The sequence below is a fragment of the Phascolarctos cinereus genome, unplaced genomic scaffold (genome assembly GCF_003287225.1).
Source record: "Phascolarctos cinereus isolate Bilbo 61053 unplaced genomic scaffold, phaCin_HiC Scaffold_4;HRSCAF=312, whole genome shotgun sequence".
NCBI classification, from domain to species: domain Eukaryota; kingdom Metazoa; phylum Chordata; class Mammalia; order Diprotodontia; family Phascolarctidae; genus Phascolarctos; species Phascolarctos cinereus.
In genome coordinates, this window is record NW_027555847.1 from 527,376,320 (window position 1) to 527,664,677 (window position 288,358).

Sequence of the window (288,358 nt, forward strand, 5' to 3'; positions counted from 1 at the left end):
AAGAAAAGCTTATTAGGAAAAATATAAGCCCATTCTTAGAGATAGAGGATAGATAGACCCCTGAGAATCACCCATGCAGGTATATAGTAATCAATACACTGCTCCTTGAAATTCTCTCAAGGAGGAATAGGCAGATTGGCCACTACAGTGAGCCAGATCTACAAAATGAAAGTTGTTCTAGAAGGCCCCTGACGTTCCTTGAGCCTAGTGAACCTGATGTTTTTTGCCATTTTAACTTTTTCTAAGAGGATGAGTTGCATTAGTAACTCACATTGTTAAAATCATAAAGAATATGGGAGATTAAATTACCCAATATCTGTACTTTGCTGATGAGAAAACCAAGGGCAATGGAAGGCAAATGACTTATTTGACCTCAATAAATTAGTTAGTTGCAGAGGCATGACTAGAACATATGTAATTTCCTTTAGACATCATCTCTCACTTGATTGTGTGAAGAAATTTATAACCACAAATTCCCTAATTTAGTACTTGCATTTTCCAAGATGTTTTAATTAAAATTATTTTATTTAACTCTAAATTTAATGAACATTGAAAAAGACAGAGGATTTTATTTATTCAAAATGGATCTCTCTTACACACAACTTGATCTTTAAAGCACATGAATACATGCGACAGATTACTTTCACATCCTTATTTTAGATTTTCTTTAACCTTTTTTCTTTTTTTCTAACCATCAGTAGTTTATCTGTCTCCCTCAAATACCTCCTCTTTAATAAAAAAAATGGGAAAAAAATCCTTGTAACAAATAAATGCAGCCAATGAAAGCAATGCACATATTTTCCATGTTTAAAAATCTATGTCTCATTATGTACCTTGAGTCCTTCACCTTTTATCTGGGAGATAGGTAGTAAGCTTCCTTGTGGTAAAATACAAATATATTCTTAGAGACAGAAGATAGATATAGCCCTGAGAGTCACCTGTGCAGGACTAGAGGTACATAGTAATTGATAAATTGGTCCCTGTAATTTGGTCAAGGAAGAATAAGAAGATTGGCTAATACAGTGATTTTGTCTTTAAAATGGGAGTGGGTCTAGATGGCCTCTGAGTTCCTATGAGCCTATTGACCCTGTTGCTGTTGTTATTTTAATTTTGTTTAAAATTTAATTTAATATTATTATTTATATTCCTCTAGAATTGTGACTGGACAGTGAACTGCTCTGAGTTCTTAAGTCCTTCAAAGTTATTTTCTTTACAATGTACTTTAATTCAATTCTACAAGCATTTGTTATGTGCTCACATTGTTCCAGTCACTGTTCTTGGTGCTGGGCATGCAAAAGCAACATGTTCTTATGGTCATTACACATACACTAATCTTACAAAACATGATAATTTTTGTGGGGAAAGCTTTAGCAATAGGTAAGGGAAATATCAATGTTTTCATGAAAGAGATGGGGTATCACCTAAGACTTGAGAAAAGATAAGGATTCTAAATGACAGAGATGAACAGGAAATATATTACACGCAAGACAGATTGATATCTTCTCCCAATGTACAAATCTGGGGAGGAGGATAGATTTCCAAGTTTGAGGTTGAGCTTAGACATTCAGTTTAGCTAGAAATAGTATTCAATTTGGAGCAATGTAAAGTGATTAATAGAAGTTAAATTATGGTCAAATTATGGAGAACACAGAATGCCAGACTAAGGACATTTATATTGTCCTCCACATAAACTTTTGTCCATACATAGGTCTGATAAGGATTTTTCCATTTTTAAAATTTTTTTATGATAAAACCATTTCTATCTAAGTCATATAGCCATTTGACCAAATAAAGGTTAGTGAGAATTGTAGAAGATAAAATCAACACTTTTGATAACATAAAATATTTTTAGTTACACAGAAATCCAATAAAGCAAAATTATAAGAGAAATATTTAATTTGGAAAACTATTTGCAGCAGGTTTCACTGTTGAAGTTACTTTTCCCAAGATACATTAAAAAATCATTCAAATTTATGAGAAATTTATAAGAAACACAATTTCCCAGCTGAGAAGTGGTTTAATGATATGAATAGGCAATATACAGTGGAAGAAACTGTGCTATCTATAGCTACTAGAATAATTCTCCAAATCACTACTATTTATAGAAATATAAAATAAATAATCCTGAGATTTCAGTTCATACTCATTAACAAAGATGACAATATAAAAAAAGAAAATTATAGATGTTGGAGAGACTGTGGGAAAACAGATATATTCACACATTGTCATAGACCTGTGAATGGAAAACAATTTGAAAGTTATATAAAAAGTTCAAAAACAGTGCAGGCTCTTTGACCCAACTCTTCCACTGCTAAACCTATCCTGAAAAGACATCAGAGAGTTGGGGTGGGGGGCAGAGAGGTCCTATCATTTAAGAAAAAAAACTTATAATGTCTCTATTCTGGTGGCAAATACTGGAACTAAAGCTCACCCAACAAATGAGGAATGTCTGAATAAGTGTGGTACAAAAATGGGATTGAACAGTATTTTGAAAGAAGGAATGAAGAAAATAGATCATTTCAAAGAGATGTGAGTAAATTTATTTGAACTGTTGCAGAGGGAAGTCAGCAGCAGAAGAAAAATTTTACTTTAGTGTCAATGTTATAAAAATGAACAATTTCGAAGACTTTCATAAACTAATGAAGACTGAAATTAGCAGAACAAGTAGAAAAAACATGTAACATCTACATTAAAAAGATAAACTTTGAAAGCTGAAAGAACCATGATCAATACACTGACCATTCATAATCACAAAGCAGTGATGATGAAACATATTATCTACTTCCTGACAGAGAGGTAACTGATCTATGGTACAAAAAGAGATTTATATATACACCCATATGTACATTTATGTATAAAATATACATATATGCACATATAATATATGCATACACATATGATTTGGTATAATGTAATGTAAAATATATTTGCATATATACATATATACTTATATAGATAGGTGAATAGATAGATTTATGTACAGCAAAGAAAGAATTAATTTTTCTTAACTATATTTGTTACAAGTAATTTTTTTTACTGTATTTCAATGGGGAATATGAAGGAAAGAATGTAAGAAAAATATTTCTTTTAATTATTTTTTTTAAAAAAGCAGTAATACTGCTTCTATAAATTTGGAATGTTGTATGCATCTTTAGATGAGGTCAATGTATAGTTGATTTTACTTTACTGTTTTACTTTGATACAAGATATTTCTCATGAAAGTAGGTGTAATCTGTAAATGTTTGAAATGTAAAAAATATATATCGATAAACATGTATATTGTCCTCCACAAACAAGTTCTAACTCCCTTGATACCTTCCCCTATTTGTCTGCCCTTATGAATTTTTCTTATACAGCCTGTGGTCTAGGAGTATTTACTTCATGCTTTCAACTCTCTCTTTTCCATGGCAGGTAAGGTTTGGGGATGTATTATCAGTAAAGAAACTATGTCCTGAGTTTCAGAGTAGGCTCCCTTATAGAACCTATTCTTTTCCTCACCATTTAGATGTATTATTTTCCTCAGACTTTCAATCTTCTCAATAGCCTGAAGGCAACATTCCTACCATAGAGATGTTCCACAAAATTCCCAGCAAGAAGTACTCTTTCATGATATTTTTTGTTTATTAATTTATTTTGATTTATCAGCAATTACTTCCATAAGCTTTTGAGTTTAAAATTTTTCTTCCCCTTCCTCCCCACCTTCCTCCCCAATACAGTGCACAACCTGATATAGGCTATACATATACATTCCAAAAACATATTTTCACATTAGTGATGTTGTAAGGAAGAATTAGAACCAATAGGGGGAACCATCAGAAAGAGGAAACAAAACAAAACAGAAGAAAAAATAGCAAATAGTATGCCTTGATCTGCATTCAAAATCCATAGTTCTTTCTTTGGATGTGGATAGCATTTTCCATCATGAGACATTTGGAGATGTCTTAGATATTTGCATTGCAGAGAAGGGCTAAGTTTATCAACATTAGTCATCACACAACATGGCTGTTACTGTGTACAATGTCTTCCTGGTTCTGCTCGTTTGAATCAGCATCAGTCCATGAAAGTCTTTTCAGTTTTTTTTTTTTCTGAAGTCTGCCTCTTGATCATTTCTTATATAGCACAATAGTATTCCATTACATCCATACACCACAACTTGTTCAGCCATTCCCAAATTCATGGGCATCCTCTCAATTTCCAATTCTTTGCCACCACAAAAAGAGCTGCTATAGATATTTTTGTACATGTGGGTCTCTTTACTATTTGTATGATTTTTTTGGGATACAGTTCCTAGAAGTGCTACTGCTGGGTCAAAGAACATGTACCTTTTTATAGTCCTATGAGCATAGTTCAAAATTGCTCTCCAAAATGTTTGCATCACTTTGCAACTCCACCAACAATGCATTAGTGTTCCAATTTCCTCACATTTTCCACAACATTTATCATTTTCCTGTTTTGTCCTGTTGTCCCATCTGATAGCCTTTCACAATATAATTAATGGTTTGGCTACAATTTCCCACCAGGCTGTATCTTATTTTCTGAGAACACACACTTCTTGAACACAGAAGTCTCAATTCTATCCAAGGAGAGAAGGATATTCTTAGATACAGAACCCAGTATAATTAACTAAATAGCTCTTACCCTAAGACTAGGCTTCTGTATAAATTATTTTTAATTTAAACTTCTCCTTATAAACTGACAAAGAAAACCACATATTCCCTAGAGGACTCAGTTGAATAATATTTGGGAATATTATTTTAATATCTTCTTAGACTAGCTGTGCTCCCTTGCTGGCTAAATTAATAATGATCATCAACCAGTGCTGAGTCAATCAATCACTTCCTTGTGTCCTGTGGTGATTTGCTCTGGTTTTTATGCAATTAGGGTAGTTTCTGCTTTTCAGTATCCTCTACTCTCAACTCACACTCAACCTCTTAATTTTTCTGATTTCCTTCAAAACTCTATTCTGTATAAATCTTGTGTCTGCCTAGTTGTTTGCATGCTGTCTTCTTTCCCATTTGATAATAAATTCTTTGAAGGCATAGATGGTGGCTTTGCCTTTCTTCATATCCCAACACTTAGCACATGTCAAGCATTTGATAAATTCTTGTAGACAAATTTACTAACTTAGGCCTTCACCACCTCTTACTGTTCCTATTCGTATAGCCTCTCCATTGTCCTCTAGTTTTTCCCATCTCAAATTCATTGTTCACACAGCTGCCAAATTACCATTTCCAAATCATACCTACTAGATCAAACGATCTCAAGAAACTTTTGTGGCACCTTGTTTTTGCTAGGATAAAATGCACAGTGGTCTGTCTTTAAAAGTAATTTATAGTCTGGCTCCAGCCTACCTTTCCAGATCTTTTGCACATTATTATCCTCTACAAGGTCAAGGTAAATAAGGCTGATTACTACTATCTATAAATGACATTTTATGCCTCATTCCTACACTCTCACACAGGCTTTCATGAATACTTGAAATTCCTTTCCTCTACACCTCTTTCACTTAGAATCCCTAGGTTCCTTCATAACTCAGCTCAAACGTCACCTTCAATAAGAAGTCTATCATCCACATAGTTGCTATTGTCCTTTTTCTGGAAATTACATGTATTCACATTTTCTTTCTTAGGTACATGCACCTTCCCTAGAAAAATAAGCACCTTGAAGGTAGGGTCTGTTTCTTTTGTTTTGTTTTTTATACTTCTGGCAACTATTACAGTAACTGACATAAATGCTTGCTACATTGGATTTTTTTCCTCATTGTTGCATTGTCTTATTTGGTAATTAAGTTTATGGAGAACTTCTCTAACTAGGGAACAATAGTTTAAGGAAAATTCATTATGACATATACTGTTTTAATTTATTTCAATAAAGAATTTTATCAATTAGATTATATGTGCTCAGAAAAAAAAAATAAATACACAAAGCATTTAAAATTGTTTTGATGCCAAGAGAAATTGTATCATTATTTCCTCTGGAAATATTATGTTGTATATATATAAAGCTGGGACTGTTTAAATTAGGGATACTTGAAAAGCCTCAATTTCCCTTTGATAGAGAAAGCTGATTATGCTTCCTGATAAGAGTTTCCTAGTGATTAAATAACTATTTTTCATTTTCTCCAAGATAATGGCTATTCCCCCTTCTCTGCATTGGGAAATGTAAAGTTAAATTTATGAGGTATAGGAAAATCTTCACTTTCATTTTACCCACATTTATGGTAGGTTTCCTATAATAATGGAAGGATATTAGACTTGAAATCAGAAGACATTGTTTTGTAATTTGTTCGACCAATTTGTAGCTGTGTGTTGTTGGTCCCTCTGAAGCCCAGTTTCCTCATCTGTAAGGTAAATATAAGGATATTTGAATATCTTATAAAGTTATTGTGAAGATGAAATGAGATAGTGCATATAATCAATATAAATAAATAAATGCATATGTGATTAAAAGGAGCCAGATGCTTAAGAAATTCCCCGCCATGTGTGAGCATTTCTATTTTATCTTTTTCTCACTAGAACTCACTGAGAAAACTTAGTTATACTGTGATTATTGGAGTCGATTGAAATTTTTGTTAAAAACAGGGCAGAAAGCTCCAGGATCTCCCTTGATAAAAGGACATACAGAAAATTATAGATACAAAATTAATTTAAATAGAATCTCAGAACATTATAGACTTTATAATGTTATAAATAGCTAACCCTATCTGCTAGCTGGGTACCTCAATGCTTGGAATACTGTTTGTAGTCAGGAAGGTCTAAGTATGAATAAAGCCTTAGACCACTTCCTACCTATGTGATCCTATGCAAATCACCTCTGTCTTCCTCAGTTTCCTCAATGTAAAATGTGGATAATATTAGCAACCACTTCCTGGGTTTGTTGTGAGGATGCAATTGAATATTTATAAAGTACTTAGCAATACGTTTCACATGGAGTAGGCACGAGTAGGGTTGGGAGGAACAGGATATGGAAGTTTGAACCACCTTACTTATCCACTTGAAATTATATGACATCATAACTGACTTTCCAGGACTGTGATTTTACACATAAAGCTGAAATGCCCCTTAGTGGTTGGCATGTCATGGATCTAGCTGACACCAATAACTCATCACAAGTGAAGAATTCTTCATTTCATTACTGGGAATAACATGAAGATATGGTAACAATAACTCCCTAGTCCAATTTGTTTGGGGGTAATCCTCAAATCCCCTAAAACAATCACAAAGACATTTGCTTAAAAGTCTTTGCTTTCTAAATCAGACAAAATTTAAAGTAGAACAAATGGATTCAAATGTTTTAAATACTCCCAAAATATGTTTGTATTACAGGAGAAAATAGGGACCAGCTAACCATTTCCCCCTGACTTTTCTTGTGATTGCCAAACCAAAATATTTTTCATTCATTATAATTTTTCATATTCATATATTTCCCCAGGTTTAATGCAGCAAATATGACTATAAACTTCTGGTTGGACCTGTTAGTAACACACTAACACTTACACATTGAGTTATTAATTGGTACAAATTAAGGTTGGCAATAAAGTCTGAAATGTCAAGGAAAATAGCTAGATTTCAGTAAATAGTACATACATAATAAATATACATTGCAAAGATGTGTGTCATTTTTCTGTGACTCCATGCAAACTGTGAAGTATGGATAAATATGGTTGATACATCCACTTAGATTGTTATTTTCCAATCACCAAGATCAAACTGAGAGCATAGTTATGCTGATCAATTTACATAATGGCCAAATGATGGAATTATGTCACACAGAGCAAGCTCTAGGGAAATTCATGAAGTTAAGACTAGTTTAATTAGTTTTAGTGTTTTTTTTCTTTTTTTGCATCCCAGTTTGATATTGTTTCTCCTTCATGTTAACGTTCTCTCATCTTAGAGTTAAAAAATGCAATTCAGCAAAATTTTATTAAAAGTGTAATATGTAGACACATATGCAATGCTAACTATGTTGTTATACATGACATATTATATATTAACATTTTAAACTATATATGTATATGCACAGTAGTGTATGTACATATGTGTATATATGCAGATGATATCTTGGATGTTTTTTTTTTACAAATGGCAATACAATAATAAATATTAACAAAGTCCTTGCCTTTAAGGAGATTATAGGCTACTTGGTGATGCAATTTCCAAAATGAGACATATATGTCTATATATCTATGTGTGTGTGTATATACACATACACACACACACACACACACACACATATATATATACATACATACATGCACACATTTATATACATATACACAAACATAAATGCATATACATACATACATATATATGAATATGTAACATCTCTATATATATCTATATATCTATACACACACACACACACACACACACACGAGTTAATTTGAGGAAGGGTAGAGTAGGGTTACCAAATTTTGGGTCACATGACCAACAAGATAAAGAACTAGACATTTTCTCTGATCCTCATGAGCTCTGTAACTTCTCAAAAATAAGAAGTATATGCAAATGATAAAATAGATTTCAAGCATCTCCACGGTCTAAGACATTAAGAACTCTAATGAGAAATTAGGTAATGATACAATGAATTAACAACAGAGCTTAATTCCTAATTGACTCATCTGAGCACTTAGTTTCCCTCTAGACATCATGCTCTGCCAGGGCTGTACAAGACAAATCATAGACTTAAAGTAGGACTCAATTCTTCTCCCACCATTTACATTGCTCCAAAGGACATCAAAATCCAGAAGTTTGTTCTGGCTGGAACTTTGCCAGAGAAGTGAGGAACAGATATAAATGGGGCAGGATACTAGAATGTTTATGACTCCACTAGGCCTAAAGGAAAGGGGACTGGTCAGCTATCTTCTTCCTCCAAAAATGTTCCTTAGGGAATAGACTAAGACTGATGAAATATGAATTGATCAGCATAGAAAGAGGCTGAGATAGCTTTGCAATATAGCCGTTGGATGAACTTCTGTCAAAAGAAAATGAATCACGAAGTGAATGATTGGGGAATATAAAGAAAAATGATGAAAATTACTAAAAGTTACTGAAGGAATAAAACCAAGTTAAAACTCTTGAACATAAGCAAATAACTGGGAGACATCATCAAGATGAAAGTGAAAATGCTTATAATAACAAAACTTTACTTAAATATCATTTTAATTTTCAGAAAACAGTCTCAATATCTATACATGTTAGCATGTTCACAATAGCAACTCAATAAAATTATCATTTCAGAGGTTGTTCAGGTTTGTGACATGCTGTAAGACTTGCTTTTAAAGGAAAATAGATATAATAGATAGCATTGCTGCTAGTAATGGCTGTTAATAGCAGGGAATCCAGTTTTATAAAAACTGATTTTCAAGGGTTCTTTATTTTGATTAAATTCATTTTTTTGCCCTCTCTGTAAGACAATATTGTATGTGTATTTGTTTGTGTATATGTGCATATGTGTGTGTGTGTGTATAGGGGTGTGTGTGTGTGTGTGTGTGTGTGTGTGTGTGCGTGTGTTATCTGTCAGCAGGTCTGGCTCTGAGTCTAATGAGATAGAACTGAAAACCCTATCAAAACTAATAATCTTCTAGTGGCAGACCTTAAAGTGACAATGACAGAGCCCTTTCCAAAACAGCTCAGCCCTTCAGAAGAAAATTATTCTACCTATGTGTGTACACATATGTGTGTGTGTGTGTGTGTGTGTGTGTGTATCTTCTATACAAATACTTTCTAACTTTGCATTTTAAGTCAGAAGCAACATTTTCTAATTTGGATTTTTTTTCAGAATGCAGTTCAAAACTGTATAATCAGACTTCTATTAGAATATAGAAATGGAAGTGCAACATGTTACTCTAATTGGAAATGACCAATGACTTTCATTTCTTTGGATTTTCTTTAGCCTGAAAATATGAAAAAGTGAGTTATATTACTATAGGCTTCCCACATGATTATTTTCATTTGTATATTGCACTATGAGTACACCTAAAATAGGATGAGAGCTTATTCCAGTGTTATCACAATACATTAGGAATGGTGATTTTGATAGCGATCTGTCCCAGTTCAGGGCACCCTAAAGTTATTTTCTTGTGGGTCAAAAATAAACAAGCATTGAGGCTTTCATATTACTCACCTTTGTATCCATCTTATTGAGTGTCAGTTATAGCAGTTATAATATATTACTGAAAGTTATAGGCTCCTTATTCTCTCCAAAGTAGCATACAAATGCATTCTAAAAAAATAATTTAACTATGCATGAAAATAAATTTGTTTCCATCAACATTTCAGTTGCTTGGCAATTTGACTTTTTAAAAAGATTAATTTTATTTTTTGGGTGATGAATTCAAAAGTACATCGTGGAAAACAACATCTAGGATCCATGCATGAAAGAATACTGCTGTTTTATGTTCCTTGGCTCCAAATAAAGTTTAATGAATTTAAGTTGAATTGAGTACTGTGCTGGTGTTTTAGTGAGTATAGATGAGTTGATTTATCCTCCAAGAAACTTCTGAAGGTTTTGTAACTTACAGCATTGATCAATTTACTAAGGATAAAAATGTCTTCAAATTTAAATCCTTTGAATGAGCATTAGGAACAAAGCAAGACAACGAATTTGAAAATATAACAGTAGAGACAAGATCATCATATATGATTTACATTGACTTCTCTAGTCTGATGTTTTGGGAAACTATTTTATTACTGTGAGTCATACTATAATCTCTGAAGAATTGGCAATGAGTCTCTCTCAGAGGACAATGAGAGGTACATATGGGTATGCTGCAACATGCCACATCCCAGGACTTAAAAACATGTGGATTAAAAGATTTAAGAAAGAATTATATAAACAAAAAAGAAAATAATCTGGCCACTTGGCAAAACTGACAGAAACCAATGTTCCTTTTGGGTTATACATACTGAATGCTTTCAGGAAGCACAGTATGGTGGTATTGATGAAGAGGAAAGTGAATCTTGTCCCTATTCTATATGATTATGAATTCCATTTTTGAGGCCTCACAACTAAGATCTGATTTAAAGGAGCAAAACTGAGCCTTTAGGTTAGACCAGAACCTTCCAACTTTGTAGAGATTTTGATACAATTCCCAGACTTGTTACTTTCTTAAATCTCCTACTCTATGAAGGGACCTTAGAAGTTATAATCCTGACACCTAGCCTAGTAACTCTATTATTTTCTAATACAGCTCAATAAACATTTATTATGTACCTACTATATGCAAGTCACTCTAGGGACACCATATACAAAGATAAAGGAAAAAAGATTTTCATCCTCAAGGAACTTATATTCTTCTGGTGGGATATAACACAGAAACACACACACACACAATATATATATATACATATTTGATGATTTGAATAGAAGTTAGAATGTACTAAACATATGACAAAAGACTCCATAGGAATTGACATAAATTGATCCTTACAGAATGTTAGGAATTCTAAGGGAATTATGAGAATATTCTATTCTCTGTGATAATGTATAAAACAGTGGAAGACTGATAATGTAATCTAGAGGCATTAAATGATCCAGACTAATATGAGATTAGTTCTCATCACCAGTCACATCCCCAAAGTAACCTGAACAAATTGGACAAGATATCTGAATCCTTGTGGACACCAAAAATACCACTCCAGAGATCTTTGTTCTATAAAGGACACAAATGAGATAAAATCCTCCTAAAGTAGTGCCAAAGGCATTCACTCAGAGGGAAACACATATCCTCATGGAATCAGTCATCTAGAACTGAAACAGAACTGAGAGAATATTTAGTTCTATTGACTCATGTTACAGCTGAGGAAACTGAGGCCTATGGAAATGATTCTCCAAGGTAACACAGGTAGTATCAGAGGCATGTTTTGAACCTTGGTCCTCTATCTCCAGAATCAGTGCCTTTTCCACTCTACCATGTTGACTCATACATAATATATTAATTAAGATGACCACTGGGAAATCTAGAGATGGTTTCTCTTTGTATCAAGTTCTACAAGAGTTCCCCTGCTCCATTCATATTTGGATAACAGATTGTGCAATATTTCCCCCAAGAAGCTTAGAAGTGATTACCCAGAATCAGTAGGACTTGAGAATACTCAGAGCTAGATTATATGCTCTCAGGCTTATTGCCTTGAGGAAGTGCAGAAGGATGATTTATGGTCTTTCTACAGCTATGAGGGATGAGTAAGCACTTACTACATTCTGCAGATGTGTCCTGCAGCCTTTGGGTCTCTCAGTAGTGGAGCTCAGGACAGACTGTAGTTGTGATGGCTCACAGTACAAAGTAGACAATATAAGCAATATGTTTTAATTCTACTTGAATAAATGTGTACATGCGATAATATAACTTTTTCTTCGTGTCCTTAAATAGTATAGTTTTTATACAGTTGAAATAGCTAAACTTAATTATGGGCTTGCTTTCAATACAAACAGCTGGTTAGTCCTACAGCCCCATATTCAAAACACTCTGAATCAGAACTTCTGATTTTAGTTGATATTTCAATTTCTTTTCAAGCAGAGTATAGCAGTGTATGTTCTGAAGTCTTAATTGGCTGTTTGATCATTAAGGAAACCATGAGTTAATTATTCTCCATTCATGGTAATGTAAAGTCAGGGTGATTACAACTTGATTTTTTCATTTCTAAGCTTTCTCTGCTGATAGCAAAGAAAAACAATCTTTGATTAGCAAACTGAGAAATTGTTATTGGAGTCACTAAAGGAAAACACGCAGAAAATTTTGATGAATATTTTGATGAAGCTTATTTCAGTATATCATGCTCTTGGGTGACACTACTTATGTCCAGAAAAGACTTTTTGTTTATCAAAAAAGCAGAGTGAATAACAATGTTTCAAGTTGAAAGACTTACCTGGCAGAACGTAAAGAAGTTGGAAGTCTACACACATCAACACAGGCATTCCAATGCGTTGGTCCATTGGTCCAAAAAAAGCCAGCATAAATTGGTGGGGGAAAAGGTCTCTTCAAGTTTATGCAGGGTTTGAAAAATTGGTCTCCCTCTTCTGATGAGTAGTGGAACGGATTTGGAGAACGATCCTTTTTCCTTGCATCCCAAAGGATCACTTTTGCATCTTTGGCAGCATTGGTAAGTCAGGCTCAAACTATGTGTTAATAATAAAAGCATAGGGAAAGTTAACACTCCGAACAACATTAAAGGTATTTAGTTACTGTTTTATCATTATTCCTTTTAAAAAAGTACTTTTTGCTCAAATTTATGGCTTGATTTTTGTGTTAATTATAATGAAATAAAGAAATCATTTAATAGGAGACTTCCTTGACTAAAACTCTGAATTTCAAAACTAGGAATTACCAAATTAACCTTTGCATTTCAGTTTTGAGTGGAATTAAGAAAATCAAAGCATTCTCAGAAATCCAAATATAAATTGTAAGCCACTAAAGGAGGATAATACATTTGAAACAAGAACATGTTTAAGATAAAACAGGCTACTTTAAAGTTAATAGTATTAAACTCAAGTAATTGCCCTGGAAAATTACTGCTTAAAGAAATGACACATTGGATCTGAATAAGCACTTGTGATCCATGGGTTTCATGGATTTTTATATGTTTTTAAATTTGTATGTTTTCCTTTTGTATATCTTATTTGTAGGGAAATGAAGAGTGAATATCTTTAGCAGGCAGATGCCAATTTTAATATAATGTTCACTTACTTTGGGGACTTCATTAACTTCACATATTGCTCAAATGATGCCAAAGAGAGACATTTAAACCAACAGAAATAGTCTTTTCTGCTCCATAAGGAGCAAAGAAATAATAGTATAAAGGCTTTAACATCATGTCATATATAGCCAGTGGTTTGAATATTATCGGCTTTACATATTACAGATTTCAGTTGATCGTAAGGGAAATATTCTAGCAAATTTCTTTCCTCAACTGATATGTTTCCTTATGCCTCAAAGCCCCAAGACACTTTAAAATAACTAAGTCCAATGGAGTGTTCACTGTAAGTTAAGAAAACGAGCTGTCAATCTCAATATATTTCAAATGACTTGAAAGTAGCCTTTACTTTCAGTTACATATTTTATCATTACATCTTAATTCCAGATATTTCACATTTAAATTTTTCACATAGTAATTTAATTTTATTTTTGTGCATAACTCACATAGGTTCCAATAAACTAGAGTTTATCCAAACACCCAGTTTAGATTTGATGTATTTAAGTTTTGAATGAGAAAATTAATGAGAAAACAATATTTCATGGATAGAGCAAATATAGAAAAATATGGCTAATATATGATTTTATTATATAGCTATTATAAAAGTTAGCTATCATCAATATAATGATTTCTATTTATGAACTAGAGTTCTTGAAATCAAATTTAAATTTAAATTATTTCTCTCAATTGTCTTCTAAGTAGCAGGTCTGAACATTTTTTCAGCCCTTTTATCAAGTAGGTTATGAATTTCTATATCTCTTTTATCATCTAATATCAGCAAACCCAGGTCAATAGCTATTCAATTTCTTATTTAAAGTAGACTGCATTCTGTGGCATTATACCTGGTGGTACTGTAGAGATATTGGGAAAGTAATTATCTGGCATCACTAAATATTCTAGTTTAATGTGAATGTTTTCAGAATATCTAACAGGATATATCTGATGAATTCTTGTTAGGGACCTTCTTGGGATGAGAAGCTGAAGTTCTGGATTTCTTTATTTTTCCTTTTTTTACATTTAATTCTTATTTTATTTTTCTCAATTACATGTAAACAAAAAAAATTAACATTCTTTTTCTTTTAAATTTTGAGTCTATATTTTCTCCCTCCCTATATTCCTTCTGCCCTCTTTAAGAAGGCAAACAATTTGATTACACTTGCACATTCAGGCAAAATACTTCCATATATGACAGCTTGCAAAAAAATGCAGACCCCCAAAAAAAGGAATAATAAAGAAAGTGAAAATTTGTGTTTCAATCTGCATTCAGATTCCATTAGCTTTTTCTCTGGAGGTGGATAGATTTTTATGATCAGTTCTAAATTCTCATGGTCAAGGAAGAAGAGTATTAGGATTCCTCAATAAGATCTTCTTAATTTGAGTATAGAACATATAGAAGTTCCAGGGTATCCAGTAAATTTCAGTGGCTCATAGAAAAAGTGAAAGTGCTGACTTATCTCCATGTCCTTATCATGTTTTGACCTGTATGAGAAAAAGAGTGGCAGTGAATACTGATCATAATTGACTACCCAATAGGAAACTCAGGCATTCTGAACATAAGTTATAATATATTGATGCATCCTGATTCACTGATTGATGCTATACTTGTCTCAGCAGATGAGCTAAACCAGTGGAACCAAAAGGCCTCAAACCCATGTGATAGTTTTCCCCCAGTGGATGAGAACAATTTGTTCCAATGACCATGAAGGCAGTTTAAGTAGGTGCTGTAGAGTGCTTAGAGCTTGGTCAGGTATTGAAAACAACAAGGTCATCCACTGCAGCTGGTGCCATTTCTAGTCACTTTGATTTTTGTTCAGCCACTGGACTTTGATGACTCAGGAAAAGATAGTAAGGCTGATTACTGTGCACAGCTCTCACTTAAATCCAATTTATGTGCAAGTGAAGCCATCACCCATGATGTCATTGGTCCTCTATGAAAAAGGACAAACAACATAACAGCATACTTGTAAATCTTATTCATTCTAGTTTAATCATCCACACTGTTGATAAATTTCAGTAGAGAATGAACCCCACAATATAGAAGAAATTTAGAAATAATTTAGTTAGGTAATTTGGCAAAAAGAAGACCCAGAAAATGATGTGGATCCCTCCCCAATTCTTGGTGAGATTATATTATATAGAGTTCAGATAAGGGCATAGGCCATTTACTTGATCTGCCACTGGTAGGCAGTAGGGCAGATTAAGATGTATATCATCAGGTAAATATAAACATTCAAATATGGGGAACCCAAAACAAGACCTTGGAGTGATATATGCCTTCTTTGCAGCCACAATACTTCCCTGGAGTATCTCTTGTATCAGCCTGATCTCTACCCTCATCTTCAGTTTAGGTGATTTTCTAATCAAATAAAGCTAGGTTCAAGCAATATTAATAAATATTTTCCCATAATACATATTAATATTTTCCCATTCTGTTTTCACACCATTGCTAAAGGCAATACATATAGATCACAGGGATCAGTAATTATAGCATTGTCACTGCATCAGTTATTTTCTTTGGCAATCTGTTTCATATATGCCAATCTGTAAATAATATTTTTATTGTTGTTGGAGATCATAGAATTAAGCTATTTTCTCTAAACATTTTATATTCAGTAAGCATGTATTTATCATGCTATAATTCAATCAATGAGAGTTTCTTAATTGCCTCCTATGTGCCTGGCATCATGCTAGTCTCTAGGCACAAAAATACTAAACATGCCAGTCTTTGACTTCATGGGACTTACAACTGAATATGAAGATGGAGCTAAAATAGGGAAAAGGATCAAGAAAAAGGAGTCTTGATTTAAGTAGTCACAGGAACTGTGAGTGGAAACACATCACAATAGACTGACAAACTCTTAAAGTAATTTCTATTGGATTACTGTTCCCAGAGAACAGGGGGGGAATATAAGCATTTGTTGATTAGAAAGGGAAGAGAGTCCAAATGGTGGAGGGGGATATGTAAATATACCCACGCTGGGTAGTCCCTGATACCCTAGTGTTTAACTGAATGGAAGATGAGAGATAGTCTTTGGCAATCAAAATATAGGGGGCCAATTTCTGATCATTTACACAACAATTTGCATAGAGGCTCATGTCAAATTTCCCCACTAAATAGGTTAATACAATGAGGACACAAAGATTGATTATGAAACAGTTCCTAATCTCAGGGTCCCTACAATGAACTTAGAAAGGTGGATAGGGTATGAATATAATATTTCAAAGTATTTTACCCACACTCTGAAAAAAATCCAAACCAAGTTTCCTTTTCAAATTACTTTTCCATTGCTCAAGCAACATAGAGTAGATAAAAATCAAAGCTTTCAAAATCAACTGATGATACTGATGTGCTTATGGCTCAAGTGCTCTCCCCCACCTCTCTCTCTCTCTCTCTCTCTCTCTCTCTCTCTCTCTCTCTCTCTCTCTCTCTCTCTCTCTCCTTCCCTCTCTCTCTCATCTTATCTCTGATCTCTCTATATCATCTTTCAAATTGTTTTTGGTACTCTCATTATTTTTGTTGCCTACAGTAATACATCCACACTGAAAATTTTACCATCAAATTCATTGTAGTTAAAAAGTTAACAATTGGGGCATCTGGGTGGTGCAGTGGTTACAGCACTGATCCTAGAGTCAGGAGGACCTGAGTTCAATTCCTGCCTCAGACACTTGACAATTACTAGCTATGTGACCCTGGGCAAGTCATTTAACCCTGATTGCCTTGCAAAAATAGAGTTACAAAACAGATATTAATATCAAAGCAAAAACTTCAATAAATGCCATTGTAGTATGGAAATTATATTTTGCATCTACTCAATAATAACAATAATCATCACAAGACAATAACAATTACAATGCAATGATGACAATAATAATTAGTAGGTTTTCAAACCATTTAATAACTTTACCACTCACTATCTCAGCCTCACATACAGCCTTCCTTGGAATTCTCAAAACTGTTATGTTATACCCCAATATGGTAGTTGTTTTCTCTAATCAATAAAGAAAAGCTTTTATTAATTTCATACTATTTGTCAAACAACCCTTCCAGCAGGATTACCCAGCAGGAAAGAAGCTTGAACCGAAAAATAATTTCCCTGATGAGTGTACAAGATTCTAAAGGAATCAATTTATACCTCCTTAGGAACTGATACTAGACAAATCCATGTGTAAATGCACATAACCGCATGGGTAACAAATATACATTACATACTGCAAAAATACTTCAGTAAGACTTCCATGAAAAGGAAATAGAATTCCAAGCTTGTATTCAAAGGCCTGACTACTTTACCACCAAATGCTAATTATTTTACAAACCATAACAGATAATAGTGAGTTAATATCAAAGAAGTTATAAAGTTTAGAATAAATCAGACAATTCATGGATTGAATAAGCTCTTCTTGAAATATCATAGAAAAGGAAAAAAGGGGGTGTGAAAGGGTGATACAGATGGAGAAGGAGAAAATGGGGGAGAGAGAAAAAAAGAGAGAAGAAGAGAGAGAGAGAGAATCTCATTTAAGGAAAAACTGCTCAAAGGTCCTGGGAAGGCAAACTGGAAATTATAGACATGTTGGAGGAGTAGAGTTGCTTTCTCCACATGACTGCATTTGCAAAGTCTGGAAACATGTTGGTTCTTTCTCAAACTAGGAAGGAAATAGTAGGTCTGACTTATTCCAAACTCCTGCACCGACTGCCGTTCACTCCATAGCATTCTTGAGTAATCATTCTTCCCACCAATGATGACAGTCTCATCTAAGAACATCTCACAGCACTCTTCAGAGTTCTGAAACCTGAGACGTGAAAGTATCTAAAGAATACATAAATATTCAGTGGAAAAATAAACACAAGGTAATTCAATACATGTGTTGTTGTCTTTTGTTTTCAAAGATGACCAAAATGACATGCCTATTCCACAGTCAAGTTTTAGTGTGTCTGACTGTGGCCAACCACACAAATACAAGCTCAGAATGTTCTAGCATAGGTCAGTCACAAATAGTCTGTGTGAACCTTTGGGGTGGATTCTCTAAATCTGTGCATCTTGCATTTCTCTTGAGCTATTTCAATTCTACTTTGTTCATAAAGCACAGCATCTTTTCTGATGTGGGTGTGCCATACTGAGTGGCTCTGTGCCAGTGTATCCCACGTCACACAATCAATTCCAAAGTTCTTAAGAGAGAGACCTTGAAAGTGTCTTTCTATTGCTTGTTCTGACCACCATGTGCATGCTTGCCTTGTGTTAGTTCTCCAAAAACAATCTCTTTGGCAAGCATACATTTTGTATTTAAACAATGTGGCCAGACAACTAGTGTTGCACTCCACGAAGCAGAATTAGATACTTGGCAGTTTAGCTAGAGAAAGCACCTCAATGTCTGCTATTTTAACCTGCCAGGTGATCTTCAGAATCTTCCTAAGACAATTCAAATATAAGCAATTCAGTTTCCTGGCATGGCAATGGTATACTGTTCAGATTTCACAGGCATACAACAATGAGGTCAGCACAATGGCTCTGTAGACCTTCAGTTTGGTAGTCACTCTAATACCTCTTCTCTCTCATACTTTCTTATTTATTTATTTATTCATTTATTTATTTATATATTCATTCATTCATTCATTTGTTTGTTTATTTATTTATTAGTTTATTTATCTGTCTATCTATCTATCTATCTATCCTCTCTTCTATCTCTTCCCCCCTTATCTTATTCCCTTCCCCTTCTTTTGTCCTGTAGGGCAGGACAGACTCATGTACCCCATTTCCTGTATTTCTTATTTCCCAGTAGCATGTGAAAACATTTTTTAAACATACGTTTTTAAAACTTTAGGATTCAAATCTTCTCCCTTCCTCCCTCCCAACCCACCTTCATTGAAAAGACAAACAACTCAATATAGGTTATACAGTGCAGTTATACAAAACACTTCCATAGTAGACATGTCGTGAAAAATTAACTCTATTTCAATTAATCCTATACTAGCCCCCCATTTATTCTATTGTTTCTTTTGACCCTGTCCCTCCTCAGAAGTATTTGCTTCTGATTACCCCCTTTCCCAATCTGCCCTCCTCTCTATCATCCCTCTGCTCTCTTGTCCCCTTCTCCCCCTATTTTCCTGTAGGGTAAGACAGATTTCCTTACCCAATTGAATGTGTATGTTATTCCCTCCTTAAGCCAAATCCTATGAAAATAAGATTCACTCATTCCCTCTCACCTTCCCCCATTTCCCCTCCACTGTAAGAGCATTTTCTTTTCTGTTTTTTTTGTGAGATAATTTACCCCATCCTACCTCTCCCTTTCTTCTTCTCTGAATATAATCCTCCCTCATCCCTTAAATTTATTCTCCAGATATGACCCCTTAATCTTCAACTCACCATGTGTCCTCTATCTATCTATATATCTATCTACCTATCTATCTACCTATACATATATATAATTTTTTTCCTCCAACTACCCTAATACTGACAAAGGTCTCATGAGTTATAAATATCATCTTTCCATGCAGGAATGTAAACAGTTCAACCCATGATTTCTCTTTCCTGTTTACCTCTTCATGTTCCACTTGAATCTTGTATTGGAAAGTCAAATTTTCTATTCAGCTCTGGTCTTTTCATCAAGAATGCTTGAAAGTCCTCTATTTCACTGAATGACCATTTTTTCCCCTGAAGGATTATACTCAGTTTTGCTGGGTAGGTGATTCTTGGTTGTAATCCTATCTCCTTTGCCCTCTGGAATATGATATTCCATGCCCTGGTCCTTTAATGTAGAAGCTGCTAAATCTTGTGTTATCCTGATTGTGTTTCCACAGTACTTGAATTGTTTCTTTCTGGCAGCTTGTAATATTTTCTCCTTGACCTGGGAACTCTGGAATTTGGCTACAATATTCCTAGGAGTTTTCCTTTGGGGATCTCTTTCAGGAGGAGATCTGTGGATTCTTTCAATTTCTATTTTGCCCTCTGGTTCTAGAATATCAGGACAGTTTTCCTTGATAATTTCTTGAAAGTTGATGTCTAGGCTCTTTTTTTGACCATGGCTTTCAGATAGTCCAATAATTTTTAAATTCTCTCTCCTGGATCTATTTTCCAGGTCAGTTGTTTTTCCAATGAGATATTTCACATTGTTTTCTAATTTTTCATTCTTTTGGATTTGTTTTACAGTGTCTTGATTTCTCATAAAGTCACTAGCTTCCAATTGCTCTATTCTAATTTTTAAGGAAGTATTTTCTTCAGTAATCTTTTGGACTTCCTTTTCCATTTGGCCAATTTTTCTTTTTAGGGGCATTTTTCTCCTCATTGGCTTTTTGGACCTCTTTTGCCATTTGGGTTAGGCTATTTTTTAAGCTGTTAATTTCTTCAGTTTTTTTTTTTTTTGGATCTCCTTTAGCAAGCCGTTGACTTGTTTTTCATGATTTTCTTGCATCACTTTCATTTCTCTTTCTGGTTTTTCCTCTGCTTCCCTTATTTGCTTCTCAAAATCCCTTTTGAGCTCTTCCAAGGCCTGGGACTCGTTCATATTTTTCTTGGCTTTGGATACTTTGACTTTGTTGTCTTCTTCTGGTTGTATATTTTGATCTTCTTTTTCACCAAAGTAAGATAATGTAGTCTGACTCTTTTTGCGCTGTTTGCTCATGATCCTGACCAATTACTTGAGTTTTAAAGTCTTTGTTAAGTTAAGAGTCTGCTTCCAATGTGGAGAGTATACTGACCCAAGCTTCAGGGGTTTGTACATCTGTTTTCAGAGATACTTGTAGGGACCTGTAAATTTTCAGTTCTTCAAAGGTGGTATGATAAGGGGTGAGGTGTTTACTCCTTTCCTGGCCTGTGACCACAAGTATTCCTTTCTGTTCTTTAATTGTGAGGAGGGGTTCATCTTCACAGCCACTACAAGCACCATCACACCAGCACTCTTCCTCACCCTAGCACCACTGCCAGAACTGTGACCCAGATCCAAGCACGGGCAAGGCAAGAGATTCCTGCCTCAGCACTGGCAAAGAGATCCCTGTAATCCCTCTCTGATCAGCCACTGGATTCCCCCTCAGTCTGTGGGCTGGAAGCTCAGGAAGCAGCTGCCCCCCCCTCCAAGGCCACATTTTTGGAGAATGGAGCTGAGACCCTGCCTTCCTCTCTGACCACTGACAGAAACAGACTTTTCCCACTGACGTTCTAAGTTGTCTTTGGCATTAGTGGATTCAGGAGTCTGGAAACCTCCACAGCTGCCCATGATTCAGTCTTATGAGGCCTTCTACAGGTTCCCTGTGGCCTGTGTACCCACGATGCACTGCGCTGTGCTCCCAGCCTGGTGTGATACACCTTTCTGATCAATCATCCAGGTTGTCTTGGGCTGGAAATTTGTTTTACTCTGTCTTTTTGTGCATTCTGCTGCCTCAGAATTTGTTTAGAGCCATTTTTTATGAGTATTTGGGGGGGGGGTTGGGGAAGATCTTAAGCAAGTCATTGCTTTCACTCTGCCAACTTGGCTCTGCCCCCTCTCTCATACTTTCCTTCAGAGCCTCACAAACATTGAATTAGCTCTGGCAATGTGTGCATCAACCTCATTATCAAAGTGTACATCTCTGGAAAATATACTACCAAAGTAAGTGCACTTATCCACAACACTCAAAACTTCTCCATTTGCTTTAACCATTAGTTCCATGTCTGGATGGTGTGGTGGTGGCTGACAGAGCACCTGTGTTTTCTCGGTGTCAATTGTTAGGACAAAACTAACAAACAGCAGAGAATCAATACATACTTTGTTGCATCTCAGCTTTAGAGGCTGCATTAAGTGCACAATCATCTGCGCAAACAGAAAATCATTGACCAACACTCCCTCCACTTTGGTCTTTTCTTGTAATCTTTGCAAGTTGAAGAATTTACCACCAGTGTGGTAGCTGACCTTGATGCCATATTCATTGTCATTGAAAGCATTTTACAACATGTCTGAAAACAACATGCTGAAAACCGTGGCAGTAAGCACACAGTCTTCTTTCATTCCATTGATGACTGGGAAAGCATGAGAGCATTGTACATTATCCAGAATCTGGGCAAGTATGACATCTTGAAATTGACATACAATGCTGCTGAACTTCTCCAGGCAACCAAATTTTCACATAATTTTCATAATCCTTCATGACTGAAACTATTAAAGGCCTTGGTCATATCTATAAATGTTGTTTACATACCTCTGTTCTACTCCTGGCATTTCTCCTGGAGTTGTCAGGCAGCAAACATCATATCAGGCATTCTTTAGCCCTTTCTGAAGCCATACTGGCTCTTAGGTAGATGACCATCTTCTAGATGAATGACAAGACTGTTAAGGAGGACTCTGGCAAGAACCTTCCCAGCAATGACTAATAGAGAGATTCCCCCTCATGATTGTCACAGGACAAACTATTTCTTTTACCTTCATAGAGATGGACAATGGAGGCATCCTTGAATTCCTGGGAGATAATGTCTTCTTGCCATATTACCTGGAAAATTTTAGTCACTTTTTTGTATGAGCAATGGACCCCCTACCTTGTAAATCTCAGCTGGAATAGAATCAGCACTATGTGTTTTACCACAGGAGAACAGCCTAATGGCATTCAAGACCTCTTCTTTAGTTGGAAATTCAGAAAAGGAGGGATTGACTTCAAATTGAGATAAATGGTCAGTGGCTTCAGCATTGATTGATGACAGTCTGTTGATAATTTAATACAAGGTAGTAAATGAAAGAGGGCAGTCAAGAGAATCCTAATGTCAATGAGTATAAAGCCATATGCCTCAAATTTTGCTTTTGGAATGACAAAAATATAATGATTACTTGAGAAAACTTGTGAATATAGTTGAATTCCATATTGTCTTATCTTTAAAATCACATCAGGTTTAACTTCAACAGTCATATGAGCCTGGAGGAATGAGCCACATCCTGAATATTCACTCCTGCCCCTGAGGCCCCTCCCTCCATCTGATTGGAGAGGGCAGAAGTTTGAAATTAGAGAGCTTCTCTTAGATCTTCCATTTAAGGAAATTACACACAAAAATATTATCATTTCCTATCTGGATAAATGAATTCATCATGTTCTCTCCCCACTTCTCAACTTCTTCTTATGTGTTATCTCCCCAGTTAAATTGTGAGTTCCTTGACAGCAGAGATTTTTTTTCCCTTCTTTTGTATCCCTTGCTTAAAACAGTGGCTATCATATAGTAAATGTTTAATAAATGACAAAAATATGATGATCACTTGAGAAAAATTGTAAAATGTAGTTGAAATCTATATTGCCTTATCTTTAAAGTCACTTCAATTCATGATCTTATCAGACTGTATGACACATCCTCACTACCTCTCCCCTCCACACACCCTGCTCCTGACTGACTAACCGAGACATTGATTTTCTCCAGTCCCTTTACTTAAAAAAAATCAATTTCTGATAACTGTGCTTTGGACTGTAATTTCTGTACTACCAAGTCTGTCCTCTTCTTGGATGTACTCCCATCATGCCTACAGTGATGAAAATATCAGTGGCCAGCCCAGTGGGCTATTTTGGCAAAATTGCAGTGGCCTTACTTCCTTTGATCCCTGAGTCTGAGCATTTCTAGTTCAAATAGAAGTGGGGAATAGAACACCCTACCACAGTACAAACTTCATGGCCTAGCCTTTCTTTGCACACTTTCTCTCAATGGTCACAAATGCCTAGGCTGAGAGCATAGGGGCCTGTTTGGCTAATTTTCACTTCTTTCAACAATTTTCTTCAATTTTTAACATCTCTGATTAGCGTTAGCAACTGGGAGGTTGACTCTGCTTTTTAGGTTTCCATAGTCACCACAATATCAGATTATTACCTGGGGTGTCTCTGAATACTTGAACAAGTCTTGCAAGGTTCCTGCATTCTGAGGGCATTAACTAAAACTTTAATCACCATTTTCTGTGACCCCTTTATTTTTCCTAAACTCTGTATTTAGCTGGTATTTTTTTCACCCTCTTCTTAGGTGACAGTTAAGAGTTATGTGCTCAAGTCCTCAGGACTCTATAACACAAAGCTAGAAACACTGTACTTGTAGTCATTATTTCTATTTCTGCTCTAATATTTACTATGTGAATCCAGGGAAGTAAATTAGCATTCCTGAATCTCAATTTTATCTGTCAAATAAGGCTAATAATACTTGAACAAGTGATATGTTTGTGAGGAAAATTCTTTATAAAATTTAAGACACTAAATAAGAAAACCTATGTGCATTGAAATGTTTAGTGAATTAACTTAAGGAACTTTTTCAGTCTCCTGATTTAGGGGAAAAGATAGGTGGGGAAGGGGTAGCTAACGATACAGGCACACTCTGAAAGGCAGAAAAGCAATTATTTATTATGGAAATATTAGGTACAGAGGTATTGTTGGTAATTCTATGCAAAACATCACCTAACCAGAGGTATCTACTTTGAGCATGGTTCATATTTGTACTAATAGGAAAAGGCTGTGGCTAAAAAATACCTCAGAAATCAGCACCTTTCAAAAATAATTTGGCATACTGATAATGAATCCATCAAGATTATCCCTTCTTGTTTCACTGAATAAATTCATTAAGGCTCCAGAATTATGCTTCCTATTAGTCTTCATTACCTAAATAACTTGAATCTAAGAATCATCTTCAAACTCTGCTAGTAACCCCAACCCTATCACCATTCTATGCCTCTCAATGGAATCAGATGTTATAAGACCTTATTTTCATTCATCTGGACAAAATTGCTGAATCTAAGATAGAAAATTCAGTATACTAAGTGGAAATAAAGAAGACCTGGGTTCAAGTCCTTTCTTTGAATCATAATGATTTTATGGCCCTATGTAAATCATTTTATCCTTCATTGTCCTTGACAACTCTCTAAGACTATAAGTTGAAGAGAAGGTGCCAAACTGCATTAATTCCTTACCTGGAAAAACATTGTGTTAAAGAAATCGCTGGTTAAATAACAGAGACAGAGAATGAGAGGCAGACAGAGACAGAGACACAGAGATGGAGAAAAAGAAAGAAAACTGAGAAAGAAAAAAAGATGTCAAAACAGGAGAAATGTAGTTGTAGATTGGAAAAGAAATTTCTAAGGTCAAAATAAAAAGATTAAATGAAGATACAATATGGTATACAAGGTATAACTGAAGAATTACTTGGTAAACCTTAAAGAGGTATCTGAATGTCAGCTATGATTATCACTCTTTTAAATAAAAAAGAAAACAATATTGAAAGGGATAGAGAAATGAAAAGAGACAGCAGGTATTAGAACATACCTTGGGTTTGGGGTTACATTTGTTGTTTCTACATCATCTGTTCATGGCTCCAATGGAAAGTAGTAATGTATGTTTCCAGAACAAACATTAAGAAAACATTTTTAACTGCATTTACATTTAAAAATCTAAAACTTTTGAGTCCAAAAGCTGGGTGCATATCCAAAATAGTGGACAAAATCAATGTTAGGTACAATATACAGATAGCCATTTCTTTTTCTTTCAGGAAGCTGATCCTTACAATTGCATATACATACTTTTGTAAAGTTTTAAAATACATATTTCAACATTTCCCATCATAAAAAGTAAGTACACATTAGATTATTTTATTTTTGTTCTTTTTAGTTAGGCAATGGGGTTAAGTGACTTGCCCAGGGTCACACAGATATTTAGTGTAATGTGTCTGAGGCAGAATTTGAACTCAGTTCCTCCTGAATCCGGGTCTGGTGCTCAATCCACTGTGTCACCTAGCTGCCCCAGATTATTTTGTAAAATTAATGCTACTGTATTACATACCAGGAGAGGAAAAAAGAGATGACAACATGCAGAGTATTATCCTTGTTTGGAGTAGTCCATAAACACCCTGATCTAAATTGGAAAAGGAGACCCCATCCTCAGTTAATCATCATTTTTCAAAAAAAATTAATGAACAGTTATTAAGTATATACTATATTCTAGGAACTGGGCCAAGTGCTGAGGACCCATCAAGAGACAAACTATAGGCCTTGCCTTCAAGTAGTTTATGATCAAAGGGTAATACAATAGGCAAACTGATATATTTAAAGTAAGCTTCATATAGGACTTATAAGCAATTATTAACAGTGGAGTTGTGAAATGATCCAACCATTTTGGAGAGTAATTTGGAACTACACCCAAGAGACTGAAATCGTGCATATCCTTTGACCCAGCAATACCACTTCTAGGTCTGTAACCCAAAGAATCATAAAACCAGGAAAAGGAAACACATGTAGAAAAATATTGGTAGCAACTCTTTTTGTGGTGGCAAAGAATTAGAAATTCAGGGGGTGCCCATTAATTGGGGAATGGCTGAACAAGTTGTGGTATCTAAATGTAATGGAATACTATTTTGCTATAAGAAATGATGGGGAGGCAGACTTCAAAAAAACCTGAAAAGACTTACATGAAGTGCTGTAGGGTGAAATGAACAGAACCAGAAGAACATTGTACACAGTAACAGCTACATTGTGGGATGACTGACTTTGATAGACTTGGCTCTTCACAACAATGCAAGAATCTAAGACAACTCCAAAACACCCATGATAGAAATTGCTATCCACACCCAAAGAAAGAAATAGGTAATCTGGATGTAGATGTAAACATACTATCTGCTCTTTTTTTCTTTCATTGTTTCCTTTTGTTTCTTCTTTCTCAACATTCAACCCATTACTTCCAATTGTTCTTTATGATATCACTAATGGGAAAAAATGCTTAACATGAATGTATATGTTGAGATTATATCACATTGTATTCCATCTTGGGGTGGGAGTGGAGAAGTGGTAGGAGAAAATGTAAAACTCAAAATCTTATGAAAGTGGAAGTTGAAAACTAAAAAGAAATTATTAAAAAAAAGAAAAAATTAACAGGGGGGCAGGCACTAGAATTAAGAGGGGTTGGGAAAGGTTTCCTGTAAAAGACAAGATTTTAGTTGAGACTTAATGAAGCTATAACAGTTAGTAAGCAGAGTTGAGGAGATAAAGCATTCAAGACAAGGGGCAAAACCAAGGAAAATGCTCAAGAGTGGAGAAATGAAGTCAGGCCATTCTTCTGTATGTATCCTACTTAAATATTAATACTTCACCATGTCAAATCACATCAGTTAATAAGCACATAAATTAATGAAGGTGATTACCTATTTTGTGAGGGTTTTTAATTGTCTCTCCTTTACATAGGAACTGAGTGATAACCATTTTGAACTTAAGAAATATGGTAATAGTTAATTGCACCATCTTACTTAAATATATTCCAATTTACTTACTTTTTATGTGTGGAATGGAAATCGTTATTGATCAAAGCAGTGTCATTATTATATGTTCATCTATGCATTCTTATATATTAATGCTTTTGTGATGACATTTATGTGAGCATTTTTTCAACAAATTAAGATCACAGGCCATCAATTCCTCACCCTTCTCAATTCTTGTTCTCTTTCCAACATTCCTCTATTGAGAATCAATACAAGATTCTTTTTTGTGTTTGTTTTTTGTTTGTTTTTTTAATTTATATATTTTTAGCTTTCAACATTCACTTATATAACATTTTAAATTCCAAATTTTCTTTCCATGCCTCCCCTCCTGCCACTCCAAGACAGCATGCAATTATATATAGGCTCTACATATACATTCACATTAAACCTATTTTTCACATTGGTCATGTTGTAAAGAAGAAGTAAAACCAACAAGAGGAACCTTGAGAAAGGAGAAAGAGAGAGAAAGAGAGGGAGAGAGTGAGAGAGAGAGAGAGAAAGAGAGAGAGAGAGAGAGAGAGAGAGAGAGAGAGAGAGAGAGAGAGAGAGAGAGAGAGAAATAGAAAATAATATGCTTCGATCTGCATTCAGACTCCATAGTTCTTTTTTGGGATGTGGATAGCATTTTCTGTCATGGTTCTTTTGGAGTTGTCTTAGATCCTTGCGTTGCTAAGAAGAGGTAAGTTTATCAAAGTTAGGCATCACACAATGTTACTGTGCACAATTTTTTTCCTGATTCTGCTCACTTCACTTAGCATCAGTCCATATAAGTCTTTCCAGGTTTTTTCTGAAGTCCATCTGCTCAGCATTTCTTATAGCTCAATAGTATTCCATAACATTGATATACCACAACTTTTTCAGCCATTCTCCAACGGATGAGCATCTTCTCAATTTCTAATTTTTTGCCACCACACAAAGAGCTGCTATAAATATTTTTGTACATGTAGGTCTTTTCCCATTTGTATTATCTTTTTGGGATGCAGACTTAGAAGTGGTATTGCTGGGTCAAATGTATGCTTTTTGGGTATAGTTCCCAATTGCTTTTCAGAATGGTTGCATCAGTTCACAACTCCACCAATAATATATTAGTGTTTTTATTTTACCACATTTTCTCCAACATATATCATTTTCCTCTTTTGTCATGTTAGCCAATCTGATAGGCATGATGTGGTAATTCAGAGTTGTTCTGATTTGCATTTCCCTAATCAATAATGATCTAGAGCATTTTTTTCATATGACTACCTGGCTGTTTATAACCTTTGTTTAATTGGGCAATGACATTCTTATAAATTTGACTAAGTTCCCTACTTTAGAAATGAAACCGTTATCAGAAACACTGATTGTAAAAATGTATTCCCAGCTTTCTACTTCCCTTCTAATATTGGTTGCATTGGTTTTGTCTGTACAAAGCCTTTTCAAATTAATATAATCAAAATTATCCCTTTTTCCTTTGATAATGTTCTCTATATTTTATTTGGTCTCAAATTCTTCTATTCTCCATAAATATGACAGGTAAACTATTTCTAGCTCTCCCAATTTGCTTATAGTATCAGCCTTTATATGTAAATTATTTATCTATTTTGACTTTATCTTTGTATAGGGTGTAAGATGTTGGTCTATCCTTTTTTCTGCCATACTATTTTCCAGTTTTTCCAAGGAGTTTTTGTCAAATAGTGAGTTCTTATCCCAGAATATGGAGTCTTTGGGTTCCATTCAAGATTGTATAAAAATTCATTGGTTCTTGTACAATGTTTCAGATCTTCGTGCAATCTGTGGACTCTCTATTTGTTATTCTTCTAACTTGTTAAATACCTGTGTTATACCATTTTCCATACATGACCTGATAATGTCTTCTATGCAATATATCACTTGGCTGGTATACTATTTTGTTTTTTATTTTAAAGAAATTAATGTAGAAACTAGCCCAACAAAAATATAGAGGAATGAATGGATAGATGAAAGGATAGGAGGCTGGACGAAAGGAAGGATATATAAGTGGGTGGATCAGAGAATCATAGATGTCGGAATTGTAAGGAAATTTAGACAATTTCTAATCCTAGTGTCTCACTTTACAGATGATGAAAATGAAAACAAGAAAGGTTAGACAGCTTGCTCAAAATGTTTCAAATGAAAGAATGAATTTTTAAACTGCTTTAAAGAAGATTCCTTGAAGATTTCTTTCATTCACTGATAAAAAACTCTCATGGAATAGCAAACAATTTTTGATTTAAAAGATCATACAGTAATATAATTTATGAATTCTCAAACAAATACTCCTTGAATTCATTGAAAAACCTGAATCAATTTTATAGTAACTAATTTTATCATGTCAGTTGATATAGCTTAAAGGAGGAGGAAACATGGTGCCTAGGGGCATCATGGAATAGTAGAGATAGAAAACATAGGCTAAAATAATATATTTGACACATACTGACTATGTGACTCTAAGCAATTGATTTGGACTCTCAGTGACCTTAGTTCTTGTTCACAACTATCAGTTATACATCTACATAAGTAGAAGTACTTAACTTTTTGAGAATCCCATGTCTTAATGAAAAAAAAATAGATTTAGAGTAATAAACAGACAAAAACCCCATATCTTATGAAAAGAACATATTAGGCAAAGACCTTATCAGGGAAATAGTGAAATTACTTAATCTCTCTAAGTTTCAGTTTCTTCATCTATATCTTGGGGACTACCTTCCTCAAAAGGTTATTATGAAGAAAGTACTTTTTAAACTTTAACACATTTTAGGAACACAATTTGTCCTCAGTATCTTGTTCTTAATTATTCATTCTTATTTCTCATAGAAGATAAATCAAACCTTGATATAGCACAGTAAAGGCCCTAATTTCAGTGGATAAGAAATCACTTGATTTGTTATTTATCCCAGGTAGCAGTCATTTGAGGAAAGAAAATGCATTTGTTTTACTTTTAATGCTCATGATTCCATATCAGAAATCAAGAAAAAATATAGACAAATTCAAGAGACTGGCAAAATAGTTGTTTCATTTTATTTTATTTTTTGCTTTGCTTTGTATTTTTTTTTCTTTTCATGATAGCTGGAATGTACACTCAAAATTATCTTCAGTTCATTTATGAGTGTAATTTTAAAAGGTGGTATTAATAGAATATTATGAGACATTTGTGTTCATTTAGAGATTACATTGAACATTAGCAATAAAAATTGTTACTATTGGTTTAGAGAGCTCTGTTTAGATTGTTTGAATTTTGTGAGGATTTTGTGTTCTGCAGCCTGCTGTGATTATGTATTGAGAGCACAAATGTTCTTTATTTTATTATGCTACTTCTATTTCTACTCTTTACTATATTGCCATGTTTGATACTATCTTTGAATAACCATGTGGACACATTTAAAGGGGAATTATATTTCTATGTTCTTGTTTGTTATCAATTAAATATTATGCTACAAGAAAAGACTGTAAAATCAGCACCCCAGAATATTTCAAAGACCAGGCCAATTTTGATTTTACTTAAGTAGGAGATCAATACATGAAGACTTAAAAAAATTCCTTTAAAGTTAAATTGATAGATTATTGGGTTAAGATAGCTTTTCTTTTTCAGGCAAATATAGAATTTTCTCAGTATTCTTATTTATTCCAGGCTACTTGTACAGATTCATTTCCAATAATAGGGTAGCTCTACCCATATCTCTTTTAAAGAATTAATTTAGAGATAGAACAGACTAAGCAGCAGCAAATGTGTTGCCAAGAAGAAGTCTCTTATGGGGCCCAAGGGAAAGTCTAGATGATTGAATGGATATTTCCCATATTTAACTTATGAAATAGTGAAATAGAGCCTCACTTTCTTTAACTAAATAATGGCGTTTCACCACTGGGATTTAAACAAAAAACAACACAAAAAAATGTTGAGAATAGGAAGAGAATTTAGAGTACAATTCATAGTTTAGAAAGAAACTAACCTTGCAAGAAATTGGCTAACCATACCAATGTTAAATCTTATACCTTCTCAGTACACAAGTAGCCTGTATTACTCAACAGTTTTAACATTAGAGTCATAATGTCTTAGAAATAGAAAGGACCTCAAAATCCATACAGTCCAATCCATTTTCCATAAAGAATCTGAATCTCTATTACTTCTCTGAAAATTGGTGGTCATGTCACTGCTTGAATAGCTCCAGTAATTGGCAATTCAGTTCCCATCTTGACAGACAGTTCAAATTTCAACAACTCATTTTCTTCCATTTTATAAAGTCACCTTCCTGAAACTGTCACTCAGTGGTAAAAATTCTGTCCTTTAGGGTGATCAGATCATACATGTGACAGCATTTCAAATATTTTAAAATCAATGCTTTCTTCCTTTAAATTTTTCTTTCTCTATTTTTGCCATTTATTAATTAATATATTTTTAGTTTTCAGCATTCACTTCCACAAGATTTTGAGTTTGAAATTTTCTCCCCATCCCTCAGCCCAAGACATCATGCATCATGCATTCTGAATACTCCTTCCCCTGATCTCACTTCCCTTTTATCACCTCCTTTTCTTTTATCCCTTTTCCCTTCTATTTTCCTCTAGGGCAGGATAGATTTCTGTACCTCATTGCCTGTATACCTTATTTCCCAGTTGCATAGGAAAACAATTTTTAACAATTTTTTTTAAACTTTAGGTTCCAAATTTTCTCCCTTCTGGGAGAACTCAAGAAAAATATTCTTTTTTTTTTTTTCTCCTCCTGGCTAATCCTGATATGGTTTGGTCTCTAGGTTTTGCACCATCCTGGTTACCCTTGGCTGGATACATTTTATTTTGTTAATGCTGTTGCCCAAAATGTTATCAACTCAACTCCATATTTTCATTTTTTTCATACTAGCAGTAATTTCTTACTCTTCTTAGTTTCTCACCCTCCCTCCCCCATACCTGTGTAGTTACAATCACTCTATACTGTACCTTCATTTACAAATCCTCTCATATTTCCCCCTCATATCTATTATAAAATAGAACTGAAGTTCTAGGCCCTTATTTCCTCTCACTTGGATCAGTACAAAAATCAAACATATCCCAGGCTTCTTTTATTCTCTTCCCATCAATTCATTCAAAAACATTCATAAAATGTGTGCTATGCACAAAGTGTTACATGACACCATCAGGGAAGAGAGAATTAAGAAGTCGATGAGACAAGAGCCAAAGCAAATTGCTTGTATAGTGCTTGCTGTTCCTCTACTTTTTTGGCTCGTAGACTGTATTGTAATCCAAAACAATCCAAGACTTGTCAAATACATACATCCACACACACATACATGCATGCACACACACACACACACACACACATATGCCTAAATATATACACATATACTCACATACACATACATATGTGTGTTTGTGTAGACACATCTTTTTAATTTTTTTATTAATTTATTTTAATTTATCAATAATCACTTCCATAAGCTTTTGGGTTTTAAATTTTTGCCCTCTCTCCTTTCCCACAACAGTGTACAATCTTATAGAACCTATACATATCCATTCCTATTAAACATGTTTTAACATTAGTGATGTTGTAAGGAAGAATTAGAACCAATACGAGGAGCCACCAGAAAGAGGAAACAAAAGAAAACAGAAGAAAAAATAGCAAATAGTATGCTTTGATCTGCATTCAAACTCCATAGTTCTTTCTTTGAATGTGCAAATCATTTTCCATCATGAGACCTTTGGAGGTGTCTTAAATCTTTTCATTGATGAGAAGTGATAAGTCTATTAATGTTAGTCATCACACAACATGGCAGTGTACAGTGTTCTCCTGATTCTTCTCATTTGACTCAGCATCAGTACATGCAAGTCTTTCCAGGTTTTTCTGAAGTCCACCTGCTCACCATTTCTTATGGCACAATAGTATTCTATTACATTCATATACCACAACTTGTTCAGCCATTCCCCAATTGATGGGCATCCTCTCAATTTCCAATTCTTTACCACCACAAAAAGAGCTGCTATAAATATTTTTGTACATGTGGGTGTGTAGACACATCTTTAAAAGTGCTAGTTAAGTTTGTTTTTTCTCTTTTATTCTTAGAAAGTTGCCCAGATCCCTGAAAGATTAAGTGATTTGCAAACAGCAAAATAGTCTGCATGTGTCAGAAATAGGACTTGAATCAAGGACTTCCTGTGTTCAAGACCAACTCCTTATTATGGCACCATACTGCTTCTCAGATTTTGTAAAGAGTAGCAAAACAAAAAAAAAAATACATTCATAGGTTTTCTGTGGGCAAGTTTCCACTACTACTCAAATGGACTAGTGACTCACTCAGAATGAAATTTCTGCTGCTCTTTCCAAAAGCCCCTTTTATTTGACCTTATATCCTTTGGAAGACAGGAGAAAGATACATTTAATACTTTGGAGGTTGAGGCTATAAACGGTATATAGGTTAAAAACTACACTACACTATACAACCTCTAACTGTATCATTCACATTCTCTTTCTCCCAGCCATGCATTTTCATTTATCAGGGTAAAGACATTAGGAGAAAAAAGATAAGCACACTTTTGATGCATTGAGGATAAGATGTTAATAGGATATTTATTGTAATTGGCATTTTTTTTCAGGTACGAATTGGATTAAAAGGCCACTAAAATGTTTTCCGTCTCTGAAATATACTCATTCCAATGTATGAGAAAATATCCAGCAAATTATAGGAATTGTAGGGTAATGATGTAGACCATGGAGATACAAGAATAACTATAATTGGATCTATGAAAGAAAAATAAATTCATATAAAGATTGTAGAGCAAAAAGGACCAAAGACAGAGCCTTGAGTAATCCCTCCTTCTATACTGCGCTTAAGAATCCATTTGAGCAAGAAAAGAAATACATCCACACAATACATTTTCCCTTGTAGATCTTCAATGTTCACTGTCTAAAGACAGCCCCCCACCCTTTTTCTTCAGCCAAACACTAGGTTTATTAGAACATTCATCATATTGGGCAGACTCTTAATGAATATGAGCAGTGGCTAGATTTTAAGAATCTGAGCATCGGTGAGGTATTGGCTAGATTCTATGAATTTGAGTAGTGGCTAGATTGTAAGAATCTAAGTATCTTAATGGAGACAAGATGGATGTTATATACAGAAAGACTATGGGAGGAATCTAGGCATGGCCAAGTTATCTATAAGATAATAGAACTCCAGGGACCTGGACCATGTGGTCAAGGGAGAATCGAGCCTAGATAGGCTTAAGGGTAGGAAGTGGACTGGGGCCATAGGGAGGTAAAACAATGAAGGACTAAGCTAGGTTAAGGGTAATAGAGAATTGGGAGATTGTGTGTAGCCATAATGCCAGAGATTTGGCCATGTGAGAGAAAGTCCAGGGTTTTTCCTTTTTTGAGGTCTAGATCCCATCCTCATCATTTCCCCCTCAAACAAATGGGACCCAAACTCTTTTGGTGTAAGGGGCAAAAGTCTGGGCTTCTGAAACTGCTTCCTGCTGGCAAGTGGCATAGAGATGTCCCTACTTGAGGGGTTCCCAAAGAGGAGATTGACTGGAACAGAACATAGGCTGCATTTAGGGAATGATGGGGGGACATTGGCTGATCCTCACTGTTTGCTACCAACTGTAAGTGAGTGGCCTACAGTCTAGAAGACACAAACCTGACAGAAAAGACTGCTGGGCCTAGACATAAAGCAGGGACTAGATTTAGGTCCCGACTTTGAGAGAATAAAGCATCCTTAGCTCTGTTTGGATTCCGATAATTCAGTTTTCTCACCATTCAGTATCAAATCCACCCCATAGCCAGTCACAGGAAAAACTACATGGGTAACATTCCCTTTCAAAACAACATAACGGGAAAATTGAGCCAGGAGGATCACTTCTTAGACTGAGGGTAAAACTGTCCTGTCAGCTTTTTCCAATCTGACTTCCCACCAGTATCACATTCTCTGAGTAGCTTGTGGCATTTTTCTCAGATGGTGGATTATCAATGGATTATGACCCATCACAGTGGGAGACTGGGGAATGCTGGCTGAACTACACTGGACTGCAAAGCCAGGGTATCCACATGGCAAGGGGAAAAATCAGCTGGCACCAAAGGAGAGGTAAGGATCAGAGGAGGCAATACCACTGAGACTGGGGCCTGGGTAGTGCTTGCTTCAGAGTAAAGGGCCTGAGAAGGAGGTGCCAAGGCAAGGCCCTTGTCCAAAACCTGAGTAGAGGTCACCTCTGGAGGAGAGGCCTGGGGAGGAAATGTAGCATACAAGGAAGGTGAACAAGGCAGGATGTGAAGGAAGGTGGGCTAAAGGAAAAAGGAGGGTAAATCAAAGGAAAGAAAGGGGGGCATGGGAAATGGGTGGCCAGGGGAGAATGGGGTGAAGATAGGAGCTGGGGAGGTAGTGTTAACAGAGGATGGGAAGAGGAGGGTGCTCTAGCACGGGGGACCATAAGGGGTCATCTAAAAGTCTAGTGGATCCCCTTTCCCCATTTGTGGGGCAGCTCTAGCTAACAGCATCCTACCTTTTTTTCTGAGAATGGGATCACAAGAAAGGTCAACAAAAGTCATTGCGTAGGGAATCTCTACTCATTTTCCTTCTCTGCTACAATATCTTTCTAACTCTGAGAGAGTGTTTTTCTGTAATGTCCCAAAAACAGGCCATGCCTCAATTTTCCAGGTGATACTGAAGCCAAATGATATTGCAAAAGAACACCAGGTTTTTCTTTTTAGTTCTTTAGAGAAACTAAATGTTTCCCAATTTGGTAAAAGATAGCCCAAAGGCGAATCTTCAGGAATTGAAGAAGATTGATCCTTTGTGGGCATGGGGGCTGGAAGTCCCTCCCTCCTTAAAGGAGGATTTAGAAATAAGCCTCAGGAAACAAACAAACAAACAAAAAAGTCCAAAGAAGTACCTTAAATTTTCCCAAGTCCCTAGCGCTAAGGGAATTGAGAGGATTGGGCCTGCACTTCTAGATAGGGAGTCTGAAGGTGTACCCAAGTCCATGGTTTTGAACAGAACTACTGGACTAAGAGCCTGAGAGCATCAGGCTGAGTTCAAGACAACCTTGCAGCTGTCTGACCTAATGGGACCTGAGAAGTCAGGCCAGAAAAACATTTCCAAGAGAAGCCTTCCTAGTTGCTTGGAAATCCACCCAATTTCAGGGCAAAAAAGGGATTAGGGGAAGAGGGGAGGCTTAAGTACCTTCCAGTCTCGGCTGGTGAAGAGCTTGGTAGTAGGCAGGTTTTCCTGGTCAGGGAATCATATGATGAGGTCTAGAGGTTTAGGGTGGTGGAACCCTGAGATCATGACACACAGGTCCTGCCCAAAAGAATTCAACCCAAGCCTTCTTTCAGCCAAAGACAAGATTTACTGAAGATCTGCCATATTAGCCAGACTCTTAAGGAATCTGAGAGCCTGTGAGGTATTGGCTAGATTCTAAGAATCTGAGCCTAGCCTCCTCTTTTTTTGAAGTGAGCGTATGTTTATGACATGCAGACATGTGCTGAAAGTTAAGAATTTTTTTTATATTATTTCTACCATTCTTTCCTATTTTTTTTTTGATATTTTGATAAATGCATAATTTTATGGAATATAGTCCTTCCACAGATACAGGCCATAACATCTCTATGCTTTTTCATCCATTATTTTCCCTATTTCTCTTTCTTCTTATCCTCTATTTATCTTTCAATTAATTCCATTCCAGTAGTTGCTTAATAACTAACTGTTGAATGAAGAAATGAATGGAAAGTATTCATTAAATGCCTACAGTGTTCAAGATAGAATGCCAGGTGATGGACATACAAAGACAAATAAACTATACTCACCTCTAAGTAGCTTCCACTCTGTTGAGTACAATATATGCACAGTTACAGCAGTATATATATATATATATATATATATATATATATATATATATATATATATATATATATATATATATATATACATACATATATATGTATATGTATATACATATGTACATACACACATATATGTGTATATACACATATGTAAACATACATGTGTGTGTATGTTTTGTGTGTGTGTGTATACAATTTGCAAAGGTGGCTAGCACTAACAACTGGTAGAACCAGGAAAATTCACATGTAGGAGATGACATATAATCTATACTTTAAGGAAACTCTGGATGCTAAGTGGTGGAAGTGAGGAAGAAATGCATTAATTCATTAGTGGCTTGGGATAGCTAGTTCAAAGGCAGGGGGTGGGAAATGAAATGCTATGCATGAGTAACAGCAAGCACAATGGCAAATATGCCTTAAGTCTACTCAAGAATGTGTAAAAGGAAATGATATAAAATAACACTAGGAGGATGGAAGAGGGAAGAATGTGAAGGGTTCCAGATTAATAAGTTTTTATTATCCTAAAAACAGTAGGAATCCAATGAAGATTTCTGAGTGAAAGAATTGCATGGTAGTGCATCAGAAGATTATTTTGGTAAATTTGTGGAAGATAGCTGAGAAAGTAAAGACACTGGTAACAAGGAAACTGATTAGGAGGCTGCTGTAATAGAACAAATGAGAAATGATCAATGTATGACCTAGGGTGATGGCTTTAAGGAAGAAAATAAAGGCATGGATGTGAATAATGTTATATAGGTAGATATCCCTGATTGAATGTGTGGGGGTGAGTGAGGAAGATAGAAAAACCTAAGATTACTCTAAAGTTGTGAGCCTTAAGTATATTGAAAATATAATAAAAGGCCCAGAACTAAATACGATTCTAGGCACATAGTAAATGTTTAATAAGCACTTATTTACTGACTAACTAGTATACTCAAAAATTGTCTCTAAACCAGTATCCACAGAGCTCTGGATAACCTCCTCTGTATTGTTTGTTTCTTTGCTGCTGCTGCTGCTGCTGCTGCTGCCACTACTACTACAACTGCTACTACTACTGCTACTGCTGCTTCTGCTGCTGCTGCTACTACTACTACTACTACTACTACTACTACTACTGTGATCAATAGTAGCTAGTGTTATATACCACTTTAGGGTTTGTAAAACATATTACAAAATTATCTCATTTTATCTTCAAAACAATCTTGGGAATTAGGTATTATCCCCATTCTATACATGAGGAAACTGAGGATAGATGATTTGTTCAGTGTCACACAACCACTGTTTGAGAATAGGTTTTGAACCCGTCTTCCTATCTAGAATCAGGACTAATCGTATCATTTTGAGTCATCTATTTGATTCTTAATCTCTATAATGAGCTACTAGTCCTACATGTACTTGCTAATGTCTGATATATCATTCTTTCCACCAGTTCCATCCTGCTGCCTTCTCATCCCCATCTTGAATCATGGTGTTGAATATCAGTTACTTTTAATTTTGACTTTTCTGTAGTTGTGCTGCTCCATGATTGATTTGCAGATATATAACATCACCAGGAAAATATTATTGGGCTTTGTGACAGACAACAAATAAGGACTACTGAAAGCACAGTATGATCTGGTACTGTCATTCAAATTTGGGCCCAGTCATTGCTCATCTGTAACACTTGATGGGTTAACTTCATGCATAACAATTCTCAGCTCTATCTTGCAAATATCACCTCAGTTCTTCTACTCAGGATAAAGATGTTATTTATAAAGTCTTTATTTCTTGCTGAAAACTATAAGATGCTATTATTAAAAATAAACTAATTGAATAACAGATATAACATAGTTGTGCGGTTAGCCCTAAATAGCCTAATAATTAATTGTCAGTCTGGCATTTTACATGTAAACAAGTTAATAATATTTATATACAAACCAAGATAACAATATCATATTAATATGATCTTAGCATACATAATTAATAATGATATCTTCCATAGAGCATTTATTTAATTTTCTGTGGCCTATTTTCTTAAATGCTTACTCTATTTACTCAAGTTCATTTTATTAGTATAAATGTCATTATGTATTCTATGATTGTGAGTTAATTACATGCCACATTTCTTTTCTAGATACTTTTATTTTTGGCTTTTAAAAAAGTCCTCAACTAAATGATACCAAATTCTATTGATCCATTTAATTTAGGCAGTCACATTTCTGAGAATGCACAAGTACTTACAATAGAAATAACCTATTTTTGTCCAAAACTGAAATGGGAAGGTATGTGAGCTATAATGCCTTTTCTTACATGTATGTGGAAGCAGTTAAATGACTTGAAAACTTTAAAAAAACATTATTAATTCCATCTGCAAGCACAGAAAATAACCACGAAATTACAGCCCTCCAGAGTTCAAAAAGACCCTAGTTGAAACAATGTAGAGTATTAGGAAGAGTAAAATATTTGAAATCAGCGGAACCTGGCTCAGATCCCAGCTGCGCTATTTAAGCCTAATATCCTCTCCTAAACTATGAAACCAGGGCCAGAACTTCTAATTTTATAACCTGCCCTAAACTTGTTGTCTGATCCCATGTATATTTTTAGACCCTACATTAATAATTTTAGCTGATCTCCAAAACATACTTTTCTAAATAAAGTTTAAACCTTATCTAAGAAGTTATGTTCCATCTTATACCTCTCATGTTTATTAACGTAGTCATATGCTACTAAAATCTGTAGTGACTGAAAAATATAATTTATGAACTTTCTTAAGATATCTAAAAAAAGTTTCCTAGCTTTCTTTGTTCAATAAATAAATAAAATGTTAGTGAGACCAGTTAAAGGAAACTCTGAACTTAAAGTGGCTAATTTAGGTGTGATGGTAAGTAGCAGGAAGCAGTGTTGGAGGTCATTAAGAGCATCAGTCAATGTAAAGAGCCATGATGAAGAACTCATGGAGGAAGAAAAGAGAACTGCTTATTCATTCAGCAAAGGTGAATCAGATAACTAAAACTCTTATTTAGTAAGACAGAAATCAGAGAGAGGGTCAATGGGCCTCTGGGTGGAGAACCAACATCTGAGGAGGGAAGTCAAGGTCAATAGGTCATCACAGTGTAGATCTGAGGAGGTCAGGAAAACAAAGAAGTATGACATAAAATCTCAGGTCTGGAAGATACTTCAGCAATCCTAGAATCACAAAGAAAACTGGAATGGCTCTTTCACTGAAAAGATGAGAAAACTGTGATTGAGAGACCCAGAGAAATATGCTTACTATTGTATATTTTGTTGATGGAGGAGTTCAAGACTAGAACCCAAGTGTCTTGGCTCCCAGTCCAACGGTCTTTTATTAATAACATCAGAAAGGCTCTCATATGAAGAAAACTTTTTTTTTTAGAAATTGGTGAAGCAATGTGGTGTAGTGGAAAAGGCCATCAACAAAAAGGCCATCAAGAAAAATTGAGTTCAAACCCCACTTAAGACACTTGTTAGCTGTATGACCTTGGGCAAGTTGCTTTATCTTTCTGTGCCTCAGTTTCTTCATCTATATGATGAAGGCATTCAATATGATAGCCTCCAAAGTCTTGTCTAAATCTAAGATTTTATGATCATGGTAGATGCCAACCTACTTTTCTCCTGTGAAATCATTCCTTAAGTATTAATGTAAAATGCTCAGAAAAAAGAAGTGCTATTTGAGTTAACTCAATAAGCCATCCACTGAGGAAGACTATAAACTCGATTCTTTTGGAATAACAATTCTAAATACAAAATGCAAGAAAGAATCACAACATTTTACCACATAGTATGAATTGCAAGATTGGCTGCTTATTACCTGTTTTCCAGATATGAGATGTTTACATGAGGGTCATGAAGAGAAATTAAATTGAATACAGCTGAACCTGACTCCATTACAATGTGATGTAGGTATTGCCCAATCTAACAAGAGCAGCATATTCACATTTCACATATATAAATGACTACATCACCTTGCCATTACTTCAATAATTTAAAAATTAAACAATTTAATTGAACAACAATTTAAGCAAACATTTATTAAGCAATTTCTATGTGTAAAAAACTATGCTGAACACTGGTGATACAAATAATAAGAATGAAACTCCCTGTTCTCAAGGGACTTACATTCTATTGGGAAGAGAACATGTATATAAATAAGTAAATGTGTCTATGTGTATGGAAATATAAAAGGGAAAATTCAATTATGTGCAAAGTAATTAAATGAAAGGTAATTGAAGGGTAAGATTTCAGGTAAAAAGTGGTCCTTGAAATGCTTCTTGAAGGATGGGAAGAATTCTATGTATGAGACAGAGGTAAGGAGAGAGAAAATTCTAAGCATAGGACATCCAGCACAAAGGTACAAAGGGATAGAGGGCCATGGGAATGGCACAAAGGGGAAGGGAATTAGCCTTTATATAGTGTCTTATATATCATAGGCACTATGCTAAGTGAGCTACAATTATTAATATGCAAAAAACTGGAGGAAAGCCAGTCTATGTGGTTTTGTGGAGCATGGGAATGAGAGTGATATATAAGTTTAGGTGTAGATTGGTAGTGTTTTTAAAAATAAACAGGAGACTATATTTTATACTAGAAGCAATAGTGAGTCACTTAATGTTATCAAGTCCTGGAGGTCAGTTAGACTGACAATGACTTTTACTCTTGATCTGTTTTCCAGGTCATTTTTTTTTACTGTCAGATTCATTATATATTCTACTTTTCTCAGTATTTTGACTTTGATTTCCTACTTCTTGTTGTCTAAAGTAGTAACCAGTTTCTATTTTGTCTATTCTAGTTTTAAGGGAGTTTAGTTTGTTGCTTGTGCAAGGTTTTATACATCTTGTGCTAAGTTTTGTATTTCTTATGCTAAGCTAATTCTATTTCCAATACTTTTTCTTTTACAAAAGATTTATTTTTCAAATGTCCTCATTTCATTTACAAAATATTTAAAATTTTTATTTTTTAAAAACTTTTTCTTTATTTCATCCAGACATTCTTATTCAGTTTATTTGTTGGTTTTCCTTTGAAGCTTTGCTTGTAGACATTTTGGAGTCAATGTCTTCTTTAGATTTATATCTTTAGCTTCCTTGTCACTATATTAGTTCTTTCTGGTGGGGTTCATTTTGTTTTCTTTGCTTATTCTTCCAGCCTACTTCATAATTTAGAACTTGAGGTCATGGCTGAGCTCTACAGTACTTCTGGAAGGAAGATGTGGGCAGTCCTGTTGCTGTTTTCTTGTAGGGTATTGTCTATTGTGTCATTCCAGGTTCTCAGTGACAGGAGGAAGACCGGCAAATTTTCATTGCTTCCAAATCGGTCTGCTCCGGGGCAAAGCAGGTCACTTTTAGGCAAAGAATGTTATATATCTTTGTCATGACTGAAGGGTATGATGATGTTGAAAGAAATAAACCTTTTTTACCAGAAAAAGGAAAGTCCTAAGTTTTTAGATAAAATGAAATGTAATGCAGGTCTTTTGACTTTTGGTCCACAGTTCTTCCCACATCCCCAGGTTGGTTTTTAGAGTTGGAACAAAATGATGGAATTTCTTAGCTAGAAAGGACCTAATATAATCCAGATCACAACCTCAACAAACAATTTCCTCTTTAGTACAGAGATCAAGCAGACACCCATTTCACTTTTGACACACTCTTCTGATGAAGAGCCCACTCTCTCCAAAAGCATCCTAATCCGTCACTGAACAGCTCTCAATGTTAGAAAGCCAATTCTGCCATTAAACCTGATGTTTTTTTCTTTGCAAATTCCACCCATTGATCATGTATCTGCCCCCTTTGGCCAAACAAAACAAATATAACCCTTCATCTACCAGACAGAACTTAAAGTATTTGAATATAGCTAACATATTCTTCATCCCTTCCTTCCCTCTGGCTTGGGAAACCTTCTCTTCTACAGACTAAACACACCTCAATTCTTTTAATGTAACTTAATATCATAGACTCAGTGTACTTCAGAATCCTGATTACTTTCATTTTTGTGCTTTCCTTCTGTGCTTAATTTTCTTCCTAAGCTGAGGCATCCAGAATTGAACAAAATATCCTGAGTGTGGTCTAATAAGGGCAGAGTACAATGGTGCTATCATTTTATTATTCCTAGTAGTAATGTTTCTTTTAATACAACCCCTAATCACATTAATGATTTCAACTGCCATATCACAATGTTGACTCATTTTGAATTTATAATCCATTAAACTCCACTCTTTTTTCAAAATAATGCCCAATCATGTTTTCCTTATCTTATATTTTGTATTTCTAAAATGATTTTTAACTCAAATATAAGCCTTTACATATATCTTTATTAAATTATGGGCATATGAATATTTATTTATGCATTAATTCATCCCTTTTTTACTTTGGTTTTGTCTAATATTTTAGTCTATCAGAAATTTTTTAGATCCTGACTGTCTTTCAGTGTTATTCATCTCTACTAGCTTTGTATCATCTGTAACTTTGGTTAGGATGCCATCTATTTTCTTTATATAAGTCACTGGAAAAAATCTTAAACAGTAAAAGACCAAATATCACTGAGAACTCTCTGTGGAGTCCTTTTAATGATACTAAACCATTAATTACTTTTTTTTGAGTCTAGTTGGCTAACCAATCCATAATCCATGTCTGTATATGTGTATTTACATATATATGTATATGTATATGCATATATACACACATATATATATATATATACCATACACATATATGTGTATGTATTTAAAGAATTGCATAAGACTGACCATATTTCCTTTTTAAAAAATATAAACAAATAAGGGAAATGTCCTCTGTGTGTATATACATAAATATATGTAGGTATAGACATAATATATACAGGCACACATACATATTTTAGATTTTAGGCGGAAATTCTCAATAAAATATCTTTTATTATAGAAGAGATAGAGGATATATGTGATGTGTACACACACATTTATGTATGCAAATCCCATTTTTTCAACTCTTCCACAATTGAGAATTTCCTCTAAAATCTAGAATAAATATGTATCTTTATACAAACACAGAACATTTACCTTATTTAATAGCTGTATAATTTTAAAAAAAGAAAATATATTATTCTTCTATGACATTTTAAATTAAGCATCCTAGATTTGTGATCACTTTCTCTTTTTTCTAGATATGCACAACTAACCTCTTAAGTATATATTCTTTTTTTTCTAAACATCAAAGACAAACTTATTGACCTATACCAGGGATTTTTAACCTGGAGTCTCCAGATCCACAAGGCTTCTGTTGAAATATTTCATGGAGTAAGTAATCTCAGATGAGGAAAAAAGAATTCTTTCTTTTCATTGAAATCTTACTGAAATTTGACATTTTCTTTAATTTTTTAAGAATATTATCAATAACCTGTATCAGTCCGTGAAAATGATATGTAACATGAAAAAAGGTCAAGAACTTCTGGTATATAGTTTACATACTCTGTAATCTTTACTGTTTTTTTAAAATTGGAACATTTGCCCATTTGCAGACCTGTGATACCTCTCCCATTCTATATTATCTTTCAAATGTCATTAATAGTGGTTCATCAACCTCATCTGACAGTTCTTCCAGGATCTGAGGATATAATTTACCTGGGCCTGGTGATTAAATTCATCAAGGGCTTCTAGATAGCTCTCTTAATATCTTCGTATTATCTTGAATATCAGCATCTTCCTAGTCATGTTTGTTCTGTCTTTTCCAATTAAAAAATAATGTTCATTTTCCTTGGGAAAGAAAACAGACCTGAACAGCTCTGTCTTCTGTTTGAGTTAACATTGTCCCTTCACCTATAGTAGCAGTTAAATTATTTCTTTGATCCTCTTCTTCTTGCTTCAGTTAGCTCCTAAAAAGTATTTTATTTGTTGTCTTCAGATTTTTCTACTAGCCTCAGCTCAATTTCACTTTTAGCCCTCTTGACATTTTTTTATGATATCATCTAACAATTCTGTACTCATCCTGTGTAATTTTTTCCATTTTCTGTAAAAACATTAAAAAAAAATTCTGAATTGATTGCTAAATTTTGTGCATCCACTTAAGTTCCTTCTGATATCATTTCTTATATCCACCCCAACCTCTTTCTCCTCATCAGAACTATTCTCCTTGTGTCCTTGGAATTTAATTCTGGAACATTTCTTGTGACTCTTGTGTTAATTTCCCTTGTAGAATTTTTATCCCTAAGATCCAACCTATTCTTTCTAAGAACTCTTTGGGATATGTTCTCTCCAGGCCTATAATATATGTCAGACTATATAGTATTCTCTTATTTTTCTGTGATAAAATCTATGAGGGAATGTTCAGTCCTCATCCTTCCTAAAAATGTTCCTTTAATTGCTACCCCAGAATCTAGTTCCTCTAAGTTTGTAAAAAATCATATCAAGAATAAATATTTTAGACAACCTAGTGCATTTTCCCCAAATGACTTGCCCAAAGTACTGCCTTTAGTAAGTGGCAGTATTAAAACTAGAATTCTAGTCTTTATGCAGTCCTCCGCTGCCACCTAATTGTATTCCCATGATAAAAATTTAAAAACGTAGTCAAGAGGTATAAAAACCAGTGGACTTTTAATATCATTTGTGTCAAATGAGAAGTTAGCACTTAACAGTCACATTCCTATAGTTCACCTAATTCATTTTGTTAAATTATTCCCAAGGACATCATTGGCTCACCCGTGATTTTAATTGTGGGTCTATAGGTGGCAATGTTTGCACTGGAACACTTCAGTACATCTAAGCCTATTGGCATAGCTCATCAAACTCTGGCTGTGATTAAGTCTCTATTTTTAGGACACTGATAAACATTGTTTTTCTTTCTTTTTTTTAAAGCTGAAAATAGTGATCAAAATTGGTATTTCAGCTATAGCACTTGTATAATTGTGGTTGATCAGACATACTTTACCCATTAGCAATGGAGCTTCAAATTATGGGTTTCAAAACACATTTTCATCCTCTCTTTCTTACCTACTCACTGGAATTTCTAAAAATAGTTACCACTACTTTTTGAAACCTTGCATCAATTTCACTTGCTAGATAAGAATCTACCTATTTGTCAATTTATCATCTGTGCATCTGTGTATGTATGTATCTTTCTATCTCATCTATTATCTAACTGAATAAAAAGAGTTCCAAGATTAAAAAAAATATTGAATATACAGTGTTTCATAGATAATCACCTAATAGCATTTGACATAAAAAAAGGAGCCCAATGTTATGTATTTGCAAAATCAAATCTGTAGTCTATCCAGATATTGGCCAGGTATTTTCAGCATTGATCACCTTGAATTGTCAAGGAAACCAATAAATCAATTTTTTTTTAATATCATCTGCACAATTACATAACTAACATCTCCCAAAAGCATTTTGCAAATTCTCTTTCTCTCTCTTCACTCTCTCTCTCTCTCTCTCTCTCTCTCTCTCTCTCTCTTTCTCTCTCTCTCTCTATATATATATATATTTATATATATGCACACACACATATATATACATACATACATATATGCATGTGTGTATACACACACATATACATATATACACATATATGTTATATAAAGGTAATTAAAAATAGAAATTTTTTTTAACAGAATACATGAATGACCTTTAACAAGTAATATAGTCATGGGCCTCATTTTTCTTATCTATAATTTGAGCAGTTGGGACTAGATAACTTTAGAGATCTTTTGCAGTTTTGGAACTATAATGCTATAAAAATACCTGAAATTTCTTACTATAATTTTATGATACCTTTCATGTAGACTTATTGTATAAAATTTTGTTCATCAGGGGACCATGGATTTAGAGCTAGAAACAATGCTGTCATATGACAAATTAGGAAACTGAGGTTCAAGAAAGATCAATTTCTTCTTATGTCATAGAGGTAGTAAGCCTCAAATAAGGGTTTTGAATCCCAGTGCTATTTTTGTACCAGTTTATCAACATCCAAATTGAAGATATATTTGTTGAATTCAGTAAACAAGGGTGTTATGATTGATTATTTGTTTCAGCCTATGGTGCTCCATTGGTATACAAGATATTTCTTATTCCTTCTGCTAATTATTTATGGGAGGATATGGGTAAGAGTATCACAAATGGACGTAGTGTGTTGCCTGTACTTTTGGAAGAAGTTGTGTTATCCAATAATGTGTTAGAATAATTATGAAAGATAAAATCCAATGTACTAGAATGACAAGTCAAGTCAGGAAGCTTATATTAAGTGCCTACAATATGCCAGGCACTATGCTAGTCACTAGGGATACAAAGAAAGACAAAAACAAACAAACAATTAAGCAAGGAAAACACACATACACATACACAGTCCCTGTTCCCAACGAACTCAGTCTAACTGGGGAGACGATATGCAAACAACTATGCATAAACATGATGTAAAGCATGATTGGTTAGAGATAATCAGTATAGGGAATGACTATGTAAAGTTTTCTTGGTGTCTGAACTACGTACAATTGATCATTACTTTCACACTTTGATGGCTTTATGACCTTATCAGTGTGCATACTCTCTTCATTTGTGTTTCAGTTGTAGCTTATCTATTAAACTTCTTTCAATGGAGGATACATTCTTCTCCTATTATTAATCTTTCAGTATAGATCAAACCAATATGGTGAAGGTTTTGTTCAGGTATCTTAATATTTTGTGGGTACCAATAAAGCACGGTGACTGTCTATCTATTATCTTTCAATCATGTTATGTCTTGTCCCACTCTCTTTGATAACATAATTTCTACCCCCTTTTGTTGAAATTCTTCTTTAGTCATATCTTACAAACTATTTGTATCCATTTTATCCCTTTCCAGGTGATCTGTCCTTTTCTACAATTATCCACATCTATGCCAACACAAAGAAAATTTTGATTAATTTAAAAAATATTTAAAAAGACAGGCTAAGTTTCCGTGATAATTTTTAAGTTCATGTAAATTTACTGAATAATCAAGGCCCAAAAATGTAATTGAATATATTTTTTAGGACATTCAAATATTCACCTGGAATATCGTGAATTCTAGCTATTTTGTAGAAAAACATGTATTTGAAACTTGGCATTGCTGAAACATATCACAAGAAACATGATTTCTTGACCTCCTTACTTTTCTTATTACTTACTGGCCATAGCTAAGTCTAAAATGCCTATGTCAACTAACTGTGGGGCAATTTACCACAATGCAATCTGCGACAGTAGCTTGTTTAGTTTATCTGTGCTTACAATGTGGGCCACAATTCCTCCTAACAACCTCTTGCCAGTGACATACTTTGTTATCAAGAAACATCATAGTTATAAGTACAACTAATATACATTGCATATGCATGTTTCAAGAATTCAGATTGGAAGGGCAGCTAGGTAGCACAGTGGACCACTGGCCCTGGCTTCAGAAGGACCTGAGTTCAAATCTGGCCTCAGACATATAACACTTACTAGCTGTGTGACCCTGGGCAAGTCACTTAACCCCCATTGCCCAACCAAAAAAAAAAAAAAGACCAGATTGGAAGGAAGGAAATCAGCATTTATTAGGCTCCTGCTATTTGTCAGGCACCATGTTAAGTTCTTTAAAAATATTGTTTAATTTGATTATCATAAGAATCCTGGAATATTATTATCTCCATTTTACAGATGATGAAAATAAAAAAAGACAGAAGTTAAGTGATGTGTCTTGGGTCACAGAGCTAGTAACTGTTTGAGGCTGAATTTGAACTCAAAACATCAGATTCCAGACACGTTTTCTCCACTGTACCACCTAACTGTCTCTAGGTTGAAAAAATATAGTGTTAAATATCATTTCATAGCAATCAAAAGGGATATGTCACCTAGGAAGTATTTCTATCCTAGGAAGGGCAAGTTTCACAGGTCACAAAGCTGTTTTAATCTGGTTGAAAGGAATTCCCACTTTGACTATACACATACATACATACACACACATACATGCATATATGCATATGGGTATGTATATATATGTGTATATATGTATATGCATATACGTATACAGATACATGTGTGTATGTATGTGTGTGTGTATATATATATGTGCGTGTGAGGCACACAGCAAACTTTTATCAAATGTCCTGAAGAGCATTCGAACAACTGCATCTAGGAATACTGGGGACAAAGGAAGGAGAGATAAAATTTAGATGTGGTTGAAGAAAAATATTTTAGTCTGTGCTTAGTCAGGAAAAGAAGGGGAAGAACATATGTAGGGACTTCAGAAAGAGGGATTGGTGTGTGAAAAGTGTTTCTTACACATAAAATTACAGAATCTTAGATTTGGTGAAAACTTTCCAACCTCCCTCTCATTACACTATTTTACTCTATAATTTTCCTGAAAGTCTCTTCTTGAACACTTTGAATGATAATGATTTACTATGCTACTTATTCATGTTACATTGTATCCAGACTCTTCAACATATTGATTTCCATCCTATGATCTTCTAAACTGGGATTTTTAAGTTTTTGTTTGTGTGTTTGTGTTTGAGTTTGTGTGTGTGTGTGTGTGTGTGTGTGTGTGTGTGTGTGTGCGTGTGTGTGTGATGGACCTGTTGACAATCTGGTGACCCTTTCCTCAGAATAATGCATTTAAATGTGCTGTCATATTAGGAGTCTGGTGAGGTGGAAAAAGTAGGGCACTCTGAATGTATTTACTAGTTTGTGGTTGTTGTTGTTGTTGTTTTTGGTGAAGCTGACAGTTCTCAGATACATTAGTTAATTTTAACTTGAATTCTATGAACTATTGATGCACAAAGTGAGCTGATATGGTTATCAAATCAAGTGCCATTTCTGCAAAATGATATTTCTCAGGACGAACTATTTTCAATCACCTCAACAGCCAAAACCATGGAAAAGGTAGTTAAAGTGACTGTGAGTGATGAGAATTAGTAGGGATTCATACTCCAGCTCAATAGTCTATTTAACCAGGCAGGGGCTGTAATTAGAGCTTAGCTCAAGAAACTACTTAGGTAGCATTTAGGTCACCTAAAGGAAATTTAAATATGTATATGTATATATAGTATGTATATATGTGTATATATATAGATATATGTATATATCTGTAATATATAGATATATGTGTATATCTATATATATATAATACATAAAATGTGATTTTATACTTTGTAACGTAAAATTTATTGTTATGTTTTAAGGCTGTGCACATAGACATGCCCTTGATGAAAATTTCTGATTTAAATTGTTTAAAAAATAATTTAGATATGAAAAGGTATACAAGTGCATCATCTTACTTCAGTTTGCAGAAGAGACATAAAATGAATTGTGAAACCAATCTGGTTGATCAAGTGAAGCAATGAATGTCCATGGAAGTACAGCTTAAATGAACCCTTCTAATTGAAATTGCCTGATAGCCCCAGTCTTTCTCATGGTAACCACTAAAACCTGATTGGCATACAACTTAAGGCTAGGGAAGTGCAATCCCCAATCCTCCCTTGAGATTGGTTACATAAGTAACTTGGATTGATTGTCCTTTAATAAATTCCACTATGGAACATGTGAAAGGGGCTTAAACTAGCAAGATTAAAAAGTAAAAGGTGTTTGAAGAGTCTGACAGAAGGTAGATTACTTGACTATTTAAAAATAACTAATGCTTTTCCCCTCCCTTTTCTTTTATTCCCTTTGCAACAATATCTGACAGAAAGGAACTCCAGAGATTCTGCACATAGAAAGGAACAGCATTTATCTTCATGAATACATGTATCTTTATGGCCTTTATTGCCAAAGGACTCTACAGCACTCACTTAATTTTTTTAACCATACTCTAAAGCTACTTACATTAAAATACATGATTACAGCAATTAAACAAGAACATTCCATGCTCAAAGAGGCAAATGGGAGCTTAATCAGAATTATATCAAGAGCTCTCTCCAACTCAGTGTATCCATAACACTCAACATTTCTACTTTGTATGTGTTGAGATAAATTTGAGTTTATTATTGATTCTGTGGCAAATAGTTAAACTCTAATTTTATTGGCTCTATTTCAAGGTTTTGAAGCATTGCTTTCCTAATGAAAGAAAATTTAATTCATCAGTACATTGTGCATAATATCAGTTAAAAGACAACAGGGGAGGATTCTTTACTAACAAGGTACCTCCCTTCCCCTCAAATACTTTCTTACTCCCTTATGTATCACTAGCACCTTCATTCCCCTAACCTCCAAGACTTGAAGATAACTGTATATAATTTGAAAATCCCTTCTTCTGAGGGGCCAAAATTCCAACCTCATAGGACTGAGCTTTCCTGAACTTTCCTTGGAGCCTTAACATAAAGTCTTTTGTTGTTGTTACTGTTGCCTACTTATCTATCATCTATTTATTTATCTGTGACACACACACACACACAACACACACACACAGAAAACCAAATTATATGCTTTTCAAGTGAAAGGAGAGTATTTTTTTATGTAGTGGGTACATGGCTAGCCTTCAAGTCAAGAAGCTCTGGGTTCAAATTTTGCCTCTTATAGATATTAACTCTGTGCCCATAAGCAAGTCACTTAATTTCTCAATTCCCTAATAATGGTCTATAATCTTAACTTGTACGTCAGTTTCTGACAGGCATCAATGGAGGGAGTTTAAAGAAAAGAGAGTAGATATCTGCAAAAATAAAATCACACATTCCAGACTAGAACTATAATCAACAACAGAAGAACTTATATTCCCACTGGATAATGGTGCCAAGAAGAGCATTCTGTACTTGAGGTTCTCTGTGACTGTGTCTTCCTGATGCCAAGCCTATGAGAAAAAAAAAAAATGGAAACACTAATCTGATAGCCAGAACTAATTTAGTCTGCCCCTGAATATTTCTAAGTTCATAACAGATAATCTATAAACATTTATTGAATTGATCATATTTGGAGGATTGGCTGAATGTTTCATTTTCAGTTAGATTCTTGGCATAAGCCAAACTCTGCTAATAAACATTGTGGATTGAGTAGCATTTAAGGTAATTATTGGCTCACCCCAGACTTCTGTTGAAAAGACAGTCCCAATGCTTTTCATTTATTTTTCCACCAGAGTTAGCTTGTTTCCTTCCAATTCCACATCTTTATTTTTATTCCTGCAGTCAGAACTCTAATTCTTTTCCTATTTCTCATGTAAAGAATTTTAGTAGCTCTTAACTAGTCAGTCTGCCTCTGCTTGTGACTCTTCCCTCAAGTCAATCCTATCCAAAACTCCCAAAATAAGCTTCCTAAATAGATGGGCATATCCATTACCTTCCCTGGTTCAAGAACCTTAAATGTTTTCCTGTTATCTGACACTTTCATGTGACATGTGAGATCTTCCAAAATCAACTCCAATACACCTTCCAGTCTTACCTCATATCACTCCTTTTAGGTGCCTTATAGTCTAGCTGGGAGTTAGGGAACCTTGGCTTTAAGGACATATGTGGCCTTCTAGGTTCTTGAGTGCAGCCTCTTGACTAAGTCCAAGTTTTACAGACAAAAGAGATTTGTTCTATGAAGTTTGGATTCAATCAAAGAGCCACACTTGAAGACCTAGAGGGCCACATGTGGCCTTGAGACCACAGGTTCCCCACCCCTGGAGCCATAACAGATAACTTTCTGTTTGCTGCTCCTCTTCTGTCATTACCTACCTTTCAAAATTTCCATAAGATGCACATGACCAATACGCCCTCCTACTTCAGTTACATCTTTTGAAATTTGTATATTCATTTGAAGTTCTCATTTGGCATAAGCTCCTCCATGAAGGTTTCCAAGACATTTCCAGCAAAACATTTTGAATGTTTTATTCTCCTTTAGTTTTCCCAGTATTTTTCTTGTCTGGATCTGTTTTAATCTCTTTATTATTTCATTCATTACTCCTCTACACCCTCCCCCAACACTGTCCACATACAAAGAGTAAAATATAAGTTTCTTGATGACAGAGACTATGCTTCCCCACCCCCCACTATTGTTGTGACCCAGCACCAAGCATAGTACTTTGCCCATAGAAGCACTTAAATATTTGCTGAATAGCATTGAAATTTCATCTTTATGTTTCTATTACAAGCTCTATTAATAGTCTTTGAGTTCTCTCTAAAAGGCAATGAAGCACAGGATTCAGTACATTTGTCTAAGAAAGATCTAACCAGTTCTTAGTATAGCCCAGACTGATAGTGACTTGAATTCACCTTATACTTACTAAGATTCTTAGAACTGTTTCAGCTCACTCTATATTTTTAATTATATTGACCTTTTTTCCCTCAGTAAAAAAGAAATGAATTGTTCATTTTCACACATGTAATGAGTACTTGTACATGTTAATGACTTTAAATAAGTTTTGTGCCTACTAAGCTTTTCCTCTTTTCTAGTGACCTCTATTCATAAAATTTATTTTAATAACCTTTTATTATTGTTGCTGTTATTTGCTTTTTAACATTTATATTTATTAAATTGTCGTAGTTCTGTATAAAGCTCACCCAAAAATAAGCTACCTCTTCTAACAAAAAAAAACTATACAGCAAAGTTAATAGCCACAATAACAGCTTCTGCCAGTATCCATACTCATCATTAGACTTTACCTCTGAAATGAAATGAGGGAAGTACATTTCTTCATCTTATCAACCAGCTAAGGGAGGTCATTAGAACTGCAAAGCATTTTATTTTATGTAGTTATATTTTTTTCCCCTTAACATTACTATCTTCATTATGAACATTGATTTTCCAGTTTCATTTACTTTAATTGGCATTACTTCATAATGTCTTCCTATATTTGTATAAATTCTTCATGTTTGGTATTTCTTATATCTTTTGAATAGTCTATTGTAATCACATACGACATTCATAACATCTCCAACACTTACTGTTTTTATTTGTTGACATTTTACCCAAATATATGTTTGGGTTTTTAATTTTCATTTCTTTTATTGTGAGCATTTTGGACCATGTGCATCTATAACTGATGACACTTTTAATTTCTTCTTATGAAAACTGTTCCAATCATTTCAACACTTAGTATTTGAGAATGATTTTTATCTTTCACACTTGTATTATTTAATTGTGCATTGCTTCCCAATAATTTTACAGCAGAAATATTTTTAACAATTTCAGAAATATAAATATGAGGAACTTAAGTAAAGGTTATTTACTTTTTAAAAAAATAGTTATTTCCTATCCAAATTTGACATAAATTTTGTTTTGTGCTTTATACTGCTCTAGCTGATTTTAGAACATTATAAAAACTTACATCAGGTGCTGCTTAGGATGAAAAGGATGGTTTGTAATCCTAGTTAAGATCTTCCAAAAAATAAAGTTTTTATTCTTATGTAATGAACTTAATATGAACCCATCAGAAAATGTCTATGAGTGCTAGATCAGGTTACCAAGGTAGCTAAGCAGGAGGACCTCCTCTGCCAATCTACCAGTCAGAGAAAGTCTCATCATACAAAAATTAATACTCATCATATAATAATTAATACTGATTAAAAGCTTGCTCTTATTAAAATTAAAAATCTGTTATTTAACACTCATACAACTAAATAAATGTATAAGACAATTGAATAATGAATCTTTCAATTATTCATATTATTTAAGTTTATAGCATTTATACTTCTGAAAGTATCAAAGCTTAAAACTGGACTGAGAATTATGGGAAATCCTATATATTTCGGGTGACAGACTCATCAGATAGAAAAGATGTAAGGCTATTTCTCCAAAAATGTGTGTGTGTGTGTGTGTGTGTGTGTGTGTGTGTGTGTGTGTGTATATTTAATCATATCTACATTGATAGTATTCAAACTTCATTTTTTAAAATTTTATGGAATCAAATTTGTGTATTTATATGTTGCAACCATCTCTATCCTTCTTTTTTTTTGTTAAAAATTTTCCCTCTAAATATGGCATGAGATTTTTCTCCTTCTATTTTTCTAAATTAAAAAAAAAGACATAAACTTTTACATTTAGGTTGTGAAATAATTGGAAATTAATGTTTTTTTTAATGCTGTAACATAGTGATCTAATTCTATTTTCTGCCAAAGTGCTTTCTATTTTCTCAGAAGTCTCTGTGGAATAGTGAGTTCTTCCCCTTAGTAATAATTCTTAGGCAGATAAAATACTGAACTACTGATTTTTTGTGTTTCTGATTCCTGCTTATACAGTTTGTTTTAAAAATAGATATGCCATAGTTTTAATGATTACTTCTTTATGCTACAATTTGAAATCTGATATTGCTGGGTTCTTTTATTTTTAACTTTTTTTCACTATTTCTCTTTAGATTCTAAACCATTTTCTCTTCCAATTTTTATTTTGTTTTTATTTTGCTTTACATAAAGTAATTTTTATATATTTACAAAATAATTTTATAATTAATAAAATGCTTTACAAATTAGTTTCATATTTTATAAAGTACTTTCATAAAGTAATTATTTGTTAGTTTGATTTTTACACTATTAATTAAAAATATTATTTTATTACATTGGCATAACCCATACAATCTTAATTGGTAAACACCCACTTCTTTCAGGTTATTTTCAATTTTGAATTAATGAACCACAAAAAAACCTCAGCAACTCCAGTATTTAGGTTGCCAGTGTGTGTGTGTGTGTGTGTGTGTGTGTGTGTGTGTGTGTGTGTGTGTATTTGGTTAGTCAATAGGGGTTAGGTGACTTGCCTAGGGGCACACAGCTAGTAAGTGTCAAATGTCTGAAATCAGATTGAACTCAGGTCCTCCTGATTCCAAGGCTGGAGCTGTATCCACTGTACCATGTAGCTGCCCCTAAACAGTGAATATTTTCAACTAGGCTCTTATACTTTCCCACTAAAAGTCTCCTTCCACATTTTCTCACTGAAATATTTATTATTAATGAGTTACTTATTCCATGAACTTTTGTGCCCTTTAGACAATATTTTCCAAGATTTGTAATGTGTGTCCTAAAGGACAGAATCTGTAACCTTCCTTAAGGCAAGATATGCTACTCTTATTCTTTTTCTAATATTTATTCTTTTACTTCAAGCACTTTTATTCATCTATGTCTTTCCAAATATATTTTAGTGAATTCTTCCAGTATTTTCCAAATATAAGAGTTCAGGAAATAGACTAAAATTTATAAATCTTTTCTTTCTCTCTGGAGATGAGAACTGTTTCCCTTTTCTAGACTCTGGTCACTATTGTCTAGTAGACAATGGACAGAGGATGTATACCACCAAACTAAGGGATAAAATGGCTATTGAATTTCTATCCTCAAGAACACAATCATATTTTTGTTTGTTCTATTAATTATTTTTTCATATGAAAAATGTTTGCTATGATACTGTTACTCAACAAAGAGAGAATTAAGAAAGTGCAAAAGACAAAGCAGATGATAATGTATACCAAAATCCACATTTATAGTGTTCTATAAGAGAGCAAAATTACTTTTCCTCCAGGAGGGAAGGTGTGCTGCATAACCTGTTTCTAATCACTGAAATTGGTTATAGAGTTGTTATTCAGGCATTCATTTATTCCCAACTCTGTGATGCCATGGACAATAGCACACTCCTATCCTCCACTATGTCTCAAAGTCTGTCCAAGTTCATGTCAATGGTTTCCATGATACTATCTATACATCTCATCCTCTGTTGCCCCATTTTTCTTTTGCCTTCAATCTTTTATATCCATGTCCTTTCCAATGAGTCTGGTCTTGTAATTATGTGGCCAAGGTAATGAAGTTTCAGCTTCATTATTTAACCTTCCATTGTATGGCATTTGCTGACCAACAACTGTAGGAGAAATGACTGCAGCAGAAAAGAGGTCTGTACACAACATGTGTAGATACGACCAAGGCTTTTGATACTGTCAGTCCTGAGGGCTTATGGAAAATTATGTCAAAATTTGGTTGCCTGAAAAAGTTCATCAGCATTGTATGTCAATTTCAAGATGTCATGCTTGCCCAGATTCTGGATAATGGACAATGCTCTCATGCTTTCCCAGTCACCAATGGAGTGAAACAAGGGTGTTTGCTTGTTCCCATGTTTTTTAATATGATGTTTTCAGGCATGTTATCAAATGCTTTCAATGGCAATCAACATGGCATCAAGATCAGCTACTATACTGATGACAAATTCTTCAACTTAAAAAGATTACAAGCCAATATCAAAGTGGAGGGAGTGTTGGTGCATGATTTTCTTTTTGCAGATGATTGTGCACTCAATGCAGCCTCTACAGCTGAGATGCAACAAAGTATGGATCAATTCTGTGCTACTTGTGCTAGTTTTGTCCTAAATTGACACCAAGAAAACACAGGTGCTGCATCAGCCACCACCACACCATCCATATGTAGAACCATTGTTTATAGCAAGTGGAGACATTTTGAATGCTGTGGATAAGTTCACTTACTTTGGTAGTGTACTTTTCAAGGATGTGCACATTGATAATAAGGCTGATGTACACATTGCCAGAACTAGTTCAATGTTTGTGAGGCTCTGAAGGAAAGTATGGGACAGAAGAGGTATTAGACTACCAAACTGAAGGTCTACAGAGCCATTGTGCTGACCTCATTGTTGTATGCCTGTGAAACCTGGGCAGTATACTAGTGCCATGCCAGGAAACTAAATTGCCTCCATTTGAATTGTCTTAGAAAGATTCTGAAGATCACCTGGCAGAGAAGATACCAGACACTGAGGTCCTTTCTTGAGCTAAACTGCCAAGCATTCAAACTCTGCTTCAGAGAAGGCAAATGTAAGCTTTCCAAAAAGATTGTTTTATGGAAAACTCACACAGGGAAGTGTTCACATGGTAGTCAGAACAAGCAATACAGGGACACTCTCAAGGTCTTTCTTAGAAAATTTGGAATTGTTTATGTGACATGGGATACACTGGCACAAGACCACTCAGATGGCATGCACACAGCAGAAAAGGTGCTGTACTCTATAAGCAAAACAAAATTGAAATATTTCAAGAGAGGTGCAAGATGCACAAACTGAGAGAATCCACCCCAAAGGTTCACATGGACTATTTGTGGCCGACCTGTGGTAGAATGTTGCAAGTTCTTATTGGTTTGATCAGCCACCGTTGGACACACGGAAACATGACTCTAGCATAATGATGTCATTTTGATCCTCTTCAGAAATGAAGGACAACAACCAATCAAATAGCCTAAACTAATCTCTTCAAATATTGATTAATTTGACCTCTTTGCTCTCCAAAGGACTCTCAAAAGTCTTCTCCAGCATGATTGTTCAAAAGTGTCAATTCTAGATTGCTCAGTTTTCCTTATAGTCTGACTCTCACAGTCACAGATTTCTACTGTAGAAACCACAGCCTTGACTACACAGACATTCAACAGCAAGGTAATGTCTCATTTTTTTTAAAGTATGCTTTCCAGATTTGCCATAGCTTTCCTTCCAAGGAGCAAGTGTCTTTTAATTTCATGATTTCAGTTGTCATCTGCAGTCATCTTTGATTCCAAGAATATAAAATCTGTTGCTGCTTTCATGTCCTCTTGCTCTATTTGCCAGGAAGTGATGGGGCCAGTTGCCAAGATCTCAGGCATTCTTTTTGTTTATTTGTTTGTTTGTTTTGTTTTTGTTTTGGTATTTTATGTTAATCTTCAAGCCAGCCTTACACTCTCCTGTTTACCCTCATGAAGGATCTTCTTAATTCCTATTTACTGAAATTGTTAATTACAATTAATTATTTTATATCCTTCAATTTTGCTAAATTTGTTTATTATTTCAAGTATTTTTTACTTCATTCTCTTGGATTTTCCAATTAATTTTTAGTCTATCTTTCCATGGTACTTTGTTACATGTATTTTATTGCATCATGATCTGAAAAGGATGCATTTAATATTTCTGACTTTCTGCGTTGGATTGTGAGTTTTTTATGCCCTAATAAGTGGTCAATTTTTGTGTAAGTGCCATATACCACCAAGAAAAAGATATATTCCTTTCTATCCCCATTCCATTTTCTCCAGAGGTTAACCATTTCTAACTTTTCTAAAATTCTATTTATTTCCTTGTCTTATTTCTTGTTTATTTTTTGTTAGATTTAATCCAGTTCTGAGGGGGGTAGGAATAGAAGTCCTCAACTAGTATAGTTTTTTGTCTATTTCTTCCTGTAACTTCCTTAATTTCTCCTCTAAGTATCTGGATACTATACCACTTGGTACATACACGTTTAGTAATGATATTACTTCATTGTCTATGGTATCTTTTAGCAGGAGGTGGTTTCCTTCCTTATCTCTTTTAATAAGATCTATTTTTTTGCTTTTGCTTTGTCTGAGACCAGATCTTAAATCGTATTATAAAACAGCAATCATCAAAACTACTTGGTACTGGCTAAGAAATAGAGTGGTGGATCAGAGGAATAGGTCAGGTAGGCAAGACACAGCAGTCAATGACTACAGTAATCTACTATTTGATAAATCTGAAGATTCCAGCTTCTGGGATAAAGACTCACTGTTTAAGAAAAACTGCTGCAAATACTGGAAAACAGTACAGCAGAAACTAGGCATAGAACAACATCTTATATCCTATCCCAAGACAAAGTCAAAATGGGTACATGATTTATATACAGAAACCAATGCTTTAAGTAAACTAGAAGAACAAGGAATGATTTATCTATCAGATCTATGGAGAAGGGAAGAATTTATGACCAAACAAGAGGTAGAAAACATTATGAAAATCAAAATTCATGATTTAGATTGCATTAAATTGAAACATTTTCCACAAACAAAACCAATGCAACCAAGATTAGAAGGGAAGCAGAAAGCTGGGGAAGAGTTTTTAGAACCAATGCCCATAATAAAGGCTGCATTTCTAAAATACGTAGTGAACTAAGTCAAATTTATGAGAATTCAAGTCATCCCCCAATTGAAAAGTGGCCAAAGGATATGAAGAAGAAGTTTTCAGAGTAAGAAATTAAAGCTATCTATAGTCATATTAAAAAATGCTCTAACTCACTATTGATTAGACAAATGCAAATCAAAATGACTCTGAGATATGACATCACACTTATCAGATTGGCTAATATGACAAAACAGAAAAATGATAAACACTGGAGAAGATGTGGGAAAATATGAACCCTAAAGCATTGTTGGTGGAATTGTGAACAATTTGGAACTATACCTGAAGGGGTATAAAACTGTGCATACCATTTGACCCAACAATATTACTTCTAGGTCTGTAACACAAAGAAACCATAAAAATGGGGAAAGGACACACATGTAAAAAGTTATTTATAGCAGCTCTTTTTTGTGGTGGCAAAGAATTTGAAATTGAAAGGATGTCTGTCAAGTGGGGAATGGCTGAACAAGTTTTGGTATATGAGAGTAATCTAATACTATTATGCTATAAGAACTGATTAGCAGATCCCTGGGAGCCAAGTGGTGGAGTAAAAGCAGTGACTTGCTTGAGCTCTCCCCTAAAGCCCTCCAAATACCTGTAAAAAATGGCTCTAAACAAAATCTAGAGCAGCAGAACCCAGAAAAAGACAGTGTAAAACAAATTTCTAGCCCAAGCCAACCTGGATGGTTAATGGGAAAGGTCTGTTGTCCCTGTCTGGGAGAGGAGCAGAGTTCAGCTTGGGCCACAGCAGGCAAAGACCAGGACTCAGGGAACCTGCAGCAGGACTCAGGGGATTAAATAAAAGGGAGCTGTGGTGGTTTCCAGACTTCTCAACCCACAAATGCCAAAGACAACTTAGAAGGTCAGTAGGTAAGGTCTGTAAGACTTGGGTGAGAGAAAAGCACAGTCTGGCCCCAGTTCTGGCGCATACCAAGGATGGCTGCTGCTTCTTTAGTTCTCATGCCACAGATGGGGAGGTGATCAAGCAGCTGATCAGAGGGAGATTGAAGGGATCTCATTTATGGTGCTAGGCAGGATTCTTTTGCTTTGTCTTTGCTTGGATCTGAGTCCTAGTCCTGGGTGGTGGTCCTGGGGTGAGGAGGAGCACTGGTATGGTGGAGTTTGTGGTGGTAAGGAAGAGGGAATCTTCCTCACAGTTCCAAGGCAGAAAACAGTGTGTGTGGTCACTCATAGACCAGAGCACAGGCTAGGAAAGGAGTAAACACCTTGGCTTTGATTGTACCACCTTGGAAGAATTGAAAATTTACAGGTTCCTAGAAATATCTCTAAAAACAGCTGTACAAAACCTCAAAAGCTAGGGACAGTACATTCTCCACACTGGAAGCAGACCCCCTACTTTAATAAAGAGTTTATAACTCAAGTAATTGCTGGGAAAATCAACAAACAGTGCAGGGCAGACCATAGAATCTTTCTTTGGTGACAAAGAAAATCAAAACATACAACCAGAAGACAACAAAGTCAAACCTACTATGTTCAAAGCCTCCAAGAAAAATATGAATTTTTCCCCGGCCATGGAAGAGCTCAAAGAAGATTTTGAGAAGCAAGTAAGAGAAGTAGAGGAAAAACTGGGAAGAGAAATGAGAAGAGTGAAGAAAATAATGAAAACAAGTCAACAGCTTGCTAAAGGAGACTCAAAAATTACCAAAGAAAATAACGCCTTAAAAAGTAGAGAAACCCAAATGGCAAAAGAGGTCCAAAAAGTCAATGAGGAGAAGAATGCTTTCAAAAGCAGAATTGGCCAAATGAAAAAGGAAGTCCAAAAGCTTACTGAAGAAAATAATTCCTCAAAAATTAGAATGGAGTAAATGGGAGCTGGTGACTTCTATGAGATAACAAGACATTGTGAAACAAACCCAAAGGAAAAAAAAATAGAAGACAATGTAAAATATCTCATTGGAAAAAAACAAACAAACAAACCAAAAATTGACCAGGAAAATAGATCCAAGAGAGATAATTTAAAAATTTTTAGACTACCAGAAAGTCATGATCAAAAAAAGAACCTAGACACCATTTTTCAAGAAATTACCCAGGAAAACCACTTGGATATTCTAGAACCAGCGGGTAAAATAGAAATTTAAAGAATCCCTGAATCACTTCCTGAAAAAAATCCCCAAAGGAAAACTCCTAGGAATATTATTGTCAAATTCCAGAGTTCCCAGATCAAGGAGAAAATATTATAAGCAGCCAGAAAGAAATAATTCAAGTGTTGTGGGAACAGAGTAAGAAATGATGAGCAAGCAGACTTCAGAAAAAAAAAAAAACTGGAAAGACTTATATAAACTGATGCTGAGTGAAATGAGCAGAACCAGGAGAACATTGTACACAGCTACAACCACATTGTGCAATGACTGACTTTGAAAGACTTAGCTCTTCTCAGCAATGCAAATATCTAAGACAGCTCCAGAAGACTCACAATGGAAAACACTTTCCACATTCAGAGAAAGAACTCTGGATTCTGAATGCAGATGGAAACATACTGTCTCTCTCTTTTTCTTTTGCTCTTTTGTTTTGTTTCTTCTTTCTTGTGTTTAAACCCATGAGTTCTAATTCTTCATTACATCATGACATGAGAAAATATGTTTAATGTGAATGCACATGTAGAGCCAATATCAGAATGCATGCCACCTTGGGGAGAGGGGGAGAGGAAAGGGAGGAGGAGAATATTTGAAACTCAAAATTCTATAGTAGAGAATGTTGAAAAATAAAAATAAATAATTATTTTTAAAAAAATTTAAAAATCCTTCAAGTTGTCTCAAGTATTGCTATCCTTAATAAAACTGTCCTTAAATTGCCTCTATTTACAAATTCTCTCTACCTCCTTGGAATTTCCAATTCATATTATTTGTACCTCTATTATGTGACTTATAATTTCTATTATGGACTTAGCTCTTCTCAGCAATGAAAGGACCTAAGGCAACACCAAAAAACACATGATGGGGGGCAGCTAGGTGGCACAGTGGGTACAGCACCAGACATGGAGTCAGGAGAACCTGAGTTCAAATCTGGCCTCAGACCGGACACTTGACAATTGCTAGCTGTGTGACTATAGGCAAGTCACTTAAGCCCAATTGCCTCACCAAAAAGGCAGAAAAAAAACCACTCATAATGGAAAATGCTATCCACATTCAGAAAAAGAACTATGGAGTCTGAATGCAGATTGAACATATTATTTACTCTTGTCTTTTTTTTTCTTTGTTTTGTTTTGTTTCATTTTCTCATGGTTCCTCCCATTGGTTCTAATTCTTCATTATAACATGACTAATGTGAAAATATGTTTAATATAAATGTATGCATAGAGACTATCAGATTGCATGCCTTCTTGGGGAGGGTTGAAGAGAGGAAGAAGGAGAAAATTTGAAACTCAACATCTTATGGAAGTGAATATTTAAAACTAAAAATTCATTAAAAAATAAAAATATATAACTTCTATTTTTGTGTTATAGTTGTTTGTGAATTTGTTTTATCTTTCCTCCTAGTCTGTAAACTCCTATTAGAGAGAATCAAATTTCATTTATTTTTTGCACACATACCTATACAATAATTTGAAACTATAGTTTATATATATTAAGCAATTACGTTTCTTGAAAAAAATAAATATGCAAATTTATTTTTACCTTTGTGTTTCAAATTATACACCAATTTAAAATACATATTAATTTAAAGACTCATCCAAATGCCACTGAATCTGATGTTACTAGACTCTGGATTTAAAATAAAAAATAATTATATTTTCCTATTGAGCAACATTTATTTGTATTCTTCTACTGAAGTAAAATATGAAAGTTAATATCATTAAATGCATTATTATTGATTACACTAGAAGTAAAGTAAATCAAAGATTTACTGAGTGAAATGTACCTCAGAAAGTAACACATATACCTTTCCCTATGAAATATTCCCTTTACTTAGTGAATCAGAATGTTTTACCTTGACCTGCAGTTATGGGGATCCCACTTAAGATAGCATATTCTATTTTATTTATTTTTGGCAAGTAGAGTAGTGGGGTTCCAGACTTATAATTTCATCAGAGGGAAAATTCTGGCATAGAAACTCTACTTTTGCAGATCAACAATTGAAACGCAAAACAATTTTGGAGAGTTGTTCAGGATATTCAAAAATTAAGTGACTTTCCTATAGTCAGTCCTGAACATTTTCAGCTCTGTGTTTATTATTATTATCATTGTTGCTGTTGTTGTTGCTATTGTTATTCTCATTATTATTTTATTTCTATCATAGACTTTCTACCTTGATGCATCTTCGGTTCAGCCTGATTTTGCTAGTTTAGATAAAATCAAATAAAGTAGCACTTATATATGTTGATGATGCTATGACTTAATACTAAAGATTTAAGGATTTGTTTTTCTTTGCAAGACACAAGTTAAAATTAATAATAGTAATAAACAGTATGCTTATAACACTTTTCATCTGAGAATCTCAAAATGCTGTACAAATATTAATTAAAGAGGCCACTGGTACTAAATTTCATGCAGTAAAACTGGGGCCTAACACTGGCAGAGTATATAGTGTGAAAATTGAGCATAGCAAGGAAATTAACTAAAACAGTGAAACAGAAATGTTATACAGAAAGTGAGATGAAAGTCTTGAACCTGTGCTTCCTCATACCCAATAACCAGGAGGTCCAGTGAGTGAAAATACTTGCCCTCTGTCCAAGGCTTATACAGTTTGTTTGATTATAGTATTTTTTTCTTAAATGTAAAATATGGTCTAGAATATGGAAGAGTTTTGAAGAAAGGGAAAAAAAAGGACCCAAGAACACTTTACTGAAGTTGCTTTAAACACCAGATTCAAGGAAATTCATATATCAGTTTTCTGATAAGGACCTGATGAGCTTGACAGAATTGCATATTTTGACAATACTTCCATCAGCAAAGCTTCCTGACTATAGTTCTGACAAAGAGCAGCTAGCTCTCTGGGCAGATCCCATGGCACGTTAATCTGTTGAATAGTGAATAAAGTATTCCAACAAGAAGACCCCCCCCCAACCTGTAAATCAAGAATATTCATGCAAGTATAGACAACTGTTGAATTTTCTTTGGCATTAGAGTCTGCTCATCTTATAGAGTGATGTACAAAACTAGTATAAACACTATTTTTCACATGTCACAAATAAATAAGCTTTTTTAGTATCATAGTACAAGATATAATGTAAACTGAAGGGATTAAACTAAATTGTTTGTAAGGTTTCTTTTTTGAGCTATGAATCTTATGAAACACTAATCCTGTGATTTCTCCCAAGTTCACATAACTAGTGAGTGTTAGAGCTCACCACATTTTACCTCAGTGCTTTGGCTATAGTCTTTCACTTTGTAATTGATCTTCTTTCTTCTGTAAACATTAAATTATCACATTGTGCCTTTATCCAAAAAAAAGTGCCTTATTTTCTTAGTTCCAAACACAGCTATCTATGCTTGCCTATAAAAGCTTTTCAATCTCTCCCCCAACTTGGAGTTAAAGTGTTGACTATAGGGATATCTATCCAGTGATATGCATATTAACTGACCAAGATGTTGATTTAAATTAGAAAAAAAAGCCTGTTTTGAATTTCCTAAACTGTTTCTTCCTTTCTTTAGGGCAGTGTTAGTCCTGGAAGTTCAGAAAGAAACAGAATTAACAGTGTTAAATTCAGGTTATGTTCTGCATGGATATATGTGTGTATATGTATACACGAGTATGTGACTATGTGTAGAAGTGTGCATGTGTGCTTGGGAGTGTTGTATGTGTGTATGTGGGGGAAGGGAGGAGGGACAAACACATTTTGTTTCTTAAGCACTGCATAGGAATATTTTTAAATGTCTACAAACAAAGCACAAGCATTCTGGGATGTCTGTGACATTTGCAGAGCTTATTGGTAGTCTCTAAAGATCAATATTATTGAGCACATTCAGCATAACATGTGAAATTCAATTGCCCTTGACTGAAAGTCTTCTGATCCATTATACATATTTTGGATGGCACATCTCCTATCTACATCTGGTGCCTGATTATTTTTGAATATTTTCCCCACAGCATTTTCAAACTTCTGTTGGAAACCTGGGAATTATTCAGTAGTGTATTAAGCATATGGTTAGTTCTGCATGTAATTTGATGTAAATCTGAGTACATTATCTGGCTTGAGGTTTAGTGTATTTGGACAATTTCACTGACACAGATATTAAGTTGAATATATTGGCCTATCATAAAAGTTGTGATTGATTAGCACTCTATAAACCATGATTTGGGGGGAAGTTGTGAAAATATCTTTCCGTTATCTTTATGCAAAATATCACTTAGAGTATAAACTCTAAGGTCCATCATGTTTTGCTAGTCAACTCAAAGGTTTTCAAAAGCAGGTTAAGCCATAGAGCAAAATCAGTGAGCAGACTATCCAAAATAAATGAATTATCATGTTTGGCTATGTCTATCCTGTGTCCTCTTTTTGGATTAGTTCTCAAGGATAAAGAACAAATAAACCCTTTTTTTGAGAAGATTGGAATGACAGTAATTCTTACTATATGTAGGTACAGAGTAGAGACAATTAGCTGAATCATAAACCACTTTTTGCACAGCAAGATAATGGACACAAGCTGGCATAAAGCAGAGTTGCTGAACACATGGCCACATACTGCATGCATCCTCTAACCCAAACCAGTTTAAAATACAATTGAGAAATATTTATCAAAACAAATAAAATAAAGTAGTAGGTTAGTAATTTTAATATGAGATTTTCTGGGTCATTATGAACCCACAGGGTTTATATGTGTGTATGGCTTAGTGGCCCTTATTTCTATTTGAGTTTGATGCCACTGGAATAAAGGATAGAAGATAGGCTTTGGAGTCAGGAAGACTTGGGTTCCAGTTCTAATTCTGAGCCTTCCTATGTGATCATGGGCAAGTCAACTAATATCCCAGCTCTCTATTATTATAAATTATACATTAGTTCATAATCTTCATTTCTAAGAGGTTTTCATTGAAATCATTGATCTGGAAAAAAATAAAATTAAAGAGATAAATGGGATAAAGGAAATAAGGAAATTGTGTAATTTAAATCACAATCGAACAAATGAACTGTTCTTCCATTCTTGAGCATATCGTGTTGATATTTGCTAAATGAACAAGAAATAGCATTCTTAAAAAATGTGTGTGTATAGATGGATTTTTTAATGGATAAAGATATCTTCAAGAACTTAATAATACTCTAAATCATTACTTATTAGGGAAATACAGATTAAAAAAGCCTGCCTTGAGATATCTTTTCACTCACACTAGATTGGCTAAAAAGATAGAAGGAGAAAGTGACAAGTGTTGGAGAGGATGTGGAAAAATGGGCTACTAAATCATTGTTTGTGGAATTGTAAAATGATTCAACCATTTTGGAGAGCAATCTAGAATTATGCCCAAAGAGTTAATAAGCTACTTATACCCTTTCATCCAGCAATACTACTACTTGGTTAATTTCCAAAGATGGTTAGAGAAAAGGAAAAAATCTATATGTTCTAAAAACGTTTATTGCAGCTCTCTTTGTGGTAGCAAAGAAGTGAAAATTGCAGGAATGCCCATCAGTTGGGGTGTGGCTGAACAAGTTGTCTCATATGATTATGATAGAATACCATTATGCTATAAGAAATGATAAGGTCACTGATCTTAGGGGGGAAAAAAACATGGAAAGACTTGTGCAAAATGAAGAATGAAAGCAAAACCAAAGGAACATTGTATATAGTAATAGCAATATTGTTTTAAAAACAACTACGATCAGTAAGGCATTTTGAATATTATAAATACCAAAATTAACTATAAAAGATATATGAAGACACTATCTGCATCCAGAGAAAGAACTGATAAATAGAAGTAAGTTATAAAAATGCTTACCCCCATGTGGCAGATGTTGGTATTTTCCTGCTACACCACACTAGTGCTCAGGATCTCCCAATGGTTTTGTGAGGTTGGGGCTTGCTGCCGATTTGCTGGGAAGCTTCTCATCCTGGGCTGTGCTTCCCTTTAACCCAAGAAAGATGGTCCTTTCTTGCTAGTCCTCCAAGTTTCTTGGGCTAAAAGATTGTTTCACTCTGTCTTTTTACTGCTTCTGCTCTTCCAGGATTTGTTAGGGGGCTCTATTTTATGGTTCTTTGGAGTTGAATATGGGAAAGTTGCAGCACTTTACTACTTCCTCCACTATCTTGGCTCCCAAAAGTCCAATGAAAAAAACCTATATGTTCTAAACTGTTTATAGCAGCTCTTTTTTTTGTGGTGGTAAGGGACTGGAAATTTCAGGGATGCCTATCAATTGGTGAATGGCTGAAAAAGTTGCAGTATGTGTTTGTGATGGAATACTACTGTGGTCCAAGAAATGATTATCTCAATTATTTTATTTTATTTTTCTGAGAGGCAACAGTGTTAAGTGACTTACCCATAGTTACACAGCTAGAAAGTGTCAAATATCTGAGGCTGGATTTGGACTCAGTTCTTCCTGACTCCAGGGCCAGTGCTCTATCCATCACACCACTGAGCTGCCCCAAGCTCAATGATTTTAGAAAAAAAAAAGCATGGGAAGACTTGCATGAAATAACAAAGAGCAAAATGAGCAGAACCAAGAAACCATTATATATAAGAACAGCAATACTGTTTTAAGAACAACTTTGAGTGAATAAGTTATTTTCTCCATTATAAGTATTCAAATTAACTCTTAAGAACATATGAAGAAAAACACTGTCTGTATCCAGAGAAAGAACTAATACATAAAATTATATAATTTTGTATACATACATGTATATGTATATATATACACACACACACACACACACACACACACACACACACACACACAGAAGAGAGAGAGAGAGAGAGAGAGAATAATTTTATATACCTATACATACACACGTACCTTTTTGTGTAATGGTAACTAACTCTAGGGTGGGGGAGGAGGAAAAAAAAACATGTAATTTGTTGTGTATTTAAAAGAAATAGGAAATTTTACATGTCACATTTGTAATTTCATGCACAATTGCCTTTTTTATTGTACTATGTTATGGAATGCTTGTCTTAGTCCATAAATTAAAAATAAAAAAATAAAATTTTTCTACATAAAAAGGACTTAATAAAATTATTCACAGGAAATGGTTTCAAATGATACAATTTATGTTGAGGTAATGCCTATTATGAACCATTTCACTACGGTTTCTCTCTTTACACACACACACACATGCATACATATACATACACACATATATACATATTTATATGAAATGTAGACTAGCAAAAGCATTCATGTCATAGTTGTTATTGCAGAGTCAGCCATTTATTTTAAAATTATATGTTTGGGTTTGATTTTTATTAATTTTGTAGTTTTTGAAATTTTTTCAGTTAATGTGACACCTACATATGCTACAATAAAATTTTAAAATCACCATTCTAAAATTTTACTATTCTCTTGCCTCAAAATTTGGTGAAATCATAATGGTCAATAATATAATACTTTACAAAAATAGCTGTTTTATAGGAAAATTTTAAAGACTACCAATCATGAAAGAGACTTCTCATCTCTAAAAGTATACTACTATATTGGAATTTCAAATAGTGGTAATGCATAACCAGAAGTTCATAGGAATATAATTTTAGAAGCTGAAAGAGTGTTAGGTACAGCAATGATAGACTCACTTTATAACTGGGGAAGCTTAGGCCCAGTCACATAAAGTGACTTGTCCAAGATTACCTAGATAATAAAACCAGAGAGTCTGATTTCAAACTTAGCTCATTTCATTCCAGTAATAAACAAAAAGGTTTTTGTTTGTGTTTTTTTTATCTCTAGGTTGCCTAACATCTTTATTTTTATGGCCCCAGGAAAGACCTAGCTTTAAAGTAAGATGTAATGATAAAATAGAAGTAAGCTTTCTAATCAATCATATTCATATTACCCCACTTAGATTAAGTTGTTGTTGACAAAACTAGTGATTGTTAAGGAGCATGACAATTTTTATGTAGAATTTTTAAAAATCTGTTACCAAATAATTCTTGGGATCTCTAATTATTGCATTCACCAATTTTAATTGTGAGTCATATTTTTCATTATTACATTAAGTGAAAGAAACAAATTAAAATTAAAATCAAACCTATAGAATAAAATAATATGTTTGGTCCATGTGGCCATAACTAATGTACCACCAATAGCTGTTATAAACATATTCAAATTTGACATCTGGTTCTCTTAATGAGTGATTAGACTATTAGGGTTCAGATGATCCTTAGTTTAATAGTAACTATTTCATTGATATATGTATTGTTAAACCAAATCTTCTCAATCTATTGCTTTTGTCCCTATGTCTTTGCATACATTCTCTATAAAGGGCTTATCCAATATCCTCCAATCTTTCCTCTAAGTCTGTTAAAATTATATGAATACCAGTTCATGAATGTTTAGGCTGTTCATCAATTATCCCTAAATTTTTATACATTACCCTGCCCTCCTTTTCCAACACTTTTACTTAATGACTGTTATACTATTTCTTCCACACATGTCTGGTGGTAATATACTTTGTTTATTTATGCCCACTCCACACTATTTCCCTTTATTTCACCAGAAATTTTTATTCTTTAGAAATTGTTCCATCACCAAATTCACAGCTATATGGCACCACAGAGAGAATATAGTTATAGAAAGATTTTGTTTTTGCTTTCTTTTGAGATAGAGGATAACTTGGCACTGTTAAAGGTTACTAAATATTTTCCAAAATTCAATATTGCACCCATTTTTTCAGTAAAGTACACTGGATCTAAAAATGTAGATGTCTTCTTATCACCTTTATTGCACATTGCAAATGTGTATCTTTCCCTCTTCTTCTTGGCCTGAAGTTACTATTTACAATCTATTTATTTTTGGACTCAGTTATATATCAACAGGCAGTAAATGTCCAAAATACACATACCAATTAATTAACTTAATGGTGTACTCATCCACCCATTTCTTTCTGTTGTAGTCAATAGTGTTCTGTTTGTGCAGAGCAATATATAGATTATTCAGCTAATTCATTTTGAGTTACCACAGGTCTCAACAAATAGAGCTTGTTGCATTTTATGGCTTGAAACTTTCAGCACAATTTTATCTCTGAATAGGAGCATCTTGAGTACTTTACCAATTATAGGTAATTCCACTTCCATTTGAACTGCACTCTGGACATTCCCAACAACAGTGGGTGAGCTCCTATGTTAAGCTTATTTTTTCCAATTCTGTCTCATTTAATATTGACAATCACAGATTCACTACAAAAATTAAATTTAAATTTCTAAAGAAATCTTGGTGTAATACACTATCTGTATAGGGGGATACCACAAAGTTTGCATTGTACCCTATGAAATCAAGTATATTTGTAATTAATATAAACAGTAAGATCTTGTATTATCTATAGTTTTATTTGTTATACAACCATTACAATAGTTTGTTATAGAAAATCATATATAAAAGCCTATTTGTTTTTCATATTTTCCAATGAACCTATATATATGTGCATGTGTGTATACACATATATAGTATATGTGCATATATGTACACACATATGTGTGTATACTTAAAAATGCAAATACTTCCATTAAAAACAACAACAAAAACAATAACTATATGCTAGTAAATATGTTATCTGTATTTTATAGATGAGGAAACTTGAGGTTCAAAGATATGGAGGGACTTATCCATGGTCCCCCAGGTATGATGGGTGTGAGTCAGTAATTGTGATGGGGCTTTTCTGACCTAATGTTTCATATTCTTTATAATACATCAAGTCCCTCTTTTGATGCACGGAGGGCTCCACCTCCAGACTTTGCTTAAAAGCTTACAAGATGAGCCCATATCACTTGGCATGATGGCCCATCTCATTATTTATCAGCTAAACTATTGAAAAGGTCTTCCTTGTATTTAATTGGTTGTCCTCCAGGTAAAATTCTCCTTGTTGATTTTGATTTTTGCTTTTTCTTCTGTAGGTGCATACAATAAATAAATACAAAAAAAATCTCATTTCCTTCTTTCTGTACCTCTTCTTCTCTTCTATATCATAGCCCTTCTACCTTTTGCAGACTATAATCATATCCTCCCAAATCTAATAATCTCTAGGCCAAACATCTTGTTTCTGAACCATTCCTAAAGTGATAGTTTCCAGATTGTACACCATCCACAATTCAAGAATAAAGGACTTGAAAGAAGAAATAAAAAAGCCAAACTTTATAAAGCTAGGTCCCTTCTAGCCCAGAAGATAAATGAAAAAATATAGAAAGGAAAGTGAAATTGGAATGAAAGGCTGTTAGGGAAATAAAAAAGAATACCAGACATTTCAAGAATCAGAAAGAAAACTAGAGAGAAAGAAAGCTTATACATCACATCTTGTAAAAAGATACAAAATATAAAATAATTTGATTTCTTTGAGAGCATTTATATCGTATCAGTTTAGAATGTGAGTACTGGTCTTTATCCTGAAGAATGTGGCAATTATGTGTATATAAAGGGTGGAACTAATATGATATGATGTGTTCTCATCGAAAATGCCAGCCTCAATATACCTGAATGTTGTCAGTCAATTATGCTTTGTGCTGTATGCTCCACACAGTAGACACTCTTACCCTTTACTTGTTGAAGCTGGTGATGATAATAAATTAGTCTGCTTGATCTCATTTAACCTACTAAGGATCTAAGAGCTCTCTCAAGGAATGTCATTATTGTTCATTTGTGGTTTAAAAAAAGTGTTATTGTCAGCCCAAGATGACTAACCTCTTTTGTCATTCATCTTATGTGTCAAAGCTAGCAATAAGTAATTAGTGGGCTTGTGTGATTTCTTAGGTGCCTAATGTGGCTTCCACTCCTTTCTCTCTTCCATTTACACTACACATCATATATGTTTCCCTGACCAGTAAAATTCTTACAACTTAAATATTCATGGCAATTCTAGAATCCCAGAGTATGGGTGGAGATTTAGAAGAGAATGAAAATGCATAGGTTGGACTATACAGGCTTTTTAGTTTTGATGGGTTACCACAGATAGCAAAAAGAAAACAAAACATATTTAAAACATATCTCTAGACACTAAAACCAGGAACATGACACTAAGTTCTGACTAAGCCAGAATTTTGAGACCTTCAAAGGAACCCCTGCAGGATGAATATCTCCATTACCTCAGCAACTCTATATGTAAAGGGAGGCTTGCAGTATGGCCAAAAGTTATGCCTTCAAAGCTGCTAATCCAAATGAGCAATGAGTAACATGTGCCACAAACAAGGTGTCTCCCTGGGGCAAGAAGCAGAGTGATTCCCATTGGAGACCAAAGAAACAGGGCTTTCAGCAGATGCAATTGCAGAGCTGCTGGCCATGCTATAAATCTTACAACAGAGGGTTCTAGAAACAGAGGCACTGGGACAATAGAACTATCAGTTCACTAAGTGAGATGCATTGGAAAGAAAGCAAACATGCACTGAATAGCTGTATCAGACTGTGCTAAGGTCCTATATGACTGGTACAGTAAACTAGTTACCAGAGTAAGTATTTAGTGTTATTACACATCAGAGCAGAAAGCCCCAATAACAACAATACTAGACATTGGAACATTTGGCTGATGAAATCTAATTACCCTCATTCTTTTTTCATGAATTACATTTTATTGTCAATTTTTAAATGACATAAACATTTCAGAGATAATAATCTTAATTTCTGATTTACTGTTACTTGCCTATTATTCCTAATATTTTAAATCATGTTTTTATGCATCCCTTCCATCCCTATCACACTGCAAAGTACAGTTGAGTGATACTTTATGAAGACATGTTCTGTGGATATTTAAACATGAAAATAGAAGAGTATAGCTTTGAAATGAATTTTTTATAGCAGTATTTCTTGATTTGTAAATGACTGGAATAATTGGAAGGTGATTATAAGACAGGGTTAATCACCTTTTGGTCTGATGGGTGGCAAGTCTGAATTCCCAAAGAACACTGTAAGCAGTGACTTAAGTTTCTGAGTGCCTCTTCTCAACTCAGGTATACAACCAGAGATGTGCCAAGCAAGTGGTCTGAGATGTTCAGGAAAGTTTGATACTGAATTCTTATGAATGATCTTTATATTTAGAAATGAGATTTCCATCATTTTGTAAATGAATCAAGGAAGAAGACTGAGCTTGGAGTGAGTACCTACTTCATACTTATATACCATTCAAAGAAGAATGAATTTTTATTTGCTTTGATTGATGTATTTTACATGTGGACACTTCTTTAAAATGATGATAAAGTCAGTGGGGAAGTAGAATTAATTTTGTAAATTATACAAACAACTTTTCAGGAGCTCATATTTAAAGGAAACCTGGGGCAAAGTCTTTTGTAAATTGAATGAGCCTTTCCTAATTGGTAGTTTTTATAAGTTTAGATTCATAATGGATCTTCTTGTTGTTATTAGTTATAGATTTGTGAGAAATTTAATATTTAGTTATTTTTGAGATTTTTTTTTTGAATTCCAAATTCTCTTCCTCTCCCACCCACTGAGACTGCAAGCAAAATGATATTAATTATGCATATGAAATAAGGCAAAACAAATTTCTACAACTACCACAATAAGAAAGAAAGTGAGAAAATTATAATTCAATTTGATCTCAGAATTCATCAGTTCTTCTGGAAATGCATAGTAAGCTTTTGTTTTTGTTTTGATTTCCCAGACCATTGTACTGATCAGAGTTGCCAAGTCTTTCACAGTTGGTCATCATACTAACATTGCTATTACTGTGCCAATGACCTGGTTTTTTTTTTTCTGATTTCACTTTACATCAGTTCCTATAGTTCTTGGCTTTTGTTTTTCATCTGAAACTAGTTCCCTCATCATTTCTTATAACACAATAGTACTCAATCAAAATCATATTGTAAAATTTGTTCATCCATTCCCCAATTAATGAGCATATTCTCAATTACCAATGTTTTGTCACTGCAAAAAGAGGTACTTTTCCTTTTTATTTAGTGTCTTTTGGGTACAGCCCTACTCGTAGTATTCCTGGGTCAAAGGATATGCACAGTTTTGGGCAGAGTTCCAAATTATTCTTCACAACCCCACTAACAGTTGATTAGTGTGCCTGTCTTTCCTCATTCCCCTGTACAATTTGTCATTTCTGATAAGTGTGATATTGTAATTCATAGTTACTTTAATTTGGATTTCTCTAGTCAATAGTGATTTGGAATATTTTTGTAGGAATAGACATAGCTTTCATTTCTTCAGAAAACTGCCTGGTCATATTCCTTGATTATTTATCAATTTAAGAATGTCTCTTATTTTTATCAATTCAGCATAGGGACTCAATTCCCTAAATATATGAGAAATGAGACCTTTATCAGAGAAACCTGCAAATTTTTATATTCATTTATTTTTTATGGTTCCTTTTAGAAAAAAGGTTATTTCTTTTAATTATATTTATTTTTGCTTTCTTTAGTATCATGATTGCAACCCCTGCCTTTCTTACTTTATCTGACGCATAATAGATTCTGCTCCAGCCCTTCATTTTAACTCTGTGCATTTTTCTGCTTCAAATGTGTCTCTTGTAAACAACACATTGTTGGATTCTGGTTTTTAATCCATTCTGATATTTGCTTCCATTTTATGGTTGAGCTCATACCATTCCTATTCACAGTTATTATTCCTAACTCTTCATTTCCCTCCATCATATTTTCTAATGTTTTTCTTTCTCTCTTTTCATTCTGTCCTTCCTCAAAAGACTGTTTTGCTTCTGATCACTCTCCCTTTATCTATCCTCTCTTATATCACCCCCTCCCCCATATCTCATGCTACATTCCTCTCTTATTTCCATATTGGGTAAGATAGATTTCTGTACCCACCTGAGTTGTGTGTGTGTATATGTGTGGGTGTATGTATGTATATACACACACATATGTCTGTATATGTGTGTGTATCTTTCTTTGAATCAAGTCTGATAAGAGTGAGGTTTGAGCATTGTCCATCATGCCCATTTTCCCCTACAGGCTCTTCCTTGAAAGCCTCTATTAAGTGAAAAAATTATCCCTTCCCTATGCCCTCTCATTAACATATCTCTCTTTCTCACCCCTTTGAACTTTAGTTTCTTTAGTTGTAAAATGATGTGTCTAATTTTAATATTATAAACCAAATATAATATTTAAAATTACTTAGATAAGGGATTTTTTTTTCCTTTTCACCTCTTCTTCACTGGGGTTTAGTTAGACAAGGCCATAGGAAAATTTGCTATTCTGATACTATTTTTTTTATATTTAATATCCTATGGATTCTCTTATAGGTGCATAAAACAATTTTTTAATATTTGAATGAAATTGTTAGGTTGTACATGCACTTTGCAGGCTTCTCAATTTTGTCCTTAATATAATTCAAGCAGCAGAGAGGATGAATGAGATGGTAGACACCTGAAGCTTCTTCTCCCCACCACCACCACCACCCAACCCCCAATTTGATTTTGTCTTACAGGTCTCTATATTTTGAAGTTAGGGAACAGTGAGAAGGGAACAAATATTGTGACATGCACACCTCAGAAATACAGATCTATTGAGTTTGTGTACCCAGTTATAAACAATTAGTTACTGAGGGCTTCTGTGGGATTGAGAATAAATAAAATAGTCATGCTAGGATGAAAAGTGAGAATTGCACCCTCCCCTCTCAAAAATATTCTCTTTCTATGAGACATTTCTAATAACTTTCAAAGATTCTTCATTACTCTCATTTGGTAGTTATTTCAATAATATTGGGGAGGGATTACTGAGATTTCAATTCATAATCATCCTGTTGGAAGAATGTCTTAATAAAACAGTATCCTTGAGCATGGAGTGGGGAGATAACAGATTAGAATTTAGTTTTTCAATTCTAGTGTAAATAACTCTGGAATCTTAATAATCTTAGTTATGTGAGGTCAAATTTAAAGTGCATTCACATTCCTAATTCTCACTGTTCCCACAGAGATTACAGGGAAGCTAAATGAGACCACAAGAAGGATGAGGTTTGGCCATTATTCCAAGTATTTTCTGAATGATTACTTAGTGCTGGGAAAAAATTTAAACCACAAAGAACAATCAACATTGCTACCACCACTTATTCACCTTGTGACTAGTTCTGTTACTTTAGACACTCACCCAGAGGAAGGACCTAAATAACAACTAATGTAGGGAAGGAAGAGGACCATTAGAAGCCAGAATTTATCAGGTATTTTCCTTTTTGCATCGTATTATGTTATGTCACAATGTCTCTCCTCTGGGATAGGATTAAATGTCATAGTAACAGAAAAAATTATTGAATTAAATTGGTAAAACCCTCTTGAGGAAAAAAAAGGCATAGTCTGAGTTAAGATCAAAGAGATAAATTCAAGTACCACAATGGGAGTGACCCAAAAATCTGGTGCAGAAGCAAAATTCTACAAGTGAAGTAGGGAATGGAGGAAGAAGGTTCCAGTAGAAATTCCTGAAGCTGGAATTGTAGTGGATTATATGATAAAAAAAAAATCATTATAGCTGGCATGTGTAAAACAATCACAGATTGTTCCTTTGTGGTTCGTCCTCAAAAAGCTGATGTTTTGGGACAATGGTTTCCTAGCCAAGGTACCTCATCAATCTGCTGTATTATTAGTGTAGTGATTTGGTCTATTAATAGTATATTATCCATTGTTATAGGACCAATCAATCAATAAGTGCTTATTAAATGCTTTCTATATTCCAGACTCTGTATTAAGCACTGAAGGTATAAAGAAAAATCAAATATATCTACACATTGAGAACTCCCTGGAATTTGGGGATGTAATTTGGACTGATAAAATTGATAGAAGACCTTATCTAAATAATTTAAATATTATATTTGGATTATAGTATTAGAGACATTTTACAGTTAAAGAAACCAAGACTTAAATATTTTAAGTCACTTTTCCAAGTTTACACATCTAGCCAGAGTCAGAGGTAGGATGTGAGCCCAGGCATTCCTGACTCCAACTACAACAATCCATGTCTTTTGATTATAGTGCATATTGATGTATGTGGCAGTTGCAAAGCATTTCCAATTTTTGCTTTACTTCCATACCAATTATCTCCTAAAGGGATATGTAGATGTATAATGTATCATCTCTGTTTGTCACCAGTGGCTAAGCATTGTGCCTCTTTCTCTTTTTGAGCATAAGAATCCAAATAGAATATTTTAAAATTTTTAGATTAATTCTCCCTAGACTTCCAGGTAGATTTATTTATTTAGTTTATTAACTAATTCATTAATTTATAAATTTATATTAATTGTAATGTGTCTCTGAAATTAATGAGGTGAAAAATAATTTTGGAAGAAGATCAAAATTTATTTCAATTGAACAAAAATATTTATTTATTTTAGCTACCTTAGATTTAATGACATCTCATTTATAATTATGCAACTCTCTGTGCCTTAGGCATGCATTTACCAATCAGTCTGGCCTAGACCTCAAGATAGAAAACCACTGCTATAATTATAGTTATTGAAACTTCAATAAGTGGTCCATTAAATTCAGCAGACATTTTTTAAGCACCTGCAATGTACAAAAAATTTTGGGTCATGTAAAGAATACTTTCTCCTAGTTTTTCTTTGTTTGTTTCTTTTAATGTGGAAATGGCAGGTTTTCCAGTGTAAGTCATTAAAGTATTGAGGAGTTATCTAAAGTCATCAGAGTACCCAGGCTATTAAGAAACATATAACAATAGGTTTTAAAAATTGTCTAAATTTTTATTTGCTTTGAGACAACTATCAACACACACATATAATGTATACACACACACACAAACACATACACACACCCACATATTTATATTACCCTGGCTATGATATGCAATAAGATAGGCAACCCATTGAGTACTGCATCAGTATTCTTTGCATGGGCCCTGGATAATGAATTGGGTCTAGAAATGTAAGAGTAAAAAAGGCATACTGGATTGCTTTTGTGAAATTTGGAGAATCTTAGATGACTTCCCTTCACTCATTGCCACAAAGGTCTTTGTTTTTAATGCTAATATTCTTCTGGTGATGCTAAAAAACATTTGAATACATCACAATAACAATAATGTTAATAATAATATCTAGCATTAATATAGTGCTTTAAGGTTTGCAAAGCATTTTACAAACATTATCTCATTTTGTGTTCACAACGGCTATGGGAGTTAGGTGTGAGTTCCCACCAAGGGTGTGGCCTGGAGGCCACATGTGGCCCTCTAGTTCCTCAAGCAAAACCCTTTGACTGAATCCAAACTTCGCAGATTAAATCCCCTTAATAAAAGGATTTGTTCCATAAAACTTGGACTCAGTCAAAAGGTCATACCTGGGGCTGCTAGTTGGTGCAGTGGATAGAGCACTGGTCCTGGAGTCAGGAGGACCTGAATTCAAATTCGGCTTCAGACACAAAACAGTCACTAGCTGTGTGACAATGGGCAAGTCACTTAAACCCAACTGCTCTCACCAAAAAAAAAAAATCACACCCAAGTACCTAGAAGGCCACATGTGACCTTAAGGCTGTAGGTTCCCACACCTGCACCCTACCCCCATAAGGAAATTGATTGATTAAGAGACTTGCCCAGAGGCACACAGTAAACTTCTTGAAGTCAAAATAATTAAATCTTGTAAAATCAGATAAATCTGAAAAGTAGGTGGCCCTAAGGTCAATGATCTATTTATGGTGGGTATAAATAAGTTTCAGTATGTTATCCAAAATGACTGATGTTTGAGAAATGACATAAAAGACATAATGGGTTATATATTAACTGAAAAATGGAAATGTAGTAGTCATGTAGAAAAAGAAGACATCAGGTGGGCTCCTGCATGCTCTGAAAGTGTCCATAGAATATTAAAAGAACCACAAAAGACTTCTTTTTATTGAAGAACTTATGTCAGTGAGGTGGCTGACCTTGACGGGACACTGGCATGGTGGGTCCTCATCAGAGAAAATACTGTGCTTATAGAGCATAGTAGAATTGAAGTATCTCAGAAAAAACGTGAGATGCACAAATTTTGAGAATCCACCCCAAATGTTCATATGGACTTTTTGTGCAAACTGTGGAATTGATGAGGTGAGGCAGACAGGAGTGCTCAAACCAAATGAAGAAAGCAAAATATGAGATAAGATGCAAGACTTGACCAGCCAGAAAAGCGATCAAAGAATACTATCCTTTGAAGTCCCCCACTGTGGATTTACTTGTGTGTTTTCACAAAGCACCCCCTTTTCTGACATTCCAGAACAACTCTTCTCCTCCCCTTTCCTTTTATCTGTATGGACTGCTTGACATCCTGGAATAGTCCTCCCCTTCCACCTTTCCTATTCTCCTTGACCTGTTATTACACCCTCTCATTCTTTCATACTCCTTCCCCCATTCCATTCCATTGTATTTAAACCAGCCATCTAATCTCAATAACTATATTTGTTTCCTAGGAGAAGCAAGGCTGTGCTACTTCCTTTAGGGGTGGCTGTCTAGGATCTGTCTCTCCCACAGAGAGAGAATAAAAGTGGGCCTGCTTGAGTGTGTCACCCCAATAAATGCCGTCCTTTAACTTGGAGCCTGTCGAAGTGAGTTTCTTTCAGGACAATAGGACCCACCTGTCTTTACTCCATCATTTCAGGTGGCACCCCAACATTCTTGGGGTAGACCCTAAACTCATCAGTAGACGGTTCTGAGCTCATATTTGTGTGATCAGCCACAACATTGTAACTTTACTCTAACATAATGATATCATTTTGGTCCTTTTGGTGAACTGAGGACAGCAACCACCACCAAAGTGCTCTAGTAAATTCAATAAATCCTTCACAAGGGATTAGAATTAGGAGAGCACAAGGGCAACCATTTTCTTCTTTTGAGGGGCTAGGATCCATTAACTTTGCACTTTACCACTCTGCTGAGATTATGAACTCATTAAGGGTGGAAATAAATAAATGACTGGTTGGAATATGTTTTTTTTTTTTGGTGAGGCAATCAGGGTTAAGTGACTTGCCCAAGGTCACACAGCTAGTAAGTGTCAAGTGTCTGAGGTTGGATTTGAACCCAGGTCCCCTTGACTCCAAAGCTGGAGGTCTATCCACTGTGCCACCTAACTGCCCCTACACTGCGCCACCTATCTGCCCCAGAATATGTTAACATGGTGCAGTCAAAATACTGTTCATTACATTTGGAGTGAGAAAAACTTATATTGGAATGCCAGCTCTTGAACTTTTGATTATGATATTCAGTCTCTTTTGTTGTAAACAGCTCTCTGTGACCCATTTGGGATTCTCAGGCAAATATATTTGAGTGGTTTGCTATTTCCTTGTCCAGATCATTTTACAAAAAAGGAAATAAAAGCATTGGGTTAAGTGACTTGCCCGCAGTCACACACTAGCATCTGAGGCTTGATTTCAACCCAGAAGTATTAGTCTTCCTGACTCCAGGCCTGGTGCTCTATCCACTCTGCACCTAGTTGCCCTAGCTCTAGAAGTTTACCACCTGCTTGACCTTTGAAAATTCACTTAAATTACTGTCTTAGAAGTTCTTTTTTCATACAAATCAGGGATTAGACTGGACCAGAACTTCTTAAACTGGGTGCATGGCCATTTAAAAATATACTTTGATAATTGTATTTCAACATAATTGTTTTACTTTGTAATCCCATGTATTTTACTTAATGCACTTAAAAACATTATTTTGAGACATTCTAACAAAGGGTCCGTAGAACTCCCTACAGTAAACAGTCATCCATGACACAACCAAAGTTAAGAGTCTCTGACATAAATTATTTCTAATATCCCTTGTAGCTCTGAATTCTATGATATTAATTGTATTATCATGCGTGGTTTATTTAAATCCGTCACCATTTGACAAAAATTCATCATGCCAAGATAATCCAGTACTACTTTTAAATATTTCACCTTATCAAATTGTCTTACTTTCAGAGCACCAACTACATTATTGTTTTTAAATATTATTGCACATGTTTTTCACAAATTCTGTTGTGATATCATATAAATAGAATTTCTGTTTAGATACTCTATAAATACGTATTTTTAGTCTGGAAAAAATTTTGCAGAATTTGTTTGAAATAACACAGGGAGTACTCCCTCAGCAAGAATTGCCACTTATCATTAGTATTTTTCACAAAGAGTACCAAAGTTGGCAGGTAGCCTACCCAACACAGAGGCAGTTAATGAGAACATCCATCTCTTGTCAGCCTAATGTGGCATCTTTACCCATGAAATAACTGCCTTTAATAATTAATAGGCTAGGAACTTCTCATGGGGATACTGAGTGCCTTATTTTTTTAAGTCTTCATTCAAAGTTTAAGACTTTTTTTTTTTTTCCTTTTTGTGTTCACTTTTTTTTTATTGATTTCTTTATTTTTAGTTTTCAACATTAACTTCCACAAGATTTTGAGTTCCAAATTTTCTCCTGATCTCATCCCTCCACCCTAAGATGGCATGCATTTTGAATACTCCTTTCCCTAATCTGCCTTCCCTTCTATCTCTTCCCCCACCCTTCTCTTCTCCCCTTCCCCTCCAATTTTCCTGTAGGGCAGGATAGATTTCTATACCCTATGTCCTGTAAATCTAATTTCCTTGTTGCATGTGAAAACATTTTTGTAACATTGGTTTTTAAAACTTTTGGTTCCAAATTTTCTCTCTCCCTCCCTCCCCACCTATCCCCATTAAGAAAACAAGCAACTAGGTATAAGTTATGCATGTGTAGTCATACAAAACACTTCCACAGTAGTCATGTTGTGAAAAACTTAGTATATTTCCCTTAATCCTATCTCACTCTGCATTTATTCTATTCTCTCTTTTGACCCTTTCCTTCCTTAGAAGTTTTTACTTCTAACTACTGCCTCACCCCAGTCTGTCCTTCCCTCTATCATCCTCCTGCTCTTTTGTCCTCTTCCTCCCCTGTTTTCCTATGGGCTAAGACAGATTTCTGTAACCAATTGAGTTTGTATACTATTTCCTCCTTAAGCCAAATCCAGTGAGAATAAAATTCACTCATTCCTTCTCACCTTCTTCCTGTTTCCCATCCACTGTAAAAGCCTTTTCTTGTCTGTTTTATGTGAGATAATTTACCCTATTCTACCTGTCCCTTTCTCCCCTTCTCCCAATATTATCCTCTCTCACTCCTTAATTTTATTCCACAGATATCACCCCTTCATCTTCAACTCACCCTGTGTCCTCTATCTATCTATCTATCTATCTATCTATCTATCTATCTATCTACACATCTATATACCCACACATATATTTTTCCCTTCAACTACCCTAATACTGACAAAGTTCTCATGAGTTACAAATATCATCTTTCTATGTGAGAATGTAAACAGTTAAACCTTAATGAGTCCCTTATTATTTCTCTTTCCTATTTACCTCTTCATGTTTCTCTTGAGTCTTGTATTTGAAAGTCAAATTTTCTATTCAGCTCTGTTCTTTTCATCAAGAATGCTTGAAAGTCCTCTATTTCACTGAATTTCCATTTTTCCCCCTGAAGGATTATATTCAGTTTTTCTGGGTAGGTGATTCTTCATTGTAATCTTATTTCCTTTGCCCCTGGAATGTTGTATTACAAGCCCTCTGGTCCCTTAATGCACAAGGTGATAAATCTTGTGTTGTCCTGATTGTGTTTCCACAATACTTGAATTGTTTCCTTCTGGATGCTTGCAATATTTTCTCTTTGATTTTGGAACTCTGAAATTTGGTTGCAATATTCCTAGGAGTTTTCCTTTGGGGATCTCTTTCAGGAGGTGATTGGTGGATTCTTTCCATTTCTATTTTGCCCTCTAGTTCTAAAATATCAGGGCAGTTTTCCTTGATAATTTCTTAAAAGATTTTGTCTAGGCTCTTTTTTGGATCATGACTTTCAGATAGTCCAATAATTTTTAATTTATCTGTCCTGGACACATTTTCCAATTCAGTTGTTTTTCCAATGAGATATTTCACATTGTTTTCTATTTTTTTCATTCTTTTGGTTTTGATTTACGGTGTCTTGATTTCTCACAAAGTCACTAGCTTCCAATTGCTCTATTCTAATTTTTAAGGAAGTATTTTCTTCAGTAACATTTTGGACTTCCTTTTCCTCTTGGCCAATTTTGCTTTCTAGGACATTATTCTCCTCATTGGCTTTTCAGAACTCTTTTGCCATTTGGTTAGGCTATTTTTAAAAAAAGTTATTTGCTTCAGTATTTTTTTAGATCCCCTTTAGCAAGCTGTTGACTTGTTTTTCATGATTTTCTTGCATCACTCTCATTTCTCTTTCCAGTTTTTCCTCTACTTTTCTTACTTGCTTCTCAAAATCCTTTCTGAGCTGTTCCATAGCCTGGGATGATTAATATTTTTTCTTGGAGGCTTTGGATATAGGAGCTTTGACTTTGTTGTCTCCTTCTGCTTGTATATTTCCATCTTCCTTGTCACCAAAGAAAGATTCTATGTCTGACTTTTTTTGCAACATTTGCTCATGATCCCAGCCAATTACTTGAGTTACAAACTCTTTATTAAGGTAGGAGTTTACTTCCAGTGTGGAGAATGTACTGTCCCAAGCTTTGGGGGGGTTCTGCACCTGTTTTCAGAGATACTTCTAGGGACCTGTAAATTTTCAGTTCTTCCAAGTTGGTATGAATAAAGGTAAGGTGTTTACTCCTTTCCTGGCCTGTGTTCTGGTCTATGAGTGACCACACATACTCTTTTCTGCCTTGGAATTGTGAGGAAAATTTCCTCTTCCCTTCTACCACAAGCTCCACCACACCAATGCTCCTCCTCACCCCAGGACAACCACCCAGGACTAGGACCCTGATCCAAGCAAAAGCAAAGCAAGAGAATCCTTCCTGGCAGGTATGATACGGGGCAAGGTGTTTACTCCTTTCCTGGCCTGTGCTCTGGTCTATGAGTGACCACAAGCACTGTTTTCTGTCTTGGAACTATGAGGAGGATTTCTTCATCACCACTATAAGCTCCACCACACCAGCATTCCTCTTCACCCTAAGTCTGACAGAACTGTGACCCAGATCCAAGCCCAGGCAAAGCAAAAGAATCCTGCACCATCAAAGAGATCCCTGCAATTCTCATCTGATCAGCCACTCAATTCCCCCTCAGTCTGTGGGCTGGAAGTTCTGGAAGCAGCGTCACCTCGGGCCTGCATGCGGGGACTGGACCTGGGACAGAGCTTCTTTCTCACCACAGTCACAGACTTTTCCTTACTGACTTTCTAAGTTGTCTCTGGTGTTCATGGGTTGAGAAGTCTGGAAGCCACTATAGCTGCCCGTGATTCAGTCCTCTCAGGGCTGCTCCAGGTTTGCTGAGGCTTGTTTTGCCTACATGTCCATGCTGAACTGCATTCCTTTCCCTGCCCTGTGTGATATACCTTTCTGATCAATCATCCAGGTTGCCCTGAGCTGGAAATTTGTTTCACTCTGTCTTTTTGTGGGTTCTGCTGCTTTAGAATTTGTTTAGAGCCATTTTTACAGGTATTTGGTGGGGTCTTTTACCAGATGAATTTTTCTGTTTATGAAAATTTGACATGAACAGAGATTTGTTTTGTTTTGCTTTGCTTTTCTCTTATGGTAGTAATGGTATTTGAGTAAGAATGTAAATGCTATAGTAGAAAAAATACTAACTGGGAGTCAGAGGAACTAGATTCAACCTTACTTCTGATACTTGCTATCTATTTGGCCTTGGACAAGTGACAACTTCCCTGGATTTCAATTTCCTTGTCTTGTTTATCTAAAAAAAAGATGGGTTAAATGATCTCTATCTCTCTTCTAGAGGTCAAACACTGACACTATGCTTACATGTGTATACTCCACTGAGAGAGACTGCCAATTACCCTCTTACAGGTTAGTCATAGAAATTTACCTGTGCCGTGTGTGTGAGAGATTTGATGAGATATCCATTACCACACAGCTGATAAATATCAGACACAGAATTATCAGAGGCATAAGTCAAACTTAGGTCTATCTAACTCCAAGATTAGTACTATATCTACTATAGTAAACTACATCTTAATAAAATGTAAATAAATACATTTATTTATACTTATTTTTGTAATTTGTCCCTGAATTTGTAATAAGTCTCTTGATCTCCCCCATTTAACTAAAAACAAGCACAAAAGATCTCTTCTCATAATAATACTGAATGTTGGAAAAAAGGAAAAAAAGGAAAAAATACGATAACATTAAATTCAAAAGCAAAGAAACAATATAAATGGCAACATTTCAATGCAAAATAACCATAAATATTTTGCTTCTATGGAATGCTTACCAAGATATGTCAATCAGAGGCTTTTAGTGTTTCATGGACTAACAGATAACAAACCCCTATACAAAATTCATACCTCAAAATGTTCTAGACTATTTGACCAATAAATTGTAGTGGGATAGCACCATCATCTTGAAATTAATTGCTGCCTGGACATAACACTGATTAAAATAAAACAAACAAACAAACAAAAAAAACACCTTAAGACAATATTATTAATGGATATCACCACAACAAATATTAATAATCTTTACGCTCTAAAAGACAAACACTGAAAACATGGAGACCTAATAGACATTTAAATCTTTTTGGAAAGAGAATGAATTACACATAAGCCCTATGAATTACTGAAGATATGCTAAATATACTTGTCACAAGCCTGCAGATGATGTAGTTACATCAAAATACTTTTTTTCCATTAGAAAAAGCAATTATTTTAACTATCTCTGCATTAGTCGTAAGAACACTGAATACAAAGGAACAATAGTAGGATACTAACTTCCCAGAATTGCTCATATCTGAAACCCAACAAAATAGTTGAGATAGGATGATGGTAACAATTATCATAAACTTAAAGTCCAACCCATTGTCCATGTTATGAGAGTTACAGGGGAATAATAAAGTAAGGTAATATGAGGTAAGTAAATGGACAATTGGGACTCTCCATGCTGTGAAGTCTCTATATGAAAGGAATCTTGAAACTTTGGACAGTTGGGCTCTGTTGTCATCACTGATAAGTTTTCCAGTCTCACCAAAGATGATGTTGATATGGTGGTATAAGGTTTCTGGCTGGACCTACTCAAAACCATTGTAATGATGACCTTGACATGGAAGACCATGGAGCAAGTGGCAATCCTTCATCTTTTGGTATCATGAGAAAAAACAATACATGTGAATAATTCAGATATTGATTATGCCACCTACCAATATTTTAGTATAGAATGCTTGTCAGGTAAAGTACATAAGCCATAAATGTACATGAAACAAACTTAAGATGTTCATCTATTATACATACCAGTGCAAACCATAAAAAAATTGAAAACCAGTCTTATCATTTATAGAAAAAAATGTATTGCTTTTTAATTAAAATCCTCAATTCCAAATTATACTAAAATGTATTGCAGATAAATGCAGGGAAACAATAAGGAAAACATCTTTCTTGAACTCAGAGTTGATGAAATTAGAACAGAATTTAAGGCATCACTTAATTTTGAAGAGAGAAAACCCAAGGCATCTAGGTAATTCAAAGATAAGAAAAAGGTACTTGGAGTCAAGAAGACCTAAATTTGATTCCTGCCTCAGATACTTAATAGTTCTATGACAGAGGGCAAGTTAGTTTCTTCATCCATGAAATGGGAATAATAATATCTGCCTCATAGTGTTGCTGTGAAAATCAAATAAGATATGGCATGTAAAGAGATTTACAAACTTTAAAATGTTATTTGATGCCAGATATTATTGTTATCAATATGCATTTAGTTCTAACTCCATAGGTGGTGGTGGTGGTAGTAGTAGTAGTAGTAGTAGTAGTAGTAGTAGTAGTAGTAGTAGTGCTGGTGATACTGATGCTGGTGCTGGTGCTACTGATGGTAATACTCCTTAATAATGAAACTAAAAGAAAAATAATGTTGACTTTATGAATGGTTTAGAAAAGGTAATGGGTATACTTAAAATCAAATTTATAAAAGTCCTTTTTTAGGTATGATGGCTTGAACCTAATTGACAAAACATGAAAAAGTGATTTTTTTAAAGTTTATAATGATAAAAATACCAATTTTTTACCATTATGTCAACTTTGGAAAAAACTTTTGCACATTTAAGCTCTATCTTCAATGGTCTGAATACACTCATTTTATCTTCATGCATATATATGCACACACATACAACAGATGTACACATACATACATGTATGTATATATAGAGATGCATGAATATGTATGTGTGTGTATATGTATGTATGTATATTTGTGTGTGTGTGTGTGTTATGTGTGTGTGTGTAGAATAAGATAGGAACTGTACTTGTTATTTTACTGCTATAGGCAATTCCAAGGTGAAGTAATTCCTATCAATGTAGCTTGTCATCTTCTCTGCAACCTATAATCTTATATTAAAAGACAGTTTGGAGCACTGAGAGGTTTTGTATTAATTATTCACATAACCAGTATGTGACATACACAGAGTCTCATACCCAAATATACATGCATAACTTAAAACACACACACACACACACACACACATAAAGGTGTGTGTAATGTGTGTGTATATGTATATATATATATATATATATATATATATATATATATATATACACATATACATGTATATATATACATATATGTAGTGATTATTTTTCAAATTTTAGATGATGTGGTGGGCCTTATATACTTGTCCTACATTATTAAGTACATTACAATCACGTAGTTTAAGTTGAATGTTGTAATAAATATACTATGTGAAATATTCATTACTATTCATGGGCAGATAGGATAAATGAAACAGGAAGTGTAAATAAAAACACTAAGAAAATGATACATATGTATGGAAAAGAAACCATTTTCCTGATATGCCATCAATCATAATAGCTATGTAACTTTGGGAAACTTACTAACACTAAGTTTCAATGCCTTCGTCTATAAAATGGGGATAGTAGTGTTTCTATTTAATTCACAATGTCATTGGACAGATCAAATGAAATAATGCATGCAAATTGCTGTTATTATAAAGCATAGATGTTACTAACTGTGCTAGATGATCAATATATTAAGACGTACTAGAAATCAGTAACTCTTTATTAGGATATGTAGAGCAGAGGAAGATAAGTCTCCACCATCACCCAGCACGAATGTATGGTTCACTTGGAAAGGAGCTCAACATTCAAGGAATGTTGGAGTGATAATAGGATTTAATATTAGAAGAAACTTTAAGGGTTATCTAGTGTAGCCCCCTGAATTTTCATGCTGGTATACATAGGTGCTTTTCCTTCTCTCTTTTGGGATACATATCTAGTAGTGGTATTGCTAGATTAAAGGATATGCAGGGTTTTATAGCCCTTTGGGCATAGTCTCAAATTGCTCTATGGAACTTTTCAATCAGTTCACAACTCCACCAACAATTCATTAATGTCTCATTTTTCCCACATCCCCTCCATCAGGAAACTGAGGTCTACACTATTTAAGCAACTTGTGAAGTGGCTGAGTGACAATTTTAGAAATAAAACCTAGGGTCCTTTTTTCCCAGTCTTTTTCATGATCACTACGATCCTTTCAGTAAACCTTTTATAAAAAATAGATATATTTGTCTCTTTATTAAGATGTGATTTTTCCTTATTAATGATCAATAAACAAGAAAAGGTATGAAGACCGATATTCAAACAACACTTCCTGCCAAGACTCCTCTTCAGCTGCAAAAGTAGATTTAGTCATTTGCTGGTTACATGAAACACTGGTTTCCTTGTGTTGAAGCTTTACCATGACTTCTTTCCCTTAGAATCTCAGGTTCTTTCTTCTGGGTTATGGTTTATTGTACTGTCTAGAATGCTGCATTAGGAAGGATGGTTTCTCTGATTCAGTTATGAAGAGAACTTAATTACTTATTTTACTGCTGCACAGAATATTTTAATTTTAATAACTTTTCTGATCTAATTAATAATAATTGATGATTCAGTGGCATTTGAACAGTCACAGCTTCTTTCTCACTATATAACTAGGTTCATGTAAGTCCTCAGCTGCCTTTCCTTGTCATTACTTTGTTTTTCTTTTTCCACTTTATAACAGAATGATAGAAAGAAAAACAAAACAAAACTGTGTGACCTCTTTCTCTACTGCTTATTAAAGTGTTGCCATACCTGGTAATTATCATTTCCCATTGGAAGTAAGGAATAAAGTAAGGGAATATTTATTAGGCATTTATTATGTGCTAGACAATGTATTAAGTGCTTTAAAAATATTTGCCTCATTTAATCCTGATAACATCAGTGGAGGTAGGTACTATTATTAACCCCTTTTTTATAAGTGAGAAAACTGAGTCTAACAGAGGTTAAGTGACTTGCTGAGGTCCACACAACTAAAAAGGTTCTTTTAAAAATATTTAGCATTTTATTTTCCCTTAGTTACATGTTAAAAACAATTTTAATATTCTTTTAAAAATTTTGAGTTCCGAATTCTGCCCCTTCCTCCTTCCCCACTCCCCCGCATTGAGTAAGCAAGCTATTTAATATAGGTTATACATGTGTAGGAATGTAAAATATTCTGTATTAGTCATGTTGTGAAAAAGTAGACAAAAATCCCTCAAAAAGCTTTAAAAAGTATCCTTCAATCTGTATTCACACAAAATCAGTTATTTCTCTGGGGATGGATAGCATTTTTTGTCATAAGTCCTTCAGAGTTGCATTGGATCATTGTACTGCTGAGAATAGTTAAGTCATTCACAGCTGATCTTCTTACAAATACTGCTATTACTTGGGTAACAATGCATTTCACTTTGTATCAGGTCATGGAAGTCTTTCCAGATTTTTTGAAAGCATCCTGCTTATGATTTCTTATAGCACAATAGCATTCCATCATAATCATATACCACAATTTGTTCAGCCATTGCTCAATTGATAGTCATCCCCTCAGTTTCCATTTATTTGCCACCAGAAAAGAGCAGTTATAAATATATTTGTACATATAAGTGCTTTTTCCTTTTTTACCCGTCTTTCGGGATACAGATCTAGCAGTGGTATTGCTAGGTTAAAGGGTATGCATGGTTTTATACCCCTTTGGGCATAGTTCCAAAATGCCCTACAGAATTTTTGAATCTGTACACAACTCCACCAAAAGTTCATTAATGTCTCATTTTTCCCACATCCTCTCCAATACTTGGCATTTTCCTTTTCTGTCCTATTAACTAATTTAATAGATATGAGGTAGTACCTCAGAATTGTTTTAATTTGCATTTCTCCAATCAATTGTAAGTTAGAGCATTTTTTTATATGGCTGTAGATAGCTTGGATTATTTTATATGAAAACTTTATATCTTTTGGCCATTTATCAACTGGGGATAACTTTGACTCGGTTCTCTATGTTTGAGAAATGAGACCTTTATCAGAGAAACTTCCTTCAATTTTTTTTCATATTTACTATTGTCAACTGTATTTCCTCCCATTTTCCCCTTCTATTTATTATATTCTCTCTCCTTTCACTCTGTCTCTGTTCAAAAGTGTTTAGCTTCTGACTACCTTCTCTCCCAATCTATCCTCCCTTCTATCACTCACTGCCTTCTCTTTACCTCTTCCCCTCCTACTTTCTTGTAAGAAGATTTCTCCAAACAATTCAGTGTGTTATGATATTCCCTCTTTGAGCCAGTTCTTATAAGAGTAAGATTCACTCATTTCCCTCATCTGCTCTTTCTTCTCCTCCACTGTAGAAGCTTTCTCTTGCTTTTTTTATGTGAGATGATTTATTCTATTCTACCTCTGCCTTTCATTCTCTCCTGGGACATTCCTCTCTCACATCTTCATTTTTTTTTTTATATACAATCCTTTCATATTTTCTTTTTGATCATGGCTTTCAGGTAGTGAAATAATTTTTAAATTATCTCCTCTGCATCTATTTTCCATGTCAGTTGTTTTTACAATTTTTTTCTTCATTCTTTTGGTTTTGTTTTATTTTTTCTTGATTTCTCATAGAGTCATTAGCTTCCATTTTCTCAATTACAATTTTTAAGGCATTATTTTCTTCTATGAGCTTCTGTACCTCCTTTTCCATTTGGCTCATTTTGTTTTTTAATGTATCCTTTTCCTCATGGGTTTTTTGAACCTCTTTTGCCATTTACTCTAGTCTGTTTTTAAGGTGTTATTTTCCTCAATATTTTTTGTGTCTCCTTTACCAAGCTATTGATTCATTTATTTTCATGATTTTCTTGCATTACTCTCATTTCTCTTCCCAATTCTTCTTCTACCTCTCTTACTTGATTTTCTAAATCTTTTTTTTTTCAGCTATCAGCTATTCCATGGCCTGAGTCCAGTTCACATTTTTCTTAGAGGCTTTGGATATAGATGCTTTGACTTTGTTGTCTTCTTCTGAGTGTGTGTTTTGATCCTTCCTTGTCACATAGTAAATATCCATAGTCAGAGTTTTTGGGGTTTTTTTCTATTGTTTGTTCATTTCCCCAACCTATTTCTTGACTTTTAACTCTTTGTTAAAGTAGGGTTCTACTTCCAGGGAGGAGGGTGCACTTTCCCAGGCTTCAGGGATTTTGTACAGCTGTTTTCAGAGATACTTCTGGGGACCTGTAAGTTTTCAATTCTTCTAAGGTGGTATGATCTAAGGATATGTGTGTTTGCTACTTTCCTGGCCTGCACTTTGGTCTGTAAGTTACCACAAACACTCTTTTCTGCCCTGGAACTGTGAGAAGGGTCCCCAATCCACTATGGCCACAAGCTCTAGTATGCTAGTGCTTCTCCTCACCCTGAGACTGCCGTCAAAACTGTGATCCAGATCTGAGCATGGGCAAAGCCATAGAGTCATGCCTCAGTGGTGGCAAAAGGACATCTCTAATCTCTTTTTGACCAGCTGTTTAACACCTTATCATCTGTGGGATGAGAGCTCTGGAAGCAGCTACTGTAGCTGCTGAGTCAATGGCTCCCAAGGCCTGCTCCTGGTGTGCTGGGGCTAAGTCTCTGCTTGTGCAGCCTGCACTGGACTGTGCTCTACTCTCACCTAGGTGTGATAGACCTTTTCTACTTATCTTGTAAGTTTTCTTTGGCTGAGAAATTATTTCACCTTGGTCCTTTTGTGGTTTCTTCTGTTCCAGAAACTGTTTTATGGCATTATTTAAAGGTATTCTGAGGGGTTTGGGGGAGCTCAGGTGTGTTGCTGCCTTGTCTCCACCACCTTGGCTCTGCCCCTCAACTAACAATTTTCTGAGGGTGAATTTGAACTCAGATTTTTCTGTCTTTAGGTACACTGCTCTATCCTCTGCGCGTCTTAGCTGCCTCATTAGGGAAATGGTTACTGAAGTGATACATGATTGCTTTAATCAGTTCTTTTTCTCTCTTATAGGCATCTCTTTTGCTCATTTTACTTTCTTTTGGATAAATATATCTTACATTAAAACATAATTCTTTATGATATTATGTGGCATATTGTATTAGTAGTGGGGATCTTCATATAAGAAGTAGTATAGAAGACATTATCAAAGGTATTGTGGTCAAAAAGGGAAAAGTTTTAGTCATGTAGTAAAAAGGAGAAATAACCCATAAACATTCTGAGCACCATTAGTTAGAAGAAGCAAGAAGAGAAGCCCAGGGCATGTGATGGATGCTTATATAGGATGTACAGCACTTACTCAACATGAATCATAAACTTTCAGAAATAATTTTTAAAACTGTTTAAAACTGTTCAGCACATGCTAGAAATTTTGCTCAGTACTTAAGCACAAACACAAAAGTAAAATAGTCCTGCTTTCAGTAAACTTACATTCCAATTGGGAAAGCATATATATATATATATATGTATGTATGTATATATATGTATATGTATGTATATATGCATATACATAAATATATATTTGTGTGTGTATATATATATATATATGTATATGCACACACACATAAATCAAAGTGAATTTGGCACTTTTGTGGGGATGAAGGAAGATCAAGAAGGGAGGAGGGTGATAAGAGTTCACTTTGAAAATCAAACTTGTGCTTTAGGAAAATCATTTTGGTAAATATGTGCAGGTTAGATCATTGAGGAAAGAGATTGAAAAGAAAGCAAATCAAATAGGTGATTTAGGTAAGAAGTCCATTTGAGAGGACTTGATGATCCAAATTGGGAACGTAGCTATGTTAATTGAGAAAAACATTAATTACAAAATGGGTTAAAACCAATTCCAGTGCAAGGATTATTGACACAGATATGATCGTAGAATCTAAAATCCACAACCTGACACATAAACGGGATTTATCACCTCTCTCCTCACCTCTAATCACCCTGAGGTTAACTTTTGCCTTTATCTATGTGTTTGTATGAAACATCTAAATTTGAATAATTTTCAGTTTTTTCTCTAAAGTATTCAGTTTACCTGAGCTATAAAACAGGCTTGCCCTGGTGACTCACATTCAATATCAATTTTTAGATTTGTTATTGTCATGGAGAACAAGAAGTTGGAGAACCACTCTGGTCATAGTTCTAGCATTGCCTCTCACACATTTTCTGGTTTTGACTACTTACCATCCCCAAGTTACTTCCTTGACTTGATTATGTTTAGCAAAGCCTTCTGAGAGGGGAAGTGAAGTCCAAATATTATTAAAATACTTTATTTTATTTAAGCCTCTTTTTATTATTATAGAATTATCATTTGGTCTGCTATGAATATTCCTACATTTCAGTGAGCATTTGAAACAGAAAGCATGAAGTAATTTCATGTATTTCTCTTTATATGTTTGATGCTTCAAAATCCATCCTTTAGATATGTAAATGTATACATATTGGCTTATGGGAAGCAAATTCCTTCTAAATCCATTTTTTCTTTATGGACACAGAACCTTTTCACAAACACTAGAAAATATCAAATATACTTCATGTGCTTGAATAATTTTTAGAACCTCAAAACTCAGTCTGGATTCAGAGACACATTAAAGAAAATTGTCTAAATTGTTCTCATTTCCCTTTAAGATTTATGATAGGTAGAAGCCCCATTGAGAAAGCTGTAAAAACATACCTCTAAGTCAACAGCCTAATCTCTTTGTTGTCTTTTGGGCATAATGATAATGGCAGCCACAAATCTAGGAGATAAAAGCAGTGGTATGGGGTAGCAAGAACAATGAGGCTGCCAATTGCATCAGGCCCACCTTGATGCTGAGCCTATTCACATAAAATTTGCTTCTGACCATTCCACCTTCTTTGGTTAACAGGCAATCTGTAACACAGAAAGTAATACTTCTTTGTAAACAAACTTGCCCCCATTCTCATGTGAATCAATAATTATGCAAAAATCTTTATAAAGGTCTATTAGCTTTCTGTAAACTAACAACAACAAAATTTATATTTGAACAAATAAAAAATCGAGAAATACTTTAATAGAAAACAAATTTCTTGTGTTTTTTTCCGAAAATTTTTCTAATAGCATCAAAAATAGCAGATATAAAAGATAATTATATATAGAATACACATGTATGTATACACACACATATATGTTTGAGCATATAGATTACACTCCCTGTTATATAGCTTTTATACTATCGCAATTTGAGGAGATATCTTTTTTCTTTTCTTTGAAGGTTCAATTTATATGGCCATTCTATTACTTATTCCTTTTTTTTTTTTTAAATTAAAAACTTTATGGGCCTCTGTATTTTCTTTGAACTAAAAAAAAGTCAATAAAAAAATTTCCCCAGTCCACAAAAGAGGGAAAAATCTCCATTTTTTTGATTTCTGGAAGCAGGGCTTGTGTCACTGATCTTTGGTATATAAACAGTTCTTTCACTGTTCTTCAGAAATCTCATAAAGCCACTGATATTTACTTACTGTGAATTTGCCCAGGGACATGAGGAAGGGAGTTTGAAAGGGAGGGAGGCAGAAGGGATACCAGTACCTGCAGAGGGGAACACAGAGCTGGGGGTAGTTGATGGAGCAGATACATGAGGACACAGACAGGAGAGGATGGGTGACAGTTCCAGGGAAGAGAGACATGGTGCCCACCATTTAGAAACTGGTAGACAGGGAAGCCTGACCTGCCGGATGGATGGGTGGAGCAAAGCAAATGTCTTCTCTCTGGGTGCCAGAGGTCTAAAGTCAAGCTCTGATCAGGGTGAGGCAGAGGTGGTATTTTTTGTTTTGTTTCATTTTTTTTTTGTGTGGGGTGGGAGGCCATAGGAATGGAGAGAAAGCACAATACTGTACAGTAAAATTAACAGTTTTTTTAAATGTAGATTTCAGAACTCTTTATGTGAAGTTGAATTTGCATAATGCAAACAAATTTACAACAAGTGAGAACTGTCTGTATTTATGTCAATCCTCAGCCTGAACATCTAATTTCCCTGATTGAGATTAAGTACAAACAAATGTACTTACATGTATATGCATGTCTGCATATACATTCATGTGTATTTGTAATCCTTACACAGGAATTCCCTATACCAGTGAAATCACAGCTACCTTTAATTATCTCAGGGGCCATTAATTCCATTTTAGATTCTCCTTAGCTGTGTCACCATAGGCATGTCATTTTAACTCTTGGGGCCTTAGTTTCTTCATATATAAAATTAAGTGTTGGTCTCAATGACTTCTAAGTTTTAATCCAGTTCTAAGTATATGATGTTATGATTACTAGGATCTTAAGTTCTTATCATACAATTCTTTTTTGTCATTCCCCTAATTTACTATTACCTTCTACATTGTGACATGGATGACAGATTTGATGTTGAATAATACATTTGTTTTTATCATAATAATAATAATTATTCTAATTGTTACAGAAAATAATTCTTGTTCTCTTGTTGGGTATAGTTCAGATAGACATGATTGTATGACATCTTGATATTATCCTTAGAATGTAAACAAGCAAATAGAAATTGTGGCATTATTGATATTTGTATACCTGGATATCATTCAGCTTTCCTGGCACACATTATTTGTCTAGTAAATGCTTATTTATTGATTGATTCTTACTATCATCCCTGCTATCTCATGCTGTTATTAATATTATTTTAATCAAATTCAATAGGGATAAACAGGAAATACTCATGATAAATTAGGTGATGTGAAATTCCATGCCCTTTGTTAAATAACTGTATGTATTCTGCAAAAATCACAATTGCTAAGAGAAGTAATAAACCTTTAGAGGCCATTGAGTCCAGACAATACCTGAGGAAAATCACAATTCCCTATGCAATATGTCCAAAAATGGGCATCTAGTCTTTGCTAAAAAGACTTTCAACATAGGTAAAAATAAAACCTTCTCCAGCAAAGTCATGTAATTTTCTAATCACTCTAATTGTTAGCAAGTTTTCATTATATTAATCCAAAATATACCTCTCTACAACACTTCCCACCTGGTTCTATTACTGCTTTTGTTCCAAACAGAAAAATTCTAATCCCACTTCTATAATATATCATTTAAAATACTAGAAGAGAGATAATATCTACTCCTCATCACCTCATCCCATGCATGCACACAGCACACACACACACACACACCCCGTCACCACCACCACCATCAACACCAACACAATTGCTGCCACCACCACTTCCACCTTTACCCATTTATTCTTTTTTTCCAGGTTAAATATACTGAAATTAATTATCCTACAACATATGTAATAGACCCCAAATCATCTTGGTTTTACACTTCCTGAGAACCCTTTTTTTTGTTTGTTTTATCCTCTAATGTGGTATCATAACAAATTACTAAACAATATATTACACAATAATTCATGTTCTTTGTCTTTTATTATGCTTTTATACAATTATTTTCAACTGTAACCTAAATACAGGAATTTGAAGAGTGATAGCCTTTTAATATTCTTACACCTTGATTCCCTTGAATTACTCTATAATCCATCCACTGCTCTTCTTGCTGTTCTTCACACAAAATACTCCATCTCCCACTGAGATCTCTTTTCACTAGCTGTTCCCCATGACTATATGTCTCTCTCTCCTTACCTCCACCTCCTAGATTCCTTCAAGACTCAACTCAACACATAACCTACTTCCATGGTTCCCAATATGCCTTACTCAGCCCTCCTCCTCTTTTACATTAACTATATCTTTAATGTATATATTTATATAACTTGACCATTAGAGTGTACACTCCTTGAGGGGAAGGGACAGTGTTGTTGCTTTTATTGATATCCTCTTAGTGGAGAAGAGATAACACCAAGATGTCACACATCTTAGTAGAGGGCCTCTCCCTCTCCCTGTCCCTTTTTCTTCTCTCTTTTCCTTTTTCTCCCACTCTATATCCCTCTCTCTCCCTCTCCCTGTCACTCTCCCTCTCTCTCTCACTTTCCTTCTCTTCTCTGACCTCTATTGGCTAGATTTCTTCCTCAAAGATCAAGACTTAAAACCAATTTACCATGGAGCTCATAGACTGGATAACAATAGTTCCCCACCCAAGCACCACTTAATGATTCTTTTGTGGTCCCTCTTGTTTCAGAGTGAACATGAATAGTAACTCTTTCTGTTTTGGCCAGCAACCCTGGGGTTCTTCCCCTCCCAGTTTGATTTTTTAAATTATTATTAAAGGGGCCATCTCTTGACTCACTTATTAAAGAGGCCTGTTCACTGAATGGTCATTACTTCACTCAAAGTAAGAACCTGAAAAAACCTTAGCTTAAAAGGGCCAGGGTCTCCCATTACATCCAGGGCCACCTTCAGTTACCCTGATGAATATCTGGCCACTGGACTCAGATGGCTCTGGAGAAGAAAGTGGGGCTGGCAACCTTCCACAGCTCTCCTCTCTCAAATCAAAGTCAATTGCAAGTCATGTCATCATCTCCCTGATGTCATGATCTTCTTCGAGAATAAAGTACAAACATAATAACAACAACAGTCCTCTTAGCTCAGCAGTATTTGGTACATAGTATTAAATAAATAACTATTGACTGATTGACTATAATAGAAAGTGTGATCAACTTGAACTATGAGAACCTTGAATTAAAATAATAAGTGTGCTATTTATTTATTATCTGTGTAACTTTGGGTAAATAATTTCTACTGGTCTCCATTTCTTAATCTGTAAAATTTAGGTTTTAGACTGGACATCCTTCAAAGTCTCCTCTTAGTCTGTATCTATGATCTGAAAATGAAGATTTAGAAATTTTTGTAGAAAATAGATTTTTTAAAAAAATTCCCTTATGAAATATTATAGCTTTGTAAAATTAAGTTTTCTATTTTCTTTGCTTAGATTATACATCACATAGTTTTATAATTAAACAGATGCCATAGATTATATATATATATATATATATATATATATATATATATATATGTAATTTTTCTTTCTGTTTTCTTAATCACTATGAATTGAGGAACATCTTTCATTCCCTTTTCACCCTTTATCAGAAAGGAGTTAGGAAGCCTGTGCTCATACTGAAGTCATTACTAACACATGATGGTTAGGCAGCTGAGTCTATGTCCTGATGGTTTCCCTTCCACAACTGGATTCCACAAATTGAATGTTCTCCTTCAGAAGATGCTATCTTTCAAATATAATTGTTTTGTTTCTTGGTCTTTATGATTTATATTTATCATTTATAGTATTTTTTAAAATTTCTGTTGGTTTGCTCCACATCTGATAGATTAATGTTAAACTATATTGCAGTCATTCTTCAAAAAATTATCTCTTTTTTTTTGTTATAATTTAATGCCACACTTCTGGGAGCCACAATGGCAGAATAATTATGAAATCATCTGAATGCTCCTATATTCATCTACAAACAACTATAAAATAGAAAACTTAATAGTTTTCTGGGACAGCAGAACCAGAAAGAATGAAATGAAATAATCTTCTAGCCTAAGAAACCTGGAAGATCAGCAGGAAAATCTATGTCACTTGGGTAAAGGGGGAGCAAAGTCAATGACAGGAAATGTCTCAGCAAACCAGAAGCAGGTCCTGTCTCAGCAAGTCAACAGAAGGTTCTGAACCTCAGTGTAGCATGACCAGGAAAATGTCAACAGTAGGACCCACACACACATGCCTCACATAGCCAGGGAAATGGGCATGTGAAAGCACTGGGACCTCCAATTTGCCTCAGGTCAGCACCAGGTAATCAGCCAGACCCCTGCAGCCTCTAGTATCATCAACCATATCTATCTCACCCCCTCAGTGCAGTACAAGGAAGGAAAGTCCCCTGTGGGCCCAGGGCAGCACAAATGCAGCACCAGGGAAACAGCCAAAGGGGGCAGCTAGGTGGCACAGTGGATAAAGCACCACCTGAAATCAGGAGGACCTGAGTTCAAATCTGGCCTCAGACCAAACATTTGCTACTTACCAACTGTGTGACCCTGGGAAAGTCACTTAACTACAATTGCCAAAAAAAAAAGTTAAAAAAGAGTGTTAAATTTTGGGGACACCTAGGGAGTGCAGTAGATAAAGCACCAACCTTGGATTCAGGAGGACCTGAGTTCAAATCCGGCCTCAGACACATAACACTTACTAGCTGTGTGATCCTGGGCAAGTCACTTAACCCCATTGCCTAAAAAAGAAAAAAAAGAAAACAAAGAAACAGCCAGGGCCTGAAGCCCCCAGCGCAAGAGTCTTGGGACAGTTCCCATTCCACCTGAAGAGTAGAGTTCAAATTAAAAAGTAAGGGGAAAGGTTGGAAATGATGAATAAAAAACAACAACAAAAGAATCTGACCTTAGAAAGTTGTTATGGTGACAATGAATAGCAAGACACAAACTCAAAAGAGGACAACAATGTCAAAACACCTATATGCAAAGCCACAAAGAAAATTGGGAATTGGCCTCAAGCCCAGAAAGAACTGACAGTAAAGCTCAAAAAGGAGATTAAAAACCAAATAAGAGAAGTAGAAGAAAAATTATGGAAAGAAATAATAGTGTTGTAAGAGTATTATGAAAAAAAAGAGAACAGTTTATAAAAAGAAAACAACTCCTTAAAAGTAGAATTGACCAAATGGGAAAGGAGGCACAAAAATTCACTGAATAAAATAATTCCATAAAACTTGAATGGTCTGATGCTGAGTGAAATGAGCAGAACCAAGAAAACTTTGTACACAATAATAGCCACGTTGTGCAATGTCTAATATTGATAAACTTAACCCTTCTCAGCATTACAAGGATCTAAGACATCTCCAGATGCCTCATGATGAAAAATGCTATCCACATTCAAAGAAAGAACTATGGAAGTTGAATCGCTATGAATTTGTTTTTCTCTTCTGTTGAGTTTTGTTTCCTCTTTTTAATGGTTCCTCCTATTGGTTTTAATTTTTACTTACAACTTCACTAATGTGAAAATATGTTTAATAGGAAAGTAAATGTATAGCCTATATCAGATTGTGTGCCATCTAGGAGAAGGTGATGGGGAGGAAGGGGGGAAGAAAAATTTTAAACTCAAAAGCATATGGAAGTGATTGTTGGTAAATCAAAATAAATTAATAAAATCTAAGACAGCAAGAAAAGAAAAAGAAAATAATTCCTTAAAACTTAGAATCAGGTGAGTGGAAGCTAATGACTCTATGAGACATCAAGAACCAATCAAACAAAATGAAAAGAATATTTTTTTTTTAAATGTGAAATACCTCATTGGAAAAACAACTGACCTAGAAAACAGATCCAGGACAGATAATTTAAGAATCATTGGACTACCTGAAAGCCATAATCAAAGGAAGGACATGGACAGCATACTTCAAGGAATTGTTGAAGAAAACCCCCGATATCCTAGAACCAGAGGGTGAAATAGACGTCCATTGATCCACTGATCACCTCCAGAAAGATGTCCCAAAATGAAAGCTCCAAGTAACATTGTGGTCAAATTTCAGGACTCCTGGGTCAAGGAAAATAGTACTGCAAGTGGGCAGGAAGAAACAGTTCACATATTGGAGAGCCACAATCAGTATTTTATTGGGTTTAGCAGCTGCAACATTAAAGTATCAGAGATCATGGAACACAATATTTCAGAAGGCAAAGGAGTAAGGACTATAACCAAGTTTATAACCTACCCAGTGAAACTGAGCCAAATTCTTCAAGGGGGAAAAAAGTAATTCAAAGAAATAGGAAACTTTCAAGCTTTCATGAGGAGAAGACCAGAGTTGAACAAGAAATTTGATTTTCAATATACAGACTCAAGAATCATAAAAAGGTAAAAAAAGAAAAAGAAAACGTAAAGATCTCAAAAGGGCTAACCTGTTTACATCCCTACATGGGAAGATGCTTCTTGTAATTCTGTAGGACTGTATCACAAATAGTGTCAGTTAGGAATATACGTAGACAAAGGGTACAAATATAAGGTGAATTTGAAGGAATGATATTAAAAAAAATTAACTGAGAGGTGAGAAAAATGGTTACTCTGGGAGCAGAAAGAAGGTAGAGGTAGAACAGGGTAAATTGCCTCCATGAAGAGGTTCAAAAGACCTATTATAGTGGAAGGGAAGATGGGAGGCTGGGTGGTGGGCATTGCTGGAACCTTATTCTCATTTGAATTGTCTCAAAAAGGGAATAACATACACAATTAAGGGAGTATAAAAACCTATTTTACCCTACTAGGAAGTAGGAGGGGAGGAGATTAAATAAGGCATAGGGGTACTTTTCCCTCTTTCCTTTCTTCTCTCCCTCCTTCCTTCCTTCTTGCTTACCTACCTTCCCTGCCTTCTTTCTTGCCTTCCTCCCTTCTTGACTTCTCTCTTGTCTTATGGCCTTACTTCCTCATTTTTCTCCTTGACAATATCCATCATATGGTGCTAAAAACAATTGCTGGATCTGTTGAATGCTTGAAGCATGATAAATATTGCCTAAAATAAAAAAAATGAGGATAAAAAATACTTCATAAAATTCATAACATATCTAAGAAAATCAGATCAGCTGCTTTCCATAGCAACTAAAATGATTGTCTCTAATGAATGAACATCAAGAGTCTGGATGTCATAACTTATTATGAAAGCCCTGTAAGCAACATCAAAGAACATCAGAAATGTCCAAATCCATGTTTTATATGTAATGTTTCTATCATGAAGAATGACATGGTGTCACAGCTTGTATTGTATGCAGCATCTACAGTTGTGAAAAGCACTTACAAAAGCAAATGCTTACAAATAATAAGCTGGTATCATTGGGAATTAGCCAGGATACTTTAAGAAGAATAAATGTGGTACCAAGAGAGATTGCTTTGTCCAACCTGTTGGTCTGGCATTATCATGATAAGCCTTTCAGCTTACCATATCTTTTGGCTCTCTCATTTCCCTCCATTTATTAACCCCTTCAACCTAGAGTGCTTCCACAGGATTCTGAAGATAATAATTTGAGTCCATGTTTACCAAAATAATAAGCATATTCTAGAAGGCAATTAAATAGATCCTAAAGTTTTCAATTCACCTTTAATAATGCTTGTTAAAACATGTACTATAACGTCCTTATACAAACATGGAAAGATCATTTTTCAGCTATTCTGATAGATTATGAAGTACTTTAGGTGATACTGGACTCAGAAAGCTTACGTCAGAAAAGCACAAATTCTGACAAATTCCTCTAACATTGTAAACCTTTTATTGTATGCTCATTTATGTTCTATATGTCTGCCATCTTTGCAATAGAAGCACAGGTAAGTTCTGTGAGATGCACCATCAGCCCAAGAGTGATGACTTCTTTTTAGCCAAAGCATCCTTCTAAGAACATGTTTTAAGGAACAGAGTCAGAGATATTAGAGGATATGTATGGGCAAAAAAAAAAATCACTGTTTTCTAAAGTATTGAAAACATGTCTTTCAAGAAAAGGTGTATTTGCTTATCCTCTGGGATCAGGTCCCCTATCTTCTGATTGATCCATTCTTGTAGTTATTGTTATTTAATCCAAGGTGAGAATCATGGGATTAAATCAGAGCTATAATGTACACTAGGTGCTTCTTGTTCAGCCACCTTACATAAAAATAGAAATGATAACTTGTGTTTTAATCAATGTATGGAGTTCCCATTGAGGAACCTCCTTTAACAACATAGATGATCACCTTCTCTTCAACCTAGAGAGTTATCTGTGAGGCAGAGTATAGTGGAGAGAGCACTAGCCATGAATAAGGGAAATTGGCTCATATTCTACCTCAGATAGTTATTACCTATGTGAAATTAATCCATTAATGTCAACCCTGTGTGCTTTGTTTTTGTTTGTTTATTTGTTTTTTAATGTGGAAAATGAGGGGTTGGATTTGGTGGTTTCTAATGTCCCTTCCAGCTATAAATCTATTATCCTTTGAATACGGATTCAACTCAGTCTCCCTTGATACCTTGCTTACACTATTGACCTCCTTGTCTATGACGTAACAATAGAATCTCAGAATTTCTGAGGCAATCTCATCTAGTCAGTTCAAGAACGAATGCCCTCTCTGTGATATTTCCATCAAGTGGTAGTCCAACTTGCCCTTGCTAATGTCTAGTGAGGGAGGCAGAACATATTGCCTGGAAAAGCAGTCCATTACCTTTGAGAATAGCTTTTATTTTAAGAGCATTTCTGTACAGAAAGACTAAATCAGCCCCTCTGTATTATTAAAGACTTGGAAATCTGTTATACAAATACTTTTGTTTTCTGTTTTTTACATGGGTTTTTTCCTACCTGATACAGACCATGTACTTGGGACTCATCCACCACAAAAATTGATGAGCTAGGACAGATGGAAAGCACAGGATCCATATAGCCTGGGCACTCAGCATAAAACAGAAATAGATAAATATTAAAATAATATAAAATAGTTTTAATATATGTATTTATTAAATGTCATTGCATCAAACTAATTCAAGGAAAGATGATTAAATTGAAGGGAGAAAAACAATAAAGCTGGAAAAAATGAGAGTGAGAGAAATAACTATTAAATAAATAATTATAATGTTGGGGAGACCCAAGATTTTTCCCTTCCTAGTCCTCATGCTCTAGGAGGCCAAGCCAGCATCTGAAGGACATTGTTGATTAATGAGACTGCTCAAATCCCTACGATATATGAGTTTTGATCCTGTTATAGACAGAGCTGTCTGATACATTATTTCTACTGCATCTCACATTATACCAACATTCACTTGTGCCCTGAATTGCTTCCAATATGAATTGATAGTTACATGCATGAAGTTTTATGCATTTCTAAATGATGAATAAGCATATTTATGGTATTGCATCTGGGAGAAGCAGTAGAGCTCCAATTGACTAAAATAATTGACTCTAATAATTTAAACATACACTGGACAGAGGGAATAACTCACCTGTGAGTAGATGGACTAATTAACTTAATAGATCTTTTTTTTCCTTTATTCCTTCTAAGTCTATGAAGAACACGATGTAATCCTAAATAGACTTTATTATTGCTACAGAGGGAAAGAGAATGGGAAAAATTTTTCAACAAAATTGCCTGTTATGGGTCCATTCCCATCACTAAAATCTCTAGTGAATCACGAATTTCTGACTGGGGAAAAAAGGATAAATCTGAATTCTCTTGATAGTGCTATGGTGTCAGATTAGCTAAAAAATAGAATCCTCTCCCAGTACGTTTACATATTTAAAGACCTATCTCTATGGTATCTACAAGCAATGTTTCCTATTTGCAATTTTCACTTGTCTCATTTGGTATGACTTAAAAGGCACTTTTGTTCTGCATTAGATGGCGTGATTGTGTAATATTCTTTCCAAACCCATAAGCAATTATGGCTGAAATAATCCCAGTACTACAAATGTGATGTTTCCATCATATTTTCATCACAAGTTACTATCACAAAACTTGTGAAGAAATACTTCCTATGAATAAGTGTTATAGCAACCTAGACAAATAGAAAGTATCAATTCTACATTCAAAGGATGGTGTGAAGGCATTATTTCTCACCTAGAGTATTTCAGTAGCCTCCAAATCCTAGCCCCTAATGTCTAACTTATGTAATTCATCAATTACAAATTAATCTTCCTAATAAAATTATTTTGTTCAACTACTTAAAAACTCTAGATGTCTCCCTATTAGCTACTCCTTGTGTAGCCTACCATCCTAATGTTTGTTTAAATTGTTTTATTGATTTTTATACATTTGTCTCATATTTAACAATATGTTCCTCCCCCAAAACTTTCAGACAGCTATATTTTATAAAAAAGAATATTTTTTTGATTTAGTAAAACTCACCAACTCCTCATCAAATCCAACACTGAGTTAAATAATAATCCTCTCTAGAATGTACCAAACAAGTGTTCATCAAGTCTTTCCTTGAATGTGACCAACAAGAAAGAAAACTTAACTTTCACTTCTAAATAACTTTAATTGTTAAGAGATTTTCCCTAATATCACACATAAGTTTTCTTTCTTTTGCAAATTGTGATTGTTTGTAGTTCTGTTCTCTGGGGTAAAGCAACACAAGTCTAATCCCATCAAAGTAAAATGTTAATATTGAAGAGTTGGGGTTTTGTTTTCATAGAAGGCTTGGTGGTAGGGAAAAAAAGAAAATGATAAATTCCCAATTTCATGAAGACAATCTAATCTGTGCTCCTCCTTCTTTTCAGTTCTGGACCCAGCTTATTGTGTGGCTGAACTATGTGTCACTGATACACATAGTGTGTGGATGAACAGTCTATATTCCTTTGAGTAATTGCCTTTGGTCTCTTTTCAAATGCTTTCCTCAATGTAATCATTAATATGGCAAAAAAGTTATTTGTGTTATAACTCCTACAAACAAGCAATGTCCAGAAAAAAAGGGACCAAACCTATAGTAAAAGTCCATTGATGGTAGTGATTCAATTTTAACTCCTTATATTAGTGGCAGCTGGTGATTCACTGGTCCTGGAATAAGAATAAATTATGTTGAAATTGGCCTTAAACATTTTAATAGTTGTGTGACTTGAGCAAGTCACTTAATCTCTGTTTGCTTCCTCAACTAATGACTGCAGATAAAAGCAGTACTTTTCTCACAGGGCTGTTGTGAGGATCAAATGAGATAATATTTGTAAACAAAAAAAAAACCTTAGCACAATGCCTAGCACACAGTAGGTACTATTTAACTGTTTATGCTCTTCCATATAAAAGACAGTGAACAATAATCTTATTCAATTATGCAAAAGAAGTAGAGTTGAAAAGACTCCCCACCAAACAGTTGAGACAGAGGAAGAAAGTGAGTGTAGGCAGTACTGGAATTATGGCCTGCCAAAGAATTGAGTGTGGAAGGACTGAAGGATATGGTGAGAATGATGAATAAGGTTAGGAGTCATAAGCCCTAGGGGTCACAAGGAGAGATAAAATAATAAAAGCTTATGACTGGATAAAGGAAATAAAATTAGAATACTTCTTTGTGCAAGGAAAATAAAGTAAATTTGAAATGAGACACAACACACTTACAGGATCAATCTAACTAACTGCAGTTTGCTAAAATTATCAGATAAGAAAGATTTAAAAAAAAAGATCATCCAGTATAGGCTTTGCATCTCACTGCATGATTACCTAAACTTTTAAATTCAGCAATCCTATCTAAAGAAATGAGAGTACATTGTATTTTTAAAAGATAGTAAACTCTAGGGGGCAGAGCCAAGATGGCAGAGTGAAAGCAGTAATTTGCTTGAGCTCTCCCACAAACCCCTCCAAATACTCATAAAAAATGGCTCTAACCAAATTCTGAAGCAGCAGAACCCAGAAAAAGACAGAGTAAAACAAATTTTCAGCCCAAGACAACCTGGATGATTGATCAGAAAGGTGTATCATGCTGGGTTGGGAGTGCAGCGCAGTGTGGTGTGGGCATGCAGGCCGCAGCAAACCTGGAGCAGGCCTCAGAGGACTGAATCACAGGCAGCTGTGGAGGTTTCCAGATTCCTCAAACCACCAATGCCAAAGACAACTTAGAAGGTCAGTGGGAAAAGTCTGTTTCTGTCAGTGGTCAGAGAGGAAGGCCTGGTCTCAGCTCCATTCCCCAAGAGCCTGGCCCGGGGAGGGGGACGGCGCAGCTATTTCCTGAGCTTCTGGACCACAGACTGAGGGGGAATCCAGTGGCTGATCAGAGATGGACTGCGGGGATCTCTTTGCCACTGCTGAGGCAGGAATCTATTGCTTTGCCCATGTGTGGATCTGGGTCACAGTTCTGGGCGGCAGTGCTGGGGTGAGGAGGAGCGCTGGTGTGGTGGAGCTTGTAGTTACTGTGGAGAGAAACCCCTCCTCACAGTTACAGGACAGAAAGGAGTACTTGTGGTCACAGGCCAGGAAAGGAGTAAACACCTCGCCCCTTATCATACCACCTTGCAAGAACTGAAAATTTACTGGTCCCTACAAGTATCTCTGAAAACAGCTACACAACCCCGAAGCTTGGGACAGTACACTCCCACATTGGAAGCAGACTCTTACCTTAACAAAGAGTTTAAAATCAAGTAATTGGCTGGGATCATGAGCAAGCAGCGCAGAAAGAGTCAGACTATATTATCTTACTTTGGTGAAAAAGAAGATCAAAATATACAACCAGAAGAAGACAACAAGTCAAAGCTCCTACATCCAAAGCCTCCAAGAAAAATATGAATCAGTCCCAGGCCTTGGAAGAGCTCAAAAGGGATTTTGAGAAGCAAGTAAGGGAAGTAGAGGAAAAACTGGGAAGAGAAATGAGAGTGATGCAAGAAAATCATGAAAAACAAGTCAACAGCTTGCTAAAGGAGACCCAAAAAAATACTGAAGAAAATAACACCTTAAAAAATGCCTAACCCAAATGGCAAAAGAGGTCCAAAAAGCCAATGAGGAGAAGAATGCCCTAAAAAGAAAAATTGGCCAAATGGAAAAGGAAGTCCAAAAGATTACTGAAGAAAATACTTCCTTAAAAATTAGAATAGAGCAATTGGAAGATAGTGACTTTATGAGAAATCAAGACACTGTAAAACAAATCCAAAAGAATGAAAAATTAGAAAACAATGTGAAATATCTCATTGGAAAAACAACTGACCTGGAAAATAGATCCAGGAGAGAGAATTTAAAAATTATTGGACTATCTGAAAGCCATGATCAAAAAAAGGAGCCTAGACATCATCTTTCAAGAAATTATCAAGGAAAACTGCCCTGATATTTTAGAACCAGAGAGCAAAATAGAAATTGAAAGAATCCACAGATATCCTCCTGAAAGAGATCCCCAAAGGAAAACTCCTAGGAATATTGTAGCCAAATTCCAGAGTTCCCAGGTCAAGGAGAAAATATTACAAGCTGCCAGAAGGAAACAATTCAAGTACTGTGGAAACACAATCAGGATAACACAAGATTTAGCAGCTTCTACATTAAAGGACTGCAGGGCATGGAATATAATATTCCAGAGGGCAAAGGAGATAGGATTACAACCAAGAATCACCTACCCAGCAAAACTGAGTATAATCCTTCCGGGGAAAAAATGGTCATTCAGTGAAATACAGGACTTTCAAGCATTCCTGATGAAAAGACCAGAGCAAAAAATGGTAAACTCTAAATAAAGTTAGCAATTATGAACCTTCACTGAGATCAGTTCTACATGGGCCTACCAAATGAAATATTATGGTTTTCAGTCAACTCAGATTTTACTGAATCTGCATTGAAAGAAAAAAATTAAAAAATAGATTTGTTGAGCAAATTGTACATTTACACACTGAAAATAATTGATTTTTTTCAGGCTGATCTCCAAGGTTAGAAACTTGTATAGTTTCGAACACTAGTCTTTTAGGGGCAGCTAGGTGGCGTGTTGGATAGAGCACCAGCCCTGAAATCAGGAGTACCTGAGTTCAAATCCTGCCCGAGATCAAAACACTTGACACTTACTATCTATGTGACCCTGGGCAAGTCACTTAACCCCAATTGCCAAAAAAAAAAAAGAAAGGAATGCTAGTCTTTTGTAGGCTGTTATGGAACGATCTAGGCTGTAGGTCATTATTTAAGCCCTGGATAAGAGTGTATGAGGAGCTACAGTGGCTCCCCAAACACCAGTGCTTTGTGAATTGCTCATAAGAAATTCTCTGTGATGATGTGTCTGAAGAAATGTGTTCTCTAGACCCTAATAGTGTGTTCCTGACTTTTACAGAAATATGAAATTATGTTCTTTTCAGAGCTAACCTCATCAATCTGCCAAGTGCTCTCTCCTCTCTCTCTCTCTCTCTCTCTCTCTCTCTCTCTCTCTCTCTCTCTCTCTCTCTGTCTGTCTCCCCCCATTAACTATATATGTGTTCTGTCATTTCTGTGTTTCTCCTTCTCTCTTAATTTATATATATATATATATATATATATATATATATATATATATAGTATTAATTTCTTTTGAGTTATCACTAATCACTTTTGACTGTTTTTGAGTTTTAAAGTGTGAGTTTTAAATTTTTCTCCCCCTTCCTCCCCCATCTCTCTCCCCAAGACAGCATGCAATCTGATATAGGTTATACATATACATTCTTATTAAGCATATTTTCACATTAGTGATGTTGTAAGAATTAGAGCCAATAGGAGGAACCATCAGAAAGAAGAAATAAAATGCAACAGAAAAAAAATTGCAAATAGTATGTTTCAATCTGCATTCAAAATCCATAATTCCTTCTTCTTTGTGGATAGCATTTTCCATCATGAGTCCTTTGGAGATGTCTTAGATCCTTGTATTGCTGAGAAGGGTTAAGTCTCTCAATATTAGTCATCAATAACATCACTATTATTGTGTACAAAGTTCTCCTGGTTCTGCTCACTTCACTAAGCATCAGAACATACAAGCTTTTCCAGGTTTTCCTGGACTCAGCCTGTTCATCATTTATTATAGCACAATAGTATCCCATTATATTCATATAACACAACTTGTTCAGCCATTCCCAAATTGATGGGTATCCTCTCAGTTTCCAATTCTTTGCCACCACAACAAGAGCTGCTATAAATATTTTTGTACATGTGGGTTCTTTTCCCATTTGTATGATCTCTCTGGGAGATAGCCCTAGAAGTGCTGTTGCTGTGTCAAAGAGTATGAACATTTTTATAGCCCTTTGGGCATGGCTCCAAATTGCTCCTCAAAATGGTTGGATCATTTCACAACTCCACCAACAGTGCATTAGTGTTCCAATTTTCCCACATATTCTCCAACATTTATCATTTTCCTGTTTTGTCATGTTGGCCAATCTGATAGGTGTATCTCCTTCTCTCTTTAACCCTTTCCTCTTTTTCCCTCCCTTTTTTTCTATCTTCTTCTCACTTGTCCTCTACCTTTGTCTCTCTGTCTGTCTGTCTGTCTCTCTCATTATCCTTCCTTCTATTGTTTTCTCTTTTCCTTGCCACTCCTCACTTTCTTTTCTGAATAGATTAGTTCAATCTTTGTAGAATATCTACAATTTAGAAGTCTACATTTGTTTTTAGATGAAGAATAAATAAATTAGATAGCTTCATTCTATGCTATATTATCTTTTTAAATGCCAACAATTACAAGAAGATTAGCTGCATCACTCTGAGAAAGCCTTGTAATTCATTAAATTGTTGAGAACAAAAATAACTATTTGTGTAAGTCACAAATTCTACAATAATTATAATATAAAGCAGTAATATGAAAACCTACCATTACTTATATACTATGGCCAATAGAATCATAATTCTACAATACCTTAATATAATTTTAAAAATAATTAAATATTTTCAATAAATTTTATACAGAACAAAGTTGAAATATGGCCATTCTTTTAGGAAAAAATAAGATTACATACATAAATACTTAAAGAATATGTTTCCAATAGAAAAATAAATTTAGCAAGCCATCAATGGTTTCCCTAACAAATAATCATTAGGACCAGATGGGTTTAAAAATGCATTTTTATGAAACATTTAAGGAGCAATTAATTACAATAATATATGAACTATTTAGAAAAATAGGTAAAGGAGTAATCGTACCAAATTCCTTTCATGACACGATTATGGTTTTGAGACCTATGCTAGTGTGAAAAACAGGGAAAGCAAATAATTGATTTCCTTAATGAATATTGATGCAAAAAATTAAATAAAATACTAGCAAAGAGATTAAAGCAAAATATCACAAAAATTATATGCTATAACCAAGTGGGATTTATAACAGGAATGCAAAGCTCGTTCAATATTATGAAAATTATCTACAAAACTGACTATATCAGTAACAATATCAACAAAAATCATGGGATAAGACCAATAAAGAAAGAAAAAACCTTTGAAAAAATACATCACCCATTCCTATTAAAATACTACAATGTTTAAGAATGTTTGGAGTCTTCCTTAAAACAATAAGTAGTGTCTTTATAAAACCATCATCAAGCATTGTCTATAATGGGATAAACTTGAACCTTTTCCAATAAGATCAGGAGGGAAGTAAGGATGTCCGTTATCAATACTATTATTCAATACTGTATTAGAAACATTAGTTATAGAAATTTTAAAAAAAGAAATCAAAAGAAAAAATAAGCAATGAGCAAACAGAAGTATGAATCTTCCAAAATGATATGATAATGTACTTAGATAATCCTAGAGAATCAACTAAAAATCTAGTTGAAATAATTAACAACTTCAAAAAAAGTTGTAGGATATAAAATAAACCCACACAAGTCATCACCATTTCTATATACTACCAAAAAAGCCCAACAGTAAGGGATAGAAAGAGAAATTCCATTTAAAATAACTATAGACAATATAAACAACTTGGGAGTATACTTGCCAAAACAATCCCAGGGATTATATCAACAAAGGTGAAAAACAATTGTCCCACAAATAAAGTAAAATCTAAACAATTGAAGAAATATCAATTGCTCATGGATAGGTCAAGCCAATATACTAAAAATAACAATTCTACTTAAGTTAATTGACTTATTCAGTGTCATATAAATCAAATGACTAAGGAATTATTTTATAGATCTAGAAAAAAATAGTAACATAATTCATCTGAAAGAACAAAAGGCCAAGAATATCCAGAGAATCAGTGGGAAAAAAAAATCAAGGAATGTGGCCTAGAAATTCCAGATTTCAAACTATACTTCTATCTTTTAAAAAACATATTTAGTTTTAAATTCATGGAATAAAACAAGCATTTCTGCAACATAATATAATTAAAAATATGATTGCACATGAAACCACAAATATATTATATGCAACTTGCTATTCCTTTTAAATATATGATAACGTTAGAATGTACATTTATTTTTCCCTTTTTTTCTTGTTTCCCCTCAGCCCTGGAGATGCCTACCATTAGACACCAATAAGAGTTTGTGTGTGTATGTAAATATACATATACATACAAACACTCATATAAATATACATATACACAGATACACATGTGTGTATGTAAAATTATGCCATGCAAACTTCAATTCATCATTCAAACTATATTTCAAAGTAGTAATCATCAAAACAATCTGGTACTGGTTCATAATGAGAGTGGTGAATTAGTAGAATAGGTTAGACATATGATACATAGTAATAAGTGACCACATCAATCTAAAGTTTCATAAACCCAAAGATCCAAATTTGGGGTAATAACTCATCATTTGAAAAAATTTGTTGGGAAACTGGAAAGCAAATTGGCAGAAATTAAGCATAGATCAACATCCCACACTAAAAACCAAGATAAGATCAAATTGACAAATGTTTTAGTCATAAAGGGTGATATGATAAATAAATTAGAGGATCGTGGTAAAAATGTACCTGCCATACATATGGCTAAGAAAACAGTTTATGACCAAGTAGAAGGTAAAGAGTATCACAGAAATTAAAAATCAATATTTTTGATTACACAAAAAGAGAAAAAAATACTTTTGCACAAACAAAACCAATACAGACAAGATTAGAAAGAAAACTGGAAACTGGGAAATATTTTGCAGCAAGTTACTCTGATAAAGGTCTCAATTCTCAAATATGTGAGGAAATGAGTCAAATCTCTAAAAAGAAGAGTCATTTCCCATCTAACGGATGGTCAAAACATATTAATAGGCAATTTTCAGAAGAAGAAATTAAACTCATTCATAGTCACAAGGGAAAAAATGTTCTATATCCCTACTGATTAGATAAATGCAAATTAAAACAGCTCTGAGATACTACCTCACACATCAGATTGGCTAACATGACAGAACATGAAAAAGACAAATGTTACAAAGAATGTGGAAAAATTGAGACACTAATGCACTATTGGTAGAGTTGTGAATTAGTCCAACCACTCTGGAAAACAATTTGGAACGATGACCAAAGGTCTATGAAAGCATACATATCATTTAACTCAGTAATGCCACTACTAGGTCTGTATCCTAAAGAGATTAAGGAAAAGGGAAAAGTACTTATAGATAAAGAAATATTTAAAGTTTTTTTTTGTAGTGGCAAAAGTTGGAAATTGAGGGGATGTCCATAAATTAGGGAATTGTTGAACATGCTGTGATATATGAATGTGATTAAATACTATTGTGCTGTAAAAAAATAAGCAGGATGTTTTCTGAAAAAAAAACTAGTAATATTTATATGGCATCTATATTAATGTCTTACAAAGCTCTTTATATACATCATTTCATTTCAAAAGGGAGCAAGAAAAAAAATGGAAAATAGGTAATGGCAGAAAAGCTAAAACTTTCACTCATAAGGTTTCAAAGGTCAAACAGTATTTAAGTTACTTAAACAGGACAGTTAAAGTCAGCAAATAATTAATAATTCATTACAAAAGCAAACAAGAACATTTTTTCTTGCCTCCTTATTAGTCCAAATTGTATCTAATTGAGATCGAATAAATATATCCTTTTCACAACACAAAAGAAATGAGGAGCATAAGATTCCCTAGAATAATTCATTACTGAAATATCCTAATGATATTAAATTGCTTTGCTATTGATTCCCCTTCCAGCCCTTGTATAACTTACTTGATCATCTTCCAGAATGGCTTTGCTCAAAAATATCTTCATTCTGAAGAGAAACTAGTGATTAGTGGATCTAAGCCAAATCCAGGTCATTCTTGAACACAGAGAACATAAACTAAACTATGCCTTAAGCTTTAACTAAAAAGAAATTGCAAGATCTCAAGACCCATTGGCATAACCTTGAAGCATACAATCATCCTCAAGCCTCTGGGGAGTAAAAATAGAATTTCTGAATTTAGTGGAAAATGTCCCCATGAATACAGGTAAGGAATTTATATACTTTTTTACCAGATAAGCTTAAATGATGATGTAAGAGGGAAGGGCTGAACTATTTTGGAAATAAAAACAAAGAGAAATGGGATGGAAAGATAACAGAAATAAACAAGCTATAGTTGCAGGATATGCTCTGTATTGGACAGTTTGGTATTCTTCAGAATTTAAATTGATAGGAAAGGATCCTCAACCATGCATCATCAAGAGAATATTAATGGTAAAATGATAAAGTTATATATCAGGAAAAAGGTCAAGGTCAGTGAAAACACCTGTATGGCAGAGCCAAGATGTTACATTAGCAGAAAACAGTACAGTGAGTTGCCCCAGAAAACTCTTCCAAAACAACTTGGAAAATGGATCAGAATGAATCCTGATGGGAAAATTCAAGAAAAAGTCACAACAAATCATTTTTTTTTCCAGCCTAAAAAGTTCAGTATAAAAAAGTTCAGCCTAAAAAGTCAGTATAGATACACAGACAAAAAGGTGTTCAAATGCAGAGGATGTGGTCTGGCCAGGAGTATAATTAGGGAATTTTCTAGAACCTAAGTAAAGGCAAAGAAGGCCACCAGGACAAGGAAGGAAAACAAATACATACTGGAGTATCTCCAGTTCCACATTAGGTCATAGCAAAAAGGGCAGGTGCCAACTGGCAACATTGTTCCCAGTAACAGATCCAGGATAGACTGACTGAAGACCTGCAACCATCATCCTTCTCCATCAGCTCAGTAGTGGTCTCAGGCCCTAAGCTGTCTACTCAGTGAAGAACAGGTTCAGAAGCAAGTACCCCAAGAGTAGAGAAGGGTCTCAGTTCTTTTCTCCAGCTCAGGCTAAAATTTGGAATAAATAAACTGATGTAGGAATCTCAGAACAAAAGGGAACCTGTAATTCTGTTACTCCAAATCAGTTGGCCAATAGTGGCTGAGTACAGAGGCAATCCTCTGTTGCTTAGACCCAATTCCAGGTCAGAAACTTGAAGAATTCACATCAGGGAGATAGTTATCAGACTTAACTCCAGATGAGACAACCACTGAAAGTTCATAGGTCCTGAATATTATGTTTTGCTGAAACCTGGTATATAACACAGCGCTTAATAACAAGAAGATGGAAAGAGAACCAGTCAAGACATCCCCTACAGATGTGCCCCAAGCCTGAAACTAAGCTCAAGTCCAAAGGCAGAAGGTAGACTGAAAGATTGAGCAAACAAGTAAAAAATCTGAGCATAAAAGGCTATTATGATGACAAGAATGTTCAAGTCACAAATTCAGAAGAGAATGACTTTAAAACATCCACAAAGTCTCAAAAAATACAATTTGGACACAAATTCAACTAGAATTTTTTTGGAAGAGAAGAATAAAGAGTTTTTGGAAAGTTTTTTTGTTTTTGTTTGTTTGTTTGTTTTTTACTTATGAAGTGAACTTGAGAAAAAATTTGGGCAAAAAAAAAAGAGAGCTATAGGAGTTGAGAAGGGAATTAACATCTCAAAGAGGTACAAAAACTCACCTAAGAAAGAACTCTCTGAAAATTAGAATGAACCAAATAAAAAACCTAGGCCCATGAGACAACAAGGAATATCAAAAGAAAGTCAAAAGACTGAAGAAATAGAAGAAAATGTAAGGTATCTCATACCAAAAACAACTGACCTAGAAAACAGATTGAGGAGAAAGACTTTAAGAATCATTGTACCACAAAACAAGTGGATAGAGAATTATTATTGCCCATCTCATGAAAGCCAGTTTGATAGACAGTAACAGAGCTATTAGATCAACACATTTTTTTTCTTTTTGAGGTACTATGAAGTGGCAATAAGTTGGGCCCAGAAGTGTACCAAAAGTAGAATTGATCAACTTAAAGAAATTGGATAGTACCTTAAAGAATTATATATTTCAACTAGCAAAAATCTGTCTTCTCATTTTTCTCACTGACCCCACACAACTTAGAAATAAACAAATATAAAGTCTTTTATCAATATGTATAGTCAAGGGAAAAAATTGCTATATTATATGTGTAAACATAAATGAAAATGAAAAAGGACAAAGCAAGGAAAATTATTTACATTCACATATGAAGAAATGATAAATGTGTTCCCTATGAGCCCTATCATCATCAAAGATCAAATTAAATAGGCACCTTAATTAGTCAGAATGCCTGGTAGTGGTTCTACTGCATCTCAATTATCTGTTAAAAAAAAAAAAAAAGATTGTATTGGGGGAAGGAAAAGGAAGGTTAGGAAAAAATTATCTAAAATAATGAGAGTATAAAAGTCAAAATTTATATATACACAAGGAAGAGGAATAGAGGGAGCAGTTGACACTGCAATCTCACTGTCCTCTGAATTGTTCAAAGAGGGAAAAAACACAAAGAATTATGTACAAAAATAAATTTCACATAATAGAGAAATAATAGAAGAAAATGGGATGTAGGAAAGGGAAGAAAGGAAAAGAGGGTATTAAGGGGGGGGTAGATTAAAGAAAGAATTAATCATAAGGGAAACAAACCCTGAGGATGTACAAAAATATTAAGAGCTCTTTCTGAGGGAGCAAAGAATAGGAATGTGAAGAATAGGAATGTGAACAAGTATCCATAAAACGAGGAATAGCTGAACAAGTTATGGTACATAAATACGATGAAATACTATTGTGCTGAAATAAATGATGAAAAGAATGATTTCAGAGAAATCTGTAAAGATTTATACAAACTTCTACTTCAGTCAATTTTTTGATTAGAATAATAAAATTTGTTGAAGTTTTCTTTATTATTATTATTTTTGTGAATGCTTGCCTCTTCCTTTCTTTCCCATGTTACACAGGCACTAAGAGGAATTACGAGAGAAACAAATGGGCTGTAATAAATTATGTGTTAATAAGACAATAGACATTTATTCTTCTAAGTTTTTACTTACAGCTAGTCTATGGGAAATATGAATAAAGAAAATGGGGTTAAGGCCCAGGATAACATTAATTCTGCCAGTGAGATATGCCCATATTCAACTTATTTAATAAACCTGTGATTCAATGTTCTCATCTATAAAAATAGAAGAATAAGGGGCAGCTGGTGGTGCAGTGGATAGAGTGTTGGCTCTGCAGTCAGGAGGACCTGAGTTCAAATCTGGCCTCAGACACATAGCACTCACTAGCTGTATGACTCTGGCTAAGTCACTTAACCCCAATTGCCTAACCAAATAAATAAATAAAATAGAAGAATAAGATTTGTACTACTTATTTTACTAGGTTTTTGTGACAAAGGTACTTTTAATTTTTTAAAGTGATATCAAAATGTGAGTACTTATTATTATCCTATCTTTTCCCTTAAACCTTTGAAATCACTTTGTGAGAAGTCAGAAACAATTATATTTCCATATAAGGAAACTGAGAGAAAAATAGCTCTGGGCCAGGAGCTTCAAGAATCAGCTAAAAGTGGGTGAAAATGGTTGTTTGATTAAAGAGGCTGGAAGTAGGCAAGTGCTAAACTTTAGTAAGAGTGTGTATGCTTAATAGGCTCATGAATACTAGCTTCTCCACCTTTGGGTGGGGTTAAGAAGCCACTTTATGTGTGAAGAAGAAAGGGGAAACATACCTAGGAGAACATGTGGTGGGCCTTTCTGGAAGTCTGTGAGCTACGCTGACTTCTACCAATGCATATCAGCTAGGAGGGACTTCTGTCAAGGAATAGGAATATAAAGTTTGCTCTAGCTTCTGTAGTGTGTGTGTGCTCATCTTGAGTTCCACACCAGCTTCCTGCAGGGGACATATTAAAGGCTTCACTGCTTCACTCATCCTGATTCTGTCTAACTTACTGTGTCTATTTGGGCACCAGAGGTTATTTCCAACAACCTCTTTCAGAGTTTAAGATATATGTCACTACATCAAGTTTTCCAAGTATATATTGGGGATTAGAAGATGGATTGGTCACTTTCCTCCAAAGTTTCCATTGTTTCTATTTCAAATTTATCTCTTCTTATTTGTCATAATAAAATTCACAAGGGTTATTTCACTGATCATTTCTTCCACATTTTGAAAATATATACTTATCCTTAAGGAAGGGAGGGAATTTATCAGCTGTTCTGTGACAGAGCTCCAAAAAAATTCTGAATAATTAAAGTCATTTATTATTGCTGTATCACTTGAAACATTTATCATATATTTCCTGGCCTGTTTAATGTCTTCTTGTGACTGTCTTATCTGTAGAATGTCTTGTTTCTCCTGTTATTATTCATCTAAATGTTCAAAATTATTCTCTACTCTAATTCATGAATTTTTCTTATAAGATCATATAGTCTCTATAAACATTTCTACTCAGTAACTCCTTTTTTCTGTTCCTTTTGAATAAAGAATAGCAATTTTTTTATTATAGTGCTATCCCATTGTGTCATTACATTTATCAGTTTTAATTTTCCTCCTTGCATTAATAACTAATATTCTTATTACATATCACCTAAGGTTGGAATATTTTGTACATATCTGAAGCCATGGGTTTTATGCTTAGCTTTCTTCTTGTGTACTATTTCATGAAAATACATAGTTCTCTCTACTTCTTTTGATGGTCTACCTGCATGGCTCCAAAATATCTAATTTGGAAGACATGCGTTGACTTTTCTCTTCTGTTTCCATTTCAAAGTCTTCTTGATCAAATTCTCAAGATTCTAGGAATGTATACTTTTACTGACTTTTGTGAACAAGAGCATATAATTCTTTTGTTTTAAGCAGAGGTACAGAAATACTTTAGAAATTAATTAGAAATAAATCTAATTTGAAAATAATATCACCTTAAATAGCTTTGTGTTTCCCACTAAGGCAGTTATCTTCTAAAGCATCTATTTTCACCTGACAGCATTAATAAAAACATCACCTCTTAATCACTCAATCAACAAAAAATTATTAGCCATTTATTTTCCAGGAAATGAGCTAAGTACTAGGAATGCAAAGAAAAACAAAAACAAAGGGGGAAGCTAGGTGGCACAGTGGATAGAGCACCAGCCTTGAAGTCAGGAGGACCTGAGTTCAAATCCAGCCTCAGACCAAACACATGACACATGCTAGCTATGTGACCCTGAGTGAGTCACTTAACCTCAGTTGCCTAAAAAAAGAAATGAAAAACAAAAACATGGTTCATCCCATTAAGATCTCACATTATAGCAAGAAGAGGCAATATGCAACTAAATATGCAAATCAATCAATCAATAAACACTTATTACCATTTGTATAGAAATGATAATTGAATCCAATTAAACTGATGATTATCAAGTGAGGTAGTAGAGGGAAAAGAGAAGAGAGCCCAGGGCCAAGACTTGGGGGTTAGGGGGTGAGACACATAGTTAGCAACACAAACTGCATGAAGATCCAGAGAAGAAGTCCAAAAACTAGAGAAAGAATGAGAAGAGAGTAATGTCTGGAAAACCAGGAGTGAAGAGCGTGTCTAGAAGGATTGGTAATTGACAGTTTCATACTCTACAAAAATGTGAAGAAAGATTGAGACAACACAGTTAAATTTGCCAATTAAAATATCACTGCTAAATTTGGAGAAAGAGGTTTAAGCTGAATGATAAAGTCAGAAGCCAAGTTGCAGAGGGTACTGTGTCCTCTATGGTACATATATTTCTTAGAACACAATTCTTACTCTGACTTCACTGTTTTCTTAAACCTCAACCCAGCAGTTAAACTTTTAAACTCTATGCTATCTTTTCATCTTGAATCCCTTGCCTTTATGTCCTATCACTACTCTTCTGTGGCCAAATTGGCATATTCTTAGCATCTACCTCCTCTTTTCCTACCTTAAGCAATAGAAGTGCTCAGTAGGAAGTCTTACAACCATGCTTACTAAATGCTTTACAAATTCTTGCTATTTTTTTCAATCTCAACTGAGCCCTTGGTGCAGTAAGGCAGCCCTTTTATTCTTCCCTAATTGATTCACTATCTCACTCCCCAAAGAAAATATTTAAAACTTTGTCTTCCTTCCTCAACCCTCACACATCTTCCCCTGTAGCTTAACTGGGGATCTTTCCTCTAATTTTGTTCAAGAAATTGATATCATGTAGCATTATATTCTCATATTCTCTTGACCTCAAAATCCTTTGGCATAATTTCCTACTTTCTCCTCCTTTCCCTGAGTCTCTGATAAAGATGTGGTCCTTCCTTCTGCTTGCCAAAGTCAACACCTCCATATGTGCATTTGATACCATGCTCTCCTGTTTTTTCTAACAAATTTCCCCCGTTATTATAAACATTTTCTCTTTCTTTCTAACAAATTGCCCCCATTATTATAAACATTTTCTCTTTCTCTTTATGTTCTTTGTCTCTATTCCTTTATCTCTCTGTCCAATGTCTGTCTTTCTCTATCTGTATCATTCTGTCTCTCTCTTACTGATCTTCAACTTCTCATTATCAATTGGCAATTGACTGGCTCTTTCTCTGCTGTCTAGAAATATGCCTATATCTGTCTCTTTAAAAATAAAACAAAACAAAACAAAATCTTTACATGCTGCTCTGAGCCTCCCCATCACAGTTAAATGTCTTGAGAAACCTGGCTACATCACATGCCTTCACTTCCCATCTTCTCACCTACTCCTCAACCTTTTACAATGTGGCTTCTAACCTCACTATTATACTGCAAATTTTCTTCTCTAAAGTCATCAGTCTTTTAGTTTCCAAATTTCATGACTTTTTTTCAATCTCTGTCCTTGTTAGCCTTTCTGTAAACTTTTATACACTTTATCACACTTATCTGCTTCTCAAGATTTTTGAAAACCTTCTCTGATTTCATTCTCAAATGCATTAGCTCCCATAGGAGCTAGTCATTACTATCTAGTTGATACATAAATCTATATCTCATTTCTCTACTTTTTATCAGTGCTAGGTTACTAGTTACATACTGGAATCAATGTCCAGATGGCATCTTAAATAAATATGCCCAAAATGGAACTCATTATCCTCTTCTCCCCAAAATAAACAAATATACAAAAAAAAACCCTTCTCCTCTTCCAATTTCATTATTCAATCAAATGCACCACCAAACTGTCAGCCTCCCAGACTCTTAACTTTGATTTCATATTATCCTAACTATTCATTTTCCCTCACCCCACATATCTTATAATTTGTCAAATCTTGTTCTTTCTACCTCCATTACATCTTTAGCATTCCACCCTATTTCAGTTATGTATATGCAACCTTAGCTCATGCCCTCATCACTCCTTAAGTAAATTGTTGTAACAGCCTCTGAGTCTCCCTGTCCCAACTGTCTTCCCACTCCAGTTTAACCAATACATTGGAGCCAAAATATTTTTCCTTAAGTACAGATATGTACATATGACTTCTCTATTCAATCAATGTCTCTTTATTACTTTCAAGAGTTTATATATATATATATATATATATATATATATATATATATATATATATATATATATATATGTAATGTTCCCCTGTTTAGCTTTAAAGCCCTATAACATGACCCCAACCTATCTTTCAAGTTTCTATGGACATTACTCTCCTTCCTACACTCTGGAATCTATTCAATCTGCATTTTGGAATGCTATGTTGTACTCATAAAGCAGTCTCCATCTTCAGTTGCTGTGCCTTTGCAATGGACATTCCACAAGCCTAGCTGGAGAGCACCCTCTCTTACCTTCACCCCACTGTCCCTCTGTTCCTTTAAGGTGCAGGATTTGTGCGCTTTAGTATTTTAAATTGCCAAGGATACCCTTTTTCTGAAAAATGCTTCAAAACTGGTTCCTTTGAGTAGATTAGAAGAAAAATATCAACTACCAAATGTTTCTCTTTCTGACTAGATGAAAATCATGAAAGGATTTTACATATGTAGGACTATTCTAGAAATTAATTCAAAGCAATATTTCCTAAATTACCGAAATAAGAGCTTTAACACTTCATTTCACTAGTAGAGAGCATGATGGCTTATGGGACCATTATGAATTAGTAATGAATCATATTTTGAAACTGGAAGCAACTAGAACATAATAATCAGCATTTATTGGTATCATTTTTAAGGATTTCTTGATGTGGAAAATCTAGAGACTGATAGAATAAATAATTTAAGATCAGGAAATTGAGTAGTTTCTTCTTCCTAAATAAATAATTATGGATAAATAAATGAAGGCAGGGAATCCTGATAAAATTAATTTGTTTTCTCTTCCTTTTAGATATAAATAATGTCAGTAATGTCATAAGAAAAGTACTCCATTATGAATCATGTGTTCAAATCTGATATCTACTTCTTTCTACCTTGTGATTATGGACAAGTAACTTTCATTCTCTTTACTCTTTCACGTTTTTCAACTAAAATTTGTCTCACTAATACTTGTACTACTCATTTCAGATATTTAAGTAAAGTGCTTTGCTAAACATTAAAGTGATTTATAAATACGTTATAATATTAACACTTGATACAATTTAGAATACACTTACCCGGAAAAAATATCTCCCCATTCCTTTCCTCCTTATGTTGGAATTAGTAACATTCATATCACAACATAAACCAAAGATAGCTAATTTCTGTAATATGAATTATTTCTATTATTTATGTTCTCTCATTTATGTATCTGTGTATATGTGTCTATGTGTATTCATTTGTGATAGGGGAAAGTCAATTTGTGAAATTCAAACATAAAAATGAATGACTGGATTTTCACTTTCTCTCTGTAGTTGCTGATGGTATAGCTCAGTCATAGAAAAATGTAAATTCTGAAAAATATTATGTCATCAATATCCCCAAGGGCACTAAAATGCAGGAAATATTTTAACATTAATTAAAAAAATCTAAAATGGCATTGCAAAAAAATTGCAAAAACCCATTATTTTCTGTAATTGCTGCAGTGGAGCAAACTGTCAAGTAAATATAAGTCAACAAGAATTTTTTTCAAATTTTCCTTTGTTCCAGGTATTATGCTCAAGGGTCAGAATACAAATGTAAATGGTCCCCTCCTCAGGGATCTTAAATTCTAACAATGAAAGATAACACATACAAGTAAGCTGGAAAAGAGTTGGGGAGAAGGCAACATGAAAATAAATTCTGGAGGGTTAAAAACAACTTGTTTTAGAGCCAAGAAAGAAATGAAGACATGGCTGTTCTAGGAATTTTCCTTAAAATTTTCCTTAAAATAAAATAAAATGAGTAACCAAATAATCAGAGCAAGGTGCCAAAGGTACTTCCACTATGATAAATCCAGATGTGGGATGAACTTCCAGAGACAGAGGAGACTTCTGTAGCATGGTAGAGAACATAGGGAGACTCAGGAGTGGAGCCAACAATTTCCTGATTTTCTTATGCATTAAGAGAAGGCCATATTTATTTACTGTTAAAATATCAAGGGCTACATAGTTACCAAATTCTAATTTGCAAAACACTATCTAATCATTTATTTTTATGCAAATTTCCAAAAGGGAAGGCCATGCAACTGCAAATATTTTACAAGAAGTAGCAATCACAGAGACCAGAAAAGTTTATCATTTGTTCTAAAACTGTTCTGCACATTTTTTTTTCTGAATACAACACCATAGTCTAGAGAAGCAAGTAATAGAAATATAGGAAAAGATGGGAAGAGAAATGAGAGTGATGCAAGAAAATCATGAAGAACAAGTCAACAGCTTGCTAAAGGAGACCCAGAAAAATACTGAAGAAAATAACACCTTAAAAAATAACCTAACCCAAATGGCAAAAGAGGTCCCAAAGGCCAATGAATGCCATAAAAAGCAAAATTGGCCAAAAGGAAAAGGAAGTCTAAAAGCTTACTGAAGGAAATACTTCCTTAAAAATTAGAACAGAGCAATTGGAAGCTAGTGAATTTATGAGAAATCAAGACACTGTAAAACAAATCCAAAAGAATGAAAAATTAGAAAACAATGTGAAATATCTCAGTGGAAAATCAAAGACCTGGAAAATAACTCCAGGAGAGATAATTTAAAAATTATTGGACTATATGTAAGCCATGATTCAAAAAATAGCCTAGACATCATATTTCAAGAAATTATCAAGGAAAACTGGCCTGATATTTTAGAATCAGAGGGCAAAATAGAAATTGAAAGAATCCACCAATCTCTGAAAGAGATCCCCAAAGGAAAACTCCTAGGAATATTGTAACCAAATTCCAGAGTTCCCAGGTCAAAGAGAAAATATTACATGCAAGCAGAAAGAAACAATTCAAGTATTGTAGAAACACGATCAGGATATCACAAGATTTAACAGCTTCTACATTAAGGGACCACAAGGTATGGAATATAATGTTCTGGAGGGCAAAGGAGATAGGATTACAACCAAGAATCACCTACCCAGCAAAACTTAGTATAATCCTTCAGGGGAAAAAATGGTCATTCACTGAAATAAAAGACTTTAAAGCATTCTTGATGAAAAGACCAGAGCTGAATAGAAAATTTCACTTTCAAATACAAGACTCAAGTGGAACATGAAGAGGTCAAGAGGAAAGGGAAATCATAAGACACTTATTAAGATTGAACTGTTTTCATTCCTACATGGAAAGATGATATTTATAGCTCATGAGACCTTTGTTAGTATTAGGGTAATTGGAGGGGAAAATTTTGTATGTATACACACACACACACACACACATATATATATATACACACACACATATATATACACATATATACACACACACACATATTTATATGTATATATGTATGTGTGTATATATATCGGGAGACAGACAGACAGACAGAGACAGAGAGAGTCACAGTGTGAGTTGAAGATGAAGGAGTCATATCTGGAGAATAAAATTAAGGGGTAAAAGAGTATTATATTGGGAAAAGGAGAAAGAGAGAGGTAGAACAGGGTAATTTAACTTGCAAAAAAAGCAAACAACAGAAAAGAAAAGGCTTTTACAGTGGAGGAGAAACAGGGGAAGGTGAGAGGGAATTAGTGAATCTTATTCTCATAAAATTTGGCTTGAGGAGGAATAGCATACACACTCAATTGGGTATGGAAATCTGTTTTACCCAACAGGAAAATAGAGGAAGAAGGGGACAAGACAGCAGGGGGATGATAGAGAGGAGGGCAGATTGGGAAAGGGGGTAATCAGAAGCAAATACTTCTGAGGAGGGACAGGGTCAAAAGAACGAATAGAATAAATTGGGGCTGTGGGATAAGATTAAGGGAAATAGAATTAATTTTTCACAACATGAGTATTATGGAAGTGTTTGAATAACTGCACAGGTATAACCTATATTGAGTTGCTTGCCTTTTCAATGAGGGTGGGTGGGGAAGGAGGAAGGGAGAAAATTTGGAGCCCAAAGTTTTAAAATCTTGTTCAAAAATATTTTCATATGCAACTGGGAAGTAAGAAATACAAGAAATGGGGTACAGAAATCTATCCTGTCGTACAGTAAAGTAGAAGGGAAAGGCAATAAGAGAATGGGGGGAGAGATAGAAAGGAGGGCAGACTAGGGGAAGGGATATTCAGAATGCATGCCATCTTGGGGTGTGGGAAGGGGCAGGATGGAGTGAAAATTTGGAACTCAAAATCTTGTGGAAGTAAATGTTGAAAACTAAATATAAACAAATTTAAAATAAAAAAAAAGATCTGTTCTTTGCAGTGAATTTTTGTATATCTTTTACCATTTGGGTTAGTCTACTTTTTAAGGTATTCTTTTCTTCAGTATTTTTATTAAGCTATTGTTTTATTAAGCTATTATGTTAAGCTATTGACTTGTTTTTCATGATTTTCTTGCCTCACTTTCATTTCTCTTTCCAATTTTCTTTCCACCTCTCTTACTTGATGTTTAAAATCCTTTTTAAGTTCTTCTGTGCTCCAAGACTAATTCATATTTTTTTCTTTTCAGATTTTGAATGTACAAGTTTTTATTTGGTTATCTTTTTCTGAGTTTGTTTTCATCTTCCTTGTCACTATGGTAACTTTCTATAGTCAATTTTTTCCCCTCTGGATTACCCATTTTTTAGCCCACTTTTTTTTTTTACATATAAGTCTTTGCTAAAGCGGGGCTCTGCTTCCAGGGTATAGGGCTGCAGGGGGTTTGTGCAGCTATTTTCTAGGGACCTATTATTTCTCGGTTCTTCTAAAATGGTATGATCTAAAGAGAGGTGTGTTTGCCATTCTCCTGCCCTGTGCTCTGGTCTGTGAGTGACCACAATTACTCTTTGCTGACCTGGAACTGTAAGGAGGGTTCCTACTCCACTGTGGCTACAAGCTCTGGTGTACTAGTAGTCTTCCTTGCCCTTGGACTGCCACCTAAGACTGAGATCTGGATCTGAGTATGGGCAAAGTAATATAGTCCTAATGCTAATGCCAGCAAATGGATCCCTGTAATCTTCTTCCAACCAGTTGTTCCACCCCCATTACTGTCTGTGGGCTAAGAGCACCAAAACCAGCTGCTGCAGCTGCTGATTGAATGCTTCCTAAGGACTTTTCCTGGTTTGCTGAGGCCTGATCTTCTCTGTTACAGCCTTCAATGGACTATCCTCCCCTCTCACCTCAGTGTAATAGATCTTTTCTGTTACACTTCTGCATCATCTTGGTCTTTTTGTGGGTTCTGCCTCTCCAGAATTTGTTTTAGGACTTTATTTAAAGGTTTTTAGAATGGGTTTTTTGTCAGAGTTTAGTGAAGTTTCTGCGTTTTTTCCACTATCTTGGTTCTGCCTCGAACATGATGTCGTAACAGAATCCCGACTGATCATAAGCCCAAGGCACCTGATATCCTCACCAATGTCAATTTTCCAATAAGTTTGGTAGCACCATTCTTTGCTGGGAGTCATGCCTGTGACAGAGATGTTCTAGTTCTTGGATGAGTTTTAGATTTACAAAAATTCTGTAGTTCAGTAGGTTTGAGGGTAATACTTACCATAAAAGAATGCCATGTTAACTAAAGAAGTTATATGATTTTACATTTAGCTAACTCCTATGGGATTCTCATTCAAATTGTGTTCTCTCTGAATCTACTTTGCTTTTTGCTTTAGTCCACTGCTCAGAATTATGCTTCCAACTCATGTAGTGACTCTTTAGATTTAACATACCAGTATACTCTGATGTGACTTGATAAAGCCTAACTTACTCTCTCTTCTGCCACAGTATTTGAAGTTTCTGTAGCAGCTCTCTCCTTCAATATCAATTTTATTGATGAGGAAAATGATGCTTAACAGGGCCAAATAATTTTCTCATAATCATTCAGTAAGTGTGAAAGTTAAGCTTTGAATCCATGTATTTCCCCTCTTCTACATTGCTAGCATTCATCTTAAACCAAGGGTTCTCAATCTTTTTTTTTTTTTTTTGTATCTTGACTTTGGCTAAAACCTGTGGTCTCCTCAGAAAAATGTTTATGAATAATTGAATGAAATTTTAAATTTCAATTACAAGTTACTGAGAGATAGTTTTGTGAATTCTAAGTTCACAAACTCCCCAAAATTAATCCATGGTTTATCAAAGGGTTGAGAGGCCATTTCTTAGATCATTTCCCCTTTCTCCAGAAGTTTCTTCATTCAAGCCTCATTGAATGCTGTTAAGAGTCATCATCCTTTGATCACATTCCATTTTAGACAAGAATTTGATAGCATGTATTATCTTTTTCTCATATTTATCCTTTCTTTAAATTTGGTACTTATTTGATTATTTGCTCTAACCATCTGATTCTCTTTCTTCCAACAAATAGCTGATAATAAAATGTCTGTAACCAGTTGTTCTCCTCATCTGTTAAAATAGAATATTTGCAGATGCTATTCAGTATTTGTTTATCCCAGAGTAATCCATAAGTTGCTGGACTTTCATTTCTTGATATAAAATAAAATTTTTATTAATCTTCACCAGCATCCCGTGTGTTTACTTTCAGATTTAAGTAATTTAATATAAGCTTTAATATTTTACTTAGTTTTAAAATTTCTAATATAATTGGCCTAGTATATTGTGATGACATTGTTATCAAATGTTAATGATTTTTTTTCTTTAATACCTTAATAGATTTGTGAAAACATTACTGTGGGTTCTTTCCCTATTATAGCCTATTATAACCCATCCATGCCTTAGCACCCTGTGGGACTCTTGTTCTTTCACTTCTATAAATAACCCATAATGCATTGCTTCACATTCTAGGGTCCTTCTTCTAGATATATTGATATCACATGTATGTCTTTGGGATTCACAGACTTTCATAGTCTATTGCTCACTTGCATCCTATAATTGGTCTAAATATATATTTTTTTCTAGCCATACATTTCTGTACTAATATCTTTTATGCCCTATCTTATGTTCTATACTTCATTCATCTACATAAAAATTCTTCATGTTGAGAATGTTTCAGCCTGCTCATATCCACCATGACTCTTCATTGCCCTTTGGATGACTCTTACCTTTAATTTTTCAGGAACATTAGTATTCTTTGACATAGCCATACAGCATCACCTCAAAAACATTATTATTAAAAAGGTAGGACTTTGTTTCATAAGGAAGTTTAAAGTCATACAGAAGAACTGTGAATATGTCTATTTTTTTATTTGCTTTATTGAAGAATCATAGCCTAAGATAAAAACTGAAAAAACTCATACTATCATTAAAACAAAGAAACAAACATAATAATCTTCAGCATTGCATGTTTACACTTAAATTTCATACAATAATGAATGTTACTTTAAAATTGATTTGTTAATATATTCTGAAGTATCATTTCTTAATTTAAAAAAAAAATTTTGGTTTGTGGGCCCACAGCTACTTTTAAAATCATTCATTGATTACCTGATCACTCAGAAGAAGCAATGTCAAAGACATGTTTTTCATGGCATCTGCCTTCCTATTTTTCACCTTGTTCTTTAATGGTGCCCAGCTCAGCTTATACCTCAGTCTTACCTAATAGAAATAAGATCACAATGCCCAGGATTGCCACATGTTTGCCTTACCTCTATTAGATGTTTGAAGTGCTGTAATTAAGTAAAAACGTTCAAGCAAATTTATTATACAAGATCTAAAAAGATTGGTTTGTGAGCTCAGTAATCAAATATGAGAGAATCAAGGGAAAAAGAACAAATCCCAGGCAAATCTGCTGTTATGAGATGAAAGTTTCTAAGGCTAAGGTTGCCTCCAACCCCAGCTGCCCCCCTGGGCTTGTTGTTTGTTGATTCTGCAGAGTTGGCCTGGAGGAGTTCGCACTTCACTGAGGCCAAACCTCTGCCCCAGGAGGTGGGGTCTTTCCTGGATGTCTCCTCAAGTTTTCTTAGGAGAACTGCTTTACCCTAACTTTTGTTTATTTCTACTGCTCTAAGTTCCCTCTGAGGTGATAAAGTCTTTTTTTTTGTGAAGGAAATTTGGAGACCCAAAAGTTTTCTGACCTACTCCACCATCTTCCCAGAATCTTTCTCATTGCTTTGTATATCTTTGTTTGCATGTTATCTTTTCCATTAGATTGTGTACTCCTCCAGGGCAGGGAATGTCTTTTACCTTCTCTCTCTCTCTCTCTCTCTCTCTCTCTCTCTCTCTCTCTCTCTCTCTCTCTCTCTCTCCCTAGTACTTAGCATAGTGCTTGGCACAAAGTAGGCACTTAATAAATGCTTATTTATTGATTGTTCACATTCTTATGTGGATTGGGGGGGGAAGCATGATACAAGAATCTCCTGATAACTATATTGTCTGCTGGGGTCACATATATCTGCTATTATCTTCCAATTGAAGTTCCATGCCCACACAGCTTTGAAGTCCTAATTCTACCTGGAAATAGAAAATGAGTGATATATTTTATGTTCTATGAAGAGGCAATAATTATACTGTTGAGTCACTTGTTTTCTGATTGATTCACTGAGATTTCTGACTTAAGGATATTCACAGATACTTCTTTGAATGGTAATAGAACAGAAAAGTAAAGTTATGTGATTTATTATGCATTTCATTTCAGTGCTGCAATTGGAAGTAAGAATATTTTGTCTGATATTTGGATATTTTGCAATGAATTTTGATACATTGTAAAAAGATCATCTAAGCATAAAACATTTAAAGTGATATTTTCTGTTAGGTGTGATTATGTAATTAATTAACATATTTAAAATATTTTAAATTTTACTACTCTGCCAAATATATATTTATGGTATATATACACAAAGTACACAATACTATTAAAATATACTGAAATAAGTACCATAAAACCTTTCTTGATGGTTGCATAGTATAGAAATCAAATGTATTTCAAATAGTGACTCTTTTTGGTTCCCAAATAATTATAAAGACACAAACACATTTTATGAAAACAAATTCATAAAACTCAGATATAATATAGTTTATTCCTCAGTCTGAGAGCCAGAGAACTGAAGATTACATTTGTCTGGCATTTATTGTTCCATCTTTCCTTTCCACCTTTATTTTATACTCTTCAATTATTAACATCAAGCATTTACTGAAACATTGAGAAATGATATGAAAATGTGAAGTAGATATGTAGAAATGGAGATATGGAGAAAAAAATAAAGGGAGTCATTGCATCTCAAAGAGTTTCCAATCTTTCCTCATTCATGCACTCCATTGAATTGGATTACGAGCTGCCTCCTAATATGATTCTCACTTTCATGCATTTGTGGATATTATGTTTGATGCTTCTGTTCTTAAAATCCTCCTCTTTCACATTCCAGCTCAAGTGCTCCCTTCTTTCTGAAGTTTTCCAGTTACCTCAGTAGAGATAATCCTTTCCTATTTGACCTGTCCTGTGTATTTATCATATTGTAATTAGAGTTATTTATTATGATTTATCTCTCTACTTGAACCTAAGTTTGTTGAGGGTAGGGATAATTACTTTTTGTCTGTGTTTTTGGAAACTCATTGCCTAACAGCACCTGAAACATAATAAGTTCATATAATCATCATCATCATCATCATCATCATCATCATTCATCATCATAATAAAAACATTGGTTAAGCTGAACTTGAGTATATAGGATTGCATTGCATTGAATTGTGTTGAATAACACACCTAGTTCAGCTTCTTGTTTTCAGAAAGAATATCATCCTGTTACCATCTTAGACTGATCCCTTGTTGATTAGATTCTGACTCTAAAGTGATAGAAAGCTTTATTTGACACTCATTAAACTCTTTGAACATTATTTTACTCAGAAAGTATATAGGAATTACCACCTCTAAATAGATGAATTTAAAGTCTACGTACCCCAATTTTAGTAAACTCAGAATTTATTTAACCACTTCCTCCCTTTAAATTCACCACTCCTTCAAAAATCCTTATTTCTCTTGATTGCCCCTTCATTGTTTGTAACATCAGGTTCATATCCTGCCAATGTTTCCTCCATATCTCTTCCATCTTTATTTTTCTCTAAATTGCACAGTCACCACAGTGGTACATGGAGATGTAGAACCACTTTCTCCTTTCTCTGCTTTGTGATAGCTGCTGTTTCATCACATAATTTAGCATGAAAAGGAAAAAAAAGAGAATAGTTTTAACAGTCCATATTAATGTAATGTTTCTTCAGAACACACAAGTTTTGGTGCAACACTATGAGATTTAAATTTCTCTTAGATTCTTTCTGTTTGTAATACATAACTTCACTAAGTTTATAGAGAATACAGATGTAGAGACATGCTTTGTTTTCACTTTATTTTTTCTTGGGTTTTTTGTGTTTGTTTTCTTTTGCAACATGGCTATTATGAAATAAAATAAAAAGAAATGCTGGAATGATCTACACTTTACATAAAATTATGAATATAGGTAATAATCTACATATATTCCTCTCTACCAAAGATATTCATAATAGTATCATCAAGCTATATGAGAATGCAAATGTAAAATTAGCAAACATCCATACTATAGAAAAATCTGTTTTAAAAAGTAATTAGATGTTTATAGTCATTTCATAAGTACAAGGAACACATTATGAGGTAAATTCCTTTGCTTTTATTTCTCACAATTATAGAAATTGATCTAAGAACAAATTCCAAATATTTGATATTATGTTTGTGTAAATTGAAAAGGGGATCATACCTTAGGTTTAATGTTTCTCTGTTGCCTTCTCTTTTTATATAGTCATGAAATGTAAACACAATCATACTGAGAGAAAGAGTGCTGTTTCTTAGAAAACATCTGTCCATGTTGATCTTAGAAGGGAAACAAAAAGCAGCACATTATTCAAAAATTACATAATAATATTTCTCAGGAAAGTTCAAGTATTTCATATCTGATACTTGCAACAAAGGCATCCAGTGTAGATAAAGTCTTGTCAAGTTCCTAAATGGATTTTTAATAATTTAAGTCATATGATTTCTGGATTCTGTAGAATTGTTAGAAAAAAAGTTAATTTTGCACTATATACAACTTCAGAAACCATGTAGTCCAACCTCTTCATTTGCAGATAACACTGAAGTCTACAACAATTATGGCTTGCTCCCAAATAAATGGCAGCTTATCAATGGCAAAGGTCTATTAGAATCTAAGTCTATTTACAAATAGATCAATGTGGCTCCCCTTACCAAAACTGCCATATTTTTAATCTTTCAACACCATACATCTAGATCTCTTGGCCGCGTAATTGCTCTCCTTGCCTCAACATATGTTGTACTTCAATTCATTCTCAGACACCTAACAAAATTATTTTCATTACACCAGAGTCATCTTGCCACTATTGTCATGTACTATTGAGAACTATGGTTACCTATTGAAAAAACTAAATTGAAATATAATTTTAATATGAAAAATGCAATGCTGAGATGCTTTTGAAATATTTTCAAAAGATCACAATATTTTTTAATCTCAAGAAAAATCCAATAATATCAATCAACATTCTTGATATATAATGATTCCACTCTTAATTACAGTACTAGAAATCCTGTGCCAGAATTTTGTGAGCTATGTTAAAATGCCATTTTTCAAAGCAATTCCTATTTTAAAATGTAACCATTGAATTATATTGAAGACATAAGAGTAGTGTTATGGAAGTAGTGAAAGTAAGGAATTTGAGGATCTAGCTTAACTCTCACTTCTACCATTTTAGCTGTATATCTTTGAGGAAGCCTTTCAGCCTCAGTTTTTTCATCCATAAAATGGGAAAAAATAATATTTATACTACCTATCTCATAGAGTTGTCCTGAAGGAAATAATGTATTAACCCTGAAGGCACAACTTGACATAACTATTGTCATGATCCTTAGAAGTACTTCATGTTTCCATTGAGTCCAAAAATGATTGGTATTAAAGACTTTGTAGTGGATATGAATGTCAGGAACAGCAAAGGTATATAAAACATCCCATCAAGACCCATAGAATAAACTAGATTTCTGATATTCCAGAGAACAAAAAGAATAATAGGAGTCAAATGCCCCTTTTCCATATTATACACAAAAACAAAACCAACAATAACATTATAGGTTTTTTATATTTTTATTTACTTTAAAAGATGTCTAGTCCAACCCTTACCTAAGTAGAAATCTTTTTAATATCCCCAACAAGGGACTTCCTAAGTTTTACAAAAAGACTCTCAGTATCAGAAAACTTGCTAATTTCCTGAAATGGCCCATTATTTTTTTATAAAAATAAAGTAATGCTTCTCACTATTGTTGAATACAAAAAGCTCATCTTTTAAAAACCAAATATATTTTAACAAAGTGGTTCAATCTGCATCTAGTCAAGACTCCCAGAAAAGACTGTTTGTCTCATTACAGGTGAGTACTATGAATCTCATTTCAAATTGAGCACATTAAGCTTTTCTGTGATGTTACATGAATTAAGAGACTGCATCTTGACATGCATCCTGCACCTAGTGATGAGATTTTAAAAGAAGAAATGAAAGATAATTCAGGGTGCCATAAGAATACTGCTGAAAAGTATCAGATAGTTTACAGCATACAATGCAACTATTTCCCCCAGCATTGTAAAATACCTCAAATAGGAGAAAATAGAACCTTCTGAGTTAGCAGTATTATCATTGCATGCCATTTTGCCCCAGTGATTTAAATGAGGAATTGTTACCTTCCATAAAAAAATGTTATACTCATATCTTACATAATTTTATAATTTTATTCAAAAAAACTTTAAAAAACTTATTCTAGAGATGAGGAGCAGGTGGATTTCAGAAAAAACCTGGACATGTATTGATTCTGAGTGAAGTGAGCAGAGCCAGGAGAATATTGTACACATGTATATGTGCATGTGCACACATAGTAACAGCAACATTGTGTGACGATCGACTATGATAGGCTTAGCTCTTCTCAGTAATACAATGATCCAAAACAACTCCAAAAGACTCATGTTGAAAAATGGTAACCACATCCAGAAAAAAGAATTATAGAGTCTGAATGCAAGTGGAAGCATACTATTTTTACTTTCTTTACTTTTTTTCTTTCTCATGATTTTTCCTTTTGTTCTGATTCTACTTTCATAACATGACTAATATGTAAATATGTTTAACATGAGTGTACATGTGTAACCTATAGCATATTGCTTACTCTCTTAGGGAAAGAGGAGGAAGGGAGAAAAATCTGGAACTCAAAATCTTACAGAAATGAATGTTGAAAACTATATGTGTAATTGGGGAAAATGCTATTAAGTAAACAAATAACACCTATTCCTCAGTATTCCTGAGATTTGTAATATTCACAAGCATCTTCTCCATCAGTTGCTGAATCCCAGTCTCCCAAATTTCTGAGGATGATCTCAAATACATGGAGTAGAATCTCATAGTAAAGGGGCTAAGGAAGACTATGTATATGATTCTCAACTGGGAGTGCACAACCATATCCAATTGCTTTTAGATGAATTGAATTCTTTTAAGTATTCACATTTGATGGACCATACATTTAAAGGAGATGTATTGTGTTCACATGAGCCAAGCAGGTATGAACAACATTTTATTTTCCAACGGTGAGTGATACTAGTAACCAATTGACCACAGCTAATTTGCTTGACTGATATATAATATAGACCTCTATGAAATTTCTTAAGATGGCAGGGAGTAATATTTTCCTACAATTTTCCACAGTTATACAGAATTGCAAACAAAGGAAATTGTCACTCAAGGAAAGCTATTGACCTTTATGTCTAAAAATTGTTCCCAGTCATAGCAGTAACACTTCCCATATGTATTGAAGTGTATGACTCTGTAGGACAAACAGCAAGTTAATAGGATTCTGTGACAAGTTTTTATCAGGAAAAACTAGCAATTCTAATAGGAATTATTAATTGTGAATAGTTACATTTAACTAGAATATAGGACTTCTGGAATGTCCACAAGTAAAATTATCTAAAGGGACACTCCACATTTTTTTTTAACAAATGTATTTTATACAGTTGATCGATAGTGTTCTCTAGAAATGGGGTGGGATAAGTCCTGGAACCGTCACCCTCGTCTATTCTATGAGTTCTCAGTGGAACTTGGGAGTGGAGGGTAATTGCCTATATACATTTAGCTCAACTTCTCTTTAATTTACAATCTTTAAAAGTTGTTTGGGAAAGTGAAAGGTTAATTGATTTGCCCATGGTCACATAACTAATATTTGTCTGTGGCAAGACTCCAACCCAGGCATTCTTGACTTTAGAAGCCCTTATCCATTAAATCATGTTGCCTAACAGTGTATTTAAAGTGTATGAATTATATATTAAAACATAATCATTACAATGTATATTTATTAGTATATTTCCATGACACTTTTTGCTTCAGCAGCTAAAGTCTATTAAAAATGCATTCATCTAGAAAACAAAGCATTTTATACTATAGATATATAGAGACAGAGATATTAGTAATATGATATCTATTATATTTCTATCTATAATTATCTATGTATCTATGTGCATGTATGTATGTATATATGCACATATACACATATAGAATTCAAATTAAAAATTGTAAGTGCTGTTACTGTTATAGCATATATTTGAAGACACATAAGATAAAAGGAAATATGAGCAAGTCAGGGACATTTGGAATTGTGTATTAAATTCACGCATTCATCAAATATTTATTGATTAAATACTACAAAAATAAAAATATAATACAAAAAATAGGAGAAATAAGTCTAACAATAATAAAAAGGAGAAATAAAAGAGTGAGTAGTGACTGTAAGTTTGTGTTCTCTCAGAAGACCTTCTTACATATGACAACTGAATACAGCAGGAATCTGATGAGTATAGATCAGTAACTTTTAAGCAAATAGTGTCAGATAATACTTCAGTTTTATGTAGTTGAAAGGTATAATGACTTAGTGGATAGACAACTATCTACAAAGACAGGATGAATTTGGTTCACAACCCATTTGTGACACATACTGGGAACCTGGGGAAATCACTTAACCTCTAAATGATATAACGGAGTTGTCAAAAACATGGCCCATAACACTCTCACATGAAGCCTAACCAGATAAAAATGTAATAGGGAAATATTTAACAAAACAAAACACAGTAATCCTAGCTACTACATTTTCAAATTAAGATTTAATTACTCAGTCTCATTTCTAATTTGGAGAGATGAAGAGATAGTGAACACAGCTTAGAAATAAAAGTTTTGACTATATTCATATATATACATACATACACATGTGCATGTGCACACACACATATATATATGTATATATATATATATATATATATATATATATATATATATATAATATATATATATATATATATATATATATACACGTGTGTGTGTGTGTGTGTATAAATTTTATTTGGTATTTTACTTTTCCCCAGTTACATGTAAAAACAATTTTAGTGTTCATTTTTAAAACTTTGAATTTCAAATTTTCTTCCTTCTTCATTCCCCATCCCCCCCATTGAGAAGGCAAGGAATTCAACATAGGTTATACATGTGTAATCATGCAAAACACTTCCATAATAGTCATGTGAAAGACTATGTTTGCCTCCATCCTCTCCTGCCCCCCATTTACTTCTATTCTCTCCTTTTACCCTATCCCTCCTCGAAAATATTTGCTTCTGATTACCCCTTTTCCCAATCTACCTTCACTTCTATCACTCCCCCTTCTCTTATTCCCTTCCTCCCTACTTTCCCATAGGGTAAGATAGATTTCTACACCCAGTTAAGTGTGTATATTGCTCCCATTTTAAGCCAATTCTGGTGAGAGTAAGGTTCACTCATTCCCTCTCACCCCCCCTTCTCCACTGTAAAAGCTTTTTCTTGCCTTTTTTATGGGAGATAACTTACCCAATTCTATCACTCCCTTTCTCTTTCTCCAAGTACATTCCCCTTTCACCCCTTAATTTTATTTTTAAGATATCATCCCTTCATATTCAACTCACACCTGTTCCATCTGTCTATATACATTCCTTCTAACTACCCTAATAATGAGAAACGTCTTTTGAGTTACAAATATCATCTTACCATGTAGGAATGTATTTAATAAGTCCCTTAAGATTTCTCTTTCCTCTTTTCCTTGTCATGTTTCTCTTGAGTCTTGTATTTGAAAGACAAATTTTCTATTCAGCTCTGGTCTTTCCACAAGAATGCATGAAATTCCTCCATTTCATTTAATGTCAATTTTTTCCCCTCATGGACTGTACTCAATTTTGGAGTTGATGATTCTTAGCTTTAATCCTAGTTCTTTTGACCTCCAAAATATCATATTCTAAGCCCTCTGATTCTTTAATTTAGAAGCTGCTAAATCTTGTGTTATCCTGATTGTGGTTCCACAATATTTAAACTGTTTCTTTCTGGCTATTCGCAATATTTTCTCCTTGACCTGGGAACTCTGGAATTTGACTATAATATTCCCGGGAGTTTTCATTTTGGGATCTCTTTCGGGAAGTACTCAGTGGATTCTTTTAATTTCTATTTTACCTACTGGTTCTAGAATATCAGGGCAGTGTTCTTTGATAATTTATTGGAAGGTGATGTTTAGGCTTTTTTTTTAGTTCTAGTTTTCAGGTAGTCCAATAATTTTAAATTGTATCTCCTGGATCTATTTTACAGGTCAGTTGTTTTTCCAATTAGATGTTTCACATTGTCTTCTGTTTTTTTTTTTTTCATTCTTTTGTTGTTGGGGTTTTTTTATGTAATTTCTTGATTTCTCATGGAGTCATTAGGTTCCATTTGTTCCATTCTAATTTTTAAGGAATTATTTTATTCAGTGTGCTTTTGCACCTTTTTTTCCATTTGGCCAGTTCTGCTTTTTTTTTTTTTAATTTGGATCATTTCACAACTCCAAAATAATGCATTAGTGTTCCAATGTTCTCACATCTTCTCCAACATTTATCATTTTCCCGTTTTGTCATGTTGGGCAATCTGATAGGTATGATGTGGTACCTCAGAGTTGTTTTGGTTTGTATTTCTCTATTCAATAGTGATTTATAGCATTTTTTCATATGACCTTAGATGGCTTTAATTTCTTCATCTTAGAACCTGTTCATATAGAATTGGAAGGAACATTCAAGATTATCCATCCAAATCTCTTTAAGTTACAGATGAGGAAATTAGCGACTTTGCCAATACTGTGTACGTATCCAGTGCAAGAAGTAGGATTAAAATCAAGATCTCCTTATTCTCCACTGAATGTTCTTTTCATTACATTGCTAAGAATCTTTTTTTGCAAAGAAGAAGAAGCAAAATAAAAGACAAAAAAGAAAACTTAAGTAATATTTATATAAATGCAAAAATGAATAGAATAGTTAAAGGGGGGAAAATGTACCTGAATTTAAAAAAAATGAGAAATTATCCAATTGTCTATCTTATTTAATACTATCATCCAATGTTCAACTTTATTTAATGCTATCCAGTGTTATCCATTTCCAGTGATTTTAAAATAATTTTAAGATAATTCAATTATCTGAGTTTTTTCCTCTCCTCATACTGGTATCCACCATATTGGCCAGCCTGTTAGGGAATCTGAAAATTACTGAGCTATTGGCTAGATTTTAAGAATTTGAGCCCCACTTCTGCTTTTTGAGGCATTCTTCTCCTCATTGCTCTTTGGACTGCTTTGTCATTTGGTCTAGTCTATTTTAAGGTGTTATTTTCTTCAGCATTTTTGTGTTTCCTTTAGCAAATTGTTGAATTGTTTTTCATGATTTTCTTGCATCACTCTAATTTCTCTTCCCAATTTTCCCTCTACTTCTCTTACTGGATTTTCAAAATCTTTTTTGAGAAGTTCCATGGCCTGAGACCAATTCATTTTTTTCTTGGAGGGTTTGGATGTAGGAGCTTTGAATTTGCTGTCTTTTCAGTGTATGTTTTGATCTTCCTTGTCACCAAAGTAAAATTCTATAGTCAGAGTTTTTGGGTTTTTTTTTTTCATTGTTGTCTCATTTTTAAGCCTATTACTTGACTTTTTAACTCTGGGGTTCTACTTCCAGTGTGGAAGGTGTATTTTCCCAGGCTTTAGGGGCTTTGTGCAGCTGTTGTAAGAGATACTTCTAGGGTCCTGTAAGTTTTCAGTTCTTCCAAGGTGATGTGATCTGAGAAGAGGTATTTACTCCTTTCCTAGCCTGTGTTCTGGTCTGTGAGTGATTGCAGGCACTGTTTTCTGCCCAGGAACTGTGAGGAGGGTTCCCTCCCCAATGCTGCCACAAGCTTTCCTACATTTGTGCTCCTTCTTGCCCCAGGACTATGATCCACATTCAAGTACGGGCAAAGCAATACAGCTAAGAAAGAGACCTCTGTAATCTCTTTCTGACCAGTTGTTATTTCATCTTAACGTTTGTGGGCTGAGAGTTCCAGAAGCAACCTCTGCTGCTACTGCTGATGATTCAGTCACTCCTCAGGCCTGCTCCTGCTTTGTTGGGGCCAGGGTGGTGCTGGTGTGGCCTATACTGGACTGCTTCTCTCTCACCCTGGAGCAACAGACCTTTCCTTTTGACCTTCCAAAAACTGGAAATGTATTTCACTCTGTCTTTGTGTGGGTTCTGCTAATCTAGAAAATGTTTAGAGTAATTGTTAAAGGTATTTGCAGGGATTTGGGGGAGAGCTCAGATGAGTCCCTGCCTTAAATTCACCATCTTGGCTCTGCCTCCTTATGACAATAGATTTTGTTTTCTAGAAACTACCAATGTGTTTATATAAACCTATATAGGAAGCCATTAACATTCTCTACCTCAGCCTCACAGATGACAACCAGCTAGGGCCAGGATACAGCAACAAGATTTTCAGGGTCAGAGAGTCAGTAGAAGAGGTACATTTTTTTTGGGGGGGGGACTTTTAAACTTTTTAAATTAATTTATTTTTATTTATCAGCAATCACTTCCATAAGCTTTTGAGTTTTAAATTTTTCTCCCCCTCTCTCCCCATTTCCCTCCCTAAGATGGTGAGCAATCTCATATAGACTATACATATACATTCCTATTAAACATATTTTCACATTAGCTATGTCATAAGGATTAGAACCAATAGGAGGAACCTCCAGAAAGGGAAACAAAACACAACAGAAGAAAAAGAAAAGCAAATAGTATGTTTCCATCTGCATTCAAACCCCATAGTTCTTTGGATGTGGATAGCATTTTCCATCATGAGGCTTTTGGAGATGTCTTAGATTGCTGGGAAGAGTTTAAGTCTATCAAAGTTTGTCATAGCACAATGTGGCTGTTAACTGTGTACAACATTCTCCTGGTTCTGCTCACTTCACTCAGCATCAGACCATACAAGTCTTTCCAGGTTTTTCTGAAGTCTGCCTGCTCATCATTTCTTATAGCACAATAGTATTCCATTACATTCATTACCACAACTTGTTTGGCCATTCCCCAATTAATAGGCATCCCTTCAATTTCCAATTCTTTGCTACCACAAAAAGAGCTGCTATAAATATTTTTGTACATGTGGGTCCTTTTCCCATTTGTATGATATCTTTGGTATAAGAAGTATGTTTTAATAGTGGCCCATGTATTTAAACATGTGCCAGAAGCAAGTAACCAATTAGCAAATAGCAGGAATAGCTAAGATTACTGGATGAAGAAGAAAGGATTTTCTGGAAAAGGTTAATTTCTAATAGAGTATAAGAAGCTAGTCTTCTTAGGGTCCCTTTAGTACACAGTGTGTATGTGTGTGTGGGAGGGGAGTAGTGAGATGCAACAGAGAGAGTAGAATTTTCTTAATCATTTAATGAAAATTTTATGATACTTTTTCCTGCATTTACCTTTAGGTGAAGTACAGGTTGTTGTGAAACTGTTTTACATTGTCAGCTGGGAATAAGCAAGGATTGCTCTGAATGCGGAGACCTATGAAGACCTAGGTATGTCCTTGATAAGATATTCCTGAGGCAACTCTTTTTTTTAACTTTTTTGTTTAGTGAGGCAATTGGGGTTAAGTGACTTGCCCAGGGTCACACAGCTAGTAAATATCAAGAGTCTGAGGCTGGATTTGCATTTGGGTCCTCCTGATTCCAAGGCTAAAGCTCTATCTACTGCACCACCTAGATGCCCCAGAGGCAACAAAATAAGCCAAAGAAATAAATTTTGGTGAGCAATTCCAAGACTGAATTTGGTCTGTATGAAAAAAAAAAAGAAGCTTTGGGCCTGGCTTTGCCATTGGACTCCATTTTTAAAGGTGTGGCACCCAACCCAGTCTCTTGAGTCAAATATTTTTTCTCCAGTGGATCCATTCAAACTACTTACAGAGATTTCACCCACCTCATCCAGTTGTTCAGGAACTGACATTGATTCAACCCCTGGATATAGCTCTGTGATTTCTTCTGATCCCTAGTCCTCTTTTAAACATAAAACCATGCCTTTCTAAAATAGGGACCATATCCTTATTGACTATTAGAATACAAAGGTGATTTGCAAAAGTTGGGTTATTGTTTATCATCCACTCCTGGTAAGTTTGGAGATAAATAGTAACAGATAAATTACATATCTATAAATAATGAGAGAATGAAACAAGTAAAATTTGAACTCAAATGGGTGATAGAAGATGAGAACTAAGGTAGGATAAGCTAGGATGAACTGGTAAAGTCAAATGAAATAATGGCTTTGCTTTTTTGAATCAGCAGCTTAACCTCCTGAGGGGAGGATTTATGATGATTCTGCATTCAAGGATAGTACAGGAAAAAAAATCACTTTCCTATAATTCCAGTGGTTCATATATTATAAATAAATTTGTTATTAAAGATAGAAGGAAAAAAATAGCTTATCTTAATATATCGCAATGGCCAGTACTACTTGATAACAAAAAAAAAAATTGATTAAAAATGGAAAAATCTGGTCAATTGTAAAAATATTCTGCATATACAAATATTAGTAATAATTAATTGTAAAGAGTCATCTTGGGCAATATATTTCAGTTTTATTGTGTCACATTGAAATGTTTTATAACATTAATTTCTAAAAAAAATATTAATAGTAATAATACTTGCCAAAGAACAAAGACTAAATATTTGACATTGACTGATGTCTGAATTCTTGAAAGCCACTAAATCACTACATAAGCTCATTATATAGGCTCTTGGAACTATTATTACATGGACAAGTGATATGGTTTTCATCCTCTGTTCACTTGCTTCCATCTTTATAACATACCACCTCTGACACTTATTATCTGAGTAATGCTGTGGAGATCATTTAGTCTCTCTGTGCCTCAGTTTCCTAAACCTTAAAATGAGGGGATGGATTTGATGATCCCCAAAGACCTTTCAATCTCTAAATGCCATGAACATATGATCCTTGTTTTAAAATCAAAATTGGTCTCTTTTGGTAGATTAGTTCTATATTTTGCTTTCCCTTTTTTTCTATCACAAATTCTTAGATGGAGTGGGCAAAATTCCAAGGTCTTTATAATTTCCACCTTGAAATGAGTTCTTATTGTTAAGGTTCACTAACCTTAATTTTATCCATGTAATTAACTAGATTTCTAATCTGAGACAAGTCACATAATTCCTATATCAAATGAGCTCATTGCAATATCTCTCCACAATCCCTTCCATTGCCACCAATCAAGAAATATATAGCTTTGTCAGGTATGATGAATACACATATGGGAAGACTCACTTCTACCTATGCTTTTCCTTCAAAAAATAAAAGTTCATCAAAAAGCAAATTTTGGAAGGATCTTGACAAAGTTGAACACATTCATAAGAAATTAACCAAAAGTTTGAATATATTTTAGAACAGAGGTGTCAAATGTGCAGCCCATGCAACAATACTTTAGTGCAACAGAATAAGACCAAATGTAATTAGGAAATGTTTAACAAAATAAATAAAATACAGTAGAAAATAATTAATAATAATAAGCTTTTTTTTCCTAATTCACTATGTGGTCTGCAATGATCTTTATGTTTGCTTTAGTGGCCCCCAATTTTTATTTGAGTTTGACACTGCTGTTATAGACCATGATAATTATGGCTGAATCGGGAAAAAAAAAAAATACTTAACCTGTAGAAGAAACACCAAAGCAGATGGGGACTGAGGAATGATAGCTGTCTTCAAACATTTGAAGTTCAGACACATAGAAAAGGAAATAGATTTCTTCTTCTTGATCCCAGAAGGCAGGACTAGAAGAATGATTGTGAATTACACAGAGTCAGATAAGGATTAATTTCCTAGGAAATACTTCTGCTCAAAAGTTAAATGGTCATCTTTGGAGGTGGTAACTTCCTTGTTACAGCAGTTCTTCAAGTTGGGGTAATATGCCAACTTGCCATCTAGTTGAGCTAGATGATTTCTGAGGTATGTTCCAAGTCTGAGATTCAGTGAAACAAATGGCCTACACTTTTCTCTATTTGTTTTTGCTAGCAAATACAATCTTTCAGGCATCTTCTTTTATATCTAGAAAATGTTTCCCTGATGAGTAATATTTTATATTACTACAAGTATATATGTCTTAGATAACAAGTGTTCCTGTATTTGTCCTTTCATTTCTTCTCAAAACACATGCTTAATGACTATTTGATTCAGAGACCATCTACAGTATAAACAGGTAGGTACTCTACCAGAAGCTTTAGAAAAAAACACTAGATAGAGCTCAAAAATGCACAAAGGGGATTTTGTGAGGAAGGAATGACAATAATTTCAATTTGCAATGATGTTCATATATGTCACTATCCTTATTTTCCTTCTCTGTTTAAGAAAAGATTTCCAACCTCTTTGAGTTACAGAGTGTTTTGGCAAGCTAAAAACATCTTTAATAGCATACTTTTACACATGCTTCCCTAACCCCAGAGAATCTTTTAATAAAGAGATTAGAGTGAGGAATTTTTATCCTCTATGCTCAAGAGGACAATGTGGGACCCTAGTGACTAATAGAGAGCAACATTTTATTGCATTATACTGGACACTAATTGTACCAGTTGGAACATTTTTTTTCAGTAAGATTCCATTTATGAGACAAGCTAAATGCACAAGGGAATGAAGTAAGGAGGAATCTAAGGAGGGAGAAAAGTAACTGACAAAAACACTACAAATTAAATGTAGGTTTGCATTCCAAATGAAGGTACTTTTCCCCCCAGTAGAGATGGAATCCTTCAGAGCTTTGTTGGTTCTGTTTTTCTTTGTTTTGAAAACTGTGTGACTATGTAAACTCCCAAATGTACATAATACATATATATGGACATTTTGAGTGTGCTGATAGGAATTTTTTGTTTATACCATCCCTGCAAAAAGAAAATGAGAGCAGTTTTAGAAAAAATGGAGAGATTCTACTCAAAATGTTATTCTTTCTTTTATTAAGGACTATGTGATAAGTCATCTTCATAGTATTTTATTCTTTTCAGTAATATATTTTATTTGGAGGTACTCTTATCTCCATTCCAACTGCTCTAAAACTCACTCTCGGGGCAGCTAGGTGGCACAGTGGATAGAGCACAGGCCCTGAAGTCAGGAGGACCTGAGTTCAAATCCAGCCTCAGACCAAACACTTGACAATTACTATCTGTGTGACCCTGGGCAAGTCACTTAACCCCAATTGCTTAAAACAAAATAAAAATTAAAAAAAAAAAAACTTCACTTTCACCAAACTCTCAACAAGAGTTCCAAAGCTCCAGTTCTATAGTAGATGGCCTGTTTCCCTACTTTACTGTAGTTATGCAGTGAAATGTACAGCTCTGGATCTGGAGTCAGGAAGACCTAAGTTCAACTCTGGCCTCACATTTGTATGGCCCTATGCAAATTCAATTGACCTTTCTCAACCTCAGTTTTAGCAACTGTAAAATGGAGATAATATCACCTTGCTTTCCAATATCATTTTGAGAATCAAATGTAAATTGCTTATTTAGCACAGTTTCTGGCACATAAAAGATGCTTAATGAATGATTCCTACCTTCCTGCCCTTTATCCCTTCCTCCTTTTCTTCTTTTCTTTCTTTTCTTTGTTCCTTTTTCTTAGTCTTTCTTTTGTTCATTCTTTCTTTCTTTTGTTCTTTCCTTTCTTCCTTGCTTCTTTCTTTTCTTCCTTCCTTCTTCTGTTCCCTTGTTGGAGCTCTTCATTTCACCTTTACAATCTTAAAATTTTCTCAACATCACTTCCCATTCTCTGAAACCTAGCCTAATGTCTTTACTTCTACCCTTGATCTTATCATATTCTCCAGGAATATGCTACAACTATAGCGCCTTCAATACAACTTCCAACTTTCACTCTGTACTGACTTCTTCCCATCTTCTAACAAACATGATTAAATTTCTCAAGGTTTTTTTTTCCTTCAAATCTTTCTATTGATCATTTACACTATTTACTGCTTAACATGTAGAAAAAGTTATCTTTCCCACTTCCAAGGATATAATCATCATTTTAATTTTTTTCATGTCATCCAAATTCTTTTTTTATTACAAAGATTATTCAGTTTTTTTCTTCTTTTTTAATATAAACATTTATTTTTAGTTTTCAACATTTACTTCCACAAGATTTTGAGTTCGAAATTTTCACCCCATCTTGCCCCTCCCCCCACCCCAACATGGCATGCATTCTGAGTAAACTTAGTCTGACCTCTCTTCTATCTCTCCCCCACTTCTGTTATCCCCTTCCCCTTGTATTTTCCTGTAGGGCAGGATAAGTTTCTGTACCCCATTTCCTGTATTTCTTATTTCCCAGTTGCATATGAAAACATTTTTTTTTAAACAAGTGTTTTTAAAACTTTGGGTTCCAAATTTTTTCCCTTACTCCCTCCCTACCCACCCTTATTGAAAAGGCAAGCAACTCAATATAGTTTATACATGTGCAGTTATGCAAAACACTTCCACAGTAGACATGTTGTGAAAAACTAACTCTATTTCCTTTAATACTATCCTGCCCCCCCCATTTATTCTATTCCTTCTTTTGACCCAGTCCCTCATCAGAAGTATTTGCTTCTAATTACCCCCTTTCCTAATCTGCCCTCCTCTCTACTATTCCCCTGCACTCTTGTCCCTTTCTCCCCCTATTTTCCTGTAGGGTAAGAAAGATTTCCATATCCAATTAAATGTGTATGTTATTCCCTCCTTAAGCCAAATCCTATGAGAATAAGATGCACTCATTCCTTCTCGCTTTCCCCCATTTCCCCTCCACTGTAAGAGCCTTTTCTTTTCTTTTCTTTTTTTTTTGGTGAGATAATTTACCCTGTTCTACCTCTCCCTTTCTTTTTTCTCCTAGTGTAATGTTCTCTTATCTCTTAATTTTATTCTCCAAATACGATCCCTTAATCTTCAACTCACCCTGTGCCCTCTATCTATCTATGTATCTATCTATGTATCTATCTATCTATCTATATACATACACATAATTTTTCCCCTTTCAACTACCCTAATACTGACAAAGATCTCATGAGTTATAAATATCATCTTTCCATACAGTAATGCAAACAATTCAACCTTAATGAGTCTCTTACGATTTCTCTTTCCTGTTCACGTCTTCGAGTTCCACTTGAGTCTTGTATTGGAAAGTCAAATTTTCTTTGCAGCTCTGGTCTTTTCATCAAGAATGTTTGAAAGCCCTCTATTTCACTGAATGACCATTTTCCCCCTGGAAGGATTATACTCAGTTTTGCTGGGTAGGTGATTCTTGGTTGTAATCCTATCTCCTTTGCCCTCCAGAATATTATATTCCATGCCCTGCAGTCCTTTAATGTAGAAGCTGCTAAATCTTGTGTTATCCTGATTGTGTTTCCACAATACTTGAATTGTTTCTTTCTGGCAGCTTGTAATATTTTCTCCTTGACCTGGGAACTCTGGAATTTGGCTACAATATTCCTAGGAGTTTTCCTTTGGGGATTTCTTTCAGGAGGAGATCGGTGGATTCTTTCAATTTCTATTTTCCCCACTGGTTCTAAAATATCAGGGCAGTTTTCCTTGATAATTTCTTGAAAGATGATGTCTAGGTTCTTTTTTGATCATGGCTTTCAGATAGTCCAATAATTTTTAAATTCTCTCTCCTGGATCTATTTTCCAGGTCAGTTGTTTTTCCAATGAGATATTTCACATTGTCTTCTATTTTTTCATTCTTTTGGATTTGTTTTACAGTGTCTTGATTTCTCATAAAGTCACTAGCTTCCAATTTCTATTCTAATTTTTAAGGAAGTATTTTCTTCAGTAATCTTTTGGACATCCTTTTCCATTTGGCCTTTTTCTTTTTAGGGCAATTTTCTCCTCATTGGCTTTTTGGACCTGTTTTGCCATTTGGGTTAGGCCATTTTTTAAGGTGTTATTTTCTTCAGTTTCTTTTTGGGTCTCCTTTAGCAAGCTGTTCACTTGTTTTTCATGATTTTCTTGCATCACTCTCATTTCTCTTCCCAGTTTTTCCTCTACTTCTTACTTGCTTCTCAAAATCCCTTTTGAGCTCTTCCAAGGCCTGGGACTGATTCATATTTTTCTTGGAGGCCTTGGATGTAGGAGCTTTGACTTTGTTGTCTTCTTGTTGTACTTTTTTTATCTTCTTTGTCACCAAAGTAAGATAATATAGTCTGACTCTTTGCAGTGCTTGCTCATGATCCCAGCCAATTACTTGAGTTTTCAACTCTTTGTTAAGGTAAGAGTCTGCTTCCAATGTGGAGAATGTACTGTACCAAGCTTCAGGGGTTTGTGTAGCTGTTTTCAGAGATACGTGTAGGGACCCATAAATCTTTAGTTCTTGCAAGGTGGTATGATAAAGGGAGAGGTGTTTACTCCTTTCCTGGCCTGTGCTGTGGTCTATTAGTGACTACAAGCACTCCTTTCTGTCCTGGAACTGTGAAGAGGGTGTTCTCTGCACATCCACTACAAGCTCCATAGCACAGTGCTCCTCCTCAACCTCGGACTGCCAGAAATGTGACCCAGATCTAATCATGGGCAAAGCAAGAGATTCTTGCCTCAGCACTGGCAAAGAGATCCCTACCATCCCCCTCTGATCAGTCACTTGATTCCCTCTCACTCTGTGGGCAGGAAGCTCAGGAGGCAACCACCTCCCCAGCACCCACACTCTGCTCTCAGCACTCTAGAACTGGCTCTGAGACCTAGCTCCTCTCTCACTGCAGAAACAGACTTTTCCCACTGACCTTCAAAGCTGTCTTTGGCATTCTTGGGTTGAGAATTCTGGAAACCACCACAGCTGACCAAGATTCAGTCCTCTGAGTCCTGTTTCAGGTTCACTGCAGCTGCGCCCCCACATCTCACTGTGCTTCTCTCCCCACCTGACACGGTATACCTTTCTGATCACTCACCCAGATTATCTTGGTCTGGAAATTTGCTGCATTCTGTCTTTTTGTTGGTTTTGCTGCTTTAGAATTTGTTTAGAGCCATTTTTTATAGGTATTTGGAGGGGATTGGGGGAGAGCTCAAGCAAGTCACTGCTTTCATTCTGTCATCTTGGCTCCGCCCTCCATCATTTTAGTTTAATTGCTACACTGCTCACTCAATAGAAAGTACTACTCTTTGAAAGTTAACCTGTGATTTTATCAGTATTTAAAAATTATTTTCTGAGCATTTTCTAGGTCATTGAAAGGTCAGTTGACTTGCCCCTTCAGTATGTGCCAGAGGTAAGACTCAAAACAGGTCTTCTTCACTTTGAGTCTGCTTCTCCATCTACCGTAGAAAAGCTGTCTCTCGTAATATTGAATGGGTTTTATTTGTTTTCATTATTTATCTATCTGTAATATCTGGAACTATTGCCCAGCAACTCCATTGCCTCCTTCTAAATATAGGTTCTCGGGGGAGGGTAAGTGGCACAGTGGATAGAGCACTGGCCCTGAAGTCAGGAGGACCTGAGTTCAAATCCAGCCTCAGACCAAACACTTATCACTTACTAGCTGTGTGACCCTGGGCAAGTCACTTAACCCCAATTGCCTAAAAATAATTAAATAAATAGATAAATAAATAAACAAACAAACAAATAAATAAATATAGGTTCTCCCCCTTGGTTTTCTACCTATATTTGTCTCCTTTACTAGTTCTACTATTTCCCCTGTCAGGCTGCAAAGGTAGATCTTCCTTCAGAAATTTTCTTGGCTTTCTTCTTTTTTTCAAACTTTCTCTTTTGTCAATCTCAAGGTGTTTCTTAATTTCTAATATTGCCTCTATATCATTGATTCATACCTTTGTGTCTTTAACAACTAAACTCTAAGCACTCAGAGTGTTTGCTTCAGCCACCTTCATGGCTATTGGAACAAAGTGTTTTCATCTGTCCATTCCACCAAGGGAAGTCTTCACACGCCTGGTGTAGACACCCCCCTAATTTACTGATGGGTTTCAGATCCCTCAGTTACCCTCAACCTGGTTTAGCCCATCTGCCAAAATGGCTTACTGGGGTAGAGCCACTGGGTATGTTGCAGCTTCATAACGTCACATGTGAGTTAGGTGGAGTGAGTGGACACAAAAGGTGGAAAGTAGTCCTGAAAAGGGCTCAGCAGTCCTCTTACCAGATGTATTAGTCTTTCTCAACACACTCTACACCCCAAAATGTAAATGATGAGCAACTATGTGATACAGTGATAGAGTTCCAGGCCTGGAGTCAGGAAGGCTCATCTTCCTGATTTCAAATCTGGTCTCAAACATTTACTAGCTTTATGACCTGGGCAAGTCATAATTCTGCTTGCCTCAGTTTATTCTTCTGTAAAATGAGCTGAGGAAAGAAATAGCAAATCATTCCAGTATCTTTGTCCAGAAAATCTCAAGTGAGATAACAAAGAGTCAGACACAATGAAAAATTACTGAAAAACCACAAAAAATACACTAAAAATATAAAGTTGAGTTCTACATATAATTATGAAAACTGCATGAAATCTTAAAAATTAAAATATAAAATAATTACAGTATTTTGTGGCACATGCTATGAGATTGAAAAGAAGTAATCCAAGAAGAATTCTTGTGCTTAAACCTATAATGTTTCAAACATGCAGCTTCTTGTCACAAAAGAGATACATATTTCTTGGAAAACTGGATAATTATTTGCTACTTAAGGTGCCATTAAAGAATTTTTAACATGAATCTTTTACATGGAAACTTCAAGAGGATTATAAAACACTAAATGGGGATCATTCCTCTATAATTATCTCCCTTAGTGAGCTTACCGGTTTTTGTCGTTTCTATTATCAGCTCTACAAAGATAATTCCAAACTTGACATTTTTTTTTTGAGGTCAGTATGTCTTTGCTAACTACCTTTTGGAATTTTCAAATGAATGCCATATAAAGCATATACCTCTCAAACTCAAATGCATACCAAAAGGAATTCAATACTCTACCCCAAAAAAATGCTCCTTTCTTCCCAACTTACAAATTACTGTCAAAGTCACCACTATTTTCTCAGTAAAGGAAGCATACCTGTCATTTTACTTCTTGTTGGAATTATTCTCACATATCTAATCTGTGGTCAAGTTTGTTTATTTGTTTGTTTTTCATTTCTACTTTCACAACATCTTTCCTATATGCACCCTTTCTCAGCACCCACAAAGATATTCATCACCTTACATCTATATTATTACAGTAGACTTCTGATTGGTCTTTCTACCTAACGTCTTTCCCCATCTCAAGTCATCTTTCACTTAACTGCCAAATTAATTTTCTTAAAAGACAAGTCTGATCATCTTACAATTTACACACACACACACACACACACACACACACACACACACACACACACCTCAATCAACTTTATCAGATTTTGATTTCCTCCAGTACCAAATATACAGTTGGCATTTAAAGTACTGCAAAATCTTCCCGCTTTCTACTTTAGGAATCTCTGCATAATTTACTTTCACTCATGTAATCTATGATCCTGTGAACACTGGCCTTCTTTCATTCCTGAAACAAGACTTTCCAAGCCTTTTCACTGGCTGTCTGCTCTCCTTCTTCATTTCTACTTTGTGGCTTCTTTTGTTCCCTTAAAGCCTCTCATCAAATCTAACCTGTCATAGGAGGCCTTTCCATTCTCCCCAGTATCTTCCCTCTGAGGTTACCTTTGATTTACACTGTATATATCTTGTATGTATAATTTTTACACGTTGTCTCCTCTATTACAATGTGTGCTTCTTGAGGGCAGGTAGTAATATGTTTTGGCTTTGCTTGGTATCTTTAGTGTTTAATACTTGGTATAATAAATGATTAATAAATGTTTGTTGACTGACTGGATGACATTCAAAGCCCTTCAGAAACTTGTTTCACCTTACCTTTTCAATCATATTATCCATCATTCCCTTTGACCCACACTACAATGTTCTTATTTTTCTCACATATGAAATTGCATCTCATGTTTTTAAGACTACTCTGGCTGTGTCTCATCCTTAGAAAGTATTCCATCATTACTACTGCTACATTCCACATGAAGTTATTTTGATCTTCCCAGCCTTCCCCTTCAAATTATCTGGTATCTATTTTTTAGGTAGCTTTATATACACTTTTTTTTCTTTCACTAGATTATAAACTCTTCAAGGTCAAATACTATTTCATTTTTGTTGTATTCCTAATACTTAGCATGGTGCCTGGCACAAAGGAAGAGCTTTATAACTATTTGTCAGTGTATTGCTTTTTCAAAGTATTAGTGATATATAGGGATGGAACTTTTGGCCTCTCATATATTACTCCTGAGTAATATACTCCAGCATATTTTTATGCAAATTAAACTATGTGTTTATATGGTTTTAGACTTAGAGATCATCAAGTCCAACCCTTTTATTTTACAGATGAGTTAATTGATGCCCACAGAATAAAAATCACTTGCACAAAGTTACAGAGGATATAGGTGGCAGAGCCCAAACTCAGATACGGGTCTTCTGACTATAAATGTGTCTGTCTGTACACTACAGATATTTGGAGATTACTATGAACTTTTTAGATTCCTTACTCTCTTTAACAAATGTTCACATACACATGTCAGTTATCATCACTGTTCTCTTTATAAATGTTTTTCATTACAACTACAATGTGAGATTCTTCTGCATCCCAAGAAATCATTTTTTCTTATCAGTATCAGATGCTCAATTAAACTGACTTTAGCAACTCTAAGGACACTTGTGGGCCATCCTTTATTTTTTCCTCTGGTAGTATTTATACAAAGAAGTTTAAGGATGATGTGGTTTGTTCCTCTAGTAGTAATGGGTAGATGATCTCATATTGAGACTATCGATATTTAATTTAATGACTAATGCATTCTAAAATTGAAGTGTTTGTCCCCTATACTCTCTTTTCTGTGGCCATGCTACCATGATGTTGAAAGAGGACTACCCACAATTGAAAATTATACATTTATTTTGCTTTTTTCATGTATAGCTGTGGCCAAAAGGTTCATCACCTGGTTGTCAGTATACTGGCATTATGTCTCTCTGTATTTAGATATCCTTACTCTTAGAAAATAAACTCTTTTGTTTGAAACTGTTTAATGTTTAATTTAATTTTGTAAGCTACCTCAAATCCTCTTTAGAAGCAGGTGGTGTATAAATCCTAAACAAGTTAATTAAACAAGACAGCTTATTCTTTTTCACAGGCCTTTGTAGATACAGAATGAATGTATCTGCACTGGATAGTCTTCTTTGGTTAGGCTAACAGAAAAAGCAGTGGGACATTGAGATGCACAAGAGGAAGTAGAGGAATAGTTGGATTAATCTGTTTAGTGTGAGAGTAAAATTGTAATGTTCAGTAGAGTTATGAGGCTTCATGGATTTAAACTGTTTGGTTTTTTATGTGGATTTTCTTTACTAGCAGAAAATAACTTCATTTTGAAAATACATGGTTCTAACTACATTTAACCACAAGACAGTCTTCATTTGTCATTGTCGTTATTGTTGAGTCATTTCAATTGTGTCTGACTCTTTGTGACCTCATTTGGGATATTCTTGGCAAAGATACTGGAGTGGTTCACCATTTCCTTCTCCAGCTCATTTTACAGATAAGGAAACTGAGGCAAGCAGGGGTAAGTGATGTGGCCAGAGTCACATAGCTAGTAAGTTTCTGAGGCCACATTTGAACTTGGGTCCTCCTGGATTCAGGGCCAGCACTGTGCCACAAGTGGTCAAAGATACTGACTTTCTTTAAAGGTCTCTTTGTTCTCCAATGAATTAATTGTTGTTGTTGTTGTTGTTTTTTAAATCCCAGACTATACATATTCTACTAAGCTTCTAGCTATTCATTTGAAGAGGGAAAGGTACTAACTGTATTTCTCAATGTGGGAGGAGATTCTCACTTTGTTTCTCAGGGCTTCTGATGCTGCACCTGGAATGGAAAGTATCAAAATATTCAGTTATCAATGGTTTTGCTGTGCATTTATTGTGAAAGAAGAGAGATCTTATTTACTTAAGCCAGGTTTGTTGATGGACAAAAAAAATGATTTTTTTTTTCATTTTCTAAGTCATCCTGGAGCTATTCTGTGTTCCAAAAATATATATATGGATATAACTTGCAGATCAGTGTTGTTGTATCCTTGTGTGTAAGGGCAGCTAGATGGCTCAATGAATAGAGTGCTGGACCTGAAATCAGGAAGCCTGAACTCAAATTTGGTCTCAGACACTTAGTAGCTACATGAACCTGGGCAAGTCAGTTAACCTTTGTTTGGCTTAATCCACTGGAAAAAGAAATGACAAAGAACTCCAGTATCTTTGCCAGTGGTCCACAGAGTCATAAAGATTCAGATAAAAATGAACAGTCCCTGTGCACAGGGCACACCACCTCTCATCTTCAGAAGAAAGGTCCCTTGTAACAGTCTCTTCTTTTTCTTTCATCCCTTTGGCCCTCCATATCCAAAGTAAAAAATTGGAGACTTATTCAGGATTAAATGTAACAGAATTTTCTTTTTTTTTTTAATTTCCTTAACGCAAAGTAATCTTCTATCTGAAACTTAAACCATAAAATAATAACTTGAATTACCTTATGAATAATTTATCAGCTGTGGAACTTCAATAATTCTGTGTACTTTATTGAGGAATTATATCATCCGGAATTTTTGTTTTGGGGGTTTCAATACTTAAGCATCTGTTTTTATCAAACTGAAGATAACTTGAAGATAACTGTTCTTCTTAAGTAGTCCCAAGTAATGTTAAAAATAAACACAATGAAAACAAGAAAAATGCAAAATAATTTCTTTTGGAAATGTCTTAATGGTAAAATTGCTCATTTGAATTTATTCATTTAAATTATAGGCCATACAAAGCCAATTTATCTATAATTAGACTTTTAATCTTTACGTTTCAATACCATGTTTCTCATTTATGACCCATCAGAATCCATTCCAAAAGGAAACCTTACCTGATACTTTCATTAATAACATATTTAAAATGCAATGTAGAATCTTTGTTATTTTTCATTAACCAATCAGAATTTGAAAACCTGACATACTTTTGATAAAGGTATTATTAATGCAACTGTGATTAATGATGGGTAATTTTCAACACTAAAGTAAAATTTTGTTTTTATATATTCACCACTTGATCAACCATCTCTAAGTACTGAGAAAGGAATGAATAAGGAGAGTGCTTCACATAAATCCCTTTTCCTTCAATACCTAGCTAATATTTAGGATAGTTTTGCTGATTAGGAAGAGAATAGGGAAAAAAATCTTCTTGCAGATTTTCCATGCCCTTATTTTGTTATATGCTAAGGTGAAAAAATAAAAGAAAGGAAAACAATTAAATTCAAATGTAAGAATTGCCTCCTTAGATTGTCTATGAAGAATTTTATTTTTAAATCTGAAATCTAGAAATTCACATATGACAAGTAAATCTCTTTGTCTTCCATGGACTCAAACTTGACTACTTTCTGTTGGTGAATTTAAGTGCCACCTGCTCTCTGCTTCTCTAATATTTACTAATTTTTTTCCTGATCTTTTACCCTCTTTTCCTTCCTGCTTGTTTGTTTAATATTTCCTAAATTAGGCCAACAGTACCTTATCCCTAAATTATTTTTTTATTACTTTTTATTCTCAATTAAATGTAAAATATTACATGTTACATAAAAGCATTCAAATCCTTGATAGGGAATATAATCTAATATATGATATATATTTTTAAAACTAGTCTTGGAAAAGTCACCACTAAAGTCCCACTTAATCTTAGGGCCTCCATTCTGAGATGATCTCCCATATGTAATGTATGCATTTCATTTGCACAGAGTAGGTTATATGTTGTCTCCCACAAAATACCATGAGGTCCTTGAGAGCTGTGTCTGTTTTTCTGCCTTTCTTTGTGCCCTTAGCACTTAGTAATGTGCCTGACACATAGTAGGTGTTTAATAAATGTTTGTTGAATGATGATGTGAAATAAATATCAGTTTACAAAGCCAAGATTTAAGATATGATATTTTATTTGGATTTTATTTCCCATTATTTATCAATCACAGGTGAAAATGTTCCAAAAGCAACTGACATAAGAATTTATTAGTAATGACTCATACAACACAGCCATTCTTCTTACTTTCCTAGATATATGTATGTATATGTAGATTTGTGTATAAACATTATGTACGTGCTTAACTATGCCAATATTTATCATACATATGACATAGACATATAGATTCTCCTGTCACTCACATTCTGATTCCTTCCCTTTTGATGGTGGGTTTATATTTGGTGCTGGACCTAAAAGAAATCTCAATCTCAGGCTTCTCGATTTAGGGCAATTCACTTTTCACCTGTCTTAGACCCTGACACTTCTGTGAGACTAGGACTGACTCCAGCTGGATGCCAGTCCCTTTTTCTTCAGACCTAGTACCTCTCTAAATATAACTCCCATGCTGATTATTTTTAAGTTTTTTGAAGAGTCTATATTTGTTTTGTTCTGTTTTGTTTTTCAATTTTAGGGGAAAGTGGAGTGGATATTTATTGTAGAGTTTGTATTGATTTATATTCCCTAGTTTAGGAGCAACTGTAGAAAGAATGAATTTCCTTCCTCCTCTATCTCTATCACTTCTGAACAATGCATGACACAATGGGTAAAAAACCCTGGCCTGCAGAAGACAGAGAGTGATGGGTGGATTAAGGGTTGAATTACCACTAAGAATTAGCATTCTATGCTGTTAATTCATAAGGCTATTGAACTATTGGTCTTCTTGCTTTCATATGTTATGGATACAGCAATAATTGGATAGTGGTACAGTGGATACAGGGCTGTTCTTGGATTCAAGAAGACCTAAGTTCAAATCTAGTCTCAGGTCTTTACCAGCTATGGGACCCTGGGCAAGTCACTTCACTCTGTTTGCCTCAGTTACCACATCCATAAAATGAGCTGGAGAAGGAAATGGCAAATCTCTCTAATATCTTTGCCAGAAAACCGCAAATAGTGTCATGAAGAGTAGGACATGACTGAACAACAGAGCAGTAATTGCTCTACAACTGGCATACAATCATACTTTGTGATAATGGAAATTGTATTAAGTGTATTGTCTTCCATCTTATTGTTCATATAACCTGGAAATTTTTATCAATAATTCATTGTAGCATTTGAATGTCCATGAATATCCGCATTAAATAAATAAATATCTGCATTAAACCAAAGAAAAAGAAATAGAAAGGAAAGGAAATCATTGCATCAAATTCAGATTGAAAAATTCCTTTTTTGTTGCTGTTATTGACAAATTTCTCTTTTGTGAGAAGTGGACCTACACCATCATTATTAGAATAGATATGGCATGTAATTGAGAAAAGAAAATGCCAAACCATAGAAATAAGTTATTAATAATAAAATGCATGAAGGGCCAAAGAAAACATAGATCTTGGTGATTTCAGACAATTTCATCAATATAAATCAATAAGGCAAATAAAAGAGACTAAAAAGTGTTTTAGTCACCAGCTATCAGACATACTTGCTAATGAAGGAGTAATGGAGGCCAGAAGCAATGTCGGTTTAAAATATAAATCTATTTTTAAATCATATTGGATAGAGGTAGAACATTGTGAGTATCACCTCATAAAACACAGGAGTATAAGATATAATTACAATGTTTAGAAAGTTTGTGGGGCAAAGATGAAATGACCATTTGTCAGAGAGGGAATTATTTTTCATGTATAGGTTGGAGTAGATGATTCCCTCAATCACAGCATTCAAGAGTTAGAAAGGACCTCTGTGCTTATCTAGTGCAACCAACATGCAAAAGAAACCCCAATTTTAATATATGTGAGAAGTGGTCATCTAAACTCTGCTTTAAGACATCTAGGTAGGGGATCTCTCCATATCTTGAGGAAGCCCATTTCACTTTTGGACTAAACAAGGACGTCATACCATGGGGTTAATCTTTGAAGACTCTATTAGTTGTTTTTGGCTGCCACATCATATTTAACTCATATTGCACTTTATTGCAGTCCACTATAATCCCACTTCTTTTTTCAGAAAAATGGCTAGGTATGCCTCCCTCATCTTGTACATATTAAAGTTATTTGTTTCTATCCACCAGTAAAACTTTATACTTAACCCTATGAAATTTCATATTATTAGAACCAATGCAATGATCTGGCCTTTCAAGTTCTTCGTAAATTCTTATTCTCTCATCCAATATGTTAGATATCCCTCAGATCTGTGTAGTTTTCTGATAATATGATGAGCTTACCACATATGTCTTTATCCAATTCGTTATTAAAAATGTTAAATATCAAAGATCCATGTGTAAATTCCTTGGCTATCCCACTGGAGAATTCCTGTTATGTTGGTATTGTACAATTAATAATGGCAGTTGTAGTCAGTCTTTCCAACCAGTTTTGATTCTTTCTAATTATGTAGGGAGAGGGGGGGGAACTATACTAACCTTGCTATTTTTTCTAATCTATCAGGGCTTGAACTTTGTGTAGCATTATGATATGTCACACATATTTTATTCATCTAAAGTGCTCAAGTTTTATGATCTTTTGGCACAAAAATTATTGCAAAGGCATGCAGAGATTCCTTTTTCCTCTTACATCTTAAAACAATGCTAGAAACATTTGGGGGTCTGTATCATTCGAAAGAAAAGATATTATAGAGATGAGAGAACCACAGGAACATTTTTTTCTTCGAAGAGTTAGATTTTAATTCAGAGAGAAAAGAATATATTCATTTTAATTTATTATTTGTATTATAGCAGTAACGGCATAATGTGGATGGACAGTGATTCAATTAGGGTGAGTAAAAGTACTTATGTGAGCCCATAGGGAAGTGTGAACTATTCACACTCTTGAAAAATAGTCCACAGGTGGTAGACAACTAGTGTGTTATTAATTGCGTCCAAAAACAGAGAAAACAATATATTTGCCAAGCTATCAAATACCTCAACATCCTACAGAATTGCAAAAAATGCATAAGAAAAATGTAAGAAAATTTGAAAAAAATGTGTGTTTGTAAGTATGTGTGAGTAATATTAATAATTCAGCCAATTTATATTATTTCAAATAGCTAGGTATGAGTGAAATATATTCCTATGAAAATCTTTGAAAATAAAATGGAACAAGTATTGTCAGTAACCCTGGAGGAATCACTAAGAAAAGTGGAACATAAACATAAACATAAACATAAGGGTTGTCAAATTTTCAAAAATTTCTAAAAGGGTAAACAAAATGAAAAAAAAAAACACAGACATCAGACTAGTAACCTTACTGTTGATGTCCAGAAAAAATGGAGAACAACTTGTGAAATGAATGGCTTGTGAACACTTTGAAAAGAATACTTTGAGCACTGGGACCTGGCACAGACTCATTAAGAACAAATCATGAGAAATAAGATGTATTTTTATGCTTTGAGAGTTAATAGACTGCTAAATAATCAAGATTCATAAAATTATGAATGTTGAATTCACAAATGCATTTAACAATATTTCAGTATTCTAGGAAATAAAGAAATTTGGCTTGTGGAAGGTTACATATGAGTGGATCTGTAGTCTAAAGAACAGAACAAAAATTGGTTTGTTTTTGTCTTTGTGTTACCAGGGCATAATACAATGCCTGGCATATGCAGGCTTTAATAGATGTTTTATTGATTAATGAAATAATAATATACATAGAATATTTGCACATAGTAAGAGTTAAATTATTTTTTTCATTCAATCATTCATTCATACTAGGTTCAGAGGAGTATTTATTGAGTTTTCAGAAAATTAAAAGCCATGAATGATGCTTAATATAATGGACAACCACAATAATTGAAAAAATATGAGCTAAAATTAAGTAGATAAAATTTTGCACTATCAAATGTAAAACATTTCAATTTTTTTTTATTAGCAACATAAGAACAATATGAATGAGACCTAACTTGACAAAAGCTTTGGAAAGAAGTTTTCCTAGACTACAAGCACAATATGAAATAATAGTGTGAAATGCCTCCTAAAAATGTTAACACAATCTGAGGTTAACTAATGAATATCCCAAATAATCAAGGGTGGTAATGTGTCTTTTTGCATTCTACACAAATCATATTTGCCACATGGTTTCCTCATGTATAAAATGAGCTGGAATTGTGAAGAACAAATGAGATAATGATTGTAAAGCACCTAGGAGAGTGCCTGGCATATAATAAACACTAAAAGTTGAACACGATGAAGTTAGATTTGTGGCTCAGAAGACAACGGCCAATATCTTGTAAGCATTGAGCTAATATTAATGGGGCTCTATAGCTTTCCATGCTTTAAGAGTGGCTGGAATTTCAGTCAACACCCTCTATGTAATTGTTCTCTTATTCATTGCATTTATGGTACATAGCATTCTTTCTCTTGTTTGATATCAGTTGTATTTTTTGTGTGTGTTAGTCTTACTTAAAACATATAAATGCTATAAATTATGTTTGTACATGTAGGACCCCTTTCTCTTTCTTTGATCTCTTTAGAGAATAAGCCTAGTAGCAGTATGGTTGGGTCATGAGGAGATCAAGCAGGACATTAGGTCATATGGAATCAAGGCAGTTAAAATCCATGGTACTATTTCCATATACCAAGCATAATGAAATTCTTTCCAAAATATATATTAGATTTCTAAAGTCACTTATGCCATAGAGATGTTTAACTTCTATCCTTAAGAGCATTTCTTATGGGGCAGCTAGATGGCACAGTGGATAGGGTTCTGGCCTTGGAGTCAGGAGGACCTGAGGTCAAATCCAGTCTCAGACTCATGACACTTACTAGCTGTGTAACCCTGGGCAAGTCATTTTAACCCCTATTGCCTCAACAAAAAGCAAAACAATAAAGTGTATTTCTGGATAGTCCTATTATCCTATTGTTTTTATCTTGTTACTGATTACCACAAATTCAGTTGTGTACATATTCTGAAATGTCTTTATACATTTTCTTACACGTTATTTAAAAATAGAATCATTTCTGATGTTTTTGGTGAACATCAAGTGTTGAAAATTGCTTTCTTTCAGCATAATCAGTATTCTACTTGGATTCAAGCTATTGCACTAAAGACATAGAATTGCTTGGGAAGTCTAATATATGTATTCCCATCTCCTTTCCAAAATTATTTATGATATTAGCACTCTTTTTGTCTATCTACTTTATTATTAAGTATACATTCTGCAGCTTAAATTAAGCACAGATTTTTATGACCCCTAAATTTCCCATATATGCCTCTTCACATTTTAGTACCTTCTCAAATTAATTTCAACTAAACTATTCTGATTTATGAAAATTTTAATGATTTCTCTTGTCCTCAATTTGTTTTTAGTTGTCTTGAAATTAAGAGTAGTCTTGAAAAAACTGAAAATGTATTTGTTGCTGACTAGATCTGTTTCCAATTTTATTATATACTACTAACATGTCATGAAATCAATCAACAAATATTTATTAAACACCTACTATATTTCAAGATCTCTGCCAAGTTCTGAAAATACAAATACAAAGAAGAAAACAATTGCTACTGCAATGAGCTTAAGTTCTAATGGGAAAAAATACATACAAAATGTATCCAATATATTCATAAATATACATATATGTGCATATACATACAGTCACATACACATAAAAATAGTTAAATATAAGGTACTATGGGAGGAAAGGCATTAATGGTTAGAAAAACCAGGAAAAGCTTACAGTAGAAGAAAGTATCTGAGCTGAGCCATAAAGCAAGAGAGGAATTTTATGAGACAGAGATAAGGGAGGAAAGAGTGATTTTTGGACAGGAGATCTGAAATGTTGTGAATGAGGAAAGTTGCAGTCATGAAACAAAAGTATCTAGATCCTTAATAAGTAGAGAAATTAAAATTAAAGCAAGTCTGAGATTATACTTCCTACCAATGTAATGGCAAAGATGAAAAAAAAAAAGAAATAAATATTGAAAAGGTAAAGGGAAAACAATTACAAGGATTCACTGTTGATGGACTTATGAATGAATCCCACCATTCTGGAAAAGAATTTGAAATTAAACCCACAGTGTCATTAAGTTGTCCATGATCATTTAACTAGATATATCATTGCTAGTTCTATAACCAAAGCAGTGATTTTTCCCCAAAAAATTATGTGAAAAAAAAATTTAGTTTTATTTTAAGCAAAGTGGTTAAACTTTATTTATATTTCTGCTTTTAAAAACTAATTTATTTTTCTTAAATTAATTAAAATTTCAATGCAAATGTTCACATCATATTATCAAATACTATCTCTATGTAATCTGTTTCCCAGAATTTCATAGCATCTAATCTCTTTATTTCTTGACCTGAATTAACCTTTTCATCAATGCAAGTACTTTAGTAAAGTTTGGAAAATTGTTGATCAAGGAAAAGGACTTTTAAAAATTCAAGTTAAGAAAATCAGAAATGAAGAAATTGAAAACTTAAAGCATTTTTCTAGGAACAAGAAAGACTTATGAAAAGGAGGAATGTTATTTCAAGATCTTATTATTTTTAGTTTTGTTTTATATATTTCACTTTTATCACAGTGTAAATATATTTTTTTATTATTCATTTCACTTGGTATACATAAAAAAATTGTTTCCAATGTTTATAATCCATTTTAGCAGAACTTGAGGGAGGATAGTTGCATATTTAAGAATCAGCAGAGCTGAGCAATTTAGCCATACTTGCAGTAATTAGATAATCTGCCACTTGGCTTTCAATTCAAATGCAGTTACTTTTCTTTCTTTGCAATTCCCATACTTCTCCTGATTTAAAATTTTTGCCATTCTTACCAATAATATATACCTATCATGTAGATCCCATGGTGAATGTGAAAGATAAAAATTCATAACAATTGATTGCCCATGTAGTTAAGGATTATGATGATATTTCAAATATTCATAAAGGTCATAAAAGGTTCCCTGTGGATGCCCTGAATATTTTTCAAATCTTTGGGTAAACTATCAAACAAAATAATTTTTGAGTAAGTTGTTACAGATTTTCTGTATTTATTTGTATTTGAATCCTCCTGTTATATTTTCTTTTTGATTGGATATATGTATGAAAATTGAGAAAGATTCTTTCTCTCTTCAATATAACACTTGTCAAATTTTACACTAAAATATGGTTTTGAAAGAAAATAAAAGTACCTGAAGTTAGGCTATACCTATTGAGGTTTGTTAGGAGAAAACAAATAAGGGCCTTCTAATACTCAAATGGGGCAGTGATTTCATTCATGAGTGTCATTTACCAGTGATGCAGATCATTTCCAATCAATGTTGGCTTTTTTTTCCTCCTATGTCATATTGTCCATGTTTGCCTACAAATCCACCTCAAGTCTTCCACTCAGCATGTTGAGCAAGTTAATTCTGTTAATTTCTTGACAATCTTTGTTATTGTCTTGACAGTCAAGACAACACAATATCACAACACAAGAAAAAATAAAGAATTCTGGTGTTATTTGTTGTTGAGCAACAAGAAATTTAATTTCTTTTACTCGGGAATTTAAGAAACACATACAAATACTGCAAAAAATATAAGTAATTAACATTTGCGCTGAAGTTACATTCATCGGAATTTATAACTTCAATTGAATGGGCAATTAAATCAATAAACTGATCAATAAATATTTATTAAGTTCACATAATATGCCAATGGTCAAACAAATATGAAGGCTGAAAAAATCCCAATTCTCGATTGGCTTATGTTCTAATGGGGGAGACTAGTACATGGAAAATACATACAGCTTAAATATGAAGCCAATAAATACAATTGTATATAATGAAGTTAAATACAAGATAGTGTTGGAGTGAGAAGCTCCAGCAGTTAGCAGGGGGAGTCAGGAAGGTTTTTATGTCTTAAAGTAAGAGAGTGACTGTAAGAAAAAGATTAAAAAATGGGAGTGCATCTTGGGTATGCAGAACAAGAAGTTCAAAAATTTGCATACTGGATATTATATTAAGCATCTCATATGAGGAAAAGAGAGAAAACTAGTTTTGATGGTTTGTAGGAGGGGACTAATGAGCAATGAAGCAAAGGCACCTTGGGGTCAAGTTTAAGGCTTTAAGGCTTTAAATTAAAGCTTTAAAACTAAATAATGAGTAGGTGGGAGACAGAGACAGAGAGAAAGAGATAGAGAGACAGAGAGACAAAGACAAAGACAGAGAGCTATCAAGTTGTGGTAGTTGGGGGATAACATGAAATAAATTCATTTAGTTCCTGGTTACATTGAGCTTAATTTCCAAGAGACAGGCAGGTGGGGGCTTCAGGAAGTTAGAAACACAAGACAATTGGAGTTAGAAGCTAATTTAGGGGCTCTCGGTAAATGACTGAACTCAGATATCAAACTGCTTTCTTCCAAAGACCAGATCCTAGGGATCAGCTTGGCTAGAGACATTCTGATCAATTTCAATATATCTTTCAATACTAGTCAAACACCGTGGTCTATGTGAGTCCATAGCACAGTCAAGCTCAGCTGTTCCATTCCACCCAGCAGTGATTCTCTGGAAGGGGAGAGAGATTGCCAGAGCATAGCAAGAAATTATGGCTGATGGGCCACACAGTAAGCTACAATAGAGGTTTGGCAGGAGAAAGGGTGTGGTCCTTAGAGCTTCAGGCAAATGTGCAAGAGTGGATGGGTTGCCCCTACCCCACACCATGTTCTGAGATAGTACTTTATTAAAGGAACAAGCCAGCTTTGACAGATGTGGTGAGCAGAAGCCTAGGAGGCTATCATCCTGCATGTGTGGCAGGAAATAGGTTGAATCACTGGGGTCTAGCACATCTAATGCAGGAATCTTGAAAGTGGTCAGCTCAAAACTACCAACTTTAATCCAGGCTTGTTTAGTTCCCTGAATAGATTTAGTTGGAGCAGGGAATGAGAGAGTGTAGTGACTGGTAGTCTCAGCACACTGGAGTTCCTTGCAACAAAGCCTGATGTGTCAGTCCTAGCTGGCAGCTGAAGCAGCTACATGGCTAGCTGTGTAGAAGGAGCGTAGGTTTCTTAGAAGTTTTCTCTCATATCTTTTTTTTTAATCACACTTGATTTTTAAAATTTTGCTATTCCATCCAAAGCACACAAATTTTTACCTCTATATTTCTATATCTATTTTATGGTAATATAGGATTGACTTTTTGAAAGGGCAATTCTATATGTAGCATGACAGATGTAGAACAGTCCCTATTGCTCTGTATACTAATGGTCAAATTATAAGACCCACCATCCTACTACATGTGATCACTCCATGTGTCTTTTTCAGCAAGTTCATTGAGTTTGAGAGGGTGGAGAAATTAGATACATTAAAATAGGCATTTGGTAATTTGTAGGCTAATTTAGGAAGACATTCATTTTGCTAAATTTTTCACATTAAAATTGATTGTTTTGCTATCTTGTAGAAATAAAGAGTGCAGATGATTAGATGATACTTTAATGTTTATGCATTTTTATTTAAATTCAGATTGATTAATTTAAGAGAGGTCCAATTCATTGTTTATCTTAGACCTGTGGGCCACTGCTACTCTTCACAGATGTATGGGTGTATCTGTGGATGAATATGGGTGTAACCTGCTGTTCTGTGTGTCTTCTTTATGTTTTTCTCTTTTACACAGTGACCTCATGATCTCCCTTGAATTCAATAATCATCTCTACATAAATGATTCCTAGAGTTATTTATCCGGCAAAATATTCTCTCATAAGCTCTCACCCCTTATCAACAATTTGGACATTTCTAACTGGACATCCTGTACTCACATCAAACTCAAGTTGGCCAAAACTATACTCATTATCTTCCTTCCCACACTTCATCTGAATGTCTTTAATTCTCTTTAGAGATTCACCACCCTTTTACTAACACAGATTTGCAAACACCGTTTCATTTATTCTCACTCACCACCTATACCTAAGCAGATGCCAAATCTTAGCATTTCTACCTCCATAACATATCTTGCATATATCACCTTTTCCTTACTCATATAAAAACTACCTTAATTCAGGCCTTTTCATTTCACCAAGTCTATTGTAATTTACTCTCATTTGACTTTCTTTCTTTAGGTGTCTTTCCATTCCAACAAATATTTCTAATGCCAAAGCAAATGATTTTTTCTATAAACTAGGTCTGACCATTTCAGCTCTTACTTAATCTCCAGAATCAAACAAATATATCTCTTTGACATTTAAAGATCTTCACAACCTGGCCCCTGGAAATTCAGACCTTTCCAGTCTTCTTATGCATTACTTCCCTCCACACACTCTATGGTCCAAACAGATGTCTACTTCTTATGTAATGCAGAACATTATTTTTGCTATTTTGGTAGGAGGGCCCTTTAAGCCATGGAAAGCAAAAGTTGGTGCTTAATCTTGCCCCAGACCTCTTTCCTCCTAAATCTAAGCAATAGTGAAATGTACTCTTGCATAGCTCAGCATAACCCATACCTCCAATGCAAATGGATAAATGCTTTAGATAATTATGTTTATACCAGAGACCAGGACATCTGGTCTGGTTTGTGTGATCTCTGATCCCTAATAATGGGGTGCTCGGGTGCTTGTGCTTGCAATTGTGCCCCAAATTTCTCCCTAGTCTCAGAAACACTGTCTCTAACAACCATTCCCCAGCCCAAGGACACTGTGCCTAGCAGTTATTCATGCATGAGCCTCAGCATGACCCTTATCTCTCTCCCTGGTACAGCTACACAGAGCTGGGCTGCTCAGGCCCCAGCCCTCAGATCATATCTCTGGAAGCCTCCCAATTCCTCAGTAAGTTCCTTTGTTGTGAGAAAGCTTTCCCTTGTTGCAGAGCATTCTTTCATCAAGACAGAGGGAGAGGGGTGTCCTTGGCCAGCCCAAGGACTCTTCCTCCTGCCAGACTCCAAAGATCAATCCCCCTCCCTGTCTGGTGTACTCCTGTACTTTCCCATCCATAGCACCCAAAGACACCTTCACCTTTGGATTACCTCATCAGTGTTCCTGTCATTTCTTTCCCATGCACTTTTCCACAGAAACCCTAGCTTGACCCCTGATCAGGGCTGCTTGATTTGGATGTGCATACCCCTGGTAGCCAAATGCTAATAAATACACATTTTAAATTATGTCTGGGTCTCACTCACTGATTTCTCTATACAACACTTATTCCTTTCACATATTATTCCATTTCCCTTCTCTGTGCCACTTGACTGTCCACTATGCCTGAAATTTTTTCTCTCTCTTTACCATTGCTACTAAAACTAGTAGAGTCCTTCAAAACTAGCTCCCAATGTCATCCTTACAGGAAAAGATTCCCAATTCCCCATACCTTCTAATTCCCTTTCTTTTAATATTACCTCTAATACATTTTGTACATATAGACCTCCATGTAAACACCAAATTCAGACTCATTGTCTCTGTACCCTTTGTTCCAGAGGCTTCTGAGAGGTATATGCTTCAGTCCTGGATGCAGTCCCACCAGCCTGTGACCTTTATTACAGGGTATTTATCAGATCTGATTCACCTAGAATTGTCAGGTTCTGCTTCCTATACAGAATTCTCCAGGCTATGACTTTGATTATGAATTTTAAAGTCTCCTGAATCCTCAAAAATGACCCTCACTTTATCTGATTATCCTCAATGTTTGTTTTCCTATATCTTTTCTCCCTTTCATGGAAAAATTCTTTAATAAAGCCATCAAAGTTTGGTACCTTCACTTCCTTTCCTTTCTCTCTCTTCTAAACCCTCTGGCTAGCAATCTTATAATTCAAATGAAACAGTTTTCTCCAAAGTTACTAGTAGTCTCTTAATTGACAAATCGAATAGCCTTTTCTTAATCCTCATTATTCTTGATCACTTTGCTATCTTTGAAACTGATAATTCCATTCATCTATATACTGTGTCCTCACTAGGCATTCTGATATTGCTCTCTCCTACTCTTCCTGCAGGAAGATCAGGTCTGTCTGTCTGTTCCTTCCCAGACTAATTTTTGGATTTCCTCCAGGTTATGCCCATTAATTCTGGGTTTCTCCTAATGTTCTGTTGTGGGTCCACTTTTCTTCTCAATATTGCTTGATAATCTTAGATCTCATAGATTTAATTATCAATTCTCTGCTGAGGAATCTCTGATCTATTTATCTACTTGTAACCTCTCTTATGACTTCCAGTATCAGAAACTACTGATTAAATGTCTCAAACCGGATGCTCTATAGACATCTCAAACTCAACATGTCCCCAAGAAAGAGCTCATTATTTTTCTTCACCAAATTCTTCCAGCTACAAAATTTCACTGTTACTGTTGAGGGCAATACTCCCACACATGTAAACTGAAAACCTCAGTGTTACATTCACTCCACATATCCAATATGATGTCAAGTCTTATCATTTCTCCTTTTTACATTCCTTTCTCTCAATTCATATAAACATCACTCTGATGAAGGCCCTCATAACCTTACACCTGGATTATTGAAATAGCCTGCTATTTGTTCTCCTGGCCTCAAGTTTCTTCCCCTTTCCAGTCCATCCTCATCTCAGCTGCAAAGTGGTATTGCTAAAGCTTAGGTCTGACTCAATAAACTCCAGTGCCTCCATACTACATCCAGAATCAAATAAGAAGCTCTAGATTTTGAATCCTTTTATAAATTGATCTCTCCCTAACTTTAAAGTAACCTTAAATTTATTTATTTCTATCTACTTTCTGACCCAGTGACACTGGTCTTTCTGGTGTTCTATAAGACGCTCCATGTCCTGATTCCATTATTTTTAGTGTCTATCATTCATATTTAGGGGACTTTCCTTCCTCATCTGTGCTTTTCTGGCTTACTTATATTCTTTTAAGTTTTACTTCAAATCCTATCTTTACCTTATCCCTCCCATTGCTAGTGGCTTCCCTCTGAGATTACCTCTCACTTACGTATGTATCTTTTATCTCCATAGTTCTTTAAATGTTTGTCTCCCTAGTTAGAAAGTGAGATACTGGCCTTGTTTTTGCATTTGTATATCCAGCATTTAGCAAAGTATCTGGCACATAGTAAGCATTTAATAAATGATCATTGACTAACTGATATGGTTGGGTGGCTCTCTGTGTGCACGTGTATATACTCTGAGCCTATTAGAAGGTACTGTCTCAGATTTTTTTGTTTGTTTGCTTGTTTCTGTTTTGGTGCTTTTCTTTTTATCTCCCACATTTAGCACAGTGATCAACATATGATAGCTGGGGTTTTTTCAGCATTCTTTTTTATCTCTTTTTTTATAAATAGTATTTTTTCCAATCACATATAAATATAGATTTTTGCATTTTTAATAAAATTTTGAGTTCCATTTTTTTCCCTCCTTTCCTCCTATACCCCTTCCCCAAGATGGCCAGCAATCTGATACAAGCTATACATGTGCAATCATGTGAGCATTTTTCCACATTAGTCGTGTTGTGAAAGAAGAAACAGAACAAAAGGGAAAAGTCATGAAAAGCAAAAAATGTGAAGATAGTAGGCTTTGATCTGCATTCAGACTCCATAGTTCTTTCTCTGGATATGAATAGCATTTTCCATCATGTTAGTCTTTTGGAATTGTTTGGATCATCGTATTGCTGAGAAGACCTGAGTTAATCATAGTTGATCATCACACAATATTGCTGTTACTGTGTACAATGTTCTCCTGGTTCTGCTCACTTCACTCAACATCAGGTCATGTAAGTATTTCCACATTATTTTTTCTGAAATCCATCTGCTCATTATTTCCTACAACACAATAAGTATTCATTACATTTATATAAAAGAACTTGTTCATCCATCCCCTCATTGATGGACATCCCCTCAATTTCTAAGTTTTTGCTACCACAAAAAGAAGTGCTATAAATATATTTGTACATGTCAGTACTTTTCCATTTTTTTTGTAATCTCTTTAGGATAATGATCTTGCATGGTATTGCTGGATCAAAGATTATGCACAGTTTTATATCCCTTTGACCATAGTTCCAAATTGATCTCGAGAATTGTTAGATCAGTTCATAACTCCACCAAAAATGCATTAGTGTTCATCTTCTCCAACATCTATCATCTTCCTTTTCTATTATGTTAACCAATCTGATAGGTGAGGTGGTACCTCAGAGCTGTTTTAATTTGTATTACTCTAATCAATAGTAATTCAGGGCATTTTAATATGACTATAGATAGCTTTAATTTCTGCATCTAAAAACCACCTGTTTATATTCTTTTACCATTTTTAAATGGGGGCGTTTTAAACTCATGTTTGGAATTTAAATATCTTTACATCTGAACTTCCATTTATCTTTTTAATTTAATTAAATTTTCCCATGGCTGTCACTTTCTGCCAAAAAATGTTCTTTCTTGTTTCTGGCATTCCATCTCACCTATCTATGCCTTTGTACTGTCCATCACACAGGCTTAAAATACATTCCCTTCTTACCCTCATTTCATAGAATTTCTAACTCACTTCAATACACAGTAAAAGTTCTACCTCTGCCAGTAGGGTTTCTTAAACTTTTGTGTCATAGAATACATTATTAGTCTGGTAATGTATATGGACCCCTTCACAGTATAATGAATTGAATATATAAAATTTTATATATGTGCATATATATGTATATATACATATATATATATACATATTATATATATATGTACACATGTACATATGTATGACTACAAGAAGAATGAATCATATTGAAATACATTTTTCAAATAAAAAATGTTCATAAACCACAGTTTAAGAATCCCAGTTTTACTTGAAGCCTCCCTGATCCCCCAAGTATTATGTATTCTGTCTCTTAATAAGTGTTTTAATTTATTCATTGACTATTAAAATTAATCAATTCTTCATTAACAATGTATTTATTAACTTTTATTTATTCACTAAATATTATATCATAAGCATACTGTATGCAATATTTTACATATAACAATTATTTAATAACTATTACTATTTAAATAATTTTTACACTATTCATTTATTTTAAATTTATTCTTTATTAATATCAAATTCTTTTCTCTCTTGCTGGAATGCTACTTCCTTGGGTATGGAGATTGTGTCATTTTTTTCGTATTTGTGTCATTATTACCTACCGCAGTGCCTGACACGTAGTAGTTGCTCAATAAATGCTTTTTTATTGGTTGTATATGTTTGATAGATTTATTCTCTAAAAGCTATGGGTTATGAGAATATGAAAATTTTGAAAAAATCTTAAAGATCAACTAATTCAATCCTCATCAGTCTTATTAAATAAGGAAATTTAGTTTCAGAGAAGTCAAAGCCACATAGCAAGTGAGTTTTAAGGGCAGAATTCTATTTCTTCCACAGCTACTAGGACAGTGATCTTTCCATGATGGCATGGTGCCTCCTTCATGACTATGAATTGTTCCTAGTAAATGACCTCCAAAAGAATGAACCTCCTTGAAAGGGATTATTTGCTTTGCAAAAGTTGATATATAACTACATCAGCTTTTAGTAACTGAAAATCTATTTTTTAAATCCCTTTTCCATGAATATAATCTCATTTTGTCAGCCTGCATTTAGTAGAGGATATCAAAGTTAAGACCCACTTTTCACTTCCCAATTTTGTAGACTTATCTCTGAGGACAGTCAGTTAATCATTTTCCTTAAGAAACTTAATTATATTTGCAATGATTTTGTATTGCATATGTAACTTTGTGTTCAAAAACAATCTTCTTGGTTTGTAAAAGTAGCTAAAGGACTCCTATGGATTTGTAAAAAATCCTACTTTACATTTTTGACAAAAATCTACAAGCCTGTGATCATCTCATAGCATGTAGAAGCAAATAAATCCTAATTAAGAACTAACTGGTGACATTCTGCTCCACTCCCACTCTCTCTGCTGAGCCTCCTGTCCCTGTCCCAGCAGACATCAAATACAAATATCAACAGACAATGTATTTCATCTGTTTGGTTTTCACAAATGTTTCTCTGAAATAAAAACAAATCATGAGTTTTCTACATAATGGGAGCCTGCCTGTTAAAATATAGCACATTTAGTGAATTGCACAAATGATAAAATCCTACAGTTTCTGTTATTTAGCTATATTTTAAAAAGAAATGTATTCGAACATATGTATATGTACATACACGTTTATATGAGCGCATGTCCATGCATTTTTATGTGTGTACACACTTAAGTACTCACATAAGGATTACATTAGAAATCTAAACTCTTAGAATTGGAATATGCCTTACAGGTTATTAAGGAACCTGAAATGAATCTAAATATATCATTCTTATGCAGTGCACAAGTAAGAAATGAATTCATATGTTTTCTCTCTGTGAAAGCCAATGAGAATAAACAATGTTATAAGGTTATAAAGTTGGAAGCCACATGGATTTCTTGACTAAATCAGTCAGATAAACTAGCATGAATATCATACAGATATCCCCATTGAATCAATCAATCAAAGACCTTTCCAGTAGGTATGAAATGAATTGTACTGAATGGGGAGAAACTCTTTCAGGTACTCTATAAAATATCAAGTCAATTTAGAAATTAGCATTGGATAATGGATAAGGGAGGTAAGTAAGGAGAATCTTTAGTCTCTGTCTCCTGTTCTCTCCATCCCCTTCTGACTGGAGAATCATCTTGTGTAATTTTTAGGGTCAGAGGATTTTGAATTATCATCATGTCAACATCCTCAAGGCACCAGCATTCTGAAAACAGAATGTACATTGGGAATCCAGAGCAAACTAGAAATGCTTAGGAAATATATAGCTTCAAGACTCTATAAGAAAATCAGCAGAAAATTATATGATACTTAAGCAAAGCTTCATAAGTAATATACTATGGTAAATGTAAAAAAATAAGTTAAATAGACCCTTTTTACATCTACAAATTGTTACTTATCTTGCTGTTACATATACATTCTAAACTTGAACCCACTCTCCACCCAACTACAATGTACTTCAGGAGAGCATGTCATAGGCATTTATATCTATGTTCTTCCTAAATTACATGAATAAATCCCTTTTCTAAAAGCTAAGTAACTCTGGCTAATTAATTGATATCAATGGAGAGCAAAGGAGTCAGAATCTAAAGAACCAATGATAAACTAGATAGATAATAAATATATCTTTTATGACCTATATTATCTACCTATATAATCAGTCATATCTATCTATCTATCTATCTGTCATCTATCTAATATACAAAGCTGGCAGGATCTCTCTAGCTTCAGGCTAATGAATTCTTTTGGAAAATAAGATAAGGAGACAGAGGCACAGGAAGTTTAAATTACTCACCTGAGGTGATACAGATAACATTTGAAGAAAGTTCATATGATCACTGAATCATTATTTTTGCCACCATAACATTGCCTATTAGTTGTTTTTTTTTTAAATTGAGGAGTATACTTCTGTTCTATTTTCTACAGCATCTTTTTGAAGTTTTTTGCAAGAAGTGTAGATGTGATGGGAAACAGTGGGCTACCAGAAAATACTCACAGAGGTATCTCAAGCCAAGAATGAAAAGCCAGAAAATATGGGAAGACCATAGAATTGTAGGATTTAATTTAGATTGAGTCAAGACCTCAGAGATCATCAAATCTAACTTTCTTGCTTTTAGATGACAAACTGAGGCAGAGAGAAAAGTGAATTTGTTCAAAGCCCCTTAGTTTTCTGATTGTGGAGCTAGCATGGACTTAGACTCCCTTAATTTTATTGTACTTTGCCTCATATATGTAGAGATGCTCATCTGTCAGTTAGTAAAAAAAAAAAAAGGCCATGTTAAGTGCTGGGCATACAGGGAGAAGAAGACACAAAGGCAGTCATACCCTCAAAAAGCTTACATTTTAAAAAAGCCACACATAAAAAAGAGATTAAAAGGAGATGGGAAGAAATACCCAAAGTAAAAACATGTTAAAGAAAGTACTATAAATATATGTCAGGAGTGCTGTTTTTAAGGAAATGAAAATATCTTTGGTCAGGGCCTCCTCTTTTAATTAGAAGTTCTGAGATGATCCAGATAATGAGGTAAGGCCTCTGGTGTGAAGAATATTTCCAATGTGAGAAGTAGTCTTGGGATAGGGTGAGTTTCTGGAGTAAAAATGTTTCTGTGGCATTGTAAGAAATGTCCTGTGAAGATAAGTCATCAGTGAAGCCTAGAAAGAGTTTGTAAAATAAATAATTCCATTGAGACCCTTTCTAAGAGAAATCATTTTAATTAGTACTCTTTCTTTCCCTAAAAATTTAGTAGTGTTTGTTACGTATATTATATACATATAATGAATAATGACATGGATCAAAAGACATTTTAAATTTAAAAAATCCATTTATTTTAATTTCCATGGCACATTCCTGATTACTATTAGTACTGCCACATAGAAGGCCAAATTTGCTACTCTGATGGAGATGACTCACATGTCTTCCTTGAGGATGTTTGAGTCCTAACTCACATATTTGCTACCTATATGACCTTAGGCAAACCATGTCTGCACATGAGTTTCCTTATCTGTAAAATGAGGTCATTGGATTTGATGACCCAGTGAAATTTCTTCAAATTCCATCTATTACATTATATTTTTGCATTGCATATATTAATGACTTTAAAAAGCTAATACAATAGTATTTATGTACTTTCCTCTATAAGAATATGATCATCCTAATAAATATCCTAATAAAATATACTAAAATAAAGTAAAGTAAATAAAAATAAATAAATAAAATAAATAATTAGCCCTCACTCTAGGAAACCACAAAAAAGAAGAGAAGAATGGAATGTTGGCATAAATTTTTAGTTTTGGCTTCCCAAAGAATTTGGGTCTAGTCAGAAATGTAAGAGTTTCTGCAATATAATCCTTACAGGAGAATTTTCCCTTGAAAACCCTGAAATAGATTGGAATCTCTTTATGTTTTACAATCTGAACAAGGAAAAAAAACTAGAAAAGTAATGAGTTGGAGTCAGAAGATCTGGATTTGAAGCCCAATTCTACCACTCAATACACATCTGCCCTTGAGCAAGTAACTTAACTCTCTAGACTTCTGTTTGGTCATCTATGAAAGAAAGAAAGAAAGAAAGAAAGAAAGAAAGAAAGAAAGAAAGAAAGAAAGAAAGAAAGAAAGAAAGAAAGAAAGAAAGAAAGAAAGGAAGGAAGGAAGGAAGGAAGGAAGGAAGGAAGGAAGGAAGGAAGGAAGGAAGAATCTCCAAGATTTTCACATAAATATTTGATAGGCAGGAGCCAAGATTATAGAGAACTGGGAAAATCCCCTGAATTTCTTGGAGGAGACATGAATTAGCCCACTAATCTATGTATCATAAGAATAAGTCCATGACCAGAATAATCCAAGGCCAACGTTGTGTGCCTGGAGTGATTCCTGAGCTCTGTTGTTATTCATTCACTTCAATTGTGTCCAACTCTGTGTGACCCCTTCTGGGGGTTTCTTGACAAAGGTAATGGAGTGGTTTGCCAATTCCTTCCCTAGCTCATGTTACAGATGAGAAAACTGAAGTAAACAACATTAAGTGACTTGCCCAGAATTACCCAGCTAGTAAGTACCTCAGGCCAGATTTAAACTGAGTTCTTCCTTATTCCAGGCCCAGTACTGTCTCCACTGCACTAACTTGCTACCCATAAATTTACATGCCTCCTTTGAGCTGGAATTGAACCAGTGACCTAAGGATACCCCATCCAGAGCTAATACCAGTAGAAGCCTGGAATTGTAGGGCTCTATTGATTTAAAAGGCACCTAAGTGGTGCAGTAAATAGAGTACCAGGCATGGTGTCAGGAAGACTCATCTTTATGAGTTCAAATATGGTTTCAGATGCTTACTAGCTGTGTGACCCTAAGCAAGTCATTTAACCCTGTTTGTCTCAATTTCCTCATCTATAACATGAGCTAAAGAAGGAAATGTCAAACTACTCCAACAAAACTTCAAATGGGTTCATGAAGAGTTAAATATGACAGAAACATAATTCATTCAAAATGTCAAAATTAATTCCAAGTGACATTAAAACCTGATAACAATAACTATTCTTTGAACCAATTTAATGACTCTGTTTAAAAGAAAAACAAATTTTGAAAAGTTATAATGGTTCCTAAAATGCATAATGAATAACTATGTGTTCCTATGAAGTTGGCAAAGTAATTCACATTGAATACTTATAGTTATGTACATTACTATACTGAATACTTACACCTTGCACTGTGATGATATATATGCATACATACATAGATTTTGTTTGTCTTTCATTTTCAAAGAAAACAGCTACATCATGATGTCAAAGTACTTCAAGGTGGATAAAATAATGGATGATGAGTGATGTCTTGACTTGTTCATGAGTAGGATTTAAGTGAGGCAGAGATGTGTAATGTTGTCAGCCTCACTTTCTCTTCCAAAATCATCAAAGTCTATCAGCAAGAAAAAAGTCAGGACTCCTGGCTATCCTGGGATGCCGTGGATGACCTTGGAGTCTTTTATGTCTTGACAAGTTCTAAGCACGTCACAGTGCTTGCTTCAGCTCCTTCACAGCCATTGGAACAAATTGTTCTTGTCAGTCCACCTTACTGGGAGAAGACTTTACAAGCTTGGGGTAGGCTGCTGCCCATGCTACAGCTACTTGGAGCCACAGATGAGAGTTGGCTGGCAGATAGACACCAAAGGGGTCAGCAAGCCCTCTCACCAAAGGTGCTAGTACTCCCTGGACATACATACGTGTGAACATATACACATATGTACATGTATATGTGTATATATGCATGCAATTACATATACATGTTATGTATACACACATATATGTGTATGAATATATATATATATATATATATATATATATATATATATATATATATATATGTCAGACATTGTAATCTTTATTTTATAGATGAAGAAGCTGAGACTCTGACAGTTTCAGGTCTTGTAATCTACCCATAGTTATAAATTTAATAAGCATAAAAGATTGAGTAGGAAACAAAATCTTTTTGATGCAAGCTTAGAATTTCATCCACAATACCTAGATGCCATGTTTCCTAGGGTCTAACTTTTGGGTACATTATTTTTTTTTATTATGTCTTGATATATAAAACATTCATTAAGTTATTTTGAATTAAAAAAAACTTTTCTATAATAAAAGGAAAATATTACCTAGCAACTCTTGATACTATATATATGTACTTTCAAGAGCCATACGACATACAAAGCACATAAATTTGAATAATCAAGTTTAGATATGAGAAGGTAAGTTAGGGATTGAACTAATAATCTCTACAGATTGTTGAATGAGTAGCAATGAACAGTTATTCTCTGTTTTGTCAAGGGATTGCCAGAAGAGAATAGACTTATGGAGTTGTAAGATCAATTTAGAAACAAAAAATAGAACTTCTTAAGAATGATATTTTTACATGCCAGAAAGCAATACCTATTGCTCCATTTTGCTTTAGCCTTTCCCTGACTGAGGATGTGCCCATTGGGAGGATTATTAAAATCCTACTTCACAATTATGTACATATATCAAGAGATGAAAAAGTGGAAGTTGTTCTTTTGAATTTACACTCATCAAAACTATACCTCATGAATTACATTGCAACCAAATCCTTGTTATCAGCTTTTTGTCATTGATTTTTATCTTAATAAGGACTGTATTTTGTATAGTGTTTTAAGATTTGCAAGATGATTTACAAGCTATCTCATTAGAATCTCACAAAAAGTTCGATGGTAGATGCTATTACCCCTATTATTCAGAGGAGGAAAATGATGCTGACATAATTCAAGTGATTTGAGCATAGCCATACAACTTGTAATTCAAACTCAGGTTTTTCTGACTAAACACGGTCTGTTTTACCAACTAAGCTATCTACCCATCATTCCCCAATGTATAAATGGTCAAAGGATATGAACAGGCAGTTTTCAAATGAAGAAGTTAAATATATCTATAGTGTTATGAAAAATTATCTAAATCACAATTGATTAAAAAATGCACATCAAAACAACTCTGAAGTACCACATCACCTATCAGATGTGCTAGCATGACAAGCAGAAAAATTATCAATGTTGAAGAAAATGTGGGAAAATTGGAACACTAATGCATTGGTGGAGTTGTGAAATGATGCAGCCATTTTGGAGAGTGATTTGGAACTATGCCCAAAAGGCTTTAAAAATATGCAAACCTTTTGACCCAGCAATATCATTTCTAGGCCTGTATCCCAAAGAGGTCATAAAAATAAGAAAAGACCCCACCTGCAGAAAAATATTTATAGAAGCTCTTTCTGTGGTGGCAAAAAAATGGAAATTGGTGGCATGCCCATCACCTGGGGAATGGCTGCACAAGTTGCGGTATATGAATATAATGGAATAATATTGTGCTTTTAAGAAATGATGAGCAAGTGGACTTCAGAAAATCCTAGAAAGAGTTGTACAGACTTATGCTGAGTGAAGTGAGCAGAACCAGGAGAACATTGCACACAGTAACAACTACGTTGTACAATAACTAACTTTGATACACTTAGCTCTTCTCAGCAATACAAGGATCTAAGACATCAACAAAAGTCTAATGATAGAAAATGCTATCCATATCTAGAGAAAGAAGCATGGAGTTTGAATGCAGATCGAAGCATACCATTTTTTTTCTTCTGTTTTGTTTTTTCTTCTTTCTTGTGGTTCCTCCTATTGGTTCTAATTCTGTTTTACATGACTAATACGAAAATATGTTTAATAAGAATGCCTATGTAGAGCTTATATCAGATTGAACTAGAGGGAGGTGCAGAAGGCAAGGGAGAAAATTTAAAACTCAAAAGCTTATGGAAATGATTGTTGAAAACTAAAAATAAATAAATTAATTAAAAACATTATATTAATTTGTGGTTTTCTAAGTCCATATGCCATCTTCAGGAATTCTTTTCTATTGGAGTTTGACACCACTGATCTACATCACTTCACAATATTTTCCTAGACTATCCCTTCAATAAAGATATATTAGAATATAGTTCTCTTTAATATTCTAAAACTGTAGAAGAATTGAGAGACCAATACTGAGCCAAAGAATTTTTATATACATACATATATGCATACATCATAATATAATTACATATAAATCAAAAATTTATGTTCAGTGCAATTTATATTTATGCATTTTTTCAGAATTTAAAATCTATAAAAGCCCTCATAGAAATTATGTCTTCTCATCAGTAACAACTCTACTTAGGGCATTTAGTGAATTAAGAAATGCATTGATAATCATTATAAAATTAAACCTTCTTGCCAACCAGAGGGAAATAATTTTCACCCTTGGTCCCACTAAATATTTCCAAAAGGTTCTAATTTCTCCAAAGCATGCTGAAAGAAAGTTAAAATAAGTTGTATGACTAAGTTATTTGATAGAAACAAGGATTGGTTAATGGGATATTGCATTATATTTCATTTTAACATTTTCAATTTTCTATCAATAATCTGTTATGAACCTAGGACACATACCAGAAAATGTTTATTTCTCCAAAGAAATGTGATATGGATTTTTTAAGGATGTGGAATTTTTAATAAAATCATTTTTATTAATGTAGTGTCTTTATGAGATACATATTGTGAAACTGATATCTATCCATTAACAAAAATAAAAAAAAACAATGTACTAATTTTCTTAGATTAGTAGTGTTTTAAAAGGTCCATGTGCACACAAAGTGTTATATTTTTAATAGACAGAACTTGTTTTCAGAATGAGAAAGGATTGTAAACATAACATGACAGAATTTTTAAATGAGATCTATATATTCACAGAAAACATAGGACAACATACTTTTAAAATAAACTGGCAAGCAAAATTTCAATAAACTGAAAATCCTAGGTATTGTAGCTAGACAGACATTGATGTTCTATCAATAGCTCTGTTTCATATTCCAACCACATTCCAAAGCAAATGTGTTTTGTGGTCTCAGCTCATATCTACTGGACATTGGTGCACATCCATCTTACTCAATAGAAACCAGCAGTCTTAAATTAAATGAGTTTTTTGATCCCAACTCAGTCTTTAGTGAACAGTGGATCTTACCAGGAAAGCACTACACATAAATCATCACATTTCATTGGAAAAAACCCATCTGCACAGGAAAGACCAACATTAAATTAATATTGAAGCAATTTCTTTTTACCTTTCAAAAACAGGACCGTTCAACTTAAAATTGAGGGCACTGGCAGAAGATAATATGGTGAACTACCATCTAAAATGTAAGCAGTTGATAGGAAAACAGATGTCAAATCATTCCCCTATAATAGTGCTAAGATGAAATTTCTCTTTGGATTTCCCTCATGATAGAATCATGAGGTTAACTTTTTCTGTGATGAAAAGTTTTCAGTTGTCAGCAAGTCCCGTAGTTTGTCATTTAGGAAGTTATATATTTGTTGAGTATCTACTTAGGACATTGCAGATAGACAGCTGCCTAGGTGGCATGATTTGAGGAATGCCTTCCTTTCCTGTTCATAATTACAACTGATTGGTGAATATAAACTGGACTGAAATTCTTACCATTGGAATTTTGCCAAAAAGCCTCTGTCCATAGATGAATTTAATCTACACCTCTCCACCTAACCCCTGCCAGGGAAGAGAGATGTTCTTGTTGCTCCTACTCCTGCCATTTCTACTACCATGAAACCTTAAAAGTCAGGGTTTGTTTGAGAACCCCAAAAGGCCAGGGCCTTTGTACTATTGTTACATGAGAGAAATCCATTCAAAGATGTAGTGAAAATCAGGAGTAGCAGAAAGCAGCTGACTTTATTTATTTTATCCTTACTTATGGCAACTGTCTTAAGCTACTAAAATACATTCCTAGGTTTTCCAAACTGTTTTGCACTAAACTACGAAGCAGCATTTCTTTCCATTCACTCCAACCATGGAGAACTGCTCACTCCACTGTTTTTTTTCTACTTAAGCCTAATTTTAATTTGAAATGCATATATAGATAGAGAGGTATATAGATATATTTTAAACAAATAATTTTTTGTAAATGAAACACTAGCAAAGAACAAAAGAACTTCCACATATTGCCAAACCAGATATCTTATTAGGCAACATAGTTTACTGCATATAATTGTTACCATTTCCAGAGTATCTTGCCAATAAGCTTCCCATCCTAATACAGGATGACACTCTCCAGGATTATTATAAATATGAATTGAGGAATTCTTTGTTATTCAGTTACTTAAATCAGTAAAAAAAAAAAGTATTCAAATAGAATTCATATTAGAATGGATTAAAGTCTGTCTGACCGAAAGAATGGTTGTGTTGCCCTTGACAGATAAAGGAAATTTTGGAAGTGGTATGTGTTTTAGGAAAAGATAATGACTTGGGTGGAGTATACAGTTCAAGGTATTTATGAAACATTCATTTCAATCAGATATGGAAGTAAACATCAGAAGACAGAACAAGACTGGCTTTTAAAGATTTGGAAGTCATCAGAGTAGTGACTATAATTGAGGAGCTTAGGAGGTGACCATATGAAAGAATATTGAGAAAGAAAGAAAAAACTAAAATTGAGACTTAGTGTAATAACAGATGCACATGATGACCCAGCAGTAGAGATTGAGAAGGAACAGTCAGGCAAATAAGAGGACTATTAAGGGAGAACATATCCACAAAAATACAAAGAAGAGAGAGAATTCCTGAGGAGAATGTGGCCAACCATGAAATTCTTAAGAATATTCAAGAAGAATGAAGACTGAGAGGTGGCCATACAATGTGGTAATTTAGGGATAAGTTCTAACTTTGGGGAGTACGTTTTCAGTTCAGTGATGAGCTTCGAATGCATGAGAAGCTAATGTGAGGAAAGGAGTGGAATTAATGAATAGACTTGTTTTTTTTTTTTTCCCTAGGAGCTTAACTGAGAAAAGAAGAAAAGACAGAAGCAAAAGTCCAATGCTGGAAAAAAAAATCATAGCAGCATTTTTTTGTGTGGTGGGGAATCCCTGAAAACATTTGTGTCCATTGAGTGGAGGATGGAAAAAAAAAGAAATTAAATATATATAAAGGAGAAAAAAAATTACTGTGAAATGATGCAATTCAGTGAAACATAGGAAGACAAATTTTCATGAACTGGCTTATAGAAATCTTAATGGTGTCAAAATAATATATATGTATATATATAATGACTAAAACAATGCAAATTTTAAAAAAAGATTATGAAAAGGAACTCAAACTGTGAAAAATAATTGGTGCTAAAGAAATACTTGTTGATTTGTTTGAAAAAAAAATCTTTTTTTATTTCTGAAAACCAGTTTTATTTAAGAGTTTCAATAAATCACATAACATTTAAAATAAAAGAAAAAATAAGAAACCAAAACCAAACCAGTCTGTTACTTCACATGGCATTGGGCAGCTGTTGCTAGTAAATTGCAAGTTCTACAGTTACTACATTGATGTTTTTGATACGTTAGTACATTTATTTCCTTGTCAAAAGTTTAATTTGGGTAAAGTTGGCCTCGTAGTATGGTGTTTTCTCCATGTATCCGTCCCTTAGAGGTAGGGCACTATTTCTATTAAAAACAAAAATCTGCTTAACCTATGCTCGGTTCTAGTCAACCTCTCCTTTGAGACCCTCTTGAGACAGGGCAAGCTCTACACCCCTTGTCAACAGGAAGTAGTTTCAGAAATGGAGGCCTTCACCCCTTACACCAAAAGAATTTGAGTTCCATTTGTTTCATGGGGGAATGATGAGGAGGAGATCTAGACCCCCCAAAAAGAAAACCCTTTCATTGTGGCTAAACTCATTCCCCCAATTTTGTTACCCTTAACCTAGCTTAGCCCTCCATTGTCTTAACTCTTTAAGGTCCCAGGCCACTTCGTACCCTTAATCCTATCTAAGCTCCATTCTCCCTTGGCCACACTGTCCAGATCCCTGGAGTTCTATTACCTCATAGACTACTTAGCCACTCCTAGATCCCTCCCATAGTCTTTCTGTATATAAGATCCATCTTGTCTCCATAAAGATGATTAGATTCTTAAAATATAGCCACTGCCCAGAGTCTTATAATCTAGCCTATAGCTCAATAACATTCAGACTCCTTAAGAGTCTATCCAATATGATAGATATTCTAATAAACCTTATCTTTGGCTGAAAAAAAAAAGTCTGCTCAAACATTGGTCCTCGGTGTGATGTAAGAATTAAAATGCCTTGCCATTGCCCCAAAATGAAATTCCTCCTTGATCAGATGGTTCCAGCCACCAGGGGAATCCCTGTTTTGCTACCAAAGGCTAACTCTTTATCTTGGTGGTATAACTGGACTGGGTAGTGAATTCCTTAATTTACTCTTCTGAGAATCACCAAGGGCAGCTCAGAGGGTAGTAATATTCTCTTACATGGACAGGGAGCTCTAAAGAAGGAGCACCAAGAAGCCTCTGGACAGACATGGTCTCAAATGCCACTAGGGCTTTGGGCTTGACTGAAGTGTTAGATTATTGGCATTTCAGGATGGACACTGCCAGGCTTTACATCTGTTTAAATGAGAGACTACAAAACTAGATAGCATGTCTCTTTTCAGTCTATCACATGAATGAGTTACACTAGTCCAAGTTAAACAGAGGACATTATACAAGATGTGAGGTTTTTAAACTTGTGACAAGGCACAGAAATGAATTTTTCTGCTCATTGTAAGGAAATCCTCATTTAAGCTTCAGTGAGCCACAAACACTTAAAACCCATGACCCTTCAGCTGGTCGTCCTTAGCCAGTCCAGTATTGACAAGGAACTGGCATATGTTCTTGTGCTGGTCACCCTGTAGCTGAATTACTTCTCCATATTGTGGATGCTCAATTACAGTACCATTGTAGGCAAATTTCTTCTTGAATAACTTCACTAGGTTCTCCTAATCATAATCATCAGTGATCCCCTGGATTGTAGTGAGGGGTCTTCCTGATGTTTCTCTGTTGAATTCTTATATAGATACAATACTCAGTTCCAGCAGGAAGCAGGTCATCACCCTTACTTGCATCGGCACAGGGATCAAAAGAGTGGAGGTTCTGGATAGCGGATATACTATATGATTCTTTTTCCTTGGTGGAAATGGCCTGAGGAAGGCAGTGACAGAAGTGCCAGAAGGTGAGCAGGACTGGGTGCAGATCACTGGGGCTCCAGCTGAGGCTGCTGAGTCCTTGGTAGTGGCTCGGTAACTGGGGCCAATCTATGAAATTTCTAGAAAACACAAAGTGAAATGCATATCCTTAATCTTAGCTTATTCATGAAGGAAGACTAGCACAGATGCTATAGACATTGTCACATACGATCACTCACATGTTGGCATAATTGCTTTTTTCACAGGGATGAGTCAAATCTAGGGAAAATTGATATTATATTAATATAAAATCAATTAACAAAATGTATTTTAATATATACCAGTGGTATGCCACATTAAGACCTTTCCCCAAAACAGATTATTAGGCAGTCCTGTCTTTATTCAGTCACTCTCCCCTATGGCTTAGGACAGGATAGATATGATTTCCATTACAAGTTAAAAAGATAGAGCACTTAAGGTCATAAGGGTGATTAGATATAAATAGATAGATAGATAGGTAGATAGATAGATAGACAGGGATATAGAGATATAGATATTGAAAGCGATATTGATTTTAATATCTTTCTCCAAATTGATGACCCTGAATGAATGGCTCAAGATAATATAATCTCAATAACAGCTAACATTTATATAGAACTTTAAGGTTACTAAGGTGCTTTATAAGTATATCATTCAATCCTACAACCTTGGAGGTAGAAGCTATTATGCAGATGAGAAAACAGGCAGACAGATGTTTCTAAGTGGCTTAGTAAGTGACTTACTCAAGTTCACATAGCAAGTTTTTGAGACAGAATTTGAACTCCAGTCTTCCTGATTTCAATTCTAGCTCTCTGTTCAAAGCCCACAATACTGTGATTTTTAGTTCTGATAACTATGACTATGCATATTTTCAGGGTTGTTATCATGGCAGGTGAGACAAAATAAAAGCTTTACCTTTTGAAATAAACTATATGTATTATCTCATTGAGCTTCAGAAACTACTAGATATAGTAGTGAGAGAGTGATGAGAGAAGCTGCTAAGTAAGATGAACTGGATTCCTTGGGATCATAGCTTTATTAAGTATTAAGTATTAGACTTTAGAGTAAAATTTGAACCCTGAGCTTCCTAATTCCAGTTCCAATTCTCTAATTCATTACATACTGTCTCACAAAAGAGAAGGGGAATACCTAGGTAAACTCATAGGGCAAGGGCCCAGAAATTTACTTTGATGAAGTTAATGTCTTTTTGTTCTATTTTGTTTTCTTTTGTCTAAGGAAGGAAACTTTAATGGAGCTCTAGTTTGCATTTGTTGCTATATGAAAAACGCTACTCACATAATCTCATTGTTCTTAAGTATCTACATGGGAAGAGAAAACAGAGAAAGAAAACAGGCAAGACTGCAATATTTAGGGAAATAGAATTATGATCATCTTGCTCAATCAACCAACATGTGTTTATTAAGGTCCCACTACACACCAGAAGTTGGAGATTCAAATACAAAGAATGAAACAGTTTACTCTCAAAAAATTTACATTCCAATATTATCTCAAAATTTATGCTCCATTTGTATCTGTGAACCACCAGTGCTCAAAGTTCTTAGGATAGGTGGCCAAGAGTGATGTTGTCATCTGAGTATTTCCTCGCTGCTTAAGTCTTTAAACTCTAAAAGAAAAATTGGGGGAAATTACTTGAGCCTCATCATTTGGTGGCATGTCATAAAGCATCTCCTTGTTTAATTCCTACTTATCTTTAATTCAGATTTACTTCATCTTACATCAATTATCATTATCAAATAGCATTTATCAGCAATCAAAATTGATAATAATGTTGTGCTGGGTGGTATATCAAGAATTACATTGATATATTCCCTACTTTCAAAAGGCTTATTACCCAAGAAAACAATGAAGGAGACATATAGGATATGCAAACATAAGAATATAAAAAATAATTTGTCGTATGTAACTCTGAACAGGTCATAAGAGTAGGATCAGTACACAAATAGGAAAAAATCAGCGTGAGTTGTATTGAACATATTGGTGCAGACAATGTGTAATGATGAAAAGCAGTTATAGGTTAAAAAAGGGAGATAAGGAAGGAAGTACTTCCTAAGACCATGGAATTCATTCCATTCTCATATATGCACAAATTGTGGTGATTCCACTAATAAGCCTGGTGAGTAGTGTAATGAACGGGAGTGACAGAGAAAGGGCAGCAGGAAAAAGGAAATGCCCTCTACTTCCCTTCCGCGGCTTCAGTATACTCAGCTGCAAAATATAAAAGAGGATGAGACTGGATTACCTCTGAAGTCCATCACGGCTCTAGACTTTTGTTAATATATGTCTCCTAGGTGTTTAATTCAATATTTATTTACTAGGCTTAATGTATTAGTTCTGTTGCCAGGAGAAATATCAACAATCTAATACACAGAAGATATTACTGTAATGGCAGAAAGTGAAGAAGAATTAAGAAGCATCTTGATGAGGGTGAAAGAGGAGAATGTAAAATCTGATCTTGCTTGAGGCTAAAAAAAAAACCCCAAAACCCCCAAAAAACTAAGATATTGGCAACCAGCCCCATAACCTTCTGCCAAATAAAGGAAGAAAAAATGAAAGCTGTCACATTTTATGTTCTTCAGCTGAAAGACCAGAGCAGGCAGCCACTGCAGTCATGAGATTGGCTTGCTCTTTAGAAGGAAAGCTATTACAAATTTGTACAGCATAGTAAAAAGTACAGACATCACCTTGCTAACAAAGCTGTGCATAGTCAAAGCTGTCTTTTTTTCCAGTAGTAATCCATGGCTGTGAGAATTGAATTATAAGGAAAGCTGAATGCTGTAAAATCTATGCTTTCAAATTGTGGTTCTGGAGAAGAATTTTGAGAGTGCCTTGGACAGCAAGGAGATCAAGTAAGTCAATAGTTATATAATTCATTCCCTTCAACAGAAAGTCAAATGCGGAAGCTTAAGCACTTTGGCCATATAATGAGCAGATAGGACTAATTGGAAACAAACCTGATATCAGGAAAAATTGATGTCATAGGAAAGAGGGGCAGCAGAGGAGTTAGGTGCAGAAAGCAGTGGATAGAGCATGTGGCTTGAAATAAGGAAGAGTTGTCTTCATGAGTTCAGATCTGACCTCAGATACCCATGTGACCTTGGGCAAGTAACTTAACCCTGTTTGCTTCAGTTCCTCATCTATAAAATGAGGTGGAAGACAAAATGGCAAATGCCATAAGAACTCCAAATGGGGTCATGAAGGGTTGGACACAACTGAAATGACTCAACAACAACAAAGAGTGTGAGCTTAATAGATAATATTATGGAAACAATGAAGAACTTGTACAGACATCAAGAAAGAGTGGATAATAGAAGGACCTAGCACCCAATGTTCCATAGAGTCACAAAGAGTCAGCCATGACTGAACAACAATAACAAAATTCTACTAGTTCAAATCATAGTTAGCTTAGGGTATCCAAAGACAAAATTTAAAAAGTCTCTGCCTTCCAGTATTTTATGGAGCTTGGAGAGAATCATGATGTACATACATGAATAAAGAGAATGTGTATTCACAGTGAAACAAAGTGTTTTAAAGCAAGAAATAGAATTGATAACTGGGGATATGGGTAGGGGTAGTCAGGAAGAGTTTAATAAAAGACATTCTCAAGGAAGGTGGAGCCAAGATGTTGGAGAAAAGGTAGGGACTCACATGAAGTCTTCCCTAAACCCCTCCAAAAACCTTAAAATGATGTCTCCAAATTAATTCTAGAGCAGCAGAACCCACAAAAGAATGGAACAAAATAATTTCCCAGCCCAAGACAACTTAGATGGTGAGCAGGAAAGGTATCTTGCACTAGATTGAGAGTGGAGCTCAGTCCAGAGCAGGCAACCACAAACAAACCTATAATAGCCATTGGAGGAGACTGAATCACTATCTGTAGTATTGGCTTTCAGATTTCTCAGACCACAGATGGTAAGAGGTTCAGACAACTGCTAAGAAGTAGATTACAAGGGTCCTTTTGGTGGCACTGGCAGCAAGACTATCTTGTATTGCCCATACTTGGATCTACATCACAGTTCTGGGTCTCAGTCCCAGGGTCAGAAGAAGCGCTGGAACACCAGGGCTCATGGCCACTGTGGAGCAGGGACCCTTGTCAGAGTTCCAGAGCAGAAAAGAGTGTCTTTGGTCACTCACAGACAAGAGCACAGGCCAGGAGAGTAGAAAACACACCATCATACCACCTTGGAATAACAGAAAATGTACAGGTCCCTAGAAGTATCTCTGAAATAGCTGCACAAAATCCCTGAAACTTGAGAGAGTGCAAAAAAATTTAACAAAGAATGAAAAGTCAAGAAACAAGCTAGAAAAAAATGATCTAAAAGTAGAAAAAAAGACCCTGACTATAAAGAGGTACTATAGCGACAAGGAAAATGAAAGCACAAATTTGGGAGAAAACAACAAAGTCAAAACTCTCATGTCTAAAGTCTCAAAGGAAAATGTGGATTGATCTCAGGCCATGGAAGAGCTCAAAAAGGAATTTTTAAATAAAATATGAGTAGTAGAGGAAAAAGTGGGAAGGAAAATGAGAGTGATGAAAGAAAATCATGAAAAAGGTGTCAACAGCTTGGTGAAGGCAACACACACACACACACACACACACACAACAACAACAACAACAACATTGAATAATATCTCAAAAAACAAAATAGGCCAAATGATAAAAGCAACACAAAAGTCCAATGAAGAGAAGAATGCCTTGAAAAGCAGAATTGGTCAAATGGAAAAATATATGCAAAAATTCACTGAAGAGAAGAACTCCTTAAGTAGCAGAACTGGCCAAATGAAAAAAGAGGTACAAAAATTTACTAAAGAAAAGAACTCCTTAAAAAGTAGAATTAACCAAATGGAAAAAGAGGTGCAATATCTTGCCTAAGAAAATAATTCCTTAAAATTAGAATTGGCAAAGTAGAAGCTAATGACTTTATAAGATCAAGAATAATAAAATACTATCAAAATAACGGAAAAATTTGTAACTCAAAGTCTTGTGGAAATGAATGTTGAAAACTAAGAACAAATAAATTTTGAAAAATTAGAATGGAGCAAATGGAATCTAATGACTTTATGAGAAATCAAGAAATTGTAAAACAAAACCAAAAGAATATTAAAATAGAAGACAGTGTGAAATATCTCACTGGAAAAACAACTGACAAAGAAAATGGATCCAGGAAAGATAATTTAAGGATTACTGGACTACCTGAAATCCATAATCAAAAAAGGAGCCTAGACAACATCTTTCAAGAAATTATCAACTTCTAGGAGCCAAGATGGCAGAAAAAGCACTAAATAGCCCTAACTCTCCCATATTTACTCACAAACAACTGTAAGACAGCACTTCAAAGCAAATCCTAGAACAGAAGAAGCAGCAAAAAGATAGAATGAAACAATCTTTTGGCCTAAGAAACTTGGAAGGTAAGCGGAAAAAGTCTGTCTCACTCAGGTAAAGGGGGAGCACATTCCAGGACAGAAAGCATCCCAAAAAGCTAGAAGCAAGACCCACCTCAGCAAACCAGCATGAGATCCTGAGCCATAGTGTTGTGGAGCAGGCAAACACCAATGCAAGGATCCCTGCAGATGCTTCAGCATAGCCAGATGAACAGACAGCTACCAGCACTAGGACTACCACATGCTTTGGTATAGCCTTGGATAAACAGCCAGGTGCCAAAAATAGGGAAAACACATGCACCTCAGCAGTTGCAAAACATGAACACTGGGAACCAGAAAAGTGTGGAGACCTGGATGGCCAGACCAGGCAAGGAGCCAGAACCTGCATCCCCTGCCATAAGAAGCTAGTGCCCCAAGGGCCAGAAAACATAAGTAAAAAGCAACAACTGAAAAGAATCTGACCGTAGAAAGCTAGTGTGGTGATAGGGAAATTCAAGACACCAACTCAGAAGAGGACAAGAATGTTAAAACACCTATGGGCAAAGCCCCAAAGCAAAACAGGAATTATGTCAAGGCCAGAAAGGACTGCTGGAAGAGCTCAAAAAGGAGCTCAAAATCAAATAAGAGAGATAGAATAAAAGTTGGGGGAATAAATGAGAATGGTGCAAGAGACTTATGAAAAAAAAAAGAATCAACAGCTTGGGGAAAGAAAGCAATTGCTAAAAAAAAGTAGAATTGGTCAAATGGAAAAGGAGATACAAAATATACATAACAAAACAATTCCTTAAAAAGTAGATTGGCCAAATAGAAAAGGAGGTACAAAAGCTAATTGAAGAAAACACTTCTTTAAAAATTAGAATTGGGCAAATGGAAGCTAATGACTGCAATGAAACATCAAGAATCAATCAAACAAATTCAACAGAATGAAAAAAATAGAAGAAAATGTAAAATATTTTGTTGGAAAAACAACTGACCTTGAAAATATTTCCAGAGGAGATAATGTCAGAATCATTGGACTATCTATAAGCCATAATCAAAAGGAGGACCTGAAAAGCATCTTTCAAAAGATTGTCAAGGAAAACTTCCCTGACATCCTGAAAACAGAGGGCAAAATAGTATTGAAAGAAAACACCAATCACCTGAGGAAAGAGGTGCCCAAATAAAAGCTCCAAAGAACATTAGGGCCAAATTTCATTGCCCAGGGAAAATACTGCAAATTGACAGGAAGAAACAATTCAAATAACAGAGAGTCACAATCAGATTCAAGCAGTACTTAACTTCTGAAACATTAAAGGACTGTAGGTCATAGAACATGATATTCCAAAAGGCAAAGGAGCTAGGATTACTACTAAGAATCATCTACTTGGTGAAATACAGTATAATACTTTTTTTTTTTAAAAAAAGTCATTTGAACAAAGTAGAAATATTCCAGGCTTCCATAAAGAGAAGACCATAAATGAAAAAAAAAAAGATATCCAATATCAAGCCTCAAGAAAAGCATAGCAAGGGAAAACAGGGAAAATATAAGGGGTTCAAAAGAGCTAAAACTGTTTAAATTCTCTACATCACATGACACTTGTAATTCTTAAAATTGTACCATTTATAGTGCACATAGAAGGAACATACATAGAGAGTACAAGCATAAGGTAAATTGGAGTGAATGACATAAAAATAATTAAGAAATAAGAAAGAGATATACATTGGATACAGAAAGAAGGGAGAGGTAAAATGGGATGAATTATTTCACAAGAAGTATCCTGAAAGACCTCTCACAGAGGAGGGGAAGTTGGGAGCCTGGGAGCCTAGGTGCTGCTATCACTTGAACTTTATTTTCATCAGAATCAGCTCAAAGAGGAAACAATATAGAAAATCAGTTCTATAGAATAATAAATCTTACTAGAAAGAGAAATATCTGGGGAGAAGATTAAATAAGGTGGCAGAGACTGACAGAAGGGAAGGCAGATTCGGGGAGATGGTAGACAGAAGCAAAACACTGGTGTGGATAAAAAGTGTTAAAGGAGAGAGAAGACAAACAAGGGGGAAATAGTATTGAGGAAAATACATAGTAATTAAAACTGTGAATGTAAATAGCATGAATTGTCCCATAAAACTAAAATAGACAGCATATTTGATAAAAAAAACAAACCAGAAAAAACAGAGTCCTACAATATGTTACTTACAAGAGAAACATTTAAAACATAAATGCATGGAACAGGGTAAAGATAAAGGGCTGGTGCAGACTCTATTGTGCTTCAGATGAAATTTTAAAAAAAAAGGTAGCAATCCTGATCTCAGAGAAAGCAAAAGTAGACCTAATTAAAAGTGATAATAAAGCAAACTACATTTTGCTAAAAGAGGCAATGAAATAATATTAATGCTAAATATGTATGCATCAGGTGTTATAGGATTCATTTTATAAAATTAATTTATTTTTAGTTTTCAACATTCACTTCCACAAGATTTTGAGTTCAAAATTTTCTTCCCATCTCTCTCTTCCCCCCACTCCAAGATGGCATGCATTCTGAATATCCCCTCCCCCAATCTATTCTCCCTTCTATCACACCCCCACTCTTTCTTATTCCCCTGCCCTTCTATTTTCCTGTAGCACAGGACTGATTTCTATACCCCATTGCCTGTACATCTTATTTCCCAGTTGTATGAAAAAGCAATTTTTAACTTTTGTTTTCAAAATCTTGAGTTCCAAATTCTCTCCCTCCCTCAGACCTCACCTATCCTCACTGAGAAGGCAAATAATTTAATATAAATTATACATGTGTAGTCATACAAAATGCTTCCATAATAGTCATGTTGTGAAAGACTAACTATATTTCCCTCCATCTTATCCTGCCCCCTGTTTATTCTACACTTTCCTTTGACCCTGTCCCTCCTCAAAAGTATTTGCTTCCAATTAACCCCTTCCTCAATCTGTCTTCCTTTCATCATCCTAACCTCTTTTACCTCCTCGCCTACTCCCCCCCGCTTCATTTTCCTGTATGGTAAGATTGGTTTCCATATACAACTGAGTGTGTGTGTTGTTCCCCCCTTGAGCCAAATTCAATGAGAGTAAAATTCACTCATTCCCTCTCACCCTCCCTCTTCTTCCCTTCTATTGTGAAAGTTTTTTCTTAACTCTTTTAATTTATCCTATTCTACCTTTCCCTTTCTCTTTCACCCAGTGAATTTTATTTTTAGATGCCATCCTTTCACATGCAACTCACCCTATACCCTCTGTCTATATATATATATATATATGTATGTGTGTGTGTATGTATATGCATATATGTATATATACATATATGTGTGTATATATACATACATATACATATATACATGCATATATATATATATATATATATGTACATATATATATATATATATATATAATCCCTCCAACTACCCTAATATTGAGAAAAGTCTCATGAGTTACAATTGTCGTCTTTTCATTTAAGAATATAAACAGTTCAACTTTAATAAGTCTTTTATGGGGGCAGGTAGGTGGTGCAGTGGATAGACCTCTGGCCTTGGAGTTAAGAGGACCTGAGTTCAAATGTGGCCTCAGACACTTGACACTTGCTGGCTGTGTGACCCTAGGAAAGTCACTTAACCCCAATTGCTTCACCAAAAAAAAAGAGAAAAAATAAATCTCATGATTTCTTTTTCTTGTTTACCTTTTCATGCTTCTCTTGAGTCTTGTATTTGAAAGTCAAATGATTTATTCAGCTCTGCTCTTTTCATCAAGAATGTTAAAAAGTCCTCTATTTCGTTGAATATCCATTTTTCCCCTGAAGGATTATACTTAGTTTTTCTTCGTAGGTGATTCTTGGTTTTAATCCTAGCTCTTTTGACCTCCAGAATATCATATCCAAACCCTACAATCCTTTAATGTGGAAACTACTAAATCTTTTGTTATCCTGATTTTATTTCCATGACATTTGAATTGCTTATTTCTGGCTGCTTGCAACATTTCCTCCTTAAATCGAAAACTCTTGAATTTGGCTATAATATTTTTTCGTAATTTCCCTTTGGGGATCTCTTTCAGGAAGCGTTCAGTGGATTCTTTCCATTTCTATTTTACCCTCTGGGTCTAGAATATCAGGGTATTTTTTCTTGACAATTTCTTGAAAGATGATATCTAGGCTGTTTTTTTGATCATGGCTTTCTGGGAGTCCAATAATTTTTTAAAATTATTGTTCCTGGATCTGTTTTCTAGGTCAGTCACTTTTTCCAAAGAGATATTTCACATTGTCTTCTATGTTTCCCTTCTTTTGGTTTTGTTTCATAAATTCTTGAATTCTATTAATTCCATCCTAATTTTTAAAGAGTTATTTTCTTCAGTGAGCTTTTGGAACTCTTTTTCCATTTGGCCAACTATGTTTTTTCAAGGCGTTCTTCTCCTCCTGGGCTTTTTTGGATTTCTTTTGCCACTTGGGTTAGTCTATTTTTTAAGGTGTCATATTCTGTCTATTTTTAGGTGTTATTTTCTTCAGTATTTTTTGGGTCTCCTTTAGACCCAAAATGACTCATTTTGCATGATTTTCTTGCATCACTCTCATTTCTTTTCCCCAATTTTTCCTCTACTTGCCCTGCTTGCTTCTCAAGGTCCTTTTTGAACTCTTCCATGGTCTGTGATTAATTCATATTTTTGGAAGCTTTGAATGTAGATGCTTTGACATTGTTGTCTTCTTCTGGATGTATGTTTAGATATTCTTTGTCACTAAAGTAAGATTCTATAGTCTTTTTTTTTTCCTGCTGCTTGTCAAGTTTCCGGCAAATTATTTGACTTTTAAACTCTTTGTTAAGGTAAGGCTTTGCATCCAGTGTGGAGAGGGTACTGTCCAAAGCTTCAGGGGTTTTGTGCAGCTGTTTTCAGGGATACTTCTAGGGTAAATTTTCAGTTTTTCCAAGGTGGTATGATCAAAGGAATGGTGTTTACTTTTTTCCTGGCATGTGCTCTAGTCTGTGAATGACCACATAAACAAATTACTCAGATTAGCACATGAGGCAATAAAATCCCTAAATAATTCTGTCTTAGAGAAATTAAACAAGTCATTAATGAACTTGCTAAGGAAAAAAAATGCAGGGCCAGAAGAGTTCGTGAGGGAATGTCCATCAGTTAGTGAATGGCTGAACAAGTTGTTGTATAAGATTATGATGGATTACTATCATGCCATAAGAAATGATGAGCAGGATGCTCTCAGAAAAATCTGGAAAGACTTACATGAACTGATGCAAAGTGAAATGAGCAGAACTAGGAGAATATTGTGTACAGTAATAAAAATATTTTATGATGACCAACTGTGAATAACTTAGCTATTCTCAGTAATACAATGATCCAAGACAACTATCAAGGATGTATGATGAAAAATGCTAAGAACTGATGGAGTCTGAATGTAGATCAAACTATACCTTTTACTTACTTTCCTTTTTTTTTTTTGCTTTTATTTTGTCTGTTTTCTTTCACAGCATGACTTGCCTGTAAATATGCTTTGCATGACTGTAAGTGTACAGGCTATTTCATGTTGCTTGTCTTCTGAATTAGAGGGAGAGGAAAGGGCAGGAGTGAGAGAATTTGAACTCAAATTTGAAGAAAAAAAAGAATGTTAATATAATTTTTACATGTAATTGGGGCAAAATAAAATATTAAATTAGAAAAAAGAATTTTAACTCAAGGGGGAAAAGAATCTCTCCTCTATGCTAGTTGCTGTTAGTATGAAAATGCCATCTCCTAACTGAACTCTTCTACTCTTTTCCCTCCAAAATTTGCTCACTAGTGTCATTTAAACCCTGCTCTATAAACCAGTCATTTACCTATGCATAGAAAGATCTCCCTACTTACTTACCATGCTGAGCCACCAGGAACCTCCAGGTTACAACTAACCCTTGGGAAGGTGAGAGCCCTAATTATTCCCAAATATTTCAAAGTGAAAATACAAAAGAAAAGGATTAAGATGTTTATTGTTTTATTTTTAACTGCTTTATGTGGAGATGGATAAGATAAGTTTTAATTTGCCAAATTATCTTTCATTCCCATGAATGGAAATCCACTGTGCTTTGTATCTCACTTACAAAGTCACTGAAAATGAATACCTTACATCAGAGACAGGAATTACCAAAGAAGCATGAATTATTAGACATTGTTAACAACAAAAAGTGGAGATTTTACAAAAAAAATTATAAAAGTAAAGGCCATACAACTGCTGAATTCTTATTGAAGTCAGTGACAGGAAATATTACACCTATAAAATCCCAGTGGAGCCCTGGGACAAGGAAATGGCTTGAGGAAATCAGCCAAAGAATATCAGCAAAACCCACCATTCTAAATTGTTCTCATTTTAAGAGGTCACTCTCCCCAGCCTTAAACCCACACTTAGAGAATTGAACCTCATATGTGCATTCTTATACCTATCTTGGAGTTCTATAAAAATTTATTTTTCTTCAGTATTTTCTTCAGTATCTTTGTTTAAATTTTATTATTTTATTTTGAATTATCAACAACCACTTCCATATGCTTTTGAGTTTAAAACTTTTCTCCCCCTTCCTTCCCACCACCCTTCCCAAGACGGTGCACAATCTGATATACGCTATACATTTACATTCCTATTAAGCACATTTTCACATTAGTGAAGTTGTAAGTAAAAATTAAAACCAATAGGAGGAACCATCAGAAAAAGGAAACAAAACTCAACAGAAGATAAAAAAAAGATAGCAATTCAACTTCCATAGTTCTTTCATTGGATATGAATAGCATTTTCCATCATGGAGCCTCTGCAGATGTCTTAGATCCTTGTAATGCTGAGAAGGGTTAAGTTTATCAATATTAGTTATTGTGCAATGTGGCTGTTATTGTGTACAAAGTTCTCTTGGTTCTGCTCACTTCACTCAGCGTCAGACCATACAAGTCTTTCCAGGTTTTTCTGAAGTCAGTCTGTTCATCATTTCTTTTGGCACAATAGCATTCCATTACATTCAATACCACAACTTGCTCAGCCATTTCCCAATTGATGGGCATCCTCTCAATTTCCAATTCTTTGCCACCACAAAAAGAGCTGCTATGAATATTTTTGTACATGTGGGTCCCTTTCCCATCTGTATGATCTCTTTGGGATATAGCCCTAGAAGTGCTATTGTTGGGTCAAAGCTATTAAAGCTATTAGCTATTGAAAAGCTATTAAAGCCTAAAATTATAATGATGTGTCATGTGTGTGTGTGTGTGTGTGTGTGTGTGTGTGTGTGTGTGTGTGTATGTGTGTGTAGGGAGAGAGAGACAGAGAGGCTTGATATGTATGCATATATGCATACAAGATAGACTAACAAACAGACATAGATAGAGAGATAGATAGGTAAGATAATAGGAAGGAGAGGAGAGGAGAGGAGAGGAGAAGAAGAGAGAGAGGAGAGGAGAGCAAAGGAGAGGAGAGGAGAGGAGAGGAGAGGAGAGGAGAGGAGAGGAGAGGAGAGGAGAGGAGAGGAGATGAGCAGGTGTGGGTTAGATTACTAGCCCTCTGTGATTTTGGGAACCCATTGACTTCTTCCTAGGTCAAACCACACCTGTACTGTTCTAGCTGTGCTCTAAGTACCAATACATTTTAAGGACAATGAAAAGGCAAACTACAGTGAACCAGATGGTGAGAGGTCTGGAAAAAGAACTAAGATGAGAAATGATTGAAACAAATGAAGTGCAAAGTTGAGAAAGTATGTGACACCGTAAATATGAAACATGCCATTTCTTAGGATTTTTTAAATCTAGTATTTTATTTTCCTAGTTACATGTAAAAACATTTTTCAACATTTGGTTTTAAAATTTTGAGTTGCAAATCCTCTCCCTCCCCTCCCACGTCCCTGCATTGAGAGGGCAAGCAATTAAATGTAGGTTATACATGTGTAGCCATGCAAAACATTTCAATAAGTCACATTGTGGAGGAAAATATAGACCCCCAAAAAAATACCTATAGAAAAATAAACTAAAAATTAAAGAAAAAGAATGCTTCACTCTCTATTCAATCACCATCAGTCTTTCTCTGGGGATTGGTAGCATTTTTCAAAATAAATCCTTCAGAGTTGTCTTCTATCTTTCTATTACTGAGAATAGCTAAGTCATTCACAAGTGATCATCTAACAATATTGCTGTTATTTGGACACAGTGCATCTGATGTTACATCAGCTTATGCAAGTCTGTCCAGGCTTTTCTGAGAGCATCCTGCTCCTCATTTCCCATAGCACAATACTATTCCATCACAATGATATGCCACAACTTGTTTAGCCGTTCCCCAATTGATGGGTATCCCCTCAATATCTAATTCTTTGCCACCAGCAAAGACCTATTATAAATATTTTGTACATATAGGTCCTTTTCCTTTTTTTTAAAATCTCTTTTGCAATAGAGACCTAATAATGATATTGTTAGGTCAAAGGGTATGCATGGTTTTAGTCTTTTAAGCATAGTTCCAAATTGCTCTACAGAATGGTTGAATCAGTTCACAACTCCACCAACAGTGCATTAATGCCCCATTTTTCCACGTCCCCTCCACCATTTGTCATTTTCCTTTTCTATCCTATTATTCAATTTAATAGGTATAATGTAGTACCTCAAAATTATTTTAATTTGCATTTCTCCAATCAACAGTGAGTAAGAGCATTTTTTGTATGGCTATACAAAGTTTTGATTACTTCATCTGAAAGCTGTTCATAACTTTTGATCATTTATCAACTTGGGAAAGGCTCTTATTTTTATAAATTTGTCTCAGTTCCCTATATATTTGAGAAATGAAGTCTTTTCCAGAGAAACTTGCTTCAAAAACTTTTTTTGATAGTTACTATCACTAACTGCATTTCCATCCGTCCTATCCCAACCATTTACTCTATTCTCTCTCTACTTTCACCCTGTCCCTTCTCAAAGGTGATTTGTTTCTGACTACCCCCTCCCCCAATATGCCCACCCTTCTATAACACCCCTTCTCTTATCTTTTTCCCCTCCTACTTTCCTGTAGGGTAAGACAGATTTATATAAACAACTGATAACTATGTATTCCCTCTAGGAGTCAATTCTGATGAGAGAAAGGTAGACTCATGCCTCCTTGCTACCCCCTCCTCCCCTACACTGTAAAAGCTTTTACTTACCTCTTTTATGTGAGATAATTTACCCCATTCTACCCCTCCCTTTTCCTTTCTCCCAGTATGTTCCTCTCTTCCTCATTAATTTTATTTTTTAAAAATATCATCCCTTTATGTTCAATTCACAACTGTGCCTCATATCTACCTATCTACCTATCTCTGTGTGTATTTGTACATATATGTATATATGTATGCAATATTCATATAGGGAATGTATATATAGCACATATATGTACATAAACATACATTTGTGTATTCTTTCTATCTACTCTAATAATGAAAAAGTCCTCACAAGCTGCAAGTATCATCTTCCCATGTACAAATGTAAGCAGTTTAACCTTATTAAATCCCTTATGATTTCTCTTTCCTGTTACCTTTTCATGCTTCTCTTGTGTCTTGTATTTGAAGGACAAATTTTCTATTCACCTCTGGTCTTTTCATCAGGGTGTTTGAAAGTCCTCATTCTCACTGAATGTCCATTTTCCCCCTGAATGAGTATGCTCAGTTTTGCTGGGTAAGCGATTTTTGGTTGAAATCCTACTTCCTTTGCCCACTAGAATATCATATTCCAAGCCCTCCAATCCTTTAAAGTAGAAGCTGTTAAATCTTCAATTATACTGACTGTGGCTCTATGATTCTTAAATAATCTCTTTCTGGCTGTTTATAATATTTTCTCCTTCACTTGGGAATTCTGAAATTTGGCTTTAATGTTCTTGGGAGATACCATTTTGGAATCTCTCTCAGGAAGTGATTGTTGCAGTCTTTTAATTTCTGTTTTATGTTCTGGTTGTAATTTTCCTTAATAATTTTATGATGAACGATGTCTAGGGTCTTTTTTTATCATGGTTCTCAGGAAGTCCAATAATTTTTAAATTACTTCTCCTATATCTATTTTCCAGGCCAGTTTTTTTTTTCAATGAGATATTTCACATTGTCTTCTATTTTTTCATTCTTTTGTTTTCATTTTATTGTTTCTGGCTTTCTCATAAAGTCATTACTTTCCATTTCTTCAATGCAAATTTTTAATGAATCATTTTCTTCAGTGGGCTTTTGAAATTCCTTTTCCATTTGGCCAATTATACATTTTGAGGATCTTTTTTCTTCAGTGAATTTTTGTGCCTCTTTTCCCACTTGGCCAATTCTGGTTTTTTTTTAAGCATTCTTCTCCTCATTGGCTTTTTTACCTCTTTTACCATTTGGCCTAGTCTGGTTTTTGAGACGTTATTTTCTTCACTATTTTTTTGTGTCTCCTTTACCAAGCTATTGACTCATTTTTCACGATTTTCTAGCATCACTCCCATTTTACTTCCTAAGTTTTCCTCTACTTTTCTTACTTTTTTTTTCAAAATAATTTTGAGTTTTTCTTTTTTTAATTAATGTATTTTGATTTATCTGCAATCACTTCCATACACTTTTGAGTTTTAAACTTTTTCCCACTGCCCTCTTCAAGGCAGTACATAATCTGATATAAGTTGTACATATACATTCTTATTAAAAATATTTTCACATTAGTGATGTTGTAAGAAAGAATTAGAACCCATAGAATGAACCACAAGAAAGGGAAAACAAAAAGGAGAAAAAGTAGCAAATAGTATGCTTCCATTTGCATTCAAACTCAATAGTTCTTTCTTTGGATGTGGATAGCATTTTCCATCATGAGGCCTTTGAAAATGTCTTAGATCCTTGTATTGCTGAGAAGAGCTAAGTCTATAAACATTAGTCATCACACAATGTCAGTATCACTGTGTAAAAAATTCTCCTCGTTCTGCTCACTTCTCTCAGCATCAGACCATGCAAGCCTTACCAGATTTTTCTGAAGTCTGCCTGCTAATCATTTCTTATAGCGCAATAGTATTCCATTACATTCATATACCACAACTTGTTCACCCATTCCCCAGTTGATGGGCATCCTTTCAATTTCCAATTCTTTGCCACCACAAAAAAAGTTGCTGTGAATATTTTTGTACATGTGCGTCCTTTTCTCATTTGTATGATCTTTTTGGGATACAGCCCTAGAAGTGCTATTGCTGGGACAAAGAGTATGCACATTATATAACCCTTTGGGTATAGTTCTAAATTGCTCTCCAAAATGGTTGGATCATTTCACAACTCCACCAACAATGTATTAGTGTTCCAATTTTCCCACATCTTCTCCAACATTTATCACTTTCCTGTTTTGTCATGTTGGCCAATCTTATAAGTGGGATATGGTACCTCAGAGTTGTTTTGATTTGCATTTCTCTAATCAATAGCGATTCAGAGCATTTTTTTCATGTGACAACAGATGGCTTTAATTTCTTCATCAGAAAACTGTCTACTCATATCCTTTGATCATTTATCATTTGGAGAATGACTTAATTCTCTATATATTTTACAAATGAGACTCTTATCAGAGACACTGGTTGTAAAAATTCTTTCCCAATTTTCTACTTTCCTTCTAATCTTGGTTGCATTGGCTTTTTTTGCGCAGAAACTTTTCAATTTAATGTAATAAAAATTATCCATTTTGCATTTTGTAATGTTCTCTGTGTCCTGTTTGGTGATGAATTCTGTTCTCCATAAATCTTTGTAGGTAAACTACTCCTTGTTCTCCCAGTTTTCTTATATTATAAGCCTTTCTTTCTGAATCATGAACCCATTTTGACTTTCTTTTAGTTTATGGTGTGAGATTTTGGTGTATGCCTAGTTTCTGCCATACTCTTTTCCAGTTTTCCCAGCAGGTTTTTTTGTTTGTTTGTTTGTTTTGTTCAAATAATGAGATCGTGTTGCAGAAACTGAGGTCTTTGGGTTTATCAAATACTAGATTACTATAGTTGTTGACTACTGTTTCTTACATACCTAACCTATTCCACTAATCTACCACTCTGTTCCTTAGCCAGTACCAAGTAGTTTTGAGGATTGCTGCTTTATAATACAATTTAAATCTGGAATGGTGAGACCACCTTCCCCTGTATTTCTTTTCATTAGTTCCCTTGACATTCTTGACCTTTTCTTATTCCAAATGAATTTTGTTATTATTTTTTCTACCTTCATAAAATAATTTTTTGGCAGTTTGATTGGTATGACACCGAACAAGTAAATTAGCTTAGGTATAATTGTCATTTTTATTATATTAGCTCAGCCTGCCCATGAGCAACTGATGTTTTCCAATTATTTAGATCTGACTTTACTTGTGTGAAAAGCATTTGGTAATTGTGTTCATATAGTTCTTGGGTTTGTTTCAGTAGGTAGACTCCTAAATATTTTATAATGTTGACAGTAACTTTACATGGAATTTTTCATTCTATGTCTTGCTGTTGGACTTTGCTTGTAATACATAGAATTGCTGGTGATTTATGTGGGTTTATTTTATAGCATTCAAATTTGCTAAAGTTGTTTATTATTTCAAGTAGTTTTTTACCTGATTATCTTGACAATTCCACCTTTTATTTTCTCTTTTCCTGTAAACAACATATTGTAGGATTATGTTTTTTTAATCCATTATGCTACCCACTTCCTTTTTATGGGAGAGTACATGACACTCACATTCACAGTTGTGGTTACTATTTGTGTCTTTCTCTCCACCCTATTCCCCCCCTGCTTAGGCTTTTCTTTCTCCTTTCTCCCTTTCCTTCCTAATTATTGTTTTGCTTTTAAACACCACTTTCCTCAGTCTGCCTCCCTTCTCTTAGCCCCAACCCTTTTCTTCATCTTTACCATTACTACTTCTTCCCTCCCTTCTATCTCCCTCCCTTTTCTTTCTCTTTTCCCCTCCTACTACCTATAAGGCAAGTTAGATTTCTGTACCTAACTGATTATGTTGTTCCCTCCTTGTGTCAAATCGATTAGAGTAAGGTTCAAACAATGCTCATCTCCCTCTCTTCTTTCCCTCTACTTTAATAGGTTTTTGGTGCCTTTTCCTATAACATAATTTTTACTTGTCTGCCTCCTCCTTTCCTTTTCTCCAAATACAATCCCTAAATTAGATCAGATTAATCCACTTACTTAGATCCATTTAACACACTTGATTAGATTTTGTTATCATTACTCAAAGTCCATTTATACTCACTCCCTCTATGTGTACCCTTTCAAAATGGTATAATAACAACATAGTTCTCAATAACTATGTGTCATCTTCCCTTCCAGCGGTGTAAACAGTTTGTCCTTATTAATCACATGTTGTTTCCTATTCCCATTCGCCTTTTTATGTCTCTCTTGAGTCTTTTATTTGAATAACAAATTTTATGTTGAGCTCTGATCTTTTTATCAGGAAAGTTTGGAAGTTCCCTATTTCATTGAATATCCACCTTCTCCCCTAAAAGATTATGCTCATTTTTGCTGAGTAGTTGATCCTTGGTTGTAATCCAAGCTCCTTGACTTTACAGAATATTGTATTCCACACCCAACGATCTTTTAATGTAAAAGCTTCAAGGTCCTGTGTAATCCTGCCTGTGGCTCCATGATATTCAGTTTTTTTTTCTTTCTGGCTGCTTGCAGTATTTTCTCTTTGACCTGGTGATTTTGGAATTTGGCTACTATATCTCTTCGCATTTTCAATTTGGGATGTCTTTCAGGAGATCATCAGTGGATTCTTTCTATGGCTATTTTACCCTCTGGAGGATTTCGGGGCAGTTTTCCTTGATGATGTCCTGAAAGATGGTGTCCAGGCTCTTTTTTTCATTGTGATTTTCAAGTAGACCAATAACTTTTAAATTGTCCATCCTGGATCTATTTTCCAGCTCAGTTGTTTTACCAATGAGGTATTTTAGGCTTTCATTTATTTTTTCATCCCTTTGTTTCTGTTTGACTGATTCTCACTCTTTCATAGGGTCATTAGCTTCCATTTGCCCAATTCTAAATTTACCAAATTTATTTCTTCTATTAGATTTTGTACCTCCTTTTCCATTTGGCTCATTTTATTTTTTAATGATTTCTTCTCCTCAGTGTTTTTGTGTCTCCTTTTCCACTTGGTCAATTAAAGAGTTGTTTTCTTCAGTGTACTTTTTTTTTCCTTTTGACCAATTGTATTTTTAATGACTTGTTTTCTACAGTTAATTTTTGCCCTTCCTTTTCCAAGCTATTCACTCTCTCTTACATACCTTTCATTTTTTCCCCCAATTTTCCTTCTACGCCTCTTATTTGACTTTTAAAATCCTTCTTGAGCCCTTCCAAGAAGGTTTTTTGGGCTTCAGAACAGTTCACATTCCCTTTTGAGGTTCCAGATGTGGATTTGTTGACAATGTTGTCCTCTTCAGAATTTCTGCCTTGATCTTCACTGTCCCCATATTAAGAATCTTTGGTATGTTTCTTTTTTCTCCTGGTGTTTGCTTATTTCCTGGCCTTTAAAAAAAATTCAGCTCTCTTGCTAGAGAGCAGTAACCACTGACCCCAGCTTCTGGTTGTGGAAGCCCAGAGCCTGATCACTGGCTTTGTGGGGGGGGGGGTGCTCAATTGCTGACAGTTGGAGGCTGTAAGGTTCTGATGTTGGGCTGGAATCAGCAACACTAGAACTCTTAGGGCAGGATTGGTAGTCTGGCCCCTGCTTACCCAGGCCTTTCTTTCCTTTTGCTTTCTTTGGCTCCTTGCAAATGGATGTTTACCTGCTGCAGGATGTTTCTCTGCCTGGGGTTTTCCCCCTTGGAGCACTTCCCAGACTGTTGCTGAGGCACTGGGAGCCTTGATTGCCACAGAATACCAAGGCACAAGGTGGTTTTATGAGCTGGTTTCTTCTGGTTCCTCTGCCCTTACTAAGGCATTCAGGGTCCTGGTGTTGGTGTTTGCATGACCCACCTCACATTTTGTGTTGGTCTTCTTCCCCAGGGCAAAAGGAGCCTTTCCTGTTAATCCCTCAAGCTACCTGGGCTACCAGACTCTTATACCCCATCTTTCTTCTGGTTCATTTGTTCCAGGGTTTTTCCTTGGGTGATATTTTCCAGGCTTTCAGACATTAATTAGGGACAGTAAGAATGACTTACTTCCTACTCTGTCATCTTGGCCCCTGGAAGTAGAACTCTTGATTTTTTCCATGGCCTTAGACCAATTTGCATTTTTCTTGGAGGCTTTGGATATAGGAATTTTGACTCTGTTATCGTCTTCTGAGTATGTGTTTTGATCTTGTCACCATCGTAACTCTTAATGGTCAGAATTTTTTTCTTTTGTTTGCTCATTTTCCTAGCCTATTGTTTGACCTGTAACTCTTTGTCAAAATAGGGCTCTGCTTCCAGGGTAGAGGGACACTGTCCCAAGTTTTAGGGGCTTTGTTCAGCTATTTTCAGAGATACTTCTAGGGATCTGTAAATTTTTCAGTTCTTCCAAGGTGGTATGATCTAAGGAGATGTATTTACTACTCTCCTGGCCTCTGCTCTGGTCTGTGAGTTACCACAACACTATTTTATGTCCTGGAACTTTGAAAAGGGTCCCTGCTCCACTGTGGCTCACAAACTCTGTTTGTTGTAAACAACATAGTGTAGTATTCTGGTTTTAAGTCTTATTAGCTATCCACTTTCATTTTATGAGAGAGTTCATCCCATTAATATTCAGTTATAACTTCCAGCTGTCTTTCCCTCTTATTTTCTCCCCATTTATACTTTTCTTTTTTCTTTTTCCCTTTCACTTTCACTAGTGTTTTGCTTCTGACCACCACCTCCCTTAATCTGCCCTCCTTTCTATAAGCACCCCTCCCTTTGCTTTCCCTTTTACCCTCCTACTTCTCTATAGGGTAAGATAGATTTCTATAATTAAGTGAGTGTGTATGTTATTCCCTCTTTGAGCAAATCCAATGAGAATAAGATTCAAACAATGATTGCCTCCATCCCTTTTTTCCCCTCTACTGTAATAGGTCTTTGCACCATCTCGTGTGATGTAATTTACCCTTTTCTCTCTTCTCCTTTTCTCATCACCCTATACAATCCTTCCTTTCACCCCTTAATCACTTTTTATTATCATATCAATGTCAATTTATACCTGTACCCTCTGTCTATGTATACCCCTTCTAATCTTGTAATAACAATGCAGTTCTCAAGAGTTATAAGTATCATCTTCCAATGTAGGGATGTAAACAGTTTATCCTTAGTGAATAACATATTTTTTTCATGTTTACCTTTTTATGCTTCTCTTGAATCTTACATTTAAAGGTCAAATTTTCTGTTGAGCCCTGGTCTTTTGAGCAGGAAAGTTTGGAAATCCCCTATTTCATTGAATGTGGCACTCCTCCCCTGAAAAAAATTATGGTCAATTTTCCTGGGTGATTGATCCTTGGTTGTAACCCATCTCTTTGCCATCCAGAATATTACATTGTAAGTCCTCCAATCTTTTAATGTAGAAGCTGCAAGGGCCTGTGTAATCCTGACTGTGGTTCCATTATATTTTAATTGTTTCTTCCTGGCTGCTTGCAGTATATTGCCCTTGACCTGCTAATTCTAGAATTTGGCTATAAGATTCCTTGGCATTTTCATTTTGGGATTTCTTTTAGGAGGTGATTGGTGGATTCTTCCAATGACTATTTTACCATCTGATTCTAGGACCTCAGAGCAGCTTTCCTTGATAATTTCTTGAAAAATACTTTCTAGGCTCTTTTTTTATCATGGATTTTGGTTTGACCAATAATTCTTAAATTATCTTTCCTGGAACTATTTTCCAGGTCAGATATTTTACAATGAGTTATTTTACATTTTCTTCTATTACTTTCATTTTTTTTATTTTGTTTGACTGATTCTTGATATAACATTTAGTCATTAGCTTCCATTTGTCCGATTCTAATTTTTAATGAACTGTTTTCTTCAATTAGCTTTTGCGCCTCCTTTTCCATTTGGCCAATTCTACTTTTTAAGGAGCTCTTCTCTTCAGTGCATTTTTGTACTTCCTTTTCCATTCAGCCAATTCTATTTTTTAAGGAGTTGCTTTATTCAGTCAATTTTTGTCCTTCTGTTTCCTAGCTGTTGACTCTTTCTTACATTCCTCTCATTTTTTTCACAATATTTCTTCTTCCTTTCTTATTTGATTTTTAAAATCCTTCTTGAGGTGTTCCAAGAAGGCTTTTTGTGCTTGGGACCAATTCATATTTCCCTTTGAGATTTCAGATTTTAGTATATTGACAATATTGTTCTCTTCTGGGTTTGTGTTTTGTGCTTTCCTGTCACCATAATAATTCTCTGTGGCCATTGTCCATTTCTGCTTTTTGCTCATGAAGTCTACCTATTTCCTGGCTTTGAAAGTTGAGCTCTCCTGCTAGAACACAGGGGGCACTGTCAAAACATTTTGTGCTGGGGCCAGGGGCCTGGTCACTGTCTCTGTACGCTGGGGCCTCAGATGCTGGCAGCTGGAGGCTGTAGTACTCTGGCAGTTTACCTGGTGCTAAGTTGGGGTCCCAGTGGTGGTATCTGACATGTGCTAAGGCCAGGTGGCATTTTCTGCATTTCCTCAGTACTACAGCTGCTGAAAGACACCTGCTTCCCTGGGGCTGCACTGAAGCAAGGGGAGGTTTTGTACTTCATTTTCCTTTTTGCTAATTCTGCTTCTTATTGAATTGTTTTCATTGGTGAATTTTTGTACATCTTTTCCCCAATTTTTTGTAGTTTCTTTACCAAGCTATTGACTCTTTTTCATGATTCTCTTGCATCAATCTCATTCCTTTTCCCCAATTTTTCCTCTACCATCTTGTTTGATTTTTAAAATGCTTTTTGACATCTTCCTGGAATTCTTTTTGGGGGCCTGTGATTAATTCATATTTCTCTTTGTGGCTTTGCCTATAACTGTTTTGACATTGTTGTCCTCTTCTGAGTTTGTGTTTTGATGATTCTTGTCACCATAACTTTTCTTGGTCAGGTCCTTTTTGTTGTTTACTCCTTTTTTAGTCTATTTCATAACTTTTAACTTTATGTTAAAGCTGGCATCTGGTGTTTGGGTGGAGGAAGCACTTTCCCAAGATTCTGAATGATGCTGTTTTCAGAATTAATCCTGAGACCTGTAAATGTTTGATTCTTCCAAAGTGGTGTAATCTAAGAAGACAGTCACTGCTCTCTTGTCCTGTGTTTTAGTCTGTGTGAGTAGCATCCCTGATCTCCTGGGGTTTCTCCTCACCTTTAGGCCTGTAGCCTGGATCTCTGATCTGGATCCTTGTATGGACACTGTAACAGAGTCTTGAATCCATTGGTGGCAGTGTGTCTCCTTTTATCTCTTTCTGATCAGTAGTCTGGTCCCTTTACTCTCTATGAGCTAAAAACACCAAAAGTCACTACTATTGATTCAGCCACCCCTAAGACCTGAACTGGCTTTCTGGGGTGGGGCCTCATTGCTGGTTTGCTGTGGTAGGTTTGCTGCCTGAGCTGTGCCTGTACTGTACTACACTCTATTCTTGAGATAACTATTTCTTTTCACTTTTGAAGTTGTCTTGGACTGAAAAATTGTTTCTCCTCATCCTGTTGTTGTTTTGTCACTCTAGAATTCATTTTGAGGTATTACTTTAAAGTTGTTCAGAGGGAATGGATATGCAATACACACCCTCCCACTAAGTTGTTTCTGTTTGTCTATTCAGCTTTAGAAGAAAACACCTATGCAATTGCATTTTCATAGAATGTTTTCATTTCATCATTATACTAGAAATACAGTCTTATTTTGGAAATGCTTTTCTGAATTTCAGTTCTAGAAGAAGCAAGGAATGGAAAAAAGCCCTGGAATAGTTTTCTCTAGATTTTCAAAGCAATTAAAATAAATAGTTAAATGAATGGGCATTTTCTATGAGTTCCCCCAAATCACTATTTTCTCTCTTGAGCTATAAACAAAAGGAATCCAAAAAATTAACTACTGCTTTTCCATTCTGTGAAGAAAAAAGTGCTGTTTGGAACTATTAACATGGAAAGTATCCAAACAAGCTCTCTCTAGAATGCCATCATTTGCTCATCAAGATTCTATCGAAGTTTAGCAAGATTCCACGATAACTTGACATTGCAATGGCCTATCAAAAGTCACTACTGAAGCAGATAAGGAAGGATACTGGGAATGAAATTTTAAAAAATCAACAGGCTACAAAATAAGGAGCAAAAAAATTTAGTTAAAGAATGTGTGATAATTATAGGATTGAAAGAGCAAGACACCATATTAATCTCCAAAACACTAAAAGCCAGAACCCAAATCAAAGAATTCACATAATAAACTTTGAAGTTCTATTAGAATAAATTGAGAGCTAAATAAGAATTTGGAAATTCAGCAGCCATATGATGGTAATGTAGCATTTTAATTATAGCTTGCTGTGGTAACTATGACCTCTTGTTAGAAAGAAATTCCACTTTTTTTTTCACTAGGAAAGAAAGTGCAGGAGAAAGAAGAACGAAACCACTACATGTTAGATAGCATTGCCACACTTAGGGAATGCTCAAGATACAAGTCACTCTTCCTAGATTTATTTCACATTATTTCCTTTCACACTATATTTTTCCCTTCACACTTTATACTTTCTCCATTCCAACTACATTGACTTGCTTACTTATCCCTAATTCAACATTATCTCTCATCTCTGGGCCTTTGTAAGGCATGAACCACCATCTCCTCCCTCCAAATTCATGCCTGAAATGTCTTCCTTATATAGCTCTTTCTCTATTTTTTCCAGGCTTAGATTAGATGCCCTCTTTTATGGATCACTTTTTCTCAGCTCTGTAGTTTTTCATTCTCTCTCTCCTGCAATTAACCCAAAATACTTTCTATAAATATTATATACTTCTAGAATGTAAACTTTTTGAGCATGGGGACTATTGATTTCTTTTTATTTTGTGTCCTGGCACATAATAGGTATTTAATAAAATTTGTTGAATTAACTATTGGCTGAAAATAGAATAAAAGAACCTCAGTTTGAATCCAGGATTTGGGCAACTACCTTCAGTTGTCTAAGCCGCTATTTTCTGGTCAATAATGTGAGGAGAACTGAACTAGATGGCATTTATGATTGGTTCCAGCTTCAGGTATATAATGCTGTGAAAGGTCACATCAGAGAGGAGCTTCCCATGTTACTCAACTAAAAAGTTAAGTAGGATTACCTTTCCTATATAATAACAAGGCCAGAATACTCATAATTGCATTGTATTCTTACATGTCAATGTACTTTGATTTGAAACATGAGAAACATTTGGCTAACAGAGATGGATGTAAATTATATGTAAATCATAATTGTATGTGATGGTAATTAAATGTAAATATATAAATTATGGGCTCTTTGATGGTAGATTTGGGGGAAAAAAGATTATTAAAAGAATGAACTGGTTTTGGAGTCAGTCAGATCAAGGATTCAATTCTGATTTTGTTAACTGTTGCCAGTAAGATCCTGGGCAAATCACTTTATTTTTCTGGACCTCAGCTTCCAAATCTATAAAATATGGGTTTAAGATTAGGTGATCTCTATTGTCTTTCCCAGTTCCAATATCTATCAAATTATTCAATACATTGCCTTCATCTTATAGAAAGCAAAAATGGCATCCAGAAAGGCCATATGAATTCTCCAATATAGTACAACTAACAATCTACACTAAAGTCAGATCTCTGAACTCATGCTGGGTAGTATTTTAATTTTGAAATTTTCCCCTTACCCCAAATCTCATCTTTTTGTTCAATGAACTCAGAGAGGAAAATTAACAAAAGAAACAAAAACAATAGCATTTGACTGAAATGACAAAAATGAGAAGCTATCAGCAATTTTTTTATGTATTCTTTCTTCTTTTGGTTAGGTCTTATAACGTCTGGAAGAGAAATTGCCACTCATCACTTTCATTGTTTGCCAGAAACAGAAACTGCCTGGGTGATTTGTACAATTTACAAATTAAATGCTTTCATCCAGAAATATGGGGACTTAGATTATTTGACTTAGTATGATCTATGCATATTTTATCCTGATGCAGTCTGGTTTTAGTATATCCCACTTTTCTTTACATACAGGCAATAAAAGAGATGGGCTAAAGTACAAGTAAACAAGGGATAACTATAATGTTTGGGTATGAAATTTTATTTTGCTTTTTTACAAGCAATATCCTTTTATCTGTGAATACCAACAATGTGTCATTGCTTTCTGGAAAAGGCAATATGACAACTCTGGACAACTTATTTTGCATTAGGATCATTTGGTAATTAAAAGTACAATGCTTCATCCAATGGTAGAGAGACTTTTTTCCAGGAAATCAGGCTGGCAATGTCATGATAGATTTGCTTAGATGAAGCTCTTTTTCATCTATTTTAATAATAATAATAATAAATTTAATCCTACTTTCTACAGTGATTTCCCATTTATGAAGAATTTTCAAAAGCATTTGCACATTTACTACATTTAAAACAGAAATTTGAAAATGTAACATCCTTCCCTATCCTAAGTTGGATTAGAAAGATTTCAGAAAATATCCCCAATGATACTTCTCCAAAGCATAACACAAACAATTCTTACAGAAATCTCTTGTTTGTACAGGAATTCCTAATAATCATAATTCAATATTTAAGCATCTATGATATTCTCACTGTAGAAATTACCTCCATCAATTGCCCTAATAACAGTTTTTCTGTTGCTCAAAAATAAATTATCACAGAGCCAAGTTGTTGATAGGCCTGTTCAATTTCAGTGAATCTGGTCAAAAGATGACAAATATGCAGTCCATCACTGGGCAGAGAAAGCTCAAAGGCTTTCTAGTTGGTAAGAATTAACAAAGGTTTGGGTACTGCTGAAATGCCTTTCAAAATCCCAATGTTCACTGGCAGGCCATGACAGGGAATAAATTAGGACTACATCAGGCTTCACTGCCTGAAAGTCATACCAGTCTTGCTTCTTTTGGTTTCAAAAAAGACTTTTTTTTTTACAAAGTATTGATTAAAATGGACCTCAAATGTTCTTCATTTAGCTTTCCAATTTCAATGAGAATATGAAAGAAAGCCAATTGAAATATATATGTATATATATACATATATATGTATACATACATAGGTATGTATGTATGTATGCATGTATGTATTCTATGTATCCATGTATCCCTAAGGCATCTATTTCCCCTGGTAAATATATCTTTGCATCCTGGGCTACAAAAACAAAACTGTGCTCTCCTCCAATTTATAGTAAGGTTTACTTCTAGACAAATTATTCAGTTACACTATTTTCAGGCAAATGCAGCCATTTGAATAAAAGTAAAATATATGTTTCTTTTGAAAATATATATGGAATAGGCCTGTGGATGGAACAATGTATGATATCAGGAATTTTCTGTGTAGTTTCCCAAATTTGAAATTTCATTTTTTTAAAAAATCATTTACTGTAATATGGATGTAAGTTGGAGATTCAAGGATGGTTCAACATTAAGAAATAAAAGCAAATAATCATATTAAAAAGAAAAAAAAAACCCTATACCTACATGATTATTTGAATAGATGCAAGGAAATAAAAGGCTTTGAGAAAGTACAACATTCATTTATATTAAAAACCTTGCAAAATATGGGTGTTTTTTTTCTTAACATTATAAATTCATCTAGATAAAACCAAAAGCATGAATCATGCCTAATAGTAAAGTGCCTGAAGGTTCCTCATAAATATAAGAGTAAAATTAGGATTATTACTCTCCTTGTGATTACATATTTGATAGAGTTATAGAAAGGCTGACATTGGCAATAACAAGCAAAAAATAAAACTAAAACCATAAAGAGAGACAAAGAGGTAACTAAGATATCCTTATTTGCTGACAATATAGCAGATTACTTAGAAAATCCTAGGGAATCAGCAAAAACACTGATTCAGACAACTGCTTCAGTAAAATAGCAAGTCAGGACAAAATCCACGTGAATCCATAGCGTGAATATATAGAGCAATGATAAAGTTAAGAAAGAAATAGAATATGAAGTACCACTCAAAATAACTAAAAAATGAATAAACTATCAAATCTTGGAATCAATCTACCAAAGCTCAATGTCCATATGGATACAACTAGAAAATTTCCTTAAAGACATAGATAATGATTTCCATCCACTCTCCATATAACTTGTGTGCACTTATTTATTTGTTTTTCCTTAGAATGTGGGTTCCTAGAGGGTAGGAAATGGTTTTGCCTTTCTTTTAATCCCTTCCACTTACCATAATTCCTTACACATAGTACAAACTTAATAAATGCTTGTACACTTAATTCAGGTACTACAATTATTAGTGTCTTCATTTTACAGAGGAAGAAATTAAGGTGCAAAGAGGCAAATGACTAACATATGGTCACACAACTAATAAATGTTAGAGGTAGGATGCTTACTTACATCTTCCTGCCTGTAAGCCCAACAAAATATATGCTATATCATGTTACTTCTCTTTAAAATTAAGAATGATCCAGAAATGCAATAATCAATGCAGCAAATTAATTCAGTGTCAAAGGTCCAACAAACATAAAAAGAGAGTCATGATTTCAAAATTATATTGCCATTTATAAAAGCTGGTATAACATAATGTCTTTAAAGGCATCGGAGTGAGTGTTATGATGAGATTTCTTCTACATTACCTCTCATCACCCCCAACTTTTTTTTCCATTTCCCTTTTCAGCAGAAGAGAAGGAAATTTAGCAAAGAAAACTGAGACAAAATGAAAGGTATAGCAATTGAGAGATGTGGTAGAGAAAACTGTTTTTTGAACCCCCTATGGGGGATCACAGATGAGTCACTGATCAAACTCTTTTTCTTATTCTTTGCTCAACTATGGTGACAATCTTGGGAAACATAGTACTATGAAAACTATAGCTGATATGCCAGGTGATTCTTTTTTCATCTGAAATGAATAAGTTGACCTAATAGAAATGAAAGTAAAAACCAATGTATTAAGCATATTGATATCTTTTAACCAAGTTTCTAACTATGTTTTAGTCAATGTTAATGCCAAAATCTAGCATACTGCTCATAAACCACTTTTGTTTAAGTGTGATACCAAAGCAAATAAACTTTTGTAATCACTCATTTGTATTTTGATTATTGAAAGTAGTGTACGTATGATGTGTGTAATCCCTTCCTTTGTGTTCATTCCAATTCCTGGGAGCTTTTAAAATAGAGATCCAGAAATAAAAAGGTTGAAATTATCAATAAGGTGGAAAATCAAAATAGTACATGCTTCCTGATTCCCAGGATTCCCTACAGAGGAAAACACTCAAGGCAAAGACTTCAAAGAAAATACAGGATTAAGCAGGCAAGAGAAGATGCCTTAAATGTGATTACAAAAGATAGCAATGCTACAAATGACTTCTTTTTAAATCAGCATGTGGCCTTAACAAGAGGAATTCTTGTTGCCTGAATTTAGTGGATTATAAGGATTAATGAAAACAAATAAGAAACTATCCATCAGGGTCTGTGAATCAAAGCTGAATCTTTTATGTAATCTAACAATCAAAGCCAATTCTAATATGGAATTTGTTTTGTAATGGTATACCTCTTTGAAAAGGCATAATTAAAATATAATTCTTTCAGGGTCATTGCAAATTAGCTTTAAACTGGTCATGAAAGTAATCACTTGCCAGCATACACAGTATCTAAAAGGAATGAGATCATCCTAGCCATCAGAAATAAACCAACATCTTTCTTTCATCACCCTTTGTTTTAGTTTTCTAAAATTAAATTATTTGTTGAAGACCTGAGAATATGTCAACATGAACAGAATTGTTTTGATTCACTTGACTTTAAATATCTGAGAAACTAAATTTATTTAGGCAAACTAATGGGGTCCCTATTTCCCCTGCATATACAAATCCACCAAGAATATATGAGATTGGATTTTTGTGAGAAATAGGCCAGAGGGAAGTTATCAAGTGCTTCTTCCAAATACTCAGTTCTGAAATTATTTTCTACAAATAAGCTGAAAGTTGGGCCAGTGCACCCAGAATCTATTGTTTAATGAGGGCCAGAGGCTTACATTTGGAAAATAATGAGGAATAAGAAAACTCCATGTTTCCCACTGGCTCTTCCAGACTGTCCCTTTGCTGCCATCACTCAGAAATCTCTCCTTCTTCAAATTTCACTGATTTACAGCTTTTCCTCTGTATGTGGTGTATATTTTCTACACACTTATTATATCCCTATCTCCTGAAATTCTTTCCCTATTACTAGGGTACTCAAATATTCATGTTTATACCTGTCTCAAAGACTCTAACTTCTAAATTCCTTATTTTCCTCAAATCACTCCTCCATTCAACCTCAGCCATATGCAGGGATGGTCACACCCTAGATCTCACTAGAACATACAAATAACCTTCTTCCTTGATTAAAAACTGTGACATTTTTCTAACTAACCAAAGCTTGATACCATTCCAAACATCTCTATGACTGTTTCTTACTACATCTGTTTCCCATTAGAAAGAAATGCAATTTCTTCTTCTACTTTATTTGACCATTGTTCTTGTTCTAACTTTCCTTCTTTCCCAATGTTAACCCAAGACTTAATCAATTCAGCTCCGCAATAGCCTCTACTCTTAACTCTCTCACCTCACTGTTGTATCTCCACTTAGTCTTTGTCAAACACTGAACTTGAATTACTGGCACAATTTGTTACCTGTGCTCCATTTTACATGTATTTAATCAGACTGGAACCAATCACACAAACTTCCTAAAAGGATTCACCTTCTAGCCTCACCTGGAAATTCATTGAAGTAAAATAATCATTTCATTGTTCTCTAATTGTTGCCTAATCTTTTTACCCACAGAAGCTATCTCAAACCATTTCTACACTGTTCCACCCTTCCATATGTCCTATAGCCCCCACATTCTCAGTTGAGGACTTCATCTATCACTTCAAACTGGTTCAGATTGATTCAAACCAGTTCATACTGGTCTGAGTCAGTTTAAACTGTTCTGAACTGGTTTGAACTAGTTTAGTTGGGTCTGAACTGGTTTGATTCTGCCTGTCCTGGGAAATAAATGGAGAGTTGAGACTAATTTTTTACTGGTTTAAACTACTTTTAACTGGTTTAAATGGTTTGAAATGGTTTTAACATTTATTTTTTCCTGGTTTAATCTGGTTTTTACTGGTTGGAACTAATTTTACTGATTTAACTGTTATCAACTGCTTTAAATTGATTTTTACTCTCTTTTTACATGTTGGAACTGTTTTTTCTAACTGCTTTGAATGTTTTTTTTTAATTGTTTGAACTAAATTTAATGGAAAAATCCATGAGACTTGAAATTAATTCCCTTTTCTCTCCTCTTTTCCTGTAAACTTTTTAGCATCATTCTCCACACTTTTCCTTTCCTCCAATCTTTAGTAATAAGGTAGTCAGTTTCCTTGCTGAGGCTAACTCCTCTGTATATGTCCACAGTTCCATTTCTCCTTCTCTTCTCCATCATGTTGCCCCTAATTCATTCCCTCCCATCTAATCTCATTTCTGCTTATATACAGGTTCCTTCCTTAATGCATTCAAATATATCCTAGTCTTTCATATCCTATTTTTAAAAAAGCAAAAAAAAACCTCACTAGCCCTTAACATTCCTTCAATTATCACCTTTTCCTCTTTTTGTAGCAAACTTCAAGAAAAAGCTGTGTACAATCATCTTCTCCACTCTCCTTTCACTCATTTTTCAACCCCTTCCATATGACTCCTGATATCATCATTCAACTGAAACTTTTCTCCAAAATTACAACCAATATCTTAATTGTTAAATATGATTTTTTTTCTCAGACCTCAACTTTATTTTTAATCTGTCTTCTTCATTGGACATTCCTCTTCATTCTCCTTCATGCTCTTTCCTCTGTTAATTTTTATGACAATATTCTTTTCTGGTTCTCATACTTACCTGAAGGCTCTTCATCAGATTGCTTTGACAACATCATACTTATCATTCCCTTTCACAGCAGGTCCTTAAACCCATATACATTCACTCTATACACTCTCATAGTGATCATGTCATCTTGCATGGGACCATCATCTTCATGCAGATGCTTCACAGATCTATATATTCAATCCAACGTAGTATCTCTCTTGAATTTCAGTCATGCTTTGTCAACTTCCTCTTAGGTATTTCATAATTTATGTACCAAAGGCATCTAGAACTAGAAATGTTCCCCGAAAAACATTTCCTCAAAATTTCATCTCCTTCCAAACTTTCTTCTTTTTGTCTAACACATCACCATTATTTTAATTTTCCAAATTTATAAACTTTAGATTCTAATTTTTAAAATTTAACATTTATTTAAGGATTTTTTTTAATCCTTTACTTATAATATCTCATTTGATCCTCAAAACAATGTTGTGGAATAGGTTCTTATTTTATTATTTTACAGATTATTCTTATTTTATCTTTCTCATTTTATTTCTTTTTTCTTACTATTCTTATTTTTACTATTCTTATTTTAGAGGTTAGGAATACAAGACTGAGAAAGGCAGTCATTTCTCAAAGTCATACAGTTACTGAGTGATGGAGCAGGATTCAAACTCAGTTGTTCATGAGTCGAAATCCAACATGCTATTCACAATGCCACTTAGCTTCTCAATTTCTTGCTTTCTTTCACTCAATAGAGTTTATAAGCTACAAAATCTTATCATTTCTACCTCAACAACTTCTTTCATACCTGTCCCTTTTTCTTTGTGTAGTCACTACCTAAAAGCAGGTAGATGTCACTGTGGTTAGAGTGTCTAAACTAGAGTCAAGAAGACCAGTAATCTGGTCTTCTAAATCTGGTAAAATTTGGTAACTGACCCTGGACAAGCCACTTAAATGCTTCCTCAGTTTCCTCATCTGTGAAATGGTAATAATAATAATAATAATAATAATAATAATAATAATAGCATCTACCTCTTAGGATATTTGTAAGGATAAAATAAGATAACATTTGTAAAGAGCTTTGCAAACCTTCAAGTGCTATATGAATGTCAGCCAAACTATTGTAGTGACTACCAAATTATTTTCCTTACCCTTAGTCTCTTCCCATTCTAGTCCATATCCCATAAAGCTACATAAGCAATTTTCTTTCAGTCTGTACTTTCAGAGGAAAGAATGGGGTATATATGAGAAATATAATTAAGGGTAGACTTGACAATGCATTAGAATTGAAGGAAATGAATGAGAATGAAAACTCAAGGATGCTTATTAAGGTATGAACCCAGGTGCCTTGGAAAATGGAGGTGCTCTTAAAATGGTTATAATGAAATTAGAAACAAGTTACTATTTGTGAAAACATTTGTTTTGCTTTACTTTGCATGTTTATTATAAATGTTTTTTTTGTTGTTGTTTTTATTTATCAATAGGAGGGAGGTGAGAGGGAGAGAAATATATATATATTTGTTAATTGAAAAAATATTTAAAAAATAATGAATGGCATGATTTCCCCCAGATCTTTCTGGGTACACATGAAGGACTTAACTGAAATGTAAACAGACTGCATTTCCTTTAAGGTATGCCACAGACTAGAAAAATGGAAAGAAAAGCCTGATGAAGTGAATTCTGGATTTATCCAAGACTCATATACACAGAAAAATTTATATAGTCAAGCTTCTATTGAATATATGAATTTCGTTGTATTTTGTGATTCTTGAAAGGAAAAAATAGTCTTTGACAATAAAGTTCCAGATGACAGGCTTTTCATAAACTCAAGAGCTCCATGGATGAAAGGTGGAAAATGAGAACTGATAAACAACTAGATTAAAAAAAAGTAATAAAAAAGCACAGATGAGCTAGGCTATGGAGATGGGAATTCAGCAATCCCTCGTGTTGAATGGAGTTTAGTGTACATAGGCAACTGCAAATGAAACCTATTCAAAATAGTGATTATGATGACATGTGATGAGTGCATACAACCAACAAATTTACTGAATAATAGGTTGGGAAATAGCAAAGAATTCCATTGTGTTCCATTATCTAGTAGATGTGTAAAACACAAAATGGCACAAATAACAGAAAATAATTATGTAAGGTGTAGAGGGCCGGCTTTGGGGAGTTGGAGGGCTTAGGCCAGGCTGGGTCTTACCTGTAGTTTGTACTAAGCCCGACAGCTGCGAAACTCAGGATGTCGGCTCACCACCCCCCTGTTCAGTCTCTTGAGAACAGGATGCTGGAAGAAAGGACAAGGAAAGGGTACAGGATAGGACACAGGAAAGAAAGTAACAGACAAGGTACAAGGAAGTAAGGAAATCACTTAATTAGGTTTGTACTTTTCATGGAAAATAATGCTACTGTTGCTTGATCCAGTACTATATAAGCCTAAGCCCTCAGATCAATAAACAGAGTTTGTTCTTCACATCTTCCACCTGGCCCGTGATTCTTTCCCTCTTCACACTCTGCCGGCATCAGATCACAGCCAGGGACACAGGCACTGCGGCATTTGGCCCCGAAACAAAGACCTGACAGGAAGGCTTTCCCCAGCAGAGTGGCCCTGGACAAGATGGGCTGTCTGGCCAACCATCTTAGAAAAGGAACTCCAGTCATCAAGAGAAGACGGCTACCAAGGTAGGGCAATAATTTTCATATATAGTTTTTTTTATTTTCACCAGGTTAAGCAGGGATTAAAAAGAAATGAGACTGCCACTTTTTGGCATCTCTAAACTTAAGAACGAGACTGCCGCTTTTCCACGTCTGGGATTTAAAGGGAAAGCAAACCGCACAGGTGGGGAAAGCAAACCGCCCAGGTGGATAAAGTGAAAGTAAACCGCACAGGGCGACAAACCAGACTGTGGCTTTTCGGCCTCTCCAAAAGTGAAAATCAACTTAAGAAAGAGACTGCCTCTTTTCGGCCTCTGCAATTTAAATGCAAAGCAAACTGCATCAGCTAAGCGGTGTCCTATAAGATACTTAGCTAATATGGGGCAGATCACGTGAGCAGAACAGAGAGACAGAGAATATTATTTGAAAGTGTTCGAATACAGGGGACACAACTAGAATTTCAGCATGCAAATAAGAACATTGTCTTTCTTTAAACTGTCAACTGCATCTTTGTCACTTCTACTGAGATCAAACCAAGTGCCATTCTGCTACTGAAATCTCTGCATAAGATACCTGTACTGTCCAACCATCGTATTGCAAGTCATAGCTGAACTCAGTGCAGTGTATCACCAAGATTCAATCTCCTGACTATTTTGCTCACCTCTTCTAAGACTGTACTAATACCAACGTTGATTACACTAGGAAATGGCAGGGCTCAGTCTTTGTGGTGTTATAATTTTCACGTATTTGCTATTTTATTGATTATTGTTTAAAAAAATAATACTGTATAAGAACTTAATGATTATATCTTGGAATCATTTTGTATAGAAAATATGCTTAGAAAAGTGGTTATCATGTTGCTGTCCTGTTCTTGTTAAAAAGTCCCATGTGTACAAGTAGAGTTCCTCATGTAGAAGAGTCCTTTTTTCAAGTGAATATTAATTATTCTTAAAATAACATTAAAAAACAGCATAATTCTAGTAATTCTTAGTTGTTTAAATAGAATCTACCAGTAGCTCTGGAAAGCCTCTTTTGGTTTCCTGGGTGCAATTTTATGTAACCTATATAAAAACTAAAGTGAGATTCATAAATATTCAGGACATTGACAGCTGATCACATTTACAAAGTCAGTGTGTAATTGAAGTTATTACTCCCTCCATAATGCCTTATGGACAAGCAGGAGCTGTGATGTGAAGCTAGATTTTATTTCCCATTTTATATATGTCTCCCTATTTGATTTTATTCAAGGTATAGTACATTTTGAAAAAAATGGCCTTAGGTGTGTGTCATTGTGGCATGCAAAGAGTTATGATGACTTTACATTAAATGTTAGAATTTGTAGTCATTATGACAATAGAAATTTTTGTGGTTTTCAAGCATCTGAAAGAAAATTGTATATTAACATTTTTTTGTCAGCTGTCACATTTCCAAACAGTATTAAAAAAAAAAACAACAAAGGTAAATATGATATGGCAGATGAGCAGACTAACCAAAATCAGTGGTTAAGGCGATTTCATTTTAGATCCTTTTTAATAAGCAAAGAGAATGGGACATTTGCCTTATATATAAAAAAAAGTTTTATTGAAGTTAGAGCTAAAATACCATACTTAATTTTATAGCTTTTGTAGATACATGTCGTTTGCAACCTTCCATTCATTTCAGATCAGTTTGTAAGTCAAGAGTTCTATCCTACAGTATTTCTACGAAAATAAAGCTTGTAACATTTCATCTACAACCACCGTTTAGGTAACTTAAAAATTACATTGGTATTCAAAAAAGAGGAAAATTACTTAAGAAGCTAAGTTATATCAATAATTAGAAAACAAATCAACGTGTTTTCTTAATCATGGTGGGAGGAAACTTCAAGGGTAGGAGTAAATAACCTCACTGCTTTAGAAATTTGACATGAGCATTTGTGTGTTAAACACTGTCTAATGTGCTGTATGTATGCTAAAATTTCCAGTAAAATGCAGCTTGCAAATTTTCTGAATCAGCTCCTTAGTACTAGTAATAATATAGCTAAAATCTTAATATATTTTACAATATATAAAAGGCTATAACTACTTAAGTCCTTTTTAACATATCTTGGATAGAACTTTTTGATTTAAAAAATTATTCATTCTGACTTTGTTAGAATATTAATAGCAATATTTTTAGGCTTTCATTTGTCTCGGTGGTTCTTTGGGAGGGTTTGCAAGCAAACTAAACAAGTGAAGTTTGAAAGGGGACATTTATTTGTCTTTGAATATTTAGAAATAGATTTTTACCCTTGCCCAACAAAACCCTCTTGAATTAAAGAAATTCTTTTGCTTTGCTGCAGAGTTCTACTGCCTACTTTCCCTCTTGTATTAGAAAATCCAGCATAAATTTGTCATAGCCTGGTCAGTAGTTAAAACAACATTTCAGAGTTGAAAATAATTTTCATTAATTAAGCCATTAGGTAATCTTTTTTTTTAACTACAGATAGGAAATTTAGTTATTTCTCTGTTTTCTCCAAGAAGCATAGCTTTAAACACAGTTTTATACATACCTGATTTCTTAGCTACTTAAACTTATGCTGTTCTAAACATTACTTAATCATGTTTAGTTGGCTATTTTTCTACTGAACAATTACAATGTTAGGGAGAGTCTTATTCTAAAATTCCTGTTTTTTATATCAACATGTGATTCATGTTTTTTAAATGTAATTATAATGTATGTGTCACAGTATGTGCAAAAAAAAGTAGAGGAAAGATGAATATCATATGAAGACAAGCAGATGCTTTGGATTAGTTACATATTTTAAGAAGGACATAAGTAATATCTTTTATTGTTTTGCTTTAGTATTCTTGGAATTCCAGGACACCTCAAGACTGACAATGGTCCTGCCTATACTAGCAGGAATTTTGCACAATTTTGCCTCACCTATAATATCACTCACTCTACTGGCATCCTGTACAATCTTACTGGACAAGCCATTGTTGGAAGGGACAACAAGGATACTAAAATCCTCCTTGATTAACAGAAAAAAGAGGGAATAGAAAATAGGGTAAGAAGGAGATTGGATCAGGTAATATCTACCATAAATTTAAAAAGGAGATTGGATCAGGTAATATATACCATAATTTTTTTGACACTAGATGATCAGGGACATACTCCTGCACAAAAACATTTTGCAGGACAAAAGAACAGGTTGTTAGATGAGCAACCAGATGTCACCATAATGTGGAAGGATCCAAAGATGGATAATTGGGACAGTCCAGTAAAATTACTAAACTGGGGCTGAGGTTATGCTTGTGTTTTTCCAGAACATGCAGGAGAACCAGTCTGGGTCCCTAAGAGGAACATTCACACCTGTCAGCATACTGACCAGAGGGATGGAGACCCTGAGCATCAAAGGAAAAACCGGTCAGAGAGACAAGCGGAGGAGGAAGGGGACACTAAGAAGATGAAGAGCCAATAATAAGATGTTGACTGTCTTTTAGCAATGATGACTGTCACAGGTGGCTCCAGGAGGGAGTCATGATTATATTGGACTTATATGCCTTACCCCCCTTGGGTTAAACCTGTAACTTGAAATGTGATTACCAATGTAACTCCTGATCAAATATTGAATAAGCTTCAAGGCACTTGACATTCCAAAAATATAACATGGATGGTATTGATCCTCAAGATATTGCTTATAAGCTGTTGTACTATATCAAGCAACTTAATACTTTCAAGAAAATGTCAAGTTTGCTGTTGCATTTCATACTCTGGATAGTGTTCTTGTTACTCTTGAGTTTTCTCCTGATGTGCATCCCACGTTCTCAAGCTAGAGCAGAAGAAAGGGGGAGATATAGAGGGCTGTCTCTGGGGAGTTGGAGGGCTTAGGCTAGCCCGGGTCTTACCTGTAGATTGTACTAAGCCTGACAGCTGCGAAACTCAGGATGTCAGCTCACCACCCCCCTGTTCAGTCTCTTGAGAATAGGATGTAGGAAGTGAGGAAATGGATAGGGTTCAGGACAGGAAGTAGGAAAGAAAGTACCAGACAAGGTATAAGGAAGTAAGGAAATCACTTAATTAGGTTTGTGCTTTTCATGGAAAATAATGTTACTATTGCTTGAATCCAGTACTATATAAGCCTGAGCCCTCAGATCAATAAATGAAGTTTGTTCTTCACATTTTCCACCTGGCCCATGATTTTTTCTCTCTTCACACTCTGCCAGCATCAGACCATTGCTACTGACTCAGGCACTCGTGGCAGTAAGGCTTTAAGTTTAGCAAAGAACTTTACATGCACTATCTCATGTGAGCCATCTAGAAGCCCTGTGAGGTGAAGTCTCTTTGTATACACATTTCGTAGATGAAGAAACTTAGGTTCAGAGTTATGCAACTTGCCCAGGGTCATCCAACTGCTAAGTTTCCAGGGCAGGATATGAACTATAATATTCCTGAATCCACTTCTATTGTCCTATCCTTTATACTAGCTGCCTGCAAATGTGAGGCTTGTGTGTTCATATGGCCTGTGTGTGTGTGTGTGTGTGCGTGTGTGCACGTGCAAGTGTGTGTCTGTGTGTGAATAAAGGTAAAGGAAGAAGGACCAAGGAGAGGAGATATAAAAGTCTAAGTCTAAGAATAGCAACAACAGGTAAAGGGTAAAAAAGAATCTGAATTCTAGCATGAAAAAATATTAATTTGAGGATTGATATTATAGTTCAAAGTAGCATAAAGTTGTGAGAGTATACTGAAAAATCAAAGCACAAGAAAGGTTATTCATAAATTTATAGAATGAGATAATATGTGATATTTTGTTTAACCAGAAAGCAAAACTAAATGAAAAGAAAACCTGACCAATTGAGAAAAAAGAAATACAAAACCTCAAGGAAGGAAAAAACTCCTTGAAAACTAGAATTGAGCAAGTTGAATGAAGTGATATTATAAGACACAAGAAATAATAAAACTAAAAAAGAAAAGATGAGAATCTGAAACATCTGACTGAAAAAAAATTGATCTGCAGAAAAGATCAGGGGGAGACATTATAAGAAATATCAGACTGCCTAAAAGTTTTGATACAGAAAGAATATAGACACAATATTACAAGAAATGATTAAGGAAACAAGAGGGTAAATTAAAAATAGAAAAAAAAAACAATTCACCACCTGAATGACATTTCAGTAAGTTAAGCTAAGTTCCAAGTTAAGGAGAAAATTTTGCAAGCAATAAGAAAAAAAAATACTGTGGAAATACAGTCAGGATTTCACAAGACCTAGCAGCTTCTACAGTAAAAGAGCACATGTCTCAGAACTTTGTATTTGAAACAGCAAAGGAGCTGGGGTTATGTCCAAGAATAATTTATCCAGAAAAGTTGAGTATAATCTTAAACAGAAAAAAATGGACATTTGACAATCTGAAAGATTTTCAGGTATTGATAACAAAAAAAACAGAATTGAATGGAAAATTCAATATAAAAGATCCACAAGAAATAATAAGAAAACATTAAAGGCTAATTGTAAGGAACTGAATAAGGTTAAGCTGTCATGATTACTAAGGCATTTTGAAAGAAAGGTTGGGGCTGAGATGCGTATGATGGGGTAGTTCTAAAAAAACCAAAATTAGATAGGAAAAGGTAAAAAGGAGCAATTATCTCAGGGTGTGAGAGGAAAGCTAATACAGAGGAAGCTGGTGGAGGTGGAAGGCTTCTAATGTCAAAACCTTATTCTCAACTGGGTTGAAGAAAAAGCAACATGTACATGTGGAGGTGTGTAGAAGTCTTCTGAACTTGTAGAGAAGTGAGAAAACTGGGAGACAGAATGGAAGGACTTTTAGAAAGGTATATAGATATAGAAAAGATAGTATAAAGATATAGAAGGGTGGGGGAGAATCTAAGGGAGGCATTTCCAAAGGCGGGTAAAATGAGATTAGAAGAGAGAGGGTAGAGGATATGAAGAAGGGATTCTTAGAGGCATTGATAAAATAAGAGGAAAAAAGGATAAGAGGAGAAGATAAGGTAACTGGGATTGGGTAAAAAGGGAGGCTAAGAAGGAAAATAGTGAGTAAAAACAAGATAGAGGGAAATTTACAAGTTGTAATTATAACTGAATATAAATGGGATGAATTCATCAATAAAATAGAAGTGGATAGCCGAATGGATTAAAAATCAGAATCCAACAATATGTTGTTTACAAGAAACACATTTAAGAATGAGAGGTACACACAGAGTTCAAATGAAGGGTTGGAATAGAATTTATTATGCTTCAGCTGATGCAAAAGAAGGCAGGGGTGAAAATGGTGAATGTATCACTAATGAAGTTGAAATTAAAGCAATTATAAGGAGTCATTTTGCCCAATTAAATGCCAAAAAATTTAACAATTTAAGAGAAATACAGGAATATTTACAAAAATATAAATTGCCTAGGTTAGCAGAAGAGGAATTAAAATACCTAAATAGACCTATTTAGAAAAATAAATTGAACAAGCCATAAAGGAGCTTCCTATGAAAAACTTAGGAGGACCAGATGGATTTATAAGTGAATTCTATTAAACATCTAAAGATCAAATAATTCCAATATTAAATAAAACATTTAAAATCATAGTTAAGAACATAGACCAATATTTTTTGATATGGCATTGGAAATCCTAGCAATAGCAATAAGAGAAGAAAAAGTAGAAGGAATCAGAATAGGGAATGAGGTAATAAATATGGTAATGAGGTAATATCTCTTTTTATAGATGACATAAGTCTACACTTGGAAAATACCAAAAACTCAACTAAGAAGTTAATTGAAACAATTAATGATTTTAGCAAAGTAGCAGTACATAAAGAAAACTCACATGAATCATAAGCATTACAATACATCACAAACAAAACTCTGCAAGAAGAGATAGCAAAAGATAACCCATTTAAAATAACTCTGCACACCATACTATACCGGGGAGTACACCTGATGAAACAAACCCAGAAACCACATGAACAAAATACTAGAAAAACAAATCAGATTTGAATAATTGAAGAAATATTCATTGTTGGGCAGACAGGATGAATAAAATAAAAATGACAATTTTATTCAAAGCAATTAAATTAACAACAAAAAAAAATTATTGCACTGAATTACAAAAAAAAAAACAATAACATAATTCATTTGGGAGGATAAAAAACAAAAAAAGTCTAGAATATCAAAAGAAATAATGAAAAATAACAAAGGAGGATTTTAGAAGTACCAACTCTCAAACTCCATTGCAAGGTAATAATTATCAAAATTATATGGCTAAGAAATAAAAAAGTAGGTTAATGAAACAGCGTTAACATACAGTTTATAGCAGCACATAAACACAATAAATACACTTTGAAAAGTGTAAAGACTTAAGATTATAGGATAAAAATTCATTTTTTGGTAAAAATTTTTGGGAAAAACTGGAAATCAGTGTGGCAGAAACTGAGCATAGGCCAATATCCTAAATCATTTACCAAGATAAGATCAAAATGGATACATGGCATTGATATAAAGAAAAAGATGACCAGAAAATTAGAAGAACATGAAACATCTCACTTATCAGACTTATGGATAAGCAAACAAATTATAAATAAACAAGAGATAGAGAGGAGAGTAAGATGTAAAATTCATAAATTGGATAATTTGAATAAATTTAATAAAAAAAAATTTGTACAAATTAAGCAAATATAGCCAAGATCAGAAGGAAAGCAGAAAGTTGAGTGGAAGGGGGTAGTTTGTCCTGGTAATTTATGATATCTAGAGGCTCATTTCTCAAAAATATAAAGAACTTTGTCAAATCTAAAAGAATATAAGTCCTTTGCCAATTGGTAAATGGTCAAAGGATATGAATAGGCAGTTTTTCAATGAAGAAATCAGAACAATTTATAATCATATAAAAATGCTCCAAATCATTATTGATTATAGAAATTAAAATGCAAACAACATTGAGATATCATTTTACGTCTACAAGATTGGCTAAAATTATTGAAGGGGAAAGTGACAAATGTTGGAGAGGATGTGGAAAAATTGAGACATTAATTCATTGTTGGTAGAATTGTAAACTGATCCAACCATTTTGGAGAGCAATCTGGAATTCTACTCAAAGAATTATTAATCTGCCTTTACCCTTTGACCCAGCAACACCACTACTTGATGACTTTCCAAAGATGGCTAAAGAAAAAGGATAAAGAACCTATATGTTCTAAAATGTTTATAGCAGCTCTCTGTGGTGGCAAAGAACTAGAAATTCTAGGAATGCCCATTGATTGGGGAATGGCTGAACAAGTTGTGTCATATGATTGTGATAGAACGCTATTTTGCTATAAGTAATGATGAGCTTAATGGTCTTAGAAAAGACATGGAAAGATTTTCACAAAATAATGATGAATGAAATGAACAGAATCAAAAGAACACTGTATACAGTAATAGCAGTATTGTTTTAAGAATAACTTTGAGTAAATAAGTTATTTTGACTGTTATAAATGCCCAAATTAAATATAAAGGACATATGAAGATGTTATATGCATTCAGAGAAAGAACCAATAAATAGAAGTACATTGTAAAAATACTTGCCTTATTCCATAAATTAAAAATAAAATAAACTTTAGAAGAAGAAAACAAAACTGAAAGCAAACATTCCAGTCAAGAAAAAACTACGAAAACAATGACTTCTGAGATTAGCTTTCAATTGCAGCTCTGACACTGATTTTTTGGCTATTTTTAGCAAGTATTTTAGCCTCCATTCCTCACTTTCCTCATCTGTAACATCATGGAGGGTACAGTATGGTGGTAGACTGTAAGTTCCCTTACCTTGCATGGTATAATTTAATGAATTTCTTCAAGTATTAAAATCAAAAGCTATTTCTTGGTAAGGAAAAGTAATCTTCTAAAAAATGAGTAAACTATATAATCTCAATACATCCACTGAAATAATGTCTTTTTTTTTAATATTTAAGTAATATTGCTCAGGAAAGTAAGAAATTCAATATATTAGGCCAGGAGTGGGTAAACTGTGGCTTCAAGGACACAAGCAGCCTTCTACATCCTTGGGTGTAGCCTTTTGATTCAGTCCAAGTTTGACAGAATAGATCCTTTTATTAAGGGGATTTGTTCTATGAAGTTTGGATTCAATCAAAGGGTCAACGCTTGAGGGCCTAGAGGGCCACATGTGGCCTCGAGGCCACAGGTTCCCCACCCCTGTTAGCTATTCTATCAGGCAGTTATGTGATTAAATAAATGCAGATATTCTGTTGAAAAATCATGAAACTCCTTAGAAGAAAAAAGAGTTTTATCTGAATTATTTCAATCTCACAGCTCATCATTGCAATTTTACAGAGTAAGATCAAAGCTTGTTTGCACACACACATAATTCAAATGTAGAAATACAGAAACACATTCTTCTTTGTCTTAAAACTGTTAAACAAATATGAAATTCCTCTTTTCCATTTAGGAAGTTTGACTCATTTCTAAAATTCACAACTTTTCCCCTACATGCAAATATCTTACTGTTTTCATCTATACCTCAGCTCTACCTATCCCTAGACCTACTTTATCCATACAACTGTCTAATAGCTTTCTCATCCAAAATTAGCTGATTTCCTTACAGCCTCTATATTTTCCCTGAGCCCTTCTTTTTTTTAATATAAATTTATTTGTTTTAAGTTTTCAACACTCACTTCCACAAGATTTTGAGTTCCAAATTTTCACCCCATCTCCCCCTCCCCCCACCCCAAGGTGGCACGCATTTTGAATATCCCTTCCCCTAGTCTGTCCTCTCTTCTATCTCTCTCCCCTTCTCTTATCCCCTTTTCCCTTCTATTTTCCTGTAGGACAGGATAGACTTCTTTACCCCATTTCCTATATTTCTTATTTTCCAGTAGCATGTGAAAACATTTTTTAAACATATGTTTTTAAAACTTTAGGTTTCAAATTTTCTCTCTTCCTCCCTCCCCACCCACCCTCACTCAAAAGGCAAGCAACTCAACATAGGTTGTACATGTGCAGTAATGCAAAAAACGTCCATAGTAGACATGTTGTGAAAAACTAACTATATTTCCCTTAATCCTATACTGCCCTCCCATTTATTCTATTCTTTCTTTTGACCCTGCCCATCCTCAGAAGTATTTACTTGTGATTACCCCCTTTCTCAATCTGCCCTCCTCTCTCTCATCCCCCTGCTCTCTTGCCCCCTTCTTCACCTATTTTCCTGTAGGGTAAGACAGATTTCCATACCCAATTGAATGTGTATGTTATTCCTTCCTTAAGCCAAATCCTATGAGAATAAGATTCATTCATTCCCTCTCACCTTCCCCCATTTTGCCTCCACTGTAAGAGACTTTTCTTTTCTGTTTTTTTTTGTGGGATAATTTACCCCATTCTACCTCTCCCTTTCTTCTTCTCTGAGAATAATCCTCTCTCATCCCTTAATTTTATTCTCCAGATATGACTCCCTTAATCTTCAGCTCACCCTGTGCCTTCTATCGATCCATCTACATATACGCACATATGATTTTTTTCCTCCAACTACCCTAATACTGACAAAGGTCTCATAAGTTGTAAATATCATCTTTCCATGCAGGAATGTAAACAGTTGAATCTTAATAAGTCTCTTATGATTTCTCTTTCCTGTTTACCTCTTCATGTTCCACTTGAGTCCTATATTTGAATGTCAAATTTTCTATCCAGCTCTGGTATTTTCATCAAGAATGCTTGAAAGCCCTCTATTTCACTGAATAACCATTTTTTCCCCTGAAGGATTATACTCAGTTTTGCTGGGTAGGTGATTCTTGATTTTAACCCTATCTCCTTTCCCCTCCGGAATATTATATTTCATGCCCTGCGGTCCTACTTGAACTGTTTCCTTCTGGCAGCTTGTAATATTTTCTCCTTGACCTGGGAACTCTGGAATTTGGCTATAACATTCCTAGCAATGTTACTTTGCAGATCTCTTTCAGGAGGAGATCTGTGGATTCTTTCAATTTCTATTTTGCCCTCTGGTTCTAATATATCAGGGCAGTTTTCTTTGATAATTTCTTCAAAGATGAAGTCTAGGCTCTTTTTTTGATCATGGCTTTCAGATAGTCCAATAATTTTTAAATTCTCTCTCCTGGTTCTCTTTTCCAGGTCAGTTGTTTTTCCAATGAAATATTTCACCTTGTTTTCTAATTTTTCATTCTTTTGGATTTGTTCTACTGTGTCATGACTTCTCATAAAGTCACTATCTTCCAATTGCTCTATTGTAATTTTTAAGGAAGTATTTTCTTAAGTAGGCTTTTGGACTTCCTTTTCCATTTGGCCAATTTTTCTTTTTAGGGCATTCTTCTCCTCATTGGCTTTTTGGACCTGTTTTGCCATTTGGGTTAGGCTATTTTTTAAGGTAATATTTTCTTCAGTATTTTTTTGGGTCTCCTTTAGCAAGCTGTTCATTTGTTTTTCGTGATTTTCTTGCATCACTCTCAGTTTTTCCTCTACTTCCCTTACTTGCTTCTCAAAATCCTTTTCGAGCTCTTCCAAGGCCTGGAACTGATTCATACTTTTCTTGGAGGCTTTGGATGTAGGAGCTTTGACTATGTTGTCTTCTTCTGGTTGTATATTTTGATCTTCTTTTTCACCAAAGTAAGATAATATAGTCTGACTCTTTTTGCGCTGCTTGCTCATGATCCCGGCCAATTACTTGAGTTTTAAACTCTTTGTTAGGGTAAGAGTCTGCTTCCAATGTGGAGAATGTGCTGTCCTAAGCTTTGGTGGGTTTGTACAGCTGTTTTCAGGGATGCTTGTAGGGACCTGTAAATTTTCAGTTCTTCCAAGGTGGTATGATAAGGGGTGAGGTGTTTACTCCTTTCCTGGCCTGTGACTACAAGTACTCCTTTCTGTCCTATAACTGTGAGGAGGGGTTCTCTCCACAGCCACTACAAGCTCCACCAAGCCAGCACTCCTCCTTACCCCAGCACCGCCACCCAGAACTGTGGCCCAGATCCAAACATAGGCAAAGCAAGAGATTCCTGCCTCAGCACTGGCAAAGAGATCCCTGCCATCCCTCTCTGATCATTCACTGTATTCCCCCTCAGTCTGTGGACCGGAAGCTTGGGAATCAGCTGCCCCTTCCCAAGGCCACTCTCTTGGTGAATGGAGCTGAGACCCACCTTCCTTTCTCAGCACTGACAGAAACAGACTTTTCCCACTGACCTTGTAAGTTGTCTTTGGGAAGTGTGGATTGAGGCGTCTGGAAACCTCCACAGCTGCCCGAGATTCAGTCCTCTGAGGCCTGCTCAAGGATTGCTGTGGCCTGCATGCCCATGCCATGTCCTACATGCCCAAGCCATGCTGTGGTGCCCTCCCAGCCTGGCGTGTACACCTTTCTGATCAATCATCCAGGTTGTCTTAGGCTGGAAATTTGTTTCACTCTGTCTTTTTGTGGGTTCTGCTGCTCTAGAATAGATCCATTTTTTATGAGTATATGGAGGTTTTTGGAGGAGAGCTCAAGCAAGTCACTGCTTTCACTCTGCCATCTTAGCTCCGCCTCTCCCTGAGCCCGTCTTCAACTTCTCAACTTCAACTTCTGGCTTTCAACCAACAATACTACAAGCTTCAGAACCAAGCTGAACGAAACCAGCTCCTCTTATTCTATTTGTTGCAAAATCATAATTATCAATCAATATACATTTATTAAGTGCCTACTATGTGTCAGACACTGTATTAACTACATTTATAGGAATTCTTTCACATGCAACAATAACAACTGTGGAAGAAGTGGCCCAACTTCTGATGAGGGAAGAGAAAAATTAGTAATTCAGTTTACAGGGAAAGGAGACAATAATACCTCCCATTCCATGAGAATAAAGCTTGTGATTCCACTGAGTTTTTTTTATTTGGTGGGGAGGCAAAAACAAAGATAGGAATAACATGGTAACAGGACTCTGACAGTGTCAACCCAGTAATAGGTGAGGGAACAATTTTGAAACAAAAAAGTTCAGGCAAACAGTACTCCAAGTAATCTGCAGCACTTTGAAAAATCTTTGAAGTGTCATTGGTGATATACAGAAATATATCCTAACCACTTGGAATGAATGAATTAATAAATGAATGAAAACACAGTTATTGTGTACTTATACAGTAAGGGCATAGGAACTAAAGAATTAAGTTCTCTAGGGCATATGTCTGACCTACATGTTAAAGTGTCTGATAAAACGTCTCTAGAATAAAGTTGAGCATATCTGGAACATTCCCATCCCTATATATACATACATACATATATATACATACATACATATATATATATATATATATATATATATACATACATACATACATATATGTGTGTGTGTGTATATATATATCTATATATATATATCTATATATATATATCTATATATATATATATATATAGATATATATATATATAGATATATATATATATCCTGCGGCAACCTTTTTTTTTTTTGTTTTTGTAGGTGTAGATCTGCTTATGAAGCAAGAAATAGAGTCTGGCATATTCCTGGATCCCAGCCACTGCAGGGATCCAGCTGAACTTTCAGAGTATCACCATATACAACAATATCTCCAGTTATTAATAAATCCCTTTTTACCCTGTATTTATTCCCATATTTTACCGGACTTTGAGATAGTAGACTAATGAAATAGCCGCCTCTCATCAAAAGCCTGGATTTTTCTCAGCTTCTCAACTTCATCTTCAGTGTCTTCACTTAAGATGATCATTCTTAACACTTAGAATTTACAAAAAGCAAATCCACTAAGTTTTCCATTCAAAATCTTCTTTACCTTTGCCATTCTTCAACTGCTTACTAGTACAGCCACATATTAACAATCTTTCATTGAAAGATTTTGCATCCAAAGTTTCACTGCCATACAGCAACATTGGTAGAATGTTGATGTTTTAAAATGAGTTTTTCTTTTAATGAAAAAAGTTGGGTGTCATTACAGGAACTTTGCAATTTTCAAAAGAATGTCTTGTATATTGGCTATTTCCCTACCTCCTAAAAACATACGTATCTTCCTTATCTCAAAAAAAACCCAACCTTTTACTTGGTCTGTGAATTCTTGCTAGTTATTGTCCCATGTATTTCTTCAATTTTTTTAGTTAAACTCTTTGAGAAGGCCATCTCCAATCAATCCATGCACTTTCATCCCTCTCACTTTCTTCTTAACTATTCACAATTCAGCTTCTGAACTCATACTCCAAATTAAATTGCAGTCTCTGGAGCCAGGATGGTGGAGTAAAGGCAGGGACTTGCCAAAGCTCTCCCACAAACTGCTCTAAATAATTTTAAATAATGACTCTAAAAATCTACAGCAACAGAATCCACAAAAAGATGGAATGAAACAATTTTCTAGCCCAAGTCAACTTGGAAGGTTGGCAGGAAAATTCTGTAGTACGGTGGTGAGAGAGGAGCACAGTTCAGCATAGGCTGGGCCAAAACAGACCTGGCCCTAGCAAACCAGGACTTTGTGAGAAAGCAAAAAAAAAAAATAAAACAGAAGAAAAAAATGAAAAAAATATAAGATAATGTGAAATATTTCATTGAAAAACACAACTGACCTGGAAAATATATCCAGGAGCGATAATTTAAAATTTATTTGACTGTCTAAAAGCCATGATCCAAAAAAAAAAGAGTTTCAAGAAATTATCAAGGAAAACTGCCCTGATATTCTAGAATCTGAAGATAAAATGGAAATTGAAAGACTCCACCATCATCTCCTCAAAGAGATCCCAAAATGAAAATTTCCAGGAATATTATAGCCAAATTTGAGAACTTACAGGTTAAGGTGAAAATACTGCAAGCAGCCAGAAAGAAATGATTTAAGTATCTTTGAGCCACAGTCACTATAACACAAGATTTAGTAGCTTCTATGTTAAAGAAACAGGGCACTTGCAATATGATATTCCAGAGGGCAAAGGAGCTAGGATTACAACCAAGAATCACCTATCCTGCAAAACTGAGCATAATCCCTTGGGGGTCAGGGGGCAGGGAAGAAATAGACATTCAATGAGATAGAGGACTCTCAAACATTCTTGATGAAAAGACCAGAGCTGAATAGAACAATTGACTTTCAAATACAACACTCAAGAGAAGCATAAAAAGGTAAGCAAGAGGGGGAAATCATAAGGGACTAAATACGGTTAAATACTTTACATCCCTACATGGCAACATTATACTTGTAACTCATAAGAGCTTTCTCATTATTAGGGCAGTTAGAAGGAGTGTATATAGGTAGAGGGCACAGGTGTGAATTGAATATGAAGGAACAATATCTAAAAAGTAAAATTAATGGGTGAGAAAGAAATGTACTGGGAGAAAGGAAAAGAGAGAGGTAGAATGGGGTTAATTATGTCATATAAAGAGGAAACAAAAAGCTTATGCTCATCGGAATTGGCTCAAAGAGGGAATAACATACACGCTCAATTTGGTATAGAAATCTATCTTAAATTACAGGAAATAGGAGGAGAAGGGGATAAGAGGAAGAGAGTAATAGAAGGGAAAGCAGATGGGGGAGTTGTAGTCAGAAGCAAAACACTTTTGAGGATGGACAGGGTGAAAGGAGAGAGAGAATAGAATAAACAGGTAAGTGAATAGGATGGAGGAAAAGACAGCAATCATAACTGTGAAAAAAAATTTTGAAGTATGTTTCTCTGATAAAGGCCTCATTTCTCAAACATATAGAGAATTGAGGCAAATTTATGGAACTGAGAGCCATTTCCCAACTAATAAATGATCAAAATATATGAAGAATTTTCAGACGAAGTAATCAAGGCTATCTATGCCATATGAAAATTGCTCTAAATCAGTGCTTCTGTAACTGTGGTTTGCAATCCCGTGTGATCTTAACACACAGTTTAAGAAGTGCTGAAGGGCTCACAAGCTGAAACACTTTAAGAAGCCCTGATATCTCACTGTTGATTGGAGAAATGCAAATTAAACCAATTCTGAGTCACTGCCTCATACCTATTAGATTGTCTAATAAGACAGAAAAGGAAAATGATAAATGTTGGAGAGGATGTGAGAAAAGTGGAACATTAATGCACTGTTGGTGGAACTGTGAGCCCATTCAAACATTCTGTAGAGCAATTTGGGACCATGTCCAAAGGACTATACAACATGCATGACCTTTGACCTAACAATACCACTACTAGGTCTGCACAACAAAGAAAGATTTTTAAAAAAAAGAAAAAGAAAAAGGGCCTATATGTACAAAAGTATAGCAATTCTTTTCTGGTGCAAAGAATTGGAAATTGAGGGGATGCCCATCAATTGCGGACTGGCTGAAAAAATCGTAATATGTGATTATGATGGAATATTATTGTGCTATAAGAAATGATGAGCAGGATGTTCTCTGAAAAACCTGCGAAGACTATATGAGCTGATATAAAATGAAATGTAATATGTACAAAGTAAAAGCAGTATTGTAAGAGGATCAGCTGTGAATGACTTAGCTATTCTCAGCAATGTGATGATCCAGGACAACTCTGAAGGACTCATGATGAAAAATGCTATCCATCCACAGAGACACAACTGATGGTGTCTGAATACATATTGAAGTATACTTTTTTTTAATTTTATTTTTCTTATGGAAATGTTTTGGATGGCTACACATGCATAAGCTATATCAAATTGTTTGCTTTCTCAATGAGAGGAAGTGAGGAGCGAGAAAGAGAATTTGGAACTCAAAGTTTTAAAAATAATGCTAAAAAATTATTTTTACATGTAACTGGGGGAAAATGTAATACTAAATAAAAGAAATAATAAAATAGGTTAAATAAAAGAAAAAAATTGCAATCTCCAAAATTACCAATTATGTTCTAATTGGAAACTCAAATAACCTATTTAAAAAATTCTGATTATAAAGCAGTTTTATCCATCAGTGGAAAATGCAGCTTCAGAGACTATTTTCCAATATGTAACTCCCAGGCACACATCAGAATCTTAAAATAATCTTTTTAAGATATAACACCAGAGATAACTTTGTTAAGTGATCTTCTGCTTAACAATATCAACAAGGGCGTAATAGAAAACTAAGCATGCTCGCTGAAGGTGCCTTTCTTCATTACTGAGTATGTCAAATACAGAGCTGAAATGGAAGAAGCATTCACTTTAGGTGGTGAGGTCCTCCAATTGTTGCTCTTTTTATATTAAATATGAAGTGATAATATTCTTCAAATCCTTTCAAATGACATTTAAAATCATTCATAAACATCTAATTATTCACACAGAAATAAGAAAGTGGATGAAAAATATCTTTTATCCATACTGTAATGTATCAATGATCCAGAGAATTGGTCCATCAGCATATAAATATACATATATATACATACATATTTATATTTCTTCATATATAGATTTATATATACATAAACACAGGTGTATATATTTATATGTACTTATATGTACATATGTATGAATTCATATGCATATACACACATGCATATGATTTTTAACATTTTTAATTTTGGAATAAAATGATAATTTCTACAATATAATTTAATTTTTAAAAATGACTGCATATGATACTGCAAATCTATTATTTAAAACTTGCTATTTCTTTTAAATATATAAAGAAGTTATCATATAAATTACTTTTTTTCCCTTTTTTCCTTTCCCCTCACCCTTGAGATGGCTAACATTAGACACAAATAGGTGTGTATATATATATATATATATATATATATATATATATATATATATATATATATATATATATATGTAAAATTATAGATACAAACTTTTATTTATCAGTTGTTTTGGGGAAAAATGTCTTTTGAAAATGTTAGGGTATTATTATTTCAAATAATAATAATAATAACTATTGATATGCTAGAATAAAATTATCATTCTGTCCCTAAAGTCATTCATTAAGGGAAAGAACTGCAACCTGTACCCAGGTCTTCTGAAAATAAATCCAAGTTTCTTTCTTCCATTTCACTTAAGAATCTGAGATACAAAAAAAAAAAACCAGGAAGAAAGTAGAAGCTAGCACAGCCAAATCAGGAAAAACTCGCATTCTAATTTCCTTTCTTAGATCATACAATCTCCTTATTAGTGTAAAGAACAGCCACAACCGAGAGGAAGATAGAGAGACAGACAGACATATAGATAGATAGATAGATAGATAGATAGATAGATAGATAGATAGATAGATAGATAGATAGATAGACGGACAGACGGACAGACGGACAGACGGACAGACGGACAGACAGACAGACAGATAGATAGATAGAAAGATAGAAAGATAGAGATAGAGATTTTTTTCTAATTGACATTTAAGATATTCAGCAGTAATTGGTAATGGGATTATTTTGCTATTTTCACATCAAAATACTCACATGGAGTATATAGTGCTCTAAAAACTCCAGGGGCACTAGATTCATGTCTTAAAAGGAACAGGATGGCTCTTAAAGGACTGCTTTTTGCACTTTGCATGAAATCTGTAATTGAAATAGGAATCATTTAACTCTAATAAGGACTCTGATGAATTGCTTTAAATGGTACCAAACTTGAAAATTTCCATGCTTCCATCTCATTTTCAAGGACCCAGTTGGGTTCTATAAGACTCATCAGCCCTGAGATATTGGTTTAACAAAATGTAGTCTGCACACTAAAACCACAATAAGTTACCCAGAGGCCTTTCCATATAAAGCCATTTACAATATACTTGATCTAATACACTTGATACAATTCTGTAATTCTCTGAGGCAGGTAGTGACATTAAACAGCTGTATCCAAGAATAATAAAACAACGAATATCTACAATGTCTATTTTCCTGATCCAAATTAATAATCTGTAAAATTATATTTATAAAGGGTAGAAAAATATAAGAAGTATATGTAGCTAGGGAAATAAAATAGTGGTTAAGTGTTTCAAGTATCAGTGATTTTTGTCCATTTGAATTCTTTCTCCATTGATTTAGATTCCAATACCTCTAGACTTTAATAACAGTACAACTTCAAGAACAGTATACATATACATATAGATGTATATATATATATATATATATATACACACATATACATATACATATACATATACATATACATATACATATACATATACATATACATATACATATACATATACATATACATATACATACAGACATCTATATGTACGTACTTATATATTCCTTTAAAAGTAATGCTATGATATAAGCTGCTTGTAATGAGTCTCATTGAACTTTGGTAGATGGGTTCTTGGAAAATATCATTACATAGCTCAACAAAGTACACTAGCTTGCTATTCATTCTTGGGTCAAATACAGTCTCCACTCTTTGACTTTTAAAGCTCTTTCACATTCATTGCACATAGCTCCCTTTCCTATACTCTACGATTTAGCCAAACTATACTGCTTGTACTTTCTCACACAGAGTAATCCATCTCACATGGTCATGCCCCTTTACAATGCTCTTCTTCATACCTAGAATGTACTCCTTTCCTGTCTCTACCTCTTAGAATCCTGAGCTTCCTTCAAAGTGTGACAGCCTATATGAGACCTTTCCTGACTCCTCCTCCTCTGACTTATAGTCTCTTCTTCCACCTTGAAATTGTTATTTATTTGCTTCTTTGTAGATATTGTAAACTGTATATACTACATATATACATTCTATGCATGTTATGTTTGTTTGTTTTGCTCTAATGCAATGTAAGATGGCTACAGGGGGAGATTATTTAATTTTGTTTTTATCCTTAAGTTCTAGCTCAGAACCTGAAATGCAACAGATACTTACTAAATATTTATTGATTGAAGGTTTTGGATTTATCTTATGCTTGAAGTTTGTTGTTGCTTTTTTTCCTTTTAAGGAAATTATTTGAGAATTGGTGCTGCACTGACAAAGATTTCAAAAACTCGGTGCCACCTATATGTTAGAGTGAGGAATTAGAATATGAATTTAGTGGATGTGTAAACATCTATGATTGCTTTGAGAGGAAAATATTGAAAGATAAAAATGTGAGTGATGGAATTCCTTTTTAAAACTTTGTACATATTTTGAGATTATTTATATCTTTACCAGTTATTCTCCTTTCTTCCCAACCCAAGTGAATATAAACTCCTTAAGGATAGTGACTATTTTCTTTTATCTTTGTATCTCCAAAAGCCTAATACATAGCATCTCCTTAAAAGTATACTAAATGAATGAACAAATAAATGCTGTTCTAGATTGGGCATTGACATGAGGCATAGCCTGAACCTATTTGTCAGTCCTGAGTAAGTGCATGGCCTACTAGACATGTCTGGGTTGAAGTCATATAGTAGTCTTTATTACAGACAATGCCTTGTGATTGGGCAGTTTTATCCAATTAGATGGGTATACAGTTTATGGGTTGCGCAGGTCTAATGCAGGCTCACCTGTGTAAGTATGAATGAGTGGAAGGGTAGCCTTTGGATGGAAGTTGGGTGAAGGTGTCACAGGCTGGAGGTCTAGGCTGTGCTGCTATTTCCTAGTGATTGAGGACTTTGAGAGGTTTGTTTTACAGATCGGGGAATCATGGCCTTGTTTAAGAGCTATATAGGTATAATGGAGCTATGAATGAGGCCTTTACATAGTGATCAGGGCTAGATGAAAAGGCTGTCCACTTGTCTGAGCCAGGTAGTAGGGAGGATGTTGATTGGGTCCCCAGAAGTTGCGGGTGGTGATGTCTATCAGCCCAGTCCCACAGTGGTATGTCCAAGATATTTAAGTGCATTGGAAATGCTACTATAATTGTGGGATTTAGTAAAAACCCAATCCCATCTTCAAGACCCACAGAACTTACATTCTATTGACCTATGGCTAATAGAATTGTGGGATGGGGCTGTAAGTGGCAACGTCTTGGTGGTTAAATCCTTTGGTCTGGTGGTCCAGGAAGGATTGAAGTATAGCCTGAAGTTCAGAATGCCATGCAGCTTAATTCCATTGATTTAGACCTGCTGGAGTTGTGGCCTAAGGTTTCCAAGCCAATTGAACCTCTATTTATGACATTAGATTCAGAAAGGAGGGCATACGTTTTTTTCCCTTCAGCTTGATAGTCTAAGTAGATGGGTTTTAGAGTCTATTACATCACCTGTTTTGTGGTTTTTGCCCAGCCAAAAATGTTTTGGCAATGGTTGCAGTACAACTTTTGGCTGGTGCTGGGGAGGTAATTTATTTTTTTTCCCTCATTATATAGTTGTTTATTGGAAAAAGTGGGCTGAGGAGAGTCACTAGATTCACCACAGAGCAACAACACTACACAAGTTAGGAGTGATGGGAGAAGTCAACACAAAGCTATGGGATCTCACGCTGTTCCTGAACTGTGCAGGATGGGCTGGAGTATTGGGGCATAGACAGGTGGAAGGCCTTGACTTAGTAGGCATGGTTAAAGACAAAGAGCAATTCACTGGCTTAACCTTCTGACTGTCCACTTAGAGTACATTGAACAACTTGGCTATTAGCCATGGCCCACAATATATTCCTCTTAGGCAGTCTAGACATTTTCCTTCTTTATTCCCCGGGTTTTGAGGGCAGATGCCTGTGGGGACTCAACCATAAGAAAAGGTCAGGGACCATGGCTTGTGCAAGGGGCAGGTATTGATGGTGTTGAGGTGGGTGGAAGCATTCTTATCATTCTGATCCCCAGACGGGAAGGTAACACCAGTCTTTGAAGGAGGCAAAGACTGGTGAAGGGCTGTTACAGTTGCCATTGCAGTCTTGGGGAGGTAGTTTAAATACGGCTTTTTTATTTAGTTTAGGTTTTTTTTTTCTTTTTTTTTTAAATTATTTTAAATTATTATTGTTTAGACAATCTTTGTCCTATATATCAGGGGTAGGTAGATGCAAATTTGGTTTGGCTAAACCAAATTGGGATAGTTCTGAAATATCCCTTGCCCTATCAACAGATCCTTAGGAGTACCTTAGGAGTACCTTAGGAGTGGTCAGGGGACATGAAAGTTTCAGAGTGTGTTTTGACTCAGTGTCTCAACATTAGTGAAGGATAAGTTTATTAATTTAGACAAGAGTTTGAAGATTAGTGATAGTGGAGCTACTGCCCCAGCTTGGTCTTTCAAACCAAGAAATAGCACAGCTATGGATGTCACCCAGTATTTGGGCATGGTAAATATACAATTTGTGGCCTAGTACTCTTATTAGGATATACTAAAAGTACAATCTGATAACTGTGCTGGTGATCAGGGCACCCTAACAGAAGCTATTGACTGAGAGTAGAAGTAAGAACTTATTTTCCAAGTTTGTCACTTGACCCGATGGTTCACATCTGATATTCTCAAAGCTGGGATTCTGAAACAGTGGTTAGGGTAGTGTTGCAACCATCATCCTATTCCAGATAGTTGTAGACCTGGCCTTTTCTATGGGCCTCAAGGTTTTACTCTGTTGACTGGGGTAGGGGCTAGGTGTGTCCCTACCCTAATAGTCAGGACATATTAAGGTTACATTTATGGTCCTTGCCTTAAGTTCTATAAATTGTGGAATCTTAGCCCAGTTGGCAGAAAATAAGCTGCTGGTTGAAATGTCACCTAGCTAGAGCAACAAAACTCTGTAGAATTTTGGGCAGGTTCTCAAGGACACCAGGAACCTCTGACCAATGGTTGAGGCCCTGTGATGGTTTACAACATTCATGAGATGTTAAAGACATGACAATTTCCCTGGAACTGAGGCAGGGTCAGTTATGGGAAAGACTATGGCTGTGGCATATATTTTTTTTCTATTGGATTCATTGTTTAACCATGTTCTGCCCCATATTTCAAAATGAGTAACAGTAGAATCATTGCCAAGCAGTCATGATTAAGATAACTATCTAAAGCACGGTAAGGACACAATAGTAGTTCTCATGCAAAAAAGGGGCTGATGCTTTGGCCTGCTAGTTGAGGTGTGACAATTGCATTTTGATGATTTTGTTGACACAATACTCTAATCTAATCTGGAGTAAATGGAAATAACACTATCTTGGATGTGTGATTGATTGACATTTTAGAGAGAAGTGGACCAATACACATGGAAATACCCTTTATCATCTCATTCCTCTGCTTGAAGGATTTGTTTTACTCATCACGTCAAAGAGACAACAAAGAAAGACTGTTGTATATAGTGATTGATGTAGTCATTGTAACTTGTTTTTCTTTTTCTTTTAATTAATTTATTTATTTGGGTTAGGCAATGGGGTCAAGTGACTTGCCCAGGGTCACATAGCTGGTAAGTTATCAAGTGTCTGAGGCTGGATTTGAACTCAGGTCCTCCTGATGCAGTGCTGTATCCACTGTGCCACCTAGGTATCCCATAACTTGTTTTTCTTTATCACAATAGTGGGTCCCTCTAATGTAGAGTATAGATAGAACTCTCCTGGAATCAAGAGCAAGAGGCACACCTTAATTGTGGTCCTGAATGATGGATTTCTGCTGGAATTTCCCATACTTTATATAATATGCCCACTGAAAAACAATCTCTTAGAGAGGAAGGGAAAACTGCTAAGTACTAAATGAAACTTTATATCTATTATTACTCAGTTACAAAGTAAAACCTAAAAGTAGATGACCCATATTAAAGAAGAGGTTAGGATGTGGAAGAGATTAGGATGTGAATTATCTACTAAATGAAACTTTATATCTATTATTACTCAGTTACAAAGTAAAACCTAAAAGTAGATGACCCATATTAAAGAAGAGGTTAGGATGTGGAAGAGATTAGGATGTGAATTATCTATGACAGGTATTCAAAAAGATAACTTCATAGTGAAATGTTTTTGTTCATATAACCCTACCTTTCATCTGTCATCTTGTTCATCAACTCCTTGACCTTTGAATTCTCTCTCAGGCTATCTCTTCTCCACTAGCCCCTCTCTCCTCTTATTCTCATATTGACTCCTTAGTGAACCAATTCAACACTGTCCTCCTTTCTTGAATTCCTGGCCCTCTTGTCAATCACCAATTATACTCAGTCAAACCTCAGCCATAAAATATTTCCGCCATTTGTCACTTTTGCTTCTGTAAATGTACTGCTGAACAAAGAGGGGAAAATCACACACCATACTGATTTGAGTCCACTAATAATTTGTGTTACATAATCTCAACTAATCCTTCATTGTTGCTAGGCTATCCCGCTATGCTTCCCTTATCAACTCACTATTCCATTTTCCATAATAAGTCTTTCAAACCATTCCATCCCTCCCCAAATTTCCTATTCTTAGCCCTACCCCAACTCTCTCAACTGAGAACTTTACCTCATATTTTATAGGAAAAAAAATTAGTCTATCTGTCATGAGCTCCTTTCTCTTCTCTCTTTCTTATCTCCTTTCATTCAGATGTCTTCTGCCACTGTCTCCTCCTTTATCCATGTCTCACATGAAGAAGTTGATTTATTCCAAACAAAGGCTAACTCTTCTACTTGTTCAAGTGATCTCATTCCATCCTATCTTCTCAAACAAATTGTGCCTTTCTAGCATCCCTACTATGTTTTCTTATTTTCAACCTCTCCCTCTCTACACTTCCTGCTGCCTTTTTTATTACAAACATTCATTTAAAAAAGACATGCCAATGTATTTTTGGTCCTGGAAAAAGCCCTCACTTGATCTTTTCATACTAACTATCATTCAGTATCTCTTCTACCCCTTGTAGCTAAACTCCGGGAAAAAGATGTCTACAATAAGTACTTCTACTTTATTTCCTGTAACTCCTTTGTCTCTCATAATCCAGCTTTGAATCTTGTCATTCTACTGAAACTGTTCTCGCCAAAGATACTAATGATCTCTTAGTTGCCAAATTCAATGATCTTTTTCTTAGTCCTCATTCTACTTAACCTCTCTACGGTATTGGACAATATTTATCACTGTCTCTTTCCTGATACTCTTTCTCTCCAGAATTTTGGGACCCCATTCTTCCCTGGCTTTCTTCTAATCTATCTGACTATTTCTTCTATGTCTCCTTTGCTGAATCTTCATCCAGATCATGCCCTCTAACCATGAATGTCCCTTAGGATTTTGTCCTGTGCCCTCTTTTCCTCTTCCTCTATATTAATTAAATTGTTTATCTCTTCAACTCCCATAATTACCCCTTCTATGTTGATGCTTCTCAGATCTACCTTTCCTGCCCTAAACTCTCTGCTGGGCTTCAGTCTCACATCTCCACCTTCCCTTCTGACATGTAGACATCTTAAACTCAATATGTCCAATACAGAACTCACTATCTTTCTCCCTACCTCTCCCACTATCCATTTTCCCTATTATTATAAAGGACAATTTCATTCTCCCAGTCCCTCAGGCTGACAACTTGAGTCATTCTGGATACTTTAGTATCTCATGTCCCAAAAAATTGTTGATTTCACCTTCACAACCTCTCTTAAATATGTTCTTTTTCCTCCTTTGCCACCAGTGTAGTGTAGGCCCTTAATACTTTACAATTGGGTCACTGAAATAACTCGCAGGTTGGTCTGCCTGCCTCAAGTTTCTCCCCATTCCAACCCATTCTCCATTCAACCACTAACATGATTTTCCTAAAGTGTGGGTCTAATCATTCCATCTGGTTTTCAGTAAAGTCCACTGACTCTCTATTGACTCTAGAATCAAAAAAAAAAAGTTCTGACATATGATACTTTAAATTAAATTGAATGATTTGGCATTCAAAGCCCTTCAAAACCTAGCCCCCCAGCTGCTTTTCCTATCTCCTGACACTCTCTGACATATATTCTTTGATCCATTGATTTCCTAGATGTTCCATGAATAAGACACACCATAGCTTGGCTCCAGGCATTTTCTCTGAGTGTACCCCATGTCAGGAACACTCTCCATTTTCCATTCTTACTACTGACCTCCCTGATTTCCTTTAAACTCCAGCTAAAATCTCATCTTCTGCATGAAGCCTTCCCTAATCTCTCTTAATTCCAATGACTTCCTTCTGTTAATTATTTCCTATTTATCCTGCACAGAGTTTACTTTGTATATATCTGTTTCAATGTTGTCTTCCCCATTTGATTGCAAGCTTTTTGAGGAAAGACACTTTTTCTCTCTTTTTATCCCCACTATTTACACAGAGTCTGGCACACAACAAGTGTTTAATAAATGTTTATTAATTGATATATCTGTACATGTATTGTCTATTTTTAAAAAAATTACAATGAAGGCACTCTATTAAGAATTGAATGAAGAAGTTGTAAAGTTATTGGTACAACATAAGAAATGGTTCCCAAGTCAAACTGTAGGACTGACAGTGCGAGTGTAAGGTCATAAAAAATGTTTATCTCAAAAGGTAAAGTATAGACAATTTAAGGCATCATTAGCTTTCTTTAATAACGTTTTATAACTGTATTATCTTTGAATTTATTTATAACCATTTTGAACCTATTTATACTTTAATTATACACAATCAAGTTTATTACCCACTGTGAGTCAGTACAAATAAATCATGCCTTACATCATTAACTGCATCCATGTGAATATGATGTGAGGTGAAACAACATTACTGGGGGCTATTAGCTCAATAGGAAAAATTGTTATTAATAGGCTAACAGCTGACTATTATACTTGCATTACAAAAAACAAAATTATGAGATTTTAAAGCAGGCAGAGGCTAACTACTACAACTCATATCTGAACACAAATTTCTTCTATCATATGTCAAACAAGTACTAGGAGACAAACCACTCTTCTTTCAGAAAGACACAATAATTATTATTTTTCCCTTCATACAAAAGCTGAATTTGATTTTTCCATTGATTGCCCATATTTTTTTTCTGTCTATGCTTGTTGAATCTAAAACATACATTTGTGGTTAATAATACTAATTCTCTCAGAGATATATCACAGTAAATTTTAGAGATCTTCACCTCTGGGCGTATTACCCTCTCAGTTTTATTAATATCTTGTTAGCTGGGACCAAGTCATTTTACCTTCTTATTTCCTGACCTTGTCCTATCAACTTGTTTTGTTTTCCTTATCTCTGCTTTTTTTTATTACCAACTAACCTCTTCCCCTCATTGAATCTTTCATCTCCCCTTCAAGTCCTTCTACTTAAGGCTTTTCCTAATTGTTTTTAATTTTTGTCTCCCTTTTAAGCTCTAGTCTTCCTTCATTTCTAGCCCTTACTCTATCACATACTTCAAAATCATCTTCTTTTTAAGGCTGCTGAACTGTTTCCTCCATAAATTGAATACCTGGAATTATTCATTGAACCCTTTTCTTTGCCAAATAAAGTTATTTCTTTCTTATTTTTCTCTCACCTAAACTCTTGTCAAAGAATTTGAACATATACAACCCTAAAATAATGTTTGATGAAAACTAGTGTCAATTTCAGAAATGATTAAAAGCACCTGTATTCTGTTAAATTGTTACTTGTCCCTAGATTGTGTTTATCTATAAGGAAACATTAAATTACATTTAAACAAAGTTATTTCTGCTATATTAATCAAGGAGTCTTATTTTATCTTATAAAAAGCGACAGATTTGTGGAGGAAAATATTGATGACTGTATTTGATTTCCCAAGTCATCAAAGGCAATATATACAGTGCAATGTTGCACAGATGTGCACCTTTCAATCACCTGTAAAAATATAGCCTATCGTAAAGAATCATCTATAGAATATCTTACCAGTTTCCTTTTTCAGATTTCCACAAAGAATATTCTTGGTAGTTCATTGGGTAGATTGCTAGACCTGAGCTCAGATGTAGCCTCAGACACTAGTTATGGACCTTTCACAAGTCACTTAATCTCTGTCTGCCTCAGTTCTTTTATTTGTAAAATTAATGTAATCACAGTACCTAACTCTAAAGATTATTGTGAAGATAAAATGAGATATTATTTGTAAAATGATTTGAAATCCCTAAAATGTTATATAAAAGTTTACTCTATAAACAGGGATAAGTCATTCTCAAAAAGACTGTGTGTAGATGAAAAAGTAGGCATACAGGTCAGTAGTTATTAAAGTTCTTTATATTATCTGTGAGGAGTATAATAATATTGTATATAACATTTTTCTGACTTTGGGTTATTTTCATATCCACATGATAACTTGAAAAAATGGTCTCTGAATGCTTGTAAGATTGTCTGAGCTTTAAAAGAGAAGACAATAATATTATTCCATTAATTTTGTCTGTGAATCATGAAACACTATGACCTCTAAAAAAATCAAATTTCTTGATGCCCAGAATGGAATAGGAAATCCATACGATACTTCTAAGCAGAGCACAACATATCATAGCATTCACTCTACTACAAAGTATGGAAGATTTCTATGCACTGATGCTGAGTGAAGTGAGCAGAACCAGGAGAATGTTGTACATAGTAACAGTCATGTTGTGCAATGACTAACTTTGATAGAGTTAGCTCTTCTCAGCAAAGCAAGGATCTAAGACATCTCCAAAAGTCTCATGGTAGAAAATGCTATCCACATCCAGAGAAAGAACTATAGAGTTTGAATGCAGATCGAAGTATATTATTTTTTTTTCTTCTGTTGTGTTTTGTTTCTTCTTTCTTGTGGTTCCTCCTATTGGTTCTAATTCTTCTTTATAACATGACTAATGTGAAAATATGTTTAATATGGATGTATATGTAGAGACTATATTAGATTGCATGCTTTCTTAGTGAGGGAGATGAGAAGGGAGAGGGAGAAAATGTCAAACTCAAAAGATTGTGGAAGTGATAGTTGAAAATTAATAACAAATTAATTAATTAAAAAAGTACGTTTAAATACTATTATTATTATTGTTCACATAGTAATTAACATATACAAAATTACTTACCTACTATATGCTAGATTAGTAACTTTATTTTAAGCATAATTTATAAATATATAAATATCATAAATATTATATGTGATTTTAAAGAAATTTATATTTAATAACATAATGTTCAATTTTTGTAGCATGCATTAGTGTATCATTTGTATAGCCCATGCTCCTGAAACCAGTAAGTGGTATCTGTGACTCAGAGCTAAGTGTATTTAACTTGCCTTTGGAAACAGGGTGGGGTAGAGTAAGAATTGAAGCTATGCCTTGATGCCTCCAAACTTTTGAAAGAAAAGAATATAATAGCACTTCAATTGTCTTTACCATATCTTTAACATTTTTTTGTCTATTTGATAATTTTCCCAAAATACTGAGATCTTCTTTCCTAATTTTTCTGTCTCTGACCCATACAAATGTAGTATTGAGAAAATTCATTAATATTCTGACCCATAGCTCTAACACAGTACTATATATCTTCTACATTATGCCATACAAAGTTGCAGTTATCAAATTCTTAAAGATTATAATTATTTCCAATGACTAATCTTTATTTGTTCAAAGTAAGAATGATTCATAATCTTTTTTATTAAAAAGCAATGTATTTCACTCTTCTCAAAGGAATATAAGAGTACAGAATGATTAAGGATACAGACTAGATCAGTGATTTCACTAGCATGGGGAATTCTTAGGTGAGGAAGCTTCCTTTATCAGTGCAAGTTGTTACTTTCTCTGCAGTGTGTAGACCAAACAAGTTGTCTAGAGCACTGAGAGTTTAAGCGACTTGTCCAGATTCACCCAGCCAGTGTGTGTCAGAGATGAGACTTGAAATCAAGTCTTCCAACTACAAGACACTTAAGAGATATTTGTTCATTTGAATCATGTTAGAAAAAATGGTATGTATATATTGAATAACTCTGAGTTATATCCCTATGTATATTTCCCTTACTCTACCCAATGTGCTGGAGACTTTCCTCTAGAAGTTTTAAAATTTATGCAGTATGGTACTCAATTAGAGTAATATACTTGAAATGAACTTACTTCACTAAAGTGGGCCTCCAGTGATTATGCATGAAGTGTTAAAGAAAAAAACAACTGAGTTTTTCAATGCTATCTCATTTTTATGCATATGTTGAAACATTAAGTATAGACACAATAGACCCTGTGTCTGTCATTAGAGCACCAACCTGACTCATTTCGAATAAATATCATGTGAAGAATGGCTTCAAAGTCATTTTTGTTGTTGTTGTTGTTCTGTTTGTTTTGCCAAAGTGACTTTTACAAAGCATCTACCAATTCATATTTACAATTTGTATTGATGGAAGAATTAAATCAAGAAAATGAAAGATTCTTAAAAAAATAAACTCCATTCTTTCAAATGTTTTTGCACTTTATCAAACTATTTTACTAACAGCAACATGGGAAAATATGCAACAACTATAAATTAGACCATCTCTCCATTGAAAGAACATTATAACTTGACACAAATATATACAATCTGAAAAGGTACTATCCCACAAAAATCCTTACAAAGAAATTTGCCATAAACACCAGGATCATAGCAACTATTTCAATGCTCTGGAAAGATGTATCTGGATAACTTGGAGGTCCAGAAAGAATTACTAATCATTAAGAAATAAGACATTTTTTAATGGAAAATTATCTCTAATTTTATACTGCCATTCACACTAGTAAATTTTTGATATATTCTTTTCTCCAGAACTGCATACAAGATAAGTCTAGTAAAAAGTAATTTGTTAATTGTTTATAATATTCCAGGACTGTACTAAGAGCTCAGAATATAAAGAGAAGAAATAAGAAATGCATACCTGGCCCTCAAGGAGCTTACATATAGTTTGGAATACAGATAAAGGTATGGCACTAATTTATGAGAGCCATCAATCTCCTTCAGCTTTGGCACAATTACCTCTCATAAATATTCTAGAAGCTTTGAAACCCTGCCTGCTGACCAGTTTATAACATAATAAAATATATTTGGAAATTAAAAAAAATGATTCAATAGAAGCATGAAGCATAATTTGTTTTTCCCTCTCCATAAAAATAACCAGGAAATGAGACATTATATAAATAATTATCTGAGAATTGATCTTAACAATTACTAAACATTGTTGCTATGTTGTTATCACCATTAAATATTTCTCCTGATTCCTGACATGCTGTTATTTCAGATCAATCTTTTCAATTTGCCACAGTACTACAAATTGCAAACCTTTTGTCAGGAGGCAGATCCATTCTGTTCTTGTATTATCTACCCTCTGTCCCATCTTACACATCATTAACATCTCTTTTCTTTCTGTTTTAGCATCTCTGCTTTACTCACCGTGTTTTGCACCCTTTACTTAGCAAAGTTGCCATATGGCATTTTCAAAATTGTTTTTTCTTTTAATTTTCATACGACATAAAACCTTTTGATTAAACACCAAGCCATACAGAGAAAAATGAGGACTGTTTGGCATAACTGCTTGGTCTAGTAGATTTAAACTAGCATTGAAGAAGACAAAAAATATGATGCTAATTAGATACACAGAATGTCACACCTTCTAATTTCTTATATACATGAAAATCGGGAGAAAAATAGAAGATCTCCCTCTTTTTTTTTTAGTTCTCAAGTATAAGCAAAGAAAGAAGAATATAGTTTAAGCACAAGGGAGAGCTCTTAAACTTCTTAGTGTAATAGATATGCAACTATTCATCTTCACAAGCACATTAACCTCAACCTCAATGTCAAGTTATTACTAAATTTAATCAATACACAATGAAGATGAATATTCTTAACCTCTCTTTTTAATTTCAGAAATGCTTTATCAAAAATGATTCATATTTATATTAGCTCTTTATTTTCATTATAAAGTCACTGTTTCTAGACATAGCCCTTTCAGTGTCAAGTATTTTAAGTATACAGCACTAGTCTTATGTTTTCCTTTTATTGATTCATACCTCATATCATAATTTTTAAAAAAATACTAAAAATTCATACTTTACAGAATAATAGAACAAGCTATTACTTATCTATTTATATTGATATTATATTGAATAATATTTAAGTGAACTAATTTCCCAGCCAAACCATAAATTAATCACATTTCAGGTGCCAAAAACAAATAATTTAGTTTTTGGTGCATTCCCCCACTTGGAATCCCACTTAAAATTTAAGAACCAACTCATATGCCACCATTTTCCTCTACCATAGAAAAGTGATTCTCACATAGAACCTCCCCCATCCCAGCACACTGAATTTCTATAGCAGTTTCTTTATAACTCTCATACATATTCATACTTGCCTATACATTCTATTTATTTTCATTTATGTCATAGGTCCTACACTGTCTGCAATGGATTTGTAACATCTTTTGCATAGATACTCTGCCTTATTTGCCTTTTTTTTCTTATTCATTATATAGCATAATTCCTTAAATCTGGTAAGCTTCCATAAACATAAATTTAAATTGAATTCAATGTGATCCTAGCCTATGTTATGAGAGGCATAGTATCTAGCATTTGGAAAATGGCAATCCTACTCTACTATCAGCCCTGGTCAGAACACACTGGAAGTATTGTGTTCATTTATGGGTACCCTATTTTAATATATGGCATTAGTCTCCAGGATGATGAATTTCTATCTTAATATCAGGTTACTGAGAATTGATTAAAAGAAATTGGCATAGCTTGCTTGAAGAAAAGAGCTAGGAAGACACAGCAGTTGCCTTCAAGATTTTGAAGGGTTATTCTATGGAAAAGGGATTAGATTTGTTTGGCTTGAATAGGATTTAAACAGCTATATAGAGGCTTGATGCAGAGAAATACTTCCTAACACATATAACTTTTCCCAAATCTACTGGACTACTTTGGGGTGAGGTGAAGAGGAATTCTTCTCACAGGATGTCTTCAAGAAAAAATGAGTCTATAGCAGAGGAGATACTACATACTTGCTGAACTCTACCCTGGACTAGCTGAGTGTCCTTCTGACTCTTAGATTAGGATTTAGTGAATCGAACTGAAATGAATTGACTTGAATAATTTCACTAGCTGTTATAGAAACAGATTTGAGCTAGAGATGTTGGTGAATACTACCTATCTTCTGAGGAATGGATTCCTTAGAAAATTAATTTTCTAATTAATTTCAGAAAATTAATTTAAAAAGGATTATTTTTGTAAAGGCATTTCTTCATAAGAGTTCACTTAGGCTCCCCTAGGAACAAAGGGCCATGAGCCCTGATTACCTCCTTATTTATGATTATAAGGGAAAATGGAAGAGAGGTATTAATGACTAAAGTACCTTCAAGATAATAATATAATGGCAGTAGCATTATATTACTCTCCTCTTGGTCCCAACACTTGGAAAATACAGTTATCCCTTTCATATCATGATTTTCCCCATAGCAGTTTCGATATATTGTGGGTTGGCATAAGAAATTACATGGAAATTTGGGGATCTTTTGTGGAAGCTACAGACAACACACAAAGATCGTCAGACAACACAGAAAAAGTTTAGAAACTCATAAATGCATAATGTATATAAGTACATACATAACTATACATATAATACTATATATATAGTATGATATAACATCAATGTATTTTATCTTTTAATATCATAATTAAGACTTTTCTGTTACAAAGGGAGGTCCAAAAATTTTTACACAGATTTTCCAAGTCACAGGGGCACTTCATCCCTAACTCCTGTAATGTGGAAGGGATAATTGTAGTTGTAAAATTATCCTTGAAGACTTTCACTGGGTTGTACCTCTCCAGTAGTGTCCACTGCTATTCTACTTTGAGGACACAACACTGATCCTTAGATCATACTCACAGTATTTCTGGGCCAAGAAAGCTAAACCAATTATACTAATGGAGCCAGTATCTCACACTCTTTTCCTGGAAAGCTAGACTACCTTAAGACTGGGATGGACCTGCTATGTTGATAAAACAGTTTGAGTTGAAAGAAGAAGCTCTAAAGGTATAACTGTCAAACAAAAGGGGGTTACAAATCAAAGTAAGGGAAGAGAGAATTATCAAAAAGCAACATTGTACAAGGATAAAAAATGTTGAACAGTGAGGTGTTTCCCTTTGCCCTTATGACGTTAAATAAATCATTAGATTTGTAGGGGCATTAGAGATTATTAAGATCTCACAAAATAATTATTATGCACTCATAAAATGAATAAGTAATTTCCATAAGAAAGCAAATATGATGACTATAGAGAAACATGAAAATACTTATGTGAAACAGTGCAAAATGAAGTAAGCAGAGCCTAGAAAGCAATATACCAGCAACTACCACAATGTGAATGGAAAGAACAATGACTAGAAAACACCCAAAAACTAATGTTGCAAAATTATAAAGAACAAGCTTGGCCCCAAAGAAGACATATAAGAAGTTGCCCTTCCTTACTCTTTGTATGGGAATGATGTGGGGGGTGGAGGTAGTCCAAGATCATGGAACCTAGCATATGCTGTATATTTTTATCAATATATTGATTAGTTTCTATTATTAAAAAATGAGTAAGCTGAGTTGCAGTTATCTGACCATCACTTTTCCCATCATAACTTTTAATGGATTAGGGTGATTGGAACTTCTTTAAGAGGCAGCACTCTTTTCACTTATGAATACTTGAAAGTGAATTTCAAAGGTCATGGCAGGCTTAATCCTTCCAAAGTCATAATGTTGATAGTTTACTGTATCATCTCATCCAATATGCAATTGTAATGGGAATCCCCCATATCATACTCTCCTAATTAGTCCTGAATATTTAGTTGAAACCTCCAGTGATGGGGAATCCATTTTTTCCAAAGGTATTTCATTCTGATTTAAAGGGCTCAATTTTTATAAGAAACAAGAGAAAGGGGAAAGGAAAGAAAAGGAAAGGAGGGGAGGAGGATGGGAAGGGAGGAGGGGGAGGAGAGAGGAGACATGAGAAGAGAAGAGTAACAGGTCAAGACAAAATGATGAAAGGTAAGTACTTCTTGAAAATCTGCTCACTTAAAATCATAGCTACCATTCAGACAAAATAATATGTTTCTTTTTTTAATGTCTTATAAATGTTTATGTCTTAACTTTTTCATTAAGATGTAAGCAGTTTAAGTCTACTGAATGCCTGATGTGATGGAATACTTTTGATATGCAATTTTTATAATATTTCTTTAATACATCAGTGAATCAATAATTACATTGATTAAGCTACTCCTTTCTTTGGTGCAGATAAAAAACCTTCCCAAAAGCTTCACAATATGTGAATTTCAGAGTTAGAAGGAATCTGAGCAGCCATCTAGTCAATTGAGATAAAAAAGGAATCACCACTGTAAATCTGCAAGTCATTTTCAAGTTTGTCAAACACCTCCAAGGACTGAAGAAACACCATTTTTCTAAGTGGTCCATTCCACTTTTAGGTAGTTTAAATCATTACAATAGTAATTTTTTTGTTTTGTTTTCATTTTTTATTTTTTGATAGAGGGCCTAAATTTCTTCCTAGCAGGTTCTTATTGCTCCTGCTCTAGGGCCAAACAAAACAAATCTAATCACTCTTCCTCTTCACAGATCTTCAAATATTGGAAGAAACATATTTACGTATCTTGAGTCTCTTTGCCTCCTGACTAACCTACCCATTTTCCTCAACTAATCCTTATATGTCAAAGACTTAATCCATTCTCAGTCTTGGTTGCATTACTCTGGAAACTATCAACTTATAAATGCCCTTCTTTAACTGTGCTATATGGAACTAAACACTATTCTCCAGATGCAGGTCTGGTAAGGGCAAAGCATAATGAAATTATTACCTCTTTATTCCTAGAAGTTACACCCTTATCAACGTAGCCCAATGTAGCTTTTTCAGTTGCCACATCGTAATGCGGACTCATATTAAACCTGATGTTGACTGAAACCCAAAACACTTTTCAGAACAACTGCCATCTAACTATAACTTCTCCATTTTGTATTTGTGAGGCACTGTTTTACCCAAGTGTAAGCCTTTAATTCTGATCAATTATCTTTTATTGGATTCAGTTTGATGTTCTAATATGTCAATATCTTTTTGAATATTACTCTAGCATCCAATTTGTAAGCTACATATTCTGGTATTGTGTATTCAGTCAATTTGATGACTATTCAAACCAAAATTTTATACAGCACAGTGCCAGGCAGAGATCTGTGGAGAACTCTACTAGAGACAGGCATTGAACCTGTAAGAACTACCCTGAGTCTGGTCATATTAATAGTTATGATTCCATCTCCTTGGATTGTTGTCCAAAATATTTTTCTCCATCGTCTCCCCAAGAGGAATATGAGATACTGTGCTAAAAAGTCTAAAAAAAGGCTTTGCTAAAATCTAGTTGAGCTATATCTACAGCATTTTATTTGCCAACTGTATTAATAACACCAGGCAAAAAGAAAAATAAGATAGTCTAAAAAGAATTATTCTAGATAAAGCCATGTGGGCTCTTTGTAATCATTACTTCTTTTAACAAATGGCCACTAAACATCACTTAATAGTGTGTTCTTGTATTTTATAAAAAGTCAAATTCAAGTTCACTGACCTAAAGTTTGTAGACTCTGATCTCATTTTATTTGAAAATCAGGATATTTTCTCTACTCCAATTTGTGGCATCACTCTCATTTTCCACAGATTTTCAAATATTATGGACAACAGCTCAGCAATAACATCTTCCAGTACTTCCAGGTATTGAACAGAAAGTTTATCTCATCCAAGTGACTTGAATTAAGGCAGATAGGGGCTCTCTTACTTTCTCATAATATATCTTGGGTATCAATGCCTTTTGTCATGGTTTTCCTGGCATTTCTAATGTAAAAATCCTTATTCCAATGCACAGAAAACAGGAGTCTGGGTCCAATTAATCTTACTTACTGAACAGTTTATTTCAATATAGTAGGTGTCTTTACCAATTTTATGTATTTTATTTTGTGCACTAAAACTACTATGAGAAGAGGTCCATGGTCTTCCAGACCACCAAAGAGGTCCATCATACACACAAAAATGGTTTAAAACACTCTAATGTGAATCATTTCCATTTAGATAAAGAGCAATGGATTATTTGTGACAATAATAAACATTTAGATAATATATAATTCAATATTTTATGCCTTGTTTGTTGCAGCTTTAGTGCTCTTAACTGGATGTCACTGCTCTCTGCATATATCTCAGGATGTATTTGGTCTGGTCTTCCACTTTTCTGGATTTTACCTTCTTAAATATCACTTATGATTTTTCATAGAAGAAACAGGGGAATGATTGGGTTATGGCCAAAAGGTGCTGGTTCTTTATGTTGATGATGAAAATTGGTATTATGAAAACATGAATTGACACTCCATTTATGTTTCTTTGACATCCTCCTTCCATTTTCATCTATGAACACTCCTGAGATGATGTGGCTGACTTGAGTCACACATCAAACTCTTTACAGCCTTTTATTTTCAGTTCCAGTACTATTTGCTTCTCTGAAAGGCAATACTGCTCACAATCACCTTCCACTATTCTCTATAATATAATACATAGTTTCTATTCTAAACCAGCTTCCCCTTGGCTACCTTGTCTGGCACAGAAAAGGATATAAAGTGTTTTTGTTTGTTTATTTGTTTGTTTGTTTTTGTTTTGGCTAAATCACTTCCTGAGATTTTCTTCCTGTTCATCTTGATGGCTGTATTATATCAGTTTTAGGAAATGATTAAAAGAAAAAGTGGGGAAATTGAATACCCTGGCTTTTGTCCAATGCTTATTTTCTGCATCAGGCAGACTGGAAGTAATTACAGTTAAATAGCATCTTCTTATTTTTTTTATTTTTTTCAAGTTTACGTTGATGTTAAACTTTTCTCTAATGACTTGATAGTTTGAATGCAAACAAATAGCTGATTTGCATATGTCTCTAATGTCAGTAACAATTTTGTTCTTTCTCTGTTGCTTATCATGTTCTTCATTCTCCAGATAACTTGGAAAAGAAACTATTCATGAAAGATAGTCATGAAATATCCAAATAGTCTACAAGTTTTTGCCTTCTTTTGTTTATCAAATCTGAACAAATTTTCAAACATACATTTTTGCCATGAAATTCTTTTCCTACTTTTATTTGTAAATAATTTTGCTTTATTGTTTTTGTTAAAATTTTTAACAATTATAATTTAACAAAATAATATTAACAACATAAGTAACAAAATGAAGAAAACAAGTAACAAAATAAAATTAGCAATAATAATTTAATCAAAAATAATAATTGTCATTTATAAAAGATAGTGTTAACTTTATTTAGACTCTATTTTCAAGTTATCATAGTTAGATAGAATTTATCTATCTGTCCAGTCCCTTTTCTAAATGGTGGATTATGTGCCTCAATTGGGCCTAAGACTGGTGCAATGAATAGAGCACTATTTCTGGAGACAGGAACCTGAGTTCAAATCCAGCCTGGGACACTTACTACTTGAATGACCCTGAGCAAGTCATTTAACTCTGTTTGCCTTAGTTTCCTCATCCATAAAATATGCTATTAAAGGAAATGACACAGCACTCTTGTATCTTTGCCAAAAACAAAAAAATGGGATCACAGACAGTTGGACATGACTGAAATAACTCAACAACAACAACATGTCATCACTGTATTCAAGGAAATTATTTTCCTTATTCTTACCATGAATATTAAAAGATGAATTAATATGTAATAAATAATGGTTTGTTTCTATTCAAAATATAAATTGGTCCTGCAAATTCTTTCATTTGTTTCTCCAAAGGGATCTCATGGGATATTCTTTCATTTATTTTAACTTTCTTTTTTTCTAATTTCACTTGTCATGAGAATAACCATATTAATGTAATTATATTTCAATAGTTAATATTTCAATAAGTAAATGTTTAACTGTAACTTACAGATTTTGTGATTATCAACATTTTTTTCTTTTTTTCATGGCTTCTCTGTTGTTTTTTCATGAGGTAAAATGGAGCCACAGATGACCAAGTAAATTTTAATAGTGTTTTTTAATTTTATGGATTATCCTGACGACATAAATTCATCTTCTAGTGGCCAACTTATTTGAAACAACTCTCTCCATCTTTTGGTTTGATTGGCAATCAGAGAGTGTACTTGATTTGACACCAGTACTATATTCCAAGTTTTTCTATATTGTAGGGCTTTCCAGAACTTATTTAATGCAGAAGTGTCCTTCAAATACCCAGGGTCACCTCTATGACATGATGAGTTATCACAATAATTAATTATGGATAAACTTTTATAAAGAATACACATGTACCCACATATATAAAGTAATATGTATGTATATGTGTGTATACATGTACATATACATATATACATACACATACATATACCTTAACCAGTTCCCATTTAATTTTTTTAAGGTTTCATACTTGAACTTATTATATTCGGTTCCATAAAAGACTGAAGAAATAAGGATGATAGCTTAGCATTTTTCGCCCTTTGATAGTCTATGTTCCTTTATGTTTATTCATTATAATGTATATCACTCTACAGTCTTACACTGAAATGCACAGTGCTCAAATGAGCTTTTATTGCATTCAAACTCATTTTAATAGGTGCTGAAAGTAAAGGAAGGGAAAAAAAGGCATTTAGATTCAGTTCTTGAAGTGTGTTTTTAAATGAATTCTTTGTTTTTTAACAAAAGTAATTCCAGGTGCATATCACAGCATTCTATAGCTCACATTCCAAGTTTATGTTATCATTAAATACAAAAGGGAAGGTCACCATCAGTGTGTTGAATTTGGATCAAAGCAAAGGTACTTTTTAAAAATTGGCTCATTGCAAAAGTATTGTGCAATGAAAATGAACACTGACAGTTAATTCTATAAATGTTATACACTCCCAGTAATATAATTATGTTGTGTACTTCTCACTGCATGCAATGAATATTTTCAATATTCTTTGTTATAGAGTGAATTACTGAACTCTCAAACTTTGCTTCCTTTGTTAGATTTGAGTTTGTCCTGTCTTCTTCATTGAGTTGTAACATATTGAAGACAGGGAATATGTTATTTTCTTTGACCTGGGTCCCTCCCCCCTGAGTGTAGGACAATGTTCTACAAACAGTAACTTTTCAAAAAAATTATTGTACTAAAAACAATTGCTTGATGGTTCTCTAAGACCAGAGACTGAAATGGAGGAATCACCACAGGTCATCAAAAAACCTTAAGAGAACCCTAGCACCAGCAAAGAAAAGGTTTCAAATAATTACTTCAAAGAGAGTTCGTGTTGCTACTACTTTCTGACTCCAAGGTCTTCATCAATTTATCTCCAGTTATAGATAAAAAATCATAGCCTTTTGTAGCCTTGACATAAAGTAAAAAAGATTGGTCTTTGCTTTAAGTCTTAAAGGTCTCAATCACAGGAAAGGGGTGGTGTCAGCTTTAAGAGAGCTTTAAGTATCTTTCATGTTAGGCTGACATAACATACAGTTACCTGGTGTTATATCTTGGAGTATATCAAAGATGGAGCTCTTCACTAATTTCAGAATGGTTTTTCTTAACCTCAGTTCACTAGACTCATTGTCCTACAATATGAGTTCTCCTGCATTAAACTGCAGTCTTCTGGCTCCTCAGACCAATTCAATGAGAGACAAAATGCCAAGCAAGTTTGTTTTTCAGTCCATTACCTATTGGGTAAAAGATAAGTCACCTGCACAATAATGTCCTATATTTGTCTCTGATGTTCTTGTCCAGAAGACATACATTTGAAATGTAGAATGACACACACTGAAGTAAAAAGCATAGTTTTATAGCAATTTCTCAAAAACAAAAAGGAAAAGATCACAATGTTTTGATGGCCAAAAGAATATTATAAACAGGGAGAGTGGGATGATACCAATGTGTGTGTGTGTGTGTGGTGTGTGTGTGTGTGTGTGTGTGTGTGTGTGAGATTTGGAGCTATATTAAGAGATACAGTTTCCAGAGGGGTGGGCATAGAGACAGAGATGATAGTCCTATTGAACTCTGTCTTAGACAGATCACATATGAAGAACTGTATCTCATTCCAGCCCCCAATTTTAAGGAGATCTCGATAAGCTGAAGAATGTCCAGAGTAAAGAAAGTAGTATGGTGAAAAGACATGTGGCTAGGCTATATGAAGAGCCTCTTTTTTAAAGAGACTGAGAATGTTTATCTTGAAGAAAAGAAGATTCTGAGGACATATGGTAAGTATTTTAAAGTATTTGAATGATTTTCTGTCCTCTGTAAGATTAATTAATCTTGTTTTGTTTTGCCCCAGAATCAGGAGTAGGATGAATGATGGCAATGAATGTAAGAACAAACTTCTTTAAAAAATAGAGTTGGGAGTTGTCTTCATTGGATCATCAACTATGTCCAATAGTTGTCAGTTTATGTCAAGGCTCTCCTGAGCCTTCTTCTCTTTTCTTATTATATTCACTCACTAAATTACCTCACTAATTTTCATATTTTTTAACTATTTCTATTTGGTTGACCAGCATGACTATATAACCAGTTGTGCTTTTATCTCCTGTGCTGCAATTCGGCATCATGAGCTGCCTATTGTACATTTCCAACTTGTATTCCAAAGACAGTTCATAATCAATATATAGAAACAGAACTCATTATCTTTTATGATTTTCTCACAATCCATCTCCAAGCTTCATTCTCATTGTTAAAGGCATTACCAGTCTTCTACTCACCCAGGTTCACAACCACAGTGCCATCCTTTATTCTTCACTCTCAAAAATTTCACATATTCAATCAATTCCTCTGCCTCTTGGAATCTCTGGTTTTCTTAGAGTAACATAATAAGAACAATATTTTTAGGGGGCCTTTCTTTTTATTTCTAGTTACCAATACTTCTCTTGTAAGAAATTTGCTTTGTATTTAATCTATCTATCATCTATCTCTCTATCACTATCTATCTATCTATCTATCTATCTATCTATCTATCTATCTATCTATCTATCTTTTATCTCCTCCACTCATTTGTAAACTACATCAGGCCATGGACTACTTTGATTTTTTTCCCTTTGTACCTCCAACATTTACCAGAGTCTGTTACATGATAGATATTTTTAAATATGCTTGAAGATTTACTGATTCTTTGACTTATGAAAGTTACTGTTTCATATTTGCTTCGGTTAGAAGTAATGTGGAATAGAGGATAATGTTGGCTTTGGAGTCAGGAAGACCTGAGTTAACATCTCTTTTTCTTTAATTCTTATTAGATTTGGAAAACATGGTCAAACCACTACAACTAAGCTAACTTTTTAAGTTTCTAGGTTCTGTTTGGGTAATGATATATTATCCCTTTAGACAAAATTTAACTAATAGGTGTCCCATTCCTATTAGTCAAGTCAACAAGCTTTTGTTAAGCAACTACTATGTACTGAGCACTATACACATTTAATTGTACTAATTTAGTAAAACAAGTTGTATTATTTCATAGCATTTTGTCTGTTTGTAACCTTCTTCAGTTACTCCTTTCATCTAAACATGATGTACTGGCTATTGCTTCTCTGTTTTTGAACATCATTTTCTGTTCTAAGGGCCTCAGATTTTCTGTCCTCAAAATCTATTTTTCTACTAAAATACCTAGCCTGAACTGCTATAATTATCTGCAAAAAATAGACCAAAACAACTATTTCTTTACATTCATTCACATAATTGTAATGATGTTTAAACCATTTAGAAAAAAAAAAGATATACAAAAATGTAGTTTTTCATATTTTGTGTTTTTTTAGTAGTCTGACAACTTGGTATATTTTTGGAGGTAATATCATCTAAACTCCTAACTTTGTAGAAAGATACCATTTCATAAAGAGCAAAGAATTTTTATTCTAATGAACAGACAGTATTAAGTCAAAGAACAGGCAGTGTAGTGAAAATTTTAAAAAGAAAAAGAACAGGGAAAAAATGCTGGATTTGCAATGAGAGGATGATTTGGATTCCAATCATAGTTTTGTTATCTATTACCTGGCTGATTCTAGAGAAATTATTTACCAGTCCTGTGACTTTATTTTTAATCTATAAAACAATGGAATTGGACTAAATGACTTTTGAAATCCTTTCACATGATTCATCTATGATCTTGTGATCTCATTTCTATACTAGTTCTGTTTATTAACTGTGACCATAGGCAAGAAAATTAACCTCTGTGGATATCAATTTCCTCATCTGAAAAATGAGGCAATTAGATTTGACAATTTCTAAAGTCTTTCTCTTATCAAGGTTGCTAAAAAGAGAAAACCATGTCTTAAGATATGTGATTCCCTTTTAACTGCAAAGCTAATTAGCAATTATATGAGTTCTTAAATCTAGGTCTTCTGATCTACAATAATATGATAGAGTATTGGAGTGTAAGTCTAGAATTCTTGAAATCCCTGCTTCAAATAATTACTAGCTATGTAGCCCTGGGCAAAACACTTCACTTTTCTCAGGCTGTTTCCTAAACTGCAAAATGGGGATACTAATAGCACCTATGTCACACAATTCTTATGAGGATCAAATGAGATATGTTTAAACTCTTTATAAATGTTAACTATTGTAGTGGTGATGGTGGTGGTGGTAATGAGGCTGAGGGTGATGATGATGATGATGATGATGATGAAAGTTTCACAAAGAAGAATCTCCAGAATATGATACAGACACTTTACTGAATCTATGAACACTTTTTAGATGCTCTATAAAAAAAAATGGGTTTGTCTTGTAAATCCCTTTAAAGTTTGAGATTCTGAGTTTTGGTAGCTTTAGTTTGGACTCCCTTTTCAGCCTTCTATTTATCCCCTTTTATTTATCTCATTAGCTTCTTTGGATTTAATCTTTATCTTTCTTCCAATGTTTCTTAATTCTATATATTCAATTGCAATCTCTCTTCTAAGCTCCATTCTGCTACCACCAATTGTTATTTAGACATGTCCATTTGGATGTCATATGGGCTTCTCACAATCAATACATTGAAAACAGAACTAATTATCTCTATCACTCAAAACAGGTCCTTTTCCCTAACTTCCCAAACTCTGTCCATGATACCACTACCCTCCTAGTAACAAAATCTTTTGGCATTGAAGCCATCCTTGACTCTTTTCTCTCTTCTGCCTCCTCAACTCCCCTTTTTGAACTTATTTTGACACACTCCATGAGATATTGCTCTATATTTAGTTTCTACCAAATAGCTTTACAGTTTTCCCAGAATATTTGTCAAATAGTGATTTCTTGTCCCAAAATCTTGGATCTTTGTGTTGAACATTAGCCTGCACTCTGATCTTTATGCAGGAAGATATTGTGTTCCCTTGTAGCCACCAGTACTAGCACTCCTAGCTCTGGGACTGTGACCAGGACCCCATACTCTCCTTCAGCCTCAATTACTAGTGCTTCCTTCTGTCTTGGAATTGAGATCAGGGTTCCTAATACCCTGAGCAATCATAAGCACACTTTTATGCCCTGGAGCCATGACAAGGACCCCTGCTCCCTTGCAGCCTTAAGTTATATCACTCTTTTTGCCCTGGAACTGCAACCCAGAAATGTAATAGCATCCTGAAGCCCGTGCCAAGAAAGAGTTTCCTGGAATCTCTTTCTGACCAGTTGTTTGACCCCTCTACCACCTCTGGCCTGAGATTTTTGAAGTTGCTGCTGCCATCAATGCAGCTATCTCCAAGGCCCTAGCATTGTGGTCTGTAATGCACTCCAGGGTCAACCACCACCCTAATGAGACAGACCTTTCCTGCCAAACACATAAGTAGTCTTGGCCTAGAATTTTTTTCACTGGAACTTTTGTTGGCTCTGCTACTCAAGTAATTGATTTCAAGCTTTATTTTAGAGTTGTTCAGGGAAGAATTTGAGACAGTTCAGCTGAGTGTCTCTATACTCTGCCATATTGGTGCTAACCTCCTTTTCCCTTTCCTCAAATGTTAATTTTTGTCAATTATTACTCCACAATATCTTTTACAAATGTCTCCTTTTTTTCATTGGCTCAACAATGACCCTCATTTATTGTGGACTATTTTAATAGCCTACTAAATGATTTCTCTGATTCTAATCTCTCCCCTCTAACCCATCTTCACAACCTTCAGACACAATTTTAATAAAATATCCCAATACCACAAGGTAGAATATGTTACTTTCCTGCTCAAAAAGCATGAAAAGCTCATTTTTGTCTCTAGGGTAAAATATAAACTCTATTTGGCATTTATAGTCTTTCATGATCTGGCTTCAGCCTACCTTTCCAGAATCATTACTCATTACTCTCTTTCACACATTTTATAATCTGAGGAAAATTTCTCTATTGGATTTTACCTGCTCTGTATCTTTGTGCAATCTACTTTTAATGTGTAGAGTTCACTCTTTTTTCATCTGTATCTTTTAGAGTCCCTAGATTCCTTCAAATGTTAGCTCAAGCATCATTCTTTTATACTAGGCCATTATTTTTATCCCTTCAGCTCCTAGTACTTCCACACATTATTTTGCATTTAGTTTGAATATATTTTGCATTTACTTACATAGCTACATATTATTTTCAACTTTAGACTACATGTTCCTTGAGGGCAGAAACCATATCTGTGGTCTCAGTGGCTAGCTGGCTCTCTAGAATATAGTAATCACTTAACTTATATTCACTGGTTATTTCATTGATTTATTCTATGACTGGGTAGGGAATCTTTAAAAGTTGCTCCCTCAGAATACTTAATCACTTATTATAAGTCTTTTTCAAGTAGAGATAGGCTACCACCTAAATAGCAGTGACCTAATCCATTGTTTGTGACCTACTAGATGCTTTTCCAGCTTGGTGAAATCTAACATATGTCATAGCTAAAAAACTGTGTGGTCTCCTCCACACTTCAAAGAGACATTGAAATAGAGCTTATCTATTTCTTCAAGCAGATTCCTAAATATTATGCACATTATTAAGGAAAACTGGATAGTATTTTGGAAATCACTTATTCCCATAACAACTAAAGAATGAGGGTCTGGTTCTAATGGCATCAACTAAACGTGTAAATTTCAGGTTCTTTAAGTCATGAATTTTCACAAAGGACTATAATTATGGAGTTTCATCCACTATGTAATTTTGAGCTGCTCCACAGTCAAAAATTTGCATAGATGCAACTTAAAGGCATTAAACAACACAAAAGCTGCTGCATCAAAATTCCAATTATCTCAATAAATACCTCATTAGTATTCATATTCACTCTCACTTTTGATTTTTAATTCACACATTTAATAACTGATTTGTAAATTAATAATGTTTTTGAAAGTCACACTTCTAATGTTTACGACTAAGAGAGAAGTCCCCTTGAAAATATCACTTTTTTCTTTTTTTTCTGACATGTCCTCTAGAAAAGCTTCCAATCTGAAAAACAAATAATTTGTAAATATAAAATTAGCATCTCCATTTGTATCATAAAATATTATTGAATTAAATAAACACTTTAAAGCACCTACTATGTGTCAAGTGCTATGCTAACTGCTGGGTATACAAATAAAAATACAATTCCTGCCTTCAAGGAGTTTGTAATCTAATGGGGGAAAAGAACATACATGAGGAAGCTGAAAAAGAGTTGGAGGCTAAAGAGGACATGGAATGAGGTTTCTTGTAGTGGAAATTAAACATAATTTTCAATAGATAATGGAGAGTTACCTGGATCAGATCTTAGCCCTATATAAAGAAAAGCTTTGGGAGTTTAATGTACAAACCTCTATCTTTCCAATTAAAGGGGAAAGGCGAGTGAGAAAATTAAGAAGGGGTTGTCAAATACTATACAATTAGCATGATTATGAGATGTTAGGTAATTAGTTTATCCTTGGTAGGGTAGCTAGGTGGTTCAGTGGATAAAGCATCAGGCCTGGAGACAAGAGGACCTGAGGTCAAATGTGACCTAGCTATATGACCCTGAACAAGTTAAAATCTTATTTGCTTCAGTTTCCTCATCTGTAAAATGAGCTGGAGAAAGAAATGACAAACACTCCAGTATCTTTGCTAAGAAAACCCCAAACGGGGTCACAAAGAGTCACACACTACTGAAATTACTGAACGACAGTAACAAGGATGGGGCATTCCATTCTATGGAGTTGAAACTAAACACAGTTACTGATGAATAAATATGTTTGTTAATGGGCTTCTTGAAGAGAGCTGGTTTTTCGTCTTGCATCTTACATTTCCAAAACTGTGAAGTCTTTCTTGATTGTTCTCTCTCTATCTCTCTCTGTTTCTGTCTCTGTCTCTTTGCTTTTCTCTTCACACACACACACACACACACACCACACACACACACACACATGCATATACACTTTCATGCACACACACACCCCACATAAGAGGAAAGGAAGGTAACTCAACCCTTCAGCAAGTAAAGTTGAGAATAAACTGAAAAAAATAAGAACTAAAAACAAAAGAGTCAAAATTCTGATGAACGTACAGAAGGATCTTGTGAGATTTATGTATGACCATATTTGTCAGTAACTGAAGTTCCACAAGCAGTTCATTGGGTGACAGTAATTGCCATTGTTTTCCTTTTACTTTTCTGAAACTAAGCATTTCCAGAAAACACCAATTGAATTGACGCTTTGACAATAAGTATGTGGCTAATTAGATCAAGGCTTCAGTGTTGAGTTTTTATTTGCTTTTTATTGAATCTGCTTTGCCTACTTAACTTGCCCAAAATAATTATGCAGGAGTTGGCACATGAGCTGACAACTTAAAAGAAGGGAGGGACTTCAAAGGTGAAGTTGGGAAGAAAGTCTATTCTAGGTATGAGGAATCATCCAAATAGAAGCTCAGAGAAAACAACAAAAAAGAATGGTTTGGACACAGTCCAATTTGGCTGGAACAAAAAATAAAGAAGAATAGCGTGATATGTCTGGAAAGGCAGGTTTGAAACCAAGTTGTGGAGAGTCATGAATATCAAGATCAAATGATAATGATTCACTAAAGGTTTTTAAGGAAAGGAATAGCATGATTAGAGCAATGTATTAGGCAATTATTATATATATTTAAATAAAGGATGGATTGATAGTGTGATAGACTGAAATCAATCAGTTCAGCTAGGACATTATTATTATGGTCAGGATAAGAAGACAAGAAATCCACTCACCAACTAGAAAAGATGACAAAAGATGGAAATAATTAATGTTGGAGAGATTGTAGGAAGACTGCACTAATGTAAGAATACAGTAATGTATTCTGAGTGGAGTTACGAATTAGTATGAACACTCAAGAAATCATTTTGGAATTATGCAAATAAAGTGATTAAACTTTCCATGCCCTTTTACCCAGATATTCTATCACTAGACATAACCTAAGAAGTCAATAATAACTACTAGAAAATCTCCATATACACCAAAATATTTTGGCAGCACATTTTATTGGTAAAAAAGAACTGGAGATGCCAATCAGGGGAATGGCTAAGCAAACTATGGCACATGAATGTCATTATATATATGGCACATGAATGTCATTTTATATGTGTGTATATATATATATATATATATATATATATATATATATATATATATATATATAATAAAGAATATAATAAATAGATACATGGAAAGACTTCCATAAACCAATTCAAAATCTCTTTGCTTTTCTCTTCACACACACACACACACACACACACACACACACACACACGCACACACACACACACGCACACACACACAGAAATATGACTATGGTAATCAGAATTGGATTATTTCATTTAAATGATGTTGAGGGCTGTGAGGGCCACAGCATAATATTTCCAAGACAAGGTCAAGCAGTTTTCAGATGAAGAAAGCATAACTATCTATGGTCATATGAATAAGTGCTCTAAATCACTTTTGATAGAAGAAATGCAAATTAAAACAACTCTGATATACCACCTCACAACTATCAGATTGGCTAATATGACAAAAAAGGAAAAAGATAAAGATTGGAAAGGATGTGGGAAAATTGGGACACTAATGCACTGTTGGTGGAATTGTGAACTGATCCAACCATTTTGGAGAACAATTTGGAACTATGCCTAAAAGGCAACCAAATTGTGCATAACCTTTGATCCAGCACCACCACAACTAGGTCTATATCCCAAAGAGATAATAAGAAAGGGAAAAAGGCCCTACATGTACAAAAATATTTATAGCAACCCTTTTTGTAGCAGCAAAATATTGGAAAATGAGGGATGCTTATCAATTGGGGAATTGCCAAACACATTGAGGTACATCAGTGGAATAGAATACTCACTAATGTGCAATAAGAAATGATAAGCAGGAAGATTTCAGAAAAAATATGGAAAGATCTGCACAAACTGCATTAGCAGCTTGCATCAGCAAAGTGAAATGAGTAGAACCAGGACAACTTTGTGTGCAGTAACAACAACATTGTGTGATGATCTACTATGCATGACTTTACTTTTCTCATTAGTATAATGATCCAAGAAAATTACAAAGAACTCATGATGAAAAATGCTATCCATATACAAAAAGAACTGATAGACTCTGAATGCAAATTGAAGCATATTATTTTTTCACTTACTATCATGTTTGTTTTTTTCCTTTTGATTTCTTTCTTCTTTTGCCATTGTGACTAATAAGGAAATATGTTTACGTGATTATGCATATATAATCTATATCAAATTGTTTATCATTTTAGGAAAAGGGGAGGGGAGGGAATGAGGGAAAAACATTTGGAACTCAAAATGTTGTACAAATGAATACTAAAGATTGTCTTTAAATATAATTGGGAAAAAATAAAAGTGTTTAAAAATAAAGGCCTTTCAAGAAAAAAAGATATTTTCAAGTTTCCCTGCCCCAGAGGCATTATTATTCTATTGCTTTGTATGCTAAGACTAAAACAAAAGCTGCACATTTATGATATCTTTGGCCTCCAAGGTTTAAACACTGATTGCATAAATTTGATCTGGCTCTATCCTATTCCTACTGATTTATGTGTTCAGAAAGATTAAATAGGGAGAAGACTAGCATTCTTGTGGAGGTGTAGAAGATGACAGCCATTTGTATTGTAGACATTTTGTTTTTTTACATTCTTATTCTATTTTACTTAAGTACATTGTGATTTTGGATTGCGTATCTTTATTGGATCTGGCATAGAGATCTCTTTTAGTGGAGGCTTGAGTCAAGACTTTATATAAATAACAATCTAAGTGTATTCAACACTGATGAAGCTAAGAATGGCATTACCTTTTATCAAGTTAAAACATTCTACATATATGTCTTGGTAATTTTCCTTCAACATACTTTTTTTTCAAGAAAAAGCATATTCAGTGTGTTGAGCAAGATTCAAGCCACTAAAACACTCTATTAACTAAATGTTCAAGCTCCCAGTAGATTAAAAAAAAGAAACAAATTGAGGTCCCGAGGTTTTTTAAGTAATATATGTAATTAGAATATGGAGGAAATTCTATGAACATTGCTGAAGTTAGTAATGGGAAATACTGTACTACAGATAGATTAAGAATGGGCCACTGTATATGGTAATAAGGCAGTTATTGGTAATGTTTCCCTCATCATTTTTCTGGACAACTTTGAAGGGCTAGTTTTGGAGTTAGCTGTTGCAAAGTCTACAGATAAAGAATATTTGTCAGATAATAAATACCCTCAGAAATCATAACCTTCATAGTTTATCTACTATTGAACCTCTCTAGAATGTCACTACCATGGGCCTCAAGCTAAAGCTGTACATAGGGGTCTTTAATATAGAGTCTACTGATTTCAGGGGATCTAAACTGGGATGGAAAAATAATTACATACCTGCTTTCACTAAACTCTAACTGAAATTTAGCATTTCCTTCAATTAGTTATTTTTTCTTCTGAGCAATTCATAGGTTTTATCAGATAGCTAAAGTGGTGTATGTCAGAAAAAAAGTTAAGAATTCTTGCTTTCCACTGATTTTATTTCTTATTTACTCTATTTCTGAAGAATATGCCTTCCTTCCAAAGCATCAAAGGCAATTAAGTGACACAGTAGATATAATGCTAGGCCTAGCGGCAAAAAGACCAAATTCAGCCTGGAATACTTACTAGCTGTAGCCAAGTCACTTAAGCTCTGTTTGTTTCATTTTCTTTAACTGTAAAATGGGTACAATATAGCACATGTCTTGCAGGTTTGTGAGAATAAAATGAGATAATATTTATTTTAAAAAAACACTTAGCACAGTGTCTGACACATAGCAGGTGGCTTACAAATGATTATTTCCTTCTTCCTCATGCCACATTATGACACAAAGCATTTTCATAGTACAATAGATATGTCATGCCTTTATAGAGAGAAGAATATTAAAGGAACATTACTCATTACTAACTATTCAATTGAGCAAATAGAAAAATAAGTCAGTGGAAAATTTCTACTGTGTCAACTAGAATATATAGTTGGAGGAACAACCCATAGAGTTTATCCATTAATAAATATAATTTAGATAGATAATTATTCTTCAGTTATTTTTCAGTCATGTCTGACTCTTCATGACCCAGTTTGGAGTTTTCTTGTTGGAGATCCTAGAATGGTTTGCCAACTATGTTATAGTTATGGATACCAAGTTAAACAGGCTTAAGTGACTTGCCCAGATTATACAGCTAGTAGGTGTCTAGGCTACATTTGAAATCAGGAAGGTTAGTCTTTCTGATTCCAGGCCCAGCATTCTGCTCACTATACCACCTAAATGCCTCCTAGACAGATGGTACAAATGATCAATGAGCTGAGACTACAGTTGAATGGGAGATGAAAAATAGGCTTGAATGCCTTTGAGAAACTGTTCTGTGATCTTAGTGATTTAAGCTTTTTTCATGAAACAAAGACTGATCTTTTCAATAATATTCTTCTGGGGATGTTGTATTATGATAAGTAATAGAATAGCCTAGTCTCCGAAGACTTAAAATAAAGGGTCAATATAGAAGAAGCCACTGAACACCTAACATATAAACTTCCCTTCCATTATCTGGTGCATGAAATTGCTCAGGAATTAAAAACAATCTGGATTTCCAGAGTGCAGCTAATGGTGTTCTGCCAGGAGGCAAGTGAAGTCTGCCTTCCTGGGCTGTTTGAGGACACCAAAACCACATTTTCCAAACAATGAATACCATATCAAAATATGTCCAATTATCATATTAGAAATGTGAAGAATGCAGCTAATTTCTACTGTGATGGGAAACCTGCGCCTTCAAATCATTAAAGATAATATTCTTCTAATTTGAAATTTTGTGTGTAAAATTCTTTTTTTATATATCCAGGCTTCAAAAGGTACTTAAGAATATGATTACAAGTAGAAAAATGGGGGATGGAATAATTTATTAGTAACTTTTCTCCATTTTAATTTTTGTGTATGTTTTTGAGAGAGCACTCTTCTTTAAAATTTTAAAATAGAAATGTGAGTAAATAAAACATTAAGAGAGTCAAAAGATTGTCTCAAAATGTTTCAACAATTTAACTTCATAACAATAGTAACTTGTTGTTGTTTTAAGAACATGGATGAGAGATTCACAGGATGGCCAAGAATGAATGGGTTGTGTGATTTTATCCAATGATAAAAAAAAGTAATGAAATTACATATCTGCAGATTTCACTAAATATCAATTGCATGTATTCTCTTGTTGGTTGAATTTTTTTTTAATGAAAGCATAATTTCTTTCATTTAAAAAGAAGTCTTTAAAAACTTCCTCTAAAATTATCCCTTAAAATAAGTTCTATTTTGATGTTTCATCAACATATGATAGTGATTGTCATGTATGTGCCAGTGGCGTTGAAAAGTATGGTAGGTTCACCCAACCAAACTATAGAAGCTTCAAGTACAGTACACATAGGGGAATGTTTATTTGTCATCCAAAGATACTGCAAGTTAAGACAACATATCTTTTTAACCAAAAGTTTGTTTGACAGGTCTTTTATGGCCATGATAATCCACAAAAGTCATCTACTAAAAACGTCCCAACCCTTGCCAATGGAACTTTAAAATGAAGTATCTATGCCATTGATTAATGAAGTGATTCACCTTGAAACTTATTTTGACACACTGATATTTGCAAAAAAATAGTTCGTACTGGTATTAATTTGTAGAAGATTTGCAAAGGGTATCAGTGGAAGAAGTACCCATAAAAATAAGTAAAAAGATCCTTGATTTGTTAAAATAATAATATTCAACTTTTCTTAAATTCATTTGAAATATATTCCTTTTATGTATTGTTCTATTTGAGGATGGATATGTGCCAGTTCAAGTCAAAGACAAGTACAGAGTAACCTATGATAAGGTAGACCACTGTATATATCAATCATGACAATGAATTCTTTCTATACACATATGTATAGAAAGAGATCAATGATGAACTTGTTCATTATGATATGATACATATCTTCTACTTCTATCCATTGGAAAGCCTCAGAATGTTACAACAGAAGCATTAGAGGCACCATCACTGGGGGAAGATTAGAAAAAAAAGTGACAATACACTACAAAAACAAGGAACTGTCGCAGGGTTTTTTTTTCTCAAAGACACAGTCTGATAGCCTTCTCCATGTGTAGGTATGTAATTTAGGGAATCCTTAAAGGTCTATTGTATTCCACAGGATGTCTGACTCTTCCTGAAACAGGTATCTATATAATTTGGCAAATATTTCAGGTTAGATAAAAGTTCAGAGAAGTTTAGCACGATGGTCAGGGATCTAGGAGCAAATAAGGATATCATCAAAATAGATGGACACTTTCTTGTAGACATGACCTTAAAATGGAAAATTCATAAACTTTTACCATTGTGGTACAATTGAAAAAACAACAATGAACTTGGAATCAAAGGATATGAGTTCAAATCCCACTGTTTCTATGTGGGTGATGTTGGGCAAGTCATTAAAGTTTTTTTTTTGGTTAATTCATATATACATTGAGGAAGTTATGCAAGTGAACTGTTAAGTTGTTTCCTAGTTATAGATCTATGTTACTATGATGCTGGATGATGGGGTTACATAAACTTCATTGCATTAAATGGAGCTTATTAACCTGAAAAGCAAAGAGTTCCCCCATAGATTTCAAGAAATCAATAAACTTGGATGGGGAAATGCATCTTTTTTAATATTTAAATGAAATTTAAGAATTTCCTGAAATTACTATATATATATATATATATATATATATATATATACACACATGCATGCATAGGTATACATTCTTAGGAAGGGTACACAGACTTAAAAAGACTGACAAAAATGATCCATTCCATGATACATAATATGTATTCAGCCAAGTATCTATATCTGAATGATTTAAGGTAAAATATTGTAAGTACGGCCTTTTCCCTTGTGAAACAGTTTTTAATATTTCTAAATTTTGAGTTTTACAAATACAATAACTCCCATCTCTACAAGCTGGTATTCATCCAGAATCCTAAATACCTTGAGGGATCTATAGTTCTGAATGATTGCTGTATGTCCTTTGTTTTGATGAATAGAAACCTCCAGAAGGCTATGTAGAGGGATCAATTAGTCCCTTCTTTTAGTTCTTTAGTGCTATTATTATCAACGTCACCCCTAGTAGTAGTAGCATAATGATGATGGTAATAAATTCATACAGAGTAAAGCTATCCCACATGGCCACTATCTGTGTTATGAGTAGATCTTACTGTCTAGAATAAGAGATCCTTGAATGACCTTGATTATATAATCAGTATGTGGTCAATGTGACTAAACATCTCCATCTTGATAAGGTAAATATATTAATGTATTCCTGGTACTAGGGAGAAAGTGCCAGGGACCTAGAGCCCCCTTATCTGCAATAGATAGCATGAGAGAGTTGTCTACAGTTTGAAAAGTTTAAATGACTTGCCAAGGGTTACACAGCTAGTGTATTTTAGAGGCAAATATTGAAAGTCTGTTTTCCTGGCTCCAACACTAACTCTCTTTCCACCACACCACAACAACTTATTTGGGGTGGAAAAAGGATACAGCAAATTGTTTATTCTAACACAATACCTTTCCCCCAATAACATCAACAACTCTAATTTGTTGGTTTTCTCAAATCTAAGGGACACAAGTGTCAAAATTCTCACTGAGTTCCTTAAGTTACTCCTTCACAATTCCTTGAGGTAGGAACTGGCTAAGCAGGCAACCAAATCTACATGACAGGGAAGGAAAGTCCTTTGACTCGATCGATTATTTTCTTCTGGTGACAGAAGGATATGAAAAACTTTTAGTTGGTATTGATCCCTGAAAGGTCTTCTGTCAACCTGGAAAGATTCTGGGTCACTCAAAGTATTGCTTGAAGAAAGAGCTGTAGATTTTTGGTACTGCTGGACACTGAAATGTGTTTCTTAGAGCAATATGGCTTAGTTGACAGAGCCTTGCATTTAAACTCTGGAAACCTAGGTTTAAATCCTGCTTTAGATGCCAATAATAGTATAGTCACAATAAGCAGTTGAACATAGAAGTAAAGAATTAGTAAGCATTTGCTATGTGCCAGACACTGTGCTAAGTTCTTTACAAGTGTTATCTCATTGGATCAGTTTCATAATCTATAAAATGGTATAATAATACTTTTACTATAAAATGGGTTTAATATGTTACTACTTAAAGTATCATATAACTATGTTTTTGTTATTATTGTAATTCTGAGACACACTACAGTTGTCACTACAGATTCACTACAGTTGAAGTCTAAAGTCTTTGGACCTTCTTTTGTTTTTACATTTACATTTTTTTTCTTAATTACATTTAAACAAACATTTTTTAATATTTTTTTTTGAAATTTGAGTTCCATATTCTTTCCCTCCCTCCCTTCTTCTCTCCCCCCTTTCCTCTCCTTGAAGAGACAAGCAATTTCATATAGATTTTACATGTACAGTTATGCAAAATATTGCCATATTGGCCATATTGCAAAAGAAAATTCAGACAAAAAGAAATACTCAAGTGAAAAAGAAATCATGCTCCAATCTGTATTCAGATTCCATCAGTCCTTTCTTTGCAGGAAGACAGCATTTTTGGTCTTAAGTCCTTTGTATTGCTGAGAATAGTTGTCAGTCACAGTTGATCATTATATAATATTGATATTACTGTACACAATGCTCTCATGATTCTGCTCACTTAAGTTTGCATCAGTTCATGTAAGTCCAGGTTTTTCTGAAAGTATTCTGCTTGTCGTTTCTTATAGGGAATTAGTATTCCATTACAATCACATACCACAACTTTTTCATCCATTCTGCAGTTGAAGGGTGTTCCCTCAATTTCCAATTCTTTCCCACCACAAACAGAGTGCCACAAATATTTTTGTACATATAGCTCATTTTTTTTGTTTTTCTTTGATATCTTTGGGGTAAAGATCTAGTAAGTGGTATTGGTAAGTCAGAGTATGCAGTTTTACATTTCTTTGGACATAGTACCTGTACCTTTTTTTCTGGGTAACATCAGAAGTGTCAATCACCCAGCCAGCAACATTGGATTTTGGCAGGAACTAAATTAAAAACTAACCAGAAAATATTTAATGATATTAGTAAATAGAATATAGCATTATATTTGTAAATCAGTCAATATGTAACCCATAGAGAACCTTATATGTAGATTAGTAGGCCCATTTCTATTTTAGATTGACTTCACCAGCTTGCAATGTAACAAACAACTCTGTCAGTGAGATCATTCTCCTGCTTGAAAAATCTTTCGTTGCACCATATTGCTTCTAGAATAATATAGCTGAGTCCTTAAGTCCCTCTACAATTAAATACTCCAATTTCTCTCACAACTATTTTAATTACTTTAACATTTTGCTTATGTAGTTTATTTTTTAAATTTAATTTTATTTAGTTTGACTTTTACTTTTAGTTATTTTAAGAAGGTTTAGTTTGTATGAGTTTCTTCTTTTTTTGGCATAGACCTATTTGACAGAAGCTTATAGCCCCTTCATGAAATAATGTTTTTGTTACTTACATTCACATTTGAAGAAAAATACTAAATATCAGTTATAAGTTAATGAAAATTAAACTGAATTTTTCTATTCAAATTAAATGACCCTCTAAATCAATTGGCACAAATGATATTTGTGGACCCAAAGTTAAGATCCACTGGTGGATATGGCTTCTCCTCTGTAAGTTTTAGATGAAATCATGTTCTAGTCTTCCAGTTCTGAAATAGAATTCTTTGATCTTCCAATTATACCTTCAGTGGAATTTGTTTTAATAATTTTAAATAAAAATAAGTTTAATCTGCATCAGAGCTAGATCTGGATTAGTGAGAATAAAGAATCCTCTGAAGTGATCCCATTATTGGAATTCTTACTACATCTTCCCATTGTGCTGGAACAATTGCCCTATTTTACATAAATATAATTTCAAATCATGAGAATTTGATACATGCTGACCACTTTAGGGGATTCATTTTTTGCATTAACCGGGACTTCACTGAATTAACATTTTCTTTATCACATTCTTAAATCTAGATAATCAATAAAACAGTAAATTACATCTTGATTTGCAGCCTTCATCTATTATGAGATGTAAATGCTCACACAGAAAATTTAAAAAAAAAGAAAAGAAAAATAACTCTCAAGAGTTTAGGGGACCAGCCCCGGTGTGGCTATAGTACTGAATACATTGATGGGAGGGAAATCAAGAGAGTCAGGTTTAGGTATGTCCTGGTAGAAGAGAGTAGCTTTTGGAAACCTTGTTTTCTATGTTTTCAATTTATTTTCTAATGCTTTCTATTTATTATTTTCCATTTTCTATTATTTCCCCTATTTGTCTATATTCTTTTGTGTAGCTAGAAAGCCTGGTGATGTGTTATGATTGCCAAGAACTTAGACGCTGTATACACCAAAGAATAATTCTTGATTTCCAGGGCTGCAGCAGTGGTCTTGACAAACTTTCTGAATCATTCCATATTTTTTTCTGAGGCATGCCTATATCGGAAGCCACCGCACCCTAGCTGTCAGTGTTCACAGAGGACTCCAAAAGCATCTTTACATTATGCAAGCTCTAGGTACATGTGCAGAATAGTGGAAATACAGAAGAATGCCCATCAATCAACAAGTATTCATTAAGCATTTATTACATGCTAGGTGCTAAGACAGATGTTGGGGAAAGTTCTAACATCTGCCGAATAGGCTCGTCATGCTATATTCCAGTCATTCTCTGTAGTTACTTATTATTTTACATGGAGCACAATTCTGAGCTCTATTAAATCTGTCATATGATAAAAAAAAAAGATATTATGAAAGGGCCACTGAATTAAGTTATAAAAGTTTTGAGAATCATGATCATATTTTATATTTCACATTTCTTTTTTTAATTTTTTTTATATTTATTAACTTATTTTTATTTTTCAACATTCACTTCCACAACATTTCGGGTTCCAAATTTTCTACACATCTCATCCCTACATCTACACCAAAATGGCATGCATTCTGAATACCCCTCCCCTAATCTGCCTCCTTTCTATCTCCTTCCATTTCTCTTATGCCCTTCTGCTTCTATTGCCATATAGAGTAGGATAGATTTCTATACCTCATTGCCTGTACATATTATTTCCCCGTTGCATGTGAAAACAATTTTTAACAATTTTCTTAAAACTCTGAGTTCCAAATTTTCTCCCTTCCTCCCTCCCCACCTGTCCTCATTGAGAAGGCAAGCAACTTGATATACTTTATCCATGTGTGGTCATACAAAACAATTCCATAGTAGTCATGTTGTGGAAAACTAAATGTGTTTCCCTTCATCCTAACCTGCCCCTGGTTTATTCTATTCTCCCTTTTAATCCTGTCAGTCCTCAGAAGTGTATGCTTCTGATTACCTCCTCCTCCAATCTTCCCTCCCCTCTATCATCTCCTTGCTCTCTTGTCCCCTTCCTTCCACTATTTTCCTGAAGGGTAAGATAGATTTCCATACCCAATTGAGTGTGTATTGTATTCCCTCCTTGAGCCAAATCTGATGAGAATAAGATTCACTCACTCTCTTCTTCCCCCACTTCCCTTCCAAAAAAAAAAAGCCTTTTCTTGTCTGTTTTATGTAAGATAACTTACCCCATTCTACCTCTCCCTTTCTCCTTCTGCCAGTATAATCCTCTCTCATCCCTTAATTTTGTTCTCCAGATATCACCCCTTCATTTCAAATCACCCTGTGCCCTCTACCCATCCACCTATCTATCCATCTATCTATCTATCTATCTATCTATCTATCTATCTATCTATCTATCTATTTGTCTGCCTATACATATTTTTTCCCTCCATCTAACCTAATACTGACAAAGGTCTCATGAATGATAAATATCATCTTTCCATGCAGGAATGTAAACAGCTCAACTTAATAAGTCTCTTATGATTTCTCTTTCTGTTTACCTCTTCATACTTCTCTTGAGTCTTCTATTTGAAAGTCAAATTTTCTATTCAGCTCTGGTCTTTTCATCAGTAATTCTTGAAAGTCCTGTATTTCACTGAATGACCATTTTTTCCCCTGAAGGATTATACTCAGTTCTGCTAAGTGGGTGATTCTTGGTTGTAGTCCTTTCTCCTTTAACCTCCACAATATTACATTCCAAGCCCTATGGTCCTTTAAGGTAGAAGCTGCTAAACCTTGTGTTATCCTGCTTCTGTTTCCACAATACTTGAATCGCTTCTTTCTGGCTGCTTTCAGTATATTCTCCTTGACCTGGGAACTCTGGAATTTGGCTACAATATTCTAGGAGTTTTCTTTTCAGGATCTCTTTCAGGAGGTGATCAGTAGATTCTTTCAATTTCTATTTTACCCTCTGGTTCTGGAATATCAGGACAGTTTTCCTTGATAATTTCTTGAAAGATGACATCTATGTTCTTTTTTTGATCATGGCTTTCAGATAGCCCAATAATTTTAAAATTATCTCTCCTAGATCTGTTTTCCAGGTGAGTTTTTTGTTTGTTTATTTCTTTTGTTTTGTTTTGTTTTGCTTTGTTTTTCCAATAAGATATTACACACTGTCTTCTATTTTTTAATTCTTCTGATTTAGCTTTACAAAAAATCACTATATTCCAATTGCTCCATTCTAATTTTTTTAATTTTTAAATATAAATTTATTTATTTTTAGTTTTCAACATTCACTTTCACAAGTTTGAGTTTCAAATTTCACTCCATCTCCCCTCCCCCCACCCCAAAATTTCATGCATTCTGAATATCCCTTTCCCTAGTCTGTCCTCTCTTCTATCTCTCTCCCCTTCTCTTATCCCCTTCCCCTTCTATTTTCCTGTAGGGCAGGATAGACTTCTGTACCCCATTACCTATATTTCTTATTTCCCAGTAGCATGTGAAAACATTTTTTTAAAAAAACTATGTTTTTAAAACTTTAGGTTTCAAATTTTCTCTCTTCCTCCCTCCCCACCCACCCTCACTGAAAAGACAAGCAACTCAATATAGGTTGTACATGTGCAGTTATGCAAAACAAGTCCATAGTAGACATGTTGTAAAAACTAACTCTATTTCCCTTAATCCTATCCTGCCCTCCCATTTATTCTATTCTTTCTTTTGACCCTGTGTGTCCTCAGAAGTATTTACTTCTGATTACCCCCTTTCCCAATCTGCCCTCCTCTCTCTCATCCCCCTACTCTCTTCTCCCCTTCTCCCCCTATTTTCCTGTAGGATAAGACAGATTTCCTGACCCAATTGAATGTGTATGTTATTCCTTCCTTAAGCCAAATCCTATGAGAATAAAATTCCTCCATTCCATCTCACCTTCCCCTTTTTCCCCTCCATTGTAAGAAACTTTTTTTTGCTTTTTTTGTGAGATAATTTACCACATTCTACCTCTCCCTTTCTTCTTCTCCAAGTATAATCCTCTCTCATCCCTTAATTTTATTGTCCAGATATGATCCCTTAATCTTCAGCTCACCCTGTTCCCTCTATCTATCCATCTACATATAGATACATATAATTTTTTTCTTCCAACTACCCTAATACTGACAAAGGTCTCATGAGTTGTAAATATCATCTTTCCATGGATGAATGTAAACAGTTCAATCTTAATAAGTATCTTATGATTTCTCTTTCCTGTTTACCTCTTCAACTTCCACTTGAGTCCTGTATTTGAAGGTCAAATTTTCTATTCAGCTCTGGTCTTTTCATCAAGAATGCTTGGAAGTCCTCTATTTCACTGAATGACCATTTTTTCCCCTGAAGGATTATACTCAGTTTTGCTGGGTAGGTGATTCTTGGTTGTAATCCTATCTCCTTTGCCCTCTGGAATATTATATTCCATGCCCTGCGGTCCTTTAATGTAGAAGCTGCTAAATCTTGTGTTATCCTGATTGTGTTTCCACAGTACTTGAACTTTTCCTTCTGGCAGCTTGTAATATTTTCTCCTTGACCTGGGAACTCTGGAATTTGGCTATATATTCCTAGGAGTTTTCCTTTGGGGATCTCTTTCAGGAGGAATCTGTGGATTCTTTCATTTCTATTTTGCCCTCTGGTTCTAAAATATCAGGGGCAGTTTTCCTTGATAATTTCTTGAAAGATGATGTCTAGGCTTTTTTTTGATCATGGCTTTCAGATAGTCCAATAATTTTTAAATTCTCTCTCCTGGATCTATTTTCCAGGTCAGTTGTTTTTCCAATGAGATATTTCACATTGTTTTCTAATTTTTCATTCTTTTGGATTTGTTCTACTGTGTCGCGATTTCTCATAAAGTCACTATCTTCCAATTGCTCTATTCTAATTTTTAAGGAAGTATTTTCTTCAGTAAGCTTTTGGACTTCCTTTTCCATTTGGCCAATTTTTCTTTTTAGGGCATTTTCTCCTCATTGGCTTTTTGGACCTCTTTTGCCATTTGGGTTAGGCTATTTTTTAAGGTGTTATTTTCTTCAGTATTTTTTTGGGTCTCCTTTAGCAAGCTGTTGACTTGTTTTTCATGATTTTCTTGCATCACTCTCAGTTTTTCCTCTACTTCCCTTACTTGCTTCTCAAAATCCCTTTTGAGCTCTTCCAAGGCCTGGGACTGATTCATATTTTTCTTGGAGGCTTTGGATGTAGGAGCTTTGACTTTGTTGTCTTCTTCTGGTTGTATATTTTGATCTTCTTTTTCACCAAAGTAAGATAATATAGTCTGACTCTTTTTGCGCTGCTTGCTCATGATCCCAGCCAATTACTTGAGTTTTAAACTCTTTGTTAAGGTAAGAGTCTGCTTCCAATGTGGAGAATGTGCTGTCCTAGGCTTTGGTGGGTTTGTACAGCTGTTTTCAGAGATACTTGTAGGGACCTGTAAATTTTCAGTTCTTCCAAGGTGATATGATAAGGGGCGAGGTGTTTACTCCTTTCCTGGCCTGTACTACAAGTACTCCTTTCTGTCCCATAATTGTGAGGAAGGGTTCCTCTCCACAGCCACTGCAAGTTCCACCAAGACAGCACTCCTCCTCACCCCAGCACTGCCACCCAGAACCATGTCCTAGATCCAAACACAGGCAAAGCAATAGATTCCTGCCTCAGCACTGGCAAAGAGATCCCTGCAATCCCTCTCTGATCAGCCCCTGGATTCCCCCCAGCCTGTGGGCCAGAAGCTTGGGAAACAAGTACCCCACCCCGGGCCATGCTCTTGGGGAATGGTGCTGATGTCCCGCCTTCCTTTCTCAGCACTGACAGAAACAGACTTTTCCCACTGACCTTCTAAGTTGTCTTTGGCATTGGTGGATTGAGGAGTCTGGAAACCTCCACAGCTGCCTGAGATTCAGACCTCTCGGGCCTGCTACAGGTTCATTGTGGCCTGTGCACCCACACTGCAGCCTGCATGCCCAAGCTGTGCTCCACTGGGCTCCCAGCCTGGCACCATACAACTTTCTGGTCAATCATCCAGGTTGTCTTGCACTGGAAATTTGTTTCACTCTGTCTTTATGTGGGTTCTGCTGCTTCAAAATTTGTTTAAAGACGTTTTTTATGAGTATTTGGCGGGGTTTGGAGGAGAGCTCAAGCAAGTCATTGCTTTCATTCTGCCATCTTGGATCCGCCCTTCCATTTTAATTCTTAAGGAAGTATTTTATTCAGTGAGTTTTTGAACTTCCTTTTCCATCTGACCAATTCTGCTTTTTAAGGTATTCTTCACCTCATTGACTTTTTGGACCTCTTTTGCCATTTGGGTTAGGCCATTTTTTAAGACATCATTTTCTTCAGTGTTTTGGGGGTCTTCTTTATCAAGCTGCTGACTTGTTTTCCATGATTTTATATCATCACCCTCATTTCTCTTCCCAGTTTTTCCTCTACTTCTCTTACATGTTTCTCAAAATCCTTTTGGAGCTCTTCCATGGCCTAGCACTGATTCATACTTTTCTTGGAGACTTTTTATGTAGAACTTTGACTTTGTTATCTTCTTCTGGTCATATGTTTTGATCTTCTTTGTCACTGAAGAAAGATTCTTTGGTCTGACTTTTTTTTTTAGCACAGTTTGTTCATGTTCCCAGCCAATTACTTGAGTTTTAAACTCTTTGTTAAGGTAGTGTCTCTTTCCAGTGTGGAGAATGTACTGTCTCAAGCTTCAGGGGTTTTGTGCAGCTGTTTACAGAGCTACTTCTAGGGACCTGTAAATTTTCAGCTTTGCCAACGTGGTATGATCTAGTGTGAGGTGTTTACTCCTTTCCTGGCATGTTCTCTGGTCTATGAGGGACCACAAGCACTCTTTTTATCCTTGGAACTGTAAGGAAGATTCTCTCTTTACCTCCACTACAAACTCCACCTTGCCAGCACTCCTCCTTGCCCCATTACCGCCACCCAGGACTGTGACCCAGATCCAAGAATGAGCAAAGCAAGAGAATACTGCCTCAGCACCAGCAAAGAGATCCCTGCAATCCCCTTCTGATCAGCCTCTTGATTCCCCCTCAGTCTCTGGAAGCATCTGCTGCCCTGGGGCTGCACTGGAACTTGGGCTGGGAGCAAGCTTCTCTCTCACTGCAGTCATGTACCTTTCCTACTGACCTTCTAAGTTGGCTTTGGCTTTTGTGGTTTGAGAAGTCAGGAAACCACCACAGTGCTTCAGTCCCCTGAGGCCTGCTCCAGGTTCTCTGAGCTCCAGTCTTTGCCTGCGCACCCATGCTGAGCTGCATCAACCATCCAGGTTGTCTTGGGATGGAAATTTGTCTCACTGTCTTCTTGTGGGTTCTGCTGCTTTAGAATTTGTTTAGAGTCATTTTTACAGGTATTTGGAGGGCTTTGGGGGAGAGCTCTAACAAGTCATTGCTTTCACTTTGCCAGCTTATCCATGATTTTATATTTCTCATTTCTACATCTGAGTTTTGAAAAAAAAAAAAGTAAATCCTCAAGGAATACTTAATTTATTAATAAATGTTCCCTTGTTTCTCCTTTAAAAGTGTGTGTCTTCTCTGCTTCCCCAATCACTGTACTAGTTCAGACTTGAATCACCTTTCACCTGTACTACTCTACCCCCATGCCTTAAGATTTAGTTTCACTTCTCCAATCCTTCTTTCACACAGGTACCAAAGTAGTATTCTTAAGGCATAATTCTAATTATGTCACTACCTTTCTCAAAAGAACTTTAGAAGCTCCTCATTGTCTTTAGTAGGAAACATTATTAGTGTGCTTAGCCTGTGTATATTACTCCAAATACCAGTCTAGGCTTATTTTTTCATATATCTCCCCTTCATGCAATATATTACAATCAAACAAGACTTCTTATTTCATCCTTCTCTCTCCCACCTTTGTGTATTTATGCATATTGCCTCTCTTGGTTAGTTCATATACCTTCCCTATGTCTCTCTGCTGGAATCCTTGTCCTTTCAAAGATTGACTTGGGGGCTATACACCAAATAAAGTTTCCTCACACTCCCCAGCTGAAAGTTATCTGATTCTTCTCGATTGTTTCAAATTACTATTTCTAAATCACTTTTTAATCTTATTACATTATTTTTTTTTGTGGTGAGGCTGAGCAATGGGGTTAAGTGACTTGCCTAGGGTCACATACCTAGTAAGTATCAAGTGTTAGAGGTCAGATTTGAACTCAGGTCCTCCTGACTCCAGGGCCAGTGTTCTATCCTCTGCACCACCTAGTTGCTCCACATACTAACTTCTTTAATAGGTACTAGTGTACATGTTGGATTTTCACTTTCAAAATGTAAACTTCTTGAAAGCAAATATTTTGTTATTTGTACCTAATTATATTATCTTCAGTTCCTAGAACAATGCATTACACATAGAAGGTCCTTAATGACTGGTACATGAATTGAATTGACTAGCCTAAAATGAACAGTAATGATTATAGTTTTATAGTATATGAATTAGAAGCACATTATTCGTCTAAACACAGGTGCATGACATTATAAATCATATAGAATACCATAAACATAATACTAAGATTAGAAATCAGACAAAATTATTTTTTTTACTATTTGTTCCAGATTAAAAATCTTTTTTCACCTTTTAGAGGTGTATTATTAACCTAGCAATTTTGTTTTCTTCTAAATCATTCTTTTTTTTTTCCTCAGCAAAGAAATTTTCTTGTAAGTTATTTCAGGATAATGATTACTAAATTTTTCTCATCTGAATTCAGCCTCCAGTTCTAACTGCCCTGCTTGCTTTGAAATGCTGAATTGCCATAATTGTTTCAGCTCTGGAGTCTAACATATGTAATGTTTATCCATTAGCAGTCCCACCCCTCAGGCTACTTTTTATTTACTGTGTTTGAACTGCTCTTTTGAAAAATTGAAACTTAACCTTTTTGACAATTTCTTGAAATGATTGAAAAAATAATGTCCACATAGTCCTCTAGGGCAATTTAAAAATCTACTTATACTATTAAAAGATTTGGCATTATATAACACTTAAACTGAAACTATACATATACACATACATATGCAAATACATATGTATATATACATATACCTGAACATACACATATGCATATATGGAGAAGCTATCATAATTTTGCATAAATGTGCATGCATATGTGTATTTATTCAGATGCATATAAATAGATGTGTATGCATATAATGTACATATTAATGTATACACATGTATATGCATATATAGCTATAGTATATTTAATGTGTGCACTGATTTCTTTCAGTCTCTTTATTATTAAAAGTATCTTTCTTCTACCTTTTTAAAAAGCAGTAATATTTACTGTTTTCACATCATCAATGTATAAATAGAAATGTTCAAATAAATGTTCATGCCCTCACGAGAGCTATTAAAGCAGTTTCAATTATTGCTGTTCTTTACAAATTCAGACATGGAATGGGGTATACAGAAAGGAACTATCAGTATGTGATAATGGCTGAATTAACATGTAACTAAAAGCAGGACAGTGCCAAGATGGTGGAGAAAAAGCACAGACTTCTTTGAGTTCTCCAAATTACTTTCAAAATTATTTCATATAACTCCTCAGAATGAATTCTGGAGCAGCAGAACTTACAAAAGAATGGGATGAAACAATTTCTAGCCCAAGACTACTTAAAAATTCTGTGAGACATGTCTGTTGCAAAGGAATGAAAATGGAGCTCAGTCCCCCCCAAAAAAAAAAAAACACAACACTTCCACAAAACAGCAACAGGGCTTGCTTTAGCAAGCCAACAGCAGGAGAGGGCAAATGAATCAGTGTCAGTGCCTTCTGGAGTTTTCAACCTATAGGCAGTAAAGGGGTCAAATAACTTGTCAGAAGGAGATTATAGGGGTTCCATTGCTGGTATGGAATGCAGGATTCTATCACATTGCCCATAGATGGATCTGAATAGTAGTCCTAGGTCACAGTGTCAAGGCAAGGAGGAACACTGGTAAACCAAATTTTATGTCTGCAAGAAAGAAAAATCCCTGGTTACAGTTCCAGGGTAGAAGAGTACTTGTGGTCACTCACATACTAGAGCACAGTCCAGGAAAGTAGTAAATACACTTCCTCTTATATCAGACTACCTTGGAAGAAATGAAAATTTGTAGACCTCCAGAACTAGCTTTGAAAATAGCTGAAAAAAAAATTAAGCTTGGAACAGTTCCTCTTTGCCCCAGGATTAAAATCCAAATTTAGCATAAAGTTAAAAGTCAAAAATAGGCTGGAAACATGAGCAAACAATAAAAAAGAACCTGACCATAGAAAATTACTATAGTGACAGGAAACAAAATAGAAACTCAGAAGACAACAAAGTCAAAACAACTACATCCAAAGCCTCAAAAAAAAAAGTGAATTGGTCTCAAACCCAAAAAAAAGAATTCCTCAAAGAACTCAAAAAGGATTTTAAAAACAAAAAAAGAAAGGAAGAGTGAAAATGGGAAAAGAAATGAGAGTGATAGAAGAAAATCATGAAAAAAGAGTCAACAACTTGGTAAATGAGGCACAAAAATATTGAAGAAAATAACATCTTAAAGAAAAGAATAAACTAAATTATAAATGAGGCACAAAAACCCACTGTAAAAGAACTTCTTCAAGAGCAGAATTGGCCACATAGAAAAAAGATGTACAAAAATTCAGTGAAGAAAAGACCTCTTTAAAAAGTAGAGTTGGCCAAATGGAAAAGGGAGAGTAAAATGTCACTGAAAAAAAATTTTTTTCAGATTGGATAATATCACAAAAAAAGGAAATTGACAAATGTTGCCAGGGATTCAGGAAAATTCAGACTTGGAGTTGTGAATGTTTCAACAATTCTGGAGAACAATTTGGAACTATGCCCAAAAGGCTATAAAAATTTGCGTACCCTTTGATCCAGCAATACCACTACTAAGTTTGTATACCAATGAGATTAAAAAAAAGAAAAAAAAAGAAAAGGACTTACATGTACAGCAATATTTATAGCAGCTCTTTCTGTGGTGGCAAAGAATTGGAATTGAGGATATACCCTACAATTGGGGAATGGCTAAACAGTTTGTGATATATAATTGTAAGGATGACTATTGTACTATAAGAAAAGACAAGCAGAATGTTTTCAGAAAAAAAAATTGGAAAGAGTTACATAAGTGGATGCAAACTGAAGTCAGCAGAATCAGGAGAACATTATACACAGTAATAGCAATATTGTATGATGATTAGCTCTGAATGACTTAGCTATTCTCAGTAACATAAAGATCTAAAACTATTCTGAAAGACATGATGAAAAATGCTATTCATCTGCAGAGAAAGAACTGATGGAGTCCAAATGATTGAAGCACATTTTTTAAACTCTGTTTTTCTTCTTTTTTTTCCCACAATATTACTAATAGGGAAATTCATTTTGTATGAGTGCGCATGTGTAACCTATATCAAATTGATTGCCTTCTGAATGAGGGGAGAATGACTGGAGGAAGGGAGAGATTTGGAACTTAATTTTTAAATGAATATTAAAAATTATTTTTGTATGTACCTGGGGAAAATAAAATATTAAATAAATACATTTTAAATGTTACATAACCCTAGGAGGCTCTTTGTGACACAAGCCATTGAATACAAAACTATAAGCATTTATAAATCAAGTATAATATTGTTCACAAACATTAAATACATTTTCAAGTATTTCTACAATTCATGCTTCCCTCAGTGGGAGTCTACCCACACCAATCACAATGCTTTTACCACTTAATAAATAGTTTTAATTAAAATAGTTACTTCTGTATATCTTCCGCATCTGTTCTTCCACTAACAGAGCTCATGAACACACCACTTATTCGATCGTCTTTGAGAAAGATTCTGACCAAAAATATCACTGTCAAGTGGCCAAGTTGTTGATGACCCTTTCCATTTTATTCTGGCTGCTCCTAGAAAACAAAATTATAGTTTAATTTCAGGGCTATATTTATGAAAGCGTATCCAGTAGGGCAGAGCATGCAAGTTCTTATATATACATATTTTTTGCTGTAGCCTTCAGCAAAGCAGAGTGAAATCCACACCATGATAAGACAATGAAGTAGCATTTCAGTAGCAATAAAATAATTTTTAATAATAATAAAATTTATGTAGTATTGAGAAGTTTATGCAGCTCAACCTTCCAAGATATACCAATTCCAGAATCCATGTCACTTG

At 34.7% G+C, this 288,358-nt stretch overlaps 1 pseudogene; it reads right to left on the bottom strand.

The window, feature by feature from the left end:
• Nucleotides 1-184,574: 184,574 nt before the first annotated feature.
• On the bottom strand, nucleotides 184,575-187,246 carry LOC110207854 (eukaryotic translation initiation factor 1 pseudogene; annotated as a pseudogene).
• Between the last annotated feature and the right edge of the window lie 101,112 nt (nucleotides 187,247-288,358).